At 43.1% G+C, this 288358-nt stretch overlaps 4 protein-coding genes and 1 non-coding gene across 31 annotated transcripts; 2 read left to right on the top strand and 3 right to left on the bottom strand.

The window, feature by feature from the left end:
• Window positions 1-57360: 57360 nt before the first annotated feature.
• On the top strand, window positions 57361-60494 carry Pth (parathyroid hormone). Of its 2 annotated transcripts, NM_017044.1 has the most exon segments (3): window positions 57361-57473; window positions 59592-59682; window positions 59794-60293. In NM_017044.1, coding segments are annotated over 2 exon segments (348 nt in total). In that variant the 5' UTR covers window positions 57361-57473; window positions 59592-59596; the 3' UTR covers window positions 60056-60293.
• Window positions 60495-74319: 13825 nt separating this feature from the next.
• On the bottom strand, window positions 74320-80244 carry LOC134484822 (uncharacterized). The gene is made up of 3 exons (XM_063280717.1): window positions 80241-80244; window positions 79371-80206; window positions 74320-74884 (listed from the first exon to the last, which is right to left on the bottom strand). Exons 1-3 carry the CDS (start codon window positions 80242-80244, stop codon window positions 74804-74806), a joined length of 921 nt encoding a protein of 306 aa, XP_063136787.1. The 3' UTR covers window positions 74320-74803.
• Window positions 79732-137578, top strand: Btbd10 (BTB domain containing 10). Of its 13 annotated transcripts, NM_001399404.1 has the most exons (13): window positions 79732-79917; window positions 80170-80256; window positions 84120-84184; window positions 102669-102826; window positions 105682-105753; window positions 107637-107848; window positions 118705-118901; window positions 121192-121477; window positions 124300-124402; window positions 125023-125143; window positions 127245-127442; window positions 130168-130278; window positions 136477-137578. In NM_001399404.1, exons 7-13 carry the CDS (start codon window positions 118748-118750, stop codon window positions 136785-136787), a joined length of 1284 nt encoding a protein of 427 aa, NP_001386333.1. In that variant the 5' UTR covers window positions 79732-79917; window positions 80170-80256; window positions 84120-84184; window positions 102669-102826; window positions 105682-105753; window positions 107637-107848; window positions 118705-118747; the 3' UTR covers window positions 136788-137578. The 13 variants fall into 13 exon arrangements, with proteins under 13 accessions (NP_001386333.1, NP_001386330.1, NP_001386331.1 ...); XM_017589192.2 differs by lacking the exons at window positions 105682-105753; window positions 107637-107848 and adding an exon at window positions 85483-85623 and having other exon boundaries at window positions 79777-79917; window positions 136477-137560; NM_001399401.1 differs by lacking the exons at window positions 105682-105753; window positions 107637-107848.
• Rnu6-26 (RNA, U6 small nuclear 26) lies at window positions 91936-92042 on the bottom strand. The gene has a single exon (XR_005499926.1). It is a non-coding gene; the product is annotated as a U6 spliceosomal RNA (small nuclear RNA).
• A 1075-nt stretch (window positions 137579-138653) lies between the features above and the next one.
• On the bottom strand, window positions 138654-237173 carry Bmal1 (basic helix-loop-helix ARNT like 1). 14 transcript variants are annotated; one of them, XM_039109748.2, is made up of 23 exons: window positions 236980-237135; window positions 211361-211433; window positions 202430-202589; window positions 182764-182807; window positions 173963-174090; window positions 170043-170168; window positions 168892-169044; window positions 168443-168463; window positions 166953-166991; window positions 166671-166712; window positions 165211-165368; window positions 163352-163431; window positions 158822-158914; window positions 157450-157567; window positions 155012-155161; window positions 152425-152671; window positions 150632-150738; window positions 148823-148973; window positions 147927-148015; window positions 146251-146359; window positions 143689-143782; window positions 139840-139942; window positions 138654-139322 (listed from the first exon to the last, which is right to left on the bottom strand). In XM_039109748.2, exons 7-23 carry the CDS (start codon window positions 169029-169031, stop codon window positions 139162-139164), a joined length of 1902 nt encoding a protein of 633 aa, XP_038965676.1. In that variant the 5' UTR covers window positions 169032-169044; window positions 170043-170168; window positions 173963-174090; window positions 182764-182807; window positions 202430-202589; window positions 211361-211433; window positions 236980-237135; the 3' UTR covers window positions 138654-139161.
• Between the last annotated feature and the right edge of the window lie 51185 nt (window positions 237174-288358).

Raw genomic sequence — 288358 nt, 5'->3', positions numbered from 1 at the left:
GGGCTCTTTTTGGTTGGGAGACCTTTAATAACTGCTTCTATTTCTTTAGGAGTTATGGGGTTGTTTAACTGGTTTATCTGTCCCTGGTTTAACTTCAGAACCTGGTATCTGTCTAGGAAATTGTCCATTTCCTGCAGATTTTCAAGTTTTGTTGAATATAGGATTTTATACTAAGATCTGATGATTTTTTGAATTTCCTCTGAATCTGTAGTTATGTCTCCCATTTCATTTCTGATTTTGTTAATTTGGACACACTCTCTGTGTCCTCTCGTTAGTCTGGCTAAGGGTTTATCTATCTTGTTGATTTTCTCAAAGAACCAACTTTTGTTTGGTTCTGTTGATTCTTTCTATGGTCCTTTTTGTTTCTACTTGGTTGATTTCAGCTCTGAGTTTGATTATTTCCTGCCTTCTACTCCTCCTGGGTGTATTTGCTTCTTTTTGTTCTAGAGCTTTTAGGTGTGCTGTCAAGCTGCTGACATATGCTCTTTCCTGTTTCTTTCTGCAGGCACTCAGCGCTATGAATTTTCCTCTTAGCACAGCTTTCATTGTGTCCCATAAGTTTGGGTATGTTGTACCTTCATTTTCATTAAATTCTAAAAAGTTTTTAATTTCTTTCTTTATTTCTTCCTTGACCAGGTTATCATTGAGTAGAGCATTATTCAACTTCCATGTATATGTGGGCGTTCTTCCCTTATTGTTACTGAAGACCAGCTTTAGGCCGTGGTGGTCTAATAGCATGCATGGGATTGTTTCTATCTTTCTGTACCTGTTGAGGCCCGTTTTTTGACCAATTATATGGTCAATTTTGGAGAAAGTACCATGAGGAGCTGAGAAGAAGGTATATCCTTTTGCTTTGGGATAGAATGTTCTATAAATATCTGTTAAGTCCATTTGGCTCATGACTTCTCTTAGTCTGTCTACGTCTCTGTTTAATTTCTATTTCCATGATCTGTCCATTGATGACACTGGAGTGTTGAAATCTCCTACTAATATATTGTGTGAGGTGCAATGTGTGTTTTGAGCTTTAGTAAGGTTTCTTTTACGTATGTAGGTGCCCTTGTATTTGGGGCATAGATATTTAGGATTGAGAGTTCATCTTGGTGGATTTTTCCTTTGATGAAAATGAAGTGTCCTTCCTTATCTTTTTTGATGACTTTTAGTTGAAAATCAATTTTATTTGATATTAGAATGGCTACTCCAGCTTGCTTCTTCTGACCATTTGCTTGGAAATTTGTTTTCCAGCCTTTTACTGTGAGGTAGTGTCTGTCTTTTTCTCTGAGGTGTGTTTCCTGTAGGCAGCAGAATGCAGGGTCCTCGTTGTGTATCCAGTTTGTTAATCTATGTCTTTTTTTTTTTTTATGGCCAGGTCACATCCAGAAGACAGCATTTCACAGCACTCCTCCCCACCTTCTGTGATGTTCTCTGAGCCTTGGGGAGGCTGAATGCTCGTCAGTGTTTTGACCAGTTATGGGCCTCTTCATTGGCTGCTGCCTGTTGCAGAAAGAAACAGCACTGTTCTGCAGATTCAAACATCAGTATTTAGATGGCAGCTTTGCAACACGCCCATTGATCAAAACAACAGTGTTAGGTTCCCCTGTTAGGGCCCATGTCCTCCACACCTGTGGCCCTTGGTCCTGCAACAGGCACAAATCTCTTATTTATTTCAGGGTGTGTGTGTGTGTGTGTGTGTGTGTGTGTGTGTGTGTGTGTGTGTATGTGTGTTGGCATGCTTGAAAGTCAGAGGGCAATTTTAGCCTTCCACCTTGTTGAGATGGGGGTGTTTTTACTTTTCTGCAGCTGAGCTGATTTTCCCAGGCTTTCCCTTAGCTTCTGGGCAGTTCTGTCTTTGCCTCTCATCTTGTCATAGTACTGGGATTACGTCCTGGCCACACCTAACTTTTTTTTTTATCTTTTTTTTTTATTAACGAGTATTTCTTATATACATTTCGAGTGTTATTCCCTTTCCCAGTTTCCGGGCAAACATCCCCCTCCCCCCTCCACTTTCTTATCGGTGTTCCCCTCCCCACCCTCCCCCCATTGTCCCCCTCCCCCCAAAAGTCTAGTTCACTAGGGGTTCAATCTTAGCAGGACCCAGGGCTTCCCCTTCCACTGGTGCTCTTACTAGGATATTCATTGCTACCTATGAGGTCAGAGTCCAGGGTCAGTCCATGTATACTCTTTAGGTAGTGGCTTAGTCCCTGGAAGCTCTGGTTGCTTGGCATTGTTGTACATATGGGGTCTCGAGCCCCTTCAAGCTCTTCCAGTTCTTTCTCTGATTCCTTCAACGGGGGTCCTATTCTCAGTTCAGTGGTTTGCTGCTGGTATTCGCCTCTGTATTTGCTGTATTCTGGCTGTGTCTCTCAGGAGCGATCTACATCCGGCTCCTGTCGGTCTGCACTTCTTAGCTTCATCCATCTTGTCTAATTGGATGGCTGTATATGCATGGGCCACATGTGGGGCAGACTCTGAATGGGTGTTCCTTCAGTCTCTGTTTTAATCTTTGCCTCTCTCTTCCCTGCCAAGGGTATTCTTGTTCCCCTTTTAAAGAAGGAGTGAACCATTCACATTTTGATCATCTGTCTTGAGTTTCATTTGTTCTAGGCATTTAGGGTAATTCAAGCATTTGGGCTAATAGCCACTTATCAGTGAGTGCATACCATGTATGTCTTTCTGTGTTTGGGTTAGCTCACTCAGGATGATATTTTCCAGTTCCAGCCATTTGCCTACGAATTTCATAAAGTCGTTGTTTTTGATAGCTGAGTAATATTCCATTGTGTAGATGTACCACATTTTCTGTATCCATTCCTCTGTTGAAGGGCATCTGGGTTCTTTCCAGCTTCTGGCTATTATAAATAAGGCTGCAATGAACATAGTGGAGCACGTGTCTTTTTTATATGTTGGGGCATCTTTTGGGTATATGCCCAAGAGAGGTATAGCTGGATCCTCAGGCAGTTCAATGTCCAATTTTCTGAGGATCCTCCAGACTAATTTCCAGAATGGTTGTACCAGTTTGCAATCCCACCAACAATGGAGGAGTGTTCCTCTTTCTCCACATCCTCGCCAGCATCTGTTGTCCCCTGAGTTTTTGATCTTAGCCATTCTCACTGGTGTGAGGTGAAATCTCAGGGTTGTTTTGATTTGCATTTCCCTTATGACTAAAGGTGTTGAACATTTCTTTAGGTGTTTCTCCGCCATTCGGCATTCCTCAGCTGTGAATTCTTTGTTTAGCTCTGAGCCCCATTTTTAATAGGGTTATTTGTTTCCCTGTGGTCTAACTTCTTGAGTTCTTTGTATATTTTGGATATAAGGCCTCTATCTGTTGTAGGATTGGTAAAGATCTTTTCCCAATCTGTTGGTTGCCGTTTTGTCCTAACCACAGTGTCCTTTGCCTTACAGAAGCTTTGCAGTTTTATGAGATCCCATTTGTCAATTCTTGATCTTAGAGCGTAAGCCATTGGTGTTTTGTTCAGGAAATTTTTTCCAGTGCCCATGTGTTCCAGATGCTTCCCTATTTTTTCTTCTATTAGTTTGAGTGTGTCTGCTTTGATGTGGAGGTCCTTGATCCACTTGGACTTAAGCTTTGTACAGGGTGATAAGCATGGATCGATCTGCATTCTTCTACATGTTGCCCTCCAGTTGAACCAGCACCATTTGCTGAAAATGCTATCTTTTTTCCATTTGATGGTTTTGGCTCCTTTGTCAAAAATCAAGTGCCCATAGGTGTGTGGGTTCATTTCTCGGTCTTCACTTCTGTTCCACTGGTCTATCTGTCTGTCTCTGTACCAATACCATGCAGTTTTTATCACTATTTCTCTGTAATACTGCTTGAGTTCAGGGATAGTGATTCCCCCTGAAGTCCTTTCATTGTTGAGGATAGCTTTAGCTATCCTGGGTTTTTTGTTATTCCAGATGAATTTGCAAATTGTTCTGTCTAACTCTTTGAAGAATTGGATTGGTATTTTGATGGGGATTGCATTGAATCTGTAGATTGCTTTTGGTAAAATGGCCATTTTTACTATATTAATCCTGCCAATCCATGAGCATGGGAGATCTTTCCATCTTCTGAGGTCTTCTTCAATTTCCTTCTTCAGTGTCTTGAAGTTCTTATTGTACAGATCTTTTACTTGCTTGGTTAAAGTCACTCCGAGGTACTTTATATTATTTGGGTCTATTATGAAGGGTGTCATTTCCCTAATTTCTTTCTCGGCTTGTTTCTCTTTTGTATAGAGGAAGGCTACTGATTTATTTGAGTTAATTTTATACCCAGCCACTTTGCTGAAGTTGTTTATCAGCTTTAGTAGTTCTCTGGTGGAACTTTTGGGATCACTTAAATATACTATCATATCATCTGCAAATAGTGATATTTTGACTTCTTCTTTTCCGATCTGTATCCCCTTGACCTCCTTTTGTTGTCTGATTGCTCTGGCTAGAACTTCAAGAACTATATTGAATAAGTAGGGAGAGAGTGGGCAGCCTTGTCTAGTCCCTGATTTTAGTGGGATTGCTTCAAGTTTCTCTCCATTTAGTTTAATGTTAGCAACTGGTTTGCTGTATATGGCTTTTACCATGTTCAGGTATGGGCCTTGAATTCCTATTCTTTCCAGGACTTTTATCATGAAGGGGTGTTGAATTTTGTCAAATGCTTTCTCAGCATCTAATGAAATGATCATGTGGTTTTGTTCTTTCAGTTTGTTTATATAATGGATCACGTTGATGGTTTTCCGTATATTAAACCATCCCTGCATGCCTGGGATGAAGCCTACTTGATCATGGTGGATGATTGTTTTGATGTGCTCTTGGATTCGGTTTGCCAGAATTTTATTGAGTATTTTTGCGTCGATATTCATAAGGGAAATTGGTCTGAAGTTCTCTTTCTTTGTTGTGTCTTTGTGTGGTTTAGGTATAAGAGTAATTGTGGCTTCGTAGAAGGTATTCGGTAGTGCTCCATCTGTTTCAATTTTGTGGAATAGTTTGGATAATATTGGTATGAGGTCTTCTATGAAGGTTTGATAGAATTCTGCACTAAACCTGTCTGGACCTGGGCTCTTTTTCGTTGGGAGACCTTTAATGACTGCTTCTATTTCCTTAGGAGTTATGGGGTTGTTTAACTGGTTTATCTGTTCCTGATTTAACTTCGGTACCTGGTATCTGTCTAGGAAATTGTCCATTTCCTGAAGATTTTCAAGTTTTGTTGAATATAGGTTTTTGTAGTAAGATCTGATGATTTTTTGAATTTCCTCTGAATCTGTTGTTATGGCTCCCTTTTCATTTCTGATTTTGTTAATTTGGACACACTCTCTGTGTCCTCTTGTTAGTCTGGCTAAGCGTTTATCTATCTTGTTGATTTTCTCAAAGAACCAACTTTTGTTTGGTTCTGTTGATTCTTTCTATGGTCCTTTTTGTTTCTACTTGGTTGATTTCAGCTCTGAGTTTGATTATTTCCTGCCTTCTACTCCTCCTGGGTGTATTTGCTTCTTTTTGTTCTAGATCTTTTAGGTGTGCTGTCAAGCTGCTGACATATGCTCTTTCCTGTTTCTTTCTGCAGGCACTCAGCGCTATGAGTTTTCCTCTTAGCACAGCTTTCATTGTGTCCCATAAGTTTGGGTATGTTGTACCTTCATTTTCATTAAATTCTAAAAAGTTTTTAATTTCTTTCTTTATTTCTTCCTTGACCAGGTTATCATTGAGTAGAGCATTGTTCAATTTCCAAGTATATGTGGACATTCTTCCTTGATTGTTATTGAAGACCAGTTTTAGGCCGTGGTGGTCCGATAGCACGCATGGGATTATTTCTATCTTTCTGTACCTGTTGAGGCCCGTTTTTTGACCAATTATATGGTCAATTTTGGAGAAAGTACCATGAGGAGCTGAGAAGAAGGTATATCCTTTTGCTTTAGGATAGAATGTTCTATAAATATCCATTAAGTCCATTTGGCTCATGACTTCTCTTAGTCTGTCTACATCTCTGTTTAATTTCTGTTTCCATGATCTGTCCATTGATGAGAGTGGGGTGTTGAAATCTCCCACTATTATTGTGTGAGGTGCAATGTGTGTTTTGAGCTTTAGTAAGGTTTCTTTTACATATGTAGGTGCCCTTGTATTTGGGGCATAGATATTTAGGATTGAGAGTTCATCTTGGTGGATTTTTCCTTTGATGAATATGAAGTGTCCTTCCTTATCTTTTTTGATGACTTTTAGTTGAAAATTGATTTTATTTGATATTAGAATGGCTACTCCAGCTTGCTTCTTCTGACCATTTGCTTGGAAAGTTGTTTTCCAGCCTTTCACTCTGAGGTAGTGTCTGTCTTTGTCTCTGAGGTGTGTTTCCTGTAGGCAGCAGAATGCAGGGTCCTCGTTGCGTATCCAGTTTGTTAATCTATTTCTTTTTATTGGGGAGTTGAGGCCATTGATATTGAGAGATATTAAGGAATAGTGGTTATTGCTTCCCGTTATATTCATATTTGGATGTGAGGTTATGTTTGTGTGCTTTCATTCTCTTTGTTTTGTTGCCAAGACGATTAGTTTCTTGCTTCTTCTAGGGTATAGCTTGCCTCCTTATGTTGGGCTTTACCATTTATTATCCTTTGTAGTGCTGGATTTGTAGAAAGATATTGTGTAAATTTGGTTTTGTCATGGAATATCTTGGTTTCTCCATCTATGTTAATTGAGAGTTTTGCAGGATACAGTAACCTGGGCTGGCATTTGTGTTCTCTTAGGGTCTGTATGACATCAGTCCAGGATCTTCTGGCCTTCATAGTTTCTGGCGAGAAGTCTGGTGTGATTCTGATAGGTCTCCCTTTATATGTTACTTGACCTTTTTCCCTTACTGCTTTTAATATTCTTTCTTTATTTTGTGCGTTTGGTGTTTTGACTATTATGTGACGGGAGGTGTTTCTTTTCTGGTCCAATCTATTTGGAGTTCTGTAGGCTTCTTGTATGCCTATGGGTATCTCTTTTTTTAGGTTAGGGAAGTTTTCTTCTATGATTTTGTTGAAGATATTTACTGGTCCTTTGAGCTGGGAGTCTTCACTCTCTTCTATACCTATTATCCTTAGGTTTGATCTTCTCTTTGAGTCCTGGATTTCCTGTATGTTTTGGACCAGTAGCTTTTTCCGCTGTACATTATCTTTGACAGTTGAGTCAATGATTTCTATGGAATCTTCTGCTCCTGAGATTCTCTCTTCCATCTCTTGAATTCTGTTGGTGAGGCTTGTATCTACAGCTCCTTGTCTCTTCTTTTGGTTTTCTATATCCAGGGTTGTTTCCATGTGTTCTTTCTTGATTGCTTCTATTTCCATTTTTAATTCCTTCAACTGTTTGATTGTGTTTTCCTGGAATTCTTTCAGGGATTTTTGCGATTCCTCTCTGTAGGCTTCTATTTGTTTATTAATGTTTTCCTGTGTTTCCCTAAGTGTGTTCATGTCTTTCTTGAAGTCCTCCAGCATCATGATCAAATATGATTTTGAAACTAGATCTTGCTTTTCTGGTGTGTTTGGATATTCCATGTTTGTTTTGGTGGGAGAATTGGGCTCCGATGATGGCATGTACTCTTGGTTTCTGTTGCTTGGGTTCCTGCGCTTGCCTCTCGCCATCAGATTATCTCTAGTGTTACTTTGTTCTGCTATTTCTGACAGTGGCTAGACTGTCCTATAAGCCTGTGTGTCAGGAGTGCTGTAGACCTGTTTTCCTCTCTTTCAGTCAGTTATGGGGACAGAGTGTTCTGCTTTCGGGCGTGTAGTTTTTCCTCTCTACAGGTCTTCAGCTGTTCCTGTGGGCCTGTGTCTTGAGTTCACCAGGCAGCTTTCTTGCAGCAGACAAGTTGGTCTTACCTGTGGTCCCGAGGCTCAAGTTTGCTCGCGGGGTGCTGCCCAAGGGCTCTCTGAGGCGGCAGCAACCAGGAAGACCTGTGCCGCCCCTTCCGGGAGCTTCAGTGCACCAGGGTTCCAGATGGCCTTTGGTGTTTTCCTCTGGCGTCCGAGATGTATGTACAGAGAGCAGTCTCTTCTGGTTTCCCAGGCTTGTCTGCCTCTCTGAAGGTTCAGCTCTCCCTCCCACGGGATTTGGGTGCAGAGAACTGTTTATCCGGTCTGTTTCCCTCAGGTTCCGGTGGTGTCTCAGGCAGGGGTCCTGCCGCTCCTGGGCCCTCCCCCACGGGAGCCCAGAGGCCTTATACAGTTTCCTCTTGGGCCAGGGATGTGGGCAGGGGTGGGCAGTGTTGGTGGTCTCTTCTGCTCTGCAGCCTCAGGAGTGCCCACCTGATCAGGCGGTGAGGTCTCTTTCCCACAGGGTCTGGGAGCAGAGAGCTGCTGCGGGCCCGGGATCCGCGGGCGTGGGACCTCAGGCAAACACAGGACGTGCCCGGTCCTAGATGAACTCTGCCTCTGTGTGTCCGATCTCACCAGGCAGCTCTCTTGCAGCAAACAAGTTGGTCTTACCTGTGGTCCCGAGGCTCAAGTTTGCTCGCGGGGTGCTGCCCAAGGGCTCTCTGCGGCGGCAGCAACCAGGAATACCTGTGCCGCCCCTAATCTATGTCTTTTTATTGGGGAGTTGAGGCCATTGATGTTGAGAGATATTAAGGAATAGTGATTATTGCTTACTGTTATATGCATATTTGGATATGAGGTTATGTTTGTGTGCTTTTCTTCTCTTTGTTTTGTTGCCAAGACGATTAGTTTCTTGCTTCTTCTAGGGTATAGCTTGCCTCCTTATGTTGGGCTTTACCATTTATTATCCTTTGTAGTGCTGGATTTGTAGAAAGATATTGTGTAAATTTGGTTTTGTCATGGAATATCTTGGTTTCTCCATCTACGTTAATTGAAAGTTTTGCTGGATACAGTAACCTGGGCTGGCAGTTGTGTTCTCTTCGGGTCTGTATGACATCTGTGCAGGATCTTTTGGCTTTCATAGTCTCTGGCGAAAAGTCTGGTGTGATTCTGATAGGTCTGCCTTTATATGTTACTTGACCTTTTTTCCTTACTGCTTTTAAATTCTTTCTTTATTTTGTGCATTTGGTGTTTTGACTATTATGTGACGGGAGGAGTTTCTTTTCTGGTCCAATCTATTTGGAGTTCTGTAGGCTTCTTGTATGCTTATGGGTATCTCTTTCTTTAGGTTAGGAAAGTTTTCTTCTATGATTTTTTTGAAGATATTTACTGGTCCTTTGAGCTGGGAGTCTTCACTCTCTTCTATACCTATTATCCTTAGGCTTGATCTCCTCATTGAGTCCTGGATTTCCTTGTATGTTTTGGACCAGTAGCTTTTTCTGCTTTACATTATCTTTGACAGTTGAGTCGATGATATCTATGGAATCTTCTGCTCCAGAGATTCTCTCTTCTATCTCTTGTATTCTGTTGGTCAAGCTTGTATTTACGGCTCCTTGTCTCTTCTTTTGGTTTTCTATATCCAGGGTTGTTTCCATGTGTTCTTTCTTGATTGCTTCTATTTCCATTTTTAATTCCTTCAACTGTTTGATTGTGTTTTCCTGGAATTCTTTCAGGGATTTTTGTGATTCCTCTCTGTAGGCTTCTACTTGTTTATTTATGTTTTCCTGTGTTTCTCTAAGGAAGTTCTTCACGACTTTCTTGAAGTCCTCCAGCATCATGATCAAATATGATTTTGAAACTAGATCTTGCTTTTCTGGTATGTTTGGATATTCAGTGTTTGCTTTGGTGAGAGAATTGGGCTCCGATGATGGCATGTAGTCTTGGTTTCTGTTGCTTGGATTCCTGTGTTTGCCTCTCACCATCAGATTATCTCTAGTGTTACTTTGTTCTTCTATTTCTGACAGTGGCTATAAGTGACTGTCCTATAAGCCTGTCAGGAGTGCTGTAGACCTGTTTTCCTGTTTTCTTTCAGCCAGTTATGGGAACAGAGTGTTCTGCTTTCGGACGTGTAGTTTTTCCTATCTACAGGTCTTCAGGTGTTCCTGTGGGCCTGTGTCCTGAGTTCACTAGGCAGGTCACTTGGAGTAGGAAGGTTTGTCTTACCTGTGGTCCTGAGGCTCAAGTTTGTTCGTGGGGTGTTGCTTAGGAGCTCTACACGGTGGCAGCAACCAGAAAGATCTGTGCAGCCCTTTCCAGGAGCTTCTGTGCACCAGGGTTCCAGATGACGTTTGGTGTTTTCCTCTGGAGTCAGAGATGTGTGCAGAGTGCAGTCTCTTCTGGTTTCCCAGGCGTGTCTGCCTCTCTGAAGGTTTAGCTCTCCCTCCCACGTGATTTGGCTGCAGAGAACTGTTTATCCGGTTGGTCCCTTCAAGTTCCGGTGGTGTCTCAGATGCACGGATTTCCTGCTCCTGTGCCCTTATCCAAGGGAACTCCGAGGCCGTATACAGTTTCCTCTTTGGCCAGGGATGTGGGCAGGGGTGGGCAGTGTTGGTGGTCTCTTCCGCTCTGCAGCCTCAGGAGTGCCCACCTGTCCAGGCGATGAGGTCTCTTTCCCACGGGGTTTGGGAGCAGCGAGCTGCTGAGGGCAGGGATCCGCGGGTTTGGGACTCCCACTAAAAACCAGAAGTGCCCGGTCCTAGAGGAATTTTGCCTCTGTGTGTCCTGAGTTCACCAGGCAGGTCTCTTGGACCAGGAAGGTTTGTCTTACCTGTGGTCCTGAGGCTCAAGTTTGCTCATGGGGTGTTGCTTACGAGCTCTCCACGGAGGCAGCAACCAGGAAGCGAGAGACCTGTTTTCAAATACCAATTCTTGTGTATCATTCTAGCATCCATAAAACAATAGAGTCTTAAGAATATTTGTTAAATCCCATTCAACCCAAACATATTCTTTAGTCCACAATCTAATCTCTGTATTAAACACAAAAAGTTGGGGGTATTTAAATAAACAAAGCATCAAAACAGTCCTTTGTCACCTCTTCCAGAAGGTTCTCTTTTGTCCACTTGGTGGCAGCATTGCCCGTGTCACTAACAAGAAGCCACACCAGGACACTCCCTTGTCTTTTCCAAAGGACATCTTCAAGAACCAGAACATTTCCCCACTCAAATATCCATTCTCTTATAGAACAAAGCAAAGAGAGATGACACCAGTCACAAGCCCAGGAGCATCTTTCACTTCCATCAATTCACTGTCTGAAGCTACTCTTTTAGTCTTTTTTTTTTTTCTTAAAGAGAAATTATCAACTCTCTCGTGCTAGAGATTTAAAACTAGAAGACATCATATCAGTCAACTGAGGATTCATTATTGATGACAAAGAGCTTAAGCTAAGCAGAGGACAAACTTGAGAAGGTAAAAATGTACTCACCATGTTCCTAAGACGATCCTAAAAGTACTATAGGAGAGAAAAATCTAAGTTAAAATATTTGGTGCTTTCTTTTCTGAGATAATCAGCTGCAAATCCCAATGCAGAGGACTGAGGGCACAGAGTCAGGGACTGGTCCCAACGGTGGTGGACTTCTTCTAAACCCTGCTATTTGTGGGATCCCTCACTCATATACCTCAACTTCTTCACCCCAGTTAGGTTCAGGGTGGTGCGCTTAGAAGCTAACCTTAATGAGATACCTTTAACAGCTATAAACTAACTGTAGTTTGAGAAGTTCTGAAAATTACACAGTCCTTTGACTAGTACCACTGTTAAATACAGAATATTTCATCCATCTTTTCTTCTAAGAGCTTCTAGTTATAGCTGTTTAGGAATTATTATTTGCAGCCCTGGAGATAGAACATGGGGCCTTGTGTGTGCTTGGCTAACAAGCTTCCACTGAGCTCTGTCTCTGCTCGTTGAGTTAAATCTTGTACATAGTTTAAAGCACAGATTCCGCTGTTTAGTTAGTTATTTCGCTGCTAACATGGCTTTATTTATTTGAAGCGGGTTTTCCTATCTAGTTCAAGCTGGACTTGTACTCAGCCTTCAACACTAGGTTTGTACCACCACGCCTATTAGTAGAGCAACTCACTTTATTGAGCACTAAGGTGTGCTAAGCACACTTTTATTGTGTTAAATGAATTCTTTTATTTGAATGTTTATAGGTTAGTTCCTTTCAAGTTAGCTACAGAAGTGGCGTGAAACATCGGTTTGCACAGTTTGATGAAGACCCGTTGAGGAATAACCGAGTTAGGGGTAGCCACTAAGAAGCAGAAGTGGCTCAGCACATAAAGCACTTGCAGCCAACGCTGACAACCTGAGTGATCCCTGGGACTCATATGGCAGAAGAAGAGAACAAACAAAGTTGTTCTTTGACCTCCATGGTGTACACCGTTTCATGTGAACACACACACACACACACACACACACACACACACACACACACTATTCGATGAAGAAATAGTAAATTGAATTGTTTTTACCAGTGAAACTGCTTGTTCACAATCACAAATGCCATGTACCTCTGGCTGTAGTGATTTGTTCTTTACCTTTCCCTATGTTTCAGTGCCTCCATTTGGAGACCCAAACTGCAGGGGGAACACATCTGTTCCCTAGATGTGTTTGAAACTGTATTTTTGGTGCTGTTTCTTATTAAAATGTGATGTTTATTTTCTTCTCCTTGCTGTTTCTCCTGATCTGTTTCTAAACACTCATTTATCTACTCTACTCTTATTGGATACGACTTAGAATGTTTCTCTGTTACAGATATGACCAGGAGACATCGGTGCACACATTCCCGTGCACATGCGCAGCATTCTTGAGCATATGTACCCAGACATTCAACTCTTGACAGCTGTTTTTAATTTTCAGAAGCAATGCTAAACTGATCACGAAGCTACTGAACAGGGTCTTGCTTGTACCAGCAGTTGATAAGGTTCCTCTCCATCTCTTTACCTCCACATTGTAAGACATTGTAATTCTCCCCAGGTTTTGCGTGTTTTATTATTAACTTACTAGGTGTTTTGGTAGTGAAGTTGAGTTCCACTCCTTGAGCATTAGATAGTTTGTGCTGATGGAATTTTATCCGTGCCTAACAAGCACTCTCCCACTGAGCTCCACCTCTTGTCCCATGTCCTCATCTCAAAAATACTTATTTAAATATTTTTGCTACCTTTTTTTTTTTAAGGACAAACCTTTTTTTCCCCCCAGATTTATCTACTTACTTCATGTATATGAGTACACTGTCACTGTCTTCAGACACACCAGAAGAGGGCATCGGATCCCATCACAGATGGTTGTGAGCCACCACGTGGTTGCTGGGATTTGAACTCAGGACCACTGGAAGAGCAGTCAGTGCTCTTTACCTCTGAGCCATCTCTCCAGCCCTTTGCCACCTTTTAATGACTTGTTTTCTCTGCTGAATAGCAGTTGGTATGATTCCTTTTCGCTTTGTATTTGCCTTTGTTGACGTTCTGCAGTGTGAGGTTATAAAGTCTCCTTTGTATGACCAGTGCTTGTTTTAAGAAATGTTCTTCTACTTTGGGATAATGAAAATTTACTTCCGTGCTCTGCTAGATCTCTACTTCCGCCTTGAACATTTGATTCTTTGTATTACCTGGATTGATTTCCACAGGAAGAATTGTTTCATTGTTAGTTTTCTGCTCTATACTTTTGATTCAGTCAGATTTATTTGTTAATCCGCTTAATCCCCAGGTTGTGTAGATACTGTTTTTATCCACCTTGGCTCTGGATCAGTTTCCTTGGTCGAAGTGATCATAAGTCACTTCCTTCTAAATTATCCTTAGAGAATTTAAGCCCTTGTTGAATTTGAATGACCAAAGGCTAGCACAGCCACTTTCAGCTCTGCTGGTTCATTGTGAACATCCATCTCAGAGGTTTTTACTATGATTTTTGTTTCTAAAAAGTGTCTGCATCTGAGTGAACGTTCAGTGCCAACCAGAAAGAGCCCTTGACAAACAACACTGTGACTGGACAAGATCATGATCCCTATAGGGATCCTGAGCTGTCCCAGACAAGGAACATTGTTTCTTCTAGCACAGTCTGGAACAACTCACACTTCTTGAATTACAGACAAGAAAGCAGCCACAGGTCAACAGGCGATATCTCCCCACTCTGTGGAGCCAAGCCACCTTTCCATTCCCTGCAAGCTCCACTTCATGAAAGTTGTAACAGAGAGTGCATCAATTCCTTCCTTGATGCGGTCACAAAAAATCAACCCTGGGCAGCTTTTCAAAACACAAAGAACAACAAAGTAGTGAGTAGCCATCTTTCTGCAGCCAACAGCGTTGCCCCACTATTTTTTAGTTTTTTTCTTTTAAACAAAAATCTTGCTATGTAACTCAAGAAGTCCTCAAGCTTGCAGTCTTCATACCTGTAGAGGAGTCCTAAATGAGTGAAGTCTGGAGTGAATGTGTGTTGTTAACATGTCAAGGACTCCAACACGTTAACATGGCCATGTCAAGAACTCCAAACCTCTGCCCCATGGGATTGCCAAAGCCTTCCCTGGAGAGACACAGGAAGGATGGCAAAGCTTCCCTCAGGAGTCCGGATGCCAGTACAAATGAAAGACCAGTGTGTGGAAGACTAGCAACTATAACTTCTTCCTCCCCTCCAATGTTCACAGCCTGAGACTGTTCAGCTACAGACATCTCCTACCAAAATTAGCTAATCCCTCCCCTGTGCTGTACCTAATGACCATGCTAAGGTTCTGGGTTGGTAGTGGTCGTAGGTGTGGCTCAACAGAGTGCTCACTCCTACCTGACCCCAGCTTTTCTATCCATGTGTTTGTTCTTTCTTTAATTCCTCATAAGGGTTCCAAGGACTCAAGTCAGCTGGTAGCTCCTGATTAAAGGTTTGTCCCACAGTGCATCACTTCTACTTTATCTTTTGAGTATGGATATCCCAACATCCTCTACCACAAATACCATCTGTTCTCCATTGAACTATCTGGGCAACTTCAAAAGACCCTCCATGTCTGGGTGTACTTCTCGAGAGTCAACTATTGTCTAAATGTCTACTTCATGCCAGTGCTGTACTCGTCTTGACAGTTAGCAGCATTGGAGCTAGTACTGAATAACAACTTGTAAGGTCTCCCACTCTCTACTTCATCAGCACTGCTTTGGAATAGAGACTGTTGCTGTGCCTGGCTGCAAGTTCTACCAGGAGAACCTTCAAGCATATGCTATACAAACAAACAAACAAACAAACAAAAATGTTTAGATTATTTGTCATCTCAAAAAGCCCAAGGCGATGTTGTGGTTTTACTCATTAAATGGCCATACTTTGGGTATCTGTATTTTCCAGCTCTCAGGGATGTAGCATGGCTCTTGTTTCCTCACATGTAGGAAACAGGATCAGAAAGGTTCGGTAAGTCTTCCCAATACTGAAGTGGATTCAGATGCAGCTCCGTTAACTCCTGGTCTTAGTGTTTCGCTACAAGGAGACTGGCAGGTTGATTCTTGTGGCACAGTCCTCAGACTGCCACCACAGGTTATGTTTGACCTTGGGAAAGTGTAATGCTCCTAGGTAGACTTAGAAGGATAAATATTGGATTCTACGGCCGCCGTTAGATGGTAGATTATTTAACCATTTGTTATTTTAAAATGTATAGATTTATTTTTTTAAGTTTTGTGTGTGTGTGTTTGTATACGTGTGTACACGCATACGTACTCGTGTACGTGCTGGTGCGAATACAGATGCCTGTGGAGGAAAGAGATGATTGATTTCCTGGAGTTAGGGTTACAGAAGGTTGTAAGTGGTCATTTGACATGGGTGATGGGAATCAAACTTAGATCCTCGAACAAGAGCAGTGCATGTTCTTAACCACTGAGATATCTCTCCAACCATCCATCATTTATTCTTTAGATAAACATTTATAAAGAGTTGCTTACTGTGTAGTATTAGTTATAACATAATCCAGACCAGACATAGACAATGTTATGGTTACATGAAGTTCACTTTCTTGTACAGAAGACAAAGAATAAGAAATTTCTCTCCCTCCTTCCCTCTTTCCCTCCTTCTCCCCCTCTGTCCTTCACACACACACACACACACACACACACACACACACACACGTCACATGTATCCCAAGATAGCTGTGCATGCAAGTCAAACACATTTGTGGGTAGCCATGCCATGTTACAGTGCCAAAAGGCCAGATACCCAACAGTAAATAATTGCTCTAAAGAGAAGGAAAAATACCCCCATTATTAAGTGATCAGAAACTGCTGCCTTAGATGGTGTCTTGGAAGTGGTAAAATTTAATCAAGATAAAAATAATGAAAAGCTAATCCTTATCAAGAGGATTCTAAGTATAAATTAAAGCAGGAAGCAGAAAAGGACTGTGTATACCTAGATCTGACAGAAAGCTGGTAATGACCTGAGTGTCCTGAAGGGGCAGACAAGCAAGAGCCAGCTTCCAGAATTTGAAAAGATTTATCCAAAGTAGGAACCGGCATCAGAAGATGTTAAACCAAAGTGGTCAGTGACTCACTTTGTAGTTCAGATAGCTCAGTCAGGATGATGTATGCAGAACAGACAAAGTGGCAGAAAATTCATGTAGGAACAACTGCCCCCAGATCACAGAAAGATGTTTTATGCTTGGCAGAGACATCAGTGGTCATAAACAGAACAAGCTTTTTTTTTTTTCTTTTCTTTTTTTTAAGTAAAATTAAGAGGCTGGCAGTCAAGTTTCTGGCTTCAATAACTCACTGACTGCTGATGCCATTTGGCAGAAAAGGGAGAATGGGAGAGGACCAGGGATTGCACAGTTAAAGAAATCATTGAGAAGACTAATCAGACACCTTAAATTTGGACATTCACTCGGCAGCCTCACTGGCATCTGGGATAGGAGGCGGCTCTTCAGCAAGAAATACAGCTGAAGAAGAGAGCTGATTGTCAAGGGAAACCTGGCTGCCTGGGGTGGGGGGGGGTGAGTGAATAAGCAGCAGGTGAAGCTATTATTCGAAGGAGCCCAGAAAGACAGGAACCAGGAGCAAATGCTGCTGCTCAGCAAATATTTGCTTAGTGCTCACAAGGGTCATGTAAGGCTATTCTCTCACATCAGTGGTCTGGAAGTTGGCTCACAGGTTAAAGACGTATACTACCCTTGCAGAGAACACACACACACACACACACACACACACACACACACACACGCACGCACGCACACGCAATTGAAAAAATAATAAAAACAATTATTTTAAAAACAAGAAGATGTAATTTGAAAGGAAAAGATATGGGTTAAAGTCCAGAGACTTTGATCGTGTCGAATCTTGCTAGATAGTTGTAAAGACTACATATAAGTCATGTAGGCATGTTTGCATTGCCCATTTGGGGAATGTCATAAGTGATCAGACGGATGGTACTATGTAATACTGCACTGCTGATAATTTGGGATAAAGACGGTTTCTCCTGAAGAGGCCAGATCTTGCACTGCTCAGGTAAAGCTGATCAAAACAAAACGATTACGGAGAATGGTGGCATGTCACCAGGTCCCCATGTGGGTGAACCAACATTCCTCAGAAGCCCCGAGTCTCAGCAGATCTTTACCCTGATTATATGTCCAAATCTAACAGCCACTGCTTGGTTGTATGGCTGTGATTTCTCTGCCGTTGAATCCCAGTCCTATCCAGACCATCTGCACATCTTGTACTTTCCTTAAAAAGCCACTTGTCAGCATTAACCTGAAACTTCAGCAATATGCACCAGGGTTTTGGATTCTCTCCCATGTTATCTCATGCACTTGCTTCGTCAACAAAACCAGCGTGTTTTTTCATTGCTTCACTGCCCTTTCTAGGACAACTGAATTTTCTCAAGTACCACGCATTTTTGTATTACCAAACTTTTGTCCCTACGAAGGGTCCTTTGGTCTAGGACATCCCTTCTACCCACCTTTCTACTTACTATTATTTATATTATAGGTGCAAATAAATGTAACATTTCATTTCTCAATACTAGCTAGAATTCATTCCATCCCCACCTAAGTTTCCATTTTGCTCTATGTACAAATCAAAATACTTACCCAACAAGCACAGAATGGCACTGGCTATCTACACTCGTGTATGTAATTGGCAGAAGCTCAAGCTAAGTAGGAGAAGCAAACTAATCCTTCTAAGGAAATAAAAGTAAGGCACAGTAAAATGAGGTACGTAAAGAATGCTATTAACAGCCATCGCTTTTATACAGGCCAGTTAGGTTGGGTTCCCTAGAAATACAACCAAGGGCAGAGATTCCAACGACAGTGATTTATTGATTCAGAAAAAGGTCCATGACCAAAACAGGACAGGAGAGGGGAAGAAAGCTAAGCGAACTATTTCAGAACCTTTACAGTGGCCAGCATGAAGTAGCCCAACTTTTCCTCTCACTAAGCCTCATCCAGGTTGACCTGCCTTCTGCTTGCTACACAAAGCTTTCTTCACACCTGGACCTTCCCCATTTACTCTTCTGTTTCCACCTCCACCTTTACTATTGTCTAAATGACACATCTTTAGAAGAGAATCACCCTGATACACTATAGGGAGCATCATGTTTTTCTCAAATAGCCTTTGTTCCTATCGTAACTCCAAATCAAATTCCTTTGGGATACATATCATAGTTTGTAATGACTTTTTTTTTTCAAGAGCTGATCCTTTATTTGTTACTCTTAAAGCCTTGTTTTTGACTGGACTCTGACTTAGAAGCAGAAGCTCTCAGAGACAGCCTAAGTCTCTTGGCAATCTGTCCCTGGCTTCCTTCATCCTCTCCACCAAAAGTTTAGCGTATTCTGCAGCCTCCTGGTTTTTTCTCAGTGCGTTGTTTCTTCAGAGTAATATGCCAGTATTAGCTTCGCAGGACACATGGAACCATGCAGGGTGCTCTGTCCTAGGCTTCTCACCTTCTTTGTTTAAGGGCTTTCTGATCACAGCTATCATTTTCCTTAGAGAGATTGAAGTTTGGGGGTTCTGCTAGCTCTTTTGGGCTCCACCCTTCCAAGGCACAGTAGTACCTGTCCTCCCCTCCCCCTCCCCCTCCCCCTCCTCCTCCTCCTCCCCCTCCTCCTCCTCCTCCTCCTCCTCCTCCTCCTCTTCCTTCTCCTTCACACTAATTAAGTCAAGACCACTCAGATTGACATCAGAACAGACGTGCTTCCTGGCCCCAGTTTTCCATAGTGTATAAGAATTCCTTTTACTCAACAGCAGGTGCACTGTGCAACAAGACATCTTGCTTCATAGGAAAACCTTGTCATTCCCACCACTGATCTTGACCACGGATCCCTTCCACTCTTCCCCAGAGAATCATCAGCTACTTCTATGGCTGTGTATTTCTCATAGAAAGTACGAAGTTCATGTTCATCATTCACTTCATTGAGTTTCTGACAGCTGATGGCAGGGAAGGAATCATACAACTTCATCTTGACAAAGCCAATTTTCCAGTAGGTACCCCCCCCCCACAAAGTTGTTTATTTTTGGGATGTAATCTCAAGTAGCCCTGGCTAGCTTAAAACTCACTAGGTAACCAAGGATAATCTTGAACCTCTTTTTAAAAATGATTTATGTATATAAGTGTTTGTTTTGTATGTGTGACTGTGCACTGTTGGATAACCCTGCTATTGAGATCTCAGTCTACCGTATCCAGGTAGCTCTCCAAGATCGGTACAAAATGGAGGACTCCCTTCTTCAGCGGAGCTTCCTTTTCTCTGTCTAACCTCAGAGTATGTCTGAGCACAAATGACTGATCTTATCTGAAGAATGACCCTGTGATTGACTCAGCACATAAATTCTACTCTAGCTTCCTACCTATATGATAATTACATGCTGTGTTATGACCAATCAACTCTTCTCACCCATGTGATAGGTAGGTCAATCAATCAGCCCTTTCCACCTGAACCCCTAAGAGCCCTTATATACTCTAGCCCTGGAACAATAGCACTGACTCTCAGAAGTTCTGGCATACTCACTGCAGTCAAAAACCTGCTCACTGCTTCTGTTCCCTATGCCCTCGAGGGCCAGTGGCCAATCACACACACACACACACACACACACACACACACACACACACACCAGGAGAAGGGAGACCCACAGTGAACACTTTATCTGGAGAAAATAAAAGAGAAAGTTAGGCTAAACTGAACTGGGTTGCATAGCAAGACTATCTCAGAAACAAATCAGGGGGCCTGGAGAGATGGCTCAGTGGTTAAGAGCACTGACTGCTCTTCCAGAGGTCCTGAGCAACCACATGGTGGCTCACAACCATCTGTAATGGAATCCAACACCCTCTTCTGGTATATCTGAAGACAGCAACAGTGTACTCATATACATAAAATAAAGATTTAAAGCAAAACAAATCAGATTCAGCAACATATTGGAATAACTGAAAAAGTTGAGAGATGAGGCTTCAAGGATGAGTGGTGAGAAGTGTTAGATCCCAGACAGTTCATATGTCCTCAAATGTCAGTTTTGGCTCAATCCAAGCTGGATTATAGAAGGATTTCTGGTGGTTAGATAAAAGCCAGTGTTCTTCAGGAACTTGGGGAGCAGGTTTTCTGTCCTCCAAAATAAATAACTTCCCTTGCCTTTGGCAGAAGGGACACTGACATAACTTCGGTGTCTATCAGCATATCAAAGTCCATGCTGGCCTCCAAGCACCTACAGTCCCTAGTCACAAGTACTCCTCATACAGTTCAAATACCCCTTGCTAGTTAGCATCCTGGGCCCTCTCACCCCCTCACATCTACCTCAAACTCCCAAGCCTGTTCCAGACCACCAGGCTTCTCTCCCCCGCAGCTACTCATCCTTCTTATAACATGCTATTGTCTGCGATCCCTGTTTCTCTAGCCCTGGCTATGTTCCGTCTGTTTCTTTTTCTCTCTGCTCTGGATTCTTCCAATACCTCTGGATATTTTTCTCTCTTATTCACAATAAAAACAAAAACCTTTCCCCTAATGCAATGGCCATTTTTGCAGTTTTTTTTTACTCAACCCCTTCACATATAAGGGGTTTCTTATTAGAAAGTGCAACAGGTCAAACTTTTCTCTAGGAAGACATGCAGAGCATGCTTTAAGAAAAAAAGAACTACGAAGATGAAGTCAAATTAATATGATTGGTTACTATGAGAAGAGAAGAAGGGACATGGTGGTTCATATCTTTAATCCCAGTACTCAGAGGCAGAGCCTGATGACTGTCTGTGGATTTGAGACCAGCCTGGTCCACATAATGAGTTACAGCACAGACGGCGGGGGGTGGGGTGGGGGGAGAGGTATGACACTATAGGCAAAGATGAGTGTGATGTCAACTAACTCGGAGAACATTAAAGATTTCCTGTAACCACTGGAAGCTAGCATGTAGCAAGGAAGCGTCCTTCCTGAGAGTCCTCCACAGGACCACGGTGCTGCAGATACCTTGACTTCTTACTTCCAGCCCCCTAGCCTGTCTTAGGGCTTCTATTGCTATAACAAACACCATGACCAAAAAGCAAGCTGGGGACAAAAGGGTTTATTTGGCTTACACTTCCACATCACTGTTCATCACAGAAAGAAGTCAGGACAGAAACTCAAACAGGGCAGGAACCTGGAAGCAGGAGCTGATGCAGAGGCCATGGAGGGGTGCTACTAACCTGCTTTCTTAAAGAACCCAGGACAACCAGCCCAGGGATGGGCCCACTATCAATGGGCTGAGACCTCTCACATCAATTATGAATTAAGAAAATGCCTTATAGCTAGGACTTATGGAGGTATTTTCTGAATTGAGTTTCCCCTCTTTCAGATAACTCTGGGTTCTGTCAAGTTGACACACAAAACCAGCCAGTATAAGACCTGTGATAAAATAAAGCCACTGAGTTTCTGGCACTTCATTATGGCATTCCTAGAGAACTGTTACCTATGGCATGCTAATAGATGCTGGAGGAGCTGGGCTGGAAGAGAGGGCTTGGGTAAACGGAGCTATCTGAGGCGTGTTTGTGTATCTGTTTTTGAGACAGGTAGTCCAGGCTGGCCTCCATCTCACCATCCCCTACCCCAACCTCCCAAGAGTTGGGTCACAAGTATATACCCCTAGACTTCGCTTTCTTCTCACTTAAAACAATGTTAAAATGGAGGTCCCTAGATACTAGTCAGTCTTGATAACAGTCTAACTTCCTTGGCTTGCTTAGTCTAGCAGTCATGATGGCTAATTGTCTCCTCTCTGAGAGCATCGAGGCGACCTTGGTATTTATCACTAAAATATTCATAAAGTTTTCTATTCTTTTCCATGTATTTTTATGGATTCTTTGGGAATTTCACATCATATATCCCAATCACACTCATATCCCAGCCCTTCCATATCTGTACTCCCCCACCATCCTTATGACCACACCTCAACAAAGCAATAACAGAGAATAAATAAGCCCAATTTATGTTATCTATGTACTCCCTGGAGCGTGGTTGTCTTGGAGTTTCATTGCTATGAAGAAACACCATGACCAAGTCAGCTTCTACAAAGGACAACATTTAATTGGGGTTGGCTTATGGTTCCAGAGGTTCAACCCATTATCATAGTGAGAAGAATGGCAGTGTCCAGGCAGATAGGTGTTGGAGAAGGAGCTGAGAGTTCTACATCTTGATCTGAAGGCAGCCAGGAGAGGACTGACTCTACTGCCCTTGGCAGAACATGAGCATTAGGATCCCTCAAAGCCCACCTACACAGTGACACACTTCCTCCAGCTCAGCCACACCTACTCCAACAAAGCCAAACGTCCTAATAGTGCCACTTCCCATAGGCCGAGCATATTCAAACCACCACAGTGCTCAAGCTCTCAGTGGCCTTTAATAGAATTTCCCTGCCCCCTTCCCTGCCTTCCTATCGGTTGTGGAGAGCTGTACCTCAGCATCCTTATCACTCTTTTAAGAGTTCTCTTGGATAGCTTCCTGTTTAGGAAGCTGTTACTTTAGGGGATAGGAGTTGGAGTAGGTATAGGAGTTGTCACAGATGTCCCTCTTTCTTATATTTTTGGTTGTGAGTCTAGCCTTTAATGACTGAATCATCTCTCCAGCCTGATGTCTCTCTTACTTAAGTGTGTATCTGCAGTCATTGACGTCACTGCCAAAGAGGCTTCCATGGGAGTACAGATCATGAGCCTCCACATGCTTTCTGGTGAGAACACAGACCACAAACACTGCCCCCTGTTGCACTAAGACCATGGCTGCTGACAAGGCCCTAGGAGGCAGCCCTGACCACAGACATCAACATGGCAAGTGGCAATGCAGGCCACTCACATCAAAATGGCACCCAGCAGTAGCATGGCCTGCACTCATCAACATGGCCTCAGGTTGAAGCATAGAATAGGGACATCTGCTTGGCCTTCGATGGTGACACGGACCATGGACATCAACATAGACCTCAGCTACAATAGCACCATGGACCCAGACATTGCCCTTGGTGACAACACCGGCCTGGACATTGCCACAGCCTCAGACCACTAAAATTGGTATGGCCCCCAGCTGCAGCATGGCCCACAAACATCAACATGAATTCAAGCTACAGCACAGACCATGAACATCCTCATGGCCCTCAATGCTAACACAGGCCACAAACATCAACAGAGACTCTGGCCACAGCAGGACCACAGAGTCCTGTTTTTGAAGCTTGCTTCCTATTTCCACACATCCCCACTTACTTGCTGTGCTGTCAGCTGCTCTGGCTGAGCTGAGCAGGCCTTTCCTTCCTTTTTCATGTCTGAGCTGGTTCTATTACAGGTTTATCACTTCCTGTTCCTTGTGCTCATGACCCTCTTACCGTTTTCATTCAATTTCATGCACAGAACTTGAGGTTCATAAGGATATAACTTGTCAAAAAAGGCTTTAAATTAGCATTGAAAAAGTCATCTCACAAGTGGCTTATTTTCAGTGTAGCATTAAACAATTTAACAGATGTAAAAGTAAATAGAGTAGTATATGAAATCCAACACACACACACACACACACACACACACACACACACACACACACACTAATTAGCAAGATTCTCTCATGCTTTCATCGACCTGTCCTGTATATTCCAGGATATACTTAATTATTTAAAAATAAAGCTAGACCTTTGCCAATTTATGCCTGTGTACTTTGTTGTGCAACTTAAAAAATATAGGGTTTGTCTTACATAACCATGATGATGCTGCCTTCATAGCAACATATATTCAGAACTTCGGAGTCTCTCCCTATCCTCTCCGCCCCCTTCTTCCCTATCCTTAGTAACTAACCTTTAAAGCTTGTTTTAAAAGTCTTTGAGAGCATATAAGAAAATATGGATGTATATCCTTATGTAGCCTGCTTTCACACATGAAACTTATATTTAAAAGTTTTGTGCCTAGCATTTTCACTTAGCAATATATTATAGATGTTCCTAATATTGGTAAAGAGTCTTCCTTCTTTGCTGTTACTGCTGCCTAATATCTTTTGATTTAATCAGCCAATGTTATGTTAGTATACATCATGATGCCATTATAAATAAAGCTGCATATTATTAATAATATGCTATGATATACATGACCCAGTTTGTTCTTTGCCAATGTGTCCTTTGAAAAAATTCCTATGGGGCTAGTGAGATGGTTCAGCTGGAAGGGCACCTACTGACAGGCCTCATGATCTGAATATACTTCCCAAGCCCTACGAGGTGGAAGGAGAGAATTTATACTCTCAAGTTGTCCTCTGACCTCCACTCCTGTACCATTGTACAGGAGCACACAGAGATACACACACTAAATAATCCTAGAAATGAGATTAATGACTCAGAAAATAGCCAAACACCTTTGTCTTTGCTGTGAACAGACACCGTGACCAAGGCAAGTCTTATAAATGACAACATTTAGTTGGGGCTGGCTTACAGGTTGAGGGGTTCAGTCCATTATCATCAAGGTGGGAGCATGGCAGCATCCAGGCAGGCATGGTGCAGGAGAAGCTGAGTTCTACATCTTTATCTGAAGGCTGCTAGGAGAAGACTGGCTTCCAGGCAGCTAGGATGAGGGTCTTCAAGCCCATGCCCACAGAGACACACCCACTCCAGCAGGCCACACCTCCAAATAGTGCCATTCCTTGGGCCAAGCATATACAAACCATCATACCCTTCTTCATAATCAGTTTTGGACCCTAAGTCCTATTTCTATGGTAAAGCTAAAAAGAGAACAGCTAGGATCCCTTTAAAATCTAAAATATCATATAAAACGGTAGAGTTTTCAGGACTTTGTTGAGGCCCACTAAGAGAAAGTTACTCCTTTCTGGTTAAAAGATCAGAATCTGATTTTTACTTCGGGTCCCTGTGTGGACACGTGACAGTCTAAGCTGCTTCAATCATTACAGAAGAAGCTAACCTATCTGAAAAACATACAAGAGATGAGGTAGGAATGATTGCCCCTTTCTGAGATGATGTACTTATATACCCAGTGAATGAAACAGAAATGAAAAGAAAAGAACATGACTGCTCCTAGGTATGGTAGAGGAAGTTTACTGTAGATAATAGACAGAGCATATCCGGAAGCAGGGACAGCTGGGAAAATCCAGAGTGGACATGACCCTGAACCATGAGAGGAGATGGCGGGGGCGAGTGAGGAGGGAGGGGAACCAGGTATAGCAGCTAGGAGGCCAAAGGAACAAAAGGGGCAGGTAACTAAAATGTTAGGATTATATAGGGAAGAATCTCTGGGGAAAGAGCAGCCCAGCCCCTGGGATGTTGAGTGCAGAGAAGAGGGTAGGCTATGCCAGTCATGCTCTTTAACAGGTAGGATCTACGGGATGCTGAGAGAACTTTGAGGCCAAGTCTATTTTGATATATTAAATAGGCACCTCGGCTGTTTGTCCTGAGTTTGAAACTCAATATCCCAGTTTTTTATTGATAATAAATTATTGATAATAAATTTATTGATAATAAAAGATTACGATGTAATCTAATATGACTGCTTCCTGCTGACATTGGGGAGTCAATGTTGAGGACCCAAAAAACTGAAAGGTTGGCAGAGTCTGTGAGGAGCAGGCTGTTTCGGTTGCTGTCCAGGCTCTGCAGGACCATCTGGGGCTAGGGACAAGCAGGCAGCAGTTGGAGCAGTTTGCAGCCTTTAATTAATTAGAGCTCTCTCTGCTGGAACACACACACACACACACACACAAAACAGAAGGTAAAGTTAAGGAGTTTAGGAAATGTTTTTCTTTTTTTTTTTTTTTTTATTAACTTGAGTATTTCTTATATACATTTCGAGTGTTATTCCCTTTCCCGGTTTCCGGGCAAACATCCCCCTCCCCCCTCCCCTTCCTTATGGGTGTTCCCCTCCCAACCCTCCCCCCATTGCCGCCCTCCCCCCATAGACTAGTTCACTGTGGGTTCAGTCTTAGCAGGACCCAGGGCTTCCCCTTCCACTGGTGCTCTTACTAGGATATTCATTGCTACCTATGGGGTCAGAGTCCAGGGTCAGTCCATGTATAGTCTTTAGGTAGTGGCTTAGTCCCTGGAAGCTCTGGTTGCTTGGCATTGTTGTACTTTTGGGGTCTCGAGCCCCTTCAAGCTCTTTCAGTTCTTTCTCTGATTCCTTCAATAGGGGACCTATTCTCAGTTCAGTGGTTTGCTGCTGGCATTCGCCTCTATATTTGCTGTATTCTGGCTGTGTCTCTCAGGAGCGATCTACATCCGGCTCCTGTCGGTCTGCACTTCTTTGCTTCATCCATCTTGTCTAATTGGGTGGCTGTATATGTATGGGCCACATGTGGGGCAGGCTCTGAATGGGTGTTCCTTCAGTCTCTGTTTTAATCTTTGCCTCTCCCTTCCCTGCCAAGGGTATTCTTTTTCCTCATTTAAAGAAGGAGTGAAGCATTCACATTTTGATCATCCGTCTTGAGTTTCGTTTGTTCTAGGGATCTAGGGTAATTCAAGCATTTGGGCTAATAGCCACTTATCAATGAGTGCATACCATGTATGTCTTTCTGTGATTGGGTTAGCTCACTCAGGATGATATTTTCCAGTTCCAACCATTTGCCTACGAATTTCATAAACTCGTTGTTTTTGATAGCTGAGTAATATTCCATTGTGTAGATGTACCACATTTTCTGTATCCATTCCTCTGTTGAAGGGCATCTGGGTTCTTTCCAGCTTCTGGCTATTATAAATAAGGCTGCGATGAACATAGTGGAGCACGTGTCTCTTTTATATGTTGAGGCATCTTTTGGGTATATGCCCAAGAGAGGTATAGCTGGATCATCAGGCAGTTCAATGTCCAATTTTCTGAGGAACCTCCAGACTGATTTCCAGAATGGTTTTACCAGTCTGCAATCCCACCAACAATGGAGGAGTGTTCCTCTTTCTCCACATCCTCGCCAGCATCTGCTGTCACCTGAGTTTTTGATCTTAGCCAATCGCACTGGTGTGAGGTGAAATCTCAGGGTTGTTTTGATTTGCATTTCCCTTATGACTAAAGATGTTGAACATTTCTTTAGGTGTTTCTCCGCCATTCGGCATTCCTCAGCTGTGAATTCTTTGTTTAGCTCTGAACCCCATTTTTTAATAGGGTTATTTGTTTCCCTGCGGTCTAACTTCTTGAGTTCTTTGTATATTTTGGAAATAAGGCCTCTATCTGTTGTAGGATTGGTAAAGATCTTTTCCCAATCTGTTGGTTGCCGTTTTGTCCTAACCACAGTGTCCTTTGCCTTACAGAAGCTTTGCAGTTTTATGAGATCCCATTTGTCGATTCTTGATCTTAGAGCATAAGCCATTGGTGTTTTGTTCAGGAAATTTTTTCCAGTGCCCATGTGTTCCAGATGCTTCCCTAGTTTTTCTTCTATTAGTTTGAGCGTGTCTGGTTTGATGTGGAGGTCCTTGATCCACTTGGACTTAAGCTTTGTACAGGGTGATAAGGATGGATCGATCTGCATTCTTCTACATGTTGCCCTCCAGTTGAACCAGCACCATTTGCTGAAAATACTATCTTTTTTCCATTGGATGGTTTTGGCTCCTTTGTCAAAAATCAAGTGACCATAGGTGTGTGGGTTCATTTCTGGGTCTTCAATTCTATTCCATTGGTCTATCTGTCTGTCTCTGTACCAATACCATGCAGTTTTTATCACTATTGCTCTGTAATACTGCTTGAGTTCAGGGATAGTGATTCCCCCTGAAGTCCTTTTATTGTTGAGGATAGCTTTAGCTATCCTGGGTTTTTTGTTATTCCAGATGAATTTGCAAATTGTTCTGTCTAACTCTTTGAAGAATTGGATTGGTATTTTGATGGGGATTGCATTGAATCTGTAGATTGCTTTTGGTAAAATGGCCATTTTTACCATATTAATCCTGCCAATCCATGAGCATGGGAGATCTTTCCATCTTCTGAGGTCTTCTTCAATTTCTTTCCTCAGTGTCTTGAAGTTCTTATTGTACAGATCTTTTACTTGCTTGGTTAAAGTCACACCGAGGTACTTTATATTATTTGGGTCTATTATGAAGGGTGTCGTTTCCCTAATTTCTTTCTCGGCTTATTTCTCTTTTGTATAGAGGAAGGCAACTGATTTATTTGAGTTAATTTTATACCCAGCCACTTTGCTGAAGTTGTTTATCAGCTTTAGTAGTTCTCTGGTGGAACTTTTGGGATCACTTAAATATACTATCATGTCATCTGCAAATAGTGATATTTTGACCTCTTCTTTTCCGATCTGTATCCCTTTGATCTCCTTTTGTTGTCTGATTGCTCTGGCTAGAACTTCAATAACTATATTGAATAAGTAGGGAGAGAGTGGGCAGCCTTGTCTAGTCCCTGATTTTAGTGGGATTGCTTCAAGTTTCTCTCCATTTAGTTTAATGTTAGCAACTGGTTTGCTGTATATGGCTTTTACCATGTTCAGGTATGGGCCTTGAATTCCTATTCTTTCCAGGACTTTTATCATGAAGGGGTGTTGAATTTTGTCAAATGCTTTCTCAGCATCTAATGAAATGATCATGTGGTTCTGTTCTTTCAGTTTGTTTATATAATGGATCACGTTGATGGTTTTCCGTATATTAAACCATCCCTGCATGCCTGGGATGAAGCCTACTTGATCATGGTGGATGATTGTTTTGATGTGCTCTTGAATTCGGTTTGCCAGAATTTTATTGAGTATTTTTGCGTCGATATTCATAAGGGAAATTGGTCTGAAGTTCTCTTTCTTTGTTGTGTCTTTGTGTGGTTTAGGTATAAGAGTAATTGTGGCTTCATAGAAGGAATTCGGTAGGGCTCCATCTGTTTCAATTTTGTGGAATAGTTTGGATAATATTGGTATGAGGTCTTCTATGAAGGTTTGATAGAATTCTGCACTAAACCCGTCTGGACCTGGGCTCTTTTTGGTTGGGAGACCTTTAATGACTGCTTCTATTTCCTTAGGAGTTATGGGGTTGTTTAACTGGTTTATCTGTTCCTGATTTAACTTCGATACCTGGTATCTGTCTAGGAAATTGTCCATTTCCTGCAGATTTTCAGATTTTGTTGAATATAGGTTTTTATAGTAAGATCTGATGATTTTTTGAATTTCCTCTGAATCTGTTGTTATGGCTCCCTTTTCATTTCTGATTTTGTTAATTTGGACACACTCTCTGTGTCCTCTCGTTAGTCTGGCTAAGGGTTTATCTATCTTGTTGATTTTCTCAAAGAACCAACTTTTGTTTGGTTCTGTTGATTCTTTCTATGGTCCTTTTTGTTTCTACTTGGTTGATTTCAGCTCTGAGTTTGATTATTTCCTGCCTTCTACTCCTCCTGGGTGTATTTGCTTCTTTTTGTTCTAGAGCTTTTAGGTGTGCTGTCAAGCTGCTGACATATGCTCTTTCCTGTTTCTTTCTGCAGGCACTCAGCGCTATGAGTTTTCCTCTTAGCACAGCTTTCATTGTGTCCCATAAGTTTGAGTATGTTGTATCTTCATTTTCATTAAATTCTAAAAAGATTTTAATTTCTTTCTTTATTTCTTCCTTGACCAGGTTATCATTGAGTAGAGCATTGTTCAATTTCCACGTATATGTGGGCATTCTTCCCTTATTGTTATTGAAGACCAGTTTTAGGCCGTGGTGGTCCGATAGCACGCATGGGATTATTTCTATCTTTCTGTACCTGTTGAGGCCCGTTTTTTGACCAATTATATGGTCAATTTTGGAGAAAGTACCATGAGGAGCTGAGAAGAAGGTATATCCTTTTGCTTTAGGATAGAATGTTCTATAAATATCGGTTAAGTCCATTTGGCTCATGACTTCTCATAGTCTGTCTACATCACTGTTTAATTTCTGTTTCCATGATCTGTCCATTGATGAGAGTGGGGTGTTGAAATCTCCCACTATTATTGTGTGAGGTGCAATGTGTGTTTTGAGCTTTAGTAAGGTTTCTTTTACATATGTAGGTGCCCTTGTATTTGGGGCATAGATATTTAGGATTGAGAGTTCATCTTGGTTGATTTTTCCTTTGATGAATATGAAGTGTCCTTCCTTATCTTTTTTGATGACTTTTAGTTGGAAATTGATTTTATTTGATATTAGAATGGCTACTCCAGCTTGCTTCTTCTGACCATTTGCTTGGAAAGTTGTTTTCCAGCCTTTCACTCTGAGGTAGTGTCTGTCTTTGTCTCTGAGGTGTGTTTCCTGTAGGCAGCAGAATGCAGGGTCCTCGTTGCGTATCCAGTTTGTTAATCTATTTCTTTTTATTGGGGAGTTGAGGCCATTGATATTGAGAGATATTAAGGAATAGTGATTATTGCTTCCCGTTATATTCATATTTGATGTGAGGTTATGTTTGTGTGCTTTCATTCTCTTTGTTTTGTTGCCAAGACGATTAGTTTCTTGCTTCTTCTAGGGTATAGCTTGCCTCCTTATGTTGGGCTTTACCATTTATTATCCTTTGTAGTGCTGGATTTGTAGAAAGATATTGTGTAAATTTGGTTTTGTCATGGAATATCTTGGTTTCTCCATCAATGTTAATTGAGAGTTTTGCTGGATACAGTAATCTGGGCTGGCATTTGTGTTCTCTTAGGGTCTGTATAACATCAGTCCAGGATCTTCTGGCCTTCATAGTTTCTGGCGAGAAGTCTGGTGTGATTCTGATAGGTCTCCCTTTATATGTTACTTGACCTTTTTCCCTTACTGCTTTCAATATTCTTTCTTTATTTTGTGCGTTTGGTGTTTTGACAATTATGTGACGGGAGGTGTTTCTTTTCTGGTCCAATCTATTTGGAGTTCTGTAGGCTTCCTGTATGTCTATGGGTATCTCTTTTTTTAGGTTAGGGAAGTTTTCTTCTATGATTTTGTTGAAGATATTTACTGGTCCTTTGACCTGGGAGTCTTCACTCTCTTCTATACCTATTATCCTTAGGTTTGATCTTCTCATTGAGTCCTGGATTTCCTGTATGTTTTGGACCAGTAGCTTTTTCCGCTTTACATTATCTTTGACAGTTGAGTCAATGATTTCTATGGAATCTTCTGCTCCTGAGATTCTCTCTTCCATCTCTTGTATTCTGTTGGTGAAGCTTGTATCTACAGCTCCTTGTCTCTTCTTTTGGTTTTCTATATCCAGGGTTGTTTCCATGTGTTCTTTCTTGATTGCTTCTATTTCCATTTTTAATTCCTTCAACTGTTTGATTGTGTTTTCCTGGAATTCTTTCAGGGATTTTTGCGATTCCTCTCTATAGGCTTTTACTTGTTTATTAATGTTTTCCTGTGCTTCCCTAAGTGTGTTCAGGTCTTTCCTGAAGTCCTTCAGCATCATGATCAAATATGATTTTGAAACTAGATCTTGCTTTTCTGGTGTGTTTGGATATTCCATGTTTGTTTTGGTGGGAGAATTGGGCTCCGATGATGGCATGTAGTCTTGGTTTCTGTTGCTTGGGTTCCTGCGCTTGCCTCTCGCCATCAGATTATCTCTAGTGTTACTTTGTTCTGCTATTTCTGACAGTGGCTAGACTGTCCTATAAGCCTGTGTGTCAGGAGTGCTGTAGACCTGTTTTCCTCTCTTTCAGTCAGTTATGGGGACAGAGTGTTCTGCTTTCGGGCGTGTAGTTTTTCCTCTCTACAGGTCTTCAGCTGTTCCTGTGGGCCTGTGTCTTGAGTTCACCAGGCAGCTTTCTTGCAGCAGAAAATTTGGTCTTACCTGTGGTCCCGAGGCTCAGGTTTGCTCGTGGGGTGCTGTCCAGGGGCTCTCTGCAGCGGCAGCAACCAGGAAGACCTGTGCCGCCCCTTCCGGGAGCTTCAGTGCACCAGGGTTCCAGATGGTCTTTGGCTTTTTCCTCTGGCGTCCGAGATGTGTGTGCAGGGAGCAGTCTCTTCTGGTTTCCCAGGCCTGTCTGCCTCTCTGAAGGTTTAGCTCTCCCTCCCACGGGATTTGGGTGCAGAGAACTGTTTATCCGGTCTGTTTCCTTCAGGGTCCGGCGGTGTCTCCGGCAGGGGTCCTGCCGCTCCTGGGCCCTCCCCCACGGGAGCCCAGAGGCCTTATACAGTTTCCTCTTGGGCCAGGGATGTGGGCAGGGGTGAGCAGTGTTGGTGGTCTCTTCCGCTCTGCAGCCTCAGGAGTGCCCACCTGACCAGGCGGTTGGGTCTCTCTCTCACCGGGTCTGGGAGCAGAGAGCTGCTGCGGGCCGGGATCCGCGGGTGTGGGACTTCCGGTAAACACAGAACGTGCCCGGTTCTAGAGAAATTCTGCTTCCGTGTGTCCCAAGCTCACCTGGCAGCTTTCTTGCAGCAGAAAATTTGGTCTTACCTGTGGTCCCGAGGCTCAAGTTCGCTCGTGGGGTGCTGCCCAGGGGCTCTCTGCAGCGGCAGCAACCAGGAAGACCTGTGCCGCCCCTTCCGGGAGCTTCAGTGCACCAGGGTTCCAGATGGTCTTTGGCTTTTTCCTCTGGCGTCCGAGATGTGTGTGCAGGGAGCAGTCTCTTCTGGTTTCCCAGGCCTGTCTGCCTCTCTGAAGGTTTAGCTCTCCCTCCCACGGGATTTGGGTGCAGAGAACTAGGAAATGTTTTTCTTAAGTGTACATTTGAAACTTTTAGGCTCCTGGTCCTGGTAGTTGTGTGTGTATCGGGGGTGGGAATCAGTCCCAAGACAGGAAAAGGGAAGAGAGCCCACACCCTCAGGAATAGGCAAATGGGAAAACAAGCTGCTGGTTGTCAGAACTTATCTGAAGTCCATTTGACTTATTAAAGGGTAGATCCAAGTTGATTCCCTGAAACTTACAGGACTTTTTTATCTTTACAAAAAGATTATATTAGGTACGTTATCATTATATTATTTATTATGTGCATACTGAAATTCCCATCGTAGAAAGAGCAGTAGACTTATGTTTGAGTCATAGTAAGAGCTTGGGAACCCAAAGATGATTTAGGTTAAAAGCATGAACACTCTTTCTGCTCTCTAGAACACTGGGTGCTTGTAGATTAGACGCAGGGTTAACACAATGAGAAGCACTTAAAGTCTATTCTTAGAAGACACCCAAAGGGAATTTAAAATCTTGAGGTTAGACTATGATAATAGCAGCCAGTGTTTAGAGGTAGATTGATAGCTTATCCAAACTCCATTGATTAATGTTAGGACTCTGAACTTTTAATCTTAATATAATAATAGCATTTCAAGACAAAGAAATCTAAAGAATTTTTCATGTTTTATATACCTAAATCACCCTTTTCCCAGTTATTTACCAGAAGACACAGATGATTGATTACTAATGGCAGTCAATGTAAAGCAAGTTTCCTTAAATAAAGGACTAGTAAAGGTTGCTTTGAAACTTGTTTCGTGAGTTTATCTCTTTTCTGAGTCTGGTAACAAGGTAAACTGTGTCTAAACCTAGCAGTAGCTCCAGGAAAGTGAGGCCTGTGGTCCTGAGGTTTTTGTTTTTGTTTTTGTTTTTGTTTTCCAGAGCTGGGGACCAAACCCAGGGCCTTGCACTTCCTAGGTAAGCGCTCTACCACTGAGCTAAATCCCCAGCCCCGGTCCTGAGTTTTTATCAAGATTTTTATGTATGAAGAGAAGCAAGAAGTCCCTAAAGACTTGGTCCTCGCTGTTTAATGACAAAGCCATCACCTCTCATCAATCTCAGCAGATATCTGAGATGGATACATTTCCTCTGAGTAAGCAGAAGTCCAGACCAAGCAGCTTCCAAAACTATTAAAAATGGCAGAGACTTGCTGAGTACCTGGACAATGGCCCCAGGTTCAGTCCTCTGTAATCACTGTGGGCAGAGGTCCCAGGGCAGAATCAGTCTTTGGTTACCAGGCCCAGAAGATCTGACAGACTTTTTTGTGGAGTGGGAACTTAGGGGAACTGGACTACTTGTGTAGGCAAAGCAGAGCCAGCAACTCCTCAATGTCCTGCCTCTCCACAGTTCAGAAAGGTGACAGGTGAGGTGAAGGGCAGTTTTTACCCAGAGGTTGACTTTGCCACATTTAAAACAAACTCTAGATGAAATTCTTCTGTGCCCCCATCTTCTTTGGAGGAGATCTTAGGGGTGCTGCCAGGAGCTGGTACTTCTATCACAGAAAGTTCCCCCCATTTTAATTAAACATTTTAAATGTCATATTCAGCAGATCTCTGATTTTGAGGGCCATCTGAATTTGAGGACCATCCATCCATTAAGCATACTTGGTTTAGTTATTTGCTTCAAGCTTAACTTTGCAACCATATACAGGAAGCTAAATAAAGCCTATTCCTGTTACTAATTACATTAGTTCTTAGCATGACTGTAAGTATAGTCTGGACACAGTAAAGAAATTGATCATTTATAAGATGACTATTAACTTGCATGTCTTAATTATCTTTAAGAGTTTATCTGTTAATAGCCTTTGATGAATTATTTCTCCACCAGTGAAATGAGCCAGTTCAAATAAGATTAGACTATATCAAATGCAGGTCTATTGGGAAGCTGCTCTAGGGCGAGTTCATTAGACCCAGGGAAGGAGGCCAGGGAAGTCACCATGGGAAGGGAGAGAAAGGTGAAGGGGAAGAGAAAGGAAGAAAGAGTGCTTACACACACACACACACACACACACACACAGAGAGAGAGAGAGAGAGAGAGAGAGAGAGAGAGAGGTCCAGCCACTGAGTTAGAAAGTTCAAGTTTGGGAGCAGGGTATGCCAGGTAGAGACTGATGGATGCTGGGAGAACCCGTCTCGTAGGCCAGGTTTGCCTATATATGTAAAATATTCACCCCAGTCTCTTGTCCCTAGGTCTGAAATCAAACAGCTTTTTATAAGATTAGGATTTTATAGCTTTATCTCTGTTACAGTTGAGCCTTAAAAATAACATTTTTTAAATTGGAGCGCTTTTGTTATCAAAATAAAAGTTTAACCGTGGATGTAGTCCAAATGGAGACTGACAACTTCTCTGACCATTTTATAGGGCACCATTATAGAATATTGCAGGGGTTTTTGTTTTCGGTGGGAGGTATGGTTTTATCCAAATAGCTAACATTTAAAGTGAGAAAAGTCTCTCTGCCCCCAGACCCTGTGAGACAGAGACCCAACCGCCTGGTCAGGTGGGCACTCCTGAGGCTGCAGAGAGGAAGAGACCACCAACACTGCTCACCCCTGCCCACATCCCTGGCCCAAGAGGAAACTGTATAAGGCCTCTGGGCTCCCGTGGGGGAGGGCCCAGGAGCGGCAGGACCCCTGTGCCTGAGACACCACCAGAACCAGAAGGAAACAGACCGGATAAACAGTTCTCTGCACCCAAATCCCGTGGGAGGGAGAGCTGAACCTTCAGAGAGGCAGACAAGCCTGGGAAACCAGAAAAGACTGCTCTCTGCACACACATCTCGGACGCCAGAGGAAAAAGCCAAAGACCATCTGGAACCCTGGTGCACTGAAGCTCCCGGAAGGGGTGGCACAGGTCTTCCTGGTTGCTGCCGCTGCAGAGAGCCCGTGGGCAGCACCCCACGAGCGAACTTGAGCCTTGGGACCACAAGTAAGACCAACTTTTCTGCTGCAAGAAAGCTGCCTGGTGAACTCAAGACACAGGCCCACAGGAACAGCTGAAGACCTGTAGAGAGGAAAAACCACACGCCGGAAAGCAGAACACTCTGTCCCCATAACTGACTGAAAGAGAGGAAAACAGGTCTACAGCACTCCTGACACACAGGCTTATAGGACAGTCTAGCCACTGTCAGAAATAGCAGAACAAAGTAACAGTAGAGATAATCTGATGGCAAGAGGCAAGCGCAGGAACCCAAGCAACAGAAACCAAGACTACATGGCACCATCGGAGCCCAATTCTCCCATCAAAACAAACATGGAATATCCAAACACACCAGAAAAGCAAGATCTAGTTCCAAAATCATTTTTGATCATGATGCTGGAGGACTTCAAGAAAGACGTGAAGAACTCCCTTAGAGAACAAGTAGAAGCCTACAGAGAGGAATCGCAAAAATGCCTGAAAGAATCGCAAAAATCCCTGAAAGAATTCCAGGAAAACATAAATAAACAAGTAGAAGCCCATAGAGAGGAGACACAAAAATCCCTGAAAGAATTCCAGGAAAACATAAATAAACAAGTAGAAGCCCATAGAGAGGAGACACAAAAATCCCTGAAAGAATTCCAGGAAAACATAAATAAACAAGTAGAAGCCCATAGAGAGGAGACACAAAAATCCCTGAAAGAATTCCAGGAAAACACAATCAAACAGTTGAAGGAATTAAAAATGGAAATAGAAGCAATCAAAAAAGAACACATGGAAACAACCCTGGATATAGAAAACCAAAAGAAGAGACAAGGAGCTGTAGATACTAGCTTCACCAACAGAATACAAGAGATGGAAGAGAGAATCTGAGGAGCAGAAGATTCCATAGAAATCATTGACTCAACTGTCAAAGATAATGTAAAGCGGAAAAGGCTACTGGTCCAAAACATACAGGAAATCCAGGACTCAATGAGAAGATCAAACCTAAGGATAATAGGTATAGAAGAGAGTGAAGACTCCCAGGTCAAAGGACCAGTAAATATCTTCAACAAAATCATAGAAGAAAACTTCCCTAACCTAAAAAAAAGAGATACCCATAGACATACAAGAAGCCTACAGAACTCCAAATAGATTGGACCAGAAAAGAAACACCTCCCGTCACATAATTGTCAAAACACCAAACGCACAAAATAAAAAAAGAATATTAAAAGCAGTAAGGGAAAAAGGTCAAGTAACATATAAAGGGAGACCTATCAGAATCACACCAGACTTCTCGCCAGAAACTATGAAGGCCAGAAGATCCTGGACTGATGTTATACAGACCCTAAGAGAACACAAATGCCAGCCCAGGTTACTGTATCCAGCAAAACTCTCAATTAACATTGATGGAGAAACCAAGATATTCCATGACAAAACCAAATTTACACAATATCGTTCCACAAATCCAGGACTACAAAGGATAATAAATGGTAAAGCCCAACATAAGGAGGCAAGCTATACCCTAGAAGAAGCAAGAAACTAATCGTCTTGGCAACAAAACAAAGAGAATGAAAGCACACAAACATAACCTCACATCCAAATATGAATATAACGGGAAGCAATAATCACTATTCCTTAATATCTCTCAATATCAATGGCCTCAACTCCCCAATAAAAAGACATAGATTAACAAACTGGATACACAACGAGGACCCTGCATTCTGCTGCCTACAGGAAACACACCTCAGAGACAAAGACAGACACTACCTCAGAGTGAAAGGCTGGAAAACAACTTTCCAAGCAAATGGTCAGAAGAAGCAAGCTGGAGTAGCCATTCTAATATCAAATAAAATCAATTTCCAACTAAAAGTCATCAAAAAAGATAAGGAAGGACACTTCATATTCATCAAAGGAAAAATCCACCAAGATGAACTCTCAATCCTAAATATCTATGCCCCAAATAAAAGGGCACCTACATATGTAAAAGAAACCTTACTAAAGCTCAAAGCACACATTGCACCTCACACAATAATAGTGGGAGATTTCAACACACCACTCTCATCAATGGACAGATCATGGAAACAGAAATTAAACAGTGATGTCTACAGACTAAGAGAAGTCATGAGCCAAATGGACTTAACGGATATTTATAGAACATTCTATCCTAAAGCAAAAGGATATACCTTCTTCTCAGCTCCTCATGGTACTTTCTCCAAAATTGACCATATAATTGGTCAAAAAACGGGCCTCAACAGGTACAGAAAGATAGAAATAATCCCATGCGTGCTATCGGACCACCACGGCCTAAAACTGGTCTTCAATAACAATAAGGGAAGAATGTCCACATATACGTGGAAATTGAACAATGCTCTACTCAATGATAACCTGGTCAAGGAAGAAATAAAGAAAGAAATTAAAAACTTTTTAGAATTTAATGAAAATGAAGATACAACATACCCAAACTTATGGGACACAATGAAAGCTGTGCTAAGAGGAAAACTCATAGCGCTGAGTGCCTGCAGAAAGAAACAGGAAAGAGCATATGTCAGCAGCTTGACAGCACACCTAAAAGCTCTAGAACAAAAAGAAGCAAATACACCCAGGAGGAGTAGAAGGCAGGAAATAATCAAACTCAGAGCTGAAATCAACCAAGTAGAAACAAAAAGGACCATAGAAAGAATCAACAGAACCAAAAGTTGGTTCTTTGAGAAAATCAACAAGATAGATAAACCCTTAGCCAGACTAACAAGAGGACACAGAGAGTGTGTCCAAATTAACAAAATCAGAAATGAAAAGGGAGACATAACAACAGATTCAGAGGAAATTCAAAAAATCATCAGATCTTACTATAAAAACCTATATTCAACAAAACTTGAAAATCTTCAGGAAATGGACAATTTCCTAGACAGATACCAGGTACCGAAGTTAAATCAGGAACAGATAAACCAGTTAAACAACCCCATAACTCCTAAGGGAATAGAAGCAGTCATTAAAGGTCTCCCAACCAAAAAGAGCCCAGGTCCAGACGGGTTTAGTGCAGAATTCTATCAAACCTTCATAGAAGACCTCATACCAATATTATCCAAACTATTCCACAAAATTGAAACAGATGGAGCACTACCGAATTCCTTCTACGAAGCCACAATTACTCTTATACCTAAACCACACAAAGACACAACAAAGAAAGAGAACTTCAGACCAATTTCCCTTATGAATATCGATGCAAAAATACTCAATAAAATTCTGGCAAACCGAATTCAAGAGCACATCAAAACAATCATCCACCATGATCAAGTAGGCTTCATCACAGGCATGCAGGGATGGTTTAATATACGGAAAACCATCAACGTGATCCATTATATAAACAAACTGAAAGAATAAAACCACATGATCGTTTCCTTAGATGCTGAGAAAGCTTTTGACAAAATTCAACACCCCTTCATGATAAAAGTCCTGGAAAGAATAGGAATTCAAGGCCCATACCTAAACATAGTAAAAGCCATATACAGCAAACCAGTTGCTAACATTAAACTAAATGGAGAGAAACTTGAAGCAATCCCACTAAAATCAGGGACTAGACAAGGCTGCCCACTCTCTCCCTACTTATTCAATATAGTTCTTGAAGTTCTAGCCAGAGCAATCAGACAACAAAAGGAGATCAAGGGGATACAGATCGGAAAAGAAGAGGTCAAAATATCACTATTTGCAGATGACATGATAGTATATTTAAGTGATCCCAAAAGTTCCACCAGAGAACTACTAAAGCTGATAAACAACTTCAGCAAAGTGGCTGGGTATAAAATTAACTCAAATAAATCAGTTGCCTTCCTCTATACAAAAGAGAAACAAGCCGAGAAAGAAATTAGGGAAACGACACCCTTCATAATCGACCCAAATAATATAAAGTACCTCGGTGTGACTTTAACCAAGCAAGTAAAAGATCTGTACAATAAGAACTTCAAGACACTGAGGAAAGAAATTGAAGAAGACCTCAGAAGATGGAAAGATCTCCCATGCTCATGGATTGGCAGGATTAATTTAGTAAAAATGGCCATTTTACCAAAAGCAATCTACAGATTCAATGCAATCCCCATCAAAATACCAATCCAATTCTTCAAAGAGTTAGACAGAACAATTTGCAAATTCATCTGGAATAACAAAAAACCCAGGATAGCTAAAGCTATCCTCAACAATAAAAAGACTTCAGGGGGAATCACTATCCCTGAACTCAAGCAGTATTACAGAGCAATAGTGATAAAAACTGCATGGTATTGGTACAGAGACAGACAGATAGACCAATGGAATAGAATTGAAGACCCAGAAATGAACCCACACACCTATGGTCACTTGATTTTTGACAAAGGAGCCAAAACCATCCAATGGAAAAAAGATAGCATTTTCAGCAAATGGTGCTGGTTCAACTGGAGGGCAACATGTAGAAGAATGCAGATCGATCCATGCTTATCACCCTGTACAAAGCTTAAGTCCAAGTGGATCAAGGACCTCCACATCAAACCTGACACACTCAAACTAATAGAAGAAAAACTAGGGAAGCATCTGGAACACATGGGCACTGGAAAAAATTTCCTGAACAAAACACCAACGACTTATGCTCTAAGATCAAGAATCGACAAATGGGATCTCATAAAACTGCAAGGCTTCTGTAAGGCAAAGGACACTGTGGTTAGGACAAAACGGCAACCAACAGATTGAGAAAAGATCTTTACCAATCCTACAACAGATAGAGGCCTTATATCCAAAATATACAAAGAACTCAAGAAGTTAGACAACAGGGAAACAAATAACCCTATTAAAAAATGGGGTTCAGAGCTAAACAAAGAATTCACAGCTGAGGAATGCCGAATGGCTGAGAAACACCTAAAGAAATGTTCAACATCTTTAGTCATAAGGGAAATGCAAATCAAAACAACCCTGAGATTTCACCTCACACCAGTGAGAATGGCTAAGATCAAAAACTCAGGTGACAGCAGATGCTGGCGAGGATGCGGAGAAAGAGGAACACTCCTCCATTGTTGGTGGGATTGCAGACTGGTACAACCATTCTGGAAATCAGTCTGGAGGTTCCTCAGAAAATTGGACATTGAACTGCCTGAGGATCCAGCTATACCTCTCTTGGGCATATACCCAAAAGATGCCCCAACATATAAAAAAGACACGTGCTCCACTATGTTCATCGCAGCCTTATTTATAATAGCCAGAAGCTGGAAAGAACCCAAATGCCCTTCAACAGAGGAATGGATACAGAAAATGTGGTACATCTACACAATGGAATATTACTCAGCTATCAAAAACAACGACTTTATGAAATTCGTAGGCAAATGGTTGGAACTGGAAAACATCATCCTGAGTGAGCTAACCCAATCACAGAAAGACATACATGTTATGCACTCATTGATACGTGGCTATTAGCCCAAATGCTTGAATTACCCTAGATGCCTAGAGCAAATGAAACTCAAGATGAATGATCAAAATGTGAATGCTTCACTCCTTCTTTAAAAGGGGAACAAGAATACCCTTGGCAGGGAAGAGAGAGGCAAAGATTAAAACAGAGACTGAAGGAACACCCATTCAGAGCCTGCCCCACATGTGGCCCATACATATACAGCCACCCAATTAGACAAGATGGATGAAGCAAAGAAGTGCAGACCGACAGGAGCCGGATGTAGATCGCTCCTGAGAGACACAGCCAGAATACAGCAAATACAGAGGCGAATGCCAGCAGCAAACCACTGAACTGAGAATAGGTCCCCTGTTGAAGGAATCAGAGAAAGAACTGGAAGAGCTTGAAGGGGCTCGAGACCCCAAAAGTACAACAATGCCAAGCAACCAGAGCTTCCAGGGACTAAGCCACTACCTAAAGACTATACATGGACTGACCCTGGACTCTGACCCCATAGGTAGCAATGAATATCCTAGTAAGAGCACCAGTGGAAGGGGAAGCCCTGGGTCCTGCTAAGACTGAACACCCAGTGAACTAGACTATGGGGGGAGGGCGGCAATGGGGGGAGGGTTGGGAGGGGAACATAAGGAAGGGGAGGGGGGAGGGGGATGTTTGCCCGGAAACTGGGAAAGGGAATAACACTTGAAATGTATATAAGAAATACTCAAGTCAATAAAAAAAAATGGAAAAAAAAATAAAGTGAGAAAAGACAAACTAGACAGATATAACTGTAAACCTGATAGAACTTAGGAATTTATAAATCTTCTTTATCAAATATACCTTATTTATCAAACATATGTTATTAGCTGACTACTTCCTAGCAGCTTGGTATTAAACAGTTAGCAAAGACACAAGTAGTTAAACATACATCTTAAATCATTCTTTGTTAATCTGAATAGACCTTTATAATCTTACATTTTTATCATCCTATACAGTGTATTCCAAAGCAGAGTCGAATCACATATATAGCATGTTGTGGCAAATATAACCTTAAATTCTTATCATCATATAAAAATCTATACTTTTTAGACTTCCTTGGTCTAAAAAGAGATACAATGAAAAACTAAGGGCTTCATAGGCCTGAGACATTTTATAACTGTTGCTTTATGCTATGTGGTCATCTTAAGATGATGAAGACACAAGGCATGTACCCTTTAACCTTCGTCAAGATGGCTGCCAGTCACGTGGCTGCTGACATCTTGAAGATCCTCAGCAGAGGTAGAGGAAAGCCACGTGGTTGCTTTTATGTTTTATAAAATGGTGGCATGCGAGGGTGCCCTGGTGGGCCCTGCCAAGTTGTCCCTCTGAACAATCAAGCCACTTGACAGGCCTTATATAAAAGCAAGTTTATTTGGAGAAGTGGGTAGAGGCTACTGTGCCAGTTCAGGAAGCTTTCTTTCTTTCTTTCTTTCTTTCTTTCTTTCTTTCTTTCTTTCTTTCTTTCTTTTTGGCCCAATTGATAAGATATAATTGCCCAACTAAACATACAAAGCCCAGTACACATCCATCCCTTAAAATAATTTATAACAACCTGTAAAAGTACAGCATGGAGTCTTAACATCAGCTGCCATATTGTCCCACCAAGGCTTCTCTCCCTATCCCTCCTGTCTCTTCCTCCTTTCTGTCCCAGCCTCCTCCTCTTCCTTCAAACTTCTCTCCCACCCATCCTTCCTTCTTCTCCAATGACAGGCCTCCTTCTATCCTGTACCTGCCCCTCACCTGTATTTTACAAATTCAATAGGGAGAAGGTTCTGGTGAAGTCACCTGAGTCCTGAGTATGACTAGGCAGCCGTCCTTGGGGCAGTGGAATTAGCATCAAAATACAGATAACTCCAGGGCAAACCACAACATTTCCCCCTTTTTGTCCAGTCAGGAAACTTTCAAGAACCCCAAAAGGCTATCAAGGAGCTGATTCTAATGCAGTTGTACTAGAGTCTTTATTCAAGCTCAAGCTTGGGCTCACCACCTTCACTGACATAGCAGGACAGAGAGATGAAACCCTGAATCCTCAGAAGGACAAGGTTTTATAGGAAATGGCAAGCAAATGAGGTGATTTATAGCCTGGCAAGCATCTAATTGAATGACATTGTAAGCCAACAGGTGGGTGGTCTGAAACAAAAGCAAGAACAATCACAAATGTTCTGTAAGTAAATCTGGAACTACATGTGCATTACAGCCATAATCTGGCAGGGGCTGTGCCAAAGTTCTTCTAGAGAAGCATGCTCCTAGATGAATAAACTGGAAGCCCTCCAATAAGGACCTCATCACCATGACTAAGTTCAATACCGGAGCTGTGGGAAGAAATGCAATCCTCTTATCAGATTCATAGATGATGGTAGGGAGGCCAACAGGACTGTCAGTAAGGCTAAAGAGAGGGATTTTATGTTACTGGTAGAGATCCTGGACTCTTGTTCACTGTCCAACTCTATGTTCAGACACACGCACCCATTGCTCTTGGCCCCAATGATCTGCTTGTTAGACCTACACCTTCACCACCTCTGTGAGCTCAGATGCCAATCCAACCCCAGGGCTCACTCTTTTCTTCCCCTAACAAGGCTCCAACCCAAGCCACAAGGACACCGAGAAGACTGAGTAATGACAGCCATGACACTCTCTGGAACATGATGACTCAGTCCTTTCATGTCACCAGTGCATCCAGACCAAGTTAACTGAGTCTTGCTGGCTATGCTATAAGATCACAGTACTTTGAAGGCATAGCTCTGATTGGAAACTTTACTGAAACTGAGAACCCCAATGAGTGCAGATGGCAACAAGGTGAGGCTAGGCTGACCTTACAGTCCATAGAAGGCCTGGCCACCTGTATAGGGTCGATCCCTGAGGCCTGTAGCCACCTCTGTAACCAAACTTACAGGATGAATCTAGACGATGATAATTACCTATTACCACCCAGCAATGCCTGGTGGGCATGCGCTGCAGGGCTCACCCCATGTACCCATGGGAATTTATTACATCAGGACAAGGAATTCTGTGCATTTGTCCAGTTACTATCTAGGATCATCTATCACAGAGATGACCAAGTCTTAGACTTCCTAGATGGAGCCTTGGGTTTAGTCCCCAGAAGAGCCATGCAAGAACCAATCTCAGCTATAACCCTGGCAGTTCTCATAGGACTGGGCATGGCTGGCACAGGAAACAGGGTAACTTCCTTGATGTTACAAAACGAACATTATGACAGTCTAAGAGAAGTCATAGATACTGATATAGAGAGATTAGAAAAAGGAATCTCTCACTTCCAAGGTCTCTGGGCTCCCTGGCAGAGGCAGTACTCTAAAATAGGAGAAGGCTAGATCTCCTGTTTATGCAACAAGGAGGGCTATGTGCAGTTCTCATAGGAAAATGCTATTCTATGTTGACCACTCCAGAGTGGTCAATGAGTCGGTGGCCAAAGTTAGAGATGGTCTGGCCAAGAGAAAAAAAGAAAAGAAAAGAAAAGGAACAGCAGCAAGGTTGGTTTGAATCACCGATCAACAGCTCGCTGTGGCTGACCACCCTGATAGCCACCCTACTGAGCTCCCTGCTCATTTAACTTCTGCTCCTCACCACTTTGAACAGATTGGTGCAGTTTCATGAAAGAAAGCCTCAGGACTGTTCAGCTTATGGTCATGAGAAGTCGCTATCAGTCCCTCCAAAACCTAGACAAGGGCCAGCTCCAGGAAGCCCCATGATTGTGACTTCTAGTTGCCAGAGAAAGGGAGGAATGAGGGACCAGATCTTGGGTTCAGACTCCATATTAGAGAACCTGATCTAAGTCTGAACTCGAGTTAACTAACAAGCCGGTACCTAGCACCAGTTTCTAGGTTACGCCTCATAAGTCTGCACTCCAGATTACAAGCCTGCCCCTGGCGCTTCACTTCCTAACAACACCAATCAGGAGGAAGGCAGAAGTTAAGTATATGGTTGGTTCCCAGCACCAGTTAAAGGGCAACAAAATTCTGTAATGCCTGCCCCCCAATCAGATGTGTGCCAGTCTAGAAACCCCTCACTTGCTTGCCATTTCCTGCAAAACCTTGTCCCGCTGAGAGCTCAGGGCTTCAACCTCCCAGTCTGAGCATCAGAGATGGTGGTGAGGCCCAAGCCAGAGCTTGAAATAAAGAGGCCCTAGTGTGATTGCATCAGGGTCCACTCCTTGGTGGTCTCTGAGTCTTGCAAATGAGGCACAAGGCTAGATGTTATTTTGACAGATTTGCTTTTGTTTTCATGTTAGTACTCTTCTCTTGTATCTTCAAATATTGTTTATTTTGTGCTTTGGCATTTTGACTATAATGTGTCATGGAGAGATTTCTCTCTATCTCTGTCTAATTGAATTTCTTAATGTCTCATGCTTGAATGCCTTTTTCTTTCCTTAGGCGTAAGACATTTTCTGTTGGAACTCCATTCAATAGATTTCTATCCTTTTAGTATTTTACATAACTTTTGGATGAATTTAATGTGTATGATCGGAGTTTTTTTTGTATCCTGTGTATGTCTGGTGCCTGAGGGGGCCAGAAGAGGGCACTGGGTATCCCAGGACTAGAGTTATAGGCAGTTGTGCATTGTCATGTGGGTGTTGGAAAGTGAACCCAGCCCTCTTAACTGATGAGTCATCCTTAGAGCGTCTGGTTTTAGTTGTAGTTTCTTCTACCCCATGACTTCTCAGATTTGGCCTCTTGACAATGTTCTCAAGCGTTTGGTGATCATGGTGTATCTTCACAGCAATAAAACCCCAACTCGGACAGTGATATTTTCTAATCATTTAAAAATTTTGACTGAGTTTTTTTTTTTTATTTCCAACATTTTTATTTGGCTTTTCCTTAAGATTCTTGTTCTTTGGTATATTTCTCAGGTATGCTAATCACTTTTTCTATCTTGTGGACTTCCCTATTCACATCCTGAATGGACTTCCTTACTTCAGTCATCCGATTGCTTCACCTTTGGAGACACGGACGAGTTTTAGAAGTATCCTTTAGAAATCTCTGTGTTGCACTCCAACCACTTCAGTCTTGCATTCAGTAACACAGGGGTCAGTCACCAGGACTGCGGCGGGTTTCATGAAGCTCCTGGACTTGTGGTTGCTCTTTGTTATTGGGTCTCAAAAACATCTGCATCTTAAATTGGATGCCTTCTCAAGATGGTGGCTAGCACAACCCTTCCAGTGGGAGTGATTGTTGATTCACCACAACAGAGGAGTCACTCTCTTAGCAGAATGCCCAAGTGGATTTATGTCTTGCAGATGTGGGTTTGTCCACATTAGGTTTTCCACCATGGCCTCTAACTTGTCCTTGACATGAGATGGTTGCTTGTCTCCCCTGCTGCACGACCACATGCATGTAGCTGTGTGCCATTTGCTTTCTCAGTCATGTTACTCTATTATTTCATTGTTCTCTTCAAACTGCCCTGTTATTCACTCTGTGGTTTCCCATGCTACTTTGCTCTTTGAAACAGTCTACCCTTCACTACCCTAATTCTTCAAATTCACTCCGTTATGTAGAAGCAGTTTCCACCATACCATATGCCCCTGGAAGTACTATTCCATGGCTCTTGATTAACTTTATCCACCTCTCGGTTATAAAGAAGTAAAGACTTATTATAAAGAATATATCCATAAGGCTGGAGAGAGGAGTAATCAGTGAAGAGGGCAGAGGGCTCTTGCAGCACTCAGGCCGGGGAGCTCACAATTGCCTGGGATTCCGGCTCCAGACGATCCAATGCCCTCCTCTAGACTCCATGAGCACCTGCACCAACATGTGAGCATCACCTCCTCCTAACACACTTGCACATACTTTAATATATAGATGCATAATCTTTAAATTAAACTATGTTTTATGCCAAACCCAGTAGAGAAAGTTTCTTTGATACTGCTTATTTTTAATGTGACCCCTAAAGTTAATAGTGTAAAACTTAGCCAATGAGAGGCTCAGTGAGGAAAGCCGCTTATCATTGAGCCTGACAACCTGAGTTAAATCCTCAGCACCCATAGGGTAACATGAGACAATCAACTTCTGAAAGCTGTCCTCTGACATCCATACATGCACTGGAGCAAAGATATGCATCCTCACAAAAAATGTAAAATAATTTTAAACAGTGGAAAACTGACTCTTCAGCTATATATGCATCATAAAGTAGAAGAGACCTGGAATAATGTTTATTGATCTAAGAAACTGATGTCTTGGAGTAGAGATTAGCAGAAAATGAAAGCAATTGCAAGTTGGATGGATGGAATTTGATATGGATGAGCTAAAATAAATCTACATAGTACTTGGTTCAGGGAAACAAAATATTGCCCATTACTCTTTATATCCATAGGTTCCAACCATTTATACATTTGATTACTTTCTTGTATCTCAGATAATTTTAAGACGATATAAAACCACTTATGGTAAATAAAAGATTTCAAATATGAATACACCACATGGCCCACAGCTCTCAAAATCATTTTGGACAGGGTTGTGCCTCCCTGAAAAGATAATCTCTAAGCCTCTTCTAGGTCCCCTTTTTAAGTTTTACTGTTTAGTTAGCGTGCAAGTTCCATAGCTTAGAGGTTAATGTGAGAGGCACACTTACAGGATGATGTAGAGAGCCTGGGGCTTAAGTTCTGTCCTTCACCTAAAAATGGCAGCCATGTTGAATCAATGACACAAACACATGAAGGGTGACATTTTTGTGATAATATCAATGTTCTTTAATGGGCATTATAAAGCACTTTGGGGATATCAGTTGTTGCTAGGCAGGGACCACATAGAAGATTCTAGTTGATGCGTATCATAGAAATAATTAAGAATTTGCCAAGTGGTCAAGAGAAAAACTTGACTCTTAGAGATTTGGTTTATGTAAAATTATACAGTAGTAGATATAAACTACTTTTTAAATGGTGTGAAAATTTTAACATGACATGTTGATTTTCCAGAAAATTAAGTTTTAAGATTCTTGCTGAGTCTTACAAGAGTCTCAAAAAAATAACCTTCTAAATCTAGGAAGCCACGGTTCCACAGTGGAATTTTCAGTATATGTCAGTATTTTTCTAAAAAATTGTAAAAAGTGAACTTGGTCCTTCCAGATGGCTAATGAGCAATTCATTTCATGAGGGATTCTAACAAAGTGACCCACTGCCAGCTAGAGTGAATCCTGGTTGGAATAAAGCAATACAGATTGGTTTTCTCTGGTATGCGCCACATACCCCCAAACTACCTACCCGTTCCCTGACTTCCCCATACACAGCTCCTGGATATTTTCCATTCTTTGTTAGAAGGCTATACTTTTTTGTTTTTTTAAAAAAAAGCATTTTCATATAAAAGTAATTTCATCTGTTCTCTTAGAAATTAAAAAAGTGTGACTTTGTTGGCACCACTTGTAATTCTACCGTGGGGGTGTCGATCCATGGGGATTAGGGACTCAAACCCAGCTCAGTTTGTGGACAGGCTTGGCTGTATGAAACCCTGCCAAAAGTGGGGGAGGGCAGTTAATTTCAACCAACGAACATACAAAATATGCTTTTAGTGCTGGACAGTGATGGTGCACATCTTTAATCCCAGCACTTGGTGAGGCACAGTGGTCTGATTTGAGTTTGAGGCCTGGTCTACAGAGTGAGTTCCAGGACAACTAGATATACATAGAGAAACCCTGCCTCAAGCAACAGGAAGAAAGAAAGAAAGAAAGAAAGAAAGAAAGAAAGAAAGAAAGAAAGAAAGAAAGAAAGAAAGAAAGAAAGAAAGAAAGAAAGGAAGGAAGGAAGGAAGAAAGAAGGAAAATGTAATCTTTTTATAGAGGCAAATCACTTTAATTTCCTTTTCCCATTAAATATCTATCTTTACATGGGCTACCCAGGAGCAGTGTTCCTTCCTTTACTGGTTTCTCAAATGAGGTGGCTTACTAGACATCTTTGGCAATTTTCAAGAATTTGGATTTTATTTGAAGTGGGAAGTTGAGTAGATGGAGCACACTTCTACTTCTAAGCAACCACTCCGTTGTGTGAAGAGCAGGTTGTCTGGGGGGTTTTAGTGTCATTGTCCAGAGGTAGAGCAGTTTTAGTGAGGTGAGTGGCAGAACTGGCATATAAACATTTTAAATCAACAGCACGGGGGAGCTTCTGTAATAATATCAATGTGCACCTGTGTCTTATCTTTCCGGAAGTAGAGCATTCTGTCCAGTACCATATCCCTGGAGCAGATTAAGACTTGACACAGAAAAAGAAGTAATAACCAGAGCACTGAGTAGGATGGGGTTTGATACATGGCGTTTATAGTATCGAGGTAGTTAGTTTTCTTCCAATCCTAGTTTTTATAAATGTTTTTAAAGTGAAAAGATGAACTTTTTCAAATGATTCCTCCTTATCAATTGATCACACTTACCCAATTTCTTGCCATTATTCAGCGAATAATGGGTGTTTCATTATTTGATTTTTGTATGCTGAATCAACTATGCGTACCAGCAACAAATACTAACTGATGGCTATACTTAATTGAACTAATTTTAAAGCAAATCAAATAAGACACTTTTTTATACCCTTGCTAACTAGTAGTTGGGATGCTTAAGAAGTTGAAAATAATTTTTACAATTAGATAAGCTCCATGCCTCTAAGATAAATTATGGTGTAAGCAAATACACTCTAGGAGGCGAGTGCATAGGACACTTAACAGTTCTACATGTGGGTTCTAGAACTGTGCTGCTTCTGTTCAAATCACATTTCTGCCACCTCCAATTGGATATTCCTGGTTAAATTTTAAACTTTCTTTTTTATTATTTGACACTTTTATTTTTTTCAATACGTAAACGGATATAGCTGTTTTATTATTTTTTCCCTCCATCTTTATTAACTTGGGTATTTGTTATTTACATGCCAATTGTTATTACCTTTCCTGGTTCTGAGGCCAACATCCCCCCAACCCCTGCCCTTCCTCTTCTATATGGGTGTTCCCCTCCCCATCCTCTCCCCATTACCTCCCTCCCCCCAACAATCACGTTCACTGGGGGTTCAGTCCTGGCAGGACATAGGGCTTCCCCTTCCACTGGTGCTCTTACTAGGCTATTCATTTCTACCAATGCAGTTGGAACCCAGGGTCAGTCCATGTATAGTCTTTGGGTAGTGGCTTAGTCCCTGGAAGCTCTGGTTGCTTGGCATTGTTGTTCATATGGTGTCTCGAGCCCCTTCAAGCTCTTCCAGTCCTTTCTCTGATTCCTTCAACGGAGGTCCCGTTCTCAGTTCAGTGGTTTGCTGCTGGCATTCGCCTATGTATTGGCTATATTCTGGCTATATCTCTCAGGAGAGATCTACATCCGGTTCCTGTCAACCTGCACTTCTTTGCTTCATCCATCTTATCTAGTTTGGTTGCTGTATATGTATGCGCCAGATATGGGGCAGGCTCTGAATGGGTGTTCCTTCTGCCTCTGTTCTAAACTTTGCCTCCCTATTTCCTCCCAAGGGTATTCTTGTTCCCCTTTTAAAGAAGGAGTGAAGCACCGGCATTTTGGTCATCCTTCTTGAGTTTCATGTGTTCTGTGCATCTAGGGTAATTTGAGCATTTGGGCTAATATCCACTTAACAATGAGTGCATACCATGTGTGTTTTTCTGTGATTGGGTTACCTCACTCAGGATGATATTTTCCAGTTCCATCTACTTTCCTATGAATTTCATAAAGTCATTGTTTTTATAGCTGAGTAATATTCCATTGTGTAGATGTACCACATTTTCTGTGTCCATTCCTCTGTTGAAGGGCATCTGGGTTCTTTCCAGCTTCTGGCTATTACAAATAAGGCTGCTATGAACATAGTGGAGCATGTGTCTTTGTTATATGTTGGAGCATCTTTTGGGTATATGCCCAGGAGAGGTATAGCTGGATCCTCAGGTAGTTCAAGTTCAATTTTCTGAGGAACCTCCAGACTGATTTCCAAAATGGTTGTACCAGTTTGCAATCCCACCAACAATGGAGGAGTGTTCCTCTTTCTCCACATCCTCACCAGCATCTGCTGTCACCTGAGTTTTTGATCTTAGCCATTCTGACTGATGTGAGGTGGAATCTCAGGGTTGTTTTGATTTGCATTTCCCTTATGACTAAAGATGTTGAACATTTCTTTAGGTGTTTCTCAGTCATTCGGCATTCCTCAGCTGTGAATTCTTTGTTTAGCTCTGAACCCCATTTTTAATAGGGTTATTTGTCTCCCTGCAGTCTAACTTCGTGAGTTCTTTGTATATTTTGGATATGAGCCCTCTATCAGTTGTAGGATTGGTAAAGATCTTTTCCCAATCTGTTGGTTGCCATTTTGTCCTAACAACGGTGTCCTTTGCCTTACAGAAGCTTTGCAGTTTTATGAGACCCCATTTGTTGATTCTTGATCTTAGAGCATAAGTCGTTGGTGTTTTGTTCAGGAAATTTTCTCCGGTGCCCATGTGTTCGAGATGCTTCCCCACTTTTTCTTCTATTAGCTTGAGTGTATCTGGTTTGATGTGGAGAAATTTTAAACTTTTTTAAATGAAATTTTACACTGCTTCCTTAGTTGTAAATTTTGAGTTAAAATTAACCTAAGTTAGGGCTGCTGTGTTAAGATACAGTGCTGGTAAAATACTTAGAATAATGTCTGGCATACGGTAAGTATTCTGCGAGTACAACTATCATTGTATAATTAATTATATTTCAATAAATGGAATTTTCCTGGAATCTAAGTTTAAAGTCAAATTGTGAACTATTTACTGACAAGGAAAATACAGTGAAAATAGGGGGTTTTTTGTTCTTTTTGTTTTGTTTTTGTTTTTGTTTTACTAGATACAAGATTGTCAGCTTTATCATCTGTGTATGTCTTCTTAATTACATCTGGAAAGGAACCAAGATGTGTATCTGTGGATGTTGCCTTCCAGTCTTCCAATCTTCCAATCACCAGTGAGTGCACTTAAGTGTAGGGGTATGACCTTGAAACTGCTTACCATCTACAGTAATCACTGTAGGAAATTCCAGATCTGACCCTGTCTCTCAGTCCAATGGATGGACCCAGTATCACCATGAATTGTACTAGCTTAATTTCCCAATTACAATATACATTCCTCAATGCCAGAGCCCACAATGAACCATCAATGAAACCAGGAAAACCACACAGTCTACCAAAACAGGACCATGACCTCAGAAAATGTGTCACCCTTATTCTCTGCAGGACATTAGGACAGAGCTGTGGCATAATTCCAAAGTCTCAGATTTAAATGACGCCTTCCCACTGCTAGTGGAGTAAGTTTTATTTAGCAATATCTCACGTCCCAGTTTAAGCTTCTCACTTCTAAGATAGGAATAGTATTACATCAAACATATTACCTCTGATGACCACATAGGCACTGCATAATGTATTGTGCCAAGACTCCATAGAGAATAAGACAAGTCTTATTTCTTTATAATTATTACTTATTTATTCTAAACATTTTTTCCACGCTGAGAGTTCATTTGCTTATCTTTTGTTGTCTGTCATCTCTATGATTTTTCTAAAAAGTAAATTTTGTATGTGGGTGTGCATGCCTGAAATACAAGCCTACAGAAGGCAGAGGCAGGAACGCTGCTGAAAGTTGGAAGCCAACTTTACTCAATGAGTACCAGGCAGGTAAGCTATAGAAGACAAAAAACAAACAAAAAAGCCCACTAAAAATACCTTTTCTGTTTTCAAAAGTTTGAGTTGACAGAGCATCTGAGCAGATGGCGTAGAGTTCCTGCACACCGTCCCCATCCCGGAACTGCAAAGGCTCCTGTATTATCAACATCTTCTCCAAGGAATCAGTATTGACACATTAACTAAGCATCATCGTTTGTTCAGATCTTACTTCTTATAAGTGTTCTTTTTCACATTTTAGGATCCCGTCTTAGTTGTCACTTACTTACAGTCATCATGTGCATAGGTAGTGTGCCATTTTGATTTCCATTGCTGCAGTAAACAGTGACCCACAGCAACTTGGGAAAGGAGTTTGTCTTACAGGTCGTTTCTTAGGCAAAGTCCTACACAGGCTGGCCTCAAACACATGATCTTCCCGCCTCAGTCTCCCAGGTGCTAAGAGTTTAGGTGTGTCACTAGGTCTAGGGAGGCTCTCTTTTAATGAAGAAGACATAACTTATGAATAGGGAAAGACATTCTGACTTGGTATGGACAGTTAATAAATGACAACTGTCATGAATTTTTTGTTTTGTTTTTTGACTTTTGCTTTTTTGAAGAGGGCCTCTTATGTTGACCATGCTGGTTTTGAATTCCCAATCCTCCTCAGTAGCTGAGATTAGAAATGAGTGCATGTGTGTTCCTTTCATTGCAGGCAGAGGCAGGCTTCTCTGTGAGGTCCAGGCCTGTTGGATTACATAGTGAAGCCTTGTCTCAAAACACAATATTTATTATTGTTAATTAATATAGTAATATTGTATAGTATATTGTGTTAATTAATATAGTAATATTGTGTAGTATATGCAGCTTTTTGTATGTAGCAGTTCTTTTATGATAACCAATCTTATCTTTTAAAAATTAGATGTGATGCAATCCACTCACAAAGCATGGTATCAGTGGAGTTGCAGCTCTGTTTTTCCAGTCCTGGAAGCTACTACTTGTGCTAAGTCTGATAGCCACAGTAATTCCTAGTGAGTGAACAGAAGGAAAACACTACCATTCTCAACCTGGATATCCTTGAAGGCAAAATAATGCAACACACGCCCTTCATTCTTCCCTAAATGTAAGGACTACACTAGGCCAGGTAAACCTGACTTCAGAGAATATTTCTTTTTAAAGCTGAGGTTTTCAAAGCAAAAACCATTATGCTCAGCTTTTCTCTGTTACCATGTCATTAGCTTCCTGTACCCACATAGCCCTTAGCCTTTGAATATTCCAATGATGTCCTTCTCCCTTCTGCCTGAGATCTCACAGCCTGATGAGTTAGATAAACTATGTGTCCAATCTTGGCAGCCATTTCACTTACTGTAAGAAGATCAAGTCATCCTTTGAAAAACATCTGAAGGACAAAAATATTGCGGTGCTCACAAGTTTTCAGTGTAGAGCGCACTGGACGACAACACTCAGCAAACTTGTGGAGAGCCACCATCCGTTTCCTCCCTCCGTCTACTACAATCTGCTCACTCTTCATCTCCATGGCTTCCGTGCCTCTCTCTGCACACGCGTTCTATCCTTTCTCACTGTGTCTGATGAGAAAATCCATCATCACCCTTGAAGATACCGCCATGTAGAACAGCCTCCAGAAGCAGTCACCCCCTTCTTGGAGCTTTTGTCTTATTCTTATCTCTAGGGGAACACCTGTCACATCTTGTCACAACTATATGGCGAATTTAAGGTCAGGCTACTGCCTTAATCATCCTTTGATTAAGCATAGCCACTGGAAGGGAGTGTGTATTCAATGTAGTTTGAATGAGGAGAGTCACTGTCAAAATTGCCTTATGTTTCTGTAAAAATAGCTTAATAATGTTGTTGCTTTTAGTATGACTTTCTTTTCTATAAGTTACATACATAGTAGAAACATTAAGAGCCTGATATGTCAATTACCACAAATTTACCCAAAGAACTGGAGAAGTCTTAAAATCAGAAGGTTAATTAAGCATGGCTTCCGCTGCAAAAGTGTTTCCTTAAGTGTGTGACTTTTAAGGTCTCCTTTCTGTCACCAGAGAATAACAGAAAAACAAGCATGTACATTTTGTGTCAAAGGAGTTTTTGTTTGTGTGCAGAACTTGGGGAGGTTAAATCTAGGACCGTCATGCATGGGAGCCCCAGAAGGGTCATTTTAAAAGAGAGTTGAAGCTGACTAGCACCACTGTAATTTTGGTTTTATCTCCAGCATAACCAAAAACAAAATAAAACAAAAAAACCAGAAGGGGGTTTTATAGTTGAAGGGGACTTCTATATCACAACCCTTTACTGAGTGTGAATCTCTGTACAATGCCTGATAAATGCTCCACTAGCTTTCACTGGAAACTTCCACCGCTGGGAACCGCATTATTCAGCAAGATGCCCTGTTCTGACTATTATGATGTCCAATTTGAGCTCAAATCATTAGCTAGTAACTGAGTCTGTCCATCTTTCTTCATTTTACTTATTTCCTTATCTATGTATGTATGCATTTATATTTGGGGTGGGGTTTTGACAAGGGTTTCTCTAACAGCTCTGGCTGTCCTGGAACTCTCTTTGCAGACCAGACTGGTCTCACACTCCCAGAGATCCACATGCCTCTGCCTCCTGAATGCTGGAATTGAATGCATGGTTTCTAATTTCTTTTAAATTTTAGTTTGTGCTTCTTTTTTTCACTCCTCAAGATACAGTTTCTCTGTGTAGCCCTGGCTGTCTTGGAAGTCACACTGTAGATCAGGCTAGCCTCAAACTCAGAGATACACTAGTCTTTGCTTCTTAACTCCCAGGGCTTAGACTCCTTCCTTATAGAATTCTACAGAGAACAATCTACAGCTATATAATTACCCCACAGCTTTTCCAGTTTTACTCAACTACTTTTTACATTGTTCAACTTTTCCACCAAACTAATTTGTGCCCTCAGAATACATTCCAATATTCTCTAATATTTTAAAAGCAAAGCCTGAAACATATGCCTAGTATCTGTAGACAGTTTTCCAAAATAGCACTAACATATGTTTAAAATACCTCTCATCCACTATTCCATACTGTTCAAACTCATACTGAGTTCAGTCGTACCTTGTGAATGGTTAGCAGCCAAAGGATGGATATAGCCTAGGTGTGACCAGAGATAAGAGAACTGATCTAATTCCAAGAATGCCTCTAGTTGAGAGACAAGCTGCCTGAATATGCCCTCGCTGTATCAAGGATATTGAAGGATTATAGTTAGCCAAAGAGCAACATTAGACATGAGCCAAGTGACAGCATCATGTACCTACTAGGTTTTGCAGCAGGATCTCAATCATCAGTTGCAGAACATGAGACTCAGGACTGAATGAATCCCCAGGAAGAGAGTTTGTAAAGCAGGAGGCAAACTCAAGTAAAGAGGATTAAGGTGGAAAGAACTAGATTTTAAGAGAAAACTGAGGTAATAAGAATTAAAAAGGACTGGAGGTATCACAAAGTCATTGAATTCCATAACTTCCACATTTACAAGCATAAGATGCTTGTGTAAAAATAAAGATATCACATTCACTGAAGAATTACTGTAATACTTACCAGAATAATGTGTGCAAATTAAGAAATGTAGTTAGTGTTTATTGAATGCTATTACGATACCTCAAAAACCCAAGTTCAATGAATTTAAAAATAATTTCTCTTTGGATACTTTCAAAATCATGTATCAAAGCACTCTGAATATTTTCTTATGTCCATTGTTTTCCTCTGTGTGCATGAGTGTGAGAGAGAGAGAGTGTGTGTGTGTAGGCAGAGGCCAAGGTTGGGTATCTTCCTCTAGTTTTGCTCTCTTCCTTGTTTTTGCATATGGTACCTCACTGAACCTAAGGCTTGCTGTTTGGCTGAACTGGCTAGCCTGCCCTGGGGATTTGTCCATATCCAATTCCTTCCCCCAAGCACTAGTCTTACAAGTGCTCCCCACCATGGTTGGCTTGTAGATGGCTTCTAGGAATGGAACTCAGGTCCTCATATTTGCACTTTACTGACTGAGACATCTGTCCAGCTCTCCAGCCTTATACGCATTAAACATATATACAATATGTGTTAAAGCTGATCAAAGGTGATAAGAGTTGGTTGGAAATGGCTTATAAGAAAAATCATGCAACATGATTCCTTAAGAATACAAAGTCTTATAATATAAGGCTTATAATAAGGCTGTGACAAATAGCAATATACATCAGGCCTTAATTTTAAATACTAGAATAGCTTTATCATAAATATTTGGAATCAAAACTTTGTAAAGTAGCAAGGCCCAGTGGCAAATGTCTTTAACCCCAGCACTCATGAAATAGAGGCAAGTGGATCTTGAGTTTTGGGTCAGCCTGATCTACATATTGAGTTCTAGGCCAGCCAGAGTTACATAGTGAGACGCTATCTCAAAACTGTTTTAAATATAAAATCAGTATCATGGATTACGTCAGATTTTTCTAAGTGGTTACTTAGCATTTGCTGCAACTTCTTTTGCAGATTCTTTGCCAGCACCTTGCTCTTTTTCATCCATTATCTAAGTATCTGAAACTTTAGAGGAGTGGGCACCGCCCGATGAGGGTAGGTGGCTGTTCTGATCCTATGATTGAGAACCAGAGAACCAGGCATGACATCATCCTTCCCAATAAAATACTCCTCTTGGTGAGCAAAAGGCCTGCATATGAAACTCAGGCTTGAAGAACTGCAGTCCAGTTCATCAGCTGTCTGGCTTACTCCAGCTTAATACAGGGTCACTCCTGAAGGATCCTCTCTGAGAGTCATTGTATGGTAAGGAATCTCTCAATTGCCCTTTTAAATTCCGTGAGATTTAGAAAATTGTGCTAGTTTTTAATACATACCATTTTCTATCAATATTGTGCCATTTTTTAAAATTGGAAATGTTAAGGGAAGGTGAATTTTGCAAAATAGAAAGATGTAGCAATAAAATAATTTATGGTAAGAAATTCATGACTCATCTATGTATATGGTTAAAGCTTCTTGGGATACCTTATTTCTAAAACTACCTGAAAGTACAGAAACTCAATGAACATTGGCATGATAGGTTCAACTGATCTCCTTATTAGAAATTTGAAATAAAAAACAGGCTGGCCTTGGGACAATAATTCTGATGTTAAAAAGTCAACAATGATTTATGGAGAATGTCTATCTGTTTTCTTGTAGAATAGCCTTGTCTAGGCTTTATTTTTTGTGCCTTCTCAGGAGTTTAGCCTGCATACTAAGGTTGCAAAGTTGTTCCTTTCACTGTTGAATATTCATTCATTTTACATAGAAAACAGCGTTTTTTCATCTTTAAAATAATGTATGCATTTTAAAGATGCTTTATGATTATTTGAGCTCTTCTCATGGCATTCCTAAGTAATAAGTCCATCTTCCACAAATGAACAAGGAAATAAGGCAGAGATGTCACGAGATCACCAGAGCTGAGCTAAGATTAAGACACCAGATGCGCCTTCCGGCCAGCTACAGTGCCTGTGACTGACACAGCCTAGAAGACTTTCCTTTGTTACTCCAACCATAGCTGTGCAGTGCACAATGACAAGAAATGGTGCAGGCTGTAAGGTCTCTTATTAACTAAGGATGCAATTTCCTTTTAAAACAGAAATGTAATTCCTATTGTAAGTGTCACTTAAAGAGGACAGTAGTATTTTTAAGTGCTACTATAATAATAATATCTGTAACTGTGGGGCTCTGGATTAGGCCAAAATATGCTTATTGATTTATGAGCAAGAAGAAAGAACTAGAATTTATATTAAACTATTAACTGTGAGGTTGAAGCTATAAGATGTAGACACTCATTAAGGGTCAACGTTTTGAGAACATATTATAAGAAAATAATTTGATTTTGTTGTTGTTTTGGTTCTTTGAGACAGGGTTTCTCTGTGTAACCTTGATTATCCTAGAACAGGCTTGCATTGAACTCACAGAGATCAATCTGTCCCCACCTCCCAAGTCCTGGGATGAAAGGCATGGACCACCACTGCCTGGGTCTGATGTTTAAATATGTGTACCAAATACGTGAATATGTGTGTGCATATGAAGGCTAGAGGTCAATGTTGGATTCCTTCCTCTACCATTCTCCACCTTTTTTTTCCTTTGAAACTCTCCCAACGCTAGGATTACAGGCACACTGCCGCTCTGCCCAACACTTTTTAGGGGTTTTAGGGATCTGAACTCAGGTCCATGTTTGTACAGCAAGCATTTTCTGACTGAATCATACTCCTAGCCTAAGACTTTTTGTGGTTGTTCTAAGAGTCATTGTGTTATTCAGTAAAGGTCTCAAAATTAAACCTTATAGTTAGACATGATGGTGAATGCTTGGAAATTCCAATGTGCCAGAAACCAAGACAGAAGGATCATAACCTCAAGGTCAGCCTGGTCTACACAGCAAGATCTTATATCAAAAATAAAAATAAAATCCTACGAATTTGGTGTTTATGGCTATTATGCGAGCATCTGAAAACAAATTCGGTCATGGAAACTGTTTGCTCACTAAATAGTTACTGTCTACCTAATTAGGAGGTTAGTGAATTTCAATGCTATTCTAACATTGTAGATATAGCCAACATATGTATGAGAAGGAATCATCAAGACTGCTCTTCATTCAGCGTGTTTCAAATATCAAATGTTAAAGTTTGTACAAGAAATCTCAGAAAGCTACCAAGAAAGTCATGCCTCCAACTTCTCTACGTTGTGTGTACATGTTCTATTACTAAAGTATCTGTCCTATAAAGATCCCACAGACCCATGAAAAGTAGATCAATTAATGACTTTGGCATCAGCTAATGACTGCTTCCTTGGGTGGTTATGAATAACAGCTACTGGGACTGTGTTTACACACTTTAGAGCACTGACAGTGTCTTAAAATATCTCTGTCTCTCCTTGTAGTGAAGATGATGTCTGCAAGCACCATGGCTAAGGTGATGATCCTCATGCTGGCAGTTTGTCTCCTTACCCAGGCAGATGGGAAACCCGTTAAGTAAGTGCTGCAGCCCGTCGTCCCAGGGAAGTCGGACATGAGGCTCTGTAGGTTTTAATGTTGTGGGCATGGGGAGCTAATGGAGTGGTCCTCTCTTTCTGTTCTCTCTAGGAAAAGAGCTGTCAGTGAAATACAGCTTATGCACAACCTGGGCAAACACCTGGCCTCTGTGGAGAGGATGCAATGGCTGAGAAAAAAGCTGCAAGATGTACACAATTTTGTTAGTCTTGGAGTCCAAATGGCTGCCAGAGAAGGCAGTTACCAGAGGCCCACCAAGAAGGAGGAAAATGTCCTTGTTGATGGCAATTCAAAAAGTCTTGGCGAGGGGGACAAAGCTGATGTGGATGTATTAGTTAAGGCTAAATCTCAGTAAATGCTGACGTATTCTAGACCGTGCTGAGCAATAACATATGCTGCTATCCTTTCAAGCTCCACGAAGATCACCAAGTGCTAATTCTTCTACTGTAATAAAAGTTTGAAATTTGATTCCACTTTTGCTCATTTAAGGTCTCTTCCAATGATTCCATTTCAATATATTCTTCTTTTTAAAGTATTACACATTTCCACTTCTCTCCTTAAATATAAATAAAGTTTAATGATCATGAACCAAATAAGCAGTGTTTCTTACTTGTTAAAACTTTTGTCTCAGTGTTGGAGGGCTGGCTCAGAAGTTAAGAGTGCATACTGCTGCCTCAAATGACCCGAGTTTGCTTCTCAGGACCCACATCAGATGGCTCAGAGCCGCCTGTAAGTCCAGTTCCAGGACAATCCAATGCCCTTGGCCCAGTCAGTACTTGCACTCATGTACACATACCCACACAGTTGTAAATAATTCAAAGAAACAAAAAAAAAATCCAAAATCAATCTCATATCTTTTGTCATGATGCATACCCAAATGGTTTTATTGACATGAGCTTGTAAAACAACACAAGAGAAATTTTCTTTAAATTAACTTACCTCAGTTGATATTTTGAACACTCTCTATTTTTAATTCCAGAGTACCAAGTCCCCAAATTACATTAGCTGGTTATTACTCTCTCCTTTTCAGGAAGCCCAATGAAATACTTAGGAAATGAGGCAGAAAGAGATCTGAGAATTGGCTGCAAAGCATTTGCCATTACATAAACTCATAGAGTATATCTATATTCTGAACTCCAAATTGCAAGGAATAGAAATACAGTATTTATCCATTATTCAAAAATCTTTATTTAGTGTGCATCACAGATAATGTGTTCATTTACCTTGTCTTGCACAAACATGGTTCTTGTCTTCATGGAACCCCCAAATTTTGGATTTCATAATAACTTTGAGGAGTTCGAAGTATGAAAAACAATATAATACAGGGGTGCAAAATACAGACCCTATGGTATTTACAACAGAGATACACAACATAATATTATGCAATAACGGAACTATTCCATACTCTATGATGCCTGTAATACTAGTTACACTCATGTTCATCTAAAACATGGCTAGTATAGCTGTGAAAACTGATTTAAATTTTGTTTAAATTAATCTAATTAGCAGCTTGTGGTCAATGTTGTACTTCCAAGCTGTAGGTTCTTCGAACACCTACAGGTTTCCACTTCCGGCCACTTAGTGCCATAAATTAGATATTATGTACGCCTGTGATAAAAACTTACCCATTTGTTGCTTTTTCTATTTACAATAGTAAAACTTACTATTCAAGATTATATTATATTAAAGCATATATATTCTTTCTTTAAGAAGTAAAGAGAAAAAGGCTGGGCATAGTGGTACACACCTTTGATCCCAGCACTCAGGAGGCAGAGGAAGGTAAATCTCTGTGAGCCGGGGCTAGCCTGGCCTATACATCAAGTTCAAGGTACAATCAGTACAGGATAGGAGCATCTCATAAAAATATAACCAAGCCATCCTACTTATTGTTCAGGTTGTGCAGCAGAATTATTTTCTCAGTCCCTCTTTAGTCACATAACATACATTCTGTTTCTTCTCTCTTATTTACATATTTTTTAGATTGGTTAGTCTGTCATATTTTCAAACATTTTCCTTTGCAAGACATGAAATCAGTCTTTTAAGCCTAAGCCTAATATTCCCGTTTTCATTTTTCTGCTAGTCAGCATCTAAATTAGTTTGGATTGTGAAATTGATATTTTAATGATTCAAAGTATTTTCACCTAAATTAACTAGAAAGCTATTTGGTTAATTTTTGTTTTCGTTGATCAGGTCTCTCTACATAGCTCTGGGTGTCCTGGAACTCTCTATGTAGACCAAGCTGGTCTCAAACTCATACCTATATGCCTAGCCTTGGCCTCCCAAGTGTTGGGATTAAAGGCATGGGCCACCTTGTCTGGCACCTAGACATGCATTAGCTAACATCACCTGAACATGACTACTGGGTATGTGAAGAGCTCTGTAGGGTGGTCATGGATCCCACTTCTATCACATCATCCCAGGTTTGTCACCAGCCCAGCTAGCCAGGAGTACGAAATCATTGTGGATATGCCAGACCTGAAAAAGCTGATAGTCCCCTTTTAAGACATAACTGCAATATTTTTGGAAGTATGCTAAATATATCCATTAGTTTTAGGATAAATTATGGTCTTTATTATATCATTTAGTCCATCAGCACTGTCAGGTTCCTAATTGACTCTCATCTCTTTTCGTGCTTTTTAAGTAGGCTGTGTTTTTTCTCTGGATTTTATGTAGTTGATGTTAATTACTAAACACAATACAGATCTGTGTCTCTCCTGAAGGGAACTTAAGGTTTTGTTATTTTTCTAGTTGATAATATTTTTGTGCAGAAGAATATTCAGTTTTCTCCTACAGCAAATAATCTTGTTGAACTCATTTATTAATTAAAATTGTTTATCTTTTGATAAAGTTATACTGTTGATCATACAAAAAATGGCACATTTATCTCTTTCCTCCTTCTTATCACACATCTTTATTTTTATAGTTTTATCTAGTACCTGCAATTTTTTAATTTTTAAATTATGAAGGATGCTACTGTTCTTTCTTAATCTATGCTTGACCTTAAAAGCAGTGTGCCAATAATTTCTCCAGAAAATAAGGCTTTTAACATACTATTATATTTTTTTATAACTGGTCTGCAAAAGGCTCTTTGGAAATATAAAGCACTGGATTTTTAAAAATGCTTTCCATATAAACACATATAATTTTTACTTTCAGGATATTAATTTCATAAATTAAGTTGTGTGACTACAATTAAATGTCCATAACACAAATTAGTTTTTAGCTTTATAACAACTTTTTTATGTTTCTTTTTTAAATTTTTTATTAGATATATTTCTTTACTTACATTTCAAACGTTATTCCCCTTCCCGATTTCCTGTCCATAAGCCCCCATTCCCTTCCCTCCCCCTCCCCCTTGTGGGTATTCCCCCATACATCCCCTTTTTTGCCCCCCCCCATATTCCCCTGCACTGGGGGTCCAACCTTAGCAGGACCAAGGTCTTCCCCTTCCCCTGGTGCCCCAACAAGGCTATTCTCTGCTACATATGCAGTTGGAGCCCTGGGTCAGTCCATGTATAGTCTTTCGGTAGTAGTTTAGTCCCTGGAAGCTCTGGTTGGTTGGCATTGTTGTTTTTATGGGGTTGCAAGCTCCTTCAACTCTTTCAATACTTCCTCTAATTCCCCCAAGGGGGTTCTATTCTCAGTTCGGTGGTTTGCTGCTAGCATTGACCTCTGTATTGGACATGCTCTGGATGTGTCTCTCAGGAGAGGTCCATATCCGGTCCCTTTCAGCATGCACTTTCTAGCTTCATCAATCTTATCTAGTTTTGATGGCTGTATGTATGTATATGTATATGCATATATATATATATATGGGCCACATGTGTGTCAGGCTCTAAAGGGCCTTTCCTTGAGTTGCTACTCTAAACTGTTTCCATATCCCCTCCTATGAATATTTTTCCCCCTTTTAAGAAGGAGTGGGAGCATCTGCATTTTGGTCATCCTTTTTCTTGAGCTTCCTGTGGCCTGTAGACTGCATCTTGGGTAATTTGAGCTTTTTGGCTAATATCCACTTATCAATGAGTGCATATCAAGTGTGTTTTTCTGTGATTGAGTAACCTTACTCAGGATGATATTTTCTAGTTCTTTCCACTTGCCTATGGATTTCATGAAGTCACTGTTTTTGATAGCTGAGTAGTACTCCATTGTGTAGATGTACCCCATTTTTTTAATCCATTCCTCTGTTAAAGGGCATCTGGGTTCTTTCCAGCTTCTGGCTATTAGAAATAAGGCTGCTATGAATACAGTGAAGCATGTGTCTTTGTTGTATGTTGGAGCATCTTTTGGGTATATGCCCAAGAGAGGTACAACTGGGTCCTCATGTAGTGGAGTGTCCAATTTTCTGAGGAACCTCCAGACTGATGTCCAGAATGGTTGTACTAGTTTGCAATCCCACCAACAATGGAGGAGTGTTCCTCTTTCTCCATATCCTCAATAGCATCTGCTGTCACCTGAGTTTTTTTATCTTAGCCATTCTGACTAGTGTGAGGTGGAATCTCAGGGTTGTATTGATTTGCATTTCCCTGATGACTAAGGATGTTGAACATTTCTTTAGTTTCTGGCCATTCGATAATCCTCAGCTGAGAATGTTTTGTTTAGCTCTGCGCCCCATTTTTAATAGTGTTATTTGGCTCTCTGGAGTCTAACTTCTTGAGTTCTTTGTATATTTTGGATATAAGCCCTCTATCAGATGTAGGATTGGTAAAGATCTTTTCCCAATCTGTTGGTTGCCATTTTGTCCTAAGGATAGTCAGTGTCTTTTGCTTTACAAAAGCTTGGCAGTTTTATGAGGTCCCATTTGTCTATTCTTGATCTTAGAGCATGAGCCATTGGTGTTTTGTTCAGGAAATTTTCCCCAGTGCCCATGTGTTGGAGACTATTCCCCACTTTTTCTTCTATTAGTTTGAGTGTATCTGGTTTGATGTGGAGGTCCTTGATCCACTTGACTTAAACTTTGTCCATGGTGATAAGAATGGATTGATTTGCATTCTTCTACATGCTGAACCAGCACCATTTGTTGAAAATGCTATCTTTCTTCCACTGGATGGCTTTAGCTCCTTTGTCAAAGATCAAGTGACCATAGGTGTGTGGGTTCATTTCTGGGTCTTCAATTCTATTTTACTGTCTATCTGCCTGTCTCTGTACCAATACCATACAGTTTGTATGACTATTTCTCTGTAATACTGCTTGAAGTCAGGGATGGTGATTCCCCCAAATGTTCTTTTATTGTTGAGTATAGTTTTCACTATCCTGGGTTTTTTGTTATTCAAATGAATTTGCAAATTGCTCTTTCTATCTCTATAAAGAGTAGGAATTTTGATGGGATTTGCATTGAATCTGTAGATTGCTTTTGGCAAAATGGCCATCTTTACTATATTAATCCTGCCAATCCATGAGCATGGAAGATCTTTCCATCTTCTGAGAATTTCCTCAATTTCTTTCTTCAGAGACTTGAAGTTCTTGTCATACAGATCTTTCACTTGCTTGGTTAAAGTCACACCAAGATATTTTATATTATTTGGGACTATTTTGAAGGGTGTCATTTCCTTAATTTCTTTCTCAGCCTCTTTATCCTTTGAGTAGAGGAAGGCTACTGATTTGTTTGAGTTAATTTTATACCCCGACACTTTGCTGAAGTTGTTTATCAGGTTAATTAGTTCTCTAGTGGAACTTTTGGGGTCACTTAAGTACACGATCATATCATCTGCAAATAGTGATATTTTGATTTCTTCCCTTCCAATTTGTATCCCTTTGACCTTCTTTTACTGTCTGATTGCTCTGGCTAGGACTTTGAGTACTATATTGAATAAGTAGGGAGAGAGTGGGCAGCTTTGTCTAGTCCCTGATTTTAGTGGGATTGCTTCAAGTTTCTCTCCATTTAGTTTGATATTAGCTGCTGGTTTGCTGAATATTGCTTTTACTATGTTTAGGTATGGGCCTTGAATTCCTGTTCTTTTCAGGACTTTTATCATGAAGGGGTGTTGAATTTTGTCAAATGCTTTCTCAGCATCTAATGAAATGACCATGTGGTTCTCATCTTTGAATTTGCTTATATAGTGGATTACATTGATGGATTTTCGTATATTAAACCATCCCTGCATCCCTGGGATGAAGCCTACTTGATCATGATGCATGATCATTTTGATGTGTTCTTGGATTCAGTTTACAAGAATTCTATTGAGTCGATAAATTTTTGTGTCGATATTCATAAGGGAAATTGGTCTGAAGTTCTCTTTCTTTGGGTCTTTGTGTGGTTTCAGTATAAGAGTAATTGTGGCTTCATAGAAGGAATTTGGTAGTGCTCTGTCTGTTTCAGTTTTGTGGAATACTTTGGACAGTATTGGTATGAGGTCTTCTATGAAGGTCTGATAGAATTCTGCACTGAACCCATCTGGACCTTGGCTCTTTTTGGTTGGGAGACTTTTAATGATGGCTTCTATTTCTTTAGGAGTTATGCGGTTGTTTAGATGGTTTATTTGTCCCTGATTTAACTTTGGTACCTGGTATCTGACTAGAAAATTGTCCATTTCCTCCAGATTTTCCAGTTTTGTTGAATATAGGCTTTTGTAGTAGGATCTGGTGATTTTTTTTTAATTTCTTCAGATTCTGTTGTTATGTCTTCTTTTTCTTTTCTGGTTTTGTTAATTTGGATACACTCTCTGTGACCTCTGGTTAGTCTGACTAAGGGTTTATCTATCTTGTTGATTTTCTCAAAGCTCCTGGTTTTGTTGATTCTTTGTATAGTCCTTTTCGTTTCTACTTGGTTGAGTTCAGCTCTGAGTTTGATTATTTCCTACCATCTACTCCTCTTACTCCTCTTGTGTTTATTTACTTCTTTTTGTTCTAGAGCTTTTAGGTGTGCTGTCAAGCTACCGACATATGCTCTCTCCTGTTTCTTTTTGCAAGCACTCGGAGCTATGAGTTTTCCTCTTAGTACAGCTTTCATTATGTCCCATAAGCTTGGGAATGTTGTATCTTCATTTTCATTAAATTCTAAGAAGTCTTTAATTTCTTTATTTCTTCCTTGACCAGGTTATCATTGAGTAGAGCATTATTCAACTTCCATGTATATGTGGGCTTTCTGTCATTATTGTTGTTATTGAAGACCAGTCTTAGTGCGTAGTGATCTGATAGGATGCATGGGATTATTTCTATCTTCCTGTATCTGTTGAGGCCTGTTTTGTGACTGATTATATGGTCAATTTTGGAGAAGGTTCCATGAGGTGCTGAAAAGAAGGTATATCCTTTGGTTTTAGGATGGAATGTTCTATACATATCTGTTAAATCCATTTGGTTCATGCCTTCTCTTAGTCTATGTCTCTGTTTAATTTTTGTTTCCATGATCTGTCCATTGATAATAGTGGTGTGTTGAAATCTCCTACTATTATTGTGTGAGGTGCAATGCATGCTTTGAGCTTTAGTAAGGTTTCTTTTATGAATGTAGGTGCCCTTGCATTTGGAGCATAGATATTTAGGATTGAGAGTTCATCTTGGTGGATTTTTCCTTTAATGAATATGAAGTGTCCTTCCTTATCTTTTTTAATGACTTTCGGTTGAAAATCAATTTTATTTGATATTAGAATGGCAACTCTTGCTTGTTTCTTCAGGCCATTTGCTTGGAAAGTTGTTTTCCAGCCATTTACTCTGAGGTAGTATCTGTCTTTGTCTCTGAGGTGTGTTTCCTGTATGCAGCAAAATGCTGGGTCCTTTTTATGTATCCATTCTGTTAGTCTATGTCTTCTTATTGGGGAATTGAGACCGTTGATATTGAGAGATATTAAGGAATAGTGATTGTCACTTCCTGTTATTTTCATTGTTAGAAGTGGAATTATGTTTGTCTGTCTCTCTTTTGGTTTCATTGCAAGGAAATTATATTCTTGCTTTCGTATGGTGTACTTTCTTTCCTTGTGTTGTAATTTTCCATTTATTATCATTTGTAGGGCTGCATTTGTAGAAAGGTATTGCATAAATTTGGTTTTGTCATGGAATATCTTGGTTTCTCCATCTATGTTAATTGAAAGTTTTGCTGGATACAGTAACTTGGACTGGCATTTGTGTTCTCTTAGGGTCTGTATGATATCTGTCCAGGATCTTCTGGCTTTTATAGTCTCTGGTGAGAAGTCTGGTGTAATTTTTATAGGTCTGACTTTATATGTCACTTGACCCTTTTCCCTTACTGCTTTTAATATTCTTTGTTTTGTGCATTTGGTTTTTTTAACTATTATGTGACAGGAGAAATTTCTCTTCTGGTCCAATCTATGTGGAGTTCTGTAGGCTTCTTGTATGTTTATGGGCATCTCTTTCTTTAGGTTAGGGAAGTTTTCTTCTATAATTTTATTGAATATATTTACTGGCCCTTTAAGTTAGGAATCTTCACTTTCTTCTATACCTATTATCCTTAGGTTTGATCTTCTCATTGTGTGCTGGATTTCCTGTATGTTTTGGGCTAGGAGCTTTTTGTGTTTTACATTATCTTTGACAGTTGTGTTGATGTTTTCTATAGTATCTTCTGCCCCTGAGATTCTCTCTTCTATCTCTTGATAGAAGTGATGCTTGTATCTATGGCTCCTTGTCTCTTCCTTTGGTTTTCTATATCCAGGGTTGCATCCCTTTGTGCTTTCCTTATTGTTTCTATTTCCATTTTCAATTTGTTCACCTGTTGGTTGTGTTTTCCTGTAATTCTTTAGGGGATTTTTGTGTCTCCTCTCTAAGGGCTTCTACTTGTTGACTTGTGTTTTCCTGCATTTTCCTAAGTGAGTTCTTTATGTCTTTCTTAAAGTCCTCCATCATTATCAAAACATGTGATTTTAAATCTAAATATTGCTTTTCTGGTGTGTTTGGATATCTAGTATCTTTGGTGGGAGTACTGGGCTCTGATGATACCAAGTGGTCTTAGTTTATGTTGATTAGGTTCCTGCACTTGCCTCTAGCCATTGGGTTGTCTCTGGTGTTTGCTTGTCTTGCTGTTTCTGAGAGTGACTTGACCCTGCTGTAGGTCTCAGTGTCAGCACTCCTGTAGAACTGTGTTCCTGTTTTCTTTCAGTCTTTCCTGAGAACAGGTGCTCTGCTCTCAGCTGTGGCAGCACTCCTGGAGACTGTCTTCCAGCTCTATACATGGGCAGGAATCAAAGGGTCCTGCCCCTCATTGCTTGTGTAGGTCCTTGCAACCCTCTGGCACAGTTGGCATTGTGTGATTATTTCTTGGCAGATGATATTCTCCTCTGACTTCTCAGGGGTATCCATGCTTCTGAGGGTTCAGCTCTCTCCCCCATGGGATTTGGGTGCAGGGAGCTGTTTGGCCAGTTCAGTTTGGTCCTGGGCATAGACCAGAACCTTGGGTACCGGCAGGTGTCTGTTCCTATATCCCTGTGTCCAGAGGCACTGTGCAGTTTCCCCTTGGACCAGGGATGTGGGCCGAGGTGTACAGAGGTGGCAGTCTGTCCTATGGCATCAGGATGACTGCACTCCTGGGTGGTCCACTCTCTTCCCCTGGGATTTCTATTTTCTTTTCAGACAGGTTTTCTCTGTGTAGCCCTAGCTGTCCTGGAACTCTGTCTGTTGCCCAGGCTGGGCCTTGAACTCAGATCTGCCTGACTCTGCCTCCTGAATGCTAGAATTACAGGTGGTATACCATCACCGCAGGCCTTATATCCATCTTATTACAGAATGCTTGAAACTAATATAAATTTTATATTTCATTTTTTAATTTTAAACCAGCAAAGAATGAAATCATGACTTTTGCAGGCAAGTGAATGGAACTGGAGATCATGTTAAGCAAAATAAAATAGACAGCATCTCATATCAGGATATAGAAATTTGTGCTTGTGGGACATTAGAGGAGAAATGGATTATGAGAGGGCAAGAAGAGAGGTATAAGGAGGGAGAATCAGAGAAAGGTTAGGCAGGTGGTGGCAGTGCACACCTTTATTCCCAGCACTCAGGAGGTACAGGAAGAGGCAGAGGCAGGTGGATCTCTGTGAGGCCAGCCTGGTCTACAGAGCAAGTTTCATGACAGCCAAGGCTACATAGAACTGTCTCAAAATGCTGAGAGGGAGAAGGGTGGAGGGAGGGGGAAGGCGGAGGAGGGAGGAGGGAGGAGTAGAGAGGAAAAACATAGATTTTCTTTATAAATAGTGAAACTTATTGTATATTACAATATGGCTTATTTAAAATGTTTTGCTTATAAGGCTGTGTATATGGCTAGAGTTAAAGTTATAAGCAGTTGTGAGCTGCCTGATATGAATGCTGGGATCAGAACAGCAAGTGTTTTTAACTGCTAAACTACCTTCCCAGCTCCACTTTCTTAAAGAAAATATAAAATGAACACCCACTTTCCATCCTTGAGTTTATGTAATAGCATGCTGCCAGTATTTTAGAATTTCTACTCAGGATCTTCTTTGATTTTTTTAATCATATTCTTAATGTTTATCATTGCTCTCTTGTCTTTTTCCTAGTTAACCACATATCTGTGAATTTTAAAAACTAGATATCTAATATTTTCATATATGTTTGTAAATCACACAATCTGTTTCCCATATTTCCTTCCTCACCATCCACCATGGCTAAGCCTCTGTATTTCCCATTTTAAAGTTTGTCTTTTTTTTGCTAGTATCCAATATAACATAGCCATATATATGAATTATTTTGGATAATAAGTTGCTATAAGAATAAATCTCAGGTTGTAACGGGGGCCCACATGCTGGTAGATGCTCTCCACCAGCTCAGCTAGTTACCCTGCCTGCCTCTTAGTCCCTACCCTCTATCCCCAGGAGGGAACCTTTAATTATGTAAACTCAGTTTCAGTCTTCCTTCTTTGGAGAACGCTGGATTCCTCTTTGTACTAGAAGCTGCTTGGATGGTCCATGGAAAGACAAATTCTGTTAGGCACTTGGAAGCCACCTTTTTCATTTGTGGCATCCTTTTGTTTCCTGATTGCTGTGTCTTGGGGCCACAGACATGCTAATTGTGCTCTCTAAACATTGATTTATACCCCAGTCATGACCTATTACCTTGATCTCAGGATGCTTATGAAGCAAGATATTTGGATTTTGAGAGTATGGTGGTAGATTAGAAGTTGCCTCTGTGCGAATCTCTGACTGTGAAGAAAAACAAATCACAGGAGGGAACTCCCAGAGTCATCCTACTGGTGATCCAGGTAGGAGAGGCCATGAGAGACAGTCATGGAGAGGAGCATGGTCAGATGAGGGCTTACTAAGAAGTTTAGACAGTAGGAAATTTGGGCTGTGAAGGTGTAATGTTTCCACTCTTTGAACCAAGGGGCAAACGTGGTAATATGAAGATAACAGTAGAGAATTATAGGCCTACTCTGTGGTCAGCAAACTGCTCAGTGAAGACTCTGAACCCAAGCACACTGGATCTCTTGATTTCTGCAGCCCACCCTCCCATGGGGTGTTTGACTGCTGGGCATAATCTGAAACTGCTAAACCTGAGGGCTGGCTTCTCTCTCTGTTCTTCCCTCTACTAAAAGAGCTCAGATTTCTACTTCACCTGCTTTCTGAGACACGGAGGAGATACCACTTGGCTTACACAGAGACATCCTTACATACATAAACAAGAATTCTCTGATGCAAGTAAAAACCTCTTCCACCGGTTGCAAAGCTCAGTGCGGTCAGCATTTGCTGCTGGTGCACAAAAAAGGGAAGTTTCTAAAACGAATGTAGTAGCAAAGCAATCATGAGGCCAGCCCAGCACTCTGCTGGGCTACAGCACCGGGCTTAGGACACAAAAGGGACTCCACCTGGCAGATTCCAAGAGACCCACACAGAAGCTTCTCCAATTCATTGTTTTTAAATTAGTTTTTTTCTCACCTTTTGACTTTTTGCTACATTTTATAAAACATTTATTATTTAATATTTTTTGTAATTTCAAACATGAATTTAGATCATACTTATCCCTCTTCCCCACCCCCAACCACTCTGGGGCACCCGGCCCCCCTTTTCCATTCCAAGTTTTAGTAGTGCTACTGGTATGCACATGGATAGAAGGTGCCATCTACTGGAGGATGGGTAAACTACCGTGGGCTATGCCACTGAAAACTCACTCAACTTTTACAGAAGCTTCAAATGCCAACAGCACCCCAGCTATGGTTGGGGTGGGGTCTCATGAGTCTCCTCCCTCTTTACTCTGGAGCACTGACTGGCTTAATCTTGTACCATTTTCTATGCTGGCAACCACAGGTTCTATGAATTCATGGGTGAAACAGTCACGTTCAGAAGACATTTCATAACAATCTCCCCATGCCTTTGGCTTTTCCAACCTTTCTCCCTCCCTCTTCTGCAAGGTTCCATGACCTTTTGAACTGAGAAGATGAGATACAAATGTCCTATTCAGGGCCGAACATACCACAGTCAATTATTCTCTGCAGTTTGGCTTGTTGTGATTTTCTATATAACTGCCATGGTACAGAGGATCACCTCTGATGAGAGCTGCATTATGGGTACAAATATTTAGAGGGCAGTTTAACATTGTGTACCTTTAATAACATAGTGGTAGTAGGGCCTATGACCTCTCTGACCACAGGTTCTTGACCAGATTTATAATACTACACAAGAGTTCCCTCATGTGGAGTAGGACTTAAATCCAATTAGGAAGCTGCTGGTTACCTCATAATATTCATGTCGCTATTGAACCAATGGGCATATCTTGTTAGACCATAGATTACTGGAGCTTGTAGGAAGACTTAATTTTTTTCTCTCCTAGGAACCTGTAAAACACATTCCAGCACTATGACAGCTAGTCAGCAAGGATAATGCTTTCACATCAGTATCAATTTGATTTCTCTATGTTCTATGACCAATAGCAATAGGTTCCCACCATCAAGCTCCAGTGAGTAACCAAGCCTAGTGATTTATATTTCCAAAGAGTCTTTTGCAGACCAGTTATGAAAGAGAATATGATAGCATGTTAAATAATTTTCTTGAGAAATTATTGGCACACTGCTTTTAAGGCCAAGCATAGATTAAGGAAGAACAGTAGCATCCCTCATAATTTAAAAATTAAAAATTACAAGTACTGGGTAAAACTATAAGAAACAAAAATGTGTAATGAGGAGAAAAAAAGATAAATGTGCCATTATTTTGCATGTTCAACAGTATAAAAAAGTTTGTCAAAAGATAAACAATTTTAATACATGAGCCCAATAAGATTATTGGTGTAGAAGAAAACTGAGTATTCTTCTGCACAAAAAATATTATCAACTAGAAAAATAATAAAACCTTAGTTTCCCTTCAGGATAGACTGTATTCTTTGGGTGGCTGTTATACTTTGTAAAGAACTATTTTTTGTTTTTAATTTTAATCATGTTTTCTTTTCATCGTTAAAGTATTTTTTTTTATCTTGTGCTCTTTTCTTTCCTTACATTCCTTTTTGAAAAAAATTGAAAAAATTCTAGCTGGGCTTGGCAGGGCACACCTTTAGTCCACACACTTGGGAGGCCGAAGCAGGCAGATCTCTGTGGTTTCAAAGCCAGTCTGGTCTACAGAGTGAGGTGCTGTAGATAAATCTATAGTTGTAATCTACCCAGGGGGGCTGAACAACCATGCAGTCACTTGTTCCCTGCAGTTTGGTTGTAGTTTTCTGTAATTACCTCCATCTGTTGGAAAGATGATTGTTTGAGGAGAGATGAGATCTATACTTTATAAGAATAAATATGTAGAATGTACTGTAAAATTATACTGGCCTGGTAAAATGGGAGTTATATGTTTCCCCCATGACCTCACTTGCCCTAGGGAGTTGGCTAGGTTTCCAGTACCAGGCATGATTTCCCTCTTATTGGGCAGGTCTTTTTAAAAACTACTTTATTTGATATAAATAAAAATCTATCTAACTGTTTCTTCAAAAGTCTAGGACCACTCTCTGTTGCAGGACATTCGATCACACTGTGAACCCTGCGATGGTTGTTTATGGAAAAAGCTGTTCCTAGCTGTAATGAGGCAGAGCTCTTAGTGCATGCCTTTAGTTCTTCTGGCTGGAATACTGTCACGTCCTTAGTACACACATTTAATCCCAGACAATGAAGGCAAAGTTAATCTATAAAAGGAAGCACCCATGTTTGAGAATGGCAGACAAAGTGACAAATCAGAGAAAGATTTTACAGAATAGGATCTGCCCAATGAGAAGAGAGAGGAAAAAGCTTACTTAAAGGAGCAGTGCAGGCAGAGGAGAGAGAAAGGAGGGAGGCAGTTTTACCTAGATAGTTGTACAGACAGGTTGCAGAGAGAACAAGATAGACATGGATGAAGACAAATGAGTCAGACAATGAGAAGGAATCAGAAGATTAGAACAGATTGCAAATGTTAGTATGAGGCTAAGCAGAGCAATTCAGGTGATACAGAGTGAAGCCAGACTCAGCTTGGAGAGGAGTTTGAGCCAGTCCAGAAAGAGTAAGAAATGATGAACTTAATAAACAGTAAACCTCAGAGGCTAAAAACATTCTAGACCCAGTTAAGAATATATGGAGGGGGAAAAAAAAAGATTGTATGGAGGTTAGAAGCTTCCAGGACTAGGCCTAGGTTAGCAGACAGGCAGTAAGCCTTGGAGACAATTACTACAGGAAAACGAAAGATATTTTAGATATTTTACAACTCTCTGAACTGATGATTATAATACTAAGAAAAGGAATTTATTAGATTTGTTTATATGTTAAGTACTAGGTAATTCATACTGGGGCTGCTACTGTAACTGAACCTGCTTTTGTCTTTCATAGGGAACTTGGTGAGGCTCCCTCCAAAAATTCTGAGAGCTAGGCCCTTAGTGGCATGCTTTGGAGCTGGGTTCTCTTTAACTTGGCAGGAGCTTGTGGGAAAGTTCTACAACCCTTTAGCATTAAAGAAGTCTAGAAATGGCTGTCAGTACACTGGGATGACTGAAAAACTGGTTAGCTGTTCAGTGTAGCAGGCTGGGTGCTTCAGCAATACCAACATGGTGCTGATTGTGTACAGGATTCTTGGAGAGCTGCAGGCCTTTCATCCACATTAGAGGGTTGGAAATGTCCTGTGTCAATTAGGGATGGCAGCAGTAACAGGAGAAGTACACTATAGGTACACCAACAGGAAGCAAAGATGAGCACAGTCCTGCTTTCCTCTCAGATCATTTTACATCTCAGCTGCTGGAGGAAGGTACTCTCTTCAGTTAATCCTCTCAGGAAATGTCCTCTCAGACCAGCCTAGAAATAAGTCTTTTTTTAGTTGACAGTCAAGATTCGCCATCATCCCTCTTTCTCTCTGCCCCAGAAAACAAATCCTTTTTTCAGACCCATCTTTCTTTCCAGGACAAAGGTTCCTCTCTACTGGACAATTAAGATCCAGCCTGTGAGGCTGGTGTTAGAAGGAAGATGACCTTTCAGCATAGAGATCTTTGGAGTTGAACTCACAGCAGCTATGCTTACATATACACAATGTGGTCTGTCACGTTCTATTGCAGAGGATGGAGGGGCTATGAGAAATTACTGAGTTAATGGTTGTTAGGGAGAGCACGTAATTAATTTTCTTCAGTGATCTAGTAAGTTTCCCTTCTTTTCCTGACCTCCTTGCCATTTAGAGATTCTGTATACGCCATACACACACTCTTTCACTGATCTAATCCCCAGCCCTAGAAGTAATCTTTCATAGCTCTGACCTCTCCTTAGCCATTACTCATATCATCCAACGTTTTTGTCTTTAACTGTTTATACACTTCATTTTTATCAGTGTGTATTAGTAGTGTCTGTGTCTCTTAGTATTCTTTCAAAGGGGCTTGAACAATAAAAACACCATGTTTGCTAAATATGGTTAGAATTCCTTTTGTATTTGTTTTTTTTTTTTTGCTTTGCCATTATGTTAAGTGCACAAATTAGTAATATAAGGAAGTCTCAAGCTTTTAGTTTTTTAAAAAGTTTTTAACAAAGGGTTACTAAACTACACCTCTAACCCAAATCCCAGGTTTTAAAATCTCAATAGGATGCTGAGGATATCTTGGTTTTTAGAGAACCTGACTAACATGCATGAAGCCTTGGGTTGGACCTTCAGAATTTCATAAAGCTGAATGTGTTGGCACAGCCTGTGGGATGGAAGCAGGGTGATCAGAAGTTCAACTTTATCCTTGGATACACAGAGCTCAAGGGCAGCCTGGGATATGTAAGACCCTGTTTCAAAACCAACTTAAAAACAATAAAATAGACTCTAAGTCTATGGCTTATCATTAATTTGCCACACAAGAAAACAGGTAGCCATATCTTCTGCTTTGAAAACAGTTTTAGCTTAGCAGGATGTTAAAAAGTCAACTGTGCAGACCAGGTTTACCCTAAGTTACTCTATATTCATGGGATTTGGGTTTTCAGGCTGTGCCTTGCCCTACATTGTAGGGGATGTGGAAGTTAACCTTGGGAAGAAAAATTTGGATGGAAAGCAAGGCTCCACAGGCTCTTGTGACTCCTCAGAGTCCTGGTCTGCAGTACAGGGCATTAGATCTAAGATGGCTCCTGGAACACCAGTAAGAGAGCAAAAAGGAATGAAGGCCAGGGTGCTTCCCCATCTTCACAGGTGAAGTCCTAACAGGCGACAGCACTCCCTCCCTCCCCCTCTCTGAGTGACCCATTAGGCAAGGCTTTCATTAGAGCATGGTGATAGTGTGCCAAGGATTTAAGAGCTTGGGATTGGCTCAAACACTGTATATTAGCTTATATGTTGGGCAATAAACTCAAATCTTCACACTAGTGCTGGGTGGCACTCTCCAGAGTCAGATAGCCTGAGATTTGTCAAATGACTCCATCACCTCTAACCCCCATTCTCTCATTTTATAAAGCAGCAATTTTGAGGCACAGAGGCCTTGCATTTTGTTTGTGCAAGTGAACAAGCACTACATTGATAAATTAATGCAAATAAAAATTGTTTGGGGTTGGAAAGATGGCTCTGTTAAGAACACTTGTTGCTCTTGCAGAGGACATGGGTTCAATTCCTAGTACCCACATAGTAAGTAGCTCACATCCAGTTCCAGGGAATCTGATGCCTTCTGATATTTGTAAGCAACAGCTATGCACTCAAAACATTCATACACATAAATAAATCTTTAAAATAAAATTTTAAAAAGTACCACCTTTGAACTTACTAAACCAGGGACACATAGACACTTAGGTATATATGAATCATTATCAGAGAAACCAGATTTGTGAATTTATCAAACACATCAGACCAAGGAATTTTGCAATTCCTGTGTTATATGAATTGGCAGATAACAAAATGCAGACTGTCTCCAACATAGTTTATCTCTCTGTTGGACTAAATCCAGTTGAACTTCCATTCATCTGGATCCATTGCACCCTAAGCCAGCTGTGAGGCCTTGAACCAGTGGTGCTTTGGCAGCCCTGCCACAGAACAGCTCTGGGATTGGGTTCCTTGTATTTACTGTTTTATCTATTATAATGATTGTCCTTTGCATTTGGATCAGCCTTTGGCTGGTTGCCTTTAGTTAGGATCCTTAGAGTTCTGGGTGTTAGCATTCCTTCTAGACTCAGGCTCCACCCCGCAGTTACCTGGCAATAGCCAGGTTTGCATGACTCACTGTAAAAGGGACTGTTTGTCCCCTCCTCACTCTCTTATCCTCTTTCTCTCTGCACCTTCAGTCTCTCTCCCCACCCCATCCCCCCTCTCTCCATATGTTCCTGGCTCTCTTCCTCTCTCTTTCTGCCTTTCTCTGCTTCTACTCCAACTCCCTTTCCCATCTCCTAAATAAACTATTCCATACTATATCCGTTGTGTGGCTGGTACCTCAGGGGGAAGGGGTACCTCAGCATGGGCTCACAGAGGCCCATTCCACCTCACCACACCACAACTCGACCAAACACATTCCTGGTTCTTTCTTTTTTATAAAACACTACACTGTGGACATTTTTTTTCTTTTTACTTTTCCTGTTGTGTAGCTCATATTTCATTGTGTGACATATGTGATTTGAGATTTAATATTAGCAATTAAGATTGCAGTGTAATAAAAGAACCTTGATTTTGGGCAGATTTAGGTTGGTCATGCCTATAATCCCAGCACTCAGGCTGAGGCAGAATGACTACTTCAAGTTGGAAGCTAGCCTGAGCTATATAGTACATTTCAGGCAGAAGTATTTGAGACTGCCTCAAAAACCAAACCAAACCAACCAACCAACCAACCAAAAATACTTGAGTACCAAGCAAAATCAATTAATTTAGGTAACTTGGGCCATGAGATTGCACAACTGGTAAAGCGCTTGACACTCAAGCACTAGGAACTGAGTTCAGTGCCCAGTACTCAGTTAAAAGCTGGACATGATGGCACAGTGTTGGTGAAGCAGAGACAAGAGGGTTCTTTGGAGTTGGCTTGTAGTCGGACTAGCAGAATTTAAGAGCTCCAGATTCAGTGAGGGACTCTGTCCCCTAAAAATACAGTGGAAGATTACTAGAAAATGCCAAAACCAGTCTCTGGCCTCCACAGCATGGATATGTTTATACATATTTAACTGCAAACTCAGAGATTTGCCTGCCTTTGCCTCTTGAGTGCTAGAATTAAAGGCATGCACCACGGTCTGGCCAAAACCTTTTATTAGGAAATGACAGCTTCAATTTAGACATAAGGGAATGAATGAATCCTGTTTGACTAATCTTTCCTCCTAACTTATGCTATAGTTCATTTGAGATAAATTACAGAAGACTTGATATCAAGAATGGTGAGGACTTTGCTATTGTTGAGGGTTTTCTTGAGGTTTCTTTGAACATTATTCATATGACAAGCCTCACTAGCTTGCTCATCTTACAAAGTTTTGAAGATTTCCAGCAATTTCCAAGAATGTAGAATGTTGGCTATAAAAACATTATGCTATATAAGAATAATCTTTGTCTTCCTTTGGCCTCTGATATTTAAGTATTTTCCGGAGGAAAGTATGCTTACTACCAGATTTCCACTTCAAATGCTAATTTCCTTAGCAATCAATGCTGGCATACATGGTATCACACACGGGATCCAAGGAATTTTTTCTTAAAGTGACAAGATTTTTAAACAAAGTTCTTTTCACAAATCAGTTTTCATGCCAAAATACTGAAACCAGTATTGGGTTTTGTTTATGCCCTTCCTACTCTTCTCAAAATGGGGGAAATTCTGATTTAAATTGGACTCAAATGCCATCCATTCCCTAGTGATCTCACTCTAGCCCAGACACACCTGGAACTCAAATCTTTCAGCTTCTGCCACCCTTCCGAATCTTAAGACCAGAGGTGTGAGCAACGCACAGAGGGTTCTAAACAAGATTATCTCAGATCAGCTCCTATTGCTCACTCACAAAGGGGAGCACGTTCCCTAGCAAGCATAATGAGGATTATCTGTTCTCTGTGGGTCTGAATCCCCGGAGGGTGAGAGTTTTGAGCACCAAGGAGACGCCTTTCTCACTTTTTCATCTCTTTTAGAGCCTCACACTGGGCACTCGGTGGGTTGGGTGACACTGAAGGACCGGGACGCTACTTTGGCGAGCTTTTGCCTGCCAGAAACTAACTCATCCCATTCAGGTGATTCTTCACGTCCCCGAGGTGGCGCCACCGCAGGTGTGTCAGCTAGTGCACCGGTTCCCGCCAACAGCAGAGCATTTGAAACCAAGCAGCGGCCGCAGATCCGTGACCTCCGGACCACCACCTGCCAACGCTTCGTGTGGCCCGTACCTGCTCGCTGACCCCGCGTGGGGGAGGCGACCCGGGCGTTCGCTCTGCTGAGAGAAACGCTCTCCTAGAAGTCTCCCAGGCACTGCTTTTACTGGCCCGGAGACGCTGTCCGTTTTTCCCTAAAGGTGACAGGAAGCGTGGAGTGAGGATGTGCTCACGGGTGTGGAGGTGGCCTGAGACCCGTCCCGGCTGACTGCCGAACGCAAAGTCCACAGGCAAACTAAAGCACAGCACTGCCAGCGGAGACCCTGAAACACTACTCAGCCACCCCGTGCCCCGGCGCCACGCCCACTGTGGGAGGAGCGCCGCCCTTCGCGCGAGAACTCGCTTCGCCTCCCCTCTTCCTAGTGCGAAGTCTCGCGAGAAGCAGCTAAAGAGCCGGCCTGCAACCTGCCCGGGCGGCTCTGGTAGGCGCAGCCGGTGGAGCTGCCGCCTTACACCTAGTACCGGAGGGATCCGGTTGAGTAGGCGGAGGGAGCGGAGCGTCGCTCGCTCGCTCTTGTAGCTCTTCTCCTCAACTCTCGGTGGACGTCTCAAGGGCCGGCAGGTTGGAGTGGGCCGGGTGCGGGCGGCTGGGTTTACAGTGGAAGCCGAGGGCGAGGTTGGCTGCTGTGACTGGGGTCCGGGAGGCTGGCGGCGGCTCCAGGAGCGTAGGGAGCGGTACTCCGGGCCGCCGGCTCCGGTACTGGGTCGGGAGAGGCTGAGAAAGGTGCTGCTTTGGGGGTTAGGAGTCTGGAGGCCTTTCCCCAGGGGAAAAAAGGCTATTTTTCTCACACCTCCTTTCCAACCTCCTTTCCAGGGCAGAGTAACCCAGTGCCCCGCCCCTTTCCTGTCATCTTTGGGTCACCGCAGCGACAACCCTAAGGAGGCGCATCACAATAGGGCGGTGAGTAAGGCTCCAGGTTTGGGGATAAGGTGGTGGGGGAGTCGCCCTTTGGGTGGAGGATGAGACACCTGTAATGTGCTGTGTGGTTTTATCCTGTAACCGTATCAACAATGGTAAAGCTTTGTTTCCCCTAACTTGCCCAGTAAAGGTTCTGATTTACTCTCTGTAAGACACAAGCCCTCTGACACCTCTTATTTTGGGGGTATGGGTTTGAGAGGAGCTGAGATTTCACTTAGTTTGTTAATGTTGGCTAGTGTGCCTAACCTCAGCCTTTCCGGGCTTCTCTCTCTCTCTCTCTCTTTTTTTTTTTCTTTGAAATTTTGAGTCGTGGTCTCTTATTGGTATTTGGAGTCCAGAACATGCTAAAATGTTTTCCACTTTGTGCACTTAGTATGTGAAATTATTTTATAGCCATGAAAGAGTCTGCATGCTTTTTATTTAAGTTAACAATCTGGATGGAGCAGCACAGTGTATTGATTGATTGGCAGTTGGCTTTCTTTCTGTTCTTGCCTGCCTCCCACTCTTTTCTAGCTCCACTGGCTAAATTAGATCAGAACTTTTTAGAAATGGGTTTAGGAGTGAATTTTGAATGAAATAGACTATAGAAATGGATGATAAGATATAATAAAAACATGTAAATGTAAAGACTGAAAAAGTTTCTGTACTAGAGAGTCCATCTACAACTCAGCCCTCGGCATTGAACCAAGGACTGATATTGAATATCAAGCAGAAAGCATTAGAAAGTACTTGGAAAATTACTTAATGGGAGATAAAGATGAGTTAATATAGTTTTCGAGGACAGTTACTTTTGAAGATTTTAGGCATAATAGTTTTCTCTAACATAGAGCTTAGAGTATTCAGCATTTATGGGCGGAGAGAAGGTAAGGAGGGAGCTTCAGAAACATGGAGGAGCGAGTTTAGGACCCAGAATAATGGAGTTCAGAAAGTTCCAAGCAATGTTTTGAATTGTTAGACATTTTTTCATATTATTCAAATTTCCAGGTGGGCTTTTTTCCTCCTATGTTACCCTCCAGCCGATCTGAATTTTGTTTTGTTCTATTCTTCAAAGACTTGTGTAACTATTTTTTAACCATTAAATGAAATCACAAAGAACGGTGGTCTGCTTTATGGCCTTTTACATTTAAATGGTCTCATGGAGTGTCCAAGTGATCTGGAAATACTAGCATCCCTAGAATCCCTTAGAAGTAAGAGTGAGGACCATGCACATGCTGGCAGGTACTAGACAGCTGGCTGTTCTCTGAGAGACGTCAGGATTCAAGCCCATCTGATTAACTGTGTAGATGAGTGTGGAGTCAGTCTTCAGCTTTCTTAAAGAATACAGGAACTCCAGATTTTTAAGTTCGATTTCCCCATTTTTGAAATATTCACAGGTAAAACAAAAAAGCCTTCATGTAACACAACCAAACCTAGCTGTATTTTAACATACGAGAGTATTTTAGAGCTTTGTTTTATATCTTGGTTTAGGAGCTGTGTATAGGTCAGAATTAATTTTATAACTAGAAACAAGTTTAAATCAACTATGTCAGTTTGGAATTATAGATTTTTAGAATTGTAAAAAATGTCTAATCTTATTAAAATCAATACATGGTTTAGTGCCCTTTAAATACAGGGCTACAGACTAAACATAATTTCTAACGTAGTATCTCATTGTCTACACTTTTGTTTTTTGGGGGTTTTTTTGTAGTTTATTACTGGTTTGAAATCATTAGATGGGAAAAAATCCATAAATAAGCTCGTAAGTTTTAAATTGCATACCATTTCAAGTTCAATGATAAAATTGTGATTCTCACACTACCTGCGTGGAATATAAACCACTTCTTTTCTCCAGTGAATCTGACCAGGATGTGCTACCCATCCATCTGCCACTTTAGTAGTAATTTGTTTATCAGACTGACTGATAATTTTACAGTGTGTTCAAGAACTCTTATTTTATTTAGTGATGGCCCACAGTACAAAAGCAGTGCTGTTACTAATTCGTCTACGTCAACAAGAAGTCATAATGTGCTTCTTGTATGTGAGAAAAGTGAAAGTTCCAAACTTCATCAGGAAGGAAAAAAACCATGCCAAGGTTGCTAAGATGTGTAAATTTAGTCACAGAAACATTTTACTAGGATATATTACAATTTTTTTCTATCTTATTGTTAATTATTGTTACTGTGTGTAACCATTAAAGTTTCTCATAGGTGGTATACATAAGGATTCATTTGGTACTAGTCATAGTTTAAGGCATCTACTGATAACCTTGGAATATATACTTTAAGAGGGACTATATTAACATTTTACTATGGGAATAATGATGAAAACTTTTGATTTGTTTTTATTATTTAATTTAAAAGTATCAAGAGTATATTGCTTTATTTAGAAGGTTACTTGTACCTACTATGTAAAATTAAGTCCAGGATCCCATCTACCGTCCATTTCAGGATCTGAATACTTGTTATTTGCTATACCTTATCACACTGTGTCCCTGGGTATTGACTTTTACCAGAGGAAATACTCAGACCCTGGCGAATGGGTAGAGTGAGAAGCTTGGCAATGGGATGAAGAAGGCAATGTGAAACAAATATTCTTGTGCCTCTTCTTTACAGAAGCCATTGATTTAAATTCTTTTTTCTAGTAAGAAGAATGTGTACTTTGATTAAACTTTGTGTCTGATACATTGCATGACTTAATGGCATTTATGGAATTGAACCTTGTGGATTAAAACTCATTTATTTACTAGTAGGAAGTATTTTAATCACATAATCTGCTTCAAGCTTTGTTGGGCTGTGAGGAATGGGAGTTTATAGGTCAAACTCAAGTCCCAAGAGGTGGATATTGCAAAGTAAGGGTCTTTATCTTAGTGGTAAAGTCATGAAAGCCAGCCATGTAAGGAACAGAGTTTTAAAAAGGAAGAAGGAATAGCTAAATACTCCTTTGTTACTATGCAATTGTACAAAGAGGACTGATACAACTGAGTTTATTAAAACTTGTATGAAGACTGCAAAGGATATTTTTTTAAGTCAGGACTTTAGGCGGAGAGTGTAATATACTAGATTTTCTTATGTTTAGCCCAGTCTTTTTAAATTCAGTGAGGCTAATATCTCTTCATCAGTTCCCTGCTTGAGGAAGTGAAAAGAGCAAGGGATGAAAAGAGAAGATGTGTTATGTTTATAAAATGTTCCTGAGAGTTTTAAAAACATTTTTATTTATTATTTTCATTTATTACATCCTCACTGGTTTCCCCTCACTGCTTTCCTAGTTCCTATGCCCTAGTCTACCCTCTTCCCCAGAGCTGCTCCTCCTATGTTTCCCTTCAGAAAAGAACAGGGCTCCCAGAAATATCAACTGAACATGGGACATACTTCATATTAAGTTAAACGAAGCAACCTAGTAGGAGGGAAAGGGTCCAAAAAGGGGGCAAAAGAGTCAGAGACAGCCCCTGATCCCACTGTTAGTAGTCCCACAAGAAGACTAAACTAATAACCATCACTTGTATACATACAGAGGACCTAGGTTAGATCATACAGGCTCCCTGATTGTCAGTTCAGTCTCTGAGCTCCTAAGCACCCAGGTTAGTGAATTTTTTGTTTTAGGAATTGTTATATATTTGTGTAGATTGTCTTGATGTTCGGGTTGGGGGGTGTGGAACGTCATTTCCCCCATGTTTCTGTGGTGACTTACAAAGAAGGAAATGCTTGTTTGCAGGTAGCTTTCAGCCCCTCCTTCCACTCTCTGAAGTTATTTTTCCAATGAGGATTAGAGGAAGGGGTTGAATGTACTTTCCTCAGTGCCTTTGGTTCTGTTTTGGGGTCTCCTGTTTCTTAGAACATACATTTTCAATATATTCATCTGTATGGTAGGTTTATCTGAGCAGGCTGGACCTCTGTGAGGGAGAAGGAAATGGAACACCTACATTTCTAACTGGGTAAGTGTAATTTACAATTGAAGTGATTTCCAATTTGGCCAGTGGTTTGGGTTATATTTTTAATCCTCATCTATCTGACTCCTTTATTGTTTCTTTGTTAGTCTAAAGTAAAATTATGGCAGAGGTTGGCTGTGGGGAAAGAGATAGTAACAGATGTTTGTTATAGAGGAAGAGTTACAAGTTAGGCCTCCTTAATCCTAAATCTGAACTCTGAAATGCTGCAAAATCTGAATTCTTCTGAGCATCTCCCTAGTCACCATGTTTGTTTCATGTAGAAAATTATCTTTAGAGTATGTGTCTAGGCTATTCATAAAATGTAAATGAGTTTGTGTTTAGTCTTAGGCCCAAGATAATTCAGTTCATATATGCAAACATTCCAGAATTTTAGAAAAAAAAATCCCCAATCAATCTGGAATCTGAAATACTTTTGGCCCTAGGCATTTCAGATAAGGGATATTCAATCTGGTTTAGAGTTTTGTTTTTCTCTCTTTAATTGAATGTTTACTAGGGTTCAAGCTAATGTTACAGTTTCCTTAATATTTCCTCCTGGTTTACTTTGTGGTCCTTGAAACTGATACCTCTTTGCAAAGAAGGTAGCAAACTAGAACTCAGAGGTGCTCAGTTAGAACAGGTGAACAGTTAGAACTCAGAGATGCTTTCTAGAGAAAGATAAAAGGGTGGTGGTGGGTTCACAGGAGTGAGTTAAATACAACTGTAGAGTGTGTGGATGCTGGATCTTTGGATTAGAACAGGTAGAATCTGTGATCTCATTGTGAAATCTGAATAACTCCAGAATCTGGAACATTTGTTATCCCAAGCATTTTGGTTAATAGATACTTTACCCAAAGAGGAAAGAGTTTGTTACTTATGCATGCTTATGTCACAGATTTCTGAAGATTGTAAGGTATCGTTGCTTTATCTTTGCCAGTAAAAGCAAAGACACCTTTCTTTATTAATAATTATATTGTTTAAAAAAATGTAATCTACCAGATTAAATGTCCTTAATGTCCAAGAAGGATTGGTGCTAACCACCCCATGAATATAAAGTCCTTCCCTGCTTAAGCTCTTGCTGTAAAATGGAGTAATATTTCTGTATAACCCACACACAATAAATCCTCTATACACTTCAAGTCATCTTGAGATTATTTAATGCCTAACTCAATATAAATTCTATGCAAATGGTTGTCCTACTATATTTAGAGAATAATGACAAAAACTGTACAATCTTGAGTTGGTTAAGCCTGTGGGTGTTGAACATGAGAATACAGAAGGCTAACTGCTTATTTTTATTGTTGTAGATGAAAGAAATGATATATTAGTACTTGGCGACCTAAGAAAATTAACATTTTGTATTTGGCTGGGCATAAGATGATAGTGTCATAGTGAATGACTGATTAAAATACTACTTGACTAGACACTATGAATAATAATTTTCTAAGGTAATTAAGAATTGTCATTATTTTTATTCTTGAGTTATTTGGAATCATTTAGATTTGAGTTTAAAGCTCACTATTAGCTCTTTGATACTAAAGCTACTTAATTGCTTTAATAATTTGTTTCTTCACATGAAAATGTGTATAGAATATAATAGCTAGGGATTTAAAGATAAAGGAGGAGTATTTTAAAATGTATAAATAATAGAACAATATATCAATATAAATGTTTAGCACTTTGACTTTTCTTTATGGCCAGAAGATAGCATATTGGCACTGTTGGTCCTACCCCCTTGCTTACCTACCCATATTCTTGAAACACATCTCTCAGTTAATTTATGTACATTTTTGCCAATCTTATTTAGAAAGGACACGTTCAAAATTTTATTTATAGCTTTTGACAGTATAATTCTTGTACTAAAATTAAAAAAGTTTCCTTTTCCTTATGCTGATAAAGAGTGAACAGTAGGAAGTCCTCCTTGTTTTCAATGCTGGCATTTATTGTCTGGTATTTGTTAGTCTATATACTTTGAATGTCAGATAAAAAAGAAGAGGGGTATTTTGAAGTATGTCTATTAGAATTTTTTAAAACCAAAACATTTATTAATTAAATTATTTTATTTTCCACTTTAAGATATTCGATTATTACTTGTAGTGAGTAGAACATTCTGGATTTTTTTGTTTACAGATTATATTAAATGCCAACCTAAAAGTAATTTAAAAATTGCCGTTATTGTGGGTGGGTGGGCAGTAATGTGTTCTAGAGGATGAACATACCACAGAGCATATGTGAAGATCAGAGGATAGTATGTGAAATTAGTACTCTTCTTTCTCCTTCACATGGGTTCTGGGGGTCGAATTCAGGTCATCAAACTTGCAGTAAAAGTACCTTTGTCCACTCAGCCCTCTTGTCTGCCCTTCATCCCCCATAAAAATATACTTTAAAGCCTAGTTACCTAAGGAGGAATTACAGGTAAAAGTTTTTGCAACAAATAATTTTCATGATTTTCTCATTTTTGGATGGGCATACAAAGTACTGACTTATTTTTAAAGTAATTATTTCATTCAAGGCAGTTTGTTTTACAGAGTATGGGCTTGAATTTAGTTTTTTAATGTCTAGAAAGCAAATGATGGTGTCTGCTTCTTTAAACGCTTCATTTATTCATTTAGAGTCCGTATGTGTGTTTGTATGCATGTGCTGTTTTGGTGCTGAGGTTCAAACCCAGGGTCTTGTGCTTTGACATGCTAGCAGGCTCCATTGCTGAGATGTATCCCTTAGCCATGTACAACTGCTTATAGAACCTGAAACTTCCAATGATAGTTAACTGTAGGATACTCTTCAGTCGTTTTATTAAGTTCTACATTGCTAGTTTCTCCTTTAAAAGAGAATAGTTATTTAGAGACTAGTGGGACTATCAAACTATAATATACAAAAGTACTTTAAATTAATTAATGCTCTATAAAATTGGAAGAAAAAACTGAAGCAAACATGAATCAAAACCTCTTAGCTGATTAAGGTAATAAATTACACCTAGTAATTGGAAGGCTGAGCCTATAATATAGATTGAAAGTTTGCTGAGTGTTTTATTCTAGTGCCTCCTCTGGTGAGCTACACATACTACTTATAAGGTGTGTGAAAAATGTTTACCATGCAGTAGGAAGGAGACATTAAAACTAATGTTTGTATTGCATTTTTACTGCAATTTTTTATTTTCCTTTTTAATATATTCTTACTATATATTTAATATTGCTATGATAGGATATATGAATTATACATATGATTTACATTAGTTGAGCTCAGAATGCATTAAGAGGTAAAGCTGCTATATTTTAGATATCTATGCATCCCTAGTAAATGATACTATTTAACAGTAACCTTAAATAGTGTTAATTTTGAAATTGTTTTATGATGAGAACTTGGAAACATTTCTTATGAAATGCTTTAATGAAAATTTTATCCTACAAACTTTGTTTGAATAGTTGTGTTAAAATATATGATAACTACTTTAAAAGTTTATCTCATAAACTTGAGTATCCATTTTCTCAATACTTCAGTTACCATTGTTATCATTCAAACACTTTGGTTATCATCAAACAAAAACATTAATAAGTTAAACAGCTGATTTAAAATTTCTTCTCTTCCCACTTTTGACCATTCTGGATAGGATATGTGTGTATAAATTGTATGTTTAAAACTAACTCTTTATTTTGTTATAAAATTTATAGTTTGCCACCTATATTTTAATCTAGTTAGGTGATTCTTGGAAGCCTGTAGTCTCAGTTCCAGTTCCTGATTTCTTTGGTGGGTCTTTGCTAAAAACTTTAGCATATGGCTACTGATTGTACATTCTTGTTTCTTATACTAGAATTCTTTGCCTTGAAAAATTGTCGTTAGCTTTTTTTTAAAGATTTATTTTAATTATGTGTGTCTAGATGTTTCTGTCTCTTGAGTATGTGTACACATGTCTGTGCACTGGTACATATGTATGCACATGATGGACAGAAGAGGGTACCCCATTCTTTTGAGGGGACTTAAAGGTGTTTATTGATGCCTGGCCTGTGTGGGTGCTGGGATCCAGACTGTGGTCCTCGTGATGGTATAGTGAAGCGTTTTACCTGGGGAGCCAGCTCTTTAGCTCCCAAGACTCAGAAGTTCTTCTTCATTTTTGTTTGTTTGTTTTTTAACTTAAATGTGAATCTTGGTGGTTTTGTTTTTATTCTGAAAATCAGTGTTTACCCACTTTTTCCTCAACTTTTTTCTTAAATGTTTTATTTTGAAATTTTTGAATTTCTGGAACTTTAGGAAAGCAAGTCCTTTGCTCTTTTTTAGAATTTTTTTTTATTTCTTTTTTTTTTTCATCTTTATTAGCTTGGGTATTTATTTCTTTTTTAGAATCTTATCTGTCATCTTTTTATCTCTTACTGTTTTGAAATGTCACTTTGTATTAGCTGTGTCTGACATTTTGATGAGTTGTGTATTAAATCTGAGAGATGGTATAGTATAATTGAAAAAATACCAAATTTCACTGTAGAGATATGACTCATAGCTTTAATTGGCTAAAGCAAGTTACTGAAATCAATCTTAATTTAAAGGTCTTTGAATATAAAAACTTTGTTTATTCTCAAAATGGAACACTGCTCAGATTCCTAAGTTATAATGCTATCTAGAGAGAGTTTTTCTGTTATCAAGTATTTTGTCCCAAGGCGCAAGTCTTTGATTGTTTAAAATGAAGAAGGAAAAATATTTTTATTATTTTTTAGCTGTAATATTTTGCTTTTGTACTGGCAAATCCAGTAGCTACCAGCCTTCCTGGTCATTACAGCTGCTCAACTTCCAGAATATGATGGCCATGTCAAACCCCAAAGAAATAGCTATAATAGAGGCACATGTGGCTATTTAAAGTGATTTTAAGAGAGTTTTAAAAATCCACTTCTTTAGGTATGGTGGCATAGGTCTGGTATCTGGAGTACCCAAGAGACTGAGACAGGCCAGTCACTGAGATTATGCTACCTGCAGCTGCACAGTGAGTTTAAAGCTAGCGGAGAGTACATGGTTATACTTTGTTCAGAGAAACCAAACCAGATTCTTCAGTTGAAGTAGACACTATTTTTTTGAGCCAAGTGTGGTGCCACACACCTTCAGTCTAATCACTGAGGAGGCAAAGGCAAGATTTCAAGGCCAGTCTGGTCTACATTGGTGAGTGGCATAAAGACCCTGTCTCAGAAACAAAACAAAGAGAAAATAAACAGACGTGCTGGGCAATGGTAGTGCCCACCCTTCATCCCAGAGCTGGGAAAGCAGGAGGATCTCCGTGCCTTCAAGGCTAACCTGATAAGTTTTAGGACAGCCAGAGTTATCTAGAATACCTTTCTCCAAAAACCAAAAAAATTGAAAAATAAATTTTAAAAAGTTAAAAAAAACCCCAGAAACTATCTTCCTCACCTTTTACATTTTTTATATATATTTTTTTCTGTTTCCTTTTTTTTTTCATCTTTATTAACTTGAGTATTTCTTATTTACATTTCCATTGTTAATCCCCTTCCCGGTTTCCTGGCCAACATCCCTCTAACCCCTCCCACTCCCCTTCTCTATGGGTGTTCCCTTCTCCATCCTCCCCCCATTACCATCCTCCCCACAACAATCACATTCACTGGGGGTTCACTGGCAGGACCAAGGGCTTCCCCTTCCACTGGTGCTCTTACTAGGCTATTCATTGCTACCTATGAGGTTGGAGCCCAGGGTCAGTCCATGTATAGTCTTTGGGTAGTGCCTTAGTCCCTGGAAGCTCTGGTTGCTTGGCATTGTTGTCCATATGGTGTCTCAAGCCCCTTCAAGCTCTTTCAGTCCTTTCTCTGATTCCTTCAACAGGGTCCCGTTCTCAGTTCAGTGGTTTAATGATGGCATTCGCCTATGTATTTGCTGTATTCTGGCTGTGTCTCTCAGGAAGAGATCTACATCCGGTTCCTGTCCGTCTGCACTTCTTTGCTTCATCCATCTTATCTAGTTTGGTGGCTGTATATGTATGGACCACATGTGGGGCAGGCTCTGAATGGGTGTTCCTTCTGCCTCTGTTCTAAACTTTGCCTCTCTCTTCCCTGCCAAGGGTATTCTTGTTCCCCTTTTAAAGAAGGAGTGAAGCATTCGCATTTTGGTCATCCTTCTTGAGTTTCATGTGTTCTGTGCATCTAGGGTAATTCGAGCATTTGGGCTAATATCCATTTATCAATGAGTGCATACCATGTGTGTTTTTCTGTGATTGGGTTACCTCACTCAGGATGATATTTTCCAGTTCCATCCATTTGCCTATGAATTTCATAGAGTAATTGTTTTTGATAGCTGAGTAGTATTCCATTGTATAGATGTACCACATTTTCTGTATCCATTCCTCTGTTGAAGGGCATCTGGGTTCTTTCCAGCTTCTGGCTATTAGAAATAAGGCTGCTATGAACATAGTGGAGCATGTGTCTTTGTTATATGTTGGGGCATCTTTTAGGTATATGCCCAAGAGAGGTATAGCTGGATCCTCAGGCAGTTCAATGTCCAATTTTCTGAGGAACCTCCAGACTGATTTCCAGAATGGTTGTATCAGTCTGCAATCCCACCAACAATGGAGGAGTGTTCCTCTTTCTCCACATCCTCACCAGCATTTGCTGTCACCTGAGTTTTTGATCTTAGCCATTCTCACTGGTGTGAGGTGAAATCTCAGGGTTGTTTTGATTTGCATTCCCCTTATGACTAAAGATGTTGAACATTTCTTTAGGTGTTTCTCAGCCATGCGGCATTCCTCAGCTGTGAATTCTTTGTTTAGCTCTGAACCTCATTTTTTAATAGGGTTATTTGTCTCCCTGCAGTCTAACTTTGTGAGTTCTTTGTATATTTTGGATATGAGCCCTCTATCAGTTGTAGGCTTGGTAAAGATCTCTTCCCAATCTGTTGGTTGTCGTTTTGTCCTAATAACAGTGTCCTTTGCCTTACAGAAGCTTTGCAGTTTTATGAGATCCTGTTTGTCGATTCTTGATCTTAGAGCATAAGCCATTGGTGTTTTGTTCAGGAAATTTTCTCCAGTGCCCATGTGTTCGAGACTCCCCACTTTTTCTTCTATTAGTTTGAGTGTACTGGTTTGATGTGGAGGTCCTTGATCCACTTGGACTTAAGCTTTGTACAGGGTGATAAGAATGGATTGATCTGCATTCTTCTACATGCTGACCTCAATTAAACCAGCACCATTTGCAGAAAATGCTATCTTTTTTCTATCAGATGGTTTTGGCTCCTTTGTCAAAAATCAAGTGACCATAGGTGTGTGGGTTAATTTCTGGGTCTTCAATTCTATTCCACTGGTCTATCTGTCTGTCTCTGTACCAATACCATACAGTTTTTATCACTATTGCTCTGTAATACTGCTTGAGTTCAGGGATACTGATTCCCCCTGAAGTCCTTTTATTGTTGAGGATAGTTTTAGCTATCCTGGGTTTTTTGTTATTCCAGATGAATTTGCAAATTGTTCTGTCTAACTCTCTGAAGAATTGGATTGGTATTTTGATGGGGATTGCATTGAATCTGTAGATCGCTTTTGGTAAAATGGCCATTTTTACTATATTAATCCTGCCATGAGCATAGGAGTTCTTTCCAGCTTCTGAGATTTTCTTTCTTCAGAGGCTTGAAGTTCTTATCATACAGATCTTTCACTTGCTTGGTTAAAGTCACACCGAGGTATTTTATATTATTTGGGACTATTATGAAGGGTGTCATTTCCCTAATTTCTTTCTCAGCTGTTTTCTCTTTTGTGTACAGGAAGGCTACTGATTTATTTGAGTTAAAAAAATATGGAACGCTTCACGAATTTGCGTGTCATCCTTGCACAGGGGCCATGCTAATCTTCTCTGTGTCGTTCCAATTTTAGTATATGTGCTGCCGAAGGGAGCACAATTTTTATATTTTTAAAATTTTTTAAATTATTTTATGCGTGGATGTTTTGCCTGGATATATATGTGTATGTGCCTGGTATCAGTGGATGCCAGAAAGGGTGCTGGATCTCCTGGAACTGAAGTTATATATGGTTGTAAGCTGCTGTATGACTGCTGGGAATGGAATCCAGGTTCTCTGAAAGACCAGCAAATGCTCTTAGTCACTAAACTATTTCTCCAGCACTCATTTAAGAAAAAAAAATATGTGTGTGTGTGTGTGTGTGTGTGTGTGTGTGTATAAAAGCATAACCGTCCATACCTCACCTGCCACTGTTTTTCTTGTCTTTCCCTCCTCCAAGTTTCTTTTGTTTCCTTAGACAGTTTCATTTCTATTGTAATGTCAAATATCTATACTTAATTTTATGTATCTCTATAAAATCTAGGAATCACAAATGAGAGAAAACATATTTATCCTTCAGTTGCATCCATTTTCCTGAAATCCACACAGTCCCTTTATGCCCAAAACATATATATCCATATTGTATAAGTAGATCACATTTTCTTAGTCTTTTGTTGTTGTTGTTGTTGCTGTTGTTGGACACTGGGTTGATTCTATAACTTGGTTATAATATACACATAAATAGATAAGTGCTGTAATACTTTGACTTGGAGTCTTTTGAGTAAATACCCAGGAATGGTCTAGCTGGGTCATCTGGTAGGTCTATTTTTAATTTTTTTAAGGAACCTTCCATGGTGACTTAAGTAGTTTATTTTGTGTATATGAGTACTCTATCTGTCTATCTGTATGTACACTTGTGTACCAGAAGGGGGCATCAGACCCCATTACGGATGGTTGTGAGCCACCATGTGGTTGCTAGGAATTGAACTCAGGACTTTTGGAAAATAAGCCAGTGCTCTTAACCACTGAGCCATCTCTCCAGCCCTAGTTTACATTTGTAATAGCAGCAGTAAGAATTCCCATTTGTCAACATTCTCACCAGCATTTGGTGTTCTTTGTTTTCTTTGTGACTCATTCTGGCTGGGGTAGACAGACTCTCACTATGGTTTTGATTTGCATTCCCGTGATGGCTAGTGGAATAAAACTGTCTGTACGTTTCATTGACCAGGTTGTTGTATTTCTTGCTTAGGCTTCTTTGTTCCTTATATATTCTAGATACTAACCTTCTGTCAGATATATAGATAACAAAGATTTTCTTCATTCTGTAGACCATATCCACTGGATTGACTGCTTCCATTCTTTGCAGAAGTTTTTTAATTTTACAAGGTTGCATTTGTCAGTTGGCGTTATTTCCTGAATGACTGGGGTCGTAATTAGAACTGAGTACTTGCCTATACTTTCATCTTGGACCATTTTCCTCTGCACTTCTCTCATAATAGTTGCAGAATTTCAGGTCTTCATTAAGGTCTGACTCAATGGAGTTGATTTTCATTAAAGATGAAACATAGGAGTCTATTTTCCTTCTTTTACATATAGATATCTAGTTTTCCCAGCATCCTAAGTTGAATAGGCTTCTTTTTTGTTTTTGTTTTTGTTTTTTTGTTTTTTTTCCATTGTATGTTTTTGGCATCTTTGTCAAAATCAGGTGACTGTAGCTCTGGGTTCATATTTCTGTCTTCCTTCTCTGTTCCATTGATCAGCATGCATGTTTTGGTGCTGGTGCTGATTTTGTTTGTTTTATTATGGTGGCTCTGTGGTATAACTTGATCAGGTATAATGATGCTTCCCGCATTATTTTTGCTCAGGATTATTTGGCTGGCTGAGATCTTTTGTGCTTCCATAAGATCTTTAAGGATTTATTGTTGTTGTTGCCTTTTCTGTTTCTGTGTATGGTAACATTGGAATTTTATGGGAAATACATTGAATCTGTAAATTCCTTTTGTAATATTCTTCCAATCCATGACTATGGAAGATCTTTCAATCTTCCAGTGTGTATTGTTACTTTTTCATTACTGTAACAAAACACCATGGTCCAGGCAGAGTGACTGCAACAACAAACTGGGAGTTCACATCTTAAACCACAGAGAGCAAACTAGAAATGGCAAAAGAGTTTTTTAACTCTTAGTGTCCAATCCCCATGGTATACTTCCTCCACACCTAAACCTCCCCTAACAGTACCACTAACTGGGGACCAAGTATTCAAACATCTCAACCTCTACATGAGAGACAACTCATTCACATCACCATATAGTGTGCTCTTTAACTGAAGTTTTTAATATAAGAAAGTCTTCGATTTCCTCGGTTGGTTTTATTCCAAGGTATTTATTCATGTCTTTTTTAAAGCAGTTGTCAATGAGGTTGTTTACCTGTTTAATTCCTAGTTTGTTACTAATGTATAGGAAGGTTGTTGTAGCCACATTTCATAATAGCTCCATGGCTATTGTATAGTCATCACAGATTGAAACATTTTTGTTTTCATATAGTTCTTTCTGTTGTAAGAGCACTATAATCTAGAACTCACATCATAAGACACTTTCTAGACAACCAAGAAATACAAAAGGAATGAAAGTTGTGAAGAAAATAATAAATAGGTTAAAAAAAAAAGCTGCGTTAGTAAAGACTGAAAAAATGCATAGCATTGGAAAAGTATGAAAGAAAACAATGTGTAAGTTATTTATAGGCTGCTGTTTCTTAGAGTTGAATGTAATGTATTTCAGTAGCTTCTAGGAATTTTGTCTGTTAATCACATGTCAATCTGGTTTGCTTTGATTTTAAAATATTTCTGGTTTTGGAGGTGTAACTCTTTGGACATAATAAAAAGAAAAAATAGAATCATAAAGAAAACAAGGTGATATTTTAACTTAAAATTGTATCTTTTAGTGAGTTAAAGAACTTATAACTATATAGGACTTGTTAATTTTGTTATAAACATGCTAAACATGTTAAGCAGATATTTGGAAATACTTGGAATTCAGAAAGAACTTTAAACTTTATTGTGCTGTTCAAAACAGGAAAAGAACAAAGTTTTTTAAATGTGTTAATACCTCAATTAAGAAATGAATGAGGGGTTGGGGATTTAGCTCAGTGGTAGAGCGCTTGCCTGGGAAGCGCAAGGCCCTGGGTTCGGTCCCCAGCTCCGAAAAAAAGAACCAAAAAAAAAAAAAAAAAAAAGAAATGAATGAACTCGAAATGTATATAAGAAATACTCAAGTTAATAAAAAAAAAAAAAAACAAAAAAAATCTAAAAGACTAAAAAATAAAAAAAAAATAAAAAAAATAAAAAAAAAAAAAGAAATGAATGAAGTGCACACTTAGGTCCGCACACAGAAAGGAACGCCAGCTAGTCAATGAGGTAGACACGGCCTCAGCAGTTTGAAGATTGAGGCGTTAAGAAAAAAAGCAAAATGAAGGGAGAGGGAAGGAAAGGAGAGAGGGAGAATGGAGAGGGGACACAGGAAGAAATGAGGCAGAGAATGAGAGATAAGTGAACAAAGTAATTTTAATACAAAATCTATGAAGTAGTTCTTAGGTTGTTGGGAAAATAACTCGGTTGGTAAAGTGCTTGCCATTCAGGCCTGAGGATCTGAGTTCAATCCCCAAAACCCCATTAAAAAAATTACTTGTTTATAATCCTAGTGCAAGGACGTTGAAGACACAGAGGTCTCTGGGGCTTGCTGGCCAGTCAGTGTTACCTAATATAGTTCCAGGCTAACTGAGAGATTTTCTTAAAAGAAGGTAAACTGTGTGTCCTGTGGAGTGACACCCAACTTTGAACTTCATCTTCCACAGGCACACACAAAAAATAGAACTTGGAGGCCAAGGGTGTAACTCAGAGGTAGAGCATTTCCTGTCATGCATAAAACCCTAGCTTTGATGTCTAGCACTGCACATTGCAACAAATCAGAAAATAAACTTTTCTTATTTGAATTGAAATTGAATAAATTCTCAATTTGACATTTGACAAAGGGCTTCTGTGTGAAGTAAACAATCATCTTTGAGGGATATTGGGGACACCTACGGATATTTGATATTTTAAAAAATATTTTCAGAGCATTTATACTTACTTTACTTCCTACATGCCCTCCACCATGTGTGGGGGGGGGGGTGAGATAGAACCCAGACAAGAATGAGTTCTAGCCAAAGCCCTATTTCTCCTTTCTTGGTTTATGTTGCTTGTGAATAGGTATTGTCGTTAGATTTAAATTGAATTATAATTTTTTCCCTCAGTGCTCTTTGTCATGACTGTATTGTAGGTTCAGTTATGTGATAGCTTTCTTTTAAGACAAGCCACTGTAAAGCCATCGTATAAATATTTACACTGTGCATTTCCTCTACCTTAGTGTATCATAGTACGTGCCCTTCAGGCCCTTTCATCTTAGCTACTTAATTAGATCATTTTATAAAAGCTTATATTCGGGTTACAGTGAGCTGTACTAAGGCATGGGGACACAAACATAAGTTATACTTTGTCTTTTGTCCTCAAGGATCTTGTAGTATTTGAGGGACATATGGCAGAAACATTTTGATAGTCTATATGTGTTGATCATTGTACATAACCAAAACAGAATTATACTTAAGCAGTTATTAAAGAATAAAAATTCTGTTAAGGAAAATTTCTGTGACAAAGCCACTTCTAAATACTTTATTTACCAGTATGTTGTTAGCTTGTTATACAAACCATAATTACAAAAATCAAATAGTATAGGAAAGAATATAATGGAAAATAAATTTCCCCTTTATTTCTACTTGATATTTCCAGACATTCTTTTAAATCTGGCTTCTTTAAAGCTTTTAATAATAATTCGTGCTGTGTGTCTGTAGGGCTCCAATACTTAATTTGCTGTATGTGTGCTATTAGATGTACCCCAGCTCTTTGCCACTCTGCTCATTTCTCTGGGCCATCTGCTCTTACACTGCTTAATTTCTCATTTTAGTGTTCCTTTTAGCTCAAGCTGATTTTTCATTTTACTTTTTGATACTTGTCATGTATCTACTGAGATTCCTTTTTGTTACTCATCAAGATTCTTCTTTTAGATCTTTGAGTCTATGGGCCTTTGTTTGAATATATTCATAAAGAGTGCTTTGAAGTTTGGTAACCCAACATCTGGGTCCACATGGAGTCCAGGTTTTTTCAGATCTTTTTTATTGTCACATTTCTTGGCATGCCACAATTTTTAGTTCAAATTTGGCTATTATGGTATTCTTATAAGGGTTGTCGTTTGTTGTTCTAGCAACTACTATTTAACCTGGAGTCAGGCAGACTTATCTCCCCTGCACTTTATAGTAGCTTTGTCAGACCAGTTCTTCCATTTTTAATCTATTTTTCTCATTGGCTTCATATTTGGGAGCAAGTCTGTGGAAGAAATTTCTTCTTGTACCTATTATTATTTGATATTAGCCAAGAATTTGGGCAAAGTTTATAGTCAGTTTTAATTCACCCTTTCTGTGTTCTTTTGGAGGGTGGACTGGAGGGGGTGAGAGATAAACGCTTTCTGTTTCCACCCTATTTGCTGGTGGTCTCTGTTCATTAACATCCTAGCAGTAAAGGTTTCAGTTTTCTGCTGCTTGTGCTATATATGCTTAAGGAATACGCTGAGTTAAGAAACAGCAAATTGGGAGTGGGGGTTGCCAGAGGGGAAACTGGGAAAGGGGATGACATTTGAAATGTAAATAAAGAAACTATCAAATAAAAGAAAAAAAAGCATCAAATCATAGATCTTGTGCTATGAAACTTTTGAGGGTAGATTCTTCTGTGGTCTATCTTTGGGGTGGGAGGGGCAAGTTATTGGGATTATCTGGAGTCTATCTCCTCTGTATGTAGAATTTACAACAAACCAATGATCCAAGTGAAGTTTATGCTCAGCGTTTGGGTCTTTACCTTTTCGTGTTTTCCCCAGTTTTCAGTATATATGCTTTAAGTTTCTATTTATACTTGCAGTATTGAGATTTTCTCTTCCAGGTTGAGTTGCATGGCTTCTTGGTTTTTATTCACCCTATTTGAGAGTGAAATAGAAGAATCTAAGCAGAAAATCTTGTAGCTGAACTCAGGCTCTGTTCCTTTTTTCTCACTGTGATTTCCTTTTGAGATTTTCTAGTTTTAAATAGGCTTTTTTTTTTTTAAATTTATGTGTTTGCATGTTTTGCTTGCATGTATGTGAAACACTTCGGTGCCTGACGTCATAGAGGCCAGAAAAGGACATTGATCCCCTGGAACTGGAGTTACAGATATTTGTGATCCATTGGTGACAGGTTGGTGCTAGGAATCTAACTAGTACTCTTAACCACTGAGCCATTCTCCAGCCACTGTTTAAACAGGCTTTTAAAAATAGTCTTTTCAGGTTTAGATTGTTGTTTTCTATAAAGAAGCTTACTTGGCTACATTTAGAAAAAAATTCTTTTTTGTTCCTTGGATTTCCATTTAGAGAGAGAGAGAGAGAGAGAGAGAGAGAGAGAGAGAGAGAGAGAGAGAGAGAGCGCATGCACGCAGCCTATGACTATATGCAATATTCAAGTCCCTTAAAAATCCTACAGTTTTTGATGTTCCTAAAAATGAATGTTTAGTTCCTTGTCCATTAATTTATGGATTTGTGTTACACTCCAAAGGGATATTTAAAGTGGGTTAATCAAAAGGAAATTATAAACATTTTCTAGAACATTTTCAATTCTTAGTGATTTTTTTTACATTGTCTTAGTTATTTTCTATTGCAAAACACGACGACCAAGGCAATTTATAAAAGAATGCATTTAAAATCAAAACAGCAACAACAACAGAAAAGAATGCATTTAATTGGGCTTATAGTTTCAGAGGTTTGGAGTCCATGATGGTGAAGCAAAGGCACAATGGCAGAACAGCTGAAAGCTATACTTTGATCCTCAAGTAGGAGAGAAAGAGCTGTCTTTACAAATGACACAGTGACAAATGACATAAATGATCATGTCTTTAGATATGACGTTTTGAAACTTGAAGTCTGCCTTCAATAACACACCTCCCCCCAACAAGGCCATAACATCCAAACCTATGTAAATAGTTCATCAATTGGAGACCAAATATTCAAATATATGAACTTAACAAGTGTCATTCTCATTCAAACTACCACATACATGTTAATGTATTTTCTGCTTTTCTGGTTCTACAGCCTCTTTTATTCCTAGTTGGGAGTTTAATCAAATAATCTTTTTTTTTTTTTTTTTTGGTTCTTTTTTTTCGGAGCTGGGGACCGAACCCAGGGCCTTGCGCTTCCTAGGCAAGCGCTCTGCCACTGAGCCAAATCCCCAACCCCTAATCAAATAATCTTAAAGTTTATGCTCCTTCAGAATTATTAGTCTAGGTTTCAGTAAAGTGTTTCTTAGTAAAGAGTTAACTGAGCATTTAGGTATCTTTTTGACTGCCAGTCATAAGTGATTCATTCACTCATTGGGGTAGTCTTTACTCCTATTGGTCATTTCTATATAGAGGTTACTTTAGGACATTTAGTTGACACAGATCTCTTCCTGACTATTCCTTACCAGTCTTAATCGCCCACACCTCTTGATATTTTTCTTTGCCGTTAACTGAAGGTTCTAAGCCTTCCATCATTGTTCTCCCTTAAAGGATAGGTTATATGTATGTGGACAAAAACAAAACAAAACATAGGTAGGGGGTATGTGCTTGCCATGGTGTGTGTGTGTGCGTGTGCACGCGCGTGTGCATGTGTGTGTGTGCGTGTGTGTGTGTGCGTGTGTGTGTAGAGGTCTCAAGACAGCTTACAGGAATCCTCTTTTCTCCTGTCATTACTTGACTCCCAGAGCACCATTACCTACAGCCTTCAGCCTTCATTATTTTCTTCAGCTTACGAGATCTTTATAATAATCACTACACTTGAATTTCTAGTTTGAAAGACAAAAATAAGCACCAGGGAGCTATCCTAGTTGGTAAATTTCCTGCTCTGCAAGCATGAGGACCTGAATTTAAATCTCTGGCACACATGTGAAATGGCAGGTATGGGAGCATGTGTCTGTAACACTAGTGCAGGAGGTCCTGGAGAAGCTGCATATTCAGAGCTTACTGATCTGTCAGTCTGTCTTGTCAGTGAATACGGTGAGAAACTGTCTCAAAAGATGAGGTGGAGAACTATTGAAGGCAATCCACATGGACCTCTGGCCTCCACATGCATGTGCCCATAGGTACATGTGTACCTACATATGTATGTGGGTATACACACACACACACACACACACACACACACACACAAATATATATAATTTCACATTAATAGAAAAGCTCTTGTATAGCAACCTTTCTAAACAGCCTACAAAGATAAAGGACACACAAGACATGAGGAGGCTGAGGTTTAAAGGGACATCTGTTGGTAATAAGGAACCAACATTAATTCCTGTATATGTAGCTGGTACATTGGAAAAAAGCATGAGACTTTGGTTAAATTGGATTTTAATCTTAGCTCTAAAAGTTTTTCATAATATACAAACAAGTAGGGCTGTTTATTGTTTTAAGTAGAAGGAAACATATGAACTTGTTAGCTTACTAATACCTAGTGATAGCAGTAAGTCTCCTTACACTTTTTATTGTTTTTTTTTAATGTTCTGTTCTTCTCTGGGTCATTGTCATTAATTCAAACTATCTGGAAATAGTAAATAGTAACACATTTACTGTGTTAGAGTTGTCTTTGAGGTTTCTGGTATAATGTTTGCCTCCTCTCTACATAACAATAGCCAAGAGATAGGAATATGTAAGTAATTGAATCACCTTTTTCTCAGTTGACTCTTGGTAGTCTCCTAAAGAACGTGTACAGACCTAACCAACAGGTCCAGCCTCTGTAATAGAGTATTTCTAAATTATTTGGAGCATAGACTATTTCTGTTGTCTCTAAATATAAACAGGGATCTATTTTCTAGAAATACTTTTCAATACTCCAGTAATTGCTCTTGAAGCTTCAACAGTAGTACAATAGAACACTAATTTGTCTACTGTGACACTGGATATTTGGGATTCAAGTGCCAATTTTTGAACGAACTTTTTATAAGCAGTTTAGGTATAGGAATTGGAGAGCCATTAAATGTTCTTAGAAAGGTTTGGGTTTTGTTCTTTTTTTTTTTTTTAGTTTCATTGGAGCAAATGTACCATTAAATGGTGGTAAGGAGACTAGCCAAGAGGCTTATTGATAGACAAAATGGTTGGTTCAGCATGAAGGCAGCAGCAGCTTTATGGATGAAAACAAAAGGAAGGAATCAAGAAAGTTTTGAAGTAGATTTAGTAGGGGAAAGTGAGAAGTCAAGGATAACTTCAAATTTTTTAACTTGCTGTATAAAGATGACTCCAACTGATTTGAGAGACCAAGATGATGTGGCCATCTAAAATTCAGGAAGGTGTTTTCCAAATTTTGATATTTGTCTTTCACTTAAATTATTATCATTATTATTGGTAGTAGTGTATGTAAGTCACCACATGCCACTTACGTATGTGGAGGTCTGAGGATAATATTCAGAATCAGTTCTACCCATTAGGCTACAAGGCTTACAAGAGTGCTTTTACACAAGAAGCCCTTTCAATGGCCCTGTCTTTGACTTTTTGGGACAACTTCTCCATCAAATCCAGTTCAAAGTGAGTATAGAGAAAGAATGGCAGAGCCAATGTCAGAAAGTCTGGTTCTAATCAGATTTACACAATTTAGCTAAACAATTTGAACAGTTACATTTATTTATCATTTGGTTTTATGGTGGTGATGGTGGTGGTGTGGGGAGTGTATGGAGGTTTCACAATCCCTGTAAGTAAACTCTGATCTGTTTTTAAGACCAGGATTATTTTATATACCAAATTCTCATTGTTTTTATAATCCTACAGCTGATCAGCTTTGTGAACCTCAGCAAAATTAACAAAATTCTGAGGTTGTTTTATTCTATATATGAGATTATAATGCCACTCTTGCAACATGATTGGGAATATTAAATACTGGATATACTTTTTAATGCTTAGCTAAGATATTGTGTAAAGTTATTGGAGTTTCTTTATAACTTTAATAGACTTAGTAATAAATCTCATATATATGAAAAAATATTGATAGGTTTCATGGTAAAGCATTTTGTGGTAATTGCACTGTAAGGAAATAGGATAACTGTATACATACATTTGTCATTAAAATTAACGTTCTATTCAGCATCAGTTTGGTTAAGGAAATAATAACATTGTTATTTGGTCCTGAGATGCTTTGTGACACTTGGGGATGTAGCTTAGTGGTGGAGCACTTGGCTAGCCTCCACAAGATCCTAAATTTAATCCCTGGTGGAGGAAAAAAAAATGACTTTGTAAGCATTTTAACTTTTGGCAATTAAGAAATATTCCAACTGAAAATTTATGTAAAATAGTCATTCATTCTATGGATTGTTTTTGTTTTGAGGATACTGATTGATATTTGATAACATGAGTTACTTATGGATACTTGCTCATTGTAAGGCTGTATTATTAAACTGTTTCACAGGGCAGTGAATTTAGCAAATATATCAGGTAGAAAGTACATTTAAAAGATTTCTGAGGTTTATTTTAACCTGATTTGTGACATTTGATGTTTAGTGTTTTGTGATCTACTTAACCACTTTACAAGTACACCACAGTAATCTCTAGTATATAAAATTTCTATGGCTGTTTTATTCTGCATGGAATAGATTTAAAGGTCAACACTACTCTTTTATGTAGGTTATGGGTGCTACATGTGTGCTTTCAGAGCAGTAGTGTGAGGAAACTTGAAGTGGGATGGCAGGACGGCCGCATCCCTATGACAGTAACTCCAGTGATCCAGAGAATTGGGATCGGAAATTGCATAGTAGACCTCGTAAACTTTATAAACATTCAAGGTAGGTAGAAAAAATATATATATTTCCCATATCAAAGCTCTGTTCAACAGCCTGATTATAAAAACCACTGCTTCATTTGATTGTGGTAAGTCCTGTCAGGATGTGGCCACATTTACAAAGCATTGTGCATGTGTGTTTCTCCTGAAATAGCTTTTAGAGAAACATTTCTTTTAATCTTTCAGTATTTTTTTTAATACTTGTCTCTAGATTATGTTAACATTTTAGTTGACTCAATAATTAGGTGTTATAATGTGATCAGTTTGGAATTCTGGCAAGTTAGGTTAGTTCTTAGGTACTTGAAACTGTCTAATAGAAGTTTTATTTCTTTTTTAAATATATTATGTGTGCAGGTTTAAGAATGACAGTTTATATGTTGTGTCAGTACTTGCCTCAGTACATCTTTAAGTATGCAAAATGTATTCTGTAGGCATACTGATCAAATGGGAAAATTCATCTTTGCAGACCTCTACTGGTTCACTTTGAGTTTGATACATGAAATGAAATTGATCTCAAAAGTTCGTGCTTATCTGTATGTTATGTTTTTAACTTTGATTTTGTACTGTGATAAAATGAGTCATTTAGAATACTTTGTAATCTGATATTTTAAGATGTTAAATGACAGCTAATAAATTCCACATATCACAGGTATGTAAGCATGTTTTCATAAAGAATTTTGCTATATAAATATGTAGAAGATATTACTGAAAGTATAACTTTCTCAAATTAAAAAATTCTTCTGATTACTGATAACAAGTACATGCTTTCTTAAATTGTACCATAACTTTGAAGTCCTTTTTGTAATACTAAAAAAAGAAGAAAACTGATTTGAATACCTAATCTAAATATTTGGAAAATATGAGTGATTGGTACTTCCTAACTCTCCTGAGAAGATACACATATTGTAGAATTTCATGTGTTATCTTAGATTGATGCTGATATCATTAATTTACAAGTATGTGGCACACAGTATAAATAGTTTTTGGTTTGTTATTTTCTGTATGAATATCCTTCAAGTAAGACTCTTGTTTATTTCCTAGATAATTATCTTGTCCTTATTTGGGAGGCTTTAAAGTTATGAGTTTTATTACTGTGTAGGATTATGGCTAGCTACACCATACTGTGTATTTATAAATTTCAAGTGAATTTTGTGTTATGCTTTTAACTCTTGATTTGTTCCTGCTGATGTGCACTAAATAGTACATTATTTAACAAAGTGACAAGAGTAGAAATGTCATTGTTTGCTTTTAGAAAGGCTTCATGCATTCAGTGGGAAATTTTATAGTAGTGATGTTTTCACTTCAGAACTCTTTTATTTCTATATCCTTAATATCTATATTTTTAATTTTTTGTAGGGCTGGGTATTGAGCACAGGACTTTGTATATACTAAAAAAGTACTTCGCTACTATGCTTTTCATTAGCAACTTTTTAATGCTATTTTGGGGTAAGCTGTAAGGCAGGGCAGTGTTGTGGAAGCACCCAGAAGGCAGAAGCAGGCAGAACTCTCTGAGTTCAAGGCCATTCAGGGTTATAAACTGAGTTCCTACTTTGTGGGGTAAGGGAAGAAGGGGAGCAGGAGGAAGAAGAAATTAGTTTAAATTTCTTTTAAGCTGGGTGTGATAGTATATGCTTGTAGTCTTGGCAGTTAGTGGGTAAAGTCAAGAGGATCAGGAGATCAAGGTTAGCTGGGGCTACTTGAGAACCTGTCTCAAAACAGCAAAATGTTAATGAGGACTCAAGAGAGGACTTGCCTAGGGTTCAGTTCTTAGCACCTACATCTGGCAGCCCATAGCTGCTTTCAAGTCCAGTCCCAGGGGATCTCCTGTCCTCTGACTTCTGAGGGTTCTGCTTGCACCTGGCGTACATAGACTTATGCAGACATACATGCATACACATAAATAAATTTTAAATGATAAGGAAAAGGCCAGGAAACCTTTTGAGTGGATTTATATTAAGCCCCATTTATGTAAGATATGCACAAGTAAGAACAGCTTACTTTTAGAAGTTTCTTGTCCCATGCTTTTAGTGATTTCACTTAAGACACTTTAAAGAAAGAATTTTATGACTTTAAAAACAAAACAAAAAACTTGCCTTCATTTCAGGACGATATTCAAAGTATGTTAGGATGTTGTGGGCACTATTACAGAACACTTGGATATTCATATATAGAATAATTAGAAAATTGTAGGACACATGAATCATGACCTTGATTCGTAAAATGAAGGGTCATTGTCAGCTTGAATTAGGGGAAAATAAGATGACTAGTCCTGAGGCGCTTAAAGCATTAGAGTGAATAAGGGGTGTGTCTAGCCAGGTCTAGGAGATTACCTGCCTTGGATCTGAGGAAGCAGCTTTGAATAGTGCTGCTATTTCCATTAGATAGATTAAAAAAAAAAAAAAAAAACCCAAACAACAACAACAAAAACTGAGGTTAATAGTCTTGCCCAAGGCTATCCAGCATGTAATCACAAAGCTCTAATTTATAGACATGACTCTCCTTAGTTTTCTTTTTTACATTTTATTTATCAGTACAGAGAAACCATGTATAGTATCATCTCTGTCTCTACCTATTCAGTCCCCCGCCCCATCACCCCACCCCCTTTCACTCTTGAGTTGGTATTTGAGTAAAAGCCCCTGTCTTTTAAGTAGGGTTTTCATTTTGTTTTGTTTTTTGGTATTTAAATCCAGAGGTTAAGAGATATACCTTATGCATCCTAGTTGCTTAAAAATATCAGAGTCAAAATCTTCTGATTGGTTTGACATTCCTCATAATCACAAGTTGGATGTGTAGCTCTAGACATTTCCCTTCTAGGCAAAAGGGAATGAGAAAATCAATATTTTTGCGAATTTCCAACAGGCACCTGCTTTTAAATGATATGCCTATCTCTAGAACGGAGACTGGGGATGAAGAAATACAGTTCTAATTTAGGTATGTTGTTGCCTCAAGCAAGACTGGCAATAATAATAATAAATAGTAAATGAGTGAACATAGTCTTCCTCATGTAGTTTTAGTAGGTATCGTAAACATTGTCCTGTTAAATGTGCTGTATTTTATGTATATTTTTAAATTGCCTAATACTTTTATTTTAATGCCCCTCTGCCTTCTTTGGCTATAATCAATTAAGTGTGGATTTATAAAAGTGATATTACTCTCTTAGGTGTATTGACTTTTGTTGATAATTAAGGGCTTGGTATAGGTAATGGTTTCTAGGTAATACAATGTTTTTGTTTCTTTTTGAGATTCTAATTTAAAACTTTTCTCCCTTTTCCTCCTTTTAAGCTCTCCCACATCTCTCTCCCCTAAGTCCTTCAAATCCATGCCTTTTTTTCATACTTATTATTGTATGCATATATACAATTTCCTCTTTTTTTAAATGTAGATATGCTATGATAGACCTGCAGTTTGAGTACAAATAAGTTAGGTTAAATTCAATGAGCTTTGATTCTATGCCACATACATACATATAACCAGTATAGTTAATATACTGGAACTTCTTAGCTTGCTGAAGTTGTTAACAGTGATTTCAGTTGAAGTATACTTGGCCAAAAATATGACAACTTTTTTTTAAATTACAAATTAGAGATCTTTTACTATTCTAAAAAAATAACTTACCCCTTTTGTATAGTGTAAAAATGCCTGACTAAAAGACACACTAAAAGCTCTTGGACTTAATACAGTATGACTATGTAAAAACTGCTGTCTGCAGTCTGCTTAGGTTTCTAAAGATAAATGCATACATGCATCCAATATCAGACTTTGCCGCAAGGTTTCATTTCCATGCAGAAGCACGCATACTCATTTTTTTGGGACACTACATGAAAAGCATGCTTTCCATCCCTGTAATAGTTCCAATAGCAATTTAGAATAGGAAAGTTTGGTTCTTAAAAGAATAGTTGGGTGGATTCTTAGGTTGCAGGTATTTTCCTCGTGGTTTAAAAGAGCTTACTGTCTAAAAGGGATACACTGATACCGAAAGGAAGGAGTTATCTGCATCCTAGTTCCTAAAACCTGGCAAGCTGTCAGGGCTGGAATTAGCTTTACAGATGGCATTTGGCAACATGTCTACATATCTCTAAGCCCTCATCTCTGGCGTTTTCTTCCACCTGCCTATCAATTACAATATCCAATCACTGTTCAGGAATGGAGAAGTGGGATGATCACAGCTCACACGATGCTGTTTGGTTAGAAACGTCAGTGCTGCACAACCCACACGGCTGAGTCAGTGTCTGTGAGAAAATGAGCTGAATTAATATTTAGAGGGGGTTGAATCTCTGAACATTTAAAGCTTAAATATCTGCAACTGCAGGATTACACAGTAGAGAGAGGAAAGCTAAAGGAAGTCTGTGGACAGGTGAGGTAGGAGGAGACTGGAAGATTTTCTGACTGTTCAGAAGAATCTTGAGGATGATGGAAAAACCAGATGAACTAAAGTTTCCTAGTAATGCCAAAGGATGCTGACCTGGCTTTCAGTGCTGCATTGTTTGAAAAAGCAGAGTCCCTTTATACTCTGATTTCAAATTTTTTTTCTTGTTTTTGTGTGTCTACCCTGGCATATACTAAAGGAAGGTGTGTATTCATTTTTTACATCCTATCTCTGGGTTATAAGTATATACAAGAATAAATATGAGAGAGGTAGAGAGAGAAATGCTGGCCTTTGTTTTATAATAGTCATTTACATTTATAAATGCAAAAGATCGTACTTCTGATTTCAGTTTAATGGCACATTTAAAATAAATGGAGTATGTTAGTATTGTTTTCATGGGTTTGGTGCTTTGTTATTTCTTATAACCTGAGAATGCTTTGTATTTTAGTGTTATATTTTTTTGAATGCAAAACTTGGCTAAGGAAACAAATTCTGAAACAGTTTTATACAATGAAAATAAAGTCAAGATAAAAAATGAAATAATTACCTAAAGATGGAATTAAGATTTCGCTTTGGAATGAATTAAAGATGAATGAAACTGCTAATGTGTAGTAATTTTTACAAGACTGAATTCGTTTGAATGAGAAAAGCCCTGGCTGGGTAAGTGACTGTCTAGTCTACAGGATGTGAGTAGAAAAACTAAATGCTGCTACTGAGAGAGATCGCCAGGCACGATTTTTGGGTTAGTGTAATTTAATGTTAACCTAGATAAGAAAAAAAAACTGTAAACCAGGATAAGTGCTCTTGCTATGATATTCTTCATAGGTTACAGTGCTTACTTGATTTGGAGATTTTAGCACAATTTAAAATGTTACTAAGTTTTACTCTGCCTTTATTACCAATTATTTTGTAGGGACTTTTGATATATTCAGAATATTAAAATTATTTTAATGTAAATATTGTTACATCATTTCCTTATTTCAATATCCCTTATTTATTTTCCTGCCTAGTTTCTAAAATTATGAATGATTATTCAATTATCTTGATATATATGTCTATCTATATACATGTATGTATATTATATAAATTATATATGTATATATAATATGTAATCTGATATTGGGGGTCTTGAGACCTAGAAATTATAAGCTTATTATTATAATAAAATTATAAAAGGACAACTTCAAGGTTAATCTTCTTACCTTACACTTTGTAGAATACTTAGGTTCTGCTGGTTCTTTTCTGATAATGAAAGTGATACATATTATTCATTACATAAATTTGATAGGCATAGAAAAGCATGTAGATGAAATGTTATTTTCCTAAAAGAAAATGCTTTAGGCATTTCATATTTAGCCAAATATGAATATATACACATATATGCAAGTATATAGACATATATATCACATGTACACTTAAAATGACCCCCAGGGTTGTTATATGTTCTGTTATATAAGGTACCGTCTAAAAATTATGGACATTCTGTATTGGTCTTCTTATAGCATAGTTGGGTTACACAGTATTTTATATATACTTTGTCATTTAATCAATTGTAGCTGTTCTGGAACTTGGCCAGAGAAATGATTATTTCATACTATAAATTTCTTCAAAAAAGGACTGTCTTAAGGAGTTAAGTAAAAATGTAATTTCTATTTTGTTTTTTGACAAAAAAAGATCCTTGATCTCATTTCACCTTGAGCTTATTGAAGATACACACAGTATTTTAAATGAAGCAAATAGCTCTTATAAAAATCAGAAAAATTGGGGTTCAAATGAGTTTGAGCCATTAGAAAGTAGGAGCACTGTTCAGAAGGGTTTCTTCCGTAACATTTAGAGAAAGAAGTTATTCCAGGGAAGTGTAATAATAGTATTTAACAATGAAGGAGGGACCTTAGCTCTGACTTCGAAGTTTCTTAGAGAGGAAGAACAGACCACTACAAACAACAACAATAATAAAACAAGCATTTTTAGGGACATAGAAACCAGTATACGAAGACCTAAAGGTGCAAGTTATACAAGGAGGAGCTGCATTCAATCAAGATGTTCAAATTACTGGTAGTTCTTATGATCTTTGAAGATTTATAAGATCATAAGAACTGCTAAAAGATTCTGGGCCTAATTTTTCAGGCACAACATTTTGGAACAGAAATGAGAAGGATAATATATTACTAACTTAAAGAAGATCAGATGAAAATGTGAAGTGAGTTTTTAAAAAGTAGACCAACTTTAAATTTTCTCTTATGTGGTTAGTATAATTTGTACCCTTGGAATATATTTGAACTTTTTGTTTGTTCAATTTACCCTTGAATGTAAGGTAGGTAAGAGAACTAAATGTAAAAGATTTCCAAGGGTCTATGTAAGGTCTGTTAAATACCTCTGTGTGACTTTAACATGGTGCATGAAAAAGTGAGTACAGTGTCAGTAAACTTGACATGAAACAACAATGTAATATGGCCTCTGACGTCCCCCATACCCCCTACCAGTTATTAAGTTATTAAGGACTCTTATAATAACAATTACTTTTGTATATTTGGAGAATAGTAATTGGTAAAGAAACTAAACTTGGTTTGACTCAGACTTACTTGAGGCTAGCAGCATGAACTCTGAAATTGAGCTTTGCGTCGTATATTAGACCTAGGACTTAATTAACTCTGATTTCAGATAACTAGTCAAGTGATTTGATTACTACATATGTTCTGAAATTTTAGCTACAATCCATAGACTTAGTAAGATATACCAGAGTGTGATTGTTTTTGTCAGCTTGACACAGGCTATAGTTGTCTGGGAAGAACCTCAGTTGAGGAATTGCCTCCATTAGGTTGGCTAGTAGGCAAATCTCTGAGGGCATTTTCTTATTAGTAATTGATGTGGGAAGACTGAGCTCACATAGGCAATATTGGTTGCGGTTGCATAGAGAAGGCAAGCGGAGCAAGCCAGACAGTAAGCAGCATTCCTTCCTGGCTTCTGCTTTGGTTTTGCCTTGAGTTCCTGCCCTGACTTTCCTTAGTTATGAATTGTGATCAGAATATATAAGCCAAATAAAGTTTTCTCTCCTTGCTTTGATCATGATTTTTTTTTATAGCAATAGAAACCTAAGACAGAAGTATTCAAAATGAGGAAGATACCTCCTCAAACTAACAGTTACTGCTATAGAAGGTCATTATCTATAAATGAACTCCACTGTAGATATAGTTTGTGTGTTCATGATTTTCTAATATGAATGTTACTGTGTCCGTGGCTTCTGAAGTTTTGTTGTCTTAGTTTATAAACCCTCTCTTTAGGAACCTGGACATTACATGAATACTGACTTCTTTAATATCTGATATTCTTTTCACTTATTTTTTCTCTTTTGAGGATATTCTAGGTACGTTCTTTCAGTTCTGCTATAATCTTTTCAAAATTGTTATGACTGTGGTTTTGATTTTTTTTTTTAATGGTTTTACTAGGAATGGTCCCTATAGACTCGTGTATTTAAATGTTTGGTCCATAGTTGGTAGAACTGGGAAAGATTAGAAAGTATGGATTGGAGGAAGTGTGTCACTGGGTGTGGGCCTTGAGGTTTCAAAAGCCTTTGCCATTCCCTGTAGTTTCTCTCATTCCAGACATTCTCTCTTAACCCCTCTCCCTTCTCTTGTCAGTCTCTTCCTCCCCCCAACACCCACCTCTCTGTCTGCCTGCCTGCCTGCCTGGTGCTTGTGGACCAGTTATAAGCTCTCATATACCACTTCAGCACCATGAATGCCTGCCAGCTGCCCTCTCCCCCACCATGATGGTCACAGATTGTAATCCTTTGAAAGGCTGAGCTCCAATTAAATGCTTTCCATAATAAGTCATACAAAGCTGAGCCCTTAAATTCCTCTTCAGTCCTTAGGAACCTGCTTTCTGCCTTCCATGTAAACTTGAATTCATTAGAATTTTGGTAAATTTGCAAGTTATGTGCATAAATTCACACTATGTTGGTATTGATTAGGTTTGATGTAATAGATCCTTGCTTTTTAAGTGTGATCATATTAATAACATCTTTAAATCCAGTCCATGATCCAGATCTAGGGATTGAGCCATGGGCCTCTTACATGCTGTGTAAGCACTCTAATCAGCCCCAGATTTAAACAGTTTTAAAGACTTTATTGCATGACTTTGAAATTAAATGATAAATTAGTATTACATAAATAAGTAGAATTATAAGTTAAAGTTATAAAAAATGTAAATGCAGAAAATAGTTTGACTTTATGTAAAGTAAGTTTATTTACATAGCTAGAGGTGGTAGAAGTTACTGGTAAAAAATTAATCTAGAAGGAGTCATGATTGAGGAATGTGATTTGGGTGTTTGTCCTAGCTTTATTGGATAGTGGTGGCTTGTGAGCTCTGTAGGTGGTCATCAATTGATATAGTAGCTGTTCTTAATCTGATTATTGATATAAATGCTTTTGGTTTCTGAGACCATGAACTATACAGCTGTATGCAAGAATCTGTAGGCTGGTGGGCTTTAGTGTTGACCAGTGAGACAGCCGTAAGAAAAAGCTTGATTGAGATGATGTATGCATACGCTTCATGGTCTCAAACAGGTTCTGTGGCCAAAAATCCAGCTTGGGTGTACAGTGTGATAAGTTTAGATATTTTATGTACCCATAAAACCTCAACAGCCAGGGGTATATTGGCATATATTTCACATAAAAAAAGTTTCCAAAGTGCCCTTTTCTCTTCCCTTCCAATTGCCGTATTTCCTAGAATTTCACATATGTATTTTGTCTGCCTTTTTCACTGGGCATAGTTATTTTGAGATTGACTTTTGTTATGATTTATAAAACTTGTGGAAAATACTCATAGTTTATTGAATTTTGTCAACTGTAGGACTATATTACAATAGTTTATCCTCCTGCCCATGGGCATCCAGGTAGTTTTCAATTTTGAGTGGTTATAAGTAAAACTTAGAAGAATATTTGTATATACAGGTTAGGTTTTATAGAGACATGTTTTCATCTCTTTTCAGAAGTAAAATAAAATAAAATAAAATGAAGTATCTGTGCTCTATGACCAGTATATGCTTTATCTCTCTCTTTTTTTTTTTTTTTTTTTTTTGGTTCTTTTTTTCGGAGTTGGGGACCGAACTCAGGGCCTTGCGCTTCCTAGGCAATATGCTTTATCTCTTAAGAAACAAGTTGTCTTCCAGAACAGTTTCCAAAGTAGTTATACCACCCCAGTCCTTCCACAAGTATATGTGAGTTGTATTTCATATACATGCCCCATTATATTTATTTCATGTATGCATGTGTAGGTTAGAGGACAGCTTAAGTTGTTTTTCTTGTATCACCTTGTGAGATCTTCAGATCAGCAGGTCTGTATGCAGTGTTTCTGCATGCTGGGTCACTTTGCTGGCCCATGGTCAGTTTTTTGTCTAGCTGTCCTGAGATACATTGTCATTTTAATTTGTATTTCTTTAATTATTGATGTTTAATATTATTTCATATATTTCATTTTATCTATATATAGTCTTTGTTATCATTTTAGAGTTTATTCATGTACATGGCCTTGAGAACACAGAATTATTTTCTCTTATTAGTGGTTTTTGTTTTTCTTAAATGGTGATTTTTGAAGAGCAATTTTTTTAAATTCTGTGGCCAATTATCACTTCACTCATATATGAATTTTGCTTTTTGTTTCTAAAAGTTTTACAGTTTTAGGTTTATGTTTGTGGTCTATTTGGAGTTAACTACTGCCCAGATCAGAATCCTATTCTTTCCAGTTCTAGAAGTGAAATGTCCATTGCTTATCTCTTTCAGTACCATTTGATAAAATACACTTCTCTTTTATTGCTCTTGAATGCTTGTTGAAGTAGTGTATATTTCTCTGTTCTCATGAGAGTTGAACATTTCCTATTTTGTCAAATCTTTCTCTTATTCGACACTTTATTTGACACTCAGACATAATTTTCAAGTATGAGTGTTTCCTTCTACAAATTAATTTTGCCTTCATTGTTTGGGATTAAAGGTGTGAACTAAGGGCATGTCAATATTCCAGCTGGAGGGATTAAAGGTGTGTGCTAAGGCTGAGACACACCACAACTAGAAACATGTTTCTCCAGTAAACAACACAATATCCGAGTTCACAGTATGATCAAATATCTAGCAAGTCTTGTGTTTTTAGACAAATTGCATTTAGGTGGTGATATTATTATATCTTCACATTGTATTATTGTAATTATCAAAAACACTTAGAATATTTATCTGTTGTAAGGCTTATAGTTTTCTTGGGATACTTTTTGGTCCTGTTGGGATAATTCTGACCTCATAGAATGAGCTAGGAAGTTCTGTCTTTTTAGTTTAATGGGAAAGTTGCATAAAGTTGGTATTTTCTGTTTGAGGTATTCATCATGGAACCATCTGGAACTGGAGAGTTTTTGGTTTTTTTTTTAAGGAATGTTTTAAATTATAAATTCAAATTTTCTCAATACACACAGAACTGTTCAGTGTGTCTGCATTCTTGAGTGAGCTATGGTAGGTTTGAATGTAATTTTCCTAAGTTGTTGAATTATTTTGGAATGAAGGCTTTTTAAAATTATTATTAACTATTCTTTGAATTTCAGTAGACTTTGAACATACCATTTCTGACAGTAGCCATTTGAATCTCTCTTAGTCCTTTCCCACGTGACTAGGGTGGACATTTCTCAGCTTTACTGATCTTCCAAGTTTTGTTTCATTGGTTTTCTTGGTTATCCTTCTGTTTTCTAATTGATTTTTAGTCTGCTCTTTATTAGAGGGTTCATTGAGAACTGCTGCTATGGGGATCAATGCTGAAATTGGCCACCTAAGCACTACTATACTGTAATGCATAGCATAGAGTTGAGACCTGCCAGGTGATTTTTAGTTTTATTGTGTTTTGAATTTTAAATTTTTCTTTTCATTCTTCTTTTAGATAAAGGTGTTTGATTTCTGAGTATTTTTGAGATGTTTTGAATTTTAATTTAATTCTGTTGTAATCAGAAAATACTTTATATGATTAAGTTCTTTTAAGTTTATTGAGATTTGCTTTATTGCCTAGAATATAACCATTGTCATTGTAAATGTTTATGTGCATGTAAAAAAGATGATTTTCCTGCTGTTGTTCTGTGAAGTGTTTTATGTCAGGTCAAATCAGTTGATAGTATTATTAAAATCTCTAATTGATTTCTGTCTGCTTCCTCTGCTAAATATTGCAGTAGGGCTGAGCATATAGCTCAGAGGTGAAATATTCACGTATATGTGGGGCTGGCTCTGAGTTTAGTCCTTGGTAACATAATATCCAAACAATCAAGTAGGTAAATATAAAGATAATATGAGTGTTAAAACGTAATTGTGGGGTTAGCTCTTTCTCATTTATCAGTTTTTGCTTTGTATAATTTGAGTCTGGTTATAAGGCAGAAAAACATTTGAGTTGTGTGTTCTTAATGAATTCATCCCCTTTCCTCATGAAAGAACTTCTTCTTTGAGCTCTGCTTCACTGTTATAATGACCACTGTTGTCTGTTATTGAACTGATGCTAGCACAGTGCCTTTCTTCTTTCTGTCATATTGAATCTCTGTACCTTCTTATTTAAAGTGTGTTTCCTGTAGGCAGGATAGTTAGGTTTGGCTTTGTATCCTATCAAATCTCTTATCTTTTATGGTGTAGATCATTTATTTACATTTAAGAAGCTTATGTAATTTGTATATGAATAAGTCTGTTACCTTGATACTGTTTTTTATTCTTTTTTCCCTTCTATATCCTCATTTTTTTCTTGTCAGTTTTTGGATTAGCTGGTGTGTGTATGTTTGCCACAACTAATCGTGAGTATCCTAGCACATGTGGATATTTAGAGGCCAGAGATTGATGTTGACTGTCTTACTCTATCATTCTCTTTCTTGTTTTTTAAAAAAGGATCTCTTTACTGAACCTGGTCATCCAGGAAACTTTGAGATCTAAACCAATCCCAATCCCTGTAGTTGCAGACACATTTCTGTGCTTGCCTTTTACATGTGTGCTAGGGACCTAAACTTAGGTTCACATACTTGTACAGCAAAATATATTTATCCACTGAACTAGTTGTTCTAGGGACAACTAATTGTGTGTTTGGGGGAGGTGTTTTACTTCAGTTTGTAACTAAGTCTTAGAGTGTGAACAGCTGCTTTAGCATTTACAGTATACCATCTTTAACCTGCCTTCCTTCCATTTGCCCCTTTTTATGATAGTATAAAAACCTCACAACAGTGCACTGTCATTTCTTCCATCCCAGTTTTGTTCTGTTGTACTCATGTGTATGTTATAAACTGTGCCATATTGTTAGAATTATTGTTCACACTAATCTTTTAAGAAGATTAAAACAGTAAGAAAAATATTTTTCCAATGTACTTACTCCTTTCAGGGTCTCTCATTCTTTGTGTAGATCTATATTGTTACTCGGCTGTTTTTTTTTTTTTCTACAAGAATTACTTCCATTTGTCTTTTGAATAGGTATACTCATAATAAATTTGCCATTTTGTCTTAAAATGTCAGTATTCTTGTTTTGTTCTTGAAAGATAGTTTTGTTCTAGACCAATGGGAACCTATTTATTGTTGCATTTTTCATGAAAGTGTATGGCGACTTATTGTGCATATTACATTTGTGGCTTATTATGCATATTACATTTGTGACTTGTGCATATTACATTTGTGGCTTTGTAATTTTCATCAGTTTGGGAGAAGGCTAGGCGTTTTTCTTCCATATTTTCTCTTTTCATTTTCCTTTGTGGATTCCATCCAAGAAGTCATATTTGGATTTGATCCAAGCATATCCAAGCTCTGTTTATATTGCTGCTTATATTGGTGGAGCTATTTGGACAGGAGAGTAACTGCAGTCTGGCCACTCTCCTGGCCAGAGGCAGGTACTGGGAATGAGCTACTTTCTTTGTCTCCTGTATCAGTTCACAAGGCGCACATTCTTTTAGATGCAGCCTGAAGCAGAGCTTGAACTTGCTTGTCCTTGTTCTTTATTTTGCACATACTGCTCTGCCTTTAGAGTGTTTTCCTGATCTAAAATTATTTAATCAAATAGGGGAGAATGTGATTTTTGAAGGCTCATTCAGCATACATCCTTTTTTGACTTATAAAGAAAAAAATGGTTGTATGTGATGACAGTGTTTGCATTTATTTAAAATCTAATCAATTTAGAAATGAAGTCAATATTTCAGTAGAACATTTAGCGTGCTCCCTGTCTGTCTCTCTCTGTCTCTCTCTCAGCTAAAATGATGTCATGTAAAAATACTTAATTAATTAGTCTGTCTGGCTCTTATTTGAACTGAACATTTAGCCTGTTTGCCTTTAGCCATAGTTGTAATTGGACATTCTATTAAATTACTGGGTCACATTTAGGAAACTTGCTTTCTTGTGGTTCAGAATTATTAAAACTTAGCAGTAAGAATAATAGAGGGTTCTGCCACCCCCATATATGATCCTTCTATTAATAAGCAGTCCTTTTTCTACTTCAGAAATCAGCCAAAAATTCTGGTATTCCTATTCCAGTAGTAGAATCTCTTGGTTCTATTTGAAGAAAATGATTATGTTCTAAGAATATAATTGCCCCCTCCCTTTCTAGAAGGAACATGAGAGTGGAAAATTCTTTTCTTCATAAGGCTTATAAGAAACAAATGGGTGATAATGGTTAACAGATTGCCTTTATTTCTCTAGGAGTAACTAAATCTGCTTTATCTTCTATACCTGTAATCTGTTATAACAGGATGGTGATTGATTTCCATAGTAAAAAAAAAAAAACCACAAAAATAACAAAAGCAGTATAGTTAATAAACTAACAGAAAAGATGACCTTAAGTCACTACAGGATTTAAATTAGCTTTTGGAATTAGAAGATTACATTTTAACCAATGTGGTTTTGATAAAAAGAATGCACTAGAGTATAAAGGGGGCATTAGGATGAAGCAAGACTTAGCTTATAGTGTTACTACCATGTTGGCTAGTATTGTATAACTAACAGAAGTTTGAACCTTTCTATCTTCATCTGTTATAACTAAACAACTAGCATTTAAAAGGTGCCCTGTGGCAGCTATGCTAACCCTTCTGTTTATTATACATGATTCATTTCTAGTATCAGCTGTAGAAAGTAAATAAAAGCTTAGAACTTATCTTACAGATAGGGGACTTGTTTCCAGATATTTAGTAACTCAAAGTATTATGTAACTATTAAAAGATAGTTTGAGTCTGACTCTTTATTTCTGTGAAACCATAAAGTACCTTCTATTTCTAAAATATGCTATAAAATATTTTTTAAACTGTGAACTGTCTAATTAATGGGTTCTAGTTAACTACCATTGCTTTTTCTATACCTGCCTAGATTGTAATCTCATTGTCAATTTTTATTGTTTGTTCTATTTTCATTATTAAATTTTTATATATTTTTAGGAACAAACTATAGTTTTTAATTACATTCATCTACCTATTTATTATTTTTGTGGGGCTCACATGTGGAGATGAGAGAACAGCTTTGCAGGACATGGCTCTCTTCTTTTACCATGTAGTTTCTAGGGATCAAATTCAGCCCCCTAACTTTTATCTGTTGACTTTGTCTTCATCTTTTGAGGTTCTAAAGTATTCGTTGTCTTATTACTCATTTAGTTGTTATATATTTATGATGTACATATTTTACATTTAGAAGTGAATTATTTATACTTCTCAGTATATGTATTGTTAATGTATTATTACTACATGGATAAGTTCAAGAGAGCTTCTTTTTAAAAAACCGGTAAGAACAGATGTTAACTAGATCTTAGCACTCTATTGTCACTTAACACATCATTGTGCCTATAGTATGCATATTTAATAATACTGGGAGTGAATACTGTTACTAGACTATTTTAGCTAAAGGACAGTGTTCTTAGTTACCTCTCATAGTAGAATTAAGTCTATATAACATTTTCTGAATTTTTTAAAAACTCTCCCATTTTTTACAATTAGAAAGTATAATAAAAACTGAAATTAACATAGTAATAATAATAGATTTATAAAAATTCTCTAAGTGTTTGCATGGAGACTTGTTTGATGGAAGACCAGTTATTTTGCCCAAACCTCAATTTTATTTATCTATTTTTTTTTTAAGTTTTTAGTATTTGGTGCTCTCTCCATCTAAGATCCCATTGCAAATAAATTTAAAATACCTGTATAACTCCTGTTACTAAGCTTGCTTGTATCTTAGAAGTCAGTTGCTGTCATATATGATAGTGAATGCCTGTAGTACCAGTACTGGGTGGGGAGAGAGGCTGGCGTCTCTGTAGTAAAGAGTTTATCTCTCTAAAACAAGACAAAGAGTCAGTTAACCTATTGGGGCTTGAGTTCTTTCAATGAATTTGTCAAACGTAAAGGTTCAAGGTAAATCAGATTTTAGAATCAAAAAGTAACATTTGCTCTTTATACTTTAAAATATCAGTTGTATACTAAAGCATGTTTTCACTTGAAATGCTTTGCTATCCTTTTTTTTCCCTGCTTTTATGATCAATTCTCTTTTTTAACCTATCAGCACTGCCTCACGTGTTGCTAAGGGAGGAGTTGACCACACCAAAATGAGTCTGCATGGTGCTAGTGGGGGACATGAGAGATCAAGAGATAGACGAAGGTCAAGTGACAGATCACGAGATTCATCTCACGAGAGAGCAGAGTCTCAGCTCACTCCTTGTATTCGAAATGTGACTTCACCAACAAGGCAGCATCATATTGGTATGTAAGATCATCTCACCCCACGATCCTGTCAGCAGTCAATTGTGATGATGTTCATTTGTGCACAACACTTGAGTAAGGTTCGCTTCTTTGTTGTAATTCAGTTATTTGTATTTTAACTGATCTTGATCCTTAAAAAGACAGCTTATTAAATCAAGCATAGAGGTATATTTTAAGTTTAGGAGCAATCTTATAAAAGAAGTAACACAAAAAGCTTTTCAAGGTATAATAATCCAGATTTTTAAGAGAAAAATTTCCAGTTAACTTATAACTAATAACAGTAGCTTATTATAAAATAGTAATAAGGTAAATTATTGCTACGGTTCTCTTGTTAGTCATGCTAACAAATAAAAGAATAACCATTGTGGGATTATTTATTCTGAGTATTGACAGATTTCCAAATTTAATAATAAAAATAGACAAAAGAGAAACATGTTTTACTTTGTTAGCAGCTTGGGTCTTCTCCTTTCTTCTTACTCATAGACACGCACTATTAGTCCAGGAAAATATACTGTATCACTATGAAGTACATAAATATGCCCAAGCAGTACGCCATTGTTGGATTCTTTTTTAAACTTCCTCATAGGAAAGGTATAAATAACTAACTTTGGTTGAGGGTAGGTTTATGACGACTTCTGTGTTATTTGTGCTTAGTTAGCATGCATGTGGCCCTGGGCTCAGACTCTACCACCTGTGTATGTGAGGACATATTTAGGCTGCAGGTCTGTATAGTTTGATGGTAGAGTACTAGTCGAGCATGTACAAGGCCCTTTCAATCCCCAGCAGGCACCACTCCCACATTGACTTAACCATATCTGTAATATCTGATAATTTGAGGTAAGTCAAAATCATTTAAGTTAGGCCTTATAAGGCAGAGAAGTTACCAATATCTAAGTAGGTCATTCATATGCAAAGAATGGGCAGAAATAACAAAAAGAGTTAATAGTCTCTTCCATGATTCATTGAGTCTGAGAAATGAGAGCAGAATACAGTTATTTTATCACTCCAGTAAATTTTGTTGTGGGGATGCTACCAGCCTCATGGAAACAGGAATTAAAGGAGGAGGGTGTCAGAACAGCTCTGGAGCTGTAGCGAGCCTAATTATACAATCAGCATGCTGTACAGAGTGTTCTAAGTAGCCTGAGTCATAAAGGAATTTGGCAAAAACTGATGAGACAGAGGTACATTTTTAGGTCACCTTTAAATTTTAGCAATCTAGCCTTTAAATAAAACTTACCATACAATCTTTATTTCCCTTTTATAGTAGGGTATTAGAACATCTAAAGAAAACTTGTAACAATATTTTTTACCAATAAAAATTATAGACAGTAATTATATGGCTAATAGTTTGCATCATTGCCACAGAGTGGTGCAGTCCTGTAAACCTAGTACTGAGGAGGCCATCAGCAGCTGCGTAGTGAATTTGAGGCCAACCTGGTCTCCATGAGACCAGGCCTAAAACAAAAAGAAAACACTGTACTATCTGTTGCTTAATTCTTTGGTAGTCATTAAAGTTGTATGGTTTTGTTTGTTTACTTCTTAATTGTCCCTACTGAATTTTTTCTTTTTAGATCTTCTTTTTATGAGAAAAATTACTGATTTCAGTGTGGCATTATTAATAAAACATGTTTCTACAGTTGTACTTCATGTTCTTTATAATGGCAACCTTTTTTAGTAATTAGGGCTGTTTTAAATTATTCTCAGGCTGAAGAGTGGGAGCACTTGTAATCTTAGTACCTGGAAGTGGACGATCATGCCTGGGCTGTGTAGCAATACCCTGTCTCAACAAAAAACAAAGAAATCAATAATAGCTCTGTCAAATTTGATATTCTAGTTAACTTTACTAATTTTTCACATCTATTTATTTGACTTATAAAAATCAAATTCTGATTTTTGGTATTTTTCAATGGAATGATAATGAAAGATTTACCTTTATTTTGCTATTTGGCTGGATCAGCATCAGTTAGCTCAAATATTTTAAAAAACATTTTTATGTTTTGAGTTTTATTCTTGGGTTTGTTGAAAATGGTATTTGAAATAGAAAAACAAATTCTGCAGTTTCTATATCAGACATTTTAGAAGATTCAGTTCTCAATTATTTTCAACACAGGTTTTTTCAGTATAGCCCTGTCTGCCCTGGAACTTGCTCTATAGACTAGGTGAGCCTGGAACTCATGGAGATCTGCCTGCCTCTGACTCCCTCTTGCTGGGACTAGATGTGTGTGATACCACCTCCTGGATCAAATCTTCTGAAAGATAATTTGTCTGACCTTAATATTTTTTTTTTCAGAACGAGAAAAAGACCATAGTTCATCTCGTCCAAGCAGTCCTCGTCCTCAAAGAGCATCCCCAAATGGCTCCATTAGTAGTGCTGGGAACAGCAGCAGGAACAGCAGCCAGTCAAGCTCAGATGGAAGCTGTAAGGCGTCCGGGGAGATGGTGTTTGTGTATGAGAATGCAAAAGAAGGGGCTCGCAGTGTGAGGACATCTGAGCGAGTGACCCTGATAGTGGATAACACCAGATTTGTTGTGGACCCGTCCATTTTTACTGCACAGCCAAATACAATGTTGGGCAGGTTTGTTTCATTGCTGCTCATTAATTTTATTACTAATTTTAAAGCACTTTTTACAGTCATTTTTGTGTGTGGTTATTAAGTCTTACAGTAAAATTTCTGCTGTAGAGAGGATGTAGCATTTCTATTTCATAGATAAAAGAACTGAATTTTGGAAGTTAATTTGTCTAAGTTAATAATACAAGTGGAATGTGGGCAGAACAAAGCTTAAATTTGGTTTTATTTTGAATGGTCTTTTGCAGTACCTGTAGCAGTAGCAAATAGCAATAGCACGTTTGTCATTAAAGTCAGAACACTGGGGCTGGAGAGATGGCTCAGAGGTTAAGAGCACTGTCTGCTCTTCCAGAGGTCCTGAGTTCAATTCCCAGCAACCACATGGTGGCTCACAACCATCTATAATCAGGTCTGGTGCCCTCTTAAAGCTGTATGATGTATACATAATAAATAAATAAAATGTTTAAAAAAAAAAAGTCAGAACACTGAAAGGTCTCTAACAGTCGATCTGGGAGATTGAGTTTAGCCAGATGAATTGTAAAATTGATATATTTCCCAAATGAATTTCTAAAGCCTGTCAGGTATAGAAGGATACCTATCAGCTTTGTTTAAAAGAAAACTGTTTTATTAGCTGCGAAGTTGATTTGAATTGCCACTTTGATGTAAATTTGAATTGTAAGTTTGTTGTAAATATTTAAGGTGGGGAGTAAGGGTAATTGTCATTTAGAAAATGTGTAATTGGTCTTGAGTAGTTAAAAGTTTACGTAATGAGAACCACAATCTCGAGATTTTAGATAATGGAATTATTTTCAGCATACCTAAAATAAGGGTCAAAGACTTCAGTATAAGGTCAGTATTTTTGTCTATAACTAAGATGGAAAATATAAATGAAACAGATGTTTACATAAGGCAGAAACTTGAAGTATGTTCCTATTCTATTTTTGTGATGGGTGTAGGGACTCTAGGGAGGAGGAGGATAAAGGGAAGGAGAGAAAGACTCAGTACAGAGTTGCTGGTGTTGTGTTATTGTATACATTATGAGTAACTAAATAATTTTTCTAAATGATATTGGACTTGAATATGCATTTCCATTAATATGTATTTTTAATGTCATGAGATGATTAGTGGAAGCTATTGACTTGATACTGTTCAATTTTTATATAAAAATAAAGTAGGTATTTGAAATTTTGCTTCAGCTGTTTTAAACTGGTATTCACATTGATCTGAAAGAATAGTATTCCTTTTGTAAAAAGTTCAAGCATTTGAGGAAATTGCTTGACATTTGATTCTTGATGCTATTCAGTCAGTGGAAGCTTCTGTTCAGGCAGTGACTAAAGCATATCTTTGGGGAGGAAAATTAATATTCATAGGAACTGGAAAGCACTTGGCATTCTTTTTGGAAACTTTAAAATAAAAAAGCTTTGTTTTTTATGGATTTCTGTGTTATAACAAAGAATAAACTGCTTAAACTACTGGATAAAATACTTGAAATAATTGTGTTTATTCTGGAAATAGTGGTATTATTGAATTCAGAGGCTCAATTTTTTTACATTAATGATTTTAAGATATTTCTTAGTACTGCTTGAAACTTTCCATTGCAAAGAACATTTTTTAAAAAATTGTTTAATTTTCTCAGTAGTTACCAGTAGGGCCAGCAATGTCTTGGAAACATAAAATTCCTGTTTTTTAACTCTTTCTTATGTTAAAATAAAGAATAGGAGGTTTCTTCCTTTTAACTCATTTAATTAAACTTTTCTGGGTGATGCTTGTTTTTTTTGTTTCGTCTTTGTTTTGTTTGTTTTTGGAGACAGGGTTTCTCTGTGCAGCCCTAGCTGTCCTAGTACTTTCTCTGTAGATCAAGTTACCCTCGAACTCAGATATTCACCTGCCTCTGCTTCTCAAGTGCTAAGACTAAAGGCCTGTGCCACTATTCCTAGCCATTTTCCATACTTTCATTTTCCTACTCAGGTACTGGTTTGGTTAGTTGGTTGGTTTCTTTTTTTTTTTTTTTTTTTTTCAGAAGACAGGATCTTACTGTGTAGCTTCTGGCTATTTTGGAACTTACTATGTAGAGCAGGTTGTCCTTGAACTCAGATTCAAATGCATGGATTAAAGGCATGAACCACATTGCCTAGTTCATTCACTGTTCTTAATTTTCTATTCTAGGATGCAAGTCTAAGAATTTTGAGTAGGATTCCTTACATTTAGAATTTGTGAAATGTTAAATAGCCTAACTTGCTTATATCTTCTTACTTTTTCCAGTTCAGCTTACTGTATGTTCTGTTAATATACTTCAACTTTATGATGAACAGAAGTTTCATGGGAAGGGCACAGATTAAACACACCCCTCTCAAATCATCCTTTTCTAGAATGATTGTTTTGCTTACTTTCTATCACCATTCAGGGGTGTGGAGGGTTGATACTGTTCATGCTGTGTAGTTTTAGGGCAACCTGGAGTTTCCTCTGTCGCCCAGGATCTGTGGCAGTGATTCTGCCTCTGTCTTCTGAGTGATGAAGGTACAGGTGTGAGCTGCTGTGCCTAGATCAGATGATAGTATTTTCTGTGTGCTAGTGGCAGAGCCCAGGTTCTTATGTATGTGAGGCAACTGCCCTACTACTGGGTGACATGTTTAGCTGTTGGTTTTGTTATTGCTGAAAGGTAATCCATACTGTTGTTACTATCAGACCTTTTATGCTCTTTTTATAACATTTGCCAAATTTCTTGTAATTATTAAAATAATGAAATAATACAATGCTTAAGTATTATTTTTATGTCTGTCTATGAAACTGATATTTCTTTTTAAAAGCATCTTAATTATTTAATGTCACAGGATGTTTGGATCTGGCCGGGAACATAATTTCACACGTCCCAATGAGAAGGGAGAATATGAGGTGGCAGAGGGAATTGGTTCTACTGTGTTTCGAGCTATTTTGGTGAGTGTGTTTCTTGTTTGTGTTAATAACTTAGACATAAGATTCATCCTTAGTAAGTGTTTAGATCTCTACTTAAACAAATTTTATTATTTTGTTTTAAATGTTCTTTAATTCATATTTATGTTTATGGCCTCAGGAAGATATGAAGATTCATCTCTTACCCCTCAATGCAATTCTTTCAGGTGTTCTAAGATTTCTAAAGTCTTATTACTTCTCTTAATTCTCTTATAGTTAGTCAGCTAGATGTAATTTCTTGTACCATAATTTATCGCCCCAAACTAGCACTATGGAAATTTAATGAACATCTGAACATTATCTTACAGATTGTTGTTGTTGTTCTTACTAACTTTTTTTTTTTGATGTTTTTCTTCTTTGAAGTTTTAACCATTTATTTTATTTCAGTGAAATGAACTGTGTGTCTGGGCCTGAATTATCTTTATAAGTAAAATTTTAAAGATTATTAGGTAGACTGAGGTCCCATCTAACATTACTCTTCTATAATGTAAAAATACCAGGGCACTAGTAATTTTGAAAGTGCTACCAATCCAACCTTGATAATGGGTTTGGACTACCTTGTGCTCAGGTCCTTAATACATTTTTCTCAAATATTTTTCCTTCAGGATTACTATAAGACAGGAATCATCCGCTGTCCTGATGGCATCTCTATTCCTGAACTGAGAGAAGCGTGCGATTACCTTTGTATCTCTTTTGAATACAGCACAATTAAATGTAGAGATCTCAGTAAGTATGAGGCTTGTGTTTAATAGTGTTTTAAAGCCTGCATGTGTTATTTACATAGACCTCAAATGTTAAGTTCCATTATAGTATCCTGGTATTATAAAAAGTATTTATTGAACTCTGCAGACTTCTAGATACCTGTTATTTTCTAAACGTTTTTCAACTTTAATAATTTTCTTAATGAGCTTTTAGAGATTTTCTCTTTGGCTGTTTCATGGATCATTTCTTATTATTATGACCTAGCTTGGGAACCCTGACCCTTTTCCTAAAGTGTGACTTATTTTCAATCTTTATATCATATCATCTAAAATTTTATCTTTTTAAAATCTCTGTGAGATAGTATATTGAGCACTCTGGAAGATATAAATAATTTTTACTAGGTATACTTGACATTAGAAATCAAAGACCACATATACACACAGTTGGAAGTTTTAGCTTTCCTCTCCTTCAGACATAATTTACTGGTTCCCACTCCCCCTGTGTGTGTGTGTGTGTGTGTGTGTGTGTGTGTGTGTGTGTGTGTGTGTGTGTGTGTTTTGAGATGGGGTCTTATGTAGCCCAGGGTAGCCTCAAACTCAATGTATACCTGAGGATGGCCTTAAATCCTGGTTCTCCTGCCTTTATCCCCCAAATACTGGCATTACCCACATCTCTGATTGTGCCCTAACCTTTTATCATCACTTTTAGAAATCTTTTATTAGTTAATGGAATTCAGAATAGCAATCTTTACATAAAATAGATATAGTAAGTATCTTAGGGTTTTAACTGCTACATACAGACCCCATGACCAAGGCCACTCTTATAAGGACAACATTTAATTGAGGCTGCTTACAGGTTCAGAGGTTCAGTGTAGTATCATCAAGGCGGGAGCATGGCAGAATCCAGGTAGGCACTCTGTATCTTCAGCCACAGAGAGCCAGGAGCAGACTACATCCTCAGGCAGCTAGGAGCAGGGTCTCCAAGCCCACCCCACAGTGACACATTTCTTCCAACAAGGCTACACCTTCTAATAGTGCCACTCCCTGGGCCAAGCATTTGCAAACCATCACAGTAAGGCTTTCTAGACTTTAATATTTTTCCTTAAAATATGTCTTATTGAATATTTAGAATTTTTAATTGGAAGCAGTTATTTTGCAGAGGTGTTAGGAATATTAAATAAATGGTACCTGATATGCAGTATTAAGTGAGGATTTGTTTAAGGAAAAAAAAAACAGAGCAAAAATTGGAAATACAAAAACCCAGGAGTAGGAACACATGCCTACAATCCCAGTACCAAAAAGAGGACACAGGAGGGTCAGAAGTTGAAAGTCATCTTCAGCTCTGTAGTAGATTTGAGGCTACTGTGGACTTCCTGAGACACCTCATCTTCTCAAACTGAAAGGAAATAAATGTAAAAAACAAAACTATTAAAAGATCCTTTGGGGGTCAGGGTCGGAGAGGTGGCTCAGCAGTTAAGAGCACTTGTTCCTCTTAGCATGTACATGTTAGCTCACAAACATGTATAATTCCAGTCCCAGAGGAACCCTCTTCTGGTCTCTGTGGGCACGATGCACTCACACACACACACACAGTGCCACATATACATGCAGGCAAACACTCAACACAGAAAGTAAAATAAATATTTTTAAAACAAGTAAGTTACTAAGTTTGCACATTTGTGTTTAGCTACCCTCACAGAGCCCTGCTTGTATGCATCACGTGTACTCTTAGCAGTCTTTCTTCATAGCTTTGAGCCGACTAGAAGATTATGAGCAGTGCTGTGTTGATAACTCTGGCATTAGTTTTCACTGTCAGGTTTTCTGAGCACCTCTGCTAACACTTCCTCTGGCTCTTAAAGTGTTCTTCTTCACTTTTCTGCCTGCCATTCTCTCCCTTGCTCATTGGTCCTTCACCTATCAAATGTGGTTCTCTTTTACTGTTGTCCATATTTTTCTCTGACTTCGTATATGAACTCTTGTAGGTGAAGTGCGATAGCCGAAGAATAACCAATATATCAATGTATGGAATTCTAAAATTAATGCTGACTTATTCTGATGTTCTGTTTATTCTTTGCTTTTATCAGGCATCCAAAAACATCAAGATATTTTTGTGGGTTTCATTTCAGGTGCCCTTATGCATGAGTTATCAAATGATGGTGCTCGTAGACAATTTGAATTTTATCTGGAAGAAATGATCCTCCCTCTTATGGTAGCAAGTGCCCAGAGTGGAGAGCGAGAGTGCCATATTGTAGTGCTTACAGATGATGATGTAGTTGATTGGGATGAGGAGTATCCACCTCAGATGGGAGAGGAATATTCACAGAGTAAGTATTTTGTCATGCTTCTCTCTTCTGGTTCATTATATGGATGATCTCTATATTTTAATAATAATCAAAGAACAGGTATGAGATTCTTCTCATACCCCAGGGACCAAATTAGCTCTTAGTTAAATCCAGCTCATGCTCGTTTTATAGATAATTTTTTTTGTATTGCCTTTGGCTGCTTTGGTGCTATCCTGGCAGAACTGAGTAGCTGCAACAGAGATTGCATGGCTCGCAAAGCCCAGAGCATTTAATTTACTGTTTGAGCCTGTGCATAAAAAGTGTGCCCAGCCCTGCCTGTCAGGCACAGAAACTGTTTTGCTTTTTGTTGAACGTAGGAACTTTAAGTTCCAAGATTTCTTTTTAAAATCATTTGTGCTTCTGATAGCAGTCCTTCCAAGCTTTATTAAACAAACTATAGTTCTCCAGTTGTTTCTGATTAGACTAGCCTATCTTGAGTAGCACTGAATTATTTTTCTACTTCCAAACTTTGTGGTTAGAATTTTTTGTTTTGTTTTTGTTAGAAAGGATCTGTTATGCTGTTTTTATGAGCCCAATACAAACATTTTTAAACAGTGTCATTGGTGAGCTAGCTGCTTGCTTTCTTTTTTTTAATGATCTAGCCTGTTAACCTGGTAAAGGTTAAATTCCACTGATTTTAGGTAAAAGCTGTAGAAATACAGAAAGTATGAAGACTTTTATGTTTCCATTTTATGAGTCACTTTCCAAAAACTAAACACAGATTGCAAATGGCCACATTGTCAACCATTTTCAGAAGCTTTTATGACATGCTGTGGTAGCACTTTCCAAAACAGACAGGTTTGCTTTTACATGATGGACTTACATGAATGTCGTGATTCTCTTAAAAATATTTAATTCTTTAAGAACTTTATACAATGTATTCTGATCATAACCATACTTAGTGTTGTGAGTCTTTTGTAAAGATGCAATAGGTGTCTTTGTCGCTGTTTCCTCAGTCTTTGACTTTTTTTCTGACATATTTCTCAATTGTGTAGAATAAAAAGTTGAACAAAACAGGAAAAACGAAAAGGTGCCAAAACTCAGAATAAACATACTAAATTATTTTTTGTTAAAGAGTTTTTCCTATATATAATTTGTTTTTGGTTTTGGAGGCAGTTCTGCAACTTCATTTGACATTCATCGTGTTAGTTCTTATTCACATTGACAGTCAGTAGGTTTTTGACTATGGTAACAGGCACATAAGTTAGTTACAAGTGTGTAGAGCTTGTTTGGTGAATCTCATCCTTGTTATGTTTTCTGGACAAAGGTACTCACATGCGATATAGAACATTCCTTATTCCTTTGGTTCAAATAGCTTTATTGAGCCTGGTATCAATGCTTACATCTGGAGACCCTATCTCCTTCATGCCAAATTTCCAGATTTCTTTGCATGTTGGGCACACTTCTTGAAGCCCAGTTCATGGATGTGCTCATGAATGTTGATGGTGTATTCTCAGGTCATAACCTTGGTGAGGATAGAATGGCCCTCCTTCTTCTTCTCACCATTTTTCTTTGCAGGAGCCATTCATGCGTTACTGTGGTGACTAAATTATGGTTAGACCAACTTTTCTCCTTTCACTGTTAACATTTAATTTCTGTTTCTTGTTCCTGTTGTTTTTGTTTTTGTTTTTTATCTTGAGCATTATAGCTTGAAGGGAACAAAAGCTTTTTAAACTTAGTTTGTCTAAATGAGATTCGTTTTGTTTCAAAACTGTTCTAGCCTAAAGAAGATTCATTCGTGGAGGATACAAAGATGGCTTTTTCACCCAGACTGATTTTCTAAGTGTGACTATTTCCTTTCTGAATGGTCCAAAACCAAACCAAAACAAACAAAAAACCTTAAGATATCAGTAGTCTCAAAGCTTTAGTTATAAGCACAGATTGATCCCATGGATAAAATTTGTATACAGATTTTCCTTTATTGACTCTTAAGCCAGCATTTTTGGTTTGTGAGTGTGTTTTTCTTTTTTTGACAAAACCTTGCAGTTCACCTTTTAAGGGCGATAACTCCACCAGAAAGAGAGGAGGCGAGGAAGGCCCGTCAGTCTAACTCCCTGAAGTTCCCAGCACGTTTGGAAGACTCAACATGTTGTCAGTGGACTGTCTGCCCTTGGCAAAGCCAGTTTGCTCTAAACAGACTAACCGAGGCAGAACATGCTCGACTCTGCCATATTTAACATCAGTATTAATTGGGGCTCTTTGCCTGAATGGAAAACAGTTTGTGGGGAGGGGCTTTGCCTTTGGGGAAATTATTAATAGTCGCTCAATTCATGAAACGTAAAATGTGCAGTGCTCTTTGACAAGGCAGTCTCCCACCTCCTGAGTAGGCCATGTAGGTATCTTAGTGAAATTCTTTACTCTGCTTGCTTGATAATAGTGTGTAATCAGTATCTTTTGGTTATCTTACTGAAAACTGGGACAGATCCCGTTTCAATAAGTAGATGTGCATCTTTGAAAAGAGATCCTTCCTGTAGATTGGGTTACCTGACTGGTTATCAGAGCTTTTCTTGTTTCCACTTAAGTAGACATTGGCTTCTGCATTAACTGTACTGAATACTGTCCTGTCATGTTGGCTAGTCTTCCTTTGGCATTAGTGCATCCATTATTTCGGCTTTTAGGGATGTCAGGTCCATTTCATGATCAAGGTAAATTGAAGTTAATATATTAAGTATATTAATGTGAAGTATTTTTGTCTTTTTTATTCCAGTTATTTATAGCACAAAATTATATAGATTTTTCAAGTACATTGAAAACAGAGATGTGGCCAAATCAGTTTTGAAGGAGAGGGGTCTTAAGAAGATTAGATTGGGAATAGAAGGTAAGGTGTTTTCAATTCATTTTCTTAAAAAAATTTTTTTAAATGGATCTGCTTATGTAATTCGAATTTATGTGGGAAAGCCCTCTCAAACGGTTACTGGATGATGATGATGTAAATATATAAAGTACAGAGACAGTCTTCTGAGAGGACACATGAAAGTCATTAAAAATTAGTATGTATCCCATAAGATTCCCTATTGATACACAAATTAATTTTTTTCCTCCCATGGCATGCCCTGACTCATTTTTAGCAAAGCCCATGTGGTATTTATTGGCTCGCATGTGTACATTCCCATGAAGTTGACAAGGCTGTTTGCCTAATATGTTTTAAAAGCACCTTTTGAAAATTCATGTAGAAACAGTACTTGGCTCACTTTATGCTAATATTCAAGTTGCATACAGTTGCATAGCTTGTTTGATCTTTTAAATGCACATACCTCGGATAGCCTTGACAGATAGATGTGTCTTTCAGTTCAAAGTACATGGTAAGCAGAGGCAGGCTGACCTCTTTGAATTTGAGATCAGCCTGGGCTACATAGTGAGTCCAAGACAGCTAGAGCTAGATAGTAAGAGTCTGTCTTAAAACAAAACATAACCAAATTTCCCTCTTGAATATTCGTGGTAGATTATATGGAAAGTAAAGGCTTTGGAGCCAGATTACTTATGCATTAATTGTTGCCCATTGGCCAAGGCACTAAAACCTGTTTCGTTTTCTGGAATTGAGAACATTAATAATACTTTAAATGGCTATCGTAAGGATGAGCTGAGTTACTGTAAGAAAAGCATTTAAAATGGTATCAGCATATTTATTTATGGTGATTGTGCTAGCTAGAAACCTGGTTCAGGTGCTCAAGGATCACCAGGAATAGGTTGCTCAAACACTTGAAAGCAGTATCCAGAACAGGACAGTAGAATTAAGACACACCAATGCTTGCCTTTGTCATTTCACACTCCCTACACTGAACATTACCTTGTTATAAAAATTAATGGATAGTTCCTATTTGAATGAGAAATTTCATTAGGGAATAAAAAATATGTCAGTTTTTTAATTTTTTGATTCTTTCTGTCTTAGTTTCCTTGGGCAGAGGTGACAAAGCAGGAGTCTGTTTCTGAACTTTGTGATGTCAGAATCTAAGTACTTCTGAATCCTATATTAAGTGTTTTTCCCCCCCTTAAAGAGACAACAGTATTTAACAGTATTTGTCCAGATACATTACAGGCTTAGGTAAATTAATCTTGACTTTGGCTAGACAGTACTTATGCTCCTCTACATTTATTTTAATCACTGCTTCTAGATTCTGGAGCATTTTTTTTAAAAACTGATTTGTAGATGCTCAACTTTCCCATCAAGTCTATAGGGTTTTTTCCTCTTAGAAAAACAAGAAACTGAGCATTGCCAAGGCCAGCCTTGGCTTGGAAAGGGTTTCCTGAGAGAAGGACTGTTTGAGAGTGGCAAAAAGAATGACTGGAAGTAAAATGATGAGATGCCTTGTGGTCTGCTTTAAGATGGCTCCCTACAAAGCTCTCTTGGCTCGGTAGTCTGCTCCAAGGTAGCTTTTTGTTCAGATAGCTCCCTGCTCAAGATAACTCTCTGCTAGAGACAGCTCTCTCGTGCTAGAAAAACATTTAAAAGCTCTCTCGAGGGGTTGGGGATTTAGCTCAGTGGTAGAGCGCAAGGCCCTGGGTTCGGTCCCCAGCTCCGAAAAAAAGAAAAGAAAAGAAAAAAAAAAAAAAAGCTCTCTCGATAGCTCATGAGTTTTCTGACCAAAATCAGAAAAGCTGCTAGAAAAAATTCTAAGAGAGTTGTGTTCACTCTCTATGGATTTTCGACCAAAATAAGAAATCCTTTTAGAAAAAATTATAAATGAACTGTGTTTGTTTTCCAGAGATCTACGGATAGATAGCTCAGCTCTTGCTAGAAAAAAAATTCTGAAAAACCAAACAAAAAGTTTGCCATCACTCTCTGCTAGCTTACCTCATACAGACTAAAAACCCTAGTCTTTTACTCACATATCAATTTGGTCATTTACTCTAGGTTCCTTCTGACCATCCCATGAATCTGCATACTATGACCATAGCCCCTTGATTCTTAGAACAACAAGTACATTTTTTTTTAACATGGCAAATGAATTCAGAGATCTGCCTGCCTCTGTAAGCACAAACAATAAACTCAGCTGGGTGGGAATCCCATCCCGAGATTACCATTCTGTCCATGCTTGGACCTAAATTAGCTTTGTCCCAGGCTGATCTTGAACTCAGGAATCTGCCTGCCTTTGTAACTTACTGACAAACTTATAGTTCAGCTGCCTCCGTTTTTCTAGGTCCACAAAAACCCTTATATAATTAATATTGTATCCTTATATTTTGCATAGTTGCGAAATTATATATTTTTGAACTCATGTTTTCAGAGTTCTTTCTGAATACTAGGGCAGTGAGGCAGGAGTGGGTGGGTTGGGGAACATCTCCCTGGGGAGATGGGGGATGGGATGGGGGATTGCAGAGGGGAAACCAGAAAGGGAGATAACATTTGAAATGTAAATAAATAACAGCCTTAATGACTGTACTGAAGATTACACTTACCATTTTTGTTAAGGACAGAGACACACCCTCTCCTCCCAGACTCATACTATCTCTGATTATCATGGCATCATTAACCTTGGTATACAGAACATTCCCCAAAGGAGGAGCATACAAGCCACATGGCCAGCACTATCATCACTTGTGGAGGCCCACAACTTGCTGGCTCTGTTCCAAGGGTGGGAACCATGTCTTGCTGTCCTTTGCACATGGCAATTCAGGACTCAGCAGGGTATTGCAGCATACCTGAGGAGGAGAAAGAGGAGGCTCAGGAGTACAAGGCTTCCTTGTCATTGTACTTGCCAAGTTTGAACCAACTTGGGTTACAAGAGACCCTGTCTAAACTTCCCCAAAACAAAGAGAATAAAGTAAGCAAAAGAGCCTTAATCCTAGGAGTTTTAACCTTTTTGTCACTCTTTCCCTATGCCTGCTCCAGCTTTCTCAGTTCCTGATTTTACAGTATTGAATGTATTAACTTCTTTGGGAGCCTGGATGTAAGGCTAGAAGAGTATTTTTTTATGCTCATAGCTCCATTATCCCGTATTCACATTCATATAGACATTACTATAGTCAGACCTGTATGTTAGATATTATGTAATAGTAATCAGGTTTTTGAAATTGGTAAGTGATGAGGTTAAAGTATCTATGCTGGGCACAGTGGCATGTCTAGTCCCATTACTTATGAAACTGAGGCTGGTCAAAAAAAAAAAAAATGAACCAACAGTAGCAACAACAAAAACCTCAAAACTGACTCGTATAAAGATGGGAAAATACAGATAATTTCTGTCTTGATATCCATACCACAGTTCCATTAAAACATGCGTCTTTGAGGGTTGTTTCCTATATCCTTAGTGGGATATCTGACAACTTCAAATGAGTTATAAAGTCAGTGTAGGAGGAGCAGGATCACATGGGTTTGCTACTCCATCTGTCAGAAAATCACCTGTGGCCGGCCTTCCATCCATCATTAGGTGCTGTGCCTGAATTTGATGGAAAACTCTCTTCTGTCATAATATTTAAGTGAGATTTACGTTTAAAGGGAAAATCCTGATGTAGTAGTATTGAAATAGTTGCCATAGAATACCAGAGTTTAAGATTGAGAAACTAATTATATGAGCTTGTGAATTAATCTGCACTTTTTATTCTGAGCAGGAGTGGCGGGACAGTAAGAATTGAATTCGTCACAGAAACCAAAATTTTCTGTACAGTTTTGTCATTCTAAGCTTGCAAAAAATATCCTTAGCTTCTTTTTTGTTTAATAAATATTATTTAGGGTTGATAATGTAGCTTAGTGGAAGGGCACTTTCCTAGTATATATACCATAAGGCCCTGGCTTTAATCCTTAATACATTAATTATGATGATGTATTTAAAATTCTTCACCATGGAATCAGATCTTATCTTTTAATGTTACCATGGTTTTCTGACATATGCCCTCTACTCCACATCTCTGAATTTGCCAAACATGTTTTGTATGTTTCTGGATCTGCAGCTTATCTTATGCTAATCTCTTTTTCTGCCTGTGCTTCTCTCTGCCTTTTCCATATCCATTAAGAGCAAACACAAGAAAAGTCACTGGAATTCATTGTGAACATAGCATATGCTTCTTGAGTTTTGAGGGGTTTGTTGTTTTGACTTTATATCAGATGATGTTACCCGCATTAGAGCATAGACACCTTCAAGGTAGCTGGTACTTTAAGTTCTTTGATATAATTAAGCTATTAAACATTACTTGTTGAGTGAAGAGGCTAGAGACAGACTTTATTGTTAAAGGGAAAAATATTCTCGGACAGATATCTGGGTGCTGGAGAGATCGCTCAGCAGTTAAAAGCACTGGGTACAAGTTCCATTCCCAGCACCCATATCAGACAACTTTGATTGCGTGTAACTCCGTTTCCAGAGGATCTGACACTTGCATGCACGTGCACCAACAGACACTCTCTCTCTCTCTCTCTCTCTCTCTCTCTCTCTCTCTCTCTCTCTGTCTGTCTCATAGAGCAGAAAGAAAAAGATATATGACAAAGATTGTCACTGTTGTGTTCTGGTAGTTCATTCAGTGTATGCTCTATGTTGGGTCAGTGCCTACAGCATATTAGGCTTGGGAGATTGAGGTGCAGATGCTGGCTTCTGCTTAGGTGGGAGTCAGGCATAACACAAAGGTAATTACCGATTAGTGTTGCTGGTACTGTAATAACATGAGTGCTTTGGAGGATAAGCAGCAAATAATTAACTCTGTGTAGACTCCTAATATTTTGCCAAGGGTGGAAAAAATATTGGAATCCCAGAAGTTCCTGGGGGGATTCCAGTTCTAGAGCAATTGGGCAAAAAACACAAAAGCATATTCAGGAAGAACTGAAGTTTGTTGTAACCAGTCTATTTTAGTATGAGAGGAAATATAGAATAAAGGTAGTTGAGATTGAGTCAGTTAGGACCAGGTTTTAAAACATCTTGAGGCATACATATCCTTCTCCTTGAAGCATAAAAAAAATTATTAGCAGTTTTAAAGCAAGCATGCATTGTAATTCTGTTTGGGTAGAGATGATCTGTGTGAGAGATGGGAATATAGTCACATAGAAAACTGAGATTTCTAAAAAGGTCTAGGAAGGATCGAGAACAAGGGAGTCTAAAGAACCCTTCTCACCTCCTGCACCCTCTAATGGTTGAAGACTGGAGGTATAAGATAAAGAAGCCTTCTCTAGATCTTCAGAAAGCCTTTGGCTTTGTTTACCAAAACCCCTCCAGGCTCCCTCACACATAGACTACACACACCCTTAGACAGTACAAACTGATCATCTACTGTCTGAGGCCTTTCTGGTTCTCTGATACCGTTTGATGATACAGACCAAATCCAATTTGTTGCCTTTTTTTTTTTTTTAAAGCTTTATTGGAGTCATTTCTTTGTTCTCTGTGACTGATTTCACCAACTAAAGTTGGATAGGTTCAGTAGAAACCATATCATTTACAAGATGGAAATACATACTGTAGCCTGTTACAGAAAAGTTTACTTATCTCTAGTTTAGTTCTTACTGATAGAATGGAGGGAAAAGACTTGTATATAGTATTTTCCAAGAACTTTATGTGTTTGGAGAAATCTCTTTACTAATCAATAATTGAAAGTTTTCTGAAACTTTGGGTTGTTTTTATGAGTTATTACTTTTTAGTGACTATGATTCAAAAAAATGTTATAGATACAAGTTTAATTCACTGTTGAGATATTCAGAATAAAATGGTAGAAGAGATTAAAATATCGCCCTTACACTTGCTGAGCTAGCTGCGGAATTTAATAACCTGCTGGAGAGCAGATTATTCTTTGTTATTTAACAAAAATTCTAGAGCCATGTAAAGACAAGACTAAGCTTATGGAAACTGGAAGGCTAATAGAGCCAGAAATTGCAGGCCTTTAGGCTCAGTCACACCATGAGGAGAGCAGTGAGTGTTGCTAGTGCACAGATAAAGCTCAGATCCACTGCAGATTACACACCAGTGTGTGGAGACCTACCCTCCGCGGTCCCACTTTAAAAGTGTTTTGTGGGAGTTGAGTACTGAGTAGCTGAAAAGCTCTCAACAGCTGACTTGAATGAGAAGTTGTGTGTCCCTTTTTAAAATTCCTTTCTTTCCTCCAGGCTACCCTACCTACAAAGAAAAAGTAAAGAAAAGGCCAGGGGGCCGTCCAGAAGTCATTTACAACTATGTCCAAAGACCCTTCATTCGAATGTCCTGGGAGAAGGAGGAAGGAAAGAGCCGGCACGTAGACTTCCAGTGTGTAAAGAGCAAATCTATCACCAACCTGGCAGCAGCTGCTGCAGACATTCCCCAGGACCAGCTGGTAGTCATGCACCCCACTCCCCAGGTGGATGAGCTGGATAGCCTTCCCAGCCACCCTGCCTCAGGCAACAATGACCTCGATCCTGACGCACAGAATCCAATGCTGTGATGCTGATGTTCCTGAAACCATAGCATGCTACTCTCCACAGTGACGTCGTACTCCTCATTCTGCACTGCGAAGCCACTTTTCTTCATTGTGAGATGCACACGTTTAGGATACTGCAGTGTAGGCTTTTTTAAAGACCAAAGGTAGCTGAATGGTTTTTTAACGAGTACAACTTTAGCATCCTGGTTCCAGTTCTATAAATGTATTTGTTTACCAGTAGGTTTGTGAAATTGGTTCTTTGTATGGGGACAGTCCTTTTTCACACATCCAGAAGTGGGAATTTGGCAGCTGGGGTACTTTCAGTGTAGATTGACCCTCATGCCCCAGGTAAGATGCAGAATATTACAGAGTTGCACTTTATAGATGGTGGTTAAATGGAGCTGCTGAAGCCATTTTAGAGCTGTGATGCACAGCATAACGTAAGTGCTTCTACCAGAGTACTCCTCAGCACAGTATGTATAGTTGGCCCACAACAAGCAAAAACATATTTATCTTGGGTTTATTTAAACAATTAGGATGAACTTTGATGCTTATAGTGTTGGTTCACTCATCTCCAGAGCCCTGCAGTCCTTTTAGAGTGAGTCACATGCAGGGAGGGTGAACGTCAAGAGGTGGTTTACTGTCCAGTCTGCCTTATCCTTAATCCGTTCATATATTTATTTACTAATGCTTTTTTTCTTAAGAGTTATGGGATAGGAAAATGAACTGTTTGCTCTTCATTTACTAAATGATTGTAAACTCGAGTTTTTCATCAAAATAAAATTTCATTGTTTTAATGTTTCTGACCAACTTTATGAACACGTTGGCTAGATTCTATGTCATGTATGTTACATAAAACTAGAAATCAAATGATAGCTTTAAAAGCACTTTGGTATATTTGTAAGAGGCACTTAAATTTCCTATAAATTCAGGAAAGCACTATAAATTCAAAGCAGTTGATCAAAATTTTTAGGATATGAAAATGGAATGACACCTGTGTTTAGGAACCCTAACTTTCAGGGCTAGTTTCTAATTCTTAATTCAGTATTCTTTCCATCAATCTGTGCTACTCTATTCAGCAAACTGTTTAAATATTTGATGGTTTGCAACAAAGAATCATTAATATTTTTAGTGCTTCAGGTCTTAGATCACTTAACTTTGTGTAGCCATACAAATAGTCCAGGACTGTCCTCAGAGCCACAGAATTGCCTGCTTGGAGTGTTCAGCTGTGCCTGTGCAAAAGGTCATCCTAACTATGCTTTTTACTGTTTATATATAAAATCAGAAGACCCTCCTCACCTGAGTGTCTATTCCCACCTCCACTTATATACAACTGCCCTTAACTGGATTTGGCCTTGGGAAGAGTATATAAAGCTGGGGAAGATTAGGAAATGGGTTACAGCTCCATCTGGATGCCTATGGGAAACCCATTTTCTCAGCTGAGTAAAGGCTTTCTAGTGTGGCCTTTGTAGTAGGAGCACCCTGATAGGGAACCTCTCACCTATGTTCTATATCGAAGCCCAGTAAACCTATTAGTGTCCAGAGTGAACTTTAGTTTGTTGGAATCACATCTCAATTTGTCAATGGGACCATGGAAAGAGGGTAGATGTTGCTTATGTCGCAGCACCGTACAACTGCAGATCTAGAGAAGCCAGCTTGTAATCTTGAACTTGAAATCAAAGCATTGAAAATTAGAGTTAATGTCTTTGTTTTCATATAAATTAAGATGGCTACAATTTGGAAATGAACTATTTTTATAATATGTCTAAGCTGGTAGCATGGGAGAAGTTATTGTAAGAGCAGGAATGTGTTTAGACCATCATTGAAATGGATGAACCAGTCCTGTAGCATATGAAGATTTTCTCCCTAATTATCAAATGGGAACAGTAATTATAGAACAAGGGAAACATTTATTAAAAATATTTAACTGTCTAATACATTATACTTTAACCCATATTTATAGTAAAGGATTCTTACAAGGAAGAATAAACAGCTTTATGATACAATTAGTATAAGAAATATCCACATGGGGGACTTCTTTGTAGTGTAAAAACACCATACATCTGAAATGACCATTTTGCATATAAAAGCTACCAATGATGCTTCTGTGCACAATGATTAAAAAATTCAACACAACCAAAATCCAAAATATACAATTAATGCAAGCTATCCACAGCTAGCCCAAACTCAATGATGAGGAAACACTGGAGCAGGCTTAGTTCCACTTTGTCTGAAGTTACACATGGTAGATTGACTTGTCTCAATGGCTCTGAGATGGCTTTTATGGAGTCAGTACATAAAAGCTGTTCTCTCCCTATCCAGTAAGCTTCACAGACTGTAAAACTTCACCAGTAATGCACTTTGATACTGTAGCTGTTGCCAGAGCAAAATGTAGTGTCTACAGTGGCCATGGCAAGTCACTAAAGTCAACGGGACCACCCAGCCCCGCATCTGCTTCCAAGAGGCTCATGATGACAGCCATTGCTGCCTCGTCGTTACTGGGGCTGCTTGATCCTTGGTCGTTGTCTATCATGTCGATGCCTATGTGGGGGTTCTCACCTGTGGAGGGAAGAAAGGCTTGTCAGTAAAAATTACACACTTAGACTTGGAAAAACAACTTCTCGACACACTGGTAAGGAAGTTACATTTAACAAAAGTAAGGGGTTATTTGGGGGATTCTGTTGCCATAACTTTTCATTGTTACTGCCTTTCAGAAGAACATCTAAAATTAACACAAAGAAATCCTTAAAATTCAGTAATAATTTGAGTCAAGTCCATTTTAGTCCTTTGGCAACGAGTTAGTCAACAGTTGTTTGCAAAAGTGATGCCAACCAGAAAAGGAGAGGTGGGAAAGCAGACAGAGGAGGCTGCATGTGCTGGAAGTCACTGGGTGACTCAACACCCCTGAGTTGCATGGGCTTCCCTCTGAAAGACTGCACCATGCAGGAGAAAACCTGTCTGGATCGATGTAGAGGCATGTGGACCGCTGGGGTACGTAACCAGGCCTTAAGCCCACTCTGTAGCTAGTGTTTGGCAAACTCATCACTCACAGAGGTGAATGATGATGACAACTTACCAAGAATAGACGAACTATCAGAGTAGGGATAGCCTGGGGTCTCCTGAGCCTGCCCTGGTAGTAGGCCAGCGGAAGGAATGTCTGGAGTCCCTCCATTTAGAATCTGCAGATAAAAGAAAAAATGAAAAGTTTCCCACTCAAATAGTAATCCCACTATAATTACTATCAAGCAATGTTACTAAGAGGATGAAGTATTGAGTGAAGGGACTTAAAATGGGTTCAGTTTCCTATTTTTTCCTCCTATCAAACAAGGCCCTGTTTAAACAGTTGTGATGAGGGGGAACAGCCTGTCCCCTATAAACTACTTTCTCTACATGAAGCTAACAAAGGCTGGGTAAATCGGCTCTCTGTATCACACTGCCCCTGTACTTACTTAAAGCCAAGGCTTAAACATCAGTGAGCCCAGATTGCCCTGTAAGGGAGGGAGTGGCCCATGGCAACAGATAGCTGCTGAAGTAGTTGGGGTCAGTAACAATTTGTGAAGAGAAACAACTAAGACAAGAAAACACGAAGTAAATCTTTGATCATCAGGTGTACCAGAGGCACTAAGTAGCCTCTGGTTTTCTCTTCCTAAGATGTGATCTTTGCTATTGTTCCTCTGTAGGAGAAATCTGTCTTAAAACCCCACTCCCAACTCCCACCAGCAACACCCCAACCTGGACCGCCAAGCTTCCCTGCCCTGGGCTGAGGTATTTAGACAGGGTAAGGAAATAGTGGCTGCCGGGTTTCAGAAACCCAAGTTCCCAACCTTGCCAGCAGATGGCACTGCAACTTTACAGTTCAGTTGTGCAGGATGGGGGTCCCTGTACAATAGTAAAGATGATTAAATCACCCTCCCCCCCAATGTTTTAGGTAGGGTACGTTCATATAAATAACATGGTTTTTGAAATATAGATTATGTATTAACGAATAAATATTTTAGTGAAAAATCACCTGTTACAAGAAATTTTTAGAAGTGTGTTAATGTTTTATAACATTGCAAATGTTAAGAGAGTTCAGCTAGGTTCTCCCACCTGTTCCATTCAGTCTGTGTAAATGTAGTTTGAATGTTTGAAGAAAATTTTAGCCCCCAGCAGATAAGTGGTTATATGAAGTCTCGACTTTCACCAATTTTAACATTCTTTGATGGTGCCTCAGCAGTTAAGTATATGTCTCATAAATGTTTATTATGGTGTGGAATCCTGTTGAGTGCCTGTTATGTGAAAAATCCATGGGTATATCTTGGCATTCAGAAAAGTTATCCCTTTGGTGATTTTGAAATAGTCTACACTGATCACTTAAAGGATATTAGTTCACTTGGAATGGCTTGATCTTGGGTGATTTTGAAATAATCCTGTATTGACCATTTATAGCAGCCTTTCTCAACCTTGGGTACCACCCCTTGGGGGTCAAATGACCCTTTCATAGGTTGCATAGTAAATATTTACAACCTGTAACAGCAAAACTACAGTTATGACATAGTAACAAAAATAGCTTGATGGTTGAGGGTCACCACAACATAAGGGTCGCAGCATTAGGAAGGTTGAAACCGCTGACTTAGAAGCAGACCTTTCAAGTTAACGTGAAGCTATCGTCACCTGCCATTGTATAGAATTGAGAAAATGATTGAGCTCCATGCAGCAGGTACAAGCTTTCTAAAATTCCCAGTCTTGACTGAAAGCTCAAATTTTATCACTGCCACTTTTTCCTTGAAGTGGCAAATATACGGAAAGGAGCAACAGTTTTAGCTTGTGATAGAACCACACAAGTATGCTTCTTGAAGCAACTGCCATGGTAGGTATGCAGTAAAGCTCCATTGTTTTTCATTTTAAGTCTTTGCATTTCAATTTTTATGAGTGTTTTGCTTGTATATAAATATATGTTAAATATATTGTGTACAGTGCCTATGGAGGCCAAAAGAGGGTGTCAGATCCCCTGGAACTGGAATCCCAGACTTGTGAGCAGCCATGTGGGCGTTAGAAATGGGACCTGGGTCCTCTGTAAGTAAGAGCAGCTAGTGCTCTTAACAGCGGAGCCATCTCTCCAGGCCTTAGTCATCTCGAATGTTTCATAAAGACACTGCTAAGCTGGCTTACATCTTACTGTGTGTGGTAGGGAAGAATACAATGATATTTAAGAGTTTGGTGACATGGGTTTTTATGCTTCTCAGTGCAAACAAACAGACTGAAAACAATGGGTAATTTTAACATTGTTATGAAAATAGCTTTGACTGGGCAAATCCTTGAGAGGGTATGGAGATTCTCTCAAAAGGTGACGTCTGTAAGATTCTGCTTAACTGAACTTGGCTTGATGAGCCTGCATGTCCTAAGTCCCCCAGGGATCCATGGAGGCTTCCAGTCTCCCCTTTTCAGCTTGATCTGCAGGAAACAACTTCCGGCTAAACAACAAGGCAAATTGACTGAAGGTCCGTCCACCTTTGCCCTGCTTTGCTGAGCTATTTAATGCTGCAGTTATTTTTAACTCAATCATGCTTTCTCTTGAGTCCTGTTGCCAGGAACTTTTACAAAATAGATTCCATTTTTATTACAGACCCATTTTTAAAAGCCAGTGAAAAAGGAAAATTTTTTTCATAAACACCTCAAAAACACTTCAAGCTATATGATACAGGGTGTGGTAGTTGCTGTTCATCAGAAGACCTGGATTGTTAAAATTCAGGAGAGCTTGGATTTTGCATATATACATATAAATGAAAATTGTCCTGGGGATAAGCATAGAACATACCAAAAGCCAGCTGCCTGAAAGGCGAATTAAGGAGGTGGGATTGCAGGTCACATTACTCTACTGATGCTATTTTCTTAATCATTCCCAAGAGCCAGGCAGTTCCACATTCATTGTCGTACAATAGAACTTCAGGGACAGACCACTGCTATCCTCCCCATGTCAGCTCCATCATAAGGAGCTTGGAAGGTGTGAGCAATGGCATAACTAGCACACAGCGAAGCCAGGCTTCACACTTGCCATGACAGTGCTCTTGCCCACAATGGGAGGGCTTTTCAATTCCCTGGAGGGATCAAAACCCTTTTTAAACAAGTGTCAAGCAGAATCAGTTGCCCTTCCTCCTCTCCTCTCAGCCGCCCCCTCACTCACCCACCCTGACAGCGCCAGACCTGGTTAACCTGGGCCTGTAAGGAGCCCAGTTCAGAAAAGCCCTGCTTCGCTTCTGGTATTTGTCTCTTGAGAGAATCACACCTGATTTCATTCCTGGTTGTCTCTGTTTGTGTCCAGGGCATAGGGGAAGGAAGATTTCATGTGCAAAGTCCTTTGTGTGGTCCTGATCCTGGGGGCTATTTTAATAGATTTTTAACTTACAATTAGTATAATTTACATAGGTTTGTAAATTCTCTAGTAAAGAGGAAAATAGGTGTTTTCCAAACCTCTATAAATCTCTATGGTGTCATCTTCTAGGTAGCTCTTTGTGAGAGTTGGTGACTGGTTAAGTACTTGAGGCTGTATCACATCAGAGGGACACATTTTGGTGACAGTTCTCCAAGTGTTTAGCTACAAAGCCTGGCTTGACTTGGCATGTGGCTAATGCTTTGCTTTTACTAATTGGTATCCATTCACTTGAAATTCCTGACAGTAAGGTCCTTCCTAATCTTTCCCTCACAGGAAGTCTGAACTGTGTCCTCAATGAGTGACAGTCCCCCTTTCCTCAGAATGTTCTTCCTGCTTTCCCAAACGTACCTGGAGTACACCCCCTGAGCAAGTCAGTAAGCCTCCCTAAGTGCCAGCTACATACAAGTATGCTCATTTCAAGGAGGAAAGAACGTCTTGACTTATACCAGAAATCACAGCAGTTCTATAGTCCAGCCTCTAGTGTTTTCAGGATGTCTAACCCATCACGCTTACCTTCTTGCCTCCTGGAGAGGAAGCATCAGGGGGAGGCGTACTTGTGATGTTCAGTGGGCTGGAGCCACAGCTGGAAGGTGATGACCCTCTTATCCTGTTAGAGAAGAGTTGGTTACACTAGTTACAAGGCCTTGACGGGTGGTGGGGCTGGAGAGATGCTAAGGAGTGAGGATAGGGAGAATAAGGAGCTAAGGTAGGGACGGGCAAATGTTCTGTAGGGCCAAATAACTTGGTTCTGTAAGCCATAAGGGCTCAGTCACAGCAGTCACACATAATACATAAGTTCAGCTGTGTTCCAATAAAGCCTTATTTCCAAAGCTGGATTGTTCTGCATGTATCTGATCTGGAAGGTAGACTCCAAAAGGAGTAACTGTCAAAGCCTTTGTTTGGATTAGAGTGTGGCTAATTAATATTAAATGGCCAGCTTTATTTCTTCATAGAATACAGGTGAGCTGGGGACCTCAGAAGTTTAGCCACCATCTTTGCTACCATGAATTGGAGGTGAGAGCAAGTATGTCCTCTTCCCAGCAAACATTTACAAATGAGTGTCCCTGGGAATGGACAGTGTAGCTCAGGCACACCTAAAAAGGAAACTTATAGTCAGTAAACAGTAGCAGCCTTCTCGGGGAGTGAGTGATTAAAGATGGATCTGGGACTTCTTCATTCTATCCCACTACAGCAGATTAGGAGACTCAGAACTGTAACTCTTCCCACACCCATGATTCGTCGACCCTAGGGAGAGAAGCTGTGGCTTGGAGCAAGAGTTTGTGTTCATTGTGCTTTCAAGAGTCCTTGCTTGCATCCAAGCTGGAGCCTGAGTGTGGAGTATGGAGGCAGCTCTGTTACCACCAGGCAGGCTTTCAGCCACTCCAGGATGAATACAACCTGTTTCCAGCCACTGTGCCTCAGTCTCTACATCTAAGAATTGGCTCCTGGCCTGCACTGACTGTTTGTGAGAAAAGTTTTCTGTCTCCCAGACTAGAAACTCCTCAAAGTCAGGTACACCAGACATGCAGATGGCAAGAAACCCTGAAACTGCTAAGTTTCAGCCAACACTGTCTCCTCAGGATGGAGGCCTGTGAAGCCACCTTTCCCAGGCTCCCCATCCTGGAATGGCCTTTTCCCCATTCCTCATTACCTTTAGCACTGGTTCTAGACGCTGGTTTCTCTACAGGACAGAGCTGGGTTAGGAAGCACACCCACCTTTATCTATTTCTATTCTCATGAGCTTCCACAAAGCATAGCACAGCAGTTTGGATACCTGCTCAGTATCCTACAATGAGGAATCTTGAAAAATCCTTATAGTCCAAACTTCTTGGGATTATGCATTAGGAGTCTTTAACCCTCTCCCCTTAAAGCTCTGTGCTTGCTTCCTATAGGAAGTCTGGCCGGTAGATTCCCTGAGCATCATTCACATGCTCAGACTGAGCAGTCCTGACTTCTTAGCACCTACCTTTACTGTAAACCTTAGCTGAGACCAACTTCAAAACCCTGGCTCGCCCTGATCTGTGAATTCCTAGTATCACAAAGAAAATATACTTCTAAAGGATTTTACGATCATTCTGATAAAGGGCTCTGATGTCATGTTCCAATGGTTTTGCATAGAAACGAGTGGCTGGTCTGAAGATGATCATACTATCTCCCCATCTCCCTCCAGAGGTGGAGTCAAGCAGTCAAACCCACCTCTGTGGATTGGAGGAGAATTTACCCGAATGGGACTGAAAGCCCCTCTGGCTGACCAGAGAATAGACTAAGTCAGTGGCTGCAGAGAATATTGGTCTTTCTGAGTCCTACACCTCTTTCCTTACCATTATGTTCCATTAAAGTTATATTTTTAAGTATCTGGTTACCACCTTCTTGATTTTCCAAATCCAGGTGGTATGACTCACAATGACTATGATTAAGGACAGTTTCTGAGTGTTTATTAAATGTTATGTTGTTTTTTCCTTCACAATGCCAACGAGTCCTTAGGAAAGTCAAACTACTTCCCTTCTGTGGCTTAAGTCAGCACACCAAAGATTAGATGTCGCTCCTAAACACAGTCAGGTGAATGCAGGCCCAGGACTGAACCCCAGTAAGCACTGCCAAGCTCTGCTTTCATGTGGAAAGGACACACCCCTCCCAAGAAACTGCCTCTGTTAACAGTTGAGCTGCTTGGCCTCTATTACTAACTCTACATAGCCTGAAGAAGTTTTTTGTTAAGGCTCAAATCATTGGCTGCTCACAGATTACTACAGGCCTGTAATGTTCCTGGACATCCATCCTCACTAGGAAGCTCCTTGGGATATATTCAAAGTCTCATGAACTGGGCTTTCCCAAGAGTGTCCTTAAGCGCTGGCCTATTTGGTCTAGCATCTTTATTTAAGGCATGGTTTATATTTTTCACTGGGCCAGAGGAACAGAACAGTCCTGGAACAGAATAGTCCTGTGTGGTAAAAGCAGCAACCTCTACCCAACTGTGATGACCCAAAGTGCCTCTTCCACATGCTGAAGCATCTGAGAGGGGGAGTGTGGAGTGCTAAGCCCCAACTGGGTGGAGAGGCAGCCCCAGGGATTACTTGCCTGTGGATTTCCATGATTTCCTCGGCAATCATTCGACCTATTTTTCCTGCTCCAGCTCTGGTTCCCCCTGGAATGCCTGGAACAGTGGGATGAGTCCTCTTTGGGCCACCTACAAGAAAGGAATCAGAGTAGAAAAGGAGAAAAGGGAGCAAGAAATGCTATCAAGTGTTAGATGAAAACCTCCTGACCCACTTGAAGTAGAACATCAAGGTTCTACATTGTCAGAAAAAGTTCTAGCAGGGGAAGGCTTGAGGTTCTATTTAGCATCCAAGGGCAAAGTTTTGACACGAACCAGTTAATTTCCTTCCTGTGCCAGGGCTAGAGACAAGACAGCAAAGCGTGAGCTCAGCAGGTAAAGTATGAGTATGGGATGCCCAACTCATCCAAGTAGGTGTGGCTTCTTGGAGGAGGAGGCTTCCTGAGCTGAGTCTTCTTAAAAGATGGGTCTGAATTAGCTTGATTGATAGGTGGCAAAGACAGGAAAGCACCCTAGGCACAGGACCACTGTGCAAGAGGACTTGGGCAGGACAGAGAAGTCTACCGCAGGGTGGTCATGGAATATGATTAGGGCGTGATCGAGCTTGGAACTGGCAAAGACACAGCCGTCAGATCATGCAGTACTGGTGACATCAAACAGGATCCACAAGGACTTAGCACAAGGACCAAGGGACTTAGCACAAAAAATGTACTGGTTGCAAGGTGGGCCACTAAAAGTCCACCACACAGAGCACAAGCTGCAGCTACATTTCACTTAAATCACAGGGATGCAGCCTGAAATGTGCATGAAAAATGAGTTTGTCATGTCGATCAAACCTAGACATAATAGCCTACAGGGTATAAATTGTAGGCTATAGGGTGTGGCCTGTAGGTCTAGGCTACCAACCTAGATTACTGTGCTATAGATGACCACAAAGGTGGCATTTGTGGCTCTAAACAAGGTAATGTGTTACTCTAGACATCACAATGATTATGGCATCAGAAGGAAAAATGATATTTGTCACTTATATGGTCCACTGCTAACCAGACTGTTGTTATGCTGTGTGTTGTGTGGAGTAGAGCATGGAACTGAGAGAGTGAGATTGAAATTAGGGGCTAATGCAGAGGCAATGGGTGAGCGTAAGAGACAAAAAGGACAGAATGATGTATTTAGCTGCACAGAGAGGAATGGGAGGAACCAATAATTCTGGCTTCTACAACTGGATGAAGGCAGTACAGAAGATAAGCTCGAATATTCTTGGGAAAGCAGAGAGTGGGTGTGGGAGTCATAAGTAGAAGGGGTCGGCTGAAGCCATGCAAGCAACAGTAGTCCAGGAAGGACAGGTACAGAAGAATCAGTGCTGAGCCACAGGGAAGGAGCTCACTGGATATAGAATATTCTCAATACAAATAGTCACCTGTCTCCTAAACACGGGAGCCAGTGAGTCACCGAAGATCAAATCACAGCCTGTGGTCAACAAGGAGTCAAAAGGGAGAGAGTGCAGAGCCCCAGCAAGAGCCACATGCATTCCCAATATCCCAGGAGCATGACAGTGCTGTTCTGACTGGGACTCAGCACATCATGTCAAGGTCTGCTCCACAGAACGTGACAACAGGATACCCTGAACACTACGGGAGAGTAGCTAGTCATAAGCAGCTTCTTGTAGGCAAGCCCCGATGCCCAAGCAGGACATAGTTACCTTCTCCAGAGGGCAGCATGCTGTCCATGCTGTGGGGGGATGCTGTGAGCTGTGGGAAGGTTGGGTCCCCGCCTTCCAGGACATTGGCTCTGTGAATATCCCAGCAAGAAGGAAATATGAGTCAGGCTTGCTCAGAACCATGTACCTTTCACCTTGGCCAAGGAGTCCGGTGTCCACTCAGGACCTGGACAGGCCAGAAAAGGAAGTGTGTGTCTGAGTGTCTGAACAGGTCTCCTCAGTGTTCTCTAACATGATGGACAGCATCCTGGCTTTGGACTCAATGCTTGCCTGGGCCTCCCTAATTTCTATACAACACAATTTAGTAGACATGACTGTAGCAGTACCCCTCCCTGCCCACAGGGCTATAGCACTTTTTCTCCTACCTGCCAACAGCTCCAGGCCCCTGCCTGCTTCTAACAATAGGTGCGTGAAGGCGGTAAAAAGGACCTTGTGAAAGAAGGCTCTTCCCTCCCACCCTGGTCACTGAGCAGGTGGCAGAAGCCTTTGAGAAAGTATTCCTGCCAAGACTTAGGGTACTAGCCGGATAGCCATGGAGACCAGTCCATCCTCAACCAAGACCAGAAAGAGCTAGTATCTATGCAACTAAGTCTTTCACCCTCTCCACCAGCATAAGCCGATGCCCATATTGGGGTTAGGGTTAGGGTTTCAAGAACCGACTGTTTCCTGGAGTAAGTCTCACTAGTACAGATCATGTAGGAGGACAGCCAATGCCAGTCCTTGGTTAACAACACTTCCTGTCTTCCTCCCATCAGTAGACACTAGTAAGGTGACATTAAAATGTGGGTGCTGCCTATTACCCTTATCCTTTGTATGCCCAGGTAAGGATCCCAAAGCACCCCCCTTTGAAGCAAGGATATAGCTCAGAAGATACTCACAAAACAACAGTGTTGGTTGAGACAATGTATTCTACTTCCTTGGTCCACGGGTTCATGAAACTGAACCATCGACTTCGTAGTGTGATAAAGGAACCATCTTTGATCTTAAACTTATAGCAATTAGTCGTGATCTTTTCTCTTGTCTGTAAAACTGAGAATGCAGAAAAAGACACAACTATTGTCCTTTCCTCAAACCAGTGACTATGTTAAACAGGTCACCTGACCCCAGATCCTAGCCATGCTCACCTCCCGCGCCATCACACTTAGAAAGTCAAGGAGCATGTGATTGCACAGACAGGTGGCTTCCAAGGGTCTAATCATAGCCTTTTGGTGCATTTATCAACCTGTCACACCTTTCCAGAGTCTATGAAAATGAAGCTTTCAGGAACACTGGAGTCAGCTGTGACATGAGCACCAGCCATGTTCCTTCCCTATTACAAAGCCCAAGGACAGACTAGTACTTGGCCAGTTTAGGAAATCTGAGTCAACAGAGGCCTGTTCAAATCTCATCCTTTGAGAAACAAGCATCATGAGTACTTTTCAAGTCCCAATTATTAGAGACAAAAGAGGCAGAGTATGACTCCTGCCCTCTGGAGGGATGTGACTGAGGCTACTTGAACACACTATCCAAGAGCAGGAAAGAACTGCATAAAGGCTAAGGGATGACAGGGACCAGCAGGCAGGCACAGGTGACAGGGTCACAGACAGAACAAATCTGGGAAGTGAAACCAAGGAACTGGGTCTGGGCCAGGAGATTTGAGGTGGGACATTTTGGATCTTGTACCTATCAGTAGTGTTTGGGTGTGAGTCTAAATATTGGTACATTAAGCAGGGATATGATATTATCAGGCCTGATCTTTTTTAACAATAATGAAATAACTACAAATGGTGAACCCAGGGTAAGAAAAGAAGCAGGAGACTTACAGGCACAAGTGCCTGAACCAGAGTCAAGGCAGCGGTGGCGGGGTGGGGGTGTGTGAAAATGGGGACTCTTCATAAATAAAACCTGCAGCAACTGAATAAGTTCTGGTAAAAAACAGTGAAGGGAGGGGCTGCATATGTGGCCATTATATCTGTGATGGTCAACTTCGTCACCCTGACACAACCAAGAATCGCTTGGTAAAAGAATCTCAATGAGGGGTATATTGAGCTGGCCTACAGGCACATCTATATGGTATTGTCTTAATAACGTTAACTTATATGAAAGACATAGCCCACTGTGGGGAGCACCATTCCCTAGGTGGGACCATGAACTGTGTAAGAGTGGAGAATTTTAGGTGAGCACAGCAAACTAACAGTGAGCACGTATGTATTCACTTTCTCTTTGCGCTAGACTGTGGGTATGATGTGACCAGTTGTCACTCCTACCACTGTGACTTCCCTCTAGGACTGTAACCTGAAATCGTGAGCAGAAATAAAGTTGCTTTTTGTCAGGGTATTTTGTCGCAGTGATAGAAATAAAACCTAGACTCCATGAGTCAAGGAAAATACAGGAGGCAGTGCAGCCAGGTATGGAAAGAAAATCAGAGCAGTCCAGGACATAAGAATTCTGTTCAGGCTCAGAGTAAATCCTAACCAAGAGACAGCTCTACAAGCAATCATGGCCTCTATAGAGAAACCCCTCATGCAGTGAGTAGGGGCTGAGCATCTGTAAGGGACAAATGGTTCCTGGATAGTCTTTTCTTCTCTCACATGTTTTAGCCTGAAGAGTTCTGGGATGGCTGAGTCCCACACAATAGGGGCAATTTTCTCTGGAAGAACAATTAGACACACTTTATAACATCAGACTCTTCCTATGGCTCAGCTTACCTTGCCTGTGACATTCCGCAAGGTGTCCTATATCATCTTGATGAAAATACTCATAACACGATGTACCTAGAAGTTCCTGTGGTAGATATGCCAAAATAGCCGTCGCCCTGAGAGAGAACAAGTGCCTTTAGATAAGAAAAGGCCATTCCTAGGAAGAATGATGACTTGTGGGTGAGCAGCCTCCTTCTCCCTACCACAGACTCCAGGAGATCAAGGTCAAAAGAGGCAAGAAAGCTAGGTACTTCTCACTGGACTAACTATGTGGGTGACCACACCATGTAGTTTTCCAGACTTGAATTAGAATTATAAAAACAAAGCAAAACAAAGCAAGGACAACATAAAGGGCTTCGCTCAGAAATCAAATTTCAGGAGGTCTTTAAATGACAACCATATTATTCAGGTAAAGGTAAGATAGCCAGGGCAGGGCTACTCCTTTTTTCACTGCTTGCTTATATCAGGACAGCTAACACCTCGAGGCTTCTGTAGGTGAGACCACAAAAGCCTTAACAAGTAAGTGCCTACTCAGGCTGGCATTCTGTGGCTGTCGCTAGTAGCTAGTTATTAGTCTGTGGATATTTCTAAGAGACAGCTGCAGCAGTGAATTCGGGACATTTGGTTCACAGTCAAGCTCTAACACCAATTAGCTATGGGTCGAGCAGGCGGTGATTCGTAGGCTAGACCTCAAGTCCTCACCTATAAGATGGGGAGTCTGGGCAAGAAACAGTTCAGCCCAATAGCTTTCTGTAGCGGCACAGTCTGTGAGCTGGTAACCACATGGAGTGATTCGTGTGTGGCTACTAGTGCCCTGGGAAACCCAAGCTTTTATTTTAATTAATTATATCCAAATTTAAATACACAGACAAGTCCAACATGACCAACTTTACTGAAAGCTCAGGTCTAGATAGCTGTTTCCATGTCTTACATTCTATTCATCGACAGGACCCTGGAACATTTCATAGCTGTAGACCATATTTCTGTTTCCTTTCCTGAGTTTCATATCACCCACTTAACTATCACTATGTATCAATGAATACTCAGAAAAATCTCTATATTTACCACGATACCCTAATGAGTCTGGTTTTAGGCAGAGGCCATGCTCCCTGCCCTCGCTTTATGCAGAAATGTGCAGTCGGAGGCAGGGTAGGTGAGGCCTGCAGTCAAGTGTCTCAATTTTTAGAAGAGATTATCATTATTCATTTCATTATTTAAGGCAAGGCCGTATGTAAGCCAACACTGCCCTGAGTGCTCTATATAGGTGAGAATGACCTTGGACTTCCGTCCTTCTGCTTCTACCGCCCCGGTGCTGGGCTTCAAGGCATGAACTACCACATCGGCTACATGTGATGCTGAGAACGGAATCCCAGCTTCATGCATACTGGGTAGGCATTCTCCCAACCGAGCTACACGCCCAGTAAGCAGAATATTCTCTTAGAAAAGCCAGCTGAGCACCTCATCTTCTCAGCTTCTCAGCTCAGGGTTGAAGTCCTCTGCTACAGGGGTTCTCGAACTTCCTAATGCTGAGGCCCTTTATCAGCTCCTCACATGGTGGCGGCCCCAACCATAAAATTATTTTCTTGCTACTCCATAACTGTAATCTTGCTACTGTTATGAGTCATGATGTAAATATCTGATATATAGGATATCTGATATGCAACCCATGAAATGGTTGTTTGGGCCCACCCTCCCCCCACCCTGCCACCACTCCCACCACCGCCCCTGCCAAGGGATCAAGCCCCACAGGCTAAGAGTCGCTGCTCTACTGCATTGCTGAAAGGTGAGATGCAGGGTCTTACCTCTGATCTACAAAAACAAATTTCCCATCTATTGCATGTCGAGACACATACTCCATAGACTTCACCCGTATTTCCCCGTTCACTGGCTGTGGAACCATGTGTGAGTGCAGTCGCCCGATTGCAACGAGGCAGCTCAGATTGCAGCCCTCATTGTCTGGTTCACTGTCTTCGTCCAGCCCCATCTTTGTGGGTGGCCAGCTTTTCAAGTAGCCTGTGCTGTGGATTGTGCAGAAGCTCTTTCGATCTGCTGGAAAACAAAAGCCCATGGTGATGTCAGTGCTGGGCTGGCAGTGGGACTCGGTCTCCACGCGCTTCAGGTGTCACCCGGTGAATGGGGCAGGGAGAGAGGTCCCGTGTCACATATGTTTAGCAGAGCCATACACTAGAGGCATCGCATAAAGCACAGCAGGGAGGAATGGACCACACAGGGAGAAGACTCCTGGGATGGTTTGTATATGCTCTGCCCTCGGACTGGCACTATTAGGAGGTGTGGCCCTGTTTGAGTAGGTGTTGCCATTTTGGAGTAAGCATGTCACTGTGGATGTGGACTTTAAGACCCTCATCGTAGCTGCCTGGAAGCCAGTATTCTGCTAGCAGCCTTCAGATGAAGATGGTGCAGCTCCTCCTGCACCATGCCTGCCTCGATGCTACCATGCTCCCTCTGAACCTGTAAGTCAGCCCCAATTAAATGTTGTCCTTATAAGAGACATGGTTGCCTTGGTCATGGTGTCTGTTCACAGCACTAAAACCCTAAGAAAGACACCTCTCCTAGGCCAGAGGATGGGGAGGGCTGGAATGTGTGATGGAGAACAAAGGCACCGATGCAGAGACTGCTCACTGGATAAAAACACTTGCCTTGTGTGGGGCATCTATCCTAGCATTCCTACATCAAGATGGGAGGAGACAGAAGCTCACAGGCCAGAATGCAATGCTGTGACCAGGAACAAGACCCTACCTCAAAGTAAGGTGGAAGGAGAGAACCAACTCCTGAAAACTGTCCTCTGACCTACACACACACACACACACACACACACACACACACACACACACACACTCCATGGTGTGCACTCTCTCTCTCTCACACACACACACACACACGCGCGCACACACACACACACACACACACACACACACGCGCACACACACACACACACACACACACACACACTCCATGGTGTGCACTCTCTCTCTCTCTCTCTCTCTCACACACACACACACACACACACACACACACACACACACACACACACACCATGGGTTTTCCTGTCTCTGTCTCTCTCTATCTCTTACACATCCCCCCCCCATACATTCTCTGCCTTCAGTTTGTGCTGACTCCTTTATTTTGACCAAAGGCACAGAGGTAAATCATTGCCTTGCACCTGTCATCACCCTGGACTTCAGAAGAATGAATCCTAGGGGGAAGAGTGTACCCCAAATGAGGTGGTTACCCATACAGGCAACACCGCACCCTGGAAGTGATTGTGTCCCAAGCCTTCACATCACAGTAAGGATGGATTTGGCCCAATGTTTAGAAACTGAGCTGAGACTGTGTTCAGCCAGACCACACCCAGACTACAACTAATGGGGCCTGACCCTTGCTCCAATTATTCCTCTATTTCATCCTAAAGAACAGGGCAGTTCCCCAACAGACAGACTCTTCCTCTTTGGAAGGGGCCACATTGAAGACATCTTTCTGCTATCTTCACCTGTCTCTCTAATGGGACACGTGGCCTGTCCTAGCTTGTTGCAGCTGCTGGAGCCTAGGCTTTGGTCCTAAAATGTCTGTTTCCATGACTGGAGAAACAACTCAGTACTCAAGGGCTTGCTGCTCTGGCAGGAGAGCTGGGTTTGGTTGTGAGCACCTATATGGTGCCCGTATCCTAACCCATATCTGTGAGGTCAGTTCTAGGGGATCTAATGGCAGCACATTAAACACAGATATTGCACACAAACACTTAAAATGAAAATAAATAATTTTTAAAAAATCTCTAGTTATACCTGGATATAAATAAATATCCTTCAGTGATATGAGCAGGTGGTACGTGTTAGGGCCCAAGTGGCCACTCTGGAGACGCCCCTGAGGCTTACTAAGGAGGTACTTGGAGCTCAAAAGAAAAGCTGAGGTAGAAATGTAAACTTAGAAGCTGTTGACCTGTGGGTAACATTACCTATCGACACATCAATATGGACAGAGGAGAGTGGCCCCAGGGCAGAGAGAAGGGGAAGCCAAAGGGCCAGGGAGAGAACTTTGCAAGAACCGTGAACAGTCAGTCAGTCAACACATGAGATCACTAGGGCAATTGGCCAGGAGGATTCTAGAAGGGTCGGTACTCAAGAGACAGAACTGTGACTGACTGTGTTTTTTTCCCAAGTCACATCAGGATAGACAGAATTTATACACAGAAAGCCTATTCACAAATCTGTCCCCATGGCAACACATCAGGGCTCCAGGGCTCCCCATTCCCCGCTCTGGTTGCTGAAGGCTGTAAGGTGAGAGGCAGCCAGGGCTGCAGGCCAGGGAGCAGACGCTCTGGGGAGCTTCGTGAAGAGCCCCCAGGTAAGCCTCTCTTAAGGCTGCTAACTGTACCTTTTTTCTTTGAACAGGTGGAGGCGAAGTCCTTATCTTCCACCTTTACTGAAGGCCTGTTGCACTTCATCCTACAGAAGAAAGAGCGCCGAGCTCCAGAGCACAATCGGGAGGGCCCAGGGGTTATATCCGTTTTAACCGGAAGTCCAGCTGCAAATCAACACAAAACGTGGTGAAAGGAGGGCAGGACTGTCTGCCGCAGGAGGGGCAGTATGACCTCCCTGTTCTCTCCGGCCCACGGTCACGCGGATGGATTACAGACGGTAAGAAGTGCAGTTGCACAGGTGGTGTAAGCTGTCTAGGGGAAGAAGAGAAACACAGCAAAGAGTTCCTGCCCAACAGGAGCAGAGGAAATGAGAGAAATGAGGCATCCCAAGAGAGGCTGATAACAGGGAAACTTAACGATCAGTGCCAACTGGCAGACACTTGCTTCCTGGCTAAGGGTCTGGGGTCCTACCCAAAGGGTTCACAGGATTGAGATACTGGAATGGGGGTGGGGGACACAAGATTGCCTTGAAATTTCAACTTCACTGGAGTTAAAATCCCTTGGGGGCCCTGATCAGTCGACCCCATTGTGGATGTTTGCTCCCTAGGATAGCCGCCAGCTTCAGGCTGCCACTGAACATGGAATGAGGCTTTTCTGAACTGAAAAGGGTTGAGTAAAGTATTTGCAGGATTTCAGAGACAGCACCAAAGAAATGTTAAAGGACTTGAAATCTTTAGTAACAATTACATCAACATAATATTGTAGATTGATGGTGATGTTATAATTAGCTTTTGAATCTTGCTTTTGAATCTTGGGGCTACCAAAAACCCTGAACTAGACAGGCTTGTGTTCAGACTTGTGGTTTCAACCATGGCACTGTGGGTGGAACCCTCAGCCTTTGGCACATCCGTCAAGCACTATATACCAAGCTACCATTTTGTTCTGCTGGGCTGGGCTGGGCTGGGCTGGGCTGGGCTGGGCATTTACTTTCTGCAGGTAGAGCAAGGCTACTGAAAGCTCCTGGGTGACTTTGATACGCATGCCTCTTACACCCCTCATGGCTGTGGAAGCTGGGTGTATAGACACCACTGGGGGAGCACCGCAGCCATGCCAAGCAGTGACCACTGCCCAGGGACCCTCTCCCTACTGCCTCTCCCAAACTGGCTCTGTTAACTTCTCTAGAATGCCAGCCCAAGCCTCCCACATTGGTTCAGTGCCCTTCACTGTATCTTTCTCCCTACACATTTTGCTGTAAAGGCAGCAAACAGGCTCTAGGACACCACACAGGTTCATCTCTGCGGGATGTTTCCTCTTCCCTTCCTGATACCCATTAACTCATCTATTCAAACACACCTCAGCCAACACAGACTCAGTGGTGCCTGTCCTCTTGCCCCATGCCTGTCACTACTGCTGTAGCTGCAACTATCCTGCAGGGTGCTGCCCGAGTCACTGTCTCCTGACCATGTGGGAAGAGCCCCAAGGACAAAATGTCATCCATTTTTTTTCTCCTTCAGTCACTGGAAGGTGCTGAAGCCAGCCTACAGAAGGCAACAGGCATTAGGGCCAATGTTTGCTTTTATGGAGAAATGCAACTTCCTAAGAGGTACCCTGAGGGAGTTCTCTGACACCATCTCCATCACCAATCAACATGGAGAACTGAGCAACAAGAAAGCCATATGCCAAATGCTTTGAGCCCACGCAGATCCAACACCAGTGCTACACTTACACCATGCTGGGAAAAGTCAACATTCTTACACATTTCAACTACCCAATGAAAAATGTATGTTTTACAGATGAGGAAACCGAGGCACAGAGAGGTGAACAACTTCCTCACAGCCACACCCCCAGTGAATGGTGGAGGCAGGATGTGCACCTAGCCAACCACTGGGCCAGCTCCTGGGTCTTGGTCTGGGAATGACTGTGGGGAACAAGAGCTGGGGCCAGAGAATGCTGACCCTTGGCTGCAGGAAGTAAAGGACCCGGTCAGAGGACAAGAAACACTGGCTAAGTGTGACTCAGAGACACAGAGAGAGAGAGAGAGAGAGAGAGAGAGAGAGAGAGAGAGAGAGAGAGAGAGAGACAGATAGAGACAGAGAGATTTGTTCTGGGAGAACCGGACAGTGTGAGCCTTCTCAACTTAAGAATATGCTATTAGAAAGTTATAAATTCTGGGAAAAAAGTTAACCTGAAATCAGACAGAACCTAGTCAAAGTGGCCCCTCCTTGCACTAAGTTTGGCCATTGAAACCTCTCCTCTTTAGGTAGTCCATAATGTTAACAAACCCCAGTGAGCAGAAATAAGTCCAGTTAGTCACAGCAAGCAGCTGTAATGGAGAAATATGGCAGAGAGGTAAGAACGAAGAGGTTGGGCCCCAGGAACCTGTCTGTCCCTGGGCAGTGTCGGAGCAGCATGGGGCGATGAGGAGAATGCACACAGCCTCCCCTGCACTCACTCTTCGCATCGATGAGTCGCTCCCGAGGTGCAGTGTCCGAGGAAGATAGCTGTTCCTTAACTTTGGCAATATCTTTTGGATGCAGGTAGTCGAACAAACTCTGGCCAATAAGGTCATTCTGAAGGGATGACATATGAATGGACAGTCGGCATGACTGAGATACACAAGATGCAGCAGCACTCCAAGTCTACACAGCCCTGGCCTCTACTCTGCCTTCTTAACCTTGAACATCTCAGGCATTTATGGGACCCTGCCCACACGTCCAAACTTTTGCCTGGACAGACACCAGGAAGAAACATTGGTCCAATACCCTTGAATGCCCAGTAGACATTAAAAGAAAAAGCTACAGAGAATGGGGTGTTTTCAACTCTGACATTATGCTCCTTGGTTCATTTTTGAGGGGATACTGTTTGACACAGAATGACCATGTATGACACCACCTTGCCTGTGTCTACTCAGGTCATGACTTTCTTATCTCAGACACCCGAGTCCTAGGGTAAGTGCCAACTAGCCAAGTCATATCTTTGTGTGCCTTCATCACCTGTGTCTGCTCACAGAGATAACAGACTTCCCTTTATGAGTGCCCTGAGAAGAAAAAATTAAAAAGCAAAACATCTTGGAAAAGCTAAATTTACACAACTTCTCATTTATAGAAATGGCATTTTGACTAAAAACTTCTTCTGCCTACCAGGCTTCCATGCAATTACCAAAACGTAAATGAGTGAATGAATTAACACATATTCTGAGGTGAAATGGTTATTCTAGAAGCTTTCATATGATCCTCTTATTTAATCCTATAGGCAATTCCAAACAAACAAACAAACAAACAAAAAATAAAAACTGTATAGGACAGTCAATGTTAACAGAATCTAGACTCCCCTGGGAGGCTGGGCATCTGAGCTGCTGGAGTGTGGGGGTAAACTCCACTGTGAATTGATGTGGGAAGACCCAACCACTGTGCTAGGCACGGTTCCTGGACTGAGATCCTGGACTGTATAAATAGAGAAAGGGAGGTGGGCCACTGGGTTAAGTCCCAAGATTCCTATTCTTGGGTATTGAATTACCTGCCTACCTTTCTCTCCCTTTCAGACAGCTTCACTCCCCATCCTAGTCCACAGATGTGGGATCTTCATTTTGTAGCAAGAAGAAAACTTAAGCTGTTGATTGGGTCAGAGTCAGACCTTCCAGTTGGGGGAAATACAGGACCTGTTAAAATTCTTCCTAAATTTAAATTCATTTCTGTGTTACGAAGTGAAGAATTTTTGGAAGAAGGATTTCGGATGTGACCCATATACTTTAATTCTTCTGAAAAACTAGGTGCTATTTCTGACCACCAGGAGGCTGCCCACCACTAATAGGAGCCCGATATTACCTGGCTATAATTGAGGATCTTGAAGACAGATTCGGAGACAAAGAGGATCTTCCCTCGGTCACATCCTACGACAAACAAAAATCCATCTGCTGCCTAATCAGGAGAAATGGATAATCAATTTATCATAGGTCAGGACACATGATCGGAAAGCAAAGCAGGGCTTCATTTTCTAAGTCTCCGGTGTATGGGGCCATGCACCGACACCTTCACTGGTATGAGAAGAGGGTGCTTACAGTCAATACTATGTGAGACCAGCAGGATTCCCTCCCATGTGACCATGTATGCCTGGACATCTGATGATCAGAGGGAAAATGCCAATGAAAGAAAGCTCCATTTCAGGATGAATTCAACTTAAATTTATTCTTCTGGTCCTATGACAGGCCAGACAAATTACACTCCGCTGCTCTAATTACAGTCCCTCTGTGCTGGTTAACCTCAGCTCTCAACTTGACACAGCCTAGAACCACCCAGGAAGAGAGTCTCAAGGAGGAATTATCTAGGTCGGATTGGCCTGTAGTCATTTCTATGGTGAACTGTCTTGATTCTTAATTGATGCAGTAGGACTCAGTCCACTGTGAGCAGCACCATTCCCTTGGTAGGGGGGTCCTCAATAGTGTAAGAGCGGAGAAAAGCTGAGAGCAAACAAGCAGGCAAGGACTCAGGCATTTATTCTCATTGCTCCTGACTATAATTTGCAAGGATCCACTCTCTTGTGTTGTCCTTGACCACAAATGTGGTTCTTTAAGTGCCTGCCTTGACTTCCCTGTAATAATGGACCGGGTGAGTTGCATGTGTGAGCCAAATTAGCCCTTTCTCATGTTATGTTGCTCTTTGCCAGGGTATTTTAATGCAGGGATAGAAAGGAAACTTGAACTACCACTATGGAGAACATAGAATCTAAGCCGGCAAGGACCATTTAAGATCAGAATTCCATCTTCATTATCTCTGCTGCCACCTATCCTGAATTTGAATACCCTCTTTTATAGGGAGTGCTTCAGACCTTCAAGCTTTAACATCCCAAGTGGAGTCATTTTGGCTTTTTCACTTTTGTGATGGCCTGGCAGGAAGGAGGGTCACTTGAGTTCCTTTAAGCAGTGCCCCCGCCTGACATACAAACATAGTCCAAATGTCCACAGGTTCAGGAAATACCTCCCTTCATCCAAGCTAAGCTACCTGTGTTGTAAGAAAAACAAAGCAATAGTGATGAGATGCTTGTGTGGCAGACATGAGGCCCTGGGTTCAAGTCCCACTTCCCCTAGCAAAACAAAACTCCCTCATGAATTCTTCTGACCCTTTCTTTAGTTTAAGTACATGTGAACTTTAAAGTTCTCAACAAAGACCAGGACGGGAACAAGACGTCCCAGAGAGATGGGAGCAAGTACAAAGACAAGGACAACTTTGGCTGCCACATGTCTGAATCCTACCAATAATGTTTTACGGATAACCAACCAGTCTTACAGGAGTTTCCAGGTGAAGTGGTTGGGGTTCCCCTCTCATGCATTTGGCCTTAAGACTTTGCTCCCCTGGGTCCTGAGAGATTCCGAAAGCCAGGCTCAAGTCTGAGATCCCAGCACCTAGGAGTCTGAGGCCTAGGAGGACTGCAAGGATTTGGGCTACATATCGAGTTCTAGGCCAACCTGGGCTAGAATAGGACCCTTTGTAAAAGCACATAAGAAAGACAGCTTGCACTGGCCACAAGAGGAATGAGGACCTGCTGCTAATAACTGCAACATTTATGAGTCTTTGACAAATTCTAAAAAAAAAAAAAAAAAAAATCGGTCCTTTTTTACAAAGAAGGACTTTTAGAATATAGTTTAACTCTAAGAACTGGGGCATGGATTCAAGTGCCAGAAAGAAAAAGGCCAGCATGGGCAACTGTCCTAGGATGTAAAAGGCCAGTGCAGGCGACTGTCCCATGATGTAAAAAGTGAGAACAAGAGAGGCAGAGCCATTCACTATGAGAACCCGTCAAGCCACCAGCCACAGGAAACTTGAGTCCCTAAGCTGGGCCAGGGTGAAGGATGACAGTGAGGGGGAAGTAATTTTCCTAGCACCATCTGCTGGAAGCCTCATTATGTCAAAAACCGGATATTAATAGCTTCCTCATTTGCCTTGCAGACAGTCACATCTCACAGGAGAAGTGTTCAGGGTCTTTGCTAAGGTGGGAATGGGACGTGAAAGGTGCCGGGCAAGAGAGTGACTGACAGCCTGCAGGGGACGCTGGGCCTGCAGAGGCAGGCTTGACCCAGAGATCTGAGCGAAGTGTTTCTAAGGAGGGCAGGAAGGTGGCAGAGTCAACATGGATACAGGCAGCACTGCAGGCTCCAAACGGTGCTGTGTTCTGTAAAGCAGACAGCCAAGCAATGGAGCCGGGCCTGGGGGACAGCTTGTGAGCAATTTGTCATTATCGAGGGCCACGCAGATAGCCAGAGTGGGCTCCTCCGGGGAGAAGGTTGCTAGTAAGTGGGCAGTCAGGCCAGGGTTTAAAATGCAGGAGAGTAGAGTGACTGAACATTATAGTATGATCAGGTCAACTGATCCTCACACATTGTCATGAGAGATCCTGAAAGGCTGGCACAGTGGCTCAGGTCTGGAATCCCAGCACCCAAGAGTCTGAGGCTTAAGAAAACTGTAAGAATTTGAGGTCAGCTGGGGCTACATAGTGAGTTCTAGTCCCGCCTGGGCTAAAATAAGACCTCTAATAAAGGCACATAGGAAAGACAGCTTGCACTGGCCACAAGAAGAACAAGGACCAACCTGCTGACTACTGCAGCAGCAACATCTGAATCAGCCCAGGCACAACTCATGGAGAAATGCATGGAATGAATAAAGGGGAAAAATTGTGTGTGTGTGTGTGTGTGTGTGTGTGTGTGTGTGTGTGTGTGTGTGTTCAGTTATAAAGAAACTACTAAAATTAGGTCATTAGTAGGACCATAGGTGGAATCAGAGATCACGTTAAGCCAGACTCAGAAAGACAAATATTACATGTTTTCTCTCCAGATTTAAAATGCATACACATGTATGTGTGTATGTATGGCATGAATATAAAAGGAGGAGAAAGGGTCTGGGGAGAAATGGGGGAAGGAAGAACCTGTAACGCCCCCTCCCACACACTAAACACTAAAATAACATAAATATCATGTGATGAACCCGCCTTCTCTTGACACAAGTTCCCACTCAGCAGGTGGACACTTGGATATGGTAAGAGATTGGAAAGGGTTCCGAGTTCCCAACGTACCAGAGAACCAGGACAACTTATCATGGAAGTTACTGATTCCTCAAACCTGGAGTAGCCCCTGCTATGTGGGATAAATCAGTCACTATATTCACTTAGTCAACGGTGTGAGCTGTGAGAGAGAGCGTGGTTCTTACAGACTTTCACAGCCACCCCAGCAACTCCACAGGGCCACTCAGAACCAGTCACAGGAGAACTGGAATCCTATCCACCTATCAGGTCTGTTCACTGCAGGTAAAACCACTCAGAGCAGCTCATGCTGAGCTCACAGGCCTGTACAATGTGCCTGGACCACACTGAGTAGAAAGAGGTGGGAGCCATCCTGGGCTTTGCAAACTTCTGCTGAAGGACATGGCTACAGTGTGGATGGAGGCAGGCAGGGTCGGCCCTGGTTGTGTGGGGGTAAGGCTGGGCGATCTACCTCTTAGTTACAGTTTTCTGTTCTTCCTGTTTGCAGTATGCCAAAGGGCATGCTCCTGGACCCAGGGTCTTCCCCTTTCAATTTCTTAGTTCATCTCCCCCTGCCCAGCAGCAGACTGGAGCCTGGAGCAGGCCTCCTCTGTGGAAGCTGTAAGTTCCCATGGTGCTAGCTTGGCCATCTCTTTGCAGAGATATGGGAGACAAAGAGAGCACGAAGGCCAAGCAGGTGAGAGCACATCTTCCTCTTTGGCAATTCTGGATGGGCTCAGGCGGGAAGATTTAGAAGGAGCTTTTATTAGGTTAGAAGAGAAGGGCTTATCCATTGCCAGAATCAACCCTCTCTAAATGCTCCGTGAAGGAATCTGATTAACTCACTCCCCCTCTTTTTAAAATTTTACTTATTTTGTTTCATATGTTTGAGTGTTTTTTCCTGCATGTATATATGTGCACCATGTGTCTTGGAGGGCCGGAAAGGGAGGGCATAACCTTTAGAGTTACAGATGGTTGTGAGCCACCATGTGGGTGGGTGCTGGGAAGCAAACCTGGTCTTCTGCAAGAACAACAAATGCTCTAAACCATAAGCCATCTCTCTAGCCCCTCTCTCCCCTCTTTAACAAATCTATCTCTGGCTGATAAGCACACTACCATAGACTTCCCCTCTGCTGCCTAAGTGAGGTGATATGAGAGGCAGGTGGCTGGTTTTGTGGAAGGGATGTGAAATGCACCCAAAACCAAGATAAAGTGGGGGGAACCAAGAGAGGAAGTGGGCCCAGGGAATTCGGTGTTCAGATGGCAGACTCCCTCAAGCCATACTTACTCTGAGGCTTAGTAAGAAACCAATGCAATGTAAAGGGATCCCCATAACTGCCACATACCCTGAGAATTAGGTGTTTCAGTTCGTCATCGGATAGAAATGTTGGCTTGTAGTTTGCTTCTGTGTATGGGTTGGTGGCACCTTAGGAGAAGAAGAAAGAGTGTGGTGGGTAGATTTTTCTATTTGGACAGCATTTCACACTCCCCTGCCTACACCCTGGGTTGAACCACCCCTGGGATCTCTCTCTCTGTCTCTCATTCTTTCATTCATATTCATTCTCTCTCTCTCTCTCTCTCTCTCTCTCTCTCTCTCTCTCTCTCTCTCTCTCCCCCTCCCTCCCCTCTTCCTCTCCTCTTCCTTCTCTTCCTCCTCCTCCTCTTCCTTCCCCCTCCTCTCTCTCTTACCAAAACTTGGTGGATCTGGCTTGAGTTTTGGGGAAACTATGCTATGCCCCCCAAAATCTCATTGAAAAGAGAACATTGCTGCCCATGGCCAACTCAGTTATTGGGAAATAGGTGTGGTGCCTCACACCTTCAACTCCAGCGCTAGGGAGACAGAGGTAGGCAGATCTCTGAGACTGAGGTTAGCTTGATCTATACAGTGAGTGTTAGGCTAGCCAGAACTCTATAGTGAGATGCTATTTAAAAAACAGAAGCAAAGCCCCACAAAAGACCACAGCTCTACAGTCTCCTGGGCTGGTTCTGAAGTCCAGAGTGAACAGGCTGTCCCCATCTGTCAAGTCACTACTTCACAGCTTCTAGAGAAACCATCCAAGCTGCCAAGCCCTGGGCCCACTTCCCTGGGGAACATGTTATTCTCATCCACCCAGTTCAACCCCAGGACTGAAGGGACCAGACTTTTGTTTAAAAAGCTTTTGATCTGAAATTCTGGAGAGCAATAGCTTAGCAAAGCCAGCTGCAAATGACAGCAGAGGAGCCCAGCAAAAGGCTTAGATGTAATCCAGGGTACCATGGGGAAGGATGCTCTTCACATCAAGTAACAAGACACATGTCCTAATCTATATCCCTTGAAGTTTTCTGTCCAACTTGCTAACAATTGATTGATTGATTGATTATAACCCATCTCTTCATCACTAAAATCACATTTTCATTATCACCGTTCAAGCATGAGATCCAATGTTTCTGTATCTCTGAACAGTGATCAAAAGGACAAAAGCAACTTCCTGCTTCTAGTGACCTTCCACAGATACAGAGGCATGCCTCTCTCACCATATGGGGCCAATTTTGTCCCAAAGCCCAAAACTGACTGGAAAATTCCAGGAACAACATTCACCAAAATGGGTGCTGTATTTCAGATTCCTCCTGCAGCTTGGTAAAGTTGCTTCCAGTTTCCTGCCTCTGTTTTCTCACCCTCCCCACAGTTAGCAAAGAAGGAAAATACTGCCTCCCTCACAAAGAGTCAATCTAGTTCGGGAAAATTCCAAGAAGATGAAAATATCATCAATGTTCATTTCTGATGATAAAACTCTCTACCTGTGACTCATTCATCAGAGGAACCAGGGTAAGTTTTTCTCTTAAAAGTCAGAGGCTCTTTCCTGCCTCCCCGTGTGCGCCTACATTTCTTGATTTTGATCATTATAAGGGATGGGGAACCAGGCACAGGCAAGAGGCAGCATGAGAGGTGTCTGTCCTCTTTGGTAAACAAGAATATGTCAATGTATATATGCTATGTACTCATATGCTTATATGCTCTGGGGAGGCATGAATGCAGATTACATCTTAATACCCGTATCAGATCATTAATAACCTGATTTGGCCCCTTACCTGCTGCCGAGAGGTGCAGGTGTATCACTTAGGGTTACATGATGAGAGAAATCACCGTTTGTGTCAGGGACAGTGCAGGTCAGAGTGGTCACATTTGGAGGCAAGGGCACAAAGGTGATAGAGTCTGAGATCTCACCTCTCAATGTTTTCATGTGCTGAACAGCCATCCTGAGCACGGTGAGTTTATCTAACTTCCGGGACATCGCATTGCATGTTGGTACCAAAGAAGCCAATTCGTCAATAAAACTGTTCATTTTGTCCCGACGCCTCTTTTCAATCTGACTGTGGGCCTCCCTGAACATGGGAAAGAGAATGACTTCATTTGAGATGTGCGCCAGCATCAAGGCAACATTGACAAAAATAACTGAGTTGTGACTGCTTCCAATATTCTCTGACGTGGGACCCCCAAAAGGTCTATTGACTAGTTAGAATTAGGCAGCAGATTTGTTTTTTCATTTATTTGTTTTTGATGCTTACCCCATCTTTTAAGGAAAAAATACATGGCAACAGTTCTTTCACAAGAAGCTAAATTGTTTATTTTTCCTGATTGCTCTTCAGATCCTATACGACCAGGTTTGGGGGATGGGGATAGGAAGACGAAGAAGGAAGGTATGAGGTTTCGCATACTCCAGCACCCAAAACAGCCATAGAGTACCCAGGTCCCACAGCGAGTGCCTCTGCAGCCTGTGAGCAGCCACTGTGTGGCCTGCTGAGGCCATCGCTTCTGTCTGGTGGATGTAATTAGTACTAACACACTCTTGGATGAACCAGGACCTGGCTAGACATAACAGATGTTTGGCCTGTCCTCAGGCTTCCTTTGAGGGATGTCATATTATACTCCACTCCTGGACTGGCTGCCTATTTAGGTAGGAGAAAGGTAGGAGGACACTCCCCTATAAGTCTGTCTCCCTGACAGATGTGCATCTGATGTTTTTGCTGATAGGGCAGCATCACCAGTGGAGAGGTAGGTACAGAGCCACAGGCTATCTGTATAGGCTTGTCTGCAAGGGAGAAGCTGGATGTCTCAGGTCAGCCAGTGTCTGCAGCTTGCTTGTTCTGTGTGCTATAACACAACTTCAGCTACCCCTAGTTGTGATGGCAAGGGGCACGAAGACCCAACAGAATGGCATCAGCAAGTGTGACAGACAAGAAGGACCAGGTTAGGAATCTCTAGGGAGTGCGAATGCCCGAGATCTGGCCTTCAGATGCCACTTGTAGCACAGAAAAGGCTCTTGTCAAAGGTGAGGCTCCACCTGGGGATGGCATCTCAGCCATAAGTCTTCTGGAGGACCAATGAGTAAGAAGCCATCTGGGAGGCTGGAGAAAACGCCAGCCAGGAATGATTTTCTCCCTCCAAATCTCCTCCAGGTTAAATTTGCATAGTCAGTAACGAGTGAAGGCCAGTTCTATATAGGGGGACATGGGGTGGGGCAAAGGGAAGATGCTTAAATGAGCTGGAACCTGCCAGTGCCCCCTCATGTTTCTGAGGTGCCTGAGAAGACTCCACAGACATAAAGAAAACACACCAACCTTCCCCAGCTGCTCCCTAAGCAACCGAAAATATACTCTGTCAACAGAGTCAGAGGTTGAACTTACCTTGCATTTTTGATCCTTCCTTGGTGTTCTGCATATTCTAACCTGGAAGAGAGGGAAAGAGAGAAAATTCAATCCCCTAGATAGGACTGGAAGACTTACACATTTGTTTTCTCTACAACTGACCCCTGATGCCTCTCCACAGACACACAAAGATTCTTAGTTCTTAGCCACACTAGAGATGGGGGGCGGGGCATGGATAGAGGGACAGTCTTGAGCTCACATTCATTGTATCAAGAGAATGGCCACAAACTAACTGAAGTTAAAGTTATTAGGGGATGGTACCTTCCATGAGGGTCATCTTTGTCTGTGTCCATACTTTCTCTGCAAAAGCAAGAGGAGAGGACCATGTCAATACAGATGTGCAACATAACATCATCATATAGAAAGCTCTCATTTATTCAGAAACCACAATACAGAAATGGATGGTTTAAGCAAGCGCTTAAACCAGCACCCCATATTACCAAACAAGAGTTATTAATAGTCTCCATAGGGTGTATATGTTAGCTAAACTAGTTTATATTATAAATGTATCAAACACCAAAGATACTACTGCATGAGTCTATTTGTTGGGGGATGGGGATGGGCGGGTGAGGAGGGGCTAATGAAAGCACTGACAGACTGTGAGGAACAGAGCAAGGGCCCCAGGGAGCATCTTAAAGGTATTGCCACCACAGGCTGCTCCTGGGCCAAGTGGGCAGACCCAGATGAAGTGGAGTGGAGGGCGGAGAGCTACAGAGGGTCTTGGGGTCACAGCAGGGCCCACCTCCCTTTCACAGACCCTAGAAAACCTGAGCTTCATGACATTTAGTGGTTCAGTAAACACAGATGGAAATCCCCAGAGGAAAGAGTTCCAGTCTCTCCCCAGGGTCAGCCTACTCCCTCGTCCAACTCAAACACTCAACAGGAAGGCAGTGACTGCCTCCTGGACGTCTCTCCTGTCTCCCATGTCTCCTAAGGGAAGGACTGTGAGTCTTCAAACAATATAAACTGCTTTCTGGAATGTGGGATTCATCAAGGGCATTCTAATATAGCAGCTCCAACTTAATGCCCTGCGTATCATCACAGGCAGTTTCTCCAGCTAGTCCTGGGACTCGGGGGGAATAAAAAGGTTAGAAGGCAAACGTGCCCCGCTTTGCACCTGGAATTGTGTCTACTGCTGTGGTCAAGCTCAGCCCCAGGTGAGAGGAAGCTGATGATCTTAACATAGGAAAACCTAAGCGGGACAGAACTATGAATTCTAGAAGGTAACTGACAAAAAAAATTGCAAAACTGGGGTGCACAAGAGAAGCTTAAAGGTTACTGGGTGACAACGAGGCTGGAAATCACAGGTCTAGTAGAAATCTTAGATGTTGGCTTTATAGGCGTCTGCCTAAGACAAAGCTTTACAACAAACACCCTGGTCTATGTTGGGAATGAGCGCTGTGGCAGAAGCCCCGCAGTCCTCATGCCCACTCTCCAACCCCTAGCAGTAACTCTCTCAATGATCTGGGATGACTTACACATTAATCATAGCATCTCCTAGGGGGCGTCTGAGCTCCAGCCTCTGTGTTCCCCAAATCCGACCTGTGGACTTCAGCAGAAAGGACATCTGCTACGGGGTCTACCTTCTCAGAGATTTTTCCACTCAATTCAACAAAAGAAAAGCTCTTCGACCCCACACAGCTGTCTCAGCGAAACGAAACCTGTCTCTGACCATTCTATGCTGCCTCCCTCTCTAGCAGACTACAGGGCAGGGCGGGGGGGGCGGGTAATGAGTAGGAAAATGTACTTACTCAAAGGCAAAGTCATCAAGTCTAAGGAGAAACAGAAAGACTGCTTAACAAGGCAGGTACATGCTAATTTGAATAGTGTCACTGTCCGGAAGCTGTTGACACACTGGCTTCTACTCTTTCCTCAAGGAAGCTGAGTGGGAGCTCTCCCTGATTACAATTCTCCAGATTGAGTTCTCCTACTCAAAGGAGTCAAGGAAAACCAGGACCTAGTTTTAAGGCTATTGTTTTCCCTGTGACATAACAACGTAATCTGGGAACAGTGGGTGACATAAACACCTCAGCAGTGCTACAGGCCTTCTTTGCTGGCCATTTAGGAGCAGATGAGGCTAAAATCAAATGGGCAGCACTTGGAGGGGAACTCAGCTTCCCGCCCCTTCCTCCGGGAACAATGCGGTTGTGGGCAGGTGCTCCTGCCCATGAGCATGAGCTGACGGTCCCCAGGGCCTTACTGGTAGTCAGTGGCACTGCCTTTCCTCTTGCGGTTGCAGTCCACACCACTGGTGCTCAGGGAACCGGAGAGCAGGTCGGTGGGGCCCGGAGACATGAAGTCACTGATTGTGGAGGAAATGTCCATTCTCTGGTCCGCCATTGGAAGGACGGTGCTAGAAGGGTTACGAGAGAACACTTACTTCTTTAAAACTTTGTTTTATTTTCAATCATGTGCATGTGTGTGAGCATGTGAACATGAATGTAGTGCCTGTGGAAGCATGAGGTTTCCGGTCCCCCTAGAGCTGGAGTTGCAAGCAGCTGTGAGCTGCCTTACATGCGTGTTGGGAACTGAACTTGGTCCTCTGGAAGGGCAGCATGAGTCACCTCATAAGCCCTGGGAGAGCTATTTCAGTATGCCCTTCTGAGGGAGTGCAAGGCCTGGGTGGCACTGCGGACATGGGTCTGGCTTACGGCAACAGTAGTAAGAGGAGGCAGACAGGGCTGGGAAGTGGGAAAAGCATCACACTTGGTTTGAGGGTTTTAATTTGTAACCTGTGAAGACATTACACCTTTGTGCAGGAGTCTCTGTGCCCAGAGAAGCTTAGTGGCTTCTAGGACCTACACTGGGGGAAGAATAAGCCAGGCAGAGACTTGGGGAGGTGACCATGTCCCACGTGTACTCAGGCACAGGCAATTTCATTCCTTCTGATTGACAAATACATGACCAGTGAAGCAAACATGAATCATAAGGCTGTCTGTGCTTTTGTTATGTCTTTGTTTTTAAAAAGTCATGAAAAAGCACAAAATACAAAACGTATATAGATAGCTGGGCAGGGTGGCACACACACAGTTCTTGGGGAGAGCAGAAGCAGGAGGATCATGAGTTCAAGACTATCCCAGTCTCAACTGCCATTCCTCTCCAAAAGAAAACATAAGTCCTACTTCCAAGTTAAGATAATATGGTTCCTCTCTCTTTCAGATCGAGCAAGGCCTGCCTGGTCTTCACTACCCCACCTTGCCCCTCCCCCACCCCCCACCTCCCACCCTCCACCCCTCACCCCTTTGATCCTAGCATCTGCTTGCATAATTAAAGACATTACGAATGAAAGTACAAGCCATTTTCCAAGTTCATATTTTACAAACACAGTGTTGAAAAAAAGGTCATAAGTACCTTGCAAGGGACTCTAACTTCAAACCCTGGTGAAGAGGGGTTGCCCAGTGGGCCTCAAAGGGCTCCAAGGTCCACAGGATTTGACTGGGGCTGTCACTCCCACCCTCTGGGCCCAAATTCCCACATCTGCAAGACAAGAAGGAAAAGGTGAGAAGAGCTTCCCAGAGTCACTATTTTGCTCTCAGGCTAGCAACTAGCCCCTCAAGCAGGCCAACGCCAACTTTTACACACACTTCTGGAATCTGCGTACTACCCATGTGTCTCCATTTGTTAGTTTCTAAAAGCAGGACAGTGGGCAGATCTGGTAATTTCTATCCTTAAAAGAGCCCCTGCCAGTTTCAAAGGGAGACCTCACTGTTTTCCACTGTTTTCCTTATTACTGATGTTTGCTCGTCCCTCTGTGGGCATTTGTCTCCCCAGATGTCTGTACTCAGTCCCCATCTATCCATCACATGCCTTCCACCTGGTGTTCACTTGAGAAAAAGCACACTTCTGAGGCCTGCAGGGCTGCCAGGCTTCCTTCACATTCCTGGACATCCTGTTGTCTCTCCTGTCCAACTTCCAGCATCCCCCTCGTTCTCACTTTAGGTGATAATTTTTCTCCTTTTTCTCTCTCTCCTTCCCACCCTGCTCCCACCCCAGTACTGGAATCTGAAGCTAAGGCCTCATGCATGCTGCCAAATGCCCTACCACTGAGCCACACTCCCAGTCCTGCCAGCTAGGCTTCTGTAAGTCAAATGGTGGTCGACAAACACGGCCTGCCAGCCTGAGTGGGCACTGCTGCTGAGGACGCCACACTCTATGGCCTGCCTGAACTCTGCAGCTCTCATCTGATTGAGACCATTGCAGGACCCCTCCTCCTGGCCTTTCCTACACCATCCGTGTTCCCCACACAGCGGGGTCTTTCTCATCGGGATAAACATCAGTCACATAACTGGATCTTGGAGGAAAAGAACCCAACACATTATTTTTTTTTCCTCACAATGCAGGGTATGGAACCCAGGGCCTTTGCTTGCTAGGCAAGTTGCTCTAACTCAGTACTGTGCATCCCCTAGTCCCAAATAAATTGTTTGGGACACTGCCTTCCTACTGTCCCATTTTCTGTCTCCAGTTTTTTCTTGGTTTCTCCATTTAATCTTAACTCACGTTAGGATTTTTTTTTAATTTAATTTAATTTTACTTTATTTTACGTAGGTGTTTTTCTCCCATGTATGTCTATACACCCACTTATGTACCTAGTGCCCACTGATGCCAGAAAGAGGCATCAGAGTCTCAGGATTTGGAGTCACAGTGGGTTGAGAGCCACTGTGTGGGTGCTGGGAATTGAACTCTAGTCCTCCGGAGGAACAGTTAGTACTCTGAATTTCTGAGCCATCTCTCCAGCCCCCAGGTCAGGCATTATCCCTTCATGATGTCATTCCAATACTGCACCTGCCCTTGCTAGTTCAATAGGGACCACCATCCTTTCTAGAGCAAATGGCCCCCAGTGGCATCAGCACAGCTGACCTCTGGCTTTGAGATGCTATTTTCTCATAGTTCTTCTGTTTGGGGATTTGCTCCTTTTTTAGTTCTCAACCTGGCTTACCTCTAGACTAACAATCCCAGGGGTACTTTGGGACCCTGACCTGTCTGAGTTCAATCCCTAGAAGCTCCTACTTTGACTGTCTCAAATGTCACCTATACTATGACAACCTCAAGCTCTAACTCCAGCCTGGCTGTCCCCAGAATTCTAGACTTGTATTAGAATGTCTCAGCTCCTCCACCTGAGTATGCGACAGAGACTATACTGACATGCTCATGTTCCCTCCAAGCCTCCCAGGCTTCCCTATGCAGCCTCTATCCTCTGGCTCCCAGGCTCTGAGCCCAGAACCCATCTGACCTCTCCATTGTCTTCTTATTGGCACAGAATTAAAAATACAGAACAGTGCACTGCTAAATGTCACTTCATTAGTGACACTTCCTTGAAGAACCATACAGTATGAACCCTGCCGACACTCCTATTCTATAACCCTATTTAAATTTTTCTGATCCATATTTCCCCATAACAATCTCCCTTCTGTCCTCCCTAGGAAGTTCTAACCCTAAGAAGAGGTTCTCCTCTACTGACTGGCCACAGCTTAGTGGGCAGAACTCTTTCTGGCACACAGAGATGTTCTACCAGGAGACTGGGCATGAATGAGACAATCTGCACAGGACAGAGCAATTTCTCGATTATCACAAATGTTGTAAATGCTTTTTCCTCCATTATCCATTCTCCTTTGACTTTTGATTTTATACATAGTATTGAAATATTATAAAAATCATAATATATTCTTTATACCAATATTTTGGAGCTATTAACTAATTAATTAGTTAACATTTATTTTTTAAGACAGGATCTTGCTGTGTAGCCCAGGCTGACCTGGAACTCACTATGTAGACCAGGCTGGCCTCAATTTCCTAGTGGTAAGGTTATATGCATAAATGACCATGCTGGCTTATACTTTAATTTTACTCATGTGTGTGTGTGTGTGTGCGCGCGCGCGCGTGTGTGTGTGTGTGTGTGTGTGTGTGTGTGTGTGTGTGTGGTGTATACATGTCCATATATGAGCCTGTGTAAAGATGTGTTATGTTCATGTAAGCACATGTGTAGAGGTTGGGTTTGACACTGGGTGGCTTCTCCAATCACTCTAATATTTCTTGAGACACGGTCTGTTATTGAACTTGGACTAGACTGGCTGTTGGGAAGCCCTACAGATCAACCTGTTTCCTCTTCCCCAGCATGGGGTGACAGTGTGTCCACTTCTCCAGTACTGGGTTTCAGGTGTGTGTTTGCCTCTGCACTCGGCTCTACACTGTGCACGCTTAAAGACTTATTTATTTTTATGTACATGGGTGTTTTTGCCTGTATGCATGTAGTATGTATATGCAACATGTGTGGCTGGTACCCTTGGAGGTCAGAAGAAGGCACTGGATCCCCTTGAACTGGAGTTACACATGTTATGAGTTACCATGTCGGGGGTAGGAACTGAATCCAGGTCCTCTGGAAGAACAGCCAGTTCTTAACCACCGAGTCATTGCTCCACACCCCATTTTTAACATTTTTAATTATATGTCTGTGTATGTCTGTGTACAGGAGTACAGGTACCCACAGAGACCAGACATACTGAATCCCTTTAAGCTAGAGTCAGAGACAGTTGTGAGCCATCTGATGTAGGTTCTGGGAATCGAACTACAAGAGTAGTGTATGCTCTTAACTTCTGAGTCACCTCTACAGCCTCTACACCCAAGATCAAACTGTCATGCTTGCCTGACAAGCATGTTGTCAAATGAGCCTTCTCTCTAGCCTCTCCTTTTATTTTTTTACTTCAAATCTAATCCTTTTGGCAATTGTTCTGACCCATCACTTATGGCTAGACATTTCTGAATTATTGTCCCAGAGCTTCTTCTTAGGCCCTGTTTCCTGTTTCCAAACCCCTGACCTGGTGCCTCATGGACTCTCCATGTTCACTCATCCTGTTTTGTTCTAATCTGGTTCTTTTAATTCTACGGTCACTCTCTTCTTACAATGTAGCTTCAGTACATCTTAATGTACGACAGGCTACCCAGACGATACCCAAATTAATTCCCTTCATTACTCTCGATTTTCAGAACTCTCTTGACTATTCTGACTTGTTCTTTGGGGAACATCTCATAAAAAAGCCATGGTGAGTGGCCACTGTTGACATTCATGACAACCTTCAGAGAAGCAGGGAAAGGGTTGAATACACGGCCCTGTCCTCCGAGCCTTGGTGGTTTATAGATGCTTAGCCCCTTGCACCTGTCAGACCTCGGGTGCCACCAATGAATGCCACTCATTTTTTTTTTAACATCCCAACATCTGAAGGCCCCCAACAACCATCAGCTGCCAGGGCCTTAGTGTGAAAGGACTTATTTATTACCTGAAGTTACAGTTCTCAAGCTTCGGTCCAGCGTGTGAGGTGCAAGGGGCCACTGTACTTGCTGGTCACCTCAAAGCGACTTTCATGTTTTGTAACTTTCTTCCAGGCAGTCAACTTCTTCCAAAATCCTACAGTAGAGAACCAAGAAAAGAAACCCTGAGGGTCACACAGGGATGAACAAACCTGGGAGTCTCTTCTGAGCTAAGAAGCATGAGGGAACTGGGCCCGACTCACGCAAGACAGGCTCCCATCTACTGATACGCCCATCTATCACCACACTCACTAGCTCAGCACCGGCCATCTTTCACATCCCTGTGACATCGGAGCTGCAAATGCATTAAGGGATCTGGCAAATGCTTCCTGTGAAAGCCATGTCTTCTGAGTAGAGATTCTTGGACACATCCTCAGGAAACTAGGCATGTTTCATTCCTTCTTTGACTGGGTTACATAACATCTGGAGTGCCCAGTTGTTACTTTGCATCGGACACTTACTGACATACGTGGGTTAATGTATTTAAACTCGGCTGTCACTCTAGGAGGCAGACACACTGCTGTATGCATTTTACAAAGGGAGGACCCCAGCACCTGAAAGGGTGAGTAACTAGCCAAAGTCACACCGAGTGTGCGGGGACACAGAAGCAACTGACAATATTCTTCAGTTCTAAACTGGGAGTGGTGGCTCTTGGCTGTAATCTTTGAAGGTAGAGGCAGGAAGATAACAAGTTCAAGGTCATCCTTCAAGATAACATCAAGTTCAAAGACAGAATGGCTTACAGAGAGACCCCATCTCAAACAACAGTGCTGGATGTATAGCCCAGCCAGAGCTTGCTGCTCTTCCAGAGAGCTTGAGCTCAGTCCAATCTCACGTCAGATTGCTCAGAGCTACCTGTAACTCCAGCTTCAAGGGATCCAACACCCTCCTCTGGCCTATGTGTGCACTGCACTCATGAACACACAGACATACCCTACAAACACACACACACACACACACACACACACACACACACACACACACACACAAATAATTGTTTTTAAAAAGGAGCTCAGCTCTCAATGCAAGTGAAAGTAGTCACCTGAACCTAGAGGATCTTAGCAACAGAAAAGGACAGAAGCCATTTTAGCTCAAATAAATGCCAGCAAGACCAGTTCAGGCATTTAAAGAAAATCCTGTGAACACCAAAATGTCTAGACATACCCAAAGCTAAGAGAGACACAAGTCTACAAGGATTCTTGTCAGCCAAGTGACTAGAATACCACCTCCTCCTGTCAGGACACAGGCCCTGCTGATCTCCATGGCAGCTTCCTGTATTCGAGGAGAGCTGATGAGGAGGGAACACAGGGGCCTTCCACATCTTCACACACGCGCTCTGCCTGCAGCAAGTGGGGCTGGCACTGCGAGTGCTCTCTGATCTTCTGAAGACAAAGACCTGCTGTTACACTGGCTGACCCCTTGCGGTCTTCAGAGAATGCTCTCTGCCTTGATGGTCCTCAGCTCTTGGAATGACTGACTATCCCTGGAATGACTCCCTCCTCCTCCATTGACTTATGCATAGCACCTGGGCCAGATCTGCTAACTCTAGGCCAGGCACATGCAAACGTCATATTTGGAAATCTGGCTCCTCTAACCCCTAAACCACAGTCGGTAAAGAAACAGCAAGTGGTGATGCAGTCTCCAGGCTTAACATATGCCATTTCTGCTCCATTGGATTCCCTGTACAGCTGCACACTGTCTTCTCAGCTCCCAAGTCAGCAAGGCCTGCTCCACTCTGGGCCTGAATGCTCCTGTCCCCTTCCCCCTCCCTTCTTTCTTTCTCCCTCCCTCCCTCCCTCCTTTCCCTCCCTTGCCTCCCTCCCTACCTACCTCCTCACACACATACCCTACACACACAAACACACACATACAAATACACACACACATACACACACACACAAACACATACAAATACACACACACACACACACACACACACACACACACACATACACACACACACACAGCCCCAAAGCTCCTCTGAGGGGTGGATCTAGCTACTTCCCAGCATGCCCTGCCCATGCTTAGTCAGGCCCTCTCCAGATCCACCCCCTTCCCACTATGGCCAATGAGAGAACACCCTACTCACTTACTGCACTGGAAGCTTCATTTTTTTCTTAAGCCAGAAAAATTCCAAACTCCTTAGCAGGATGGGCCTCACTCAGTACCAGCCCATCCTTGCTACACACTGCCCAGGGCCCAGGCCAAGAGGAAACATCGGGGAATCCAGGAGCTGGGTGGTGGTGGTGGGGTCCCTAATGTTGAACCCACTCTGTTCCCTGGTAAGGCCTATGCTATTTCGGCCACCTGTCTTCCTTGATCCGCTAGAACCCTGCCAATGGTGCCTCGATTATGAGCAGTTGTAACTGTTCCGTGCCTCACTGCTAGTGGCCCATGACCAGACAAACCCGGGTCCTTTCTCCCTTCTGTCCCTGATCAACAAGATTTCGAAAGATTATAGATCCTTGGTCCACAGGAAACACCTCACATCGATGGACTTTTGTGATATTAAATTTTACTTCATAGAAATCATAAACAATAACTGCTAACTGTCTGTCGCCGTTACCTACACAAAACAGAACTGTGAAGGTGTTTCTCACATGTTCAACAAGGTGAGGAGGCCGAGGCAGATGTAACAACATTATTTTTGGAAGACTTTTCTTTCTAAGAAGGTGTTCTTAGAAGAACAACAATTGAAGGTGTAAGGGGGAGGACAGGGAGAAAAACAACAACGCCTCAGCTTTCTGCGTTACTTTCTTCTGAAAGGGGCTTGAGGCAAGAGCCAAGAGACCTTAGGTGCCTGTTCAAGGGACCTTTGCTGGCCGAGGGCTCAAAGGACCTGCCCTTGGCACACAAGCAGGCAAATGGCAGACGAAGGTCACTCTTGGAGCCTGACCTGTGTCTTGCAGTCCAGGGCCACATGTACACCCACTTCTGAGCTAGAAAGTCGTAAAGGTAGAGAGGGTCTCACTGAAGAGTCAGAGAAAGCAGGTGTGGGGAAGCCGGTACAGTGGGCCTGAAAAGAACACCAGGTCTCTCCTGCTCCTTCCCTCAGAGCACAGGGACCTCCAAGCTCCATCTAAAGAAGCAGAAGGTGGAAGGAATCATCACAGCCCAGGCTGCCCTTGCAAACGGTTACAGGAGCCAAGAAGGACAAGGCAATAGTGTTGGCCACTAGTGGGCGCCTAAAGGAGACTTAGTGCTTCTCTGAGCCAGGCAAGACAATGCTTAACTCCAACTGCCCATCCTACCACCTGCAGGAGTGACAGCCACACACAAGCCCTCAATCCAGACCACAGGTCCATGTTCCTTCATTCCCATCCTTGCCCAGGACCCCAGAAGCCCACCTGCAGATAAGATTTATGTTCTAACAGGTGCCTCATGCTAATGAGACAGAGGAAGATGTCTGACCTCTCTCTCTGGGATCAAATCACTTTTAAAAACCACTAGTAATGGGGATATAGAAACAGTTCAGTAGTACACTTGGCTAGCATGCCCAAGCACTGGGTGGTGGGGGTGAGGGCACCAACTTCTATGTTAGAGATATATTCTTACTGTCAGCACTCATGGGGTTCATTTTCCTGTAAATAAGCAAAGAATGTGGGACACTGGGCAAAGCTCCCTAATTGACAGCTTTTAGATGTTCTCGAGCTTCCCTGGCTACCCTGAGCAAATGGGCAGCAAATATGGTCGAACAGCATGCCGGATGGCTGTGTGCCAGCAATGGTACTTTGGAACAGTCCCTGGATGCTTTGAGGAAACTGCATCATGGTCTAGGTTAATTGCTCTGCATTCTGAAGGCACAGCTCCAGCCCGGACAGTTCTAAACACTTTGTAGCAGACGTTTTGCTACTACTAGCCTCTGTGACCTCTCCATGAACCTACAGCCATTTCTGTCTAAGCCTAGGAAGGAGCACTTCTGTGGTGGCCAAATTGAGTAAAGCACTGTGACTCATGCAAACAGGAGCTTTCTCTGGAATGTAGAGTTTACTGTGATTGGTACACACACCCTTCTCCAGCCACATAAGACTGACTTACCTGTGAGCGAGCTGAGAGACTGACTGCACCTAGCACCCTGCACTCTCTCTCTTGGTGTTACCACATTAGGCCTGCTACAAAGCTTCTCTTCAATGGTCGGTTCCTACCTGCTTTTAGTTGAGTGACTGAGTTGGTACCACAAGCAGCAGCAATGACAGTGGAGTGATGGCGACAGCAAAGGCAGCAGAACGGAAGCTGGCACACCCAAACCAAAGCGCAGTGGAGTGGCTTATCTGGCAGGTGAGTGAGAGTCACAGAGCTGAGTAGTCAGCAGGCCAAGCTGCAAAAGCAGCACCGGAGCTGACTGCATTGCCAGCTGCAAGCAAGGCAGCGCCTCAATTTCCACAGTCAACAGAAGCAGAAGCAGCAGCAAGAGTGATCAGAGCTGCAGCCTATCAGGACACCAGCCATAGCAACAGGAGGCAGCAGGGAATGTGGGCGGGGCCGTGTAGGGAGACAGAAGGTAGAGTGCTAACTAGAATGACCAATCCATCTGTTTGTCTTGGAGCTTTCCATCTGAGTACGCAAAGGTCTGCATCCCAGCAGACCCTTCTGCCCCAGAAAATCCATCAGAGTTGATCCCATTGTAAGTGCAGCTGCATGTAGCTACTAAGGTCTTAGAGCCACAGGGCAGCCAGGCCTGGACAAGACTGACCTTTGCAACAAATGACTCATTCACTGTGGTCATGACCCAACTCTCCAAGGAAAGAATAAAGAACTGATAGGCAGGTTACCTTGTTCAGTAAATATAGCCGGAAAGTGGGTACTGAAAGCCAAGGTAGGTATCAGGCTTTTCTGCTTGCTGGTCCTGCTAAACCCATCCCCAGAAGCAAAATTCAAAGACAAAGCAACCATTGAAACAAGCAGTCCTGGGGAAGGAATGGAGGGAGCTTACACCGGAGCAACCTTGGTTCAGAAAAGCCATCGGAAAAGAGCAAACACGTTCTCTCTGAGCTTGCTCTGACAGCCAGGGCAAACAGGGAAAGAGCCTTTGGTGGATGACACCGGAAGTCTATGAACTAGCTCATCAGGACAAACCAGGCATGGAGGAGCATCTTCTGAGACCAGGCTGCAGTGAGGTAGGATGCCCAGTGCTTCTGAGGAAACAGGCTTTGTAAAAGAGGCATCTCTCTTTAAATAGAGCCCAGTGACGGCCCAACTTCCTCTTCTCCCTCAGTGTCACCCACATCACCCACAGAGTGACTGATAAGAGATGTATGAAGCAACTTTTGATGGTGTGGTCTAATAACAGGGTAGGATGAGAGCCGTGATTACCCCGTCCATACAGCCTGGAGCTCCTGAGAAGGGCCTCACTCACACTGTTACCTCTGCATGCCTATACTACAAGGAGCCTACCTCATAACATGTTCTGGAGGGTAGTGTTCCCTCCATAGCTGCAGAGCCTACTCTCTACTCCCTGAGCTCTGTCTGCCTTGGTTCTTGCTCAGTTGCTCGGATGTGTTCAGAGGACGGGGGCTTTGAACAGAGGCCAGAGGCTGATGATGGAGTCTATTCCCCTGTCAGTCCCTCATCGTGTGCCCCACCCCCAGTGTCTGGCACTGACAGGCTCTGGAGAATTCAGAAACCTTGCCTGGCAACCCCTAAGTTCAGAGAACACTCACCAACTGAAGCTAACGCCCTGAACCTAAGCTAACCGACATTTCTACTAGGGTTACTCAACCAGCTGTTCTGTCGCCTCTGGCAGAAGCCAGGCCAATACAGACACAATGGAAATCTAAAGTCATTACATTCAAGACACTTTCGGTGAAGTTGGAAAGATGGGGTGTTTAAATAAATGCACGACAGCAAGCCAATGCCACAGCTGCCTAGCTGCACAATACCCAACTACAGGAAGGGCTGGTGCACTTAGGTGCCATTACAACAAAGTTCCAGCAGGTGGCAGTGCAGTGTCTTAATTCCTCATGTGAAGACTGGAAGAGAAAATAATTAGTTTATTGGTGTGTGGGGTGTGGCAGGTTATGGAAGGTGAAAGGGTGGGGCTAGGACTAGGTGTTACAGGTGTTGACCGGGTGAATGTTAAGGAGTACAGAGTACTTTTCTCTGAAAAGCATCGGCTCTGCAGGTCCTGGGACAGATCGTTTTTTTCGCACTTGTATGCCCAGTCCTACCAGTAGCACAAAGTGGTCAGAAACCCAGAGGTTGAACATAAATGAGATCATACTTGGAGCTATGGGGCTGGACTTGTGAATACAGGGTTCTGTGTGAAGAAAGACAAGGCCTCCCTTTGTCAAAAAGTCCTCTGATACATTGGAAGGAGGAAAGTTCACAGAATTCCACTTTTGGATGGTGTTGAGGGCTAATCCAGAATGCCAGGGCTCTAGGAAGAGGCCACAGGCTAGACTGGTCTCACAGAACAGTCTGGTCTATTTTTTACCCTGTAAGGCATGCTCCAATGGATATACCTAAAGATGTTGCCTTATTTCTCTCTGATAAGTAAAATGAGACGCTATGATTCCCTACCCCCCACTTACCAGCCCACATACCCCATCCCACTCCCCAGCCCCCTAACCACCCCACCCTACCCTATCCCACCTCACCCCCAACCCCCACCACCCATCCCACCCACCCTTACCCCACCTCATCCCACCACTAGGCATTTGGAAAGAACTCCTGGCCTTGGTTGTGGATACACAGCTTTCCATAGCCTGGCTGTGGGGAGCTACCTGAAGCCGACAGACAGCTGAGCAGCTGCCCAAACTCAAGCAGCCCAGGATGAAAGTGAAGCAGACTGTCACATGAGTAACTGAGTGGACAAGCAGCCATAGAGGTGAGCATTCCTTGGTATGAGAAAAGGGACCAGAGTGATCGGAGTCTTAGGAACACCAGTTCCCCTTTAAGTATCCATAAGCCATCCAGAAGGGCACTGCCTTCTTGTTTTAGGGGCTCTATAAAAGCGGGACTTAAAGTACATCTTCAGATGGGAGATGGTAGTCGTCAGGTTCCAAAACACAAGGCCATCAGGCATTTGAGCCATGGGTTCAACACACACCAGCAACAGAACGCTGGGCACATGGCCTCCTGATGTGCGTGCCAGCAGTCCCTGCCTCTTCAGTGAGTGTATAAGGTGCTTAGCAGGGCACCTGCCAGGTAACTAGCCCTTTGTGTGAGCTATTTATTACTTCCTCCATGGTCGTCATGAAAGCTAATGTCCTGCCCCAATGTTACAGAGGAAGCTAAGTTGGAGGGTCCTCCCTCCAACTGGACAAAGGCTAGGGTTTTACCAATAGTCAGTCCTGTCTGTGGAAGAAGAACTGGGTACTAAACAAGGAAACTCCAGTCGGGTGCAGAGACAGCTCGGTCAGTCAAGTGTAAACTGCACAAGCACCAGGGCCCCAAGATTGGATCTCCAGCGCCTGTGTAAAAGGTCAAACGTAGCCACACAGTGGTAGTGAGGGCTGGGTGAGGACAGGCAGACCCTGAGGGCTTGCTGACCAGTCAGTCAGTCAGTCTAGCCAATCAGTGAACTCCAGGTTGATGACAAGATAGATCCCGCCTCAAAAATTAAGGTGAAAAGCAGTCAAGGAAGATATCTACGTACCAATCTCTTATTTCCACATGCACACACACACACACACACACACACACACACACACACACACACATTTTAAAAATGAAAGTGCACACAAACATCTCCAAAACAGCCCTGCTGAAAGGTCTGCCACACACAGAGCATCCATTCTGTGGGATGTTGATAGGATTCTTGGACCTTTAAGGTACCCCCTCTTGAAAGTGTTCCCCTCCAGAATGTGAAGTCCAGGGACAGCAGAGTTTCTACTACTCCAGATATGTGCATCCACAAACTGCTTTCTTCCTGGTTCTGTCATTGCCATTGCTGTTAGTGAGACAGGGTTTCTCTGTGCAGCAGAGCCCATGGCTGTCTTGGACTTAATTTGTAGTCTAGGCTGGCCCTGAACTCAGAAAGATCTGCCTGCCTCTGCTTCCTGAGTGCTGGGATTAAAGGCAGCACCCGATGCCCCACAAACCCAAGTTTTTTGTTTGTTTGTTTTTTAAGATAGCCAAGGACTTGACAGTACACACTGAAAGAAACTGCTGTAAACCACTAGGATTGGAGTCCCCTCCCAGAAAATGCTACCTGTCAGCCTTGTGGCTGTTCTGTTATCCCCCGGACTCTAAAGTTCCAGTCCCATTCGTTCACGTGAGAGGACTCTGGCCTCCCACTCTGGCAGGTTAAGATCCGTGGCCTCTGGGTATTCTTACACTCAGCCTACTTCCCGAGCATCTGGAACCAGGACTCTGCCCAGACCACAGCCTTTTCTACCAGCCTGGACCCCAGCGTCAGCCTGTGCTCCCTGGAGAATAACGGTGGCACGAGGAGGAGAAAATGGAGCTCCTTGGTGCCTGTTCTCCACATCCCAGAGCCTAGTGTGAGGAGGTACCCATGTGTCTCTGTCAGCCGCACCCCTCCATCCTTATTGACTCCTTTCTGGGAAGAAGCTACCCTAACCCAGCCTCACCATGCCTCTGTTCAAAAGAGGCACAGGGCAGGAGGCCATGGTACCATGGAGGGAACATGAGCTGTGTTCGAAGACCTGCCACCTGACCCTGCTTTCTTTCTACTGCGGTCTGCCTGCTGCTTTGTTTTTGATCACTGCAGAGGGAAGAGAACCTGGTTCTAAAGACTCCAGGAGAAAAAGACTCTTCCAAAAAAAAAAACAAAAACAAAAACAAAACAAAAAAACAAAAAACTTACTGCCTGAGGTTGAAGAAAATTCTGGAAAACATCTGCATCTTGTTCTAAGGAAACAAAAGAATGCACTGTTGTTATTGGGTGGCACACGAGAGATGCTAACCTGAGGGAGAGCAGGTGGACAAGCCTGAGGCCGGCCCTTTGTGCATCAGACTGGAGGCTACTGACCAGCAGTTGGGCAGGGAGGGGTCTATCAAACACTGAGACTTGGACAAGGCACATGCCCCATGAGGCACATAGGAGGGATATTCAGCAGAACAGGCTTCCCTGGCATAACCTGCTCCTTTCCACCACACACAAAGTACATAAGGGTGCTTCCGGGGACAGACTGAGAGGGGCTTGGGCTTCCAGGGATAGACTGAGAAGGGGCTTGGGGAGGACTGCAAAGCAGGAAGCCCCTGGGTCAGCAGAAAGAAAGCATGCATCCTCTTCTAACTCCAAGAGGGAGAACAGGAAGCTGACCCCTTCTGAACTAGACCACTGTAGGGAGGGAAGGGTACAGGGTCAAAGATGCTGAGCGAGTGGATACAGGAAAGACAGGATGGTGAGAAGTGTGGGCCTTCTGAATCACACCTCACCTCTGACTGCCAAGCAATCAGGAGGCAGAGGCTGGAAGATCTCTGAGTTCAAGTGCAGAGAAAGTCCAGGTCAACCAAGGCTACACAGAGAAAGCCTGTCTCAAAAAAAATATGAATATTAAAATCTCACTTCTGCCACTTGAGAGCTGAGAGGTCACTAGGGGTGTGGTTCCTCCTCTGAGGGATGCTCTCCCTCTGTGGCTGGCTGGGTTTAACATAAGGAGAGCAATGGACACAGCTGGCTACCTACTTCAGCAGAAGGGAAGAGCTGGGGCTGAGTAAACAGGAGCGCAGAGGCCTGGGCACCTGGCATAATGCAGACCCACATTGGAGACTTCAGGGTGAGGATGAAAAGACAGGGACATGTGGCTCTTAAAGCAGAAGAGATTAGGGACAATGATGTCAAGAACCAGGCAGGAACAGGCGGGGGCAACTGTGGGAAGGCTGGAGACGGGGACCTGGAGCAGGCTCTTTACAACAGCACTCCAGACACGGGCCACGCCTAGAAACAAGCAGACTTCAGACTCCCCTGAGTTTGTCTGAAGCCTGGACAGAAACCACTGAAGGATCCAAAAAACTCAGGAAGCTCATCAGCGTATGCTGGCTAACAGAATTCTGTAGTTGCTCAAGGAGAGGAGCTGCAGACAGCAAGAACAGTGGTTCCATCGAGAACAGGGGCCATTAAGGAGGAAGGAAGGAAGGAAGGGAGGGAGGGAGGAAGGAAGGAAGGAAGGAAGGAAGGGGAGGAAGGAAAGAAAGAGAATCCAGGAGACTAATGGCTGCCACGTGGTGAGCTAGATCCCCACAGTGGGAGGGGGCTCTGGATGATGCAGCAAATCCATACTCAGGAAATACAAGGTACCTCATATCCCACCCAAGTACCACCCCGAAACCTTCCAGCAACCCACCCTATACACTGCTGAGCACCTGCATAAACCAGGTGACTTCTATGGTGACAGGCTCGTTAGAAGAAGCAAGTTTCCCCATACATACTGCATGTGGCCACCAAACTTCCCTTTGGTGACTCTGTAACAGTGAAGACTCTGTTAGCAGGCTGGACCACGATCCACTCTCAACAAATATTTGCTGAAAGCATCCAAGTGCCAGGAACTGTCCTTCACAGCAGTGCTGGTGTGGACAGGGGACACCACCCCTTGTCCTCATTTGGTACACATGCTGCCCGGGACAGGATGGCAGGCAAAGGAAATGACCAATCAAATTATACTGGATGTTGGGCTGTGGTAAATGTGCTGGGGGTGGGGGTTGGCATAAGGGGAGATGCGCAAGACACTCTGGGGAGCCAAGGCAGGCAGGAGGTGAGAGGGTGGCTAGAGCATTATAGAGAGAGGACAGCAGCCCAAGGGACACAAGTGCTAGGGCATCATCAGGGTGAGAGCAGACAGCCAAGCTTGACTCTGAGAAGCATGTAGTTCCACTTAGGTTTGGGGGCCAGGTGGGGGTTTGTTGTGACAGGGTCTCATTCTACACCTTAGTCTGGCCTGGAACTTACTCTATAGCTCAGGCTGGCTCAAACTTATGGTAATCCTCCTGCCTCCATTCCCCCGAATGCTGGGATCGCAGGTATGAGCCACCATGTCCAGCAACCCCACTTAACATTTTTAAGTTAGATTGTAGCAGTGAGTTAGAAAGGACTCTTTTTGATTGTTTTATTTTGCTTTGTTTGGGGGTGTTAAGGTATAACGGGTGGTGAGTCTGAGAAAGAGGTAGTAGGGGGAGGGGCTAGTCTGGTCTTAAGTGCACTCCCATGCTGGTGCTGACAGACGGTGTTCCAGGACCAGGGGCTGAGTACACAGTGGGCTGTGACTTCCATTCTATGAGTATTCTGGAGAAACGAGAAGTATTATTTCCTGAATACCTAGACATGGAACAGGGAAACGCTCAGTCTTCAATCCATACTGAGGCTTCCAGCCATGGGGGGTCCTGGGGGTCAAATCTAGCCTGAATTCCACTTGCCAGAACACACCTACATGAAGGCTGGAGGAAGAGAGAACTTGTCTTCCACCACGCAGGATTGGAGCCACTGGGTTCATCAGCGTTAGAAGTCTATGTGTCTGGGCTGTACCAAGCGAGCACAGTGCTGTGTGGAGGTGAAATACAAGACACGAGTCTCCCGCCATTCTGAACGGTCACCACCTCCCATCAGGAACAACAAGCCTAGGCCATGGCCAGCTCTGGGCCCTTAGACGACCTGGAGATAGCACTATTTATCTACACAGCCTAGAAAGACCACACTGTAACAGAGAGGTAACAACCTCTCTGTTGTGCAACCTGCATGAAAAGGGACCAGCCGGGAGCAGGAGCCCAGACATGCTGAGCAGCACAGCCAGGACCACACAGGCTCTGCTGCTTCGGTGACTCAGCAAATCCACGCTGAGCGAGAGCTCTGTCCCAAGTGGTAGAAGAGGGCAGGGCAGGCTCACCCCCACCTCTGCCCATGTGCCAGGCTTCCAAACCCAGGCATTAACTAGGGCACTGGGGAAGGAGCAGACCTGTCTGAGGGAAGAGTTAACCAAAGGTTAACCAGATTAGCCTCTACATGAATGGAATTTTCCAACATGCACTTGGCCTCTTGCCTACTCTGTGAGCACAACGCGTGCATGGCCACTTAATCTAAACAAGACTCCAGGGGTCTCCCCTACCTACAGGTAGGTCTGAATGAATCCTGACCCTGCTGAGTTTCCCAAAGGAAACAGTAGCAGCTTGCTTTCTTTCACTTTCTTTTCTTTGAAAGAAATGGGGGGTGGGGGTGGAACCACACAAAAACAGCTCTTGTAATTTTAGTTTCGTTTTTTCTGAGAGTGGATCATGAAAAAAGAATATTCTGGGTCTAAGGCTCTGTCTGGGTTGTAGTTCCAGAGTATTTTTTCTGAGAATGTTGTACACAGGATCACAAAGCTGGGCTTTTCAGTAACTGCCTGCCACCCTCTCCTGCTCACCCAGGACTGACAGACCCTCTGCTCTCTGCTAGGAATGTGAAAGAAAAAGGTAAAACAGACTCTCAAGTCTCCCACAAAGCTTCAAAAAGGCAAAAACTCGGATGGGAAAATAAGCAAAGGATCAGAACAGGAAATTACAGATGATAAAATACAAAGAAAAAAACAGGAAAACAACTCCAACCCCCTCAGGTCAAAGTGAATGAGAGGTCACTCACTGTCTTTGTTTTTCATAGTTTCTCTGTGTAGCCCTGACTGTCCCAGAACTCGCTCTGTAGACCAGGCTGGCCTCAAACTCAACAGGTCCACCTGCCTCTGCCTTCCTACTGCTAGGATTAAAGGCATGTGCTACGACCACTAGGCCACTTTCTCTGCTTTTATTAGCCGAGGCTACATGGTAAAGGGATGGTCCGGTAGTGAAGAGCAGGTGTTGCATATGGGTTCAGTTCCTGGCAGCTTACTCAGTCTATCTCAGATTCCAAGGGATCCAAACCCTTTTTCAACTTCTATGGCCCTACACGGAAACAGTACATATAATATAAAAATAAATATTTTTTTGAAAAGCAAGTCAATCCACCATCAGACAGAGTGTAAATTGGTGTGGATAATTGAAAGAAATTTGACACTACGTATATGCATGTGCCAACCTTTAAAAAGGGCTTTCCCAAGCTACGTATGGTAGCACACACCTTTAATGCCAGCACTGGGAAGCAGAGGTAGGTGGATCTCTGTGAGTTTGTGGTCAGCCTGATTTACATAGTGACCTGATTTACATAGTGACCTCCAGAATAGCCAGGGCAACATAGAGAGAGTCTATCTCAAAAACAATAAAAATGGGACGAGGGTGGTGGTGGTAGTGGTGGTGGTGGAAGAGGAGGAGGAGGAGGAGGAGAAGAAGGAGGAAGGGGGGAGAAGGAAGATGAGGAAGGGGAGGAGGAAGAAGAAGAGGAGGAAGAAGAAGGAGGAGGAAGAGGAAGAAGCAATGGTATGTCATCTGTTTGCCCAAATAATTTCTTTTTTTTTCAGACAAGATCTCACTATGTAGTTCTGGCTAGCCTGGTACCAGACTGGCTACAGATTCACAAAGATAAGCCTGCCCCTGCTTCCTAAGTGCTGGGATGAAAGGCATGTGTCACCTACCACACCTAGCTCAGCTCAGGAATTTCTTGTTTATTAGCTGTTCTTTCTAAAGAGATCACGTGGCACACAGTATTCACTTAGTGAACACCTATCAATGGATGTACAGGGATTTTCTTATAGCCTTAGAGTAAATAATCAAAAAAATCTAAATAGCCATAAAGAGAGAAGTTAGGCTTGGGGTTATGTGGTTGCAAAGATGGCTCCCATGACAGGGAGCTTACAACTCTGATGCCCTCTTCTGCCCTCTGTGGGTACTACATACACATGTACGATTTTTTTTTTAATGAAATTATGAGTATATCTAAGATGAGATATTACAACTGTTTAAATTATTCTTAAGAGTGTAACAATTTGGGAAATACTCCTATAGGTGTCAAGTTTCAAAAGGACACAAGATTAAAAACACACTATTCCTGACTTCACTACACAGCTAAAGAAGAAGCAATGAGTATCACCAGAATAGTGACCCAGTTGGTGAGACGAGTGGATTGTTTTATTATGAAGAGTTGACTTTCCATCTCTCTGTGTGTGTTAAACATGAATTATTTAGTAACATTTAGTAAAGTGTTAACAGGAATTGTCTTTGGGGCTGGGACAGTGAGTAGTGGCTTCATCTTCTGGTTTTCTGTCTACTTTGAACCTTTCTCTAGAAGGCAGAACAATATGCCTGCCTGTGACATATCAGGACAAGCCTGCCACTATCTTCAGTGTGAAAAGGAAAATGTAAGATAGAGCAACAAGGGACAGAAATTCCTCAGGACCAGCTCCACCAGATGGAGGCCTTATAGAAAGATCATTGCAATAAATGTTAGAGACCTCAGGCTTCCTGACAGCACAGGTTTTGTGGCCAGAGCTGTCCTCGGCAAAGATTAAAACAGAGACTGAAGGAACACCCATTCAGAGCCTGCCCCACATGTGGCCCATACATATACAGCAACCCAATTAGACAAGATGGATGAAGCAAAGAAGTGCAGACCGACAGGAGCCGGATGTAGATCGCTCCTGAGAGACACAGCCAGAATACAGCAAATACAGAGGCGAATGCCAGCAGCAAACCACTGAACTGAGAATAGGACCCCCGTTGAAGGAATCAGAGAAAGAACTGGAAGATCTTGAAGGGGCTCGAGACCCCATATGTACAACAATGCTAAGCAACCAGAGCTTCCAGGGACTAAGCCACTACCTAAAGACTATACATGGACTGACCCTGGACTCTGACCTCATAGGTAGCAATGAATATCCTAGTAAGAGCACCAGTGGGAGGAGAAGCCCTGGGTCCTGCTAAGACTGAACCCCCAGTGAACTAGACTGGTGGGGGGAGGGCGGCAATGGGGGGAGGGGCGGGAGGGGAACACCCATAAGGAAGGGGAGGGGGGAGGGGGATGTTTGCCCGGATACCGGGAAAGGGAATAACACTCGAAATGTATATAAGAAATACTCAAGTTAATAAAAAAAAAAAAAGAGTCAGCTGTGAGCACTGAGCTGGGGTAGGCTCGCTCAGGAGCCCACTTTCCCCTGCTCAGGCCTGCATACAGCTCTGAGTCTATGCAGGAGTGAGGGCAGGAAGGGGACAAGCCCATCCAAACAAACCAGGAAAAGAGGAGATCAGGTGCATCTTCCTTTCTGGGAGGTTAAAAACAAAAACAAAAAACAACCCTCCATGTGGATGTTACGGCAGGGATGTGAAACAGACGGGACAGAGATGACCAGAGATGAGGCTGGGGCTGTTCAAGGCTCTGAGACTGTAGGATCGTAGAAGGTCAAAAAATACCAGAATATCTTCTCTGACAAACAATGGTACCAGCAGGTGTTCGGAATCCCCTGCATGTCCTTTGTAAGAGGGCATTTCCCAGAGAAATAAGAACATTTCTTTTTATTTCAAGTCTGACCTAAGGCTTCCTCAGTTACTTCATAAACTATGGTATATTGTGGAAATATGCACACATATGCACATGTACTTCTGTTTGTTTATTTACTTTTACTGATTGGGGCTTACTATGTAGCCCAGGGTGTCCTTGAATTCATGATGACCTGCTTTGCCTTCCAAGTGCTAGGTAGGTTTGGCCACACCCAATATTCACACAAATATTTCCCACATGTCTTTCACTTTCTTGAAACAAAATCTGCCAATAATATAACCAGGAGAAACTTATTTACAGCCAGTAATATTCCCTGCCTGTAATATGAAGAAAAATGAATTAAGTTGGCTAACAAAACGTGTAAGTTAGCATGTAAGCACATGTGCACAGGAGACACTGCCATGCACAGCACGAGACACTGGGACTTCTCATAAACCACCGCTATGCACACATTCGGCAATGGTGTTCTCGAAAATTCAGTATAAATGAAAAACATGATTCTGTGTAACATGAAGTTGGGCCCCAGGCTCAGTTCGCAGACAGGAATGCCCTCTGCACATTTGGTGGCTGTGTGCATGGACAATCCTGCCTTCTGGAAGGATCGTCCTTCCCACAGAACCTGTGTCTGCTCACAGCACCTCCAAAACCACCCACTCATTCCCCATATGCCCTCCAGGGGGCATGCAGCCCACTCAGGGCTTCATACCACAGCCCTCTTTTTGTCAACTGACAGGAAAGGCCTAGAAATTCAGGTATTTACCCAAAGCCAGATGGAAAAGCCAGTAGCTGACAGGATTGGAGGAGAAGGAGGGAGAGGAGAGGAGGAGAAGGAAGAGGAAGAGCTGGTGGAGGAAGAAGGAAGTCACCAAGCAAATATTTACTCTCAGAACCAGAACCACAAGGCGCGGTGTCAGGCATTTTCCATTGTATGCAGTCAACATGGTAGCACTCTGTCCACCCCGTCCTTTCAGGCCTACTTGTCGACAGAGCCTGAGTGAGTGGATGAGCAAACATTTAACACCTGCCTCCCAAGTTAAGGAGGGTTGGTGGCCATAAAATTCCCCTGCCTGGACACAGCCAGGTTGCTCCGTGAGACAGAACACTGTGTTGGAGGTTTGTAGACACTGTTCTCTGCTGTCTGATGTCAGACACTAAAGCTATGAGTAGGCACTTTAACAAAAGGGCCTGCTGTACATCCCACACAGCCCACATCTGTCACCTTGACCTAATCCCATCACCTCAGTAGTCTCGTGAGATGTGAGTCTGAGGACAACCCCATGGCTGCTGACAGCAGAGGCCCTTGCAGCCCTTTCTATCAAAACAAGCTCTAAAGAGGTTTCATGGAAAGGGCTCAACTCTGGCTCCTGTCAAAAGAAGTTAAGCAAGGCCATCCCAAGGCTAATTATGGACTTATTTTTAGCACGACAGACAGAAGGCTGTGGGTACTGGAGGACCAGAGCTCATAGCACAGGCTCAGAAGTCACTACCAGGGGCCCAACTCCACTCCGTCACTTAGTTATGTGGCTCTGGATAAGCTCTGATCCTGTCTGTGAACCTCCAGGTCCTCCCTAGTAAAATGAGGCTCCTAACAGTGTGTGCTCAAGTACAAGAACCTGAGGAAGACACTTAGAACATTGACTGCACAAGGCAAATGTTAATATCAGACTGACTGCAAGTCACCCAAAGAATGGCTAGAGGCCTGCACCTATAGACGTGTGTGCGTGTGTGTGTGTGTGTGTGTGTGTGTGTGTGTGTGTGTGTGTGCGCGCGCACACACACCCACATCTTTATATGTATATAATTTTTTTTCCAAAGGGATTGGAGAGATGCCTCAGCAGTCAAGAGTACATACTACTGTTTTGCAGAGGACCCAGGTTTGGTTCCCAATACTGACAATGGGTGACCCGCAGTTCCCTCTAACTCCAGCTCCTGAGGATCCAATACCCTCCTCTGTCCGCTGCTGGCATCTGCTCTCATATGCTCAGACCCACACAGAGATACACACATATGCACATGATTTAAAACAACTCATAAAGGAATGGTTGGGGAGAGACGTAAGAATAGAGAGGAGAAGGGCGTGAGCCTAAGCCATGTTTTCCTGCTTCTGAGGTGGAGCCTGGCCATGCCTACAGATTTTTGTTCTGTGTGGCTATAAGGGGCAAAAGTAGGTCACCAAGGGAACACTGGCAAAACAGATTGGAGGTGAGAAGAAAGAAGAAACCTCTACACGCCAGAGGTGTCCGGAAGAGGGAGTGTGGCTAGGTGCCTGAGCCAGAAGATGGCTTATATGCCACACAGGCAGGCCTGCCTTAGTCTTGCACCAGAGAAAGTGACCTAGGATGCCCTTTCCACTGAAGCACCTACTGTTTCAATAAACTGCACTGAGAGCCAAGGGCGTGGCTAGGGGAAGAAGGGTGGACTTTGGACTGGCAGTGCACACAGCCCTCGGGGCTTTTACTTTCTGCAATCACAGCATCAGCTGTGGTAATGGAGGCAGCACGGTGACCAGCTATGGTTCAAAGAACCAAACACATTTCTTAAGTAACCACTAGGGTGCTGGGGCTGCATCAGAGTGAGGACTGGGCTAGGACATTATTCTGTTGTCTTTCTACTTTGGGGGATTTAAAGTCAGCATCATTTTCTACGGCTGGACCGACGGTGGAGGGGGCTCAAGTACAAAGCAGCAGGCCAGCCCACTGCATATGCCGTGACGGGCCCTGGAAGCCATCACTTATGGCATCCCCTCCATAAAGGGTCCAGAGCTCTTCACCTTCTGCTTTTCACCACACAACCACACAACCACACAACCACACAACCACACACACACAGCCTGGGTCTTCCCAGTTGGGTACCTTCTGGGCCCACATGCACAATGCAAGTTACCAAGACAGAGAAAAGACCAGGAGCGAGAGGCGGGAGGGGCGGGAAGAGAGTTCTCCTTCAACATCGGGTACCCAGGGAGCAGTACTGCCTTTGTAAACTATAGAACTAAAAATAAATTTAGAACTAGGAACTATTTGCCAACAAATGTTGTTTGTATTGAAACAATACAATTCAAGAAAAAAATATATTTCCTGAACTATAGCTCATGGGCCATTTTCCAAGTATTTCCTGTGTACTTGTTTCTGGTCATTCACATAGTCTCAGCTCTGAGAACTTGAGAGTGGCTGTGGGTGTCAGACATGGAGAGAGGAAAAAAAGGCATAGAAACGACCCTGTTTCTCTGTTTGCCCTCCGGCAACATCTGGTAAGAGAACCTCTGGCTAGGCTGGCTAAAATTCCACTGAGTGAGACTGTACTCAGTAAGCTAGGCTGCTGGATGTGCCACAGCTGGATCTGCCCAAGTCCTGGCATGGGCAGTTCAAGCCCTACCATGTCTCTGTCTTTGACTCCATTGACTGTAACCAAGTCCCACAGTTTTGGTTATGATTCCCCACATTCACCCAGAGCCATTCCTTGCTCGCCTCACTGTTCTTCTCCCAGCTGACTGCTACCAGCTTCACTTAGGCCTTTACCTCCTCCTGTGTGGCCCGCCTCCCTCCTCTAAACCACTGGCCTCCGGCATTGTCCACTGGTGTCTCCAACAGTCACCTCCTGTGGAAAGGTCCCTGGAAGGTCCCTGCCCCTTTCAGCTTCGGGACCCACTCTGCCCAGGGCAAGAAAGAGACACGGGTTCCACACACCAAGTCCAGTTCACTGGCACTGGTGACCAGAAAGAATTATCCTTTTCTCTGGGGTGGGGCTGGCAGGACTGGGGACATAGTCCTCATGCTACCCACAAGCTGTCTAACAAAAGGGCATTCCATCGGACCCAGGGTGCCCGGCCCTGGCCCAGGTCCTAGTTGTTCTCATCTACAACCCTGTGAAATTCCCTCAGGCACCTCTAAAGATGGGGTCCACCTCCACTGTGCCCACCGACATCTGCGCCATGTGTGTCTCCTCCACATGTTCAGCAAATGTGCAGCACCGGCTCCCATGAGGAAACTTTACAGCGTCCATAAAGCTTCTCTGCAGGAGGGGACGTCAAGGAGCAACTGAATTCACCTTCGTCAGAATTCCTACTCCTGTCATCCCTCGAACATGACTAATTGTGTACATTTTTAATTCACTCTACTCGCCCATCATGACTGTTCAACTACCTTAGTGTCTGTGTCTCCTAGGATTGTGACCCCCAGAGGTGCAAAACTCAAATTGGCTTAATCATCAGTCCTGAGTGTCACAAAGAAGGGCACTGTACCCTTTCTGCCATGCCTTACTTTAAGGTCCTAGGCAGCATCCCCTCTGGAACTGCATCCCACTTACAGTATGATTTGACTGAACCCGAGGGTCTCTGTGGATCCTCCCAGCTCTAACACATTACGAGACCACAGCCAAAACTGCACAAGCTTCCTGGCTTCCTGAGACTACGGGGTAACATTCACCCAGAAGGCAGCACAGCAGCAGTGGCTCCTCTGGGCAGCACAGATCTGCCGTTGCAGTGAGCCAAACTCCTGGAATGGGTAGTTAGAATATTGGGATCTGTGTGTGCACACAGCTAAGTATAAGGGACAATGAAGAATGATTTTATCTCCCTCTGAGGACGCAGAAGTACACCACTCTATATTTATCCCTTCTGTCTCCTGATTTAGACCAGAACTTTTTTCTGATCAGCCCTCACTTGCCAATACTTTCGTTCCTTGTCTAAATGAAGAACTGAAGTCATGTAAGTTCACAGGCTCAATGGACAGCTGATTTACAAAGCCCTTCGAGTGTGGCTACAGGCCGATGCTGGCAACCCCATAATTAGATTCTGCGTGTTTTGCAGTGTTTTTTTCCTGTTTTTTTTTTTTTTTTAATAACTCAGTCTTCCTTCTGGGATGAAGGGAAAGATAGAATTTGTTAAAAATAAATTGAGATTTAGTGGCTTTTCAGCCTTCTGCTGCTGGGTGCTCTAAATATTCTATAAATAAGAGAAGCCCTGCCCTATAGTGCACCGTAAACACCCACAGACACTCAGAGCCAAATTCTTCCAATTATGACCCTGTGTCTGTTGCCAAGCTGCTGCAAGGACCTACTTGAAAGGCAGCCATCTAGGCCATTTCCTGATTAAGCTGCCCTGTAGCAAGGAATCCAGGCCTGCTGCTCTGGCCTCACAGCCAGTCCCAAATAACAGTTCTGTGTTCCTGAATTAAGCCTTTTCCTTGTGATAGAATTACAATTCAAAGGTGATTGCAAAACTCACTAGGTACCCAACCATCTGTTGGCCCAGGCTGGGTGTCCGTTTAAGACCAAGGGCTGTCACACTGAAGACTTTTAAAATCAGGCAGTGGAAGTGCAGTCCCAGCGGCATTTCTAATTGTGTTCAACAAATCAAGGTCAAACAAAAGTAGGTCAGCTGTCAACATGACAGGTGAGTCAGATACTGCCAGCCTTGTTGCATAGCTGCTTCGTGAACAGCAGGGGGCACCACTGCCCAGTGCAGAGGCTCAAATGGTCCTTTCAACAAGTCCGCATCACACCCCAAGCAGAGCGGCATGGGGTATGGGGTACTGGGCTTACTGATCAGCGGTTCAAACAGCAGTGCTTCCTGGCATTCACCAGACGGCACAGCCCTTAAAGGACTGCCTGAGAAGCAGTCTGCGAGCACCATGTGTCACTGAGATTACTTCCAGCTCCTTAGAAACCAGGATGCTCCGAGCAGTTTGGAGCAAAATGAGCTCAGGCTAGAATAGAAGCAATCTGCCTCCCAACAGGAGGCTCCCTGCTCGCTGGGGGCTCACTTGGGCGTGGACTCAAAAGGGCATCATCTGAGGCCAGTGAGAAGCTCTGGGGCCCAGTTCCTACTGGAGAAGGGAAGGATCCTCCATGAATGGCAGCCCCTTAGTGAGCTGGCTGGCACCTCTCAAAAGAAAACTGTGGTGTGCATGTGGTCCAGCTCCCAAAACTGGTAGTGCGGACCAATGTAGTTACAGGGACAGGTTTTTTAAAGTGGGCATCCAGGAATGCTGGGAAGCAGGGCATCACGAAGCTTTGAGCCTCTTCAGAGGGGCCTCGAATCGACAGTGGTCCTTTCCACCGCTGTCACATTTTACAGGGTTCTACTATGTATTAACTGTTAACATGTACATACTAGTGTTTGCTCTTAGCGCCTGAGCATTAGGTCAGAGGCACTCTCTTTGCTTTGCTTGGTTCCTTTGGCAGAGCCACGGCAACATGGCCGGCCTTTAGTGAGTACTCTATATGTCACCCACAGAGAAATGAGCATGTGACCAGACCTCTGCAAGGGTCTGGGATGGGAGAGCCCCCATGCAAGGATATGACACTGGTCTTTGTGCACAATGGGATAAAGCAAGGCTCAGGGTGGGTGCCCGTCTGCTCAGGGGTGCATATTCGGTAAGCAATGGAGATGGGTTTCAAAGCCAGGCATGCAACATTCCAACCTTGCTTTTGCAGGGAGCACCCACTGCTTTTAGAAACCAGAAGCAGCAAAGAGTAACAACTTTTGAGGGGGAACCCACTCATCAGAAAGAACTTTTCCATCAACCAGCTAATTAATAGGCAGGCTCGGCTCCTGTAACCCAAATCCAAGTCCTGTTCCCATCTTTAGAGAGCACTGACAGCCACAGCCGGAGCAGGATGGAGAATTCTGGGCCTTCTCTCAGTGGCAGTGACAGTCATCATAGCTGTCGCTGTTAGCAACAGCAGGCTACTCCACGGTTCTCTGGAACACTTCCAAAGAAAGGGCCTGCAAGCAAGTCTGTGCCTGGCAATGGTAAGGTCCTTGGGATTTGCCTTTTCCCAAACCAAGAACCAAACACTTGAATAAGTAAGAGGGAAAGAGGGGAGCACAGTTTTTAAAACTGAACTCTCCCAAGTCTTTAAGTTGACAAGTGGTGTCGACCCGAATTGAGAACATCAGTCTCTGCTGAAGCTAAGTTTATCCCCATTATAATCTATACACCACAACAACACTCCGATCCATCTGATATTTTGGGCCGAGCACCCCCACGCACACCAGGCTGTCTGCTAGCTGCAGGCTCTGCCTCGAATTCATGTGCAAATCAGCAGGTGCATCTCATCAAAATGGCCAGGCTAGCTCTAGTGTGTGAATCCATTTCCCAATTATGAGAAATAAATGCAAGTAGCAAATGTCATCAGACAGGTATTTCCAAACGCTACCAGGATGTCCTACGGCCCTAAGACACAAGCATCCTTCAGAAGCACTAAGCCCTCCACAGTTGCCAAGGAGCAAAGACATCGAGATAGAAGAGTACACAGCCTGACCCTGGGTATGGAGGTGCAACTGGAAGTGGTGGACTTGAGGGTAGTCCCTGAGGGAAGAGCCAGGCTTGTGGCTGGTTTTCTTATTTGGGGGACATGGGTTTACAAACACCATCAGATTCACAAGGTAATCCTACACACACACACACACACACACACACACACACACACACACACACACACACCCTGCAAGGATAAGGAGCACCAACCTTTCTGCTGTCACTTCTGTGACACTTAAGACCACCTGCCAACATAACTGACCACCCAGGAAGAGCCCAGTTTCTCACAGCACAAGCAATGACAATGACTAGTATGGGAAATTGTACAAGCTCCTACATCAACAATCCAACCATGGTTTAGTCAGTGGCTATACACAATGGAGATGCTACCCCAACTGACCTTGAACCCACTCCTATAATAAGGACAAATGTCACACCCAGAAAAAGATGCCAACGTGGGGACCAAAAGGTCCCAGACAAACTTAGGAGCAACAGTTTGGGACAGGAAAAAAAGAAGCCAGGGTGCTACCTGCATCCTAGCTGTGTAGCCCCAGGATATTAATGGTGATGACAGTAATTGTATCTGCAATATGCTATTAGTGACCGACAGCACAATATTTACCTCACAGTAAGCAGTAAGTGTATATTATTTTTTTCTTTCCTTTTGTTTTGTTTTTGGTGGAGGGAGTGAGGCCGTATCTAGGCTGACCTCAAACTAATTACAGCCAAGGATAACCCTAAGCTCCTGCTCTTCCTGCCTGCATCTACCAAGCTCTGGGATCACTAGGCATGCAACCACTACACCAGGGTCATGCTGTTTCCTTTCATTTTCACAGTAAGTCTATGCACCCTCTCTCTATGCTACATCTGTTTTCCAGATCTAGAAGGAGAATATCAGAGAGGCTTGGGTTGCATCCCCAAGGGCTACAGTGAGTTGAGGTTCAATCACAATCCGTCTAATTCCATGCTCTTAAGGATAGCAGGGCTAGCATGATCTGCTTCACAGCACAGTTAGCACTCTGGAAGCACTCAGATGTAGCTGCTTATGTTATTTCTATGCCACGGGGACCAGAAGGGATGTCATAGGCAAGAGGTGGCCTCTATAGACAGTAGCATTTCAGCTCATGGGGCTCAGCATTACAACTGGAGACTTTGGAGTAAGGCCTAAGACATTAGGATGCAGCCAGACTTAAGAGGTGCAGGCCTGTCAGTCCACCTATTCAAGAGGCTAAGACCAGAATACTCTGAGTTCAAGACCAGAATACTCCGAGTTCAAGACCAGCACCACTATTAAATGAACTAAACTAAGGGTCAGAATGCTTTCTCAGAGATAAGAGACTTTCATCAGGACTGGAGAGGACTGAGTTCTTAGAAGAAAATAGCTCTCATTTGTAGAGGTGCTTCCCAGAGTGCCCCCTGGAGTGCTCTGCACAGTGCTACCCAGTGCCCTGCACAGTGCCAATAGCCCTACATAAAATACATCCACAGCTCAAATTTTCATGGTGAGAAGAACAGCAGGGAGAGTTAGTTATCTGCCTCTCTCCATACCAGCTCATCCCACCACACTACAAATACAAATCACAGATCCTCAGAGGTCTCTGAGTCCTGTCATCTGTACCCTCAGCACAGACTCAGCATCGATTTCCTGGACCAATTCTACCAGCCTTTGAAGACTTGCTGCCACCTCCCTCCCCCGGTTCAGCCCCCACACTGCCACCAGCTGGCTTTCTAAAATAAAAGTGTTGACCAACATCATTCACCTCCTGAAAAATGACTGCTGGAACCACAAGGACAGAACGGACACCATGCCTGTATCGGACACCATGCCTGTCTATGCTAATTCAGACACAGGCTCCCCACAGCTCATCTTTAGAGTCCCAGAGGAGTGGGACTAATAAACAAGGACCTCCTTGTAGATTTTTTTAAAGAATTATTTATTTTATGTATAAGAATATACTATAGCTATCTTCAGACACGCGAGTAGAGGACATCAGATTCCATTACAGATGGTTGTGAGCCACCATCTTAACCTCTGAGCCATCTCTAAGCCCCGTGGATTTCTATTCTAGAGAAATATAACACATGGCACACAAGAAAACAAAGTAGTGATGACAGGTAATGGAAATTAACAGAGTATATAAGGACAGAACAATGGGTGGGAAGACTAAGGAAAGGGAATGGTTTTTAAAGTATTTTAAAGACAGGTGAGAAATTGCTTGAATGGAGACCAGACCCAAAAAGTCTGAGTGTTGTATAACAGTTTCCTCTGAGATTGAAACATTGTATCCTACAGGGAAGCTCCTTAAGCGGGAAGGTAACAACTCAAAATAAAGACAGGAAGTCCCTGAAACCAACCAGATTCATCAGGTACCTCCCACCAGAGTAAACAATGAAAGCTGAGAGTTCCTCTCAGAAGAGGCAAAGCCAGCTGCAAAGAAAACTCAAAATAAGCAAAGCTGCAAAGAAGACTGAGACACGCTGCCTGGAAGAAGCTCATGCCAGCCAAGCTGCCTGGAAGAAGTTTGGACCAACTGAAAGACCTGGAAAGGATGCTCTCCAACTTGTTGAGTTGTCAGCAGGCTGTGCATTGTGTTCTAGGTTCCCAGCTTTGTGAGCTGTCACCTGTGTTGGGGTAGACTTTGGTAATGTAGTTGTCTTTGAGTAATTTCTGCTCCTGTAAGTAAACCCAATAAAACTCATTGGTTCACCAAGCTGGACTTTAACGGTATCCGTACTTTGGTCTGTTCTGGATTCTCAGGAAGAGTTTTGCCACACAATATTGAGCCAAACACAAATGTGGGAGAATAGCAAGTGAGACTGAGATGAGTTGAGTGCAAAGCTGGAGGCAAGAAACAGGACCAGAGAGGAAGATACAGAGCCTATGGGAAAGTCAGCTAAGCAGTGAGCGCCAAGGGTTGAGACGAAGGGATGGCAGGCAAGGGCAGGATGTTTAGTCTCTATCCCAAGCATGCCAGAGGCCACTCAAGACTCTGGAATAGCAAAAGGGCTTGGAGGCCTTGCTTGCCCATGCCTATCTGAGGAACACTGAAAGCAGCAGGGCCAGTGCAGCCAGTGTGACTGCCTAAGACAAAGAAGGGCTGGATGAGGGCAGAAAGGGCTGGTACCTTTCAGGCGTACTCTGAAGGAAAATCTCAGAATTACTGTCAGGCACAGCGAAGAAGGGGAGAAGATACAGAATCAATGCTGGCATCTACATTTGGGGAGGACTGTGGAAGAGCACGAATGTCTGGGGATCGGTCTTACCCTCTAAAAGAACAAATTGAGACGTCTGCTTAGCTATACTGGACTGGGACGGCCAGAACAACACGGCTCAGTGTAAGTGTGTGAGATGAGGGCCCAGGAGCAAGGTCCAGGCTGGCACCAAGACTTGGGCTGGGTGTGTCTTCCTGTGGACTATGTGTTTACCATGACACAGCGACTTGGAAGCCCCACTGCTGACCACAGCCCCAGACATGTAGCCTGTGTCTCACCATCAGGCAGGCCCCTATCTCTGCCCTGAGACCCTTCCGCTTGGGATATAGCTGGCACACTGGCACTCATCCTTTTTAGATTTGTTCTAAAGTCATCTGAGAGTTACGGCCACCCTGCAGCCGTCCTCGAGCCCCTGCAGAACCATGGTAGCAAGCCTCTCTCCTTCTGGGTTCAATCATCTAACCTGAGCACTAAGCACAGAGGACATTTGGATGAATGGAGTGCTCACTGCAGAGAGGCGTAGAAGAACCCACAGGCAGCAGTGACTTGCAGCCCTGCTGCTGTCTGCCCTGAAAAAGGCTGCAAAATGAGGCAGTGACTGACGCACTAATAATGCTCAGTGGGGTGGAATGCTTGCTCCCCTTGGGGACTTTCTAGCAACAAAGAGCTTCAAGAAATCCAAACACTGAGCATCTCAGGGGTGGCAAAGTGTAACGAACATGATGCCTGGCGAAGGTGTTTAAGTTCCAACTGCAGAAGCCCAACGTGCTGGCTGGGTTTATGTCAACTTGACACAGGCTAGAGTTATCAGCAAGGAAGCAACCTCAATTGAGAATACGCCTCTGTAAGGTCAGGCTGTAGGCAAGTCTGTAGCACATTTTCTTAACTAGTGATGGATGGTGGGTGGGGCCATACCTAAGCTGGTGGTCCTAGGAACTGTAAGAAAGCACGCTGAGTAAGCTAGGAGGGACAAGCTAGTAAGTAGCACCCCTCCATGGCCTCTGCATCAGCTCCTGCCTCCAGGTTCCTGCCCTGTTTGATTTCTTGTCCTGACTTCCTTTACTGATGGACTAGGATGTGGAGTATAAGGCAAAAATCCCTGCTCTTGGTCATGGTGTTTCGTCACAATGATAATGCTATCTGGGATACCCAGTATGGGCTCCCATACTCACTGGGGGCCACCATGACAAGAGTTGCACCTGTTGCCCACAGCTACCTTAGAAAAACGTGAGTGGGAGAGGAAATCGTGTCATCATGTGTGACTGTGAAGCAGAACAATCGCTTTTAGATGATTCTGGACCCATGATAAGGCAGAACACAGTGTACCAAGTCAGTGCACCAAGAGTCCAGGTTGAACCATTTAATTCTGGGAATGATGTTGGGAAGCAGGCCTTGGACCTATCTGCGTGTGGGGACAGGAAAAGCCATTGGTTTGCTGGGAAGTACAGGATTTGTGACCAGGAAGAGGGCACCAGCACCTACATACCTTCCCACCAGGGCCTCATCTATGGCCTCATCTATGGAGGGTTTAGAGGCTAAGCCAGTGTGGGTCGAGGAGGAGTGATGACTCCTGTGCAGCTCCTGGTGGAAGGGAGGTGGGGTTGACCCTCCAGTGCCAGGATAGGCCCCTGTGTGCTCTCCCATACTCACTGGGGGCCACCAGTGTCAAGAGTTCATACCTGTTGCCTACAGCTACCTTAGAAAAACATGAGTGGGAGAGGAAAGTGTGTCATCATGTGTGACTGTGAAGCAGAACAAATGCTTTCAGATGATTCTGGGCCCATGATAAGAAGAGGGCAGAACGGCAGCCTGCACTGAGCAGGCTGAAGGAGCAGCAACCCAAATCCAACCTCAGGCATAGATGCTGTGGTGTGGAGGTCGGGGTGGGGGCAGCACCAGGGCAAAGAACCCTGGTTCTGGACTGCAGCCCCCGTACATGCCCAGTACACTAACCTTTCTAAGCCTCTGTTTTCTTACCCACAGAGAACAAGGCACAGCCTGTTTCCTAAAGTTGCCTGGTGTTCTGGGGACTGAAGGACAGGTGCATGTGGCTGGCATACAGAAAATGTGGGAGATGGGGGCGGGTGGGGTGGTGGCAGTTTCTTCATTGCTAAGACACAATAAGCAGAGAAGAGGGTGGAAAGGGACAGCCATGGGAAAGCGCAGGAGATAATAACCCAAGGATAATAAATACAACCTTTGAGGGCTTACCACAGCATAAAAAAACTACTCGGGAAAGAGGTGGGGATGGGGGGGACCTGGGGCTCAAGGCTAGCCTTGGCTCCATACATAGCAAGTCTGAGGCTAGCTAGATGACATGGGAATTTGTTGAAAATGGTGGGGTGGGGCATGAAGTGGGGAGAGGAAAGAGAGAAGAAAATTTCTTTAAGAAATTCTGAGTCTCTGTTTTGTGTTTTGTGTTTTTTGTTTTGTTTTGTTTTTTTTTAGAATGGGATTGAAAAGAAAAAAACACAATGAGAGAAAACAGGAAGAGAAAAGAGATGCACAAACTTTGAATATATCAACATATTGGCAGAGATCAGAGGAAGTTAACATGTCTACCCAAAACACCCATGCTGTTTTAATGAACAGCATCTTCTCTGTCCAACTCCTATTCAATCAGCAATACCCTATTTGCATGAAAACCTTTTCCCACACACACTAACCTCCACCTAGACAGTCATTTTCTTGTTCCTGTTGTCCTAGGCAGGGTGTAGCTGTGTAGGCCTGACTGGCCTGGAACTTGCTACATATGCCAGTCTGACTTCAACCTTGTAGTAATTCCTTCTGCCTCTCTTCCCAAAATCTTGGTTTATAGCACCATTCCTGATAGGAGGAAAGCAGGGAAGACAGATTATTCCTAACATGAGAAGATGACAGCAGCTATGAATGTCAGGTTCTGACCTATGACATTTCCCCTCCATTTGCAGTACCTATCCTTTTTTATAACCCCCAAACTGAAGTCAATACATTTGTCTAGCAGCAAGTGAAATGATGAACAAAGGCGTGGCCGTCTGAGAGCAGGACTTCTCAGGCTCACGCACTGCTGGGATTCACTCTCAGCAAATCCAGAACTTACTGAAGGGTATTAAACGTTCATCATTAAGGAAAAGATCATCCAATAATATCAGCAGCCATGAACATGCTTCTCTATGCCAGGTGCTGTCCAGGCACTTGGCACCCAGACTGGCCAATGTGGGTCACACAGCCACTGGGCACGAGGCCAGCAAGGGCCTGTCTGACAAAGCCGCCTCAGACAGAAGAATGGAGAGCTTAGAGTCAACATTGTAAAACAGTGTTCAGTCATTTTGTCAATGGCAGACAACATACATTTGCACTGACAGTGATACAGAGGTGTAACCAGCGATTCTCAGTGTGTTCCTGTCACCTCACCCACCTGTCACAGCCTTCGCTGTGCTCTGAGGCTTTATAAGTCTCCACCAGGTGTCCCACGGCTGCTGCTAACAAGGGTACTTCTGGAAACAATGCTTATGATAGCAGACACTAGATAGTTGGTGTTTTCTACATGTGAGGATCACACAAAGGGAACATCTCTTGTTACAGTGCCACCTACAAAGTCAGCACAGCCCGAGGGTTTGTCTGAGGTCAGGGCACGGCTGACATTCCAAAGCAGGCCAGTCTCCAGAGCCTATGGCCAGGGTGACAAGTGCCCTTTGAAGGAGGCTTGGAGGCTATCTGCACTTTCAGACATCTCAGTCTGCAGCCAATAACAGTGCCTGATCCCCACTATCTATCACCCACACTCCCTGCTGCCACTGCCCCCTTTCCCTACCTGGTCAGAAGCCATCTCTGTTTTTGTTTTTCTCACTAAATAGCATTGTGACTCATTTGGACTTGAGCCACACTGGCCTCAGAAAGCCCTAACAGCCGGGTAAGGTGCCCTGGGGAACCTATCCAGCTTCCTCTGTGGCCCAGCCCCTGACCAGCTGCTTGGAGTCCACAGCAAAATTTCATGTCACTGCACTCTGGGAGGAGGGTTCTGATGACCACATAAGCCAGTGGACAGAGAGTGCCAAAGCAGGGAGGAGGGAGGCTTCAGACTGGGCAAGGAGAAAGTATTTCTTTAGCCAAGAGCAATGATATATTATTCAAAGTGGCACATTAGTCTCCTGAGAAGAGGAGGTGTAGCTGAGTGGTAAGTTATGCAAGCGAAGCGCGCGCGTGCGCACGCGTACACACACACACACACACACACACACACACACACACCAGCAGCAGCAGCAGCAGCAGCAGCAGCAGCAGCAGCAGCATGCACATCTGCACCATGAAGTGGCTGCTCTTAAGGAAGTAACTTCTGTTTCTCTCTTGCCCTTTCTGCAGAACCCTGAGACCTCGGACACTAACTCCAGGGCTCCTCTGGGTCCTGATGAGCTCCAGAAGGACAAAGATGGCAGACACACAGGTCATTATGACCCGAGTGGTCAGTCATCCTTGGGAGTACATGCAGGTCCACATACCAGCCTCTGTCCTAGGAGGCCCAATGACTCCTTTCATTACGGAGGGTTAAAGAACAAGAGAACTGGGAGGATCCAGGTAGACGAAGATCACACAAAGGGGCAGACTCCACCAGGCCTCAATGCTTCCTTGGCAGATGACTCCATTGCAGATCCCAGGAAGTAAGACTTGGGCTAATCCCATAGCATAGCAAAAGAAGTTCACAGAGCAGAGGGTCTCTAGGCTCTTTCACAGTCCGTACTCAGACAAGGGGAAGGGAGACTCCAAGGATGAGTAACTGGTTCCTTAGGCTGTCAGTCAGCACAGGGTGGGACACCTGCTTGTAAGTTTTAGTGACTGTTGCCGTCCTGGGGCTCACAGGCGTTGCCCAACATTAGAACAAACCACCATTTGCCATAACGACACAAATAAATGAGATGATATCTGGGATGAATGCTGGCCAGGAAGAGGAGAAGAATGAGTTGCTGGCACACATGACTCAGGACATAGAAGAATGGGCACAAGCACACACTGGCAGCATGGAACATGGGACTAGCCTCCTGTACTGGCTGGTTTTGTGTGTCAACTTGACATGGAGTTATCACAGAGAAAGGAGCCTCCCTTGAGGAAATGCTTCCATGAGATCCAGCTGTAAGGCATTTTCTCAACTAGTGATCAAGGAGGGTGAACCCAGCCCATTGTGAGTGGTGCCATCCCTGGGCTGGTGGTCTTGGGTTCTATAAGAAAGCAAGCCAGGGGAAGCAAGCCAGTAAGAAACATTCCTCCATGACCTCTGCATCAGCTCCTGCTTCCTGACCTGCTTGAGTTCCAGTCCTGAGTTGCTTTGGTGATGAACAGCAGTGTGGAAGTGTAAGCTGAATTAGCCCTTTCCTCCCCAACTTGCTTCTTGGTCATGATGTTTTATGCAGGAAGAGAAACCCTGACTGAGACACCTCCTCACTGCCAGAGTCAGTAGGGGGAGGTAGGGCCTCGGTGTCCTACACAGGGTCTTCTGGGTAGTCATAATAGTACCTTGGTTAACATGGTCTTAGCCCCTACAAACAGTAGCTTCCCACCAAGCACTTTGGCAGTGCTGGACACACACAGAGCTGTCAGTCTGGGTAGACAATGACATGTAAAAATCATTGGTGAGACCTAGCCTCTGAGCTGAGGAGGTGCTCAGAGCTGGAGCGCTTGCCTAGCTTGTGACCTTAGGCTCCATCCCTATTACCAAAACTGGATTCTATTTCCCCCCACGGAGGACTTAGCTTTCTTATCAAGGAAGGCTTTCTACTGTATCCGATGACATGCAAGGACCTCACAGGCGTGGGATGGGCTTCCATGCAGAGTGGGCAGCCGTGGAAAGTCCCTGCACAGGGAGGCAGTCTGATAGGAAGGAAGGCAGCTGAGAGCCCTGCCCTGGTCAGCAAGAACACCTCTTCTGGGAAGCCTTCCTGGCTTGCTGAGAGTTCACAGATGAGAGCTGCGTTCTTGGCACAGGATCTTAGTTCTACACAGGAGAAGGAGGAGGAGAAGGAGGAGAAGGAGGCAAGCATGGAGCCCCCACAAAAACATACACACTGACTTGCTATAAACCCAGTAACTGTGTTAGCTCCTGGATGGAATGCAGATGCTTGCCTGGGACACCTGGTCAGAACCTTGCGTGTTCATGTCACTTCTCAGTACACACTAGGGGCATCATGAGACACCAGATGTAGTAATGTCTACCTCCACAGATGACTAGGGATCCACACCCACCAGCCAGACCAGGGGAAAGGCTACAAGGCGGGAGTTGGCAAGAATCAGTACTGGGCTCATTTAGGATATTTGAGATTCATCCAGGACCATGCTGGGTGGACTTCATTCCTAAGAACTCCTTGATGGATTATTTTTCATTTTGAATTGCAAGCATTATTCCATCAACAACAGAAAAATTTGATTGGAAGTTAGAGGCAAAGAACATAGGGAATAAATGCTCCCGAAGTCCTGAGATGTCCGGAAATTACAACGGTCACAAACTCCAGCCTGGAACAGTCTGTCCAGCACCCGAAGCTAAGGAGTCCGGCCCAATCAAATCCAACCACCAATGAACTTCCAACTCCGGGTACACCTGATCACATTACAAATCTGTTGTTTAGCTGTGCAAACAGACTCTGCTATCCACACTCTTTCAACAAACACTTCCTGAGCCAGGTGCACTGTGCAGGCTGAGAACGAAGAGGGAGGGGTGTGTGTAAAGAATGAAGGGGAATGTGTGTGTCCATGTATGTCCGTGTTTGTGTGTGTGTGTGGAGGGGGTGTTTTCTCCACCCGTAAGCTCAGTTTACTGAGCATTATAGATAAGTAAATCAACAGCTCTCCTGTAAGTACCTTATGCACCAGAGAGCCATGCAATGTATTATGGGAAGAAGGAGGAAGGTCAGCTCCAGGTTCAGGGAGGAAATGAGGGGGTATCTAGTTGAACAGGAGAAATTGGAACTGAGTCCCTAGGTGAGGAGTGGTGGACAGCTTATTTCCAAGAGAACCCAGAGCTTGAAAAGGTACTTTGTAGAGGCCACTGGGGACTGGGCTGCGGTTGGAATCTGTGATAATGTATTAAGTGGCTAAATACCAGGTAATGGGAAGACTACAGGCTCCGAAAGGGCTGTAAAGCCCTTTACTCTGAAACTATTGGGGATCTCATGAAGAGGTTTAAGTAGATGAAAGCCATGAGATGTGTGAGTTAGAAACACAGCATTAACAGGAGTATGAGTAGAATGAGGGAGGAGAAAGACGGATAGGAGAACCAATTAATAGGATCTGGAGGGGAGGGAGTAGATCTCTCCCAGAAATGATGAGTCCTAAACAATGAGGGAAGAGAAGAAAAATAATTGACAAGGGTCAGTGAGGTGGCTCAGCAGGTAAAGGTGACTGCCACACAGACCTGACGATCTGAGTTGAATCCTTAACCCCATGGTGGAAGCATCAAGTCATCCTCAAACCTCCACACATGTATGCACTCTTACACACGCACACACACACACACGCACACACACACACACGCGCACACACACACGCACACACTCACACACACACGCACACACTCTCACACACACTCATACACACACGCACACACACACTCATACACACACACGCACACACACACGCACACACTCACGCACACACGCACACACACACGCACACACACTCATACACACACACACACACGCACACACACACGCACACACTCACACACACGCACACACACGCACACACTCACACACACGCGCACACACACGCACACACTCACACACACACGCGCACACACACGCACACACACACACACGCGCACACACACACGCACACACTCACACACACACACTCACACACTCACACACGGGGGTGGGTTTAGGGGGAGAGAAAGGAGAGGCTACATAAAATAAGGAGTTTGTAAATTATAAGAACATGGGAGACACTGATATGACAGATGAAAGGAGACAACAAGGATGAGTCGAGAAGAGTGAGGCAGGCCAGGGCACTTGGGAGAGGACACTGTTGGGAGTCTTGGTAAAGACTGGCTGTGAGGCCTCTGGAACAAAGGAGAACAGAGGAGCTCATCCGGGAGAACAGCAGGGAGATGAAGAGTGGCTCAAGCAGAACCTGACACTAAAGATGGGAACGAGTGGACACAAGCAAGCTAAAAAGGGTGAAGGAGAGCCCTGGGAGAGTAAGTCTGTGGGAAGAGCCAGAGCCGGAGCCGGAGCACAGCCAGAGAGACCTCAGGAGGGCACCCTTGACTGAGGGAGCCGGGGCAATGCAGTCCTAAGGAAAAGACCAAGAGGAAGTGTGGAGAGCTCAGCTGACAGACCCACACCCCTTCCAAGAGTGTCCATATGCTTTCCTACAGGCTTCCTGACCACCCTACCTGAGCCATCGGCCCCTCATTCTCTACTCTACCATGACCATTTCTGTGTTCTAGACATGCTGTTGTCTGCCTTGTGATGACACAGACGACACCCTACCCCCAATCCTGTGTCACCACTGTAACTGCAGTACTGGGAGCAGGGTCTGTCACAAGAGGCTGATCACTCTATCTCTGATGGTTTGAATGAAAATGGCCCCCATAAGCTCATATATTTAAAAACTTGGTCCCCAGTTGCCCAGTTGGTGGAACTGTCTGGGAAGGATTAGGAGGTGTGGCTTTGGGGGAGGAGGTATGTGTGTCACTCAGGGTGGGCTTTGAGGTTTCCCAGTTAGCTCTCTCAGCCTGGTGGTTGTGTCTCAAGACATAAGTTCTCAGCTACTGCTCCAATGCATTACCTGCTACCACGTTCCCTGCCGTGATGGTTGGGGACTCTAACCCTCTGAAACATAAGCCCCAAGTTGAACACTTCCCTTTACAAGTCGTTTGGTCATGGTGTGTTTTCATAGCAACAGAAAACGAACAAAGTCAGTACCCAATATCACCTGACCCCCTGGAAGCAGCAAATACTCAGGGAACATGTAACAGACTCCGTACCTGACTGTGCTAAATGCTGGGGACATGGTGAGAAAACAAAACTTTGTAGCTTGATGCTAGAAATAAGTGAAGACTAACACCAAGCATTGGCAGCAATAATAATAATAATAATAATAATAATAATAATAATAATAATAATAAATATCTCACAGCATGATCACGAGGCAGGACTTATTCTATCCCCATGCCTTTTGTGGGAGTCCCTCTCCAAACCCAGAGCCACCACTTTCTCTAACTGAAGAATCATCTTTCTGGGAAGCTATTAACGCTTGAGGTTTGATTGTCATTTCTTCCAATTTTCTCACCCTTTTCACAGGTTCCTGGGAAGTGGGAACACCTGCCCTCTGCTCTCAATTGTTAGAATCTGACTCCGTCTATTTCTATGTAAGTGGGAGAAGAAATCCCAGACTTAGATAAGAGGAAGCAAACAGCACAAGGGTCATGCAGAACCCAGTTCCAGTCCCGTTACTCTGCATGGTGTATTAAACATCTTAGTGGCTGGGTTTCCTCACAGCTGACCGGAATACTAACTCTCCCAGCAGAGGTCATGTAGAATTAAAATGGGATGATGTACTTGGAGGACTCAGCCCTCTGCTACCTTCATACAAACCAAGCCAAAAGGTGAAAAAGTCCTTACATTTCCAACCACGGAGCCTATGTCAAGATGCACAGAATAGAAACTGGTCAGCGACCTCAGGAATGATCTCAAATCCCACACACTTATCCAGACTCCCCCACAACAAGTCTGACTTCAATTTTGGCTATTCTACTTTTCTCCTTCGTTTCATGCAAATACAACCATTTCCCCCTGGCAGATCACATCTCATCTCACGGCAAGACTCTAAACCCAAGCCAGATTCCACGGTGCAAGTTGTGGCAGAGTTGGGAACACCACGCCTCAAAGCTAGCCTAAGAACACAGTCGGAAGCCCAGTGTGCATACCAGTGCCAACATACTCAGCTCCAAGAAGGCAAGGAAGACTGGTCACAACATGCCTGGCCTGCCCCAAAGCTACAGGATAGGCTCCTCTGGCCCTTCTTCTGTTTCAGCTATAAGGAAACACTTTTCCTTGGCCTCTGGGTGTCTCTCACCTTCTTCTTCCCACCCCAAGCTATGCATGTTTTTCTAAAACTCAGTCCTCTACTTCCTTGAAACCCTGGTGGAGCCTGAAGAGATGGCTCAGATGTTGAAGGCTAAGGCTTACAACCCAGACTCAAATGTCCATTCTACATCTCTAGTCACAACTGTCTTGGCTCAGGTCCTGTATCATGAACTGTAAACTGGACATTTCCTATGGATGAGCCAATGTCATTTAACTCATCTGAAAACTCATCAGTGTCAGAAGAGTAGATGGAGTTCAGTGGTTGAGGACTTGTCAAACATCCATGAAGGTCTGAGTTCTGTCCTCAGCATGGTAATCGATCAATTGGTACCAACATTAACTATCTCTTCCCGATTCCCGTGCCTACCCTCCTGAAGATGGTACTGCCATGAAACACCAAATGTCAACTTTCATCTTTGACTCCTGAAGTCTGCACATCAGATGGGCTCTTCCCTTGCAACCTCCCATTGACTGTGTATCTGCCACTGGCCACATGACAGCACCATGCATTACCCCTATAACCTCCTGCCTAGCCATCAGATAAGTGTTCCTAAAATGTCGCTTTAGTCAATTCTCCACTCAACATAACTTAAACAGATTCCTATTGTCTTGAAAACAGCTGGCACTGGGGGTCTAGAAAAGGAGTTGATAAACCACAGACCACTGGTCAAATCCAGCCTACCCTCATTTTCTAGACAAGGTTTACTAGAGCATAGCCATCTCCCCTTTGTTGACATAGCAGCTTGGCTGCTTTCAGGCCACCCAGGTAGAGCTGAGTAACTCTGAAAGACCACACCATTCTATAAGCAAAAGTATCTAGCCTCTCATCCTTCACTAAACAAGTGTGCTGGCCTGGGCTGTAATAGTCAGAAGGCAAGAGATCCCACCAAAGATCTATGCTGCTTCAGACAAAGCTCCTGTTCCTGTTGGTCTGCAGATAGGCCCACTTTCTTTACACCATATATCCATGCTTCCATATCCAGAAAATCTCATATGATCCCTAGACTCTCTCCCAGCTAACTTTTCTTCTTAGAGAATGACAAAGCACCACTTGTCTGTGAGGGCCATTCCTGAAGCCCAGGGGTTCACCTCCTCTGACTTCGTCTACACCAGTGGTTCTCAATCGTCCTAGTGCTGTGACCCTATAATATAGTTCTTCATGTTATGGTGACCTCCACAACCATAAAATTATTCTTGTTGCTACTGTTATGAATCATAATAAAAAAATATCTGCCTGGGTTCGGTCCCCAGCTCCGAAAAAAAGAACAAAAAAAAAATATCTGATATGTAGGATATCTGATGTGCAACCCCTGTGAAAAGGCCATTCAACCTCTCAAAGGGGTCGCAACACACATGTTGAGAACAACTGATCTACACCACTCATACAAACCTAGAGAGAGATTTCTTTCCTCCAGGACTCAGACTTCATAACATCCACTGAGCACCGGCAATAATAACAACCTTGCTCATCATCCCAAACACAACCTCAACTGCGTCATTTGGTTAAAAAAGAAAAAAAAAAAAGGCATCAAACAAACTTACCAGTGAAGGCCTTGGGGTCCACATTTGAAACCTTAAGCTTGCTTCCAAAAGCATTCACTCTGGCCAACACCACCTGAAAGCAAGAAAATAACGTTAGCTCTAGAAGAGAATGTTACCTGTCCTCTTCCAACTGGTGCTGTGCAGTAAGTTTTGACTAACCATTCTCCTAGGATGTCAGCCCTGCTTCTGTCTAGACAATCCCAGTGGACTCTGCAAACTGGCCTAGGGGCCTTCCTGACATCCCGGTGCCCACCCTCTCAGCTTCCATGAAACACTGTGGCATGTCTGTGGTGACACACGACACACTGATATGACAGGATTTCTTCCTTATTTGGGAGTGGAAGGGTTCTAGACTACTGGTTTCACCCTACCCCTTGAATCCACTGTCTAGAATACCACATGCATTTAGACAGTCCTCAGTAAATATGCTAAAGGGATGGGAAGAAGTCACCCATTCAGTTCATTACCGCATGTGTGGGTTCTAAAAGAGCCCAGTTTTCACCAAAGGAATGCATGCCCCAGTCCCATTGCTTTGAATAGCGAATAGTTTGCCAGAAGGATTAATGAAATTAATCTAAAGGCACACCTTGGCAATGACACACCCCTGGGCAGAAACCTTCGGAGGCTCCCAGAATCAAAGCCAGGATGTCAGGCCTGTACCAACTGGCCCAGCCTCACACGGCAGCCTCGGCTCACCTGGATTCCCCAAATGGACCCTACTTGTCCAGAGAGATAAGACAGACAGTGAATTCCCAGACATGGAGAACCCACCAGCATCCCCTCTGGTTGGATGACTTCTTCCACTACCCTGACCACCTACTGATGCTACTCATTACAACTCGTCACCTCATGCCACGTTCATGATGCCCTCGTAAAGCTGTGGCGAAACACATATAAAATGAAGTTCATAACCTCAGCCATTTGGCAATACAGAGCTCGGCAGTGCTCTCTATGTTCATTTACAGCCACTGCCACTATCCACCTCCAGCGCGCTCTGCATCTGTAAAATGGAAACTATAACTCAGTCCCTGGGGCCAGTAAGTCTTAGTAAAACATGTATGCATGCGTGAATGAGTGAGTGAATGAATGAATGAATGAATGAGTGAGTGAATGAATGAATGAATGGAGTGAATGAAGAATGAATACACTGCTGAACTCTACCATGGTACTATATTCACATGTTTTCTGGATTATTTTCAACCCATCTTAAATCTCTGTCTCTCTCTTTTACACACACACACACACACACACACACACACACACACACCCTTTAGCTAAACACATGACTGTGATTTGTCCTTCAAGCCATTAGAACCATGTTCATGTCCTAACCCCCTTACAGGACCCTGCCTCTGGTAATCACTGCTTTAGCTGGCCACTCTCCTGCCTCGGCTTGCATGCCTTCTTGGGTTTTCCACCCACCTCATTGGCTCATTCTCTTTGTTTCTTTTTCCTTATCTCTCCAGGTCTTCTATCAGAGGCCTCAGGGCCTACTTCTCTCTCTGCTGTCATTCCCTGGTGGTCTACCTAGTCTGATTCGATATCACCACCACACCTGATGCTCACCCATATTTCTTCTCCCAGCCTGGGCCTCTCCTTTGACCAATAGTCAGAGACACATGCACATTTCTCCATGTGGACTAGTGGGGGTCTCAAGCTCAGCCCCTCTATCACAGATTCCTCCTTCCCTAGACTCGCTCCTGGCAGTGTCAGCACTGCAGTGTAAGGAAACTTGTCCAGCTGCCTTCTCAGGCCTTACCTTTCCCTCCACATCCAACAAACTTGTTCTCACATCCATGTATTATTAGCCTGGACATTTTCATCACCTCCTGTGCTGTTATCGTTCTAGACTGTTACAGCCATTTCCTAAAGGGGTCCTTACTTCTAACTACAAGGCCGCTCACACCTCTCGCCTTAGCTGATTCTCATTAGAGGAAGAAGCCTGTTACTACATGAGTCATATCAGGTCACTTTGCTTGAATCCCTCACTCTTCCTGGCAAGGATGCCAGAGGGACAGGTATTTCTAAATCTACAGGCTGTGGGGCAGGTGGTAGGGCAGGTGTGGGTGCAGGAGGAGAAATACCCTCCCTTGGGGGGCTAGCCAAGTAAGCATACAGACAACACAAAATGCTTCTTTTCCTTTCCTCCTTCTTCCTCCTCTTCCTCTTCCTCCTTTTCTTTCTTTCCCTTTATTCTCTTTTCTTTTTCTTCTTTTGTTTTGTGGGGGGAGGGAGAGGACATAGGGGGACTGAGAGGTAAGTATGATAGGATGTATGTATGATAATTCCCAAATAATCAATTTTTAAAAGACTATAACAACAACAACAATAATGAAATTTATTTGCCCAGAAATTATTTTCTTTCTGCTTTTAGTTTTTTAAGTAGATTAAACAAATATTCATTCAATAAGTAATTATTGTATTCTTGCTATGAAAACCATTGCTCTCTGAAAATTCATAATCTTGTTGAACAAGCAAGAGAAAAACAAAAACAGAGCAATGACAAAAAATAAAAGGTTATTATTGCTCTCTTTGTTCTCTTCTCTTCCCTGCTCTTCCTCTCTTCCCTGTCCTTTCTCTCTACCCCCACCCCTTCCCTCCACGTGCTCATGGCCGGCCTTTCCTCTCCTCTCCTCTTCTTCTCTCATTAAACCTCTCCACGTGGAAAAAAAAAAAAAGCCCTAAGTCACAGCCTCAAAGAAGCATGAAGTACATGAAGTCTGCCAGCACTTACAGACTTCCAGTAAACAGGCTCGCCTTCCAGAGCATGAATCCTTACTCCCCTGACTCCCCAGGGGATGCAAACTCTTCCTAAACTCTCTGCTTTTAGCCTCTGGCTTGCACTAAGTCTTGTTCACTTATTTGTATACCCACACTCATCTTCTTTTCCACCTCCTGGCACCATAACTAGAGGTAAAATTCAACCATGATCATGAAGGAGCCATAGCTAGGATCCCAGCAGCCATGCTTGGAGTCTCCGTAGTAGCCTCCTAGCCAATCCAGCCACCTCTACACACAGACTACCAATCACAACTCCATACGGGAACTGGGCTAGTTCCAATGAAACCTAAACGAAGACTCTTAGCCCTACTGTACTATACCATCTTCCAATCTGTTAGAGAAGACCATGCTAGACTCGTTTCATCTGCCCCAGGTCTTCTAAAATGGGCTGCTTGCCTGGGCAGGGATGGGGACATGTCCCTCCCTGGCCTATTAGAGATTGGCCTGAGGAGAGGCCTCCAAATGAAGTCAATCAGAGCCTTGTTCTAGAACTGATGGCCAAATGCACAGAAAGGAACCCCCCACACACACACACTCACACTGGAGTTGTAAACGGAGGCTGCCAGAGGCTGAGCCCTCACAGAAAGGGCAGCTCATCCCCAGGTGCCAACAAAGTAAAAGGGAACAGGAGCCAAATGGGCCACTGGCAATGTCACCCCTACCCTCACCACCTGGTTCAGGGTTGAGCTCCTTTGGTGACTCCCCATATCCCAGTAAGTTCCCATTTACACCTGTGCTAGAAGTGAGGTTTTTGTCTCCCTCCCCTTTTCTTCCTTTGCCTACTTCTTAGGTCAAGAACAGTTCCTAGAACATTGCATTTAATCATCTATTAAGAGAATAAACAAGTATATTGGCTCCAGGGCAGAAAGACTGGTGAAGCCCAACGCTGTCCTTTCCTAGCTATATGATCTCAGGCAAGGTTGTCTAGCCTTGGGTGGCGGTTTGAATAGGTACAGCCCCCCACAGACTCGCGTGTTTGAATGCTTGGCCCACAGGGAGTGGTACTATTAGGAAGTGTGGCCTTGTTGGAGGAAGGGTGTTACTGTGGGGGCGGGGGCGGGCTTTGAGATCTCCTATGCTCAAGCTCCACCCAGTGTGGCAACACAGTCTCTCCTTTCTGCCTTTGAATCAGGATGTAGAATCTTCAGCTCCTTCTCCAGCACCATGTCAGCCTGCATGCCACCATGCACCCCACCATGAGGACAATAAACTAAACCTCTGAGACTGTAAGGCAGCCTCAGTTAAATATTGTCCTTTATAGGGGTTGCCTTGGCCATGGTGTCTTCTCTTCACAGCAATAAAACCCTAACCAAGACACCGTGTGTGTGTGTGTGCGTGTGTGTGTGCGCGTGTGTGCGTGCGTGTGCGTGTGTGTGCGTGTGTGTGTGCGCGCGTGTGTGTGCGTGTGTGTGCGTGTGTGTGCGTGTGTGCGCGTGTGTGCGTGTGTGTGTGCGTGTGTGTGCACGTGTGTGTGCGCGTGTGTGTGTGTGCGTGTGTGTGCGCGTGTGTGTGCGTGTGTGTGTGCGTGTGTGTGTGCGTGTGTGCGTGTGCGTGCGCGTGTGTGTGTGTGCGTGTGTGTGCGTGTGTGTGCGTGTGTGCGTGTGTGTGTGTGCGTGTGCGTGTGTGCGTGTGTGTGTGTGCGTGTGTGTGCGTGTGTGCGTGTGCGTGTGTGCGTGTGTGTGTGTGCGTGTGTGTGCGTGTGTGTGTGTGTGCGTGTGTGTGTGCGTGTGTGTGTGTGCGTGTGTGTGCGTGTGTGTGTGTGTGCGCGCGCGCGTGTGTTCGTTATGTGTATGTAAGAGCCCAAATGTAAGAGCAAGTGCACGTCTACACACGTTTATTGGAAGTAGAGGACAATCTTTGCTGCTGTTCCTCTGTTCCTCATGCATCTTGTTTCTTGAGACAGGATAGACTTGCCAATTACGCTAAACTGGCCAGCCCACCAGCCTCGAGGAGCTGCCGGTCTCTAACTCTGTACCGAGTGGAGCTGTAAACCACCGAGACTGCCTGCTCTAACTCAGCCCCTCCAGCACTTTTCCTCTTGAGCCATCCCCCTGGCCTTCTCCATTCCTTTAATGACTCAATTTCTCTGCAAAAGAAGGGAAGCCACAGTACCTACTCAGAGGGGTTGGGAATAACTAAGGTCTTGAATAGAAATCCCTTCCCTGGAAACAGCCCAGGCTCCCCAAATGCTAACTGCTCTCCTTATCAACTCTAGGCCAGAGGCCCAGTGTGGGCTTCAGATGCTCATAGGTCATTGGGAGGGTGGTGCAAGAAAGGAAGGAGCTGACGGGGTATTTACAAGCACAAACTCTCCAGGGAGCAATAAGCCAGCCTTTAGTGAGATCTGAGAGTTACTAGGGCTCTCAGTAAATTGCCAGAGGTCGGAGACCCAGGACAAGTGCTGGCAGAGAAGCATGAGTGGCTGCAGGAGAGTACTGCCATGGACAGTACCACCCGGGTGATGAGAGACACTCTGTGCCTTTTGAGAGCCGATTTTCACAGCAAAGCTTAAAGAGAGAGAGAAACTTCTTACATCGCCAGGACAAGGTAATAAGGCTATAAAAATGGAACCACACAGAACCCACATGGGCCCAATTTTTGAGGAAAAACAGCGATTGCCACAGCATTTGGGGTGGGGGAGGAGTCACACTTGGGTCTCAGCAGGAAAACAGCTCTCAATGAACATAATGAGGCTGTGGAAAGCTCCTGGGTCTGCCAAATGAGCAGGGCTGGCTCTCATCTGTCCCCCTTGTCCTACCTACTCCCTGCTTTCCACAGATATCAGGATGGACAGTGCAGTCCAGTGGCCCTGCTCGAGGTGCACAGTACAGAATAGGCCCTGCTGACCATCCCCCACACCCACCCAGAGGCCTTCTTCTCCCTTCTGTTCAGACTATGGTTTACTCTCCTCTTAAACCTCTCATCATAGAGCATCTGACTCTTTCCAGCCCACTTTCCCCCAACGTGAGAGCATCAGAGCAGGGCAGCTTAATGGTTAGCGACACTAAGGTTTGCTCGAGGTATATGGGTGGGGTCCTTTGTGGCATGGAGACGCAGACATGGTGGATTAAATGAGCCAGTTCATTTAAAGCTTTCAGTCATGCCTAGAACCAGCTGCACCCAAAAGAGTTACCCTAGAGAGCAAGCTGTGAATACTGGGATGCACACCCAGTAGTCCAATGGAGCCTCAACACAGCTCTTGTCTTTACACTTCCTTCTCCTCTACCTGGGCCTTTTACATCTGCTGAAAACGCTCACTGTGCACTTCAGCCTGCCCTACAAGGTGTTGACAAAAATCAGCCACCTCCACAAACCTTCCCTGACTCTGCTCAAATGACAGAATGTCTCCTTTCCTAAGAGATGGGCCCGCCTTTTAATCTCTTGAATAAGCATCAGCTCTAAGTCTGTTGTGTATGTCCCACTCCTAGGTCACGAACAAGGGGTTCTGGGATCTCTCTCCCCGGTGTTTGCTCCCTGTAACCTTAGACATATGGAGACTTAATAAACATTTGCTGGATTAAAGTGAAACATGATGCCTAGAGCCAGGGTCCACATAAAGAGAAACAGGAACTAGCGGCTGAGAGTGTGTAGCGTGTTCGAGGCCATGGGTTTCCACCTCAGTACTGAAGAAAAATCTCTTTTTTTTTTTTGGTTCTTTTTTTCGGAGCTGGGGACCGAATCCAGGGCCTTGCGCTTCCTAGGTAAGCGCTCTGAAGAAAAATCTTAAGAAAACCAACAATTCAGCAGATGTTGGACTCTCCCCGGCACCCCTAAAGCCAGTGCTGACCTCAGGCTCAACCCAGTACTGGGGTCCAAGTCATGGTGTCTGCTTGTTGGTTTCACCCTAGTCGCACCTCCTGATGGCTGACAGAAAGCCAAAGTCAAAGCCTCTGCACATGTGCAGTGCCTTCCACCCCCTGCTCATCCAGGGGCTGTCTTCCCTTCCCTCTGAACAACGCCATGTGCAGCTGGGCGTGGGGATACTGATGCAGGAGGACCACGAGGCTAACAAGACCCTGTCTCAAAAAGAATTCTCCATGTACTCCCTTGTCTTGGGGCATTTCTTACAGCACCCTTAAGGGAATCCAGGTTTTATTTCATGATTATTTTAATCAAAGCATCAGGTGTTGGGAGACAAATGTCCTTGATTTTCACAGGCTGATGGCTCCTTAAGAGGATTTATTGACTCACCTCCCCACATAGGCAAATAAATTATGGCCACCTTTTGCTTATACCTCCTTTCTCATTAGTTACCCGGCTTCTTCACTCATGAAAAATACAACAAAGACTGTCTCCAGCATGAAGTACATTTTTAATACGTTATCACAGCATTCTTTTTGAAAAAAAAGAAAATCTGACTCTCTGTCGACTCCTGGGCCGTTGCCATTAGCTAGATAAATGCCGACTTAATGAAATGATTCTGTAATACACGAGGATGGCTTAATGCAGCATTAGCTGAAAGAGCAAAAATGAGAAGCAATCTAAAACCTGCTCCATTACGTGCTCCCAGCTCACAGAAGACAGTCCCTGGAAGGACAGAAGAGTATACAGTCATCTTTAACGAGCATGAGGGGAACTGAAGATATGATGTTGGTTGTGCAGGAGACAGGACAGTTCCTGCAAAACTCAAGAAAAAATGGGAGTCGAGAGGAAATCTCAGCACATGTAGAGGCAACGGCAGTGTTGGTATGGCAGTGGGAGAGACTCAGACCAGCCTTCACTGGCTGCTTGGCTACCTGTTCCCAGGCCCTAGATGCTTGGTCCCAGGCCCAGTCAAGCTCCCGGTCCAGGGACAGTGCTTCTCATCCTCCTACAATGTGCTTCTGTGTGCTTCCCAATCCTGCCAGCTCAGCCCTGCCCAGTGGTTTTGGGCAAGAAGCTAAACTGTTTCCGAGCTCCACTCTCTTCATCTAGGTACAGTACATTGCTCTCTGGGTACTGTCTGTCCTGTGCCCATTCCCCTGCTCCACTCTAGTCTGGGGGCTGGAAAGATGGGTCATCGGGGAAGACTGGTAACTGCTCTTCCGGAGGACCCAAGTTCAGTTCCTAGCATCCATACAGGGAAGCTCACAAATCCCTATAATTTCAGACCCAGGAGACTTGAACCCCACCTCTAGCCTTCACAGGGACCCACCCCCAATACACATATACAGAGACACACAGAGAGACAGAAACAGTGAGAGACAGAGAGACGGAGACTCGGGCTTATCTTGGAGCAAACTGGATACATTTTGTCACATGTTGACCCCATAAAGAGAGGCCTGGAGGTATGCCTGGGCTATGAAGAATGTGAATGGATCCTTCCAAATGGGAGCAATGATACCCAGAAGGTAAGCAACACTTATGTCCCCAAAACTAGGCAAAATTCTCACAATGACAAAAATGGGTTCCAGGACCCCAGGCAAGAGGCAGCGGGAAGCAAAAGGTTTCCTTTCCAAGTCTGCAAGTTGAACCCCAAAGTCATCCTGAGAACCAGAAGGACCTATGAAAGGAACTCTGAAATGAAACCTAACACATCCAGGCCAGTGAACATTTGAGGAGAAGTCCATTTGTTGATGGATCATTCCTTCCCCTGGGTCTTCTGTGGGGCTCTTTTCTACATACACGGTGTGTACAGATGATAGGGATAGTCAAATAGGAATAGCAACAAGCTCCCCTCTTCAAGAAAACCAGCTGTTCGGTAGCTGAGACTTCCAGCCCAACAGGGGACTAAAGCATTCCTGCAGGCATGATTTCTAGCCAGAAGTCACAGTAGGTAGGTGGGAGGGGGTGAGGATGTTTATATAGTTAGGCAATTCCTCCTTGGACCTCTTTAAGAGACGAGTAACTTAAAACGTTCTTCCCTGCATCAAACAGGGATGAGACAAGTTTCAAAGGCTTTCTACTCTTTGGTCAGTAAAGAACCATCACTAAGTCTGTGGGAGGAAGACTGTTGTATCTCCATAAAGCTAAAGGTCCCAGAGTTTTCTAGGAAAAGCAAATTCCAAAAGGCAGGATGAAGGACCAAATCCCAAGGTTTGTCAGGAAGGCCTAGAAGACTTCATGAGGACACTCTGTGTGCGGTCACTCACCTGGGCCTGCCATCAAGCTTTTCCAGGTCACCTAAAGCCCTGTACACAGTGATCTCTGAGCACTGGTGACCAGAATTTCCAAAATAACAACAAAAAAAATAGTATATTCTCTCAGTCTGTTTGAAGGTTTGAGTCTGAGCTACCAGGAGAGGGATTGGAGATAATGAGGAAGTGCAGAGGAGTTCATTAAAAATAGTTCCCCGAAGGTACCAGCCAAAATCCTTGTCGCCAAAATCCTTGCTGAACCTACTTAGGTGCTGAAAATAATGGGAGACTGTACATGCCTGCCTCAGACAGAACTGCTGCACGCATTAATCTGGACTCTTACATCAAGGCTGGCTTGTTGGTCTTCAGAAAAGCTGGCTACTTACCTAGGGCAGCTCAGAGACAGTCACTTGGAAAGGCCAAACTAGCTTTTGTGCCTTCAACTTATGCCTCCACCTGCAGGCCCTGGCCTGGCCTGGCTGTTGAAGCACCTTAGTCTACCTGAGAGGTCTTTCTCAACCTGTGGGTTGGGATCCCCTGGATGACCCTTTCACAGGGATCACACATCAGATATCCTGCATATCACATGTTTGCATCATGATTCATAACAGTAGAAAAATTAGTTATGAAGGCAATGAAAATTATTGTATCATTGTGGGTCACCACAACATGAGGAACTGTATTAAAGGGTCACAGCATTAGGAAAGTTGAGACTCACTGCTCTACTCCAACAAGCCCAGGGGAAATGGAGGAGGCAGGCCTTGGGATTAAAGTCCTGGATTCCCATGCAAACACTGGCCCTCCCATGCCACTATTAACAGATACATTTTTCCCCTCTGGGGCCAGTCTCACAGCCTGTAATTATCTTCTTCCTTGAGCACCTGGTTGGCTTCCTCTCTGTCCCCAGCTCCTCTCAGCTAAGGCAAAATCAGTGGCCCATTCTTGAACCTCAGCCACCACGTGGTGCAGAGACTACCACACTACAGGACCTCCACAGATGAATGACAGCTTGGGAACTGTCTGGCTTCAGATACCAGTCAGACGCCTTCGAGAGCCACTGGTGACCTTGCCATGCTGCATACAGGCCAAGTCCCAGAGGGATGGGAGGGCAGCCCAGTGTCCTCTTGAAGGCCTGTGGCTACCTCAGTGCCTCCAGTCAGTGCCTCCAAATCTCCTCTAACCCAGCACAGCTCGGCCCACTCACCTGAGTGACAGCATAGAGGGAAACTGTAGAGAGGTGAGGACCACAGTGAGTTCTCTTGAGAAGCCACCACCAGAAAAATTAAACCTGAGCATAAATAGAGAGCTCAGGTACAGAAGGGGTCTGGGAGAGCCAGGGGCGCCCAGCCCTCAATGCTATAGAGAGATCAGGTACAGAAGGGGCCTGGGAGAGCCAGGGGTACCCAGCCCTCAATGCTAGATAGGCAGGGTACTGTGGTACAGAAGAGAGGGTTACACAACACAGTGAGACCCTGTCTCAAAAAGATAATAAAGGAAGGAAGGAAGGAAGGAAGGAAGGAAGGAAGGAAGGAAGGAAGGAAGGAGTTGCCCAAGGAACAGGGACTGTGCAGAACTCGTTTCTTTAAGTCAACTGTGAGAAAGCCTGGACCAACCACAGGGGTGTTGCTGGACATCCTTCCTCGTGCAGGAGGAAAACCTTCACTGTACATGCTCCTTACTGCCTTGGTCAGGAAGGAGTCTGCATCAGTCTGGGGGCATTTCAGAGTTCATAGCCCAGGACAGGTGCCAAAACCAAACCAAACCAAACCAAATAAAAAAATAAAATCTCAGTTTTGGCTTTGAGTATGAACTTATTTATTTATAGGGCTAATTTTCTTTGCCCTTTAATGATCATGAAAGTGATACACGCAGGATTGAACCAAGGAAACCACACAGTAAGAACCGGAATAAAATCGCCTCTAATCCTACATGATGAGAAGCCCTGGTAATATCTGCTGCCCTTCCTTCCTTTCCTTAATGAAAATTTAAGAGAGATGGGTGCATACTGTGAAGAAATTTCAGTAACACATTTTCTTGCAGTAAAACCCACCCACAACTGCTCCACACAGTTCCCAGCAAGATGCTTACCCATAGTGAGTTAATAAATAATAAAACAAATAAGAGAATAATGTTTGAAAAAATGAATTAATCTGGTGAGCCCCAATTCCTTTACCAACCGAAAAAAATCACCACTAAATCTAGGATGGAAGTTCTCATCACATGAAAACATGAAACCCATTTTATATTTTCTCATCTAGATCATCTCAAGGTAATAGTTTGAATGAACCACATTTTTCAAATCAAAGCAATTTTACAACTGCATCTGATTATTTTGAAGCAGGAAATCAAGTCTGGATGGCCTAGGAAGGTCAGCGGGTTGGCCAAGTCATTATAAAGGCTGCTTCAGTTATGATATATCCGGTCACCCACACAGTGAGTCGGGCAGATGAGTCTTGTGACACCCAACTGGGAGATGCTCTAATGTCTGCCCTGATACTTACGGCTACTGGGTTTTATACTTGGGTTCCAGTGCTTGGTCAGCAAAGAGTCTCAAATCCTTCTTCATGAAGAGAGGACTGCAGGATGAAGGGCTCCTTTGCATATGCCTCTTTCCACCTCTTATTATATCCACACCATTCAGCAATGCACCCACACCAAGCACTAGGTGGAGTACTGGGATACTGGGATACCACAGTGAACAGACCGATGCTCCACCCATTGCCATGGAGCTGCAGGTGATAAGTGGTCCTCATCCATTAGCCTCATAGGACTGCAGCAATTATTCCTCTTTTATAGATGATGTAATATTTACTAGAATGTTCTACTCAGGTCATAGGTGAAAGGCTAGTTTCAAACACAGGACTCCCCAGCAAAGGTTCTTTCTACTGTGCCAATCACATTGGTGGACATGCTTCCTCTTGCTGACAACTTGAGTCTTTTTGGGTTGACAGTCCTTTCTGATGCCTGGGTAACAGGCTGGCTGCTGATTGTGAGCAGTGAAGTGCTCTGATCTCTAGATGGCTCTAGGTGTACTTGTCCTGGTTTCAATGGTTGCTGAGCTTCTAGTTCCTGGTTAGCATTATCCTGGTTCTCTTCACTCTAACTCCAGATCAGTTAATCACCTGCCATTGCTACCACAATGGCTGCCTACCATCTTCCCAGTATTCCATTTCCTCTCCACCACTGACCAGGCTGGGTACATGGCCTCCCAATTAAAGAGAGTTCTCAGTGTCCTTTGCAGCTATATGTGTTCCTAGCACAAAGATCTGACCTCAGGAGGAAAAGAATTACTGATTCAAGGTCTTCCCCGTAAAGTGATATGACCCCTCGTACCCTGGTTCTTCCCACCGAGGAAGGTGAAATGAAGCTTTAACCTTCAGCCACCAAGTGGAAGTCACTTGTTGAAGACACCAGGCCTAGACCCCCTTCACTCTGGACTGGCATATAAGAAGTCACCCTCCATCTGGGCTCAGCTATTATGGGAGTGTGGGGCCTGTGGGTCTCCTTAACAGAAGAACAAGCCCAAGTAGCTTGAATGAAATCAGTTCCACGCACCGCCAGTAAAGCTATGAAGCACTTAAAAGGGAGTGTCTAGCCCTGTGTATGAAAGTGTTCATTCCATGTTATTATCTCATCAAAAAATGTGAATAAAGGCCACCTCCTGAACCTCAAAGGGAAATTCTACTTGGTCAAAGAAAACTGAGGAACCCAAAAAAAGGAAATCAGCTTCCTTCAGCAATAATAGGCAATCCCAAGAGAGGTGAGGCCTGCAACCAGTCCTCCGTCTCCTACAGCAGCTCTCTCCTCTTCCAGCAAAGGCACTGCAAGCCAAACTAAGGGCCAAGGCTAATGTCTGCATGGACAGTTATCACAGGAGTGGTGCTCCTGACCAAGAACTCAATGGTCAGCTTTTAAGAGAAATTATATAACTTTGTGATTTGAAACTGTAAACGCCTTGTGTGGTTTTTGTTGGTATCGCTCCCTTGCTCCCCCATCCCCAGAGAAGAGGGCTGCTGGTGGTCCAGGAGTCTCCTGCAGAGGACATATGCATCGTGCACATCATCTACGGGAGGTGTATACTGGCTGAGTCCAAGACGAGAAGCGGTCATGTGATCTTTTATTTAGTGGTTCAGAAACAGTCTGTAGCACAAAACACATTAAATTAATCACTCCTGCAGGTCCCGAAGGCTTCTAAATACGGCACACAGAACTCTCAAGATCAGCTTTAGCAAAGCACGGGAAAGGAGGGACCTGGGTAAGGCTGGTTAGAGCAGAAGCTAAAGTAAAAATGTATCTTGGAAGCCACTGACCAGCTGTGGAGCCTGAACGGTGACTCACCCCAGATGAATTCCTAGTCTGCACATGCAGATTCCTAACACCTGTCTCCCAGGGCCATGACAGACACCAAACAAGGACTGCCTATAAAAACAGCTTAGCAAACTGGTTGAGAATGTGAGACGGCGCTTTTAGAAAGGGCTTTTCAGAGAAGATTCTGATGCTCACCTACCCAGAAGCCCTAGCAGACTAGAGGCTGCCCAGCCACTCTACGAGACCTAGAGGAATCTCTCGTCCAACCACTCCTTATGAGCTAGGGGGCATAGCTGGCAAGAGTCAGTCTCTGCTGAGTTCATCACTGACATCCATTTGCTCACCAGCCCCCGAGCAGCCAACAGGACATCAGTCATGGGCTCTGAAGAAAGGAGAGCTGCAGCGAGCTGGGGCCACTGCATGGTGATATGGCTGTCAACCGAGAGAGAGAGAGAGAGAGAGAGAGAGAGAGAGAGAGAGAGAGAGAGAGAGCGAGCTCGCAGACTCCATGGTGCTGTGAGAAGCCCAGACTAAGACAGGAAATGTTCTGCAATTCAGAAATAAGAAAAAAACAACTGGGTTTTTGGTTTGTTTTTTGTTTGTTTGTTTGTTTGTTTGTTTGTTCGTTTTTAAGGCAAGCTCTTGAGATTGGGGTTTTGATCCCAGCTTTTCCACAGAACACACATCTGAGGTACTCTTTGAGTTTCAGACTCCCTAACAAGAGAATGAGATCTATGTCACCCACCCCATAGTGGAAAGGCATGTCAGCACTTAGCATACGCCAACAGCCAAAGGTTAGACACCACTCTTAATATATAACAAATGGATATATACAGATGAAGTCAAGAGCTGGTGATTTCAAGCAAGGTTCTGCCACACCATAGCAGCTATAGGCTTTGCAACTGGCTATTACCTGGACAGTGTTGCTGGCTCATTTATTAATCCTAGGCTAATAGAGGTTCTCCTGGATCTCTGCCTAATGCCTGAGGACAGGCAAACCATCCAAGAGCGCCCGGCCAGCCAGTTGGCTAGACTCTGACACTTGTTTTTCTGGTTTGGAGCTGTTCATCATTACGCTGAGAGACATTCTCAGAGAAGAAGACATTTGCATGACTATTGCATCTAACTTTTCTATCCACATCTGGGTGTAAGGCTCTCCACCTCTGGGTCTGAGATGAGTAAGTGTCTTTAAAGCATGACCCAGGACTGGAGATGGAGGTCAGTTGGCAGAATGCTTCCTCAGCAGGCACAGAACCCTTGGTTCAATCCTCAGCACTGCATAAACAGGGTGCTGGCAGAAGCCTGCAATCTCAGCACTCGGGAGCTGAAAGCAGGAGGATCAGGAGTTCAGGGTCATCCTCAGCTACACAGAAAACTCAAAGCCATCCTAGGCACACAAGATCCTGCCTCAGAACAAAAAATAAATAAATAAAAATAGAAATAAAAATTAAGCAACAACAAAGATCTTTCTGGCTACCAAAGTAGTGTGGGTCAGCACCCAGGTAGTGGACAGCGCCACAGCCTGCTCCAGAGGTGGCCCTGCTCCACCGCCAGAACACCTGGGAACGGGCAGCACAGCCCCACAGTAAAACTGCACCCTCGGGGCTGGAGAGATGGCTCAGCGGTTAAGAGCACCGACTGCTCTTCCTGAGGTCCTGAGTTCAATTCCCAGCAACCACATGGTGGCTCACAACCATCTGTAAAGGAATCCGACGCCCTCTTCTGTGTGTCTGAAGACAGCTAGAGTGTACTCATATACAATAAATAAATCTTAAAAAAAAAAAAAACTGCACCCCCACAGGTTCAACGCCTGCTTCTTCCACTGTCTCTCTCAAGCATCCGAACTACACACTCTGTGAGGATTGGATGAAAATTATTTTACCAGCCTAGCAATCAGACTTAGTCTGAGACGTCAGGATGTCTTCAGGGAGGGTAGTGAGTAGCAGGAGCAGCCTAGACTGCAGTCTATTCGATTTCTAAGCCAGTGCTCCTAACAAACAAAAAGTCTTTGTTTTTTAACACTTGCCTTCCAAGTGGCCCACTGCCTCTGAAGAACTCATGACTGAGATATCTGGCCACAGTACAGTGCAGTTCACACTCTTAAAAGTCATTTGCACTAGCAGATATTTGCACGCTCCAGAACTCCAAAGAGCAACTGATAACAGTCATGCGGACTAATACAACGGTCAATGGCTTCTAGCTTCATGTCTCTCCCTATCTTCACGTCTCTTCCACTCAGATCTCTGCTGCACTTAGCCCTCTATGCTCCAGTCTAACTGCAACATTCATACAGGGCTCCTGTGTGAGAACATAGGGAGTATTACCATACCATGACGAAGTAACTTCGAGGGATCTCCACTGTCCCCCTCCAGTCTCTACCACTCTGATAGGCATCTCTTTACTTTTCCTGTTGCTGATTTAAAGCGGGGTGGGGGGGACCTCAAGGGGCCAGTGAGGTGGCTCCATGGGGAAAAGCACTTGCTGCCCAATGACAAAAGCCTGGTCACCTGAGTTCGATCCTGGGACCCGTTTAAAGGTGGAAGTAGAGAGACCTGATTCTGCAAAGTTGTCCTCTTCCGAATGCACATCATGACACGTGCAAGCAAACACACACATTATGATGACAGTGATGATGTTGTTGAATACACTGACAAAAACGATTGAAAGGAGAAAGGGGTTATTCTGGCTTGAAATTCCAGGGCAGTCCATCATGACAGGGAGCTTGAGAGGCACCTAGTTACATGGCATCTGCAGTCAGAAGCAGAGGGAGATGACTACTTATCCTCAGCTCCCTTTCTCCTTCATGGGGAATGCCAACCCATAGAACAGTACCACCTTCTCTGAGTGGGCCTTCCTCCCAGATGCTCACGAGTGTACCTCCTACGAGCTTTTAGATCTTTCCCAGCTGACAATCAATATTAACTACAACACTAGGTGTTTCTAGTTTTGTCCTATTGCTCTGATAAACCCCTCTGGCCGAAGCAACCAGGGAAGGAAAGGGTTTATTTCCTCTTATACTTCCTGCTCATAATCTGCCACTGAAAGAAGCGAGGACAGGAACTCAGGGCAGGAGCCTGCAGACAGAAAGCTGGCTCAGGTTTCAGCTTTCCTATGCACAAGGATGGTCCCCCAAGATCAGTCAATGCAGACAATGCCTCAGAGACACAGCCATAAGCCAACCCATCAACAGAGATTCTCCTTTTGAATGACTCTACCTGGATCAAATGGTTACTCAGTAAACTTTGACTTGTCATTGACATCCCTTTTTCCCATCACAACGTGGGTTAAACACAGCCACTTCATACCTTCCATTCTGGGCCAGCCCTTCTCTGAATGTGATCTCGTCACACCCACCTGTCCTTTGCTTTATCTATATTCTTATCCATCCACCTCGGAAGGTCCCACCCTCCTCTGTAAGACTAGATAAAGAGCTGGCATCGGAACTAAGGTCCTCACACTTGCTCGCCAGACACTTTACAAACGAGCCATCTCCCCAGCCCATGGGATGCTCTTTAAGGAAATAAAACTGCAGGCTCTTTCCTGGGTCACAAAAATGAATCAGCTCTGCCCCTGGGTCTACTCTGGTGTTTGGCATATAGCCCTTCAGACATCTGTTGACTAAATAATAAATGTGTCATTCTACCCAAACAAATATGCAGTAAGTTTCCTTTCAGTCGATGTGGCTCAGCCACTGCTAAGCTGCCTCTGGAGCCACGCACAGACAACACAAGGATGAAGGTCAGAGAAGAGTTAACTCTCCATCAGTAAAAGGCTCGATCTCTGCCAACACAGAGAACAGGGAAACACACAGATGCCCAAAGGAAATGGCAGCCCAGACTTCTTCCAAACACACACAAGAACAAGTCTTGCATGTGTCCTGTAGGAAGGCAGGGACATTTGAGGTTTTTCACAAAGCTCAATTCACTTGTTGAATAAATAAATAGGTATTTATTGGGCACTTGCTCTGTTCTGACACTAAGTCTGTTGTTGGTCCTGGGACACAGCAGGAAATAAGCAGGTGATGTTTCTGAGCCCAAGGAAGATGAGGGCACCATGCAACCCCCAGATCCACAGTGGAGTTCCCAGTACAGTGTCACCTTGCACAAACTCCTTCTATGCTTTCAAGTGAGGGGTGGAAATAAATATTCTGCTCCGAACTGACCAGGCAGGGGCAGCGCTAAAAGTGCTCTGTCACTCCAGTGCGGCAGTCCTTCACTCCAGAAGTCACTGAAGGACAGACAGTACAACGTGCTCTCATCGGTCATTTTTCTCAACATTGCCAGCTGATCTCAGACACTAACGTCACTTAAATATCAAATGTCTCAAATGGCACAGTGACCCAAGATGCCAAAAACAGGATTCAGAGGTGGGAAGGGAGGGGCGGCGCTTGGTGAAAGGGTGGCTTTTTTTTTCCCACGGCGGGTAAGACTCCTTCCTCCTCTGAAGCAGAACTCGCTTCCATCATCTCCAGCCTTGGGCTCCTTTTTCCCCTCCAGCAGGATACTGAAAATAGATTTGCATTTAACATTTAAAGCTGTTTTGGATCCCACACTCTTTTAGCTCTGTTCTCTGTTGCAAACTCATCCCAGTCCCAGGGTTCTCACAAGTGTATTTCACAAGCAAACAAACCAGTCACAGTGTTTATCCCTAAGAGTCCAAAGGAAAGGTGATTTACATAATGATATGGGAGATTAGATGACCAAGAACACACAATTCTTATCTGAACCAAAAGTTCTAGGAAAAAAAAATTGTTTCAACCCATCTAGAAAGATCGATAAACTGGGGAGTGGGGAGATGAAAACAAAAGTACTGAGCACTAGTGAGGGGAGCTTCTAAGTCCCCCAGTGCCCTACCTTGACTGGAAAATCTGGAGGGGGCCATTTCCATGCAGGTTTACACGATGAAGGCCACATGCCATTTTCCTGTTACCCTTGGAAAACACAGGATTTTATAACTGAGAAGACCCTGAGAAGTCAAAGTTCCAAGAGTAATAATCACTCTGAAGAGACTCAGCGCACCACACTGGTTCACAAACCCCTTCTCCGAGCATTTATAAAACCGCACACCAACTCTTAAGGGAGAAAAGGTTAAAAAAGAAATCCCTTCCACAAAGCTTTCTGAAAGGATGGACTAGCAGAACTGACTAAGACAAACAGCTAAAGCCAGCAGTAAATAACCGTAGTGCAGCACAGACGAGGGCCTAGTGAGCAGCTTAATTAACGCTAACACTACTTTAGAAAGAAGCGAGATACAATTTGGGCTGCAGCTGTCCCTAAGTGGCTTTCCTGAGCCTGATGAAGAAGTAAACTAACATTATTTAGTTTGGTTGGGGTTTTGTGTTTGTTTGTTTTGTTTTGTTTTAATATAGACAAATTTATATCAAGCTTCCATCATATCAAGCATTACAAATAAACTTTGTTTAAACCTGCTTTTGAGATGAGCATACCTGTCAAACAGTATACAGAAGCCTACAGTAAATATAATTAAAACAGTTAGCGCTGGTGACACCTGTCAGCAGTTCATTTATGAGGGGACCTTTCAAACCCTTAATTTGTTTGCATGTGACACAGCATAAAACAATGCCTTGGGTTTCACAAACCGCCTTCTAAGCAGGGAACAGTGAACCGCTAGTTACATGGTACACAAAGAATGAATGTTTTAAGCCATATTTGCGGACCTTTGACTCTGGGCTCAAGGCTCCTGAGAAGAGAAAGAAGAAAGCTGGCGCTGGCCACAGAGACTCCTATCCTTACACTACTTTCCTTGACAATCAAACTGCCTCCAAAGTCATGACCTTTGTGCCAGGTCCTCTTGCTGGGAAAGTGTTCCTGGATCTTTAGGAAGTTGAGCTTCAGTCACCTCAGTGGGGTCTTCCCTGAGCACCCACTCAATCGTCTCCCTGACAGTATTCTTGATTCCTGTTGTCTCGCTCCAGCTGTTCCTTCTTAAGTCTCATTGTTTACTGCCCTCCCCCCGTGGGGCCCATTCTGGTCACTTCTGAGCTCAAAACTGTGCTTGCACTTTGGAGCCTCCAGAAATCCCACTGAATGAATGGATGAGTGGAAGCAGAGAGCAGGAAGTGAGGGGGAGACAGATCACCAAACTGAAAACGGAAGGAATTGACCATCCTGGTTAGGCAGGAGATGGCAACCTGCCCCTTGTGAAATACCACTGCTTCGGAATACATGGTTGGCAAGCAAAAGGAAGGGGCGGGGAGAGGCAGGTGGAGGGTATCATCAGAGGAGGTTTTACTAAGAAGAGAGATACAAGGTAGACAGCAGAAGGGAGGGTGGGGTCTCTCTGGTCAAGAGATCATAAGCTAGGACAGTCAACTGAAGCAGCACGGGAGCTTAGGCACAGGGTCTAGTACTGTGAATGTGAGACAGGAGCAGCGATGGCCTAGAGGGGCAGAGGCAGCCTGGAGAGGCCCAGGAGACTGGACACAGGGCATTTGTTCTTAGAAGGCATTCCCTGGTCATACTGTATGAAGGAAACCCAGGGCAGTGGAGAGCAAAGCAAGAGCGGTGGACAGAGGTGGTGCTGATGTCCAATTCTGAAGAAGTAAGCAGCCTAGACACGTGGGAGATGAAAGCCACCAAGACATCACTGCATCTCCTGTCCCCAAAGGCGACTTCCCGCCCACCTCCCAGCAGCACCCCAGGGCAGATCCAGACCCGTTCCTGCTCAGCCTGCTCCAGATCCCCAACAAGGACAGCGCAGTTCAAAAGGATATGCTAAGGGCAGAGTATCACTTTTCACACTTGTCAATCTGAGGCTAATTCTGCTCCATAGAGCCGGTGATTATTACCTTTGGTGGGGTATATATTTGAACATTATATAACTCATTTTTATGTAACAGGTTTTTCACATAAAACAATGTTCCTTTTGCTATCTAAATGTATTCAGAGGAAACAGTTACTGGCATTAAAAACATATATATCTCCACCAAGGCTGGGGTACAGCAGTGACTTGGGAGTAGTGGGGATGGGTTGGGGGAGGGGTCTTTGGGATAAGGATGACAAGGCTGAGAGACTTCTGAAGTCTCCTCCCTGGGTACAGCTCCTAGGTGTCTATGATGGGACCAGTGTCACTGAGTTTCTTCAGGAAGCTCATCTCACATGGGGGATCTGGTGGAGGAGGAGACTGAATATCAGGGGTGTGCATCAGAGCAGTACCTCAGAAAGGTGGGAGAAAGCAAGACATAGCAAGTACACACACAGGATGTAGGAGGATGCTCACAAGCCCTTGTAACTGCTGCCAGGGTAACATCCAAACGTGCGGCCCTCTTGTACCATAGCAAGGGTACCAGACCTGCTGGAAGGACAGTGCATACCATGCTTTGCCAACTGAGACTGGTTTCCAATCTCTACAAGCCCAGAGGGCTCCCAACATGATGTCTGCTACATGGCCTCTAACACCCTGACTCTCCCAGCAAGCTCTGGAGTCCACCAGATAAATAAGTCCTGGCCCATTGCTTAGCAATCAGGTAGTCTTGGCTTTATCAAACCCTCCTCATCTGTAGGGTAAGGACGGCGGTGCTGACATCACAAGATGAAGAAGAGTACAGAAATTAGCAAGTCTAAGGTAAGCAAGCAACCTATCTACTGGCACACAGAAAATGCCCCCGCGATGCCAGCTACAATGCCACAGTTGTTTATTCCTCCCTTTCATTTGAAGTAAATCACACTCAAAGAAGCCCACCAATTTGTCCTGGCCACACAACCAAAGCAGTAGTGAAAGAGATAAATACAGATGAACATTTTACTCAGTCTACATCCAAAACAACGTTAACCAGGGTAATATTACATTACAGCCCCATCTTTACTCAGGGCAGACAAAGAAGAGCCTTCAGGATTTAAAAGGGCAGCATGTACCCAAGTAAAAACCATTTGCCATTATCCCTGCACTCACTCAGCATTCTCCTGAATCGAGGATGAAAGACATGGCATCTCCCTACCCCCAACTCACACTCGCTCCTTCCATGAGACCTCATCACCCATCCATGTATGTCCATGACCCTAGTGCATTCCTCATCTTGTATCCCCAGGACTGGGATGGGCACCAGACAAACATGTCCCAGAGGCCTCCTGTGCCTATTATTTGGGATCAGAATGAATGCTACCCAAAGTGCTCAGTCTGGACAACTAGGCCAGGGTCCCAGGGACAGCCCAACGTGATACAGAATATAGCAGAACCTACAGAGATTACAGAAGGGTCAGGGGCTGGGGACACTACTGCCAAGTGTCGAGACAAAGATTGTTCCCGAAGGTCCAAGTGAAGGTCCAAGCGCTGGAGTTTGAACAGAAATGCAGGTATGTGAAGACCTGGAGGTAGGGAGGACTAGGCCAGGGCTGGTGCCTGGGAAGGGCCACCCTTTGGCTTGGCCAGACAGTCCTGTGCACACAGCAAATGCTGGCCAGCATGTGGGCTGGATGGCGAGAACCCCCCTCAGTACAGTGAGGAACAGAGCAATGAGGAGTAACACCACTGAGCCACTGCAGAGTGTGGGGTGAAGACCTTGCCATACACGCCCAGTGTCTTAACTCATTCGCTCCACACTGCAGCTGCAGGAGCTAGAGGTAGCTCCCATCAGGAGGATAGCAACACAGAGAGAAAAGGCACGTTGGCCATTAGTGATGAAGGATGCACGCAAACTTGGAATGTGAAAGCACTGGGGCTCCAAACCACCTAACAAAAGTGCCTTGCTGTACAGCTGGGAAAGAGGGGCATGAGGAGCTCTAGGCTCCAGGATTCTGGGGAACAGTGCTAAAAGACAGGCTCCAAGCCTGCAACCCCATGGGACACTACTAGACCTGCCACAGTTAAAGCAGGAGGGAGTGGGGCCTGACTACAGATGGGACTCTGGGGATAAGGTGTGTGTGCGTGAGGAGACAGTGTGAGCAGAAGGTAGACGCTGACCTTTGGCAGGAACAGGAAGAGAATCAAGAAAGCAACATGGCCTAAAGGTACAAGGAAGAAGTGACTTCCAGAGAATAAAAGACAAACAAGATCGAACTGCAAAGGGATCAAAACAACCTGAAGTGCAAGACTTAAAAAGTTTCTAGAGGTCTTAAGAAGTATAAAGAAGGAGAAAATCCAGAGGATGAGAACGTTCAGCTCTCAGGGAAGCTAGCATCTTGTTGGGGAGACACCCAGACTCAGGGGCACCTGGTATGGAAACTGCCCAGTGTTCAAGAGACTCACAATAGATCTGTTTCTTCTTATTCCCCAATCAAGACAAAGGTTCCACTGAGACTGGTGGGGTTTCCGAGGGCAGAGTACAAAGGATGTTCTGGTGACAGGAGCCTGGCAGAGGTGGGAGGGAGTGGCATCTGGCACTGAGGAGAGGCTTCCTGTGTGCTAGGCATCTGACACACATCATGTCCCGTCATCCTCTAAGAGGCAGGCGCTGTCACTGCACCAGAGGAGTAGAATGGAGGTCAAAGAAGTCAGGCACTGGTCCAAAGCCACAGAGCTCCAACCCAAGCACCAGCTCCTTCCTCCACAAGAACCCGGGGGCTCCTGCCTATTCGAGAGCTCAGTGGGAAAAACAATGTTTTCTCCCACCTGAGAAAGAGGGGAGGGGACAGTGAGAAACTGGACAGAATGCTCTGAATGGGTAAAAGATGCTGAGAAGCAAAGGTCATAGCAGGTGGATGGAGGGGAGGAGAAAGGTTCAGGGTCAATCTGAGTCCTCTGATGAAATGACAACAATGGAGAAGACGGACAGAAAAGGGTGTGCTTGTGTTCCCTGAGCTCCCTGTTTAACCTCAAAGGTCTAGAAAGGGTTTTGTCTTTCCTAATGTCTCTGCAAATGCCTATTTCAGTTAGCATCACACTGAAGTCACTGTCAGAAACTGCCATGCTGTCAGGGACAGGAGCTCTTTAATCTTCACATTCTCCTACCACAGTGGGGCGACGATGGAATCATAGAAAGAAAAAAGCTCAGAGGATAGAAAGCAGGCTGTCCCCCACGGACAGATAAAATCTTTCATTTTTGCATGTTCATATGTAGCACTGTTAACATGGCAAGGTCTTTCAGTACCACTTATCTATACATGAATTCCAGTGAGACTGGGGATGTGAAGGAATAAATCTGAAAACACGGCCACTTCCTTTTCCTGCCCAGTGGCATGTAAACCTCTTCTGCAGATAGCAAAGAGACGGGTGAATTGTCATCAATTATAAATCATTTGAAATGGATCCCTTTAAACACCATCTGTTGATCTCCTTAACTGTCCCACGGAAAAAAAAAGGACTTTTGCTCAACTGTTCTGACAGCTCCAGGAGGTAAATGCCCACCCACACAGAGAGGCATACAGAATCAAAGAGTGGTAGAAACCTTTGACCTCCCTTAGTTCAACCGTCTGACTTTCCATCAGAGGTGAACATAACCCAGAAAAGTACAGTAACTTGCTCCAAGTGGCAAAGCCACCGGAGTTCCAGTTGGAGCTAGAACCTAGTTTCATGCCTTCTAACTCCCAGGTTACCACTCTTCCACACCTTATCAGAGCCTCTCCCATTTTAAGCAGCAGAGATTGGAACAAAGTACAAATTTAACTGCTGTTTTAACATCATCATTATTCACTGGCAACATCCAAGATAGAACCAAAGTGCTGCTACAGATCCAGCTTCCGCTGATACACCCAATTTTAAATCTGCCTAGAAAATTTCTAACCCTTCTAAATATGTTCAACAACCCATTTTTTTTTAAAGATTTAGCAATAATATAAACCCAGGAACAAAGAATAATCTTAAAGATTACATTTTGTATTTTAAAATATATATATATATATTTGGAACTTCACTGGTATGGGAATCAAATTTAACAACAGTGGTCCCCCCACCCCCTTCTTGCAAGCACGGGAAGCCTGGGATTATTCAAAACTGCTCAAGAGCAGCAACGATTATTTTAAGCTCATGATTCAACTAGTACATTAATTAGAAAATCCACCAACCCAAATTGACAGATCCTGGTATCAATGGGATCTTAAGAATAAAAATAATAGTTGTTAAGCAAAAATAGATTGAAAGAGGGCACAGCAGCAACCGTGAGAAGGACAAATGACAAGCAAGAGCAGGAAAAAAAGCATTTAATGATCAGTTTTCCTGGACAAAACAAAAACAAAACCCGGGGGAGGGGGAACAAAAAAAAAACCAAAAAAAAAAAACAAAAAAACCAAAACCCCCCACAATGAATATCTTAGCCATACTGGTACTGTCAAAAAGTAGTTGGTTGTGATTACAGTATCTGATTTTTGGAAGTTGGGTAAGAAAGTGTGACTAATGAATTCTTGATTAAAAGTAACAATTTAAGACAGGAGAGGAGACCAATCTCAAGGGGTCAAAGGGCCAAAACTAGGCTAAGAGTTGGGAAAGGACTGGAGAAGATGCATCCAGAATAGGTAAGGGGCGATCATGTCAGTTTGGCCAGCGTAACTTGACAACAGACACACCCGTGTCCAACGCAGCCCTTCTTTCCCCAACGCGGAACACAACCGCGGAACACAACCCGCTACGCGACCCCTGGGGATGGCTGCCATGTGCGCCCAGAGTCCTTCTAAAATTCTACCTTCGACCTCTCCCAGCAAACCGGAGCTCCCCCAGCTGTCAACACTGTGGCAATCTCCAGTAAAAACCTTAGTCTTCCCTGATTATCTGTCAAACCCGCATCTGAGTGAAGCCTCACTGCGCACTCCTCTGGTCTCTCGGATGCCCACCGGGTGCAGGGCACGGTCCCCACGCCAGCCGGTACCTACTCGCAGACCCAAAAGGGAAGACACATCCTCCAGGGCCACCCAGGTACCGGACAGCGCAGGCCCGACGGCTGTCCGTGGGCCTGGTCTATGCCTGCCAGGGGATTCCCGGGGTCCGCGCCAGCCCCAAGACAGGCCATAAGGACGCACCAGCACCGACGCCCCGACTTGACGGAGACGCCCTCCCCGCCCCCACCCGGTTCCCGAGGGGGAAGTGTAGAAGGGTTGACCAGGCAAGCGCCGCATAGCATCGTTCTGCCCGCGTCCCGGCCATCCCCTCGGGGATCCAGAAGCTCCCGGGGATGCATCCCGGAGCTCGTCCCAGGCTCGGGTCACTGCCGCTACCCGGTACTGCTGTCTCTTTAAGAGGCCGCCGGCCGCCCCCTCCCGAGCCAGGTGGTGATGCCCGCGCGGGGAAGGTGGGCGCGCCCGCTGACAGTGTCCCAGGGTCCCCCCTGTCCTCCCCCGCCCGCTGTGCAGCCCAGGCGGGGAAGATGGGGGTGCGCAGGAGCGGCGCCTTTAAGGGGCGCAGCCTCCCCGAGGCTGGGTGGGGGCTGGGAGCCGCACGGGCCCTTTAAGGCCGGCAGCGGGCACGTCGGGCAGGGCTCCCGGCGGCCCGGCTGCGCCGCGGGCGGGGGCGGTGCGCCGGCCCGAGAACTCGCGACCCCCGACGGGACGCCCCGAGACGGCCGCTGCCCGCAGCCGTGCCGACACTCACCGTGGCTCGCCGCGAGCGCCCGCGCCCGCACCCGCACTCGGATCCCGCGGCGGCGGCGGCGGCAAGTCCGGCGCGGGTAAACAGGCACCTCCGTCCCTGACCTACTTTCTGCCTTCCCTAAATGTCGCACCACTAACCTACTTTCCGACCAATCCGCTCCCCGCCGGCCCAGGCCCGGCCCCCCGCCCACCAATCGCTGTGCCCAACCCCCCTTCCCCGCCCACCAATGGAGGAGCCGCGGAGCCCGGATACCTGCCTCTTCCCGCTAGCCAATCAGAGCGCGCGAACTGAATTGTCTTGGCGGACAACCCAAACCAATTCGCGTTCGGCTCCGCGTTAAGATAGCCAATCCAGTGACCGATAGAAAAGCCGCTGACCAATGGCAAGACGTCAGGGCTGGTTTACCTGCTACTTTCCCTTCACCAATCATTTGGTGCACAGAAGCACACGCCCCGAGGAGTGGACCAATCGGCGCGCTCTGTGGATTTCTTGCCCCAGCCTTCAGTTTTTTTCTGTCAGGTCTAAAGCTCGCTGAGGCCACCGCGGTGTGGACTCTGCGAGCTCGCCGTAGTCCACTGTTCCTCAGTCGCGTACCCAGCTAGTGCCTGCCTCCCAGCTCTCCCTTTCTCCTTCGTCCCCTTCCTTGCTCGCAGAACGCTGAGAAAACGCCGCATCTCCTCGCCCATCCCTCTCCAGCTCCATCTAGGAAACCACATTATAGGAACACAGAGTGACAGAACCTTCCTGAAACCCCTGACTTGTCCCAGTCGGAACCACAGCGCTAATAGCTAACGTATTTAGAAGACTTTTCCTTCCGACGACTAACCGGATCTCGTGTTCTTTTTGTCTTGACCTCCAAGCGTCCGGTGGAGCTGTCATTCCAGTTCGAAAGAGAAGTCTCCGGGGGGGGGTGGGGGTGGGGGTGGCGTAGTCTGTAATTCCAACCCTCAAGACGCTGAGGCAGGGGGATAGTTGAAAGTACTGAGCTAGCCTGGGCACAGGGTGAGACCTGAGCAAGTTTCTGTTACATGTTACCGACAGGGTCCTAGCAAATCTACTTTGCCAAAGTATCTAAGGAGCCGGGAGTTGGGGGGGGGGGGATTAGGGAGGGGGTAGTTTCAAAGTTGTTAGTTTGTGTGGTTTGTTGCTCTGTTGTAGCCCTAGCTGTCCTGGAACTCAGGCTGGCTTCGAATCAAACTCACAGATATTCACCTGCCTCTGCCTCCTGAGGCACCCCCGTGCGCGCAGAGATTTTTAAAAAGAGAGAAAGAGAGAGGAAGGCCATGACCCATCTCCAGCCCCTTGCAAGGCACGCAGCCTTTATGGAAATGTGTATTGACTTCAAGACCAAAGAAGTTCATGGGTAACTTCCCACTTACCCCGAGTTTCAAAGCAGATTTACTCTTTCTCTGTCCTGTTTTGTGAAGGGATCTCTCTGTGTAGATGGAACTTTAATGCAGCATTAGAGAGGATATTATTTACAAGATGGAAATGCGAGCTGGATGCTGACCTAATTAAATGGACTAATAGCTAGCTAAATTCCGGTAACCTGAAGATGCCGGCTGATGCATCCCACAATATCTCTCTACTGTGTTGTGTGCCCGGCACGTGCTAAAAGCTCTCCTTCATTTTCTTAATCCTTGTATCCTGACAACCACCCTGTGCAGAAAGCAGTTCTTAACCCATTTTACAAAAGTGTCAGTCCGGTTCTAAATGTGTTTTGGTTTGGTTTCCACTCTAAAGGCTCACATCAGACCAATTACCCACCCCCAACCCCCCCAAAAAAATAATGGTGCAAGGCTCCCAACTAGGCCCAGACTCAGGACTTTTACCCATGTCCTGAAAGAAAAACTAGGAGATTTGCATTCATGTGATGGAAAGCCAAGAGAGAAAGAGACACTACATGACATCAACCAAATTTTGCTAGGGAACAGTGGACTTCATAACAGGAGCAACTGTGGGGTCCAGTCTTGGGGGAGCCTGCTGTTCTCAGACAGGGTAGGACGGAGGTGTCTGAACAGATGCATAAAAGATCAAGATGGGAACCCTAAGTCACAACTCAGTCTGAGCCCACAGAGATTTGTGGCTGCTCATAGAAAGAACGCTGTCTCGGGACAATCACCAAAAGTCTAAGAGAAAGCAACACGGGCATCAGTAGACCTGCTGTCTTGGTCAGTACCCACATGGAGTTGTCTCTGTGACGAAGTCTTGGCAAACAAAAATTATCACTGTGCACAAGGAGAGAGATCAGGATGTAATGAGACTAGAAACTATGTCACATGAGGAAAGATTAAAGGAAACAGAAGTTTTTGCCCCGGGGAGTACAAGGTAACTCTCTTTATGTATTTGAAGAGCTGTCAAATAGAAGAGAAATTAGACTTACTTTTTGGGGCCTGGAAGGGATGGAAGGAAAGAGCGTGTGGATGGAACTCATTGGAATCAACAAAGAGAATTTTATAATAACTATAGCCGCCCCTGCCTTGATGATACGTTGCCCTGTCACAGAAAGGGTTCACCAAGGAACGGTCGGCAAACAGGGGGCCTAGCCCCTAGACTGTGGACCTTTAATGTCTTCTTGCTTTTTTTTTTCTCTACCATTAGTAGACAAGAGATGGCTTCTCCTTGTCCAGCCCTGTTCTTTCATGGTCAATTATATTTTCCATAGTGTTTCTCTCTGTTAAAAACCCAAACACGTTTATCTTCTACTGGTACCTACTTTGCCCTTTATTCTCTACCTTCCAGAACACTAAACTTGTCAATTCTTTCCATATAGCTAAAACACCAAAGTAAGTGTTCTCAATCTAAATTTCCTAGGCATGAATAAAAATCACACAACTAGAGGATAAGAGAGTGTTTAGTGAGCACCTGTGTGCCAAGTTCTCTAAAGATGTTTAACATAATTCTCATCCCAGAAGTTCACGCACCTTCTATGCTAGCTAATCTTGATTGTTAATTTGATGTACTTGGGAAGGAAGAGAGACTGGCAATTGAAAATTGCCTCCATTAGATTGGCCTATGAAGCCTTTTCCTGAATGCTAATTGGTGTTGAAGAGCCCAGCACACTGTGGGTGGTACTTTCCTTGGGCAGGTGAGCCTGGACTGAGAAAAGGTAGCTGAGAAAGCTAGGAAGGACAAGCAGTACTCCTCTGAGGCTTCTGCTTCAGTTCTGCTTCAGGTTTCTATCTTGAGTTCCTACCCTGGCTACCCTGGATGATGAACTTTAATGGGTAAGCCAAATAAACCTTCTCTCCCCAAACTGTTTTTGGTCGTGGTGTTTATCATACCAACAGAAAAGCTAGCTAGAATACTTACCCTCCAGACTTGCTGTCTGGACTCTGTAAATCAAACGGCGTTCTCTCTTGGTACAGTTTCTTCCTGTGTGGAATGGGGATAGTCTGTTATCTGTTCTAGAAGGTTGATGAGAGGTGGGGTGATTTGTGGGGATCACTAATGTAGCTCCTGGTGCATGGGAAAGAGCTGATTATACTAGGCATCACTACTGACATGTATGAAATAGATGCTGATCTGGTTTTATTGGTGACGCCGGGGAAGACAAGAGTCTACTCTACAGAGGCCTCTAATGCAGAGGCCAAAGCCATTCAAATTGCCGGGAAAGAGTTTTGTAAAAAAACAGAATACTGAGGCTCCATCTGGAAGAATCTAATTCAGCATCTTTGGAATCTGAGATGCAGAGGATGTTGGGAACTGGTGTAGTGGAAGATTGGATTCTGAAGTTAAATACCCAAGCTCAAATCCCAGATCTGCTGGGTTGACTGCAGAAGACCATGTCAGAACCCAGAAGTCACAGAAGTGTGGAAGCTGGAGAGTCTTGAGATGAGCATGTTAAATTTGTCTTGGGGAGCCTGAACAGGATTGGGCACAATCCTAGCAATATTTACTGGGGTTGGGGAATGAGTCGAGTGTTGCTCTAGAAGTCCCGTGTGTATCACCTCCACCAAGCCTCACAGCCCACACACACAGCAGGCCCTTTTATTCCCACCTTCCATATGCAGACAGGTCCTGAAACCACAGGCTCTTTGGACAACCCCTTCTCAAAGTTCAAGTTCGACTTTGCTAAACTACATCGTTACAGTTACATTCGCAGTGAGCATCCAGAGGCAGACAGTGTAGCTCGAGGAGCCACCATCCTACAGGTGGTGCCGTGAGTCAAACTCTCCAGTCAACTGTGGAGGAGCAAAGAACACCCAGGGTGAAGTCCGAGGAGCGGGATGTCTTCTCACATTGGAGAGAGGTGCAGAAGGGAAGGTTCCAGGGAGGGGGTGTGGTAGCTTGTGGAATCCGGCAGTGAGAGGCACAGCAAGTCCTGGTAGAGACGTGAGCTGCTCCTCTGTTCTCGGTGCTTCACCCTCCATCCTGCTGTGCAGAGCCGTCATGAATGTACTCTGCCAGAGCCAGAGAGAGAACATGAGCCTAGGCGGTTGTCCAATAGGGAGGCCAGGCTGAGCCATGCTCCCCGAATGTCAAAGGAAGCAAAAGAAGAATTGGAGCAGGAGAAAAGAGTGATAAGAGAGGAAAGCAGAAACCAGAAGGCAAAGCGGCTGGGTGTGGGAAACGGCAGGAAAAGGATCTCAATAGAGAAGCTTAGTGTGGTGAGGGAGAACGCTATCCTGAGGACGTGGGGTTGGTTGGATTTAAAAAGCACCTTCGGAAAACTGATTACTTAAACTGGAGATCGGATTCAGGGATGAGGACAGACAGGAGGAACAGACGGGTGCCATGGTGTGAAGAGGTTTATTATTTAAGGGGAATTTAGAAAATAAATTACCCTTATTACCTTTTCTCTGCTGACCAGGTTGAAAGTGTGGTGTGTGTATGTATGTATGTATGTATGTATGTATGTATGTATGTATGTATGTATGTATGTTAGAAACAGAGAGGAAGGGAGGCAAGGAGGGAGGGAAGGAGGGAGGGAAAGAGGGGGAGAGAGAGGAAGAGTGGCTTACATTTTAAAACTGAAATTGATATCTGAATATACAAAAATAAGTTTTGGGTTTTATTTGGTTTGGTTTGGGTTTTGGTTTAGTTGTTTGTTTGAAGACAGTTCTCACATGTAGCCCTGGCTGGTCTGGAATTCACTATGTAGACGAGACTAGCCTTGAACTCACAGACGCCTGGCTCTGCCCCTCAAGAGTTTGGATTTAAAGGCATGTACCACCATGCCCAGCCCTTAGCATGAGTTTCTAAACAGCAGGCACTCACAGGGTAACAGGCGTTGGCAGCTCTCTCAGAGGCTTCCCAGGCGGGAGGCCTTCCCTGGCTCTTTTTTGAATGGAATGACCCAGCAGCTCAGAGCTGGAGGGCAGCAGTACCTCGTTTGGAATGTGTCCTACACCGTGTAATGGGGCTGAAGATCAGATCTTTCTTGCAGACGGGGCCAAGATTCTCCGGCTCTCAGCGCTGCAATGTGAGAAGGGCTTTGCCATGTGCCTGGGAGAAAGTGAAGTACCCTCAGCCACCTCACTTCACAGAAGCTCCACACGAGACACTGTCTAGAACAAGAGCAAACCATTTCCTGCTTTGCTATAATGCATAGCACTGAACTGCTCTCTCTACAACAGGAAAGAAAGACTACCAGCACAGCAAAGCCAGGTATTTAGCCACATAAGAACTGTAGTAACTGAAGAACATAAAATTATGTTTTTTTAAAAAAATAGGGCGGAGTATCTGACCTGGCACATTCTCAAGACATAATATATAGGAGAGGTAATTAGCCAGGTCTGATGGCGTAGGCCTGTAACCCAAGTTATTTAGGAGTCTGGTGTACTTATGTGAAAGGTTTAAGGCCAGCCTAGGCTGCAGAATGAGTTCAAGGCTAGCCTGGACAACTGTCTCAAAATAAAAAGTAAAAGGAGAGTTGAAGCTATAGACTTAGGGTAGTTAGCAGGCAGGATGCCCTAGGCTCAATCTCTAGGACCATCAAATAACACAATAAACAGAAGTGATTTAAATGGTCGTATAGTAGCATAAAACAGACCAGTAGATGGATCCAGAAATAGACCCAAAGTGCATAAAAATTGAATACATGATAAATTTTAAATTACTTTTAAAAAGAGATTGGTTTTCAGTATATGCTACTGAAACAATTATGGAAATCCATGAAAACTTGTTCCTAACCCTATCTCTGTACTTAGAATGTGTTTTATAAGACATGGGGACAGTGATATGGCTCACCAGGTAAGGGTTCTTACTTCCAAGCCCGAGGACCTGAGCTCAATCCCTGGAACCTATGTGGCAGAAGAAAACTGACTCCTGAAAGCTGTCATCTGACCTTCATGAGCAGGTACACACACACACACACACACACACACACACACACACACACACACACGCACACCGTATAAACAAGTAGTCAACCCACATACAAACCCCACAGACATACTATCTATTCAGAAAGCACCCTGCACATTTTAATTTTAATTTGCAGTTGGGGTAACATAAAATGGTGTCACCCCTTTACATGAACCTGTCCTTTGTACAGAACTATTTCTTGGAAAGAGTTACTCTTTATAAAGTTCTTCTGCTCCTTGGCCCTCTCTCTCTCTTTTAAATTATGTGAGTATACTGTAACTGTCTAACATACCAAAAGAGGACATCAGATCACTTTACAGATGGTTGTGAGCCACCATGTAGTTGCTGGGAATTGAACTCAGGACCTCTGGAAGAGCAGTCAGTTCTCTTAACCACTGAGCCATCTCTCCAGCCAGCCCTCTATTTCTTCTAGTGTTCCAAATCAAATGAGCAGCTGGTGTGCACTATGCCAGCATGAGGGCGGTAGAAAAGGAAGAACAGAGGTTCAAGGCCACCCTCCTCTACTTACTGAGTTAGACACCACCCTGGGCTGCATGAGAACTTCCCTCAAAACAAACAAACAAGTGAATAATGGAACAGGGCTGGAGAGATGGTTTGGTCAGTACAATTCTCAGTGTCCACTCTGGGTGTCTCAAAACTGCTTATAAATCCAGCTCCATGGAATCTGACGCCTCTGGTCTCTGTGGAACCTGCACTCGTGTGCACATACCCACTCCCCACATACACACATACATAATTAAAAATGAAATAGACATTAAAATTAAATAAATTAAAAATAAATAGCCATTTGTGGTGGTGCATGCCTTTAATCCCAGCACTGGGGAGGCAGAGGCAGGCAGATCCATGAGTTCGAGGCCAGCCTGGTCTACAGAGGAGTTCCAGGATAGCCAGGGCCACAGAGAAACCCTGTCTGGAAAAAAGTTAAACTAAAAGAAAGAAGAAGAACATGAAAAGAAACAAAGAAACAAACAAAGGAAGGAAGGAAGGAAAGTAAGAAAGAAAGAAAGAAAGAGAGAAAGAAAGAAAGAAAGAAAGAAAGAAAGAAAGAAAGAAAGAAAGAAAGAGAGAAAGAAAGAAAGAAAAAAGAAAAAGAGATAAGATGAAAGCAGCGAAGCCTGCTTGGACCGTCTAACTTCACTCAGATAAAAAACAATCAATTCAGAACCTTAACAACTGGAGACGTAACTGGGGCTAGCATTCGCATAGCATGTCTCACTCCTAAACTTGATCCTAGACACCACAAAACAAAACAAAACAAAACATCCACTTAACCTTCTCCTTCCTATAGACAATAAAACAGAACAGGAATATCTATTATTTTTATCCACCCAATATAAATCTGATGCTCATCTGTGACAAAAAGTTTGGAAAACACAAACATGAAGCAGAAAAATAATACATAATTACATGAAATTGGTATAATCACTAGAAAATATTCATTGCCAAGTTTCTTCTGTAATTATGTAGTTGACCTAATTTTATTACCCTGACATTTTACTTGTACCCTTATCTCTAAAAATTAATATTTTTTAGATGAAGCCTTCCTATGTAGCTCAGGCTAGCCTCAAACTTGTAGTATCCTCTTGCCTTAGTCTCTGGTGTTTTGGGACGATAAGGTGGACCATCAAACCTAGTTTTATACAATAAAACCTTATAATAAACAACTTTTAAAATAAAAACTTAGTTTTAAAACTTAATTTTTTGTAACCACTCTCCATGAATTTAGCCCTCCTTCTGCAACATTTTGTCTAAGTGTCTGCAGCAAAGTTTACTCTATAGGGAAACAACAACCAAGAAAGTATTTAAGTGTTTCTCTTTTGTCTTTATTATAAACTGTTCTTTTAAATCACTGCGTGTGTGCATGCTTGTATTTGGTACAGTGCCGCAGCTCACATGTGGAGGTCAGAGGACAACTCTGTGCAGTTGATCCTTCTCCTTCCACCTTTATGTGGGGTCTGTGAATTGAGCTGTTTGCCAAGCTTTCATGGCAAGCACTTTACCCACTGAGCCACACATCACCAGCCTGTATAAACAGGTTTTTTTTTTTAAAAAAAATTATGTGTATGCATGTGTCTTTGTGTGCCTACAGAGGCCAGAAAACCATAGTGAATCTCTTGGAGCTGGAGTAACAGTCGGTTGTGAGCTATCTGAAGTAGGTGCTTGGAACTGAACTCAGGTCCTCCAGAAGAAACAACAAACGCTCTACACTCTGAAGCATCTCTCCAGCCCCATTCAAACAGCTTTAAAAAGAACAGTGTTTGAAATGTTTGAACATCTCGGTTTTCTGTCTGTGGTTTGGCCGCTAGAACTGGCCCCAGCTTTCTTAGCCCACATCCTTACCAACCTCAGGGTCAGAGAATCAATTTGCAAACAGGGGTTTCTTGAAAGGTCTCTCTCTCTCCCTTCTCCCCTCTCTCCCCCTCCCACTCCCTCTCCAGGTCATATGTCATATTATATGTGTTTTCATTCAGTAGAAAACTAGAATTGACAAGTCTTGGTAAGTGATCCTTGGGGGTTTTGTGACCCCAAGGCGGTTGTGCTGGCAGAAAGGCATGCAGTGAGACAGAGTGTGGGCACCGATCTCCAGCTCTCAAGTGTGCAGGATGGCGCTGATGCGTTTCCATCAGTGCTGTTATTACCCCTGTCTGGGCCTTTCAATTTACCTGAATACTGCTGAGTCATGTATCTGTACAACTGCCAGAGATGTAAAGAAATGTCGTCAGATAACCCTGTCCTTGGCCTCGGAAGACAGACTAGTTGGTAAAGTTTAATCAGCAACCGCCGTGTTGCTTACCGGACCCCTCTGCTTGAAAACTATGTCCAACCTTCCCACGCGCCTGCTTTCATGCCAAAAGATCACTTGCTCAGTGAAGCCCTGACCTCATCTTGTAAAAGTCCACCTCTTACCCCTTGTACTTTCTCTTTCTAAACACTGCCGGCTGCATTAGTCAGTTCTTCTATACCCTGTGAGGCCAGTCCACACCGGAACGGGTCAATCTAATCTGTGCCTCCCCTAGTGACCAAAATATAGCACATGCACAAAAGTTAATACTGTTTGAATGTACTAATTAGAAAAAATTGTGAGAAGGCATAGAAGCCAGCTCCATCACGTTGGATGGATACAGGCAGGACTCAAGCAAGCACCCCAGCATCCCCTCAGAAGAGCAGACTTCTGGGCTTTCCCCTTCTAGAGTGGCTGCCCTGTCATTTCATCTTGCCTTGCTATCCTCTCTTTTTGGAGAATCAAAATCTCTGTGTCAACTGGATAAAGCATTGTGCCATCCTGTAAAACTCTTACCATGGGATTGTCGAGGTGGGCTGTTTTTAGGTGATCCAACATCTTCTTTTGGCCTCTGAGGGCACTCACATACATACATACATACATACATACATACATACACACACACACACACACACACACACACACACACACACACACACACACACACACACATATACTGTCTTAGTTAGGGTTTCTATTCCTGCACAAACATCATGTCCAAGAAGCAAGTTGTCGAGGAAAGGGTTTATTCAGCTTACACTTCCACATCGCTGTTCATCACCAAAGGAAGTCAGGACTGGAACTCAAGCAGGTCAGGAAGCAGGAGCTGATGCAGAGGCCATGGAGGGATGTTTCTTACTGACTTGCTTCCCCTGGCTTGCTCAGCTTGCTCTCTTATAGACCCCAATGCTACAAGCCCAGGGATGGCACCACCCATAATGGGCTGGGTCCTCCCACTTTGACCACTAGTTGAGAAAATGCCTTACAGCTGGGTCTCATGGAGGCATTTCCACAACTGAGGCTCCTTTTCTGTGATAACTCCGGCTTGTGTCAAGTTGACACACAAAACTAGCCAGTACACATACATACATATATACATACATACATGAAAAATAATAAACTTTAAAAATCTTAAAAAATATAGATAACCAGGGGTAGTAGTGCATGTTTTTAATCCCAGCACTTGGGAGGCAGAGGCAGGTGGGACTCAGTGAGTTTAAGGCCAGCCTGGTCTATATAGTGAGTTCCAGAACAGCCAGAGCTACATAGTAAGAGCTTGTCTCATAAAAACTAATGGTGGTGGTGGTGGTGGTGGTGGTGGTGGTGATGATGATGATGATGAACATAAATGAGTAGAAATAATCACAGGAAATAATATAAATATAAATGTTATGAGAACGTAAGGTCCCTGTCACAGACAGACTTACAACCTTGTAGGGAAGATGTAAGGAGAAATCTGTAAGAATCTCTGAGGATAACTCATCATGGCATTTTATGGAAGAGGTTATGGGATAAACCTTCTGCACAGTTGTTTATAATAATAAAAATGATCATAAAAGGAAACAAAGAGCGCCAAGTGTCCCAGAGCACCCCTTGTGTTTTCTGGCACCGCTTCATGTTATTCTGGTTTCTCTCTCTCTCTAAAGTCACCAGTTATCCGCCCTCAGGCTGGCCAGCTCTGAGATGACTTGCCCTGCTGTGGCTGTGTTCCCTGGAAAATTCCAAGAAGAACTGCCCTAAGCCTCACCATCCCCTTACCTCAGAGGGCTGTGTGAGAAACACGAATAACTGCTTTATGAGTTTCTAAGTCCAAGATAAGTTCAGGGTGGCCCACGGTTTGTGGAGCTCAGCACAGTTACTGCGCTCCTTACCTCAAAGACCCCTGCTGCCTGGAAGACTCCAGAGCTAACGCCCTCGCCAGCGTATCGTACTCTGTCCCCTCACTAGGGTCTCAGTCTGGATTCACGGAAGAGGAATGCTTCATCCCTGGAAGCCAACATCTCGATGCCTTCATGCTTCTGGAGGACGGCGGGTTCTGAAGAGTGAGTGTAGACTAGCTTTTCTTGTGAGGTCCTACCTCCTTCCCACATCTGCTCCTATCCCCTTATGTAGAGGGCGTGTTGTCACTTTGGAAGATTGGCCTTGCCTTCTTTCTGTTCAACATAGTATTTAAGCACAGACTTTAAGTGAGAAGATGAAATTGAAGGAGGTGCAAATTCTGCATTAAAAGAAAATTTCTTTCCCCTACTCCGATTAAACCCAAGAATAAAAACATAGTCGATGGACAACCATTTGATTGTACCAGGGGGAAAGAACGCGTTATAATTCTCACTGTGCTGAGTACTTCAGACTGGACTTTAAGCATCCAACTGTCTTCATTTGCGAGGCATCAAATATTTTCATATTCCACAAATGGGGCTATTGAGCAAACGCTCTGTGAATGAAGGATAATGCAACTATTTTTAGTATGGTAATTGTAATTAAAAGGCACTGGAAGAATAATCCTGCCCCGGCATGTCTGAGCTCTCCCTTTCATTTCCTCAAAACAATGCTTTCTATGTCTGGCTGCAGAGACTTGTAGCTTTTTTTCCTTCTGGTGAAAAAATGGGCAACACTTGATATTCTTCCTAGGCCAAGAGGAGAGTGTGTGTGGAGCTGTGGTTTGGGCTGGACTAGAGATCCTCTCTCTCTCTCTCTCTCTCTCTCTCTCTCTCTCTCTCTCTCTCTCCCTCTCCTCCATGTTTTCATCTACTCAATGGAAATTTCTTTTCCATGTCTAGTGTTGAATGGCTAGGGACCGAATGGGTTCACGAGGTCTGCTATCTGTCTATGTGGTTTGCTAGCTCAGTTGTAAATTGAGGACAGTTGTGTATGGCTGTTTAAGAAGAGTCACAGAGGGGCTGGAGAGACAGCTCAGCCGTTAAGAGCACTTGCTACCCTGGTAGAGGATTGAGCTCAGTACCCAGCACAGACATCAGACATCTCACAACTGCTTGTAACCTCAGCCCCCTAGGGTCTGATGTCCTCTTCTCACCTCCAATTTTACCTGCACACATGTACATTTAATCACACACATATACATGAGACTTTTAAAGTGAAAAATGTTTTTAAAGTGCTACTAATTCCTATTCATAAAAATATTTCATCCCTACTAATTTAATTCCCACCAGTTCCTATGAATATTACTCCTGCTTACTTTCCTCCTACAACCAAAAAAAAAAAAAAAAGTGACTTAATAGAATGTTCTTTCCTCGTTAGAACATGTTTTTAAGCTTCCAAAATGTCATCTTATTGACGGTTGTTTACAGTGTGTTGCATTCGAAAGTTATAATCACAATTAGAAAACAGGATCTAAAGTTGGTCATGGAAGAGCACTGGGGAAGCTGAGTAGGAGTGTCATGTGCTGGAGAGCGGCTTAGGAGACATGGCAAGGCCATGCCTCAAAACTGGACAAAAGAGAGAAAGAGTAAGACAGAGAGACAGAGACAGGTAGACAGACACATACATTGGAGGTAGAGGCAGTAGATCAGGAGTTCAAGGCCAATGGCATAGTGAGTTCGAGGCCAACCTGGAATACCTGAGACCCTGTCTCAGAGAGAAAGGGGAGGGAGAAAAGAAAGGGGACCTGGGGAGATGGCCCAGTGGGGTAGGAGTGCTTGCTCTGCAAGAATGAGGACTTGGGTTCAAATCGCCAATACTCACATGAAAAGCATTGCACAGCTGTACCTGACCATAAGCCAAGCATTGGTGGGCAGAGATAGGCAGATCCCCAGAGCTTGCTGGCTGGCTTCCTGGTTCAATGAGAGACCCTTTCTCAAGGTAATAAGGCAGAGAATGATGGAAAGGAGCACTCAACATCTGGCCTCTACACTTGTATACTTGAACATAAACATTACATGCATACATACATACACACACACACACACACACACACACACACACACACACACACACACACCAAATAAAATAGAATAGGGAGGGATTGGAGAGATGACTCAGCTGTTAAGAACATAGTCTTCCAGAGGACCCAAGGTTAATTACTAGCACCCACAACATGTGTCTCTCAACCACTGTAACTGGTTCCTGGAGATCTGACCCCTCTAACCTCCACAGGCACCGACACTTATGGACGCACACCCCTCCCCCATATGCATATACACAAACACAAACGTGATTAAACACAAATCTTGTAAAAAAACAAAACAAAACTGAAGTCATGGTCTTTTGAAAATGTTCCAAACATTCCATTACACTTCTTATGATGCAAGGAGGAAAAGAAGTTGCCAGGGTTGGCTGAGCTTAAAAATGCATGTTCTCTTAAAAAAAATAAAATAAAAACAAAAGCAAATCATAAATTATAGCATGGTTCTTTCTCTTGCTTACTCTCTAACCCTGCTTCTAACTGCAATACAAAAGCTTTTACCCTCAGCTAGAAGCTACAATTACAAGTCGCCATCAGCCGGCTGGTCTTCGGAGCAGGCTTGAGTGCGCCCTGAGGAGACTGCGCCTGCGCAGATGAGTCAGCTTAAAACGGAATCTGAAGATTAAGCCTCCTTAAAAATCAGTCCGTCCAGATTGTCACAGAAGGCCAGGGTATAGCACATCACTCACATTTTTCTCTACAGATGAAGACATAGAGGGCTTCTGTTTGTTGCTGTTGTTATTGTTATTATATTAGTTACTATTTCTGCTTCAGCACATTTGAAGCTGAAGTATGGTTTTCATGCTCAGCATTAATAACGACTTTGCTGTGCTTTGAAATTTGCTGTCATCCTGTTTCCTGTGTGTTCCTGTTTTTGAGACCAATTCAGCAACTACGAGTCATGCCTGCTCTGTCCTGCCCGGGTCATTAGAACTTGATTTATTAATAGTCCTTCCCTCTCTCACACAAGGGTGTTGCCTGTTTTAAAATATTTGTCCTTTAAAACAGCTTCGATTTTAAAATAGAAACATTGTGTGCGATCTTTGAAAGAAAGCACTTGGAAGTTTTAAAGGGAGATAAAAAGAGAGATGGAATACTTGGGACCCTGCCCCAATGGCACCACCCACAGAATGCCGAGAAGGAGACAGCTGTCTCTGTGAGAACACCTGGCGGTACAGCCTGTAACGTCAGCCCCGAGAGGCAGAAGCAGGTCTGCAAGGCCTAGGCCAGCAAAGTCCCTAAGCTAAGCCTTGTCTCAAGCAAACACACAAGTGACAATGACAACAGAAACAAAACAATGAAAACAATTTCTTAAAAAGCATACCTGCTACTCTGCACTAGGATCATTTTAAGTCTGGTAAACATTGGCAGCATGGACGGAAACAATTTTTAAATGGGTGCTTTCCTTAGTGAGGTCGATGCTGTCTTTCACGTTAGTTTTCAACATGATTCTCAAACAAAACGAAACAAAACAAAACAAAACAAAAAACTGTGTGTGTCCTTGTGGTCTCATGTTACAGACTTGGAAACCCTTCCTTACCCTTAGGTTCCCATTTCCCTGAAAAGAGTATTTTAAAAGCCAGCAGAGAACCGCTAAACGCCAATAGGATGGTTTCTCCTTAGTGCTCGGTCTCCTTGACTTGGGAGCAGCAGCGAGCTTAATGTTGGTGATATAACCATCAAAATTAATTTGACGTGTATTAAGTGATCAGCAAATAAGATTTGCTGCTTAGTCATAGACCATAAATATTAAACAAGCATTGCAAATGGCTTTAATTGATGGTGTTTAATTTACCCAGCCCAATCAATTTCTATTTCCCAATCCTTTTTTTTCCCCTTTACTCTAGCACATATCTAATTCATTTCATTTAACATTTTTCTAGTGTTGGGTATAATGCTAAATGTTCTATTCTTACAATTTCGTTTAATCCTCACATATGTGCAAAGATCGTTCTTGAACTAGTATAACTCTGTGGTAGAGTGTTTGCACAGCCATGTATGAATTTGTCCTCAGCTCTGAAAAGGAAATCTATTGACATCTTCCATCTATTGTGATAGGGAAACTACTTACTCCAATTCCAGGAAGCCAGCGCCCTCTTCTGGCCTCTGTTGGTACTGCACACACCTGGTACACACACATACTTTTAAGCAAACAATCATACCTATTTTAAAAGTTACAATGTATGTCTGTACTACACATAATACAGAGAAATTATAGGAGTGATCCAAGATTATATGGCTAGTGAAGAGCAGAGAGACCACTTTGTCAGACAATAAATCACTTGACTCCAATCATACACACAGCATTGACTTTAATAGTTCTTCCCTGCACCACATATTTTAATATTTTAGTCACTAAGCACACTCACTTATCCAATCAGTTATTCTGGCAGTCAATAAACATTTAAGTCTTAAGTGAGACAGAGTACAGACCTACTGATGAAAGAATTCATGGCCCAGTGGGGAATATGGGTCAATACATGCATTAATAGTCCAGGGAGATAGGTATCATAATAAAGAAATGCATGAAGCTCTATGGGGGAAAAATAGGTGAACTCTGTCTGCAGAAGAGAAAGGAGAACCTCTTTGACTGGAATCAAGATTTGAAGAAAAGGAGAGAAGAGACAAATTGGGATCTTGAGTCTCAGCATGTGGGGTCTGGTCTGGTTCCTAACATGTTCACATGTGCAAGTACTTAGTATCTGGCTGTTGGCATTGTTTAGGGAGATTTTGGAACCTTGGAAGGTGGGGCCTAACTAGAGGAACTGGGTTACTGGGCAGCATGCCTAGTTTTATAGGCCCGCATCCATTTCCAGTTCCCTCCCTGTCTGATCCGATAGCATATGAGCAAGCTTCATCTGCCAAACTGTAAGCCACTCACACCACAAGGCCTTCCTTACCATGATGGACTGTGCTCCACCAAACCATGAGCCAAGTAAGCCCTCTCTCCTTTAAGTTGCTTTCTTGGAAAGATAACTAGCACATCACTAAGCCTCCAGACCCCTTTATCCTTCCAACACCTGCAATCAATGAATTACAATAACCCTGCCCCTCTCCCTATTCAAAGAAGGCAGCACATCTTAGGGCAAAGGGGTGCAGCTTCTCCTCATCCACTGCTCTATTCATACTCTACCTCTAATGCAAGCACTGGGGATGTGGAGGCAGGAGGATCAACAGTTACGGGCTAGCCTGAAGACAGAAACACTGTCTTGATTTCTTTTTTTGGTTGCTGTGATAAGAACATGCCACTAAAGCAACTTAAATGTGAAAGGGCAGGTACAGTCCATTGAGGTGGAGAAGTTGAGGAAGGCCACAGGAGCTTGAAGCAGCTGGTCATATCCCATCCACAAACAGGAAACAGAGAGGGAGGAATGCTTGCTTGCTTGCTGCTTGCTTGTACTCAGCTCAATTTCTCCACTTTGTATGGTTCAGGATCTCCTGCCCAGGAAATAGGTCCACCCACAGTTAAGATAGGTCTTTCCACATCAATTAACAGACTTAAGGCAATCTCTCAAAACATTCTCAGAGACTAATTTTAATCTAGGTAATCCTTCCTAGGAGGGTCTACATTCTGTCAAGTTGACAGCACTATCAAAGAGACACTTTCTCAAAAGGCAAACAAAACCAAACAAAAATCAACAGAATAAACAAAAATAACAGAACTCTCTCCCCTTTCTCCTCTAATGTTAAGTTCCATTGATTCTCCGAGTATCAACCTTGACCTTGAACTAAAGTAACTTTCTTGGGAACTTGGAAACAGAAGTTTCTAGATCCCACTTCACATTTGCAGAGTCAGAAACTGTGAGTGTGACTAAACTGCAGACTTCAAATGTATGCTCTGAGGAATTCTGACCCCACTAGAGTCCAGGAGCTCCTCCTGTAAACTAGCCCCTGACAACAGTGCAGAATATAGGCTTGGAGGCAGGATGCATGTTCTGAGCACCCCCCGCCCCACAGCTCTCCCAAAACCAATTCATAGTGAGTGTTCAACACATAGTTGCAGAAATAGCTTACCCACTAGTCTACCCTATCTCCAGCATTTCAGCCTATACAGAAAAGGCGTCCCCTATTGATAAGGAACAGATTGGAAGAGTCCTTCACACCATATCTGAGGCTAGAAGGGCATTGGGGCTTTTCAGGTGTCTACAGGCCCTCCCTGATTTATGAAATATATTCAGGACTCAGATCGTTCCAAGCTGTTATTTTATGAGTGAACTAATCTTTGTTAAGCAGATTATGTGTTTGAGACAGGATCTCACTATGTATCCTTGGTTGGCCTGGAACTTACTGTGTAGAGCAGACTGGCCTAGATCTCACAGAGATCAGCCTGCCTCTGCCTTCCTAATGCTGGGTTTAAAGCATGCGCTAGCAAGTCTGGCCAAATGGATTTTTTTACATCATGTATTTATTATTCTTCTGTGTGTGTGCACATGTGCACGTCCTTCATGTGTGCAGTGCCTGCAGAAGCCAGAAGAAGACGTCAGATCTCTCGAATTAGAATTACAGCTGGATGTGGGTGCTGAGAATCAAACCCAGTTAGAGAAGTGGATTAGGAGCAGCAATGCCTTCACCACTGAGCCATCTCTTCACCCTCACTAAACAAACTCTAATAGTTGAGATAATATATTTTTTATGGAAATAGTGGACGGATAAATTACAAATGCATTTCACACGTACTTAGTAAGTTCTACACACCAATGTCCTTAGGGAAAATGTCCCTCCTCTGCTTTCCAGTAAGAGTAGGAGGGGATGAGAATGAGTGGTTGGGGCAGGCAAGAACCAACACTCCTCAAACACTGTATGCTACAGTCTTTTCAGAGATGTCCCAGAATCCTTGTGGTGACCTGAGTGGCAATGTTGTCATGCTAGGCAGAGCGAGAGACTAGTCCCAGAGCTTTGTGGCAGGCGGGCACCTTGCACTCAGGGCCCTCTGGCTCCAAGGAACGCTTTTTCTGTTTTTCCTCCACTCAGTGCCACCCTGGAACCCCAGCAGCAGTTAGGAAGGGTCAGTGTGAGCTGAAAAACCTGAAGGGGAGAGAGAGGCTCCATTAAGTTCACAGCTTTGCCTCGGTTCTCACTGTCACTTCTACACGTTTCTTCATTAATTTTAATTGGCGGGACGCTGTGCTAAGTGGCCTCCCTCACCTGCCAGCAGTGTTCTGAGGCAATGTAATGCCACCGCTCAGCCTCGTGCTTGGAGCCCTCTTGTCCTTGGGCTCCAGTGGTGGCGTCGTGACCTGACACCATCATGCTGAGAGTGATTCCTAGGATGAGTCCACCCTTCCTGTCTGCTTCCTTTGTGCCCTCTTTCGCTTCCTTTCCCTTGTCTCCATCCCTCCCTCCTCCTTGCCACTGGTTACTTATTGGGTACTTAGAATATGCTGCTGGCCCTTGCCTTCCTGGAAACTTCAGTCTAGTAAGATGGGGCGAGGTGGGGGGAGCGGAGGAGGAGAGCGCCAGAAACCCTCGAGGGCAAGCGGGCCACTAGTTAGCACATCTGTCTAATGCCGTGAAGCACAATCCAACTCAGCCATGCTATTTTTCTCCTGCTATCACCAAATACTTGAGAAAGCAGCTTAAGGGGAAAAGGAGCTCTTTTGCCTCATGGTTTGAGACACAGCCCAATGTGGAAAGGAAGGCACAGCAGAATCTCTATGAGGCAGCCAGAGCCTGCTGCTGGGACTCCTTGCCTCCTCCAGATTCAGTGGGACACGAAGTGGAGCTGGGATAGGAAGCAGAGCTGGACCATGAGCCCCAAGGACTTCCCTGCCCCGTGGCTCACTTCCTCCAGCTAGGCCCCATCTTCCAAAGCAGCACCATCGGCTGGGGACCAAGGGTTCAAATTCAAGACTTTAAGGCAGTGGTTTGCAACCTATGGGTCATGACACGTGTGTGTGTGTGTGTGTGTGTGTGTGTGTGTGTGTGTGTGTGTGTGTATGTAAAACAATCCTTTCACAGGAGTCACCTAAGATCATTGTAAAGCACATATATTTATATTATAATTCATAACATTAGCAAAATTATAGTTATGAAGTAGTAATAAAAAATTTTATGGTTGAGGGTCACCATATTATGAGAAACTGTATTAAAGGGTCACAGCATTAGGAAAGTTGAGAACCACTGTTTTAGGGGATATTTTACATCCAAACGAGAATAGGGACTTGTAGACAACATCAGAGGGACTTCCAAGAAAGGCTTCTGTGAGGATGCAACCATAAGTAGAGACCTGTGATGATTGGTTATACCATTGGGGTGGGTGGGAGGGGTTGTGGGGGGGGGGAGAAGGCCATGCAAAGCTATGCAGGTGGACAGGGCTTACACAGTTGGTGGAAGAGTGGAGGGACCAATAGAGAACTAGGTATGGGAGGAGTCTGACTTCAACCGGAGTGTTCTGGAAACCTTCAGAAAGACTCAGAGAGGTGCATCTGTTTATTCTGCTCTTATAGAAAGTATGGAAAATCCAGAGATCTTCTCAATGCTTTCTGGAGAGCAGATTGGAGAGACACTTGAGAGCCAAGTGAATCCACCGTCATCTGCCAGTATCTTCCTGATGGAATGCTTTCCTCATCAGGACCAGTAGTCTTCCTTTTTGTCAAAAGAATGAAGGTTTAGCCTAAATCATTTTCCTACAGTATATTTCAGAGGAATCTCAGGCATTGGTAAAAGGCAGTGAGTGCCAACAACACACAAGAAGTTTTCCTAGGGACAGTTGTAGCGAAGCTTTGAGCACTTATGTGCACTGCTCAGACACTCTCCTGTCAACTCCCTTTCACAGGGAAGGAAAGAGAAGTGAATGGACTTGCCCAAAGTCATCCAGCCACCAGGGAGCAATCAGTGCATAAAAGGCACACAAAGATCCCCAATAAACACCAAGAGTTATGACAGCTTCTTCTCCTCTGACCACACCCATTGTGGAAAATTAAAACTACAAAATTATGTCAGGCAGAGGATGAACATTCCCCATTATTTGGCCCCAGGAGTTCACTGCCATTTCTTGATCCACAAAGCATCTGGTCCTCTCTGAAGTTCACTCATACTCAGGGCAGGTGGGGCCGCTTTCTTCTAGCACACTCCAGGAAGTTGGTGCTGGTTACAAAGGGAGCCGCACCCATTGGGAGCGGACACATCACCACTGCCCAGAAAGCAGGGGGCAAAACCCCACCCCTGCCAACAATAACAAAAATCCGGTAGGAGGAGCCCCCCCCCCCCGCCCCCAACAACTCAGCAAAGGAGACAGATCTGGTTGTTCTGCTCCTCTGGTGTCATGGTTCACAGAGGAGTGTCATCAGATGGTCTCAGAGGCATATCCCATCCCAGCAAAATGACATGCAGGTGTCCTTTTATAATTCCTAATAAAAACAGAGGAGGCACTAATGTTTTTCTAAACCCTATAGCACAAAAGGTGGCTTTCCAGGCCAGCTAGGCCACCCTCACTGTCAAAACTCATTAGCCTTCTGGGTGAACTAGCTTGTCTTTTTTTAGGACCGGAAATCAAATGGGAAGGCTCCCCTCCTGTTCCAGGCGTGCCGGAGGAATTACTCATGCCCCTTAACCTATGACTCACACAGGAGTCTAGAAGAGTGTTTCCAAAACAGGCCGACAATTAGATAAACAAAGCAACTGATATGTGACAGATAATAGCCTCATCTGGGTGGGTGGAGAGGGTCCTTAGACCTGGTGGGATGGACCTTCCCAGAGCAGCCAATGGGCAGCTCACAGTGGCCGGAGAACTTGGGACACTCCCCGGAAGTGGATATCCACACTTGTTTTCGGAGTTGTGAGGGGTTCAATTTCACTGACTTTGTGAGTGAGTGGAATTATGGCATCTTTCTCCCTCAAAGCTTTGACGGACTGGCTTGCTATCTCACTGAGCTGTCTGGCTATCTGCAGGTTCTGTTTTTTCCTGAGTTTTGACGTCTCGAAACACAATACATTAATCATTTGGGGACTCTGGGTCTGTTCCCAGGGTCTGTGTTAGCAACTGTTGATCTGTGGCTAGAAAAAACGGCTTCTGAATGACAGAGGCTTCCCCACACTGAAATATTAAGTCAGCGGGAAAGCACAGCTTAGGAAATAGCTCAGTTGGGAGTGGATAATCTCCAGGGCAGGTGAGAGGTCAGCGTTTTTGTGGCTTCTCTGGAAAGGACTCTGGAGCCAAGTCTCAGCTCTGCCTTAGCTAAAGGCTTCTCCTAGGCAGGGCTTGAGGACACGCAAGGGGCAAACCTGGGGCATGGCCTCACTACTCAGATTCTCATCCCTGGAGAAATAGCAGGTCCTCCTGACAGTGAGGGATGAACAGTGATGAATGGTGCTGCTTTTTCTGCTGCGTTGGTCTAATGTCATTGATGTTAAACTCACTGATTTAAGGGGCCTGGTTGGGAGCTGGGGGTGGGGATTTGGATGGAGATCTACAGAGGGTCCCAAACAAGAATTTTGCCTAGCTTCTGCTGTTTCACCCAGCAGCAGAAGAATGCTCTGAAACCCGAATCTGCTCACGTCTTTCCTCTCAGAGTACTTTAAAGGTAGCCACCTTACCTGGAGAAACCCCAGTGTTATTTCTAGGCCAGGCTGTCCCCCAGTCCTTGACACTGATATACCCTCAACCACATCACCAGCCGTGCCCTGGACCTCTGACCACATGGACCTGCTGCTTCTTGGAAACATTGGTGGTTTCAGGCTCTGTATCTTTCCTTCACACCCTCCCTTCAACCTGCAGTGATATCCTGTGGACCTAGAACACTGCTGTCCTGCCCAGGCTGGGTCATGCTTCTCTTGCACGGTCCACCCATCCCTGAGTTCATGGCTCTCTGGCTGAGCTCTGTCAGCTTCCCTAACAGCCAGTACTTGCCTTGTGCAGGACTAGTTTGTATGATCAGTCTTAGGGTGGGGGAGCTTGATGCTCCCCAGGAAGGAGCTGCAGTTACTCCATATTGAACTTTGGAAAAGCGTACAGTGTTGAATGGCATGAGGGAGGGTCTGCTCTGTTCTATTCAGAGTTGATAAAAGTTTTAGGGAATTGTGACATGGCGGTCTGGGTACTATCCTCCTCGTACATGCCAGTGTGGCTTTCAGAGATGTTCAGTGTGCGTCACAAATACTCAATTTTTTTTCACTTGATTTTTTTTCAGAGTTTTTTTTTTATTAACTTGAGTATTTCTTATTTACATTTCAAATGTTATTCCCTTTCCCGGTTTCCGGGCCAACATCCCCTAACCCCTCCCCCTCCCCTTCTATATGGGTGTTCCCCTCCCCATCCTCCCCCCATTACTGCTCTCCCCCCAACAATCACGTTCACTGGGGTTTCAGTCTTAGCAAGACCAAGGGCTTCCCCTTCCACTGGTGATCTTACTAGGCTATTCATTGCCACCTATGCAGTTGGAGCCTAGGCTCAGTCCATGTATAGTCTTTGGGTAGTGGCTTAGTCCCTGGAAGCTCTGGTTGGTTAGCATTGTTGTTCATATGGGGTCTCGAGCCCCCTCAAGCTCTTCCAGTCCTTTCTCTGATTCTTTCAACGGGGGTCCCGTTCTCAGTTCAGTGGTTTGCTGCTGGCATTTGCCTATGTATTTGCCTATGTATTCTGGCTGTTACTTATTCAATTTTAAGAGGGCAAAAGTCTCAGGGTGCACCAATATCTCCATTTAAAGTCAGAATAGAAAGTCTCTCTCTCTCTCTCTCTCTCTCTCTCTCTCTCTCTCTCTCTCAGCTTAGGGTAGTACTGAGTGTGTAGTAATATTAAGTACCACATGTTACAATAGGCCCATTAGTTAGCAGGTGTGTACAGGAGGTGGCCCCCAGGTCCGCTGCAGGGCTAGGTGATCCGTAGAGAAGCTTTAAGGGCAATTTCAAGCAGCGTTCTGGAAAATAGCTACACACTTTTTAGCCTTGTAGCATGCTCCTCTCTCTGTCTTGAAAGCCTCTTCCCTTCACTCTAACTCATCAAGTTGGTGCTAGATGGTCCTCCAAGCTGCAGTGTAGACATAACCATTCAAAGACAACGCCTAGACCAGCCTCCCATGGTGTATATCTTAGCTCTGGAAGTGTGGTTTTCAACACCTTTGCCATGATTTAATATAAGTTACCACTTTTGTTTGCCTCTCCCATAACCCGGAAGACACCGAAAGGATCAGGACTCACTCGGGGTTTGTTTTGCACCATGTCTTAGTCAGAGTTTTTATTCCTGCACAAAGCATCATGACCAAGAAGCAAGCTGGGGAGGAAAGGGTTTATTCAGCTTACACTTCCACATTGCTGTTCATCACCAAAGCAAATCAGGACTGGAACTCAAGCAGGTCAGGAAGCAGGAGCTGATGCAGAGGCCATGGAGAGATGTTACTGGTTTGCTTCCCCTGGCTTGCTCAGCTTGCTTTCTTATAGAACCCAAGATCACCAGCCCAGGGACGGCATCACCCACAATGGGCTGGGCCCCCCCGCTTTGATCACTAGTTGAGAAAATGCCATGGAAGCATTTCCTCAATTGAGGCTCCTTTCTCTATGATAATTCCAACTTGCATCAAGTTGACACACAAAACCAGCCAGTACACACTGTGAAGTTTAAATTTTACTTTTTTAGAATTATGTGTTTGCACGCACATGCATGTGCGTGCACATGCAAATACTTTGATAGGGTGGAAGAGGACATCTGATCTCTTAGAACTAGAGCTACATGTGACTGTGAGTCACCCAAATGGAACCTGGGTTCTCTGCAAGAGCAGCATGTACTCAGTTGTACAGTATTAACCACTGAGCTATCTTCTCAGCCCTTATAAATGTACAAAATCTTGTGTGTACAAAAGTGCTTGCCCATGTGTATGGCACAGTACACATGTGGAAGTCAAAAGTTCCATCGTGTGTGAGACGGGGTCTCTCTTGGTTTTCACCTATCCAAGCACCAGGCTAGCTGACCTACAAACCCTGGGTGACTCATCTCTCTCCACCTCCCCTCTTTCAACAGCAGTGCTCAGATTGTGCATGATGCCACAGCACCCAGTTCTGGAGCTCTGAGCTCAGGCCCTCTTGCTTGCTTAGCAAGTGCTTTACCTGCTGAGCCATCTTCCCAACCCGTGAATGAATGTATCATTTTAAATCAAGATTCTTTATAGAAATTGGGGAATTGATTTTTATCAAGTTGGGGACTTTTCTTGCCTCACTGGTGCCATGATGCCACTGTACATTTTTATAGATGCAGAGAAGTGTTCTGAGCTTCCTTCCGAGTGACCATTAGGCCCTCCCTAGGCCTGCGATTACCATCCATGCTCCTCTTCATTTAGCACCTTCTGGTCTACCTTGCAACCCCTTTTTATACACACTTCTTCCCTGACACTTACTCCAGACCATCAACTTCTGAGCTCCTAAAGTACTTGAATCTTATTCCACATTCTCTAGGATTTGTGTGTGTGTGTGTGTGTGTGTGTGTGTGTGTGTGTGTGTGTGTGTGTGGTGTGTGTGTGTGTGTGTGTGTGTGTGTGTGTGTGTGTGTGTGTGTTCTAAAGAAGAGAAAATACTCTAGGGAACCAAAGCACACACCCCAGACGCACGCAAGGAAGAAGTGTAATCTCTCTTCCGACCTTCAGAATACCAACCAGGAGTTCTTCTGAACGTCTTCAAACATACACCAAATCTTTGCTTTTAAATTAAAGAGACTCACATATGCTCAGAAAGCAAAACAAAAAACAACCCAATCCAGGGCATGTGACAATACTGTAGAATAACTCATTTTCCAATCATTAGCCCTTGCTTTTCTTTCGAAGCTGAATTTTGCTCGTTCAAATAATTTGGTTACTTGTTGTTCTGAGACAGGGTCTTACTCTGTAGCTCTGGCTGTCCTGGAACTCTCCCTGTACACCAGGCTGACTTCCAACACACAGACATCCACCTGCCTCTGCCTTCCAAAGGCTGGGATTAAAGGTGTGTGTCACCATGTGTGCCTTATTGATTTGTTTTTGAAAAATATCAATACATTTATTTACCTATTTGTGTGTGTGTGTGTGTGTGTGTGTGTGTGTGTACACATGTGCATGTTTGTACAAGCCACAGTGCACATGGGGAAGTCAGAAAATAGCTGGTGGGAGGGAGTCAGTTCTCCTTCCTCTGAGTGAGTCTTAGGGACCAAATGCAGGTTGTCAGGGTTGGTGGCAGGTGTCTTTTACCCACTGAGCCATATCACCCATTCTGCTTTCATTTTCGAGACAGTCTCAATCGATAGCCCAAGGGGACCCAGAACGCTTATGTAGCCCATGAAGCTTTCTAGTTGCAGCAATCTTCCGCCCCAGCCTCCTAGTAATGGGATTACAGGCTGGGCCACTGTGGCCAGCTGCAACATCAATTTCCCCAACTGCTCTGCTAAAGTGCATGCACCACGGTTTGAAAACGTCCTTTCCTAGTGGTTATTTGGGTAGCTCTTGTTGTTGTTGTTTTTTTTTTTTTTAGAATTTCACATAAATTCCCATGGATACTTGGTGGTTACTTCTCTGGGAAAGATTACTAACTGTGGAGTCAGTGGATCCAATGGTTGCTGTCTGGTATTTTGATAGTTACAGTCTAATTGTCTTCTAAAAAAGTGAGCTCATTTACACTCCCACCCACAGTGCTTAGGAGCCTCTAAAGCCGTGACAGGGTGTTATCGCTGAATCTAATCTTTGTTATCTAATTGATCAAAAGCTTTTCTGTCACCAGGCATGGTGACATCTACCTAGGATCCCAGTACTCTGATGGGGAAGCAGAAGAACCCTGAATTTCAAAGCTGCTTAGTGTCCCTTCCCCCTCCCTTTTTCTCCTTTCCCTCCCTTCCCTTCTCTTCCCTCCCCTCTTTTACCTCCCTCCGCACTCCTTATCTTCTCCTCCCCTCCCTCCCTTTTAGAAGTCTCATATAGTCCAGCTGCTTCTAGCTGAGTAGCTGAGGATGACCTTGAACTCTTGATCCTCCTATTTGTTTATCAATAACTGGTTTTTAGTTTGGCTGCTTTTCCCTTGATTTACAAAAATGTGGAGCCCTCCATTCTAAGAACCACCAAAAAAAGGGACTTTCGTTACCATGCCAACATTCTGCTCAATCTTCCTGCCAAATCTCTTAATGGAGTGGTCCACAGTGGCAGATGCTGTTCATCTCTCGTTCTCCTTTACCGTTGGCCTTCAGGCCTCAGTATCTCTTCTCCCTCCCTCATGACTACATTCAAGTGAATTTGTATTGTGTGACAAAACTTTGCTTGGGGAGATGCAACACACACACCTACTCACCCCAGATAGGGAACATACAACAGACCAAACTGTGGATACCATTGAAGTCCAAGTTAGTGAACCAATGTGCTTTATTGGGGACATTTTAAAAAGCAGAAATGACTCCAAGACTGCTGCATTACCAGAGCCCACCCCAGTGTAAGTGACAGCTCATAAGGCTGGGACCCTGGAACATACTACACAGCTTTCAGGCAGCTCAACTTGTGTCCTTTCCAAGAGAGTCAGTTAGTCCAAACTGTAGAGTTCAGAAGCCAGGGCTCAATTCTGGGGCTCGAAATCCTACCAATCCCTGAGTTTGAAACCTCACCAATCCTGTATCTCTCTTCAGGCTCAAGACTTGAAATCTGACCAATCCCCACCCTGGAAAACTCTGTCCCCAGGAAATCCTAGATAAGCCTATTTCTCACTCAGTACACTGCTGCTTCTCTCCTGAGTAGAGGCAGCCACACCCTTGTGGTTTTCTCCAATAAACCTGTGCTGTAGAATGTGGTAATCCTTGGATCCCAACTGCCAGGCTACCTTTCTGCTCAGATCTGTAATGCTTACAGACATTTCTGGTTTTTCCAGGCAGCTAGTCTGATGTCAAGAATCCTTCAGAATGAGGGGGTCTTTCAAGTTTTTGGTTTTTGGTTTGTTTTTGTTTTTGCATACTCTGTTGGGGAGGAGCCTAGTGAATCCGGTCAGTTTCAGGGACTTCCTGAAGCTCTTTGAGTTTTTGCCTTCCTGCTTAAAGAACTTCTCTGCAGGATGAAATGTTTAAATCTTAGAGGAAATTCTTTTCATAACAATTCCTAAGGCCGCAGTCATTTCAGCCCATAAATTCCATGATATTCTCCCATCTACAGTTTGCCACACCCAGCTGTATGACTGGGGAGTGGCCAGCGGCACCCTTCTGCTTGGGACACTCCCTTGCCTCTGAATCACTTTACATGTCATATTTTCCTTTTGACTATCTTGCTACTACTTTACCTCATCCACTCGTCAAATGTTCACTGAGTATCTACTATATACCAGAAGAGTATCAAGTGCTGGCAATACTGTGGTGAACTACACAGGCACTGTTACCTGCCCACTGGATCCTGAGCTTATGATCCAATAGGACAGCCATCAAATAGCCATATGCATTCTATCAGCTAGCTGCTGTGTATCTTTTCATGTTTAGAGTTTGCACAAGCTGTTAACAGAGAGGAAGCTGGGGAGAGGAAGTGAAGACAAGGAAGGACAGTTTGAAGAAGTAAGAGTTAAGCTGAGATCTGCAAGATAAATCTGTGTTAGCTGGGTAATAAGGGAGAAACCCTGAAACTCCTTGTGACCAAGGAAATGGAAGCAGCCAGTGTAGCTGGAGAACTGGGAATTGGGGTGGGGGTGGAGCAAGTCAGAACCATGGGCAAACATGTAGGGTCTTGTGTGGGACTTGAAAAGTGTGGGGATTTACTCCTAGAAATAGTGGAAACTGTTAAAAACCAGTCCTTCCATCTGTTTCCTTATTTAGACATTCTTTATGATGAGGTTCTTCTGGCCACCCAGTGTCATGATTTAGTAATTAACATCTCAACAGTGGGTTCATTAATACTAAAGACCCCTGTATTCTAGACCTTCTACAGCAACCTACTAGAACCCTCCTGCTGGGTAGCAAGCTGATATCTCCTATGTAAATATTGGAAACTGACCCTATGTTCCCTTACAAAAGAAATCCTCCACAGTCAGGTATGCTGGTGCATGCCTATAATCCCAGCATTCTGAAGTACACAACAGAGAATTGGGAGTTCAAGGCCAGCTTGGGCTACAATGGGAGAGTGATGTCAGCATGGGCTACATAGTAAGACTTTTTTCAAAAGGAAAAAAAAAATAATGGCTTCTCTTGCATCATGTTTATTCAGACTGAAATTCTGGAATCCCTTTGATGTCTCCAACTAACCTAATTATCCATTTATTATTAAGATATATAAAGGACCAAATCCTATGGAACTTCCGTCCTAGCAAAGCTGACCAAGAGTCAAAACATTGATGTGTTATGTCAGTTAGCAACTGCTGAGTGCTATAAATTTAAAGGAAGCCCCTGCAAGTTGCCGGTGGAGGGACACTGCCTGTTTTCATTAGGGTTGGTCTTTCTGAGGAGTTCTGTGTGAGGGCTGGAATGGAATGAAGGGCACTGTACGTGAACATTCAAGGAGATGGGACATTGAGCAGAAGGAATAGCAAGGTCCAGAGGGGCAGGAGCATACTTGAGGCACTCAAAGAGCCAGGCAGCTGGAACGCAGTGAGTGACAGGTTGGTGACAAAGAATGAGATGACTACAGACTGTGTGTGGTATGAGCAACGGAGAGGCTTGGAGAAGAATTTTAAGTGTGCATTGAAGCCATCGGAGGGCTTTCCTTTTCTTTCCTTCCTTTCCTAGGTCCTTTCTCTTCCTTCCCTCTGTTCTCTCTCTCTCTCTCTCTCTCTCTCTCTCTCTCTCTCTCTCTCTCTCTCTCTCTCTCTCTCCTCTCTCTCTCTCCTCTCTCTCTCTCTCTCTCTCTCTCTCTCCCCCCCCCCCTCATAATAGAGTCTTTAGTTCAGGTTGACCCTGAATTTTCTAAGTACTTGTCGATGGCCCTGGACTTCTGATCTTCCTGCCTCTACCTCCAGAGTGCTAAGATTGGCGTGCACCACCACATGCAGTTTACATGACCAATCCAGGACCTCGTGCACGCTGGGCGAGCACTCTACCAACAAGCATCCCCAATCCGTAGGAGAGTTTTGATAAGAGAAGCGATCTGACAGCCAATCCAAAAAGACGCCATGGTTATATGTGAGGAGTAGACTGCTGAGCGAAAACCACGCGCCCATTCTTGCGGGCTGCACATTCTCCAGGTCCTGGCCACCTCTGGTCTCTGCTCCATCCTCACAGCTGCTCTCCTAAACCCACTTCTCCTTCCCTCCCACATCTGAAACGTCACTGTGGTCTCACCAATCATCTTCCTGCATCCTGCTCGGTTGACCTGCTTGCACGAACCTGAGCTGTCTTGAGCAGGGAAGACTTACCCATCTCCTCAGCTGCTCCCTACCTTTAGGAATTAAGCACAGAGCTTCAGTCTTCCACCCAGGATCTCTCCCATCCTCATCTTCCACTCCCTCTCTGCACAAACCTCAAGCCAAAGTCAAACTGGACTACCCAGTCTCCTACAGAAGCTTCTTATTTTCTTTGCCACACTCATGCCCAGTGGACCAATAGCTCACAAACTGGGTGCTTACCATCCCTGCTCTCTATAAGGTCCGGACTTCCTGCGCCTGTCCGGATCACCCTGGGCAAAGGAGGATCTTCCTGCTTTTGGACTCTTATACCTTCCCAGTGCATTAACTGTTCCTGACTTTAGATTATAGCTCTTTATTGTACAGGTCTTATCTTCCTCTCCAAACAGTAAATTCCTCAAGGTCAGGGTCCAAGCTCCATATATCTGTGCACTCTGATCCACAGGGCCTAGCCCAGGTTCACAGTGAGGACACAGGTGAGTGAATGTATTCCAAGTCCTAAATCAGTGAGAGTGAACACCATGAGACAATATGCACCGGAAAGCTGACATGGTAGGCTGTACCATGGCGGCACTGTGAGAAGTCAGAAGCCAGGTCTATAGCAGGTGGGTGGTCAGGCTAGAGCCATCAGCAGTGGATGTTTCTGGAACATTTCTCATACTCTGGGCCCCAAGTAATGTACAGGTATTGTCTCATTGTTGGTGATCTTGTGTTACTGGCACTAATAAGAAACTCGTCTACATATATGGAAACTGAGGTAGAAAGGACAGTAAAACCTAGAAAGGCAGGGTTTGGGCCCATTCCTGTCTGTTGGGTTAGTCTTTCCCAGTTTCTCCCCTCTCCTGTGTTTAAGAACAAAGAGAAGGTGCTGCTATGGAAACAGCTCGCCGCCTTCCCAAATGGCTTTGAAACGCCCAACCGTGACCTGGGCCATGTTCGTGTCTGGGTGGGAGAGCAGCTGCCTGTGGACTTTGGCAGACCCTTAGAAAGCATCTTGAGCTGACCGTGAAGCCTTGGTTGGATGAGTGGCGATTGTGTGGAAGGCATTGAATGCTGAGTACAGTAGTGAGATGTCCCCCGAGGCTAGGATGTTGCAGGTTTATCAGCAGCGTTGGTATGCACCTCTACTTTAAAAACCTGTATTTGGAAAGACTTTGCACCAAGCACATGTATGAAACTGTCTGATTCTCTAGACACTCTCTTGTCCTCTACGAACTAGAGGTCTTCAGGGGAGATGCCGCTGACAGAATGAGGGAAAGGTAGAAAGAGAGCTGAGGGCTAAGAATTTTAAAGGATGACCATCGAGAACTCAGAGGTTGTGGCATTGGAGCCAAGCCTTGACAGGATTCAGAAGGAAGGATTAGGCAGCAGTCACACTCATAGTGATGTGTGATCTATGGGAAGGTATGGCTAAGAGAGGGCCACCCTAGCAATCACACCTGAGCTAGGACACTAGTGGTCTCTAGCTCCCGAGATTCTGGAAGAGACATTCAGTGATCCCCAAACTCCCCATAATCCTGCATGAACATCAGTCTATGAGGAAAAAGAGGAAGGGCAGTGTGGAGGTGCACACCTATTACCCCACAACTCAGGAGGTAGAGGCAGGAGGATCATGAGTTCAGGGGCATCCTTGGCTAGATAGGGAGTCTGAAGCCAGCTGAGCTATGTGAGACCCTGTTTAAAAAAAAATGAACTTAAAAGAATGTAAATGAGGAAGGGCCTTGTGTTCTGCAATTCTAAGGACAGAGGAGCTGTTTAAATATCAAAGGAGAAAAAAATGTGCTTTGGCTACCGCAAATGCCACCCAGTGTGACACTCGTCTTGGAGACTGAACCCTAAGAGTTTGGCCAGTAGTAGGGACATATTTCAAACTTGGTTGGGCCTATCACAACCTTTTACCTAGGGTCACAGCCCTAGGAAGTAGAGAGTCAGGATTTAGGCCTACATTTGTCTGATGAGAGAACTAGTTTTAGTGGGGTTTTATTTTTTAACTTTTAGGGAGGAGTGGGTGAACCCAGGGCCTCACATACTAGGCAAGCGTTCTGCCACTGAGCAGAGGACATAGTAAAGCATCTGCGTGCTGTCCCATCTCTGTCTGCCTTATTCCTTTGAAACAGGCTCCCTGAACCTGGAGTTAGGCCAGCAACTAGCAAGGGCCTGAAATCCTCCTGTCTCTACCCAATGCAGTGTGTGGTTACAGGAGCTTGGGAGCCAGCCCAGGCAAGCTTTTCTACGAATTATAAGGGTTCAAAACCAGGTCCTCATGCTTGTGCAGCAGGTACTATTAACCTTATTATGATTAAAACATGGTTCTCAGACAGGCATGGTATTTTACATTTGTAATCCCAGTACTCAAGGTACTGAGGCAGGAGGATTCCTGCAAGTTCCTGGTCTTTTTTTTTTTTTTTTTTTTAATTTGGGCTTTGTTGTTGTTGTTTTTGTTTTGCTTTTTCAATAGAGTCTCATTCTCTAGCCCAGGTTGTCTTGAAATTCACTCTGTTGCCCAGGCTAGCCTGAAACTTGTAGCAATCCTCCTGCTTCAGTACCCTGAGTACTGAGATTACAAACGTGAACCACCATGCCTGTCTGAGAACCGTGTTTTAACCATAAATCTATTACGTTTGCAAGTTCCTAGTGAAGGTAACATTATGATGCATATAAAATGACCTGGGGCATGGTAAGCACTTCATTATAACTGGTTTCATAGTCACAGTAATTATCTTCATGGCCAACCCAATCAGTGTGCAGAGAACAACAGAAGACAAACGAGGCACCCACTTAGCTGTGGATCAGGACCCCGCCTTGCTCCACCTATTCCCATACCCAGAGCCACTGAGAGCCACCGTCTTCCTGGAAAACCATTATCACTTTTCCCTGTCTTGTCCTGCTGCCTGCACAACCTGCTATTCATAGATGGGGGAGTAGGAGGAGCAGGGACAGTTAATTTAATGTCAAGGTTCCACAGCCCATGCATTGCATAGATTCCACTTAGTCATAGGTGGAAAAATGAAAGTAGTTGCCTTCTGCTGAGCCGGAAAAGTCCCCACATCCTCACAGATTGCTCTGCAATCACCTGATGGTGGATCCCACTCAGAAGAATGCCCTCTTCAAACGATTGCCTGGTTCCATTACAAGGAACACTGTGTGTCTTCACAGGCAGGGGTGTGTTGGGGGTGTGGATCTGTCTAGCAGAGATAAAGGCTGGAGGGAGAGCAGTGCACAGGACATGCATGTAATGGGTTATTTTCTAAAAATTAAATTAAATGTGTGTGTGTGTGTGTGTGTGTGTGTGCGCGTGCACGCGCGTGCGCATGTGTGCACACGTGTAGGTGCCCTTGGAGGCCAGAGGTCATCAGATCCCTTCAAACTGGAGTACAGGTATTTATGTGCCTGCTGTAGATGCCGGGAATTCAACCTACGTCCTCTGTAAAAGCAGTGCACACTGAGCCGTGTTTTCAGCCCCTGCAATGGATTCTTCAACATGGCACTAACCGTGTTGTTTCTTTCATTGGACAGTAATGAGAAAGACTTGTGTAGGGAAGGGATGCTTGAGTCAGATCTTGAAGTATAAACTAAGTTTTTTTCAGGTGAAGAAAGGGGGAAGATACGTGAATGAGAGGTGACAATGGTCCCAAGCATTTCTGGGACAATACAGCACCCCTGCAAGGCTGGTAGGTGTCTGTGGGAGGAGTCCAAAGGGACCAGGCTGCAGGCTTGGGCGGAGTCAACTCACACAGGGGCTCTATTTCTACAAAGGCTTCTGAATAGTGGGGGTGGGCTGGGAGGGGATCTCAGACAGTTTACAGTAGAATAAGAAACAGCCTGATTTTGAATCTAAGTGGAATCTGTTATTCTTTTTAATCACTCTTCTAAAATACTTGACAGGGACCTTGGAGAGCTCAGGCAGAAGTCTGAGTCCCATGTAAATAGCTGGGCATGGCAAAGCATACTCGGAATCCCAGCCGGGCAGAGCAGTGCACACTTAGAATCCCAGCACTGGGAACATAGAGACAAGTGGGTCCCTGGAGCTTCCTGACTAGGCTGTCTGGGCAGTCAGTCCATGTGTACCTATACACTTGCACAGATACACAGGCAGAGACAGAAAGATAGACAGGCAGAGGCACACACACACACACACACACACACACACACACACACACACACACACAAAACTAATGGTTGCAGTCTGTCACAGCAGGGAGGGCATGGTGGAGTGCAGCTATTCACACCATCACTGACAGAAAGGTGGGGAAGGAGGGAGAGCTAGAAAGAAGAAACACAGAGTCTCTCCCTCTCCCTCTCCCTCTCCCTCTCCCTCTCCCTCTCCCCCTCCTTCTCCTCTCCCCCTCCTTCTCCTCTCCCCCTCCCCCCTCTTTCTCTTTCTGTGTGTGAATGTGTGTGTGTGTGTGTGTGTGTTAAACTCCCATTCTGTAACAGTATCCTAGGTGATTTCCCCGCCAGCGAGGCATGGAGATTAACCATGAGGTTCTGCTGCTTTCTAGTTACTTGCTATTGCACTTCGGTGGTTCTTGGTGTCCATGACTGTGAGACACAATGACCTTTACATAAAGTTAAGCAGCATTAGACAAAGGATCAAAAACAAACCTAACACAGTCACGGCATATGGCAGCTCCCAGAGAACATGATTTTTCCTTTCACTGGCTGAGGTGAGTAGAGGGTGTTTCCAGCCATCATGCAGAGATTCTGTAAGGCTTCACAAGCATATATATGTATATCAAGCACAGCACTCAGCATTACAATAGAACTGCTGGTCTTCTTGATATGGTAGTGTATTTATGTTGTATGATCGGTGTAGCCTATAAACATGTATGATGGCCATCAATTCAAATATCTTAAAAAGTAGACATCCATATGTCCCGTGAGATGTCCTCAGAGCAACAGCAGAGGCATTGAGAAGTTGTACCTCCAAGGCTAGGTCATGTGATAGATCTCCATCCCCTTTGGGGGTACAGTCTCATTGCAGGGCAGGTTTCCAGGACAAGAGCTTAGGCTGCTGATATCTGGGTCTCTGTCCAAGAAGTCTAGACAAGAAGCTGGTTTCACTGCCTTGGGTTTTCTGATGTGAAGAGACCAGTATGAACAGGCACACAAAGTTCTAGTGAATTCAAGATTTTTCGTTTGTTTGTTTTTCAAGACAGGGTTTCTCTGTGTAACTCTGGCTGTCCTGGACCTCATTTTGTAGACCAGACTGCCTCTGCCTCCCAAATACTGGGATTAAAGTCATGACCACTATTACATGGCTGTGAGTTCAAGTTTACTTGGCTACACACAAGAGAACTGGTGCTGGTTCCTCAATTCTCTAATTCAGTCCTTCGCTTATTTACTGAGTGCCCATCAATAAGTGTGTGTGTGTGTGTGTGTGTGTGTGTGTCTGTCTGTCTGTCTGTCTGTCTGTCTGTCTGTGTGTGTCTGTGTGTCAGTGTGTGTGTATGGTACAACTGTGTACCCTCCCATCCCGTGGCTTTCACTCTCAGAATGTGGAGGATCACAACGCTATCCCCGTCTAGTGCCGGTGTGAAGCTTTTCATTGGTCAATTAAGTGCACCATGGCCTTTGTGGAGGACGATGAGTCAGAGAACATAGCCTCAGGAAGAGAGTCTTGCCAGGTTTCTGAACTGCACCACACCCTACCAAAATCAGGTTTTTTTTTAAGCTTTTAGCATAACATTTTGAATCTGGGGTCAGAGCTCTTGAAATCACATCTTTTTGAGTTCAGAGAGAGAGAGGAGAGAAGGAGTACACCTATAAACAGAGCCATTACATCTTCCCACTCTTCAGCCCCTCAGCACTGTGGGAAACGTATTTCTCAGAATAGCTCAGGGGAAGAAGTATTTGTTATTCTCGCACGAACTGGACTTTAAGATCTATCCCCAGAGAATACAGTACATTCCACTATTTCATTAGTCAGAGAGGCTTGCTTCATATCAAGGAGTCTTGGAAAATTTATCAATTAATCTAAACACTGATACCATCACAGTTACAACAAACAGGGTCACAGGGTCAAAGTGTTTGCACTACCTTTTCCCTCCAGAGTCTAGCTTATTTCTTTTACTTCCCAAGTACCTCTTGAAGAGCCTCCCCTATCCTTTCCCCATGGTGTCCTTAGACAACTCTCCCTAAGAGGGGAGGACATGACCCTTCACTGCTCCTGGATCTCCATAGGGGACTCACCCACTCCTCACTAGGAATCAAGGCTGCACTGGGGTCCCAGACTACCTGAACTCTATCTCCTGACAACCCCCTCCCTGAGAGAGAGCCCCCTCCCCTGATGCAGCCCCCTCACCTGATAATAGCCCCTTCCCTGACGATAGTCCCTCCCTTGACAGCAGTCTCCTCCCCTGATGACAGCCCCCTCCCCACTTTTTTTTCCAGTTCTATGAACCCAGAAGGACAGACTGGATGATTTTCCCTTCTAATTTGTTTTCATCAGAGTCCAGCTCAAATAGCCTCCCAAACACAGTACAGCAGCACTTGCCTCTGGAGTGTGAACACCTCCTCCCATGTCCTGGGGTTCTAATGTCCAGATCTTAATTCCTTCACTGAAGCACTTTCTGTGCTGTGTTGTGCTTACTTGGCATGGCTGTAACACACAAGGCTTTGCCTTGACATCTGTGTATCTCTACTACATGTATGGAGTCAAGAGCTAGGCAATTCTGTATGTGGGGTGTGTGTGTGTGTGTGTGTGTGTGTGTGTGTGTGTGTGTGTGTGTGTGTATGTGTGTGTGTGTGTGTGCGAGTGTGCACACACGCATGAGTGCACTACGTTAAATGATGCAATGAAAGGGAGGGGAACAGGTGTTCTTAGACAGTCCTCAGAAGGGGAGAGTAAGCAATTCCAGCTTCTCAGCCAGCTGACTCTCCAATGTCCCTTGATCCTGCAGGACTGCCTTGTGCTAGAGGCTAGGGATTTGACTTTTAGAGCCATCCAAATTTTGGCTTTATACTGCTTAAGAGTGTGTTCTTTGGGTTGGAGAGATGGCTCAGTGGTTAAAGTACTGGCTGATGCTGCAGGAGACCTAAAACCAGTTTTTAGAACTCATGCTGGGCAATGTACAACCACCTATAGCTCCAGTTCCAAGTGATCTGACACCCTCTTCTGGCCTCCACAAGTACCTGCATTCACATAGTATACACACACACACACACACACACACACACACACACACACACACACAAACTTTAAAAAGAGGGTCCAGTCATGGAGGAATATAACTTTAATCCCAGTTCTTGGGAGGCAGAGACAGGCTGATTTCTGAATCTCTAAAAACCAAAATGATGATGATGGTGATAGTGGTGGTGGTGGTGGTGGTGGTGGTGGTGGTGGTGGTGGTGGTGGTGGTGGTTGTGGTGATAATTTTTTTTTAAAAGAAATCTTTTTTTTTAAGTGAGAGGAGGTTGGCTCCCAGGTCTGCCTCCTCTGGGTAGCCACAGACAAGCTGCCTTACTCCATGTTTTCATCTGTATGGGGCAATGATGGCCCTTCACTGTAGAATTTTGTCTTGAGAATTAGTGATATGATCCATATCGAACACTTAGAGCAGTGTCGAAAGTATGAGGAACATGGGATAAACGTCGCCAATTATGGACGAGCTGAGTCAAGGTGGCTTGAGGTGACATGTGGCCCAAGGGAGCTCTTATTAAGAAAATGCCACTTGAAAAAAAAAAAACAACACAAACTATGTACCACCTTCCAGAAGGTTCTCGATTCCTTATCAGCCATTTAGACTGAGGCTTTAAAGATGGCAAGAGGACTGGGAAAACAGATGCAGTGATTTTAACACTCGTGGAAGGCCTAGCCTAGCTAACTCTCTGGGGTTTGTGGGACACTTAAGGCAGCAGCAAACCTCCATGCTCTGGAGAACACCCTGTGAGCTCCTCTGCAGAGCTGGCCTCCTCGTTTACTCCTGGAGTTGTCTGTCTGGGCTCAAGATAGTGAGAACAGTGATGCTGTTATCCGTGTGGGCCACGAGCGACTATAACACGAGCAGAAAGAAATTATGGGAAAGGCACTTGGAAACACGCACTGGAGAGGGTCAGGCTATGCTGCAGTGGCTGCAAGCAAGCTGACTTCTACAATAGGATTGAGGCTGATGGCTGCCTGGAGTACCCGCACTGGCTCTGCTGTCCAGCAGGAAACCCTCCACGTCCTTAGGAGACCATCATTGCCTCTCATGTCAGAGGCTGTTTCCAGACAGGACAAGTAAGACATGTGGCACCTGCTCAGAGAGTCATGCATGAGTCTTGGTGGCTAAAACATCTAAGAAGTCAGAGGATGTGCCCTTGGAAACCTCCAGAAGCTTCCACGATCTTAGACATTATCTAATGGATCAAATATTTGGTTGGCCTTGTTCAAATGTAGGTTCGGTGCACCAAAGCCAACTGTTTTAGACACAGTCTAGTTTGCCATCCTTAGCCAATAGGCTTTGAGGGTTTGTGACCTCAGGCTCTCTGCCACATTATTTATACCATGTCCCCCACCCTCCCCAAGAGCCAAAGCTCAGTATGCACGGAGCAGTCTGCTGCAGATGAACACGGTCACCTGACTATTGTATGCTCATACTGCCGGTTAGCAGTGCAGCTGGGGTATGAGTCAAGCCCGGCCTTTTGGAGACGAGAATCTCAACTCTTGGTTGGGACTAATGAGGAAGAAACCAGTGATTACACTGCAAGCTGCAGCCTACCTGGAGGACACAGCTTATAACTAGAGAGTGTAGAGGATGGGGTCTCTTTCTTCCTTCCCTTCGGTCTGAGGCCATGCTGTGTGAGACTGGACAATCTCTAACTTCCACAAAGCCCTCTTTTTGTTTTTCACAAAAGAAGGAAAAGGTAAGCTGGGTTATAGTCTTTGTAGGAACAAATATACACAAAAATCTACTTGGAAAAAAATTAAAATATGGTGGGGCAGTCTATGAACCCAGCACTTGGGAAGAAGAGCCCATAAGACTGAGAAGTCACATTCATTCCAAGCTACAGAGCAAGAGAAAGGTCCGCCACTGCTTCAAAGACCTTCAAAAACAAAAACCAGAAAACTAACTAAATAAATGAAAGAGGAAAGAATGGAAAATGAAAGTGATTAAAAAAGAGAGAGAAAGACAAAAGTCAGCCCTCTGTCTTCCTAAACAGGCATACTCTAGTCTCTTTTACTGGCTACCGAGTTTCTGGTACATCTAGCCAAGTGTAATTTGCAATGAGACGTTTAATATAGCGCCACTCCCTTTCCTGACTCACTGAAAATGAGATCATCTTGAACATCGGACTAAAGAAAGGAATTTCCAAACTGAGTTTGGCATTTGCCTGTTCTATCCTACTGACTGCTTCTTGTCTTTAGAGCAAAGGAAGGTTCCCAGATGGTGAAGTGAGCCGCCCTAGACAGCACGGCGGAGCAAAGGGCTGTCACCAAAAGCTGGTTTCATATGATGTAGGGGCTTGGGCCGATTCCTCCCGTAGGAAAGCTCTGCTCCCAGACCCCACTGTGCCATCACTCTGAGACTGGTCTGGACAGCGGCATGCACCCTAAACACAAGGACTTACTCCCCAGGGTCAGAGGGGAATCTGGTAGCAGCATCCAGCCTAAAAGGAATGGACCTCAAACCTAAGAGCAAGCAGAAACAAAACAGAATGGTAGAGCTTCCCCGGAGGTAAGCAAAGGAGGGATATTACAAACCATTTAAAATTAGAGACTATAATTGATGCTAAAGTACTTAAAAATGAAAACAACGATGTGAAGAGAAAAAGCAAATAACACACAGAGAAAATATTTGCACCAAAGATCATCCAACCATATGATACATGAAGAAGTACTCAAACTTTAAAGGAAAAACAAATCATGGGCCCATGGGATGGCTCAGTGAATAAAGGGGCTTGCTACCAAGCCTTTTTTTTTTTTTTTTTTTGGTTCTTTTTTTTCCGGAGCTGGGGACCGAACCCAGGGCCTTGCGCTTCCTAGATAAGCGCTCTACCACTGAGCTAAATCCCCAGCCCCGCTACCAAGCCTTAAGACCTGAGTTCAAGTCCAAGGGCCCTCGTACTAGAAGGTGACAATAGGTTCCTGCAAGGTGTGCTCTGACTTATATACATGTGCCATGGCACTAGCACACTCACACCCGGATATGCACACTTCTCTCCCCACCCACCCCGCACACAAATAAATAAAAATAAAAGTAAGGATAAAGAAGGGGACTTCTGTACCTACTTGGATGTTTATTTTTAAACATATTTTATGCTGTACATTTGAACGAACCTATACTGTCAACCACGTGAGCTTACCTGTATTTTAGAATCCTTCTAAAGAATAATGTGGACTTTGAAATTAGTGGTGTTCGCTATTTGGGTTAGTATTGCTGGTGGAGTTGAATTGCTTATGAAGATTACAGCTCCTTGTGTAACGTGCTGTTGATTCTGTGCAGCAAAGGACCTCCCCCTCTGGGTAACATATTTAATGCATATTGTAATGTTGCATTTCTTTTCTTTGACCTATGATCTATAGTAAAAGCAAATCCAAAGTTAGTTAACTGTTCCTCTGACTCTCAATGTATAAAGTTCTCGCTGCTTCAGACAAGCACAGGTTTTCATTAACACATCCGGTTAAGACTAGCCGGGCAGAGCAACAGCGGGGCTGAATGAAGCAGGCAGGTCAGGGCTGGAAGGTTTGGGATGTACAGTCCCTGAGTGGAGGCATATGTCTGTAAACACAGCACTCTAACGGTGAGAGAGGAGACAGGAGAATCATCTGGAAGCTCATGGGCCAGCTAGCCAGAAGCACAGAAGGAGAGAGGGGGAGAGGGAGAAGGGGGTACACGGGGAGGGGGAGAGGAGAAATGGGGAGAGAGAGAGAGAGAAAGAGAGAGAGAGAGAGAGAGAGAGAGAGAGAGAGAGAGAGAGAGCGCCTCAGTAAAGTGGAATAGGCCAAATCCCCAAGTAGTCCTCTGACCTTCAGAGGTAGTAATTCATGCTAGTCACAATCCCCCAATATAGATAAAGTAAATGATAATATTTATTTTAAAGAAAAGGGATCAGAGAAAATTACTCTAAGTCAGCTTTTCACCCTCTTTGGGCACACTTTGATTTCCTATCTGCCCAGTGGGAAATCAGCCTTGCTTGTCAGGTCCTGAGGAATACCTGAGAGTCTTCTTCTCTAAGGAATGTAGTGCTCGGAGCACAGAGCATGTCACCCTGGTTCCATAGGCAAGGAGCGGGCTTGCCTCCTGGATCTTTGAACTGACTTAGGGTTCTTTGAGCACAAAGAGCCAGGGCCCAGGCTCTGGGTTCAGGGTAGATAGCTTCTGAGCTGATGGCATTGCATAGTGCCAGATACATTGTTTCCACTTTCACATCTTTAAAAAAACCCAAACAAACAAACAATGGGATGTGGTAATTTTGTCTAATTCAAGCTTGGTCCTGGCGTTTTGCAGGTCAAAGTGAGTTGCACGCTCACACGTGGCAATCTCCCAGTAACATTTTCCTGACCTCAGTAGTGACCATGTCACTTTCTTAGGTGGCTTTCTGTGTCTCCAGAGCAATTCTGATGATCAGCATTGCTGCCCCAGAACACACATGGTTTGTTCACCAGTCAGATCTGCCCTCTAAAGTCTAAGACTGCATTTTAGTAGCTCATGGGAAAACGAGGGCTTCTCAGACCGCCTGCAGGTAATGGTGCTTTGTCTCACAAATCTGATGATGCTACCTTGAGACCAGGGTGGAAAGAGTGCCACAGGCACACTGTGGCATGAGGACACACACATTCCAACACGCATGGTATACACCAATCATAATAAATACGATATGTTTAAAAGGAAAAAAATCAAAGCAGTTGAGGGAGGGTACATGGTACTGCCACTAGAGGGAGTGTACAGTCAGTGTCACAATATCTTAGACCCTAGGGCAGGCAGTTTGTGCAGTCTAGGCAACCTTCTGCAGACAGCCCAGCAGTCCTCAGGAAAGCCAGGGGTGATATGTTCTTGTTTGAGTGACCATTAGTAGACGTGCAAGGAGGCAGTGTTGCACATGGGCGATAGCTCTGATATATTGAGCAACTACTGTGTGCTAGGTCAGTGCCTCAGCATTACTTGCTTCTGTCCCTGGAAAGCAGGAATCATAGCAACACGTGTATAAAATGTTTTGTGAGCACATTAAGAGGCAGAGTGATAAGTGTCTGAGCGGCGAGTGGTCACTACTAAACTCTCATGCTTCAGACGAAACCTTCAGGGCAATGCTCACAATCACTGGGCTTCCTCCTGGTTGACAGTCCTGTTGCCGGAGACACCACACATGGTTGTCTCTCCTGCCATTTACTTCTAACCCATCTCTCATCCTTCTGATGGTCTTGACCCTGTGGATTGGAGCTCCGTTCTGTCACTCCCAGGCTCAGTGAGGTCACAAATCACTTTACTTCTGGCAGCTCAGTTTGCTCATCTGCAAAGCGTGGGGATACCTCTCTTAGAGTCTTTGTGGGGATCCAATAATGTTTCCCCAGAAGAGTGCCTAGTCCTGTTCTGGGCACACAGAACTCATAGTATGACCCTCTTATCATAAAGCAGATCACGGATGTGCCATGATTCCAGCCACTGACATGTGTACATATACCCTTTCTGGCAGTCTTTGACAAAAGAAATGTAGCAGAGACCTAGGCGCTGACAGCCTTTCTTTGGTCTCTTTGTAATAGGCTGTTTTCCTAACTCGATGCTGTATAAAGCAGTATAGCTTCTAAATTCATTGACAGTGTCTGTCAGCAAGGAAATGTCAGAGCGCTTGGTTCCAACTGTCCCCATGCCGTCCTCTGGCTCTCCCTGGGTGAATGGTAACATTTTCAAATGAGAAAAATCTCCTGGTAATGTCGCTGTCCTCCCCCAGAGCAGATTTACAGCAGAGTGGCTGGCATTTCCACACGCTCAGCACTTGTCAGTGTCAGGTTTTATATGTCCCTGGGTCTCCATACATATGTATATATAGGCATCATTTAAATCCCCAGCGAACAAAGGCTCTTCTTCCAACTTGGAGATATTTTAGAAGATCTCTTCATTTCATCTATTTTTAAGTGTTTGTGGGATTTAAGGCTATGCTAATATTGGGGCCTGAGGAGCTGGCTCAGTGGCTAAAGCGCTCGTTACACAAGCCCGAGGGCCTGAGTTCATATCCCCAGTGCCCGTGTGAAACTGGGCACAGTGGTGCATATCTATAACCCCAGTGCTGGGCTGAGCAGAGACAGATGCGTTCTGCGGTCTTGCTGGCTAGCCAGCTAGCTAAATTGGCAAGCTCCAGGTTAAGTTAGAGACTTTGTCTCAAAAAACATATCAAGTAGACAGTGATGAAGGAAGGTACACAACAGTAGTGGTACACTCAGAGGTGAGTACACCCTCCCTGCCACTCACAAGTCACCTCAAATGGTACAGGAGAGGACAAAATACTCAGCTTCAAGTGGCCAGTCACGCAGGTGCAGTAGATACATTCCAGACAACATTAATCTATCGGAAGGCTGGGCATGTGTTACCTCGCATTTACATACGGAAAATCTAAGGCTCAGCAGGGTGAATCACTTGTTCAAAGTCACACACACACACACACACACACACACACACACACACACACACACACACACGACAAGGGGAATCTGTAATGATGTATTTCTTCCGCAGGTGGCATTTTCTTTTTCCAAGGGCCTCTTTCTTCCCTAGTGCCCCAATGTGAGGTAAAGACCAGTAAGCGTCATAGAGTACAAGGAGTGGGAAACTAGAGATGTTATCTTCGGTTTTCTCACTGGTGCTCTTTATGGTCTTGGGCAAAACATTAAAAGTGGCATATTGTGTCAGGTGATGTCCAATCTACCTGACACATAGCACAGCACTTGATTATTCCCAGACCTTTGAAATAATAAAGGATCTTTGCTTCTACAGTAGGATGTTAGTGGGCTTAGTGGGCTAATATTTATGAAGTCGCCAAAATCTCTAAGAATTTACTAAGCTGTTTGCTAGGTGCTCCCCCCAACCAAAGAGGCGGTGGGGTGTTCTGTATAGATGTGCTAGCCTAATGCATGTTCATGTGGAGGTCAAGGTTAACACTAGCTATTTTCCTCTATTGTCCAATCAATCAAGCCATTAAAGTGTATTTACTGGAAAGTTGCCACTGCCTTGGAATACAGAGGAAGCAGTGCTCCTGGAGCAGAAAATAGTAAATGTGAGTCACTGGCCACCCACTTCATTGTCCACCAAGCTAAGCACAGAGGGAGTTGAGATGACAAAGCCGGAGTGCAGGGAGTTGGGTAGGAGGCAGAAAGGCCCTGGATTTTATGCCTACTTAAAATATAGATTTATGTTCTGTGTGAGAGCATTTGCCTGCACATATTGTGTACAATATGTGTGTGCCTGATGCCCCAGGACACAAGAAGATGGCATCAGATCCCTTGGAATTACAGTTGGTTGTGAGCCATCATGAAGGTGCTGGGAACCGAACTTGTGTCCTCTCCAAGAGCAGCCAGTGCTCTTATCTGCTGAGCCGTCTCTCTAGTCCTTCGCTTATGTTTTTATTCTAACACCTTTGCAGCTGTGTATCATTGCATCTTCTCACACAGACTCTGACTGCCACTCCTTATCTTTCTTCTCTTCCTCTCATTGGCCCCTTTCTTCTCTCCAAAATAACCTCACTTCTACACGCACGCCGTCTCCCTCCCTGTGTGTATGCATATGTTAAATCTAGATTCCACAGAGGAGAAGAAATGCTACAGATTGACAGATTGTTTTTCTTCTCCCGATTACTGTGTGGCTTCCCTCTGGGTACTTCCCTCCTTCCTTACAAACCTTCTGATCTCATGTCATAGACAGACAGATAGATGAAAGACAAACGGCTGATTATAAATAAATGATAGGTACAATGGAAAGATCTGGATAACAGATAGATAGATAGATAGATAGATAGATAGATAGATAGATAGATATGTAGATGATAGGTAAAGAGATAGATATATAGATACATAGATACTTAGATACAAAGGTGATAGATAATAGATGATAGAAACATAAATGATAGATAGACACATAGATACATAGATAAACAGATGATAGACAGGAGCTGACAGACACAGATGACTGACAGATTAGACAGATTTATATTGTTACGTCTCTCCTGTCCCTCTGCCTAGTAGACATGGCCCCCTTGCCTCGTTTGCATAGTAGGATCTCCAAAGCCTCCTAAGCACCCACCCCTAGAATGCGGCCAAGCTCAGGCGCATCCTACGGACGGAAAGAAAGTAGACTCTGAGCATCCTTCATCCTTCCTTTCTCACCTCCACATCGAATGCACAGCTCCTACCCATGATACCTTGGTCAACCCTTCTTTCTCTACCTGCCTTCATGTTCCACCCCTTACCTAAAGCCCTGTTTTAGGTCTTCTGCAACAGAACAAATCAAAACCCTCATTTGTTTTTTTTTTTATAACAAAATTAAGCAAGCGAGTCTTTGTGGGGGTGTGGTAATAGGCCCCAAAGCCTTGCAGGCACTCAGCAAGCACTCTGCCACTGAAGCCACTTCTAGCCTTAGTAACCGTGGCTCCACATCGCCTTCAGAACGGAAGGCCACCTCCTCAGCCTGGCACTGTGACTTGTCCCTGCTGTATTCCAGCCTCTTGTTTCACTGTTTCTCTCTTTCAGTCTCCAGTCGGCACGGGAGACATCGCGCGTTCATGTAACCATTCATCCTAGAGAACCCTCTCCACGCTCTTCAACCGGCAATAGCTTCCTTCTCCTCAAGTGGGCTTCTGTAAAGTTGTCCAAGAAGACTTGAGATTCAGGATGGATTCCCTAATTTCTCTTTTATTTCTTGTCAGAGTCTGTCTAGCAATATGGCTTATCAAATTTTTTTTCCTCTGTCAGGCTGTGGGCCTCCCTGAAGACAGTTGTCACATCTTAATTTTTCTCTGCGTCTTCAGAGGCCAACCTAGTCTGTGCTTGTTTATTGAGGGAAGCTGTTGAAGGGGTTCTAGAGTGATGAACACAGTGTGATCAGCCACTATAGGAGGTGGGGGAGTCTCTTCACACTGAGGCATTATGAGCCATGTTTTACTACCTGTGTGACACTGGACGAATGAATGGACCTCTCTAAATTTCTCTCTCTCTCTCTCTCTCTCTCTCTCTCTCTCTCTCTCTCTCTCTCTCCCTCTCTCCCTCCACTCCATTCCTCCTTCCCTCTCTGCCACACCAGTAAAAGCTAATCATAGTAGCTTTTACTTGATAGTAATATTGTAAGGATGTCAGTGAGTATAAGTTTAGGAACCCATGTCCCTGTGTGTGAATGTCTCTATCCTCTTTCTCCCTGAGTCACATCCCTGCTCTTGCACTAAACCCCTCTCAAACCAATTCTTTGGTCCCTAGCTCACGTGTCTAGTTTCTCTGGCAGTGTCTCCTCACTGTCTTGTGTGTCTGTAAGCAGAGTCTTCGTGTATTTTCTTAGAAAACTCTGACCTGCCCTTACCATGGCTCTCATCCTTCTGTGGCTTCTTGCCTCTCACTGGGGCATCGCTAACTAGAGGAAGCACATCATCATTTCTATACTGAGCACATTCTCCGTGCCAGGGCACTATAGTGCCTTTGTGACCCTGTCCTTTCCAATCCTCCCAGTGTCTCTAGGGCACACACTTTACTATGGCCATTCACATTTTACAGAGAATACGGGACAGAGTAGATTCTCAAAGCTGTCCAGGGTCACCCAGCTAGTGAGTTTCAGGGCAGGATTCAGCCTATCTGCAGCCTCATCTCTCACTTATTTTCTGTTTTTTTATTATTTTCTCGTGGTTTTTATTGTTTTGAGACAAGGTTTTGTTATGTAGCTCTGGCTAGCCTGGTCCTTGCTATATAGCCCAACTGGGCTCTAACTTAGAGATCTCTTCCTGTTTCAGATTCTTGAGTGCTGGGATTATAGGCATGCATTACCACACCTGACTCTATCTTCTTTATGCTATGCAACACGTCTCCAAAATCAACACAGGATTGTTACACTCTAGAACAGGCACACACACACACACACACACACACACACACACACACACACCTAACAGGTTAACTGAGAAGGCCTTCTTCCTGTCTCCTTGGGGTATCTAGGGGAGAGAAGTTTCCTCATTCTTGGTCAACATCATGGTTTGGCCTGAAAAACTCATGATGTGGTTAAGCAAGCTCATTAGAAACCCCACGGAAGTGAATTATAGCAACAGGGCTTGTGCCAGCCTACCTAGCCACATTCTCGGTACCCGGGACATATGGGTACCAGCTCATTTAAGAACCATTTTTAACAAAAGCACACAAAAGCATCTCTCAGCATATGTTAGAGTAGGTAGGGGTTCATGGAACCTTAACTCAACTTGCCTTTTATAGCCATTTGCAAAGGGACAAGCTAGTATGAGGCCTTTTCTCCTTCAGTGAACACCCAGGAGAGGCCGGGCTGGGGAATAGATGGAAGGGCCCCAATCTGTGCTGCCGATAGAGGGTTGATGGCACCACTCCTAGTCCCCGCATTCTCTCCCACCTGCCACACTGTTGGAAACGCTCACTGACTTGTTCATTCTTTCCAAGGCGTATGCACCCAATCTTTTTAAAAAGATGATGTAAGTAATGTATGCAAATGAAAAAAATAAGCTTGGGGGAAGATCAAACTTACACACATTTTCCTAAAGAAAACACTCGGGTATCTATCCTTCCTTCCAGATCTTTTGATCTTATTGATACTTCACATACACCACACATATACTTTCATGCAGACATATGTGTAGTGTGTGCATCTCATGTGATTCTAATATAGTCCTCTTAAATGATCTGTAAGGGGTTAGCTTACAGGTATGATATGACTCTTTCAAACTAAGAAACATTTTTTGTTTTGTCATAATTTTGCATATGGTATTCCACAGCCTTGTTCATTGTAATTTAACAGCCCAGTGCTATTGGGCAATTGGACTACTTAGCCATGGTGATCGTAAATGTCACCTCCTGGAGTACAATACGTACCACCCTCAGTGTCTGTTCTGCTGTTCCTTACACACATCCCAACCATCCTATACTAAGAAGTTACAGTGCACACCTTAATAGATTAGTGTGATCATTTTCTGTGAGGAAGTGTGAGAGTGAGTACATGCCAGTTAAGGAGAAGAGAGAAGAGAGGCAGAAGAAAGGGCATCTGGGTGACGAGGATACACGCAGAGCAACATAGGGTTGCTTGCAGCTCAATTGGGTATTCTCCAGTTAGATGGAGAGCATCCTACTAAAATACAAACCAAACTCAGGGGAGATGGGCACCCTCACCATCTGCTCCCTCAGTTTCCATTCTCATCAAGACCCTGGATTGTTTGCACAGAGCTTCGGAATGGCCGTCTCTGTTGGTCTTTTGGGAACTAGTTTGGTGAGCCACAAAAATCTCAGTCCTCTTGGATTTGGTCCTGGCATTCTGGAAATATAGGAAGAAGAGCTGATGACAAAGGGAGATAAAGATGTGTGCAATGAAAGGCTCCTTACAGAGTTAAAGGATCAAAAGCTACCTGGGCATGATGGAACCGACAGTAACACAAGCGTTTTGGAAGGACTCCAAGCTCAAGGTTAGCTTGGGCTGTATGGTGGGCTCTAGGCCAGCCTAGGCTACAGAGAAAGACCTTACCTAACAAACAGACAGAGAAAAAGCAAAAAAGAAGAGACAATTTTTTAAAGAACATCAGCAGTTAGGTAGCCTGTGTTATACTTATATGATACAATTGTATGTAGTTATTCCATGCTGTGTGATTTTAGAGCCATGGCTTAACCCCTCTTATCTATTACATGGGGATGGTATGATAGTTGATCTTAGTTGACTTAACTGGATCCGGAATCAACTAAAAGACAACCTGCTGGGCACTCCTGTGAGGAATTTTCTTGATCCTGTTATTTGGAATGGGACTATGTAGGCTACGTAGGCAGCCGGATGAAAGCAGGGGGAGGAGGGATCTTTGCTTTTTATCTGCTTGCCTTTAAAGGCTCTCACCAGCAAGGAAGCTCACCTACCCGGCTGCTCCCGATTCCTTCACTGAGCCAGCTTCCTCTGGCTTCAGCATAGACTGAGTGGCCACAGCTCTGCAGGACTCCTCCAGGCTATCAGCGGAAGATTGGGAACGCATAGACATCTAGCCCCAAGGCTTGAGGCACTGCTGGCTTCCGGGCCTCTCCTATGTGAGATAGCCCTTGTTGGACATCTTAGACTGTATCGTGAAAGCCAACCTAGTCAGTCACCCTTTAATATGTACTAAGTCTACCGATTGCATTCCTCTAAAGAACGCCGGCTATCACGGGGCCGGGGGTGGGGGTGGGTGATGATATTTATTCACACAGGCTTGTTAGGCTGCAATGACATAATGCAATCATCATCTGAACACAACGTTTGCTATGTCTACCCAAGATTGACAGTAGTTTAAATGGATCTGTGTTCTGGCACATACTTTTAATCACCGTACTTGGCAGTTGTATTGGGTATCATAGAGAGTTGGTTTCAAGCATATGAGAGAATATGCATAGCTTATACACAAATCCTTTGGCTTTCTTATTGGTGGTGATGGGTATTGAACTCAGGACCCCATGTTCAGTAAGCAGGTATTATACCATTGGGCTATACCTAGACTCCCACTTTTGACACTCACGTAGGGTCCTGGGACCAATCCCCCATATATGGGTACTGTGGTAATAAGTCGTGATGTCAACCTGACAGAATATGGAATCACAGACACAGCAACAGGGGTGTCTGTGAGAGTATTTCCACAGAGGATTAACTGAGGTGGCATTCCCTCCCTCAGTGGGTGACTCCTTCTAAAGTGTGTGGCCCAGATATGGACAAATCCAAGGCAAAATACAGTGTGTCCCTGCTTCCCTTTGCTTTTCCTGAGACAGTGTTTGTTGATGCAACCACGGCCATTGCTGTTCTCTACTGATGTCAGGCTCTGCTTCTTTGGCTTCCAATGCAGATTGAAGACTAGCAACTTCTTAAGACTCTCCCAGGCCATCATCACTGGGTTGAGGCCATACAGGCATCTAGTGTCAAGAGCTGAGAAGCTACTAACTAGGTGGGTGTTCAAACTCTTCAGTGTACAGACAACCAAGAGGAACCCCCCACTCCAGTCCCTCTTGTGTTCGCCAACCAACCAATGAATCCCTCTTAATATACATACACACATATATACATATATATATATGCATATATATATACACATACATATATATACACACACTCGATGCTATCAATTCTGTTCCTCCAGAGAAGTAGTTATCAACCTTTCTGATACTTCACCCTTTTAATGCAGGTTTTCATGTTGTGGTGACCCCAACCATAAAATCACTTTTTTGCTAATTTGTAGCTGTAATTTTGCTACTGTTATGAATCACACTGTAAATATTTTTGGAGACAGAGATTTACCCAAGAGGTCTCAACCCACATGTTGAGAACTGCTGCTCTGGAGAACCCTACCTAATATAGACATGAGGAAGGACTGAGTTTGAAAAGCACTTCAACATACAATGTGTTCAATCAATAGCTTCTAAGTGCTCAAAGAATATGTGGCACTCATGAGAGTGAACATGGTAGAGACAAAAAGCTGCCCAGAGAAGCACACACACCAGTCCTGGGGGAAGCGGCATCAGGAACTGTATCTCATTTTTGTCTTACTAGATGTGAATCCCCAATGTCAAGACCTGGAAACTCAGTTTTGTCAACCCTTGGGGATCAGGAGACTATCTTTCATTTAAAAAAATCAAAGGCCCAGAGAAGACACAAGAGTGCCAATGTAATGACTTAATAAGAGACATACATGCACACAGCATGCATATAAAACAGATGCTGTCCTGGCGCCATGATGCTTCCTCTCCCCAGAGGCAAGGTGCAGAGGGAGCCAAGGCAGATGCAAAAGCCATGGTCTATGGGAAAAACAATGGGCTTCCTTTTCAGTGAGAGACCCAGACCTAAAGGCAACAAGGCAAAGAGAGACAGAGGAAGATACCCAGCATCCTTTTCTAGCAACTGCACGCATTTGCATAGGTGTATACAGCTGTACATCCCCATATACAGAAAGCCACACATACAACACTCACCACTCTCTCTCCTAGTTTCTCCTGAGACACTGTTACAATGGGTCAAGGATTGGAGTGTTTGTTACATTTGTGTCAGCAGTTCTACTAGGAGTCATAAGGTTGCAGGCAAACAGAAAGGCTAGAGAAGTTATGTGTCTAGTCTGGTTGAGCTAAGACATCCTGATCTTGCCAAACAGAGCTGGAAACATTCAAAATCCACTGACTAACTCTCCTGTCCTCCTGAGCTGGTACTAAGTAGGGCAGCCAAGGTCTGCTTTTGAGACTTTCCTTCACTGAAATTCCAAGGCTGGCTAATTCCTCCCTAAAAATGTTGACTATCCCATCTCTTTTGGGTGACTTGCCTCACTCTGTCCCTTTTAAACATGTGCTGTCTTACTGTTTACTCCCCCAGAGTCTTATTTTTCCCTGGAAGGAAACATGGAAAAATGACAATTGCATGATTTATCGGTGGCTGCAGACTTGTGGGCGAAATATTTTCAGTTCTGCTACTGGGGCTCTGATGGCTGTAAGATTTTAAAAACAGATTTCAAATAATCATTGTTGCCCAGTATTTTCCCATTTGTAAACTCTTTTCTGCTGGATCCAGCTGATGTTTCACAGCACCGCAGGCAGCATGAATAATGAAAGGGGAAAGGGATGCTAGATTCTGGATCATGCCACCAGGCCCCTTTCTCGTCGCAGGCTGCTACCCACATCCAGGCGGCTTTCAGACCGGGAGTGCCATTGTCAGGTGATCTGAATGTATGAGGAGTCTCATTCGTGTATCTTTCTCATACCAGTAAACAGCTGTTGAATTTCTTGGAATGGTTTATTCTCAACTTTACAAAAGTTCAAAGCCATGTGTTTCTGCTTTCCAAGCCAGGACCTGTGGCTGCTGTTCTAAGGGTGTGGTCTGCAGACGTGTCCTACCTGCTCAGGGGTACATGCCTCAAAAAGGGTGCCTAGAAGTCCTCCGAGTTGCCATGAAGGCCCCGGATCGTTTTGGATTCTGATATGATCCCTGTTT

Source organism: Rattus norvegicus, chromosome 1 (assembly GCF_036323735.1).
Source record: "Rattus norvegicus strain BN/NHsdMcwi chromosome 1, GRCr8, whole genome shotgun sequence".
NCBI lineage: Eukaryota > Metazoa > Chordata > Mammalia > Rodentia > Muridae > Rattus > Rattus norvegicus.
This window is presented reverse-complemented; position numbering and strand designations above follow the sequence as displayed.

What these genes read in the sequence shown, in the direction of transcription:
- LOC134484822 (XM_063280717.1), bottom strand. An exon ending in CACGCGGGGTCAGCGAGCAG is followed by an intron (nt 74,885 to 79,370) that starts GTACGGGCCACA and finishes ACTTATTTCTAG; the next exon opens with GCTGGTCTGAGAGGACATTT.
- Bmal1 (XM_017589065.3), bottom strand. Translation starts at nt 169,031, where the DNA reads ATGGCGGACCAGAGAATGGACATTTCCTCCACAATCAGTGACTTCATG. An exon ending in AGATCCTCAATTATAGCCAG is followed by an intron (nt 157,568 to 158,821) that starts GTAATATCGGGC and finishes TCATCCCTTCAG; the next exon opens with AATGACCTTATTGGCCAGAG. An exon ending in CCTCTCCAGGAGGCAAGAAG is followed by an intron (nt 139,943 to 143,688) that starts GTAAGCGTGATG and finishes TTTTATCTGCAG; the next exon opens with ATTCTAAATGGAGGGACTCC.
- Btbd10 (XM_006230033.5), top strand. Translation starts at nt 107,267, where the DNA reads ATGCCAAAGGATGCTGACCTGGCTTTCAGTGCTGCATTGTTTGAAAAA. An exon ending in AATTAAATGTAGAGATCTCA is followed by an intron (nt 125,144 to 127,244) that starts GTAAGTATGAGG and finishes GTTTCATTTCAG; the next exon opens with GTGCCCTTATGCATGAGTTA. An exon ending in GATTAGATTGGGAATAGAAG is followed by an intron (nt 130,279 to 136,476) that starts GTAAGGTGTTTT and finishes TCTTTCCTCCAG; the next exon opens with GCTACCCTACCTACAAAGAA.
- Pth (XM_039100789.2), top strand. Translation starts at nt 59,597, where the DNA reads ATGATGTCTGCAAGCACCATGGCTAAGGTGATGATCCTCATGCTGGCA. An exon ending in GCAGATGGGAAACCCGTTAA is followed by an intron (nt 59,683 to 59,793) that starts GTAAGTGCTGCA and finishes TGTTCTCTCTAG; the next exon opens with GAAAAGAGCTGTCAGTGAAA.